Raw genomic sequence first — 273,821 nt, forward strand, 5'->3', positions numbered from 1 at the left:
CTCGGGTTCAGAATAATGACCCCAGAAGAAAGATTTAAAATGATATAAAAATAAATCTTAAACGGTAGCTGTTTTAAGGAAAATAATATATTATTTGTCTCATGCACGTGCAATTCGTGATCAAATTATCAAATTTCTTTCTTGCACGTTTTATAGAGAAAAGTATATTAGTGAAATGTCTGTAACACGTCGTTTGAAAGTGCTTATCAACTCCCTCGTGCTAGATATGTAGAGAACAAAATAAAGATTCACTAAGATCCCCGTGCAAGTCGTTTAAGACAGTAAAATGACATCGACATACGTAGTTCTCTGGTTGGAAGTAAGGAGTCAAATTTTCCGTGCAGTTTATGCTCCAAGAACTCGGTTACTCATACTGTTTTTGTTTATACACATTGCAGAAATAACTCCACATTGCAATCATAGATATATCAAGCGCTTTTATTACCAGTAGCGATGTACACAAGCAAAACAAGAAATAGCAAAACTTTGTTTTTCTGATATGTTTTGCAATATATAATAATAATAATTATTATCTATTATTATAAAAAAGAATAATAATAATAAGTTGAGATGATGTAACAATGATGATAATAATGTTTCTGATAATAAGAATACGTTTGTCAAAAAGAAAATTTGACGATGCCGCCTATATGTATGAGTATAGAACATGATTCTGTCAATACACGTGCAAGCAACCGGCGAGGAAATCTTATCAAAGCAAAACTGACACAAATTGTTATCAGCATCCAAGTAGGGTGCATAATAACGAGACGGGGGTTTAGTTTATTCATAAAAGATACAATTACAAACGTTTAGAAGTAATGATTGGGCCAATTAGGCAGAATTTCGTATCAATTAGGCGGTTACGCGTCTATTTGCATTTCGTCTGGTGTGTCACGGAGACTTAACAAGCTGGCAGATTAATTTACAGTTACTTTTGGTGGTTCTTTAGTGCTTAAAATAGCTGCAAATTAACCTTGTTCCTGTGCTTCGGACCCAGCTTTCATATATTATATTTGTTATCTACTTCTGCTAATTTACTTCAAGCCAGATAGGTCCAATATCTTTGGTACAGCAATGTTTTCTTGGTTGACTCAATAGCTTCTTCTTTACCACTGATGCCTTGTTGTTGTTGTCTGTTGTTTTTTAGAAATACCCTATTTCAATGTTGCTACAAGCAACGGTCTTTCATACATTTGATGAATGTGCTACAATATTTTCAAATTCTAGCCAAACGGGGTTTTTTGGGGGTGTATTTCAAGAAAAAAAATAATGTTGTCCGGTACATGACACTAAACGGTGAAAGCCAAAGGATTCCGATATCGCGCAGAGAAGTGCCAATCGCGAGCGCCACTCATGGGGCCGCTTAAGTTACTGCTAAATAAATATTTATCTAATGAAACCATGGAATTAAGTTCCACCTTTCGCTCCAGATGGCGGTATTGTTTGGTTGAATTGTTTGTACACGCGTGCTAGTTACATTTCTTGTTAATGACAGAAAATGGCAAAGAAAACACGTCTGGTAAACCACAGTGTAATACATTTCGCATGAATTTCTAAAAATAGAAACAGATCCTAGCAAGTCATTTCTGTTCTTTCTTCTTCTTTTTTTTTTGTTATTTATGCAATATATTGTATTTATTACACTTTATTTTTACAATATTGTAGAGTCAGTGTACCCGGTTTCGCACACATTTCCTAAGAATACTTTCCTATTTAGTCAAAAATGATTAAATTTGAATTTACCTCTACATGCTTTAATAAATACACTTATTTTGGTTTAAAACACGCTTACTTTCCTTTCCCACTTCAATGACGTCATACCTCTTGGTGAACTTGATTCGGATAACATACTTTGACCAGTTTTTGCATTTAAGTGTACCCGGTTTCGCACACCATGCTATTTATAGAATTCAGTGATAGTAATGCATTTACCCAAAAGAAAAATTTCAATTAACTTTTTAAGTATTTATTCTATTCAATTTAAACATGTATTTTCCAATAAAGCATCTGAAAGTGAAATTAAAAAGCAGTTATGAAAGTGAAATATAGGGACCAAACCCTGTTTTTACTGCTTAAAGCAGAAAAGGCTAAAACAGCTGAATACATGAAACAAAAATAAACAATAGAAGCTGCTGAATCACAAAAGACCCCAACAAGTCTTGTCATTCGATTAAGTTCTCTGTTTTAATAAAAACGTAAAGCAAACAATCAAGTTGAAGTCATTTTGCAGGTTGGGAGAACTTCAATATCTGTTGAAATATTTTTCATTTCGGTAAAGTAATAGGTAAATACCTACATGTATGAAGGAAAAGTGATTTTTCAATTTATTTTACACCTTGTTGTTGTTTGCTTAGTCATTATTTTCATAAAATTTAATATTTTTCAGCTAACCTACTGGCCTCCATTAGTATTGTTATTGTTTTCGTCTGCACCTACCAGAACGAGGCTCAAGCGGGGATGACCCCTTGTGTCAATTTATGTAGGGAATAACTCAATTTTGTGAAATAATAACAAAGAATTGTTGAATTTTCTGCTTTATTCTCACAAAGCACATGAATTTGCTGGGTGTGCGAAACCGCGTACAGTGCGAAACCGGGTACACTGACTCTAAATTTATAACACTTCATTATTCCAGTTATTAGCGTAACTTACAAATCAGTCATATTTTTGTATTTTGTCAGTTCAAGAAAAAAAGATATTTATTTGAAATGTCTTCCTATGTCGTTGTTTCTTTCCACCACAGCTATTTTTAAAGGTTACATTGTGCGAGATTTAGTTCTAATCAAGAAATAAAAACATTTGTTTTGCTCTGTTAAAATAACTTAATCGTTATAATATTTTAAGTTGTGTATTTTCTAGTGTGTGGTCTCCAAGACACATGCCAACATTCAACCACCGAATTAATGTTTTTTCGTTTGAAATATACTAAAAACAATAGCTTAACCTTTCAACGTTTTGACATATATCTATGTTAATTCCAGGATAAATATTTACAAACATATTTCATGGATATTCTTATCTCGCTTAATCTCGCATAATCTCGACAATCCATGAATGTCAATACGTTACCGTTATGTAGATCATATTACAAAAATAGTAACAGATTGCATTACGCTGATCGTGTAGATAAATTCTGGGAAATAAGTTGACAAGTTCTGTTGTTAACTAGATATCTTTTAAGGGTAATGTGTATGTAATGCGGCTCTGGAAAATACTGACAAATAAGTTTCAAACTACACTCTTACGGATTTGTGTCAGTTTTTCGAAATTTTGGAAAAGTAGTATTTGTAATAGAAGAAAATGTTAAAACAATAACTTGCAATTTTGAAACTTTTTACCTACAATGGCTTTCTTTTTGAAAATGAGATATATAGAAAATTCTCTAAAACGTATAGCGCTATTGAATCTTAAAATATAAGGAACCCTTTAACGGCACTTTATTCCAAGCACATATTATATTATCCCTCAAAATAATACTTGTTTATCATTTTCGATGTGTTATAGTATTTTCTATCCTTTTTTTTGTCAAGAACTTACAGGGAGATGCATAATATCTTAAATGTACAACAAAAATTCTCTCTCTCCCCTACCACCCACCACTCTCACTAACCAAATATGTATTTTGAAATCTTTGTGTGTTTTTCTTCTCTTTTTTTTTCAGGATGTTGAGTCTCGATAAATATTCCCACAATTTTATCCATCCGCCATATCAGCAAAGTCTCAATTAATACTGCATACACAATAAACTTGATGTTCTTAATTTTCATGTAGTTAATTTAGCTACAGATGCATGCATGCGTGGTGTGTGAGCCCGTCATTCCCGGCGAAAAATTAATAATACTTCTCAAGGGCCTCATCATTCCTTGTATGTAGTGTCCCCTGAGTAAACTGGCTTGGATTCGAAACAGAAGCAATTTGTAGAGAAAATGAGATTTACATGTTCATGAAGAAGCACCTGTTTTCGTTCTGTACAAACACGCCAATTTCGCGGGCCTGTTGTAGCTTTGTGCAGTAAAATTGCGCAGTCGGTGATATAATTATTATTTCAGCGATCAAAGAGTGTTGGGGTTTTTTTTCGGTTTTGGTAACAACTGGAAGCATTGTCTGTATTTTTGATTGTCGTCTGCTTCTTAGAAAATATAGACTAAAATAAAATTGGTTTTATAGCTTTTAAGGTGGACGTGTTCAAGCGTTCAGTTTACACGAATGCCAATCAAATAGAATAAATAACAGAAATTAAACTCTTAAATACATACTAAACATAAATTTTCGAGATTTCTACAGGGGAAAAAATGACGTCTGATGTCGGTTTAGCGCGTTTTGCACGAACAGTTAGGCATGCTGCGTTATTGTATCTTAAGCATTTTCGTACTAAAATGTGTATGAAATGATGACCCTTGCGTTGAAACTGACATCAGTATTATTTTGTTCCAAAAAAAGGGGGGAAACAGCCGAAAAGTTTGGCTACACATTAAAAGCACCTTTGTTTAAAAGAAATAAGCTTTGCACGCTATAATTAGAATTACATCTAAATCGTTAAATTGGATTTCTCTTTTAAAATAGGATAAAATCTTCGTAAAAAATCACGAAGTGTAAAAATTTGCGGTCACAGTGTGAAGTCAGATTGATTTTCAGACAAACTTCAAAATAGAAACAAAATATAAACGATCTCAAGTTTTAAGTCATGAAATCTCCGTAATTAAAACTAAACATGCTGTACCCATCGAAATTGTTATAAATTGATGCATGACTAATAGTTGAAAATTTTCCATATTTTCTGAGAGGAAAATGTGTAAAAAAAAATACATTAAACAATCGCCGAACTGTACATAAAAAAGTAGAAAACATTAATATTTTGGACTGTTTTTGTCTCGCAATAAATATTTTCATAAATCATAGCAAACACAAACTAGCCTTCAGTTAGGTACATGTCTTTTTCTTCAATCTGGCTTTGTAAGATCAGGAAGGTCTAATAGCTTTGTAAGATACGGGAAACGAAATATTGTATTTGCTGTAACTGTTCTATCCTGTAAATGTACTTTTCACAATGACCAGTCAAACTTATTGACATTTTCATTTTAAAACACGAAGATCACTGAAAATTTCAGATATGTCGGTATAGTCGTTTGTTTTATGACCTCCTCTTTGGGCAACACGTTTTGCTATAAATGATGCGTACATATTAAAACTGTTATGTGCCATTTGAGAGGCTTAGACAGAACCATGCCAGTGATTTCAATGTGTAATATAACTAAAAAGATAGTAGGCAGACGGTTCTTGAAGTACAAAAATGTACTAAACTGTCATATGAGAGTTTGTTCCAATTCTTTTTCTTCCCTGGAAAAACGGAAGTGATTTTAGTTGAAATACAATTTTGCTTTTTTTCCTGATTGGGTTTTCCATGTATTGGTTTAAAAAATACTTTAAGCAGCATGCCTCCAGATCGTTCGACAACAACAACAAAAATTTGTTTTAAGGGTTTTTTGGATATCTTGAAATAAATACTATATTTCTTTCTTAATTACTGACAAACTTTATGTTACGGAAACACATGAGAATTTGCTGTTTTTACTACTTTTACGATGAAAATCGAAAAGCGTCTGTCACGCTTTTACTCCAGGTAAACTGTCTCGATTATAAATATCTATATTTCGAAGTCATTATACTCTACTTCAGCTATAGCGCATTGGTTACGACGACGGAAAAATGTCTTTATTGCCGCGGCGGTTCGGGATTCGATTCCCAGCGCGGTCATATTTTTTCTTGATTTGGAACTTTTAAAATGTTTTAGAAACAAAAATTCATATTCTAATGTTCATAATATGACCAAACTTCAATTTGAAAGAAAGATTTTTTTAGCCAAATCTGGAGGCATGCTGCTTTAAGATAAACGCCTTTTTAGTGTGTCGGGGTTTTCAGGTCAGACTTACGTTATAAACAGGTGCAATTTGCTACAAAGGCAGTAGATGGGGGGGGGGGGGGGGGGGGGGGGGGGGAGAGGGGCTCAAAAAAAAAAATCACTACTTAAATATAAATCTATGTAAAAAGGTTTAATAAAGTGGCATTTAATGAAAATGACATCCTTGGAACCGTTTCACAAAAGTTCAAAAGTTTCTCTTAAGTATTGACTTTGAAAACACATTTCTTTGCTAGGGTATTACTTGTATCTACGTATAAAGATACCGATAGTTCAATTACTAGACAAAACTATCTTATTTTTGTTAGTCGCATAGAATAGACGAATAGTAAAAATAAAACGGGTTACCATGTGGGCCTAAAAATGAATCTGCTTAAAACACCTTACTCCTAAGTTCTAGCTTCCTTCTAAGTACGCACTACTTTTTGTACACTTCATGATTTAATATGTAAAGAGTGGATAAAAAAAATCAATAATTAAGCCTGTTTGTATCCTTCTTATATTCTAAGAATGTTTTCCATAGATAAGTAAGCATATATCTAATTTCCATTTTGACGTAATTGTTAATAAATGTCATAAAATGGTTATTTACTTCGATCTTATCGCTGCATCACGAAATGTTCAGGTTTCAGAACCCGTCACTACCGCTCTGTGTTGAACGGTACAGATTTTGACGGGTTAATTAAGACACAGTGCTAACAGGTGCTTGTTTTACATCAATCAAGCGTCTGCATGATATCATGTATAAAAATTTCAAAAAAGTTCTGTCATTCGTGTGTAATAAATCTAAATTCAGTTTAGTTTAGTATTAAAACAGCTTGAATCTTATTTGAATCAGTCCGCCTACTGACTAGAAAATCGTATTACTGGGGCTGCGTTGAGTTCATTTCGAACTTGCGACCGCTTGACTGGGCGACTGGCATCTCTACAAGACATACACTTGATAATGGATGCGCGACATTTTGTCGAAAACCATTTCTGCAAATTCAGATTCATTTTTCATTTCAACAAATCGAATATAACAAATCGTCAACGGGGCGTTCAGTTAAATGCGACAGCTTGTCGACAGCATCAGTGCGTCGGAATTTGGTATAATTTCGCCGAAAGTTGGTCTTTCCTAACCGTCCAAAATATGAACATTAGATGTTTTAAATATCTACCCAATAAACTATTGCTTTTTTTAATTATCGCCTTGAAGACGTGATGGTATGTTTTAACTTTTTAAGTCTGGTAGTCCTAATAGTCAAGTTATCGTTCATTCAGTGGGGAGGTCTTTAGTTAGAACCCCGTATAGACTAGCAGTTAGACTGATAATAAAGAATTTATCACAAAATTGCAAGTTTTGTATTTTTTTTATTATTATTTTATGAAATAGTGGCAAATGCCGGTCTATTTTAGGAATTTTCTCACAGATCTGATTGTAATATTGTCATATGACATTGGACATAGGATATAGACTGGCTTTAATCACAATATTAACCAAACATTTAAAAAATATAGATCTATCATAATCTAGGAGCTACTCAACTTCCAAAGAAATGTGTTCTAGAATGGTCAGAGATGAAAAATGTAGAAACACGTAAAATGATAAAGAATGTGACTTTGCTAACACTTAAGTACAGCCTGTAATTTTCGATTATTTTTTTTTTATAATCGAAATATTTAATATTTCGGTAAATTATCATTTAAACCATTTACCATATATTTTGATTAATCAAAACAAAATTTTAACATGAAATATCTATTTTTCCCAGCAAAGTCATATGCTAAAGCTTTGTATGAGCATACAGAAATGGAAATAAGATATTAAACTAGCCGTTAAAAATACTGGTTGTTCAATTCACTAGTTGTTCAAGAACTTTCCGGTGAAATGAATAATTTCAACAGAAAAGTTCGTCAATTCTACAAATGGGGCTTTGCTAGGTTTGTTCTTGTAAACAGTCTTTCATTCATAAGATTTTATCAGTTTCACGTACACAAAGAGAGGAAGATGGAGAGAAAAAATAAAACCTGTAGTTTTGGGTTTTTTGTATATCTTCGGAAATATTTGGAACGAAGCGTCACTATCTACAAGTGTATCTTTCAGGTTACACGCACGATTGATGCGTGCATGTTGCATGCATGCACGTGGGGCGTTGTGTAAAAATGAGAAGCAATTTCTTTCTTTGTTTTGGAGTCAGGTTGAAGGAAATGTCTATAAATTATATAGAAATTTGATACAATGAATTTTTGAGGTGAAAAAGATTGCAACAAAATCCCATTAATCAATTTCTGTGTAGGTGCAGTTTCCAATTCAGATTTTAATCCTGTGTTTATACACCTACAAGAAACTTAAGATTTAGAAAATTAAAAATGTTAAAAATATCATAATTATTTTAGTTTTTTTTTTATTGAAATCTTAATAAAGCAAGAACATGAACAAAAAAATAACAGAACAGGACATGTGTTTATTTTTTGTTAAAACCAACTTTTGTAATCGACTACATGGCCACGAAATTAATATTCATGAGAAAGAAAAGATATTTAATAAATAAATAAATAGTAGTCTTCATTTATGATTTTGTTTACAACATAAGCATTTCCTTTCAAAATCATTTCTATAAATCAATATATTTTTGAACGGTTAGGTTAACATTTTTGCTAAATTGTATTTTACTGAAATAGAAGATGAAATATTTTATTCTACTCAATTAATCCAAATAATCAATGTTTTCACAGCAGTTCGGCAAACAATGTAGGGAATAATAGAAGCCATTGTCTTAAGTCGGCATTTGCTTTCATGTTTGTTCGCGGATATAATCGGATTTCGCACCTTTTCAGAAGAGTAATTCGGATAATACCTTTAGCCGACTATTTTTGTTTACTCTGTACAAGTAGCGGTTAAATTGGAGAAAATCAAAGAAACTGAAAATGAGGGAGAATATTTATTTCTTAAGTTTGCTAATTTGTCATTTTCTTTATTTTAAATTGTAAATTAAAAAGAAAATAAAAAGATACTGTCACTCTTATGGCCGATCAACGCGAGTGTCTTAAAATATCTTGTTCAAAATATTCCTTTCTTGTTGAAAGATAGTCATTCAAAATAAGAAGAACAAATGTGTTTTCTCCGTATCCTGTTTGAAATTGTTGCAATTCTAGATGATCGAAGAACTGGTAAATCATTCTAGTAGTTTTTGCTTAAAGCGAAGAGATATTATTCATATCCGGGTCCACTGGGTTCCCTCGTGTCGTATCGTCCGCATTTTATCGAGCAAAAATACTTTCTCACTGGTTTTATAAGCTATACCAGTTTTCGTACACAATGTTGAAAAAAAAACATCAACTTAAAAAAAAAGCGATAATTTATCATTTCTCATGTCCTTGATCCTTTTTGGAGATATTTGTCTTTTTTCAAGATCTTCAAAGAAAGAGTTTTGCCGCAACCGGTTTTCTGAGGAAGGGGTGGGGGAGAGTATGTTAGTCTGTCGGAATATCATGATTTTATATTTTATTCCAGAATGTTGTTCAATAATTTAAGTGAATGGCATGCATTTAACTTTTTTGAGCGGGGGTGGGGGAGGAGAGAACAATTTAGAAATGTTAACATTTTTCAAAAATGCAGAGTAACGATTTCATAGAGTAAGTTTTGTAACTTTAATCAGCTACAAATAATTCAAAACCGCGGTTTGAAATACGAATTTTGGTTGCAGAATTGAAAAAAAAAAAGATTGAAAGGTTAAAATCAACATTCTCTGGCATTGACGGCATTTTTTCAAATTTATGAATATTCAGCACAATACAAAAATATGACATGAAAATACTTTTTCTAAAATTACGATATATTAGTTTTATTGGTTTTTAAAACATTAAAAATAAAAAGATGAAACCAAAGTAAATGATGATAATTACTTGTTACATAAGAATAATGATGTGTAAATGAAATTGTAACATCACTAATATTAATTATATTTAGGTAATTAGCATTTATATTATTATGTTGAGATTGAATATAACAACAAATGATGCGCTGTTTTCGCACAAAGGACAGAAATTTTACGAGTAACGGTAATATAATCTTTTCTCAATCAAAACAATTAACGGTTAATCGGCTAATACCTTTCGACCCTTTGATGAGACCGCTAATTACCTATGATCGGATACGGTCAGTTTGCTAAAGTGGAAGTCCACGTGACCTAAAGATCAGTGACGCAATGGCTATTATGCAGATTTGGCGCATTTGATTGGATAGTCAATATCACGTGGTTTAATATCAGACTCTGAAGCCATTTTCATGTATGTGATAAAACGTATGAAAATAAAATTTTCTTATCATTTCAGATAAAGTGTTTCAGCGATAACGTCGATAAACAAAGTGTTCTCCAAGAAATAAACTTTGAAAGTATATCAGAATTTTTGTGTTAAATCAGGATTACGGAGAAAAGTGATATTTGAAGTACGGAATATAACATTAGTGCAGAGTGAGTAGTTTTAGTTTTTAAGTGTTAGGAAATTGTGATTATGTTGTATAAAGTACCAGATCAGGACGAGAACCAGTACCTTCAGAAAACGGAAGCAGACGACAACTACGAAAAACTGTATACAAAACCGGAACCCGTCCAGGATTTAAACTCTGGTTCACCTACAATGTTCCAATCTTCTGCACCGGCCATGTCAACTTCTCCAACGTCATCACCCACATATCAGGATCCTCAAACAACGAACAATCTTGGATATTCTAGTTCTATGTACGTGCCAGGATCCAGATCTGTACTTCCGTCCATGCAGTATCTTAGCAACGGTAATCAAGCAACTTCAGCCTCGTTTTGGGGGATGCAGCATTCGGACCTTGGATACAGTCATGCTCATGGTTCCGGTAACGTTTCTCCCTTAGCTAAACCGTTCCCGTTCGATCCGACTCAGAATTCAACATCTCCTACGTCACGTGCAGAGGGTATGACATATCCAACTACAGGAGGTATCGCCCGTCCGAACCCGTACCCTTCCTACATGGGTGCCGACATCTCTCCGTGGAGTATGGCAATACAACAGGGTCTCCATAGAATCGGGGCTGGTAAGTAAAACAAAATTACCATCTATTTCTAGTTTAAGGTTTATTGAAAACTCTGTATTAGCAAGAACTGTCTGTCTGTTCGTTAGCTCGAATAGAATTTTATGTGATTACGATATATCTATAAATAACTGCAAAAAAGAAGCGTCGCAGATTGTTCCAGAATATTACTTTTCATGAAACAAGATGTACGTTAAGTGAGAACTACAACATTTAACGTGCAAAACTTAAAATGAAATTGAAATAAACATAACGGCTACATTTCTCAAGAAGCTATCTTAACATTGTGTGAGTAATTCATGCTAATTTGACAACAAAGATTAGGTGAATATACATACATTTAATCTTACTTAATCGTAATATCTCTGTATAAAATCGAAACATCGATCAATTTACTAGAAATTTAATGTTTACTTATTTTTTTTTATTCATTTTCAGACGGCCAAGAATACTTCGCCGATATAGAAGCGCGTGAATGTGTCAATTGCGGGGCTATATCCACACCTCTTTGGCGCCGTGACGGTACCGGACACTATCTCTGCAATGCCTGTGGATTGTACCATAAAATGAACGGAGGTCTGAACCGCCCGCTGCTTAAACCACAGAAAAGATTGGTAAGTCCATTTTATTTGAATCATTTATATAACAGAACAAACAAAGAAGCTTTAATCATTTGACATGTAAATGGTCCTGGCGATGGTCAGGATTCGAACCCGAATAGACTCGGTTTGCATTGGCTGTCGCATAATATCAGACCTTTGAAATAGGATTTTATTCATAGCCATGCAGTGTAAAAATATGGCATTTATAAATGAATAAATAAATTTGAGAACATTTATAATGTTCCGTTTAAAAAGTTCCGAATTATCTTACGGACAGCTTTTAGACGCATCAACTTGCAGCGTGAAAGCGTTACATGAAAACCAAGTTTATGTACTGAAGAAATATCATGATTTGTTTAAGAAGGAGAAAGAAAACTTGCACATGAAAGCATTGAAACGTTTAAATGTATTTAAGTTCGTCGTAGTTCATCGCGAGGGATTGGGAAATTCTGTGTTGAAATTAATTGATTTAGTCCTAAATTCTGGCTCTGATTCAATATTCAAATTAGTTAAATTATCAGACACTTTATCTAAATCAGATATTTCCCATCGTCTGTGCATTTAGACATACTATTAAAAAGCATCTACCTTATTTTATTTTAAAACCTTCGTATGGGGCTTAGTTTTATTGAGTGTCACTTTTTTATTGGTTAGAAAAAAATGCTATATCATCATATGAAAGATCATAGATAGATAGTTTTTATAAAAGGATGTTTCTTAAGCCAAACTCATAGTAGGATGAAATAATTGATATATAACATAGTTTCTTTCGATTAAAAAAAGGGAACAGCGCTGTTTCTTAAGCCTAACTCATGGAAAGATGAATCAATAAATGTATCAACTAAATATTTTCGTTCGATTAAAAAAAGAAACAATATGCCGAATCAAGCTGATTTTCAGCAAATATTCGAAGGCTATGTCTAAGAATCTTAAGAAAAGCTTTATCTGTATCCTTGATTCATTGTATCAAAATAAGGAAATACAAATATAATTTTCATTTTTAAGACAATTAATTGCATATTTAACTTTTTCCTCACCAACTAACGGTTATACGAATATGTTTATATTTTCATTTAATCTGATATTAAACGTACTATTTAACAGTTTCACTCACTAACTTTCTATTTTCCTCTTTCTCTTGTAGAGTGATGGCGAATACCAATCCTTTTACCCCACCCACCCTTACATGACTGGCATGGGCCCATGGATGAACAACGGCCAGTTCATAAATAGAGGAAAAGTACGTTCACAAACTTCTTACTTTTAATTTAGTCAACTTTTGAATCAGAGCCAGTATAGATGCAAACTAAATTTTCCCAAAAATATTGTTTGTTCTTATAATAAAAACCTGCAATGTATGTTCAATTTTTAACTTTTTTCGCCCATCATAAAACAAAAAAAAACAGGGACATTCATAAATAAGTCATATTAAACATGGCCGCATATAAAAACGCGAGTGGATTCTGATTTTTACAGAAGTAATAGATTGTTGGTAGCAAGCTGATTTTTCTATTCCATTTCTTACAGAGTGCGTCTCGCCGGGTTGGGTTAGCTTGTGCCAACTGCCACACAACGACGACGACGTTATGGCGTCGGAACAGTGAGGGAGAACCCGTATGTAACGCATGTGGACTCTACTACAAACTACATGGGGTATGTATTGCTTTTTTCCCCTATATCACTTAGGATTATACAAAGTCATTTGTTAAGAAGGTATCATCTTGAATGAGATACCATACATCCAGTCTCCTTTAACAAACATCTCTCCAGGAGGTAAACCTGTGGTATTCACCTCAACCCAGACACCCACCCATAAAACATACACACATTACCTCCAGAAATAAAAGCCAAATATGCATCATTTTACCTATATAACGCTGCAGTGCCCTTCTGACAGAAGTCAATACAGAAAGCTTATGAAAGAAAAAAAATAGTGCCGTTGGCTCATGGAGAACCTGCTAATAAATAAATAAAAAAATACGGCAATTTAATCGTAACATTATTCAAATGTTGTTTTTATATTATAAAAATACACATTGCTATCTACAACCTGTCTTGATGTGATGCAGCCATTTTTCATTCTGACACCATGTAGTAAATCATTTTTAACTGCTTATATTTTTTATTCGTCTTTTTAACCTATGACGGCCATCTTGTTGGTGTTCTGTTGTTCACGTTTTCAGAAATAAAGTTTGTTAAAAGTTCTTTAGATAGTACTTTAGAATAATGAAAATTGACGTAACAATGATCGTTGTGAGTTTTCATGCCATCTAAATAATAATAATCCTGAAAAAAACATAGGTTAATTAATCAGTTTACATGTATATTAGTACCGGAAGTCTGTGAAATTTGTGCTGACCAAATTATCCGTGTACAAGCTTAATTTAACCATGCATTTCACACACGACGATTGCCTTAAATGTCAAATTTTCAAAATTTAAAGTAACGGAACAGTTTCTGCTTCATCAACATTTTTTTTCTCTCCAAAGAATAGATAAATTATCAAAAACATCACTGTAATAACTATTTTATTCGTTGATTTAAAGAAATAATGCTCTTTCATGTAAATGTTTTAACGGTTATATAACGACAATCCTATCATTGTACAGGTTAACCGACCACTGGCCATGAAGAAAGATGGAATCCAGACAAGAAAACGTAAACCTAAGAATCTGAAATCTGCTGGCAATAGCAACAGCTCCGACAACAACAGTGGTGTCAAGTCCGAACCTAGTGGTAAGCCAGCTTACATCAAAACCGTTTACATAATTTTTAGATTTAATTATAAGATCTCAGTTTTGATATTAATTTTCTTAATTCTCCGTCTAAAATGGATACACTTAAAAGTCAAAATTGCAGTTTTAGTTTCAAAAGATAGTTAATATCGATGATATAAGGGAAGACAGAACAATTACACAATTTAAAAAAAAATCACACAGAGAGTAGGGGTATAGGATATTTGTAATTGATTCAAGCGTTATTGTTCCCAAAGTGGTTGAAACCCGGTTTTGGGGACTATAGGTTTACGCACTGTTCCGCAGTCTTTTCCGTTTTAGTCTGGTATCTAAAATAGCTGTGTCATATATGGATGGATTTGATTAACTTGGCACAAATATTCATCTTAATAAATAGACCATTTGCCCCATACTTAACCCGACCTTTAAAGTCGTGGCCTCACCTAGCAGTAAAAGAGTTAACAACATTTTCTTTTTTGTCTTTAAAGCATGCAGCGTCTGTTAATACTCACTGATTTATCTTTTTAAGCAGAGAAACGCACGACTGTATCGCCAACTCACGAAAACAGTGGTCCAAGAGAAGGTGTTGTGGATGACTCTGTTTCCGGTTCCGGAAGAATGCATCAAATGACGTCATATCCTGTTTCTATAAAATCTGATCGGGAAAGTCCAAAAGAAGCTCACAATGGATATTCTTCATCTTTTCTTACTCTTACACCACCAAAAGCATTAGGAGACAATATTGACAAAGAAGGACATTATCAGCATTTGAGTGCGCATGCGCAACAACTCTATGCGGCTAGTCAGAACGCCGGACTAAATATGGGCATTGTAGCCACATAAAAAGTGTTAGATTTTAAATTACATGTTTCAGCATTACTGTGTAAAAAGTGCCTAAAAAGTGTTGACAATCCGTGACAATAAGTGCCATAATGTGTATATACATAGAACTATTTTCATAGCCTAGAAAGTAGATTTAGTTGAGAGTGAATGAAATGCATGCGGCATTTTTCAAATGATCTTCTAAGTTGTAGATATTTTTCAACTTTTTAAAATAAAATTTAACACTAATAATTATAGATTTCCGTGTGGACAGAACTTAATTCTGTTTTAATTTGATAAAATATGAACTGACATAATAGCAAATACGCCAAACAGCAGATTGGGAAAATGTAACTAAAGCCAGATCTGCACATGTACAGAAATTGCAAAGAGGCTGTTTTAAGATGTGTGAAAATTGTCATAAATGTCTATATTAACAGTTTCAAGCATACTTGCAGCTCATAATAGAATTAGTTACTATATACTTATTTTCAATCTCTATATTTACAAAAAAAAGATTTTGGCTTTTATATTTCCTATGTACAGAAATTCAAATCGGGATGCGCGACATCATTTGTGACGTCATTGAATGACAGTTGTCGCATATTACAATTTGCGCTTGTCAAAAATTAGGATTTTCTTAAATTTTAAAAATTATAGGGATAGATTCGAATGTAATTAAGTAAATAGTAGCTTTACTGAGAGAAATATGCAGTCGTTCTTTATTGAAGTAAAGTCACGCATTATCTCGTCTGCAGAATTTCGTACATAATATTTCTCAAACCTATAAATATGACAGTTGTTTTATACATTTCTTTATTTGTAACATAAGCTAACATGCATGAGTTGATGTTTAAAATTGGTTTACAAAGTTACATGTTTAAACTGAACGTTCTAAGTTATGTAGATTTCTACAAAATAAAATTTGAAATATGACACTTGTTTTGTTTATAATATTTTGTAGAAGTGACTAGCTCTTGTGATAGCGAATGTTAAGCTAAAAGTCATTGGTACCCAGAGATACTGAGTATATTCTGTTTTATGTCACTTTTAAGGCATTTTTCAGCATTGATATTTTAATGTAATATTATCAAATTGAAGAAAAAAATTTTTGTTCATTAAAGATTTCGATAAAAAAATAATGATAATTTTCGGCTGATTTTATCTATACATAGTATCCTTCCAGAGGAAGTTAAAGCCGAATTTCAGATAATACAGATAGTTTTTTCACTTAAAGCATAGTTCTGAAGAATTGTTGATTGTCTGTCTATTACAATATACCAACCTCTTGAAAAAGCACAGGCTTTCATAATCCCTATATGGTAGAGAGCAGAATATATCTTAATTAGAAAAATGCCATTTTATGTAGAATATAGAAATTGCGTATAAACTCGCCATACACTTCTAACTTCGAATAAATTACAGGTGTAATTGTAAAAGCTAGATCTACCATATTTTCTGAAAAGTTTTCATTTAAAAAGACTTTCTCAGTTTGGAAAGTAGATATATATAGACTGTTGTTGTTGTTGTATAAAAAGATTGTTGAATACAGAATATGACTAATATATGACAAGCAAAAACTTGTCGTCAGCACCATCTTTATACATTTCATAACGCTTACGGAAGTAATTACAACAGAGAAACACCATTCACTCAAGCTTCAACGGCTTGATCACATGACCTTGCTCGAGAAATTCATGGTGTCCTCTCCCGCTTTCCATATCTTTTCTGTGTTAACATTGGATCACTCGAGCATCTCTTTACCCCCTTACGACCTCGAGCGTCTGATGTGTACTTAGTTTTCTAAACATTGTCAAATGAAACTGCAAACAATATGGCACATAAAAATTAAATGTAAAAACTATCCGTATGTTGTAGTGCTAAGAAAGTTTTATGTAGGATTTGTGGTCGTGTCAGTAGAGTAAACAATAAACAGGTTTCAAGGAACACAGCCCACGCCTTGAAGGGCGGTGATCAAGTATAAAGTTACAGGCCTGTCACCTCCAATTAGTGGTTACCATTTGCCTTTTGTATAAAGTTCACCATTTCAATATATCAAAAAATGTTAAAGACGATTCCAGAAGTCACATTAATGTCAGAATTACCATTATGGTTTTAAGTAATTAGGCCAAACGGCACTACTTTTTTCCTGTTTAGTAAATTTGATACGTTAAGAGTTTATTACAACATAACCATACTTTAAGGATATGTTATCTTGATTTGTAAACTTGATTAAATGTATATGATTTATATACATGATATACAGTTAAATACTGTTTAAAGTAACCAGATGGTACCATTTTTGGCAGTCCATTCTATCTATCGTGTATCTCCGAAACCTAGAAGGCTTATCACAACCAAATCATCTGTAAGCCTAGAGGTAGTAAAAATAAAAAAAAAAAAGCCCTTATTGTTCTTTCTTTCTTCGGTAGCATCGTGTTTTCTTCTACTGTTGCGTTTTAGTTTATGCATTTGTCGCATTCTACCGAAATCTTCATGTAAGAATTTTAGGTCTAAAAAGTAACTGAAAGAAGCAGAAATGAGTTAATTGAGGGAGCTGTAGTTAATGAAAACGTAAGTTTTCTTAAATAAACTGTAACACACCTGTTCTTTTTAAATTTTCTATGGAAAAAGATATGATTCTTTGTGGGAATATAAGTCCCTGAAATTCTGATAGTCGAGAAAATGTAAAAAAAATATAATATATATCAAGTAATGAGGGACTTTAGTGAGTTTCAAATTGTCTCCCTTATTGGATTATGTCCAAGATAATAAAATTGTAAGTTGGTCCCATCATTTGGAATCCTCTGACTTTATCGCTGTTTTGTCTATGAGATATCTCAGTTCTAAGTTATGAGATGTCTTGCATATTTGTTAAATTAAATGTCTGGAACGTCAAAATTAGACACTTGAGTGTTTATAGAATATGTAGTTGGAGGCATTACTAAATCAATAGACATGATGATCAATATCTTAGCTTCATTTACATCATATTGTTACAAATACCATAGCGATAACAACAGAGTAATCCAAATGAAAGGACCTACTTACTTTATAGAGTATGAAAGGGAGATAACTGACCAAAGTCTCCCATTGGATTCTTTACGAAATAAGGAATAACTTAATTTATTGGTGTTCAGCCTAGAAAGAGACTGAGACTATTCGTATTACAAGACAGACTCTCTATCTAGCAGAATTATTACCATGTTGCCTCTGCAAGCAAGTTAATATGATTAGTATTAGTTCAGCCCTTCAGCGGCATGGGTACGAAACTTAAGGTGAAGAGTTCTTTCAAGTAAGGACTCAATACGGCTGCTTTGTAGTATATATTTCTGTATAGGTACATTCTCCCGTGCCTGAAATACAGTCTCTAGCGTGACTGAAATTCCGTCGGTTAAACCTAGACACAGCCAAAAAAACAACAACACAAAACAGTTTCGAAAAAATAGTTCATTGAAGATCATAATAAAGAAGTAACAACACAGATCGGACCTTAAACATGTTCACATCTTTGAGGTAACCAAATTGAGCCAGAATGTATAGTCATTATTATTATGTCAACCCAGTCCTTACCGACCAGACGAACACTATAAGCTGATCAATATTGTTGTAATGATGTTATAAGCAAGGTAGAAAAAAATGCCATTGCTAATTTTAAAGATCAGATATTTTTATGAAAGATGCGCAGTATATCTTTAAAAATTCGAGAATACGCTTCTGCTTAAAGTTTCTCTTGTCATTTTCATTCATCGATATTTACAGACTTATCTTCACTGCAAACATCTTGATTAAAACGAAGTTTCTCGCAGCCTAAAATAAGGTACTGAACTCGGACGTTGAAAATAGTTGAAGGATGAAACCGGAAAATTCTCCACACCTTTCCGGAAAAACAAGTGGCACGAAAACCATGTTCATAAACTTCGACTGCCTTTCACGCCGAAGTCTCGAATTTCCTCGCGGTGACACTAATTCCTGAGATTTACGTTTATTAGCATTACATGCGCGCAAGACATGCGCATCGCCCCGCCCTCTTTGCGGGGAGAAGCAATTAACTAATTTCTTCGTAGCGGGAGAAGTAATTATCCAATCAATCTTTAATTAAGTTCAGTTAAGTTAATGTAACCTATAACCTGCGTGTAGTACAGAGTTTTGACATTAAGGTGTTTGATAATTGTACAAATTAATTTAGTAAACAAGGTAATAATTCATGCGGTTCAACATGAAGGCTTATCAGTGACTAATGCGCTAAAAAAAACTGCATATTTTGAGAAACAAGCAGGCAGTCAACGAGCCATGCTTATAAATTCTCTATACTAGACATTAAAGTACATAATATTTAACATGAATCTATTACTACTATAAATTAGGTTTAAGGATATTGTCAATCCACCGGAAAATCATCTTTGTTTAGAATAAAAATACAAGTAGCGAAAACAGAATTGTCCAGCTCCTATGTTGCAATTGCATTCAGTCCACTAACATCAATTTTGTCCACATTTTTTTCAAATAGGTACAAAATGTGGCGAATATTCTCCGTGACATTTTATTTAAGGACACTGTGTCAAATATCATTAGTCCTCCACCTCTGATTCATGTGGGGAAGTTGGATGTTACTTTCGGAGTACAGGTTTATCCAGGAATACTAGTTATAGGTTGACTGCCCACCGTTATATAACTGAAATACTATTGAAAAACGGCGTTTAACTCAAAACTAAGAAAAAAATCAAATGTGTTCTTTTAGTTACTAAGTACATACTTTTAGTTTCATATGTGACCCAGACAAACGACCTATACAGAATTTTTTAAAACGTTCCATATTAAGTGATACTTTCTTAATGAACCTGACTCCAGGGCTTATAAGTAATGACTCTTATTAGAAAGCTCATTTATCTCCCATCTCTTTACGTCATCTTCTAATCGTGCCATGCTTCTTTGCCTCATTGCCAGAGTAGAAGACATTGACGTTTGAACGACATTTTCATGAGCCTGAATCATTCCGTGAATGTGGAATTTACCGAAGCGAGGGCTACTGACTGACCGGAAATGCATAAATTACTAGAGTGAATCTCACGGTTATGTTGATTTAACGGTCGCGTAATAAATCTTTGCTAACTTTTTGTTGCTTTGGAAATGAACCATTGCGCATGGCATTTTGACACGATGTCGTCTAATCATGTTGCATAGTTATTTATAACTTTTTAGTAAATTGAGACTTTTATTTCGGCGGGAAATGTGAAAATGGTATCGCAGCCTCATTTAATGGTGGATGAAGTGTGGTACTTGGTACAAAAGCGGTATATAAAGAGTTGTAGTTCTTTCCGGGTTTATCATCTGCCCTGTAGACTGCTGTTCTTTTTCTAAAAGAGATGAAGATAAATCTAGAGAATTATCTGAATCTGAAAAATTTGGTACAAAAAAAAACACTGCCTACGGCTGTCCTTATAAATATTTTCCAGGTATTTATCGCGTCAGCCTAATTTTGGTTATTGTAAGAAAGAAACAGACCCTTTTGCCTTTTGTAATATAAATAATGATGACGATGATGGTGGTGGTGGTGATGGTGGTGATGATGATGATGATGATAATATCTTTATTCAAAGAAGATAACTTATTAAGAAATATACAAACAATTATAATTATACTTCTGGCCTTCTGTAATAAAAAAGAAAAAAAAACATACATGTACAATCAAAAACGAAATATCTATAGTCACGAAAACAGATAACGCAGCTAACATACCATCACCATTTACACAATATATACATGTAATCAAATGATTGGCTTATTGATACATGTTACAACAGAATAAAAAAAAAACAACATTATATTATGCTACAAATTCATTCTACTAATTCTTTATTTAAAAAGGGAACAATCACTAACTGATTCTGAAAATTACTATTCAGACATGCCTTGTACCTTTCTTTAAAATATTTAAGACTACAAATGTATTTACATTTATTTGTGTGTTGATATATTTTTTTATTTTTTTCTTGGATATTCAATTCATCTAGTAAAAATTTACACAAAACGGACTTGTATAACAATTATAACAATTCAACATAAATCATTCCCACATCACGTGGCATTTAAGATGTATTTCTAACGACATGTCTTACCACCCACGCCACAGACGGGATAAATATAAACTTTCAGAGGCGAAAATAAATGTTAACATCACAAAAATGAATTAATTTCTGTCATCCGAAATTGACGCTTTCCGAAGAAATGTAACCTTGTTATTCAATGCCGATTAATCAAGCCGAAAAAAAAGACAGGAGAAGTTGGCACATACTAAAGCGTGAGTGTGAGCGTAAGAGAATGTTGCCACCGAAGAAATTAATATGAAAAGCAAACATTAAGAACCAAAAACGCATGTACTCAATGCCTATGCAGAAGACAGCGCAAAAAAGGTTAAAAGAATTAATTTTCCGAGCCGTGTTTAAATCTGCTACAATAAAAAGAGTGTTACAATGACAGTATATCATTTTGCTTCACTTCTTTTAATATGAAAGAAGGCACTGCCTATATGACTGAAAACCTCCACTATGTAGGATATCTTGGCGTTCTTCGCGGAAAGTAGAACTTTCCGCCGCGAAAAGGTAGCCCTTATAAGTGTAACGTCAGTTGTTCAGAGACTCGAGGAATAAACAAAGCCGTTTTGGGTTCGGACAGGCCTGGTTCAGCAGCTGTGGACCCTATGGAACATCTTGCACAACTTTTTTTCTTTAAAAAAAAAAGCATTCTATGGGCATAGCTTTCAAAATATATTAAATTTAATCAGTGTAGGACAGTATTTTACTAAGTATTAAGTACTAGAGCTCTAGTATTAGTTACTAGATTAATAGCAATGCATCTGTATGGACTCAAATCATTCTTTTAAGATATTGTTTAATCATATATAATTTAAATTGACTGAAAAGTATATTTACTGTAAGGTATTGTTAAATCATATTTTAATTGATACTTACTTCCGGATTTTGAAACATACACTGACATACAAATGGCGTATTAGAAAAGAAGGGGAGTAACTCTGACTATCATAACCCCAGTCTGTAGGAATAAAAGCAATTTTGATCCATTTTCTTTCAAAAAATGTATTTGTAAAATATTTTATCAATTTACCAACGGTATTTTAGCAGAAAATATTGACAAGTCTGACGATATACAGCCTATACTTTGACATATACACGTATACTGTTGGGTAAATGACCATTTTGTGTCGATTCGCCGTAAAACCCAACTCACACACTCACTCACTGTTTAGCGGTTACGAGGCACTCGTTACCGCAATTTTACAGTTGCCATCAAACCGGATATTCCAATTTGCATCTACAATCAATGACAGAGGAATCTATTTTTTTTTGTGCGCTTGGAATTTATTTTAGCTATTTCCATTGAATGCAGCAAAATAGAACACTGCAAATATATCAATGGGCGGCCATGCCCGAGTTCTTCTTGTTGTTTGTATTAATTATCCATGTTACAAAAAGCTTCTTATTTGTATTTTTGTCTGGGTGGGGCGGATGCGTTGGGTAGGGACAGGACCAATACATTTCAGGTAGCTTGCCTTGAGAAAGAATATGGCATTAAGTCAGGGACCATTGTAGAACGGCCGGCTTTCCACAAGTCAGCTAGACAGCCAAACTTCTTTCTTCTGAACCTAATTGTTTAGACTGACTAACCATCTGTCCTTTGGTATTTAATTCATTTTCAATTTAAATCTTAATACTGTTCAAAGCTTTATTGGTAATTCAACTTGAATGCTGCTTTTCTTTCATCGAAGTACCGTTTTGGAACTCATATACATTTTTGTTTCTAAAAATAAAATCCACAAATATCATAACAGTCTGTCTATTATATTTTATTATTATTTTCAATAAATGATTTAGCGATTAAGCGCACGACCCCTACATAAATAAGAATTTTATACCGCGTTAGGATATTATACCCGCTGAGAGTAAAGTGGCTATTAACTGGGAATGTTGTGATAAGGCGGAGATAAGGATCGGAAGTTATTACGCGAAAGAAAATAAACCTACACACGTGGAGTTATGTTGCCATATTGTTTATCAAAACGCCTGTGATTCCCTTTTTCTCTTGGAGGAAATGAAACAAGTGAAGATTCAAAAACATTTTTAAGTCCCATAACCGTTTTAAACTAACGTAAATGACGTCATTTGATACAATAGCAAACTTTTATTGAGAGTGAACTGTTTAAACAAATGTTTTATGTCTCAACGTAATAAAACTTCATCAAAAATTGAGGAATTTTAATATAAAAGTGAATATTACAATGTTTTTAAGCACTGGTTCATTTTTTTTTATAAATATGTTTAAAAATCATCTTTTAAAAAAGGTAACCGGAAGTAACAAAATTAATAAATTTGTCTCAGCCGCAAAATTTAATGAACCAATTACTTATAAGGTCAAGCTTATTAACATTATACCGACTTTTCAACTCTGAAAATAAAAAAAAAAATAAATGTAAAAAATGTGCATTTTTTAAGTTATTATTGTGAATATATTTCCATCTCCATAATACAATTGAGTCGGAATATTTGCTTTGCGCGAATAGTTCAAATAACTTGTCAACAAAAATGGTGAGTTTTATCACATGCAACGATGCTGAGCTTTACCAAATGCTGAGTCCGCATGTTTTTGTTGTTGTTTGTTTTTCTTTTATTTAAAGCAGACACCATTTATCCTTTCTTGCAACATGATGGAGCAATATCAAATAAACTTACATAAGCTGACATGCTCATAATTCTACACTCATTCTTACGTTACCTTGCTATCTATTTGATGGTTTAAGGTGATGTTCGAGCTCTCATAAAAACTTAGGTAATCATATGTCACAAAAACTCCACAGTAATACATAAGATGGCTGATCTACGATGACAGGGCAGGCTGATGGAATTTCTTTTATTGCCATTATCAGATTTTATTGAAATAATTAGCCTTCTGCTAAATAAATACAGCAAGAATGCTGTGTGTTAAGAATCAGCGACATTTTGTGAAACTAGTCTGTCGCTCAATAAATTAAGTCACGTGACACATAAATCAGTCACGTGAGAACAGCTGAATCCAAAATGGCGGCACGTTTATGCATTTGATTGTAATCAATGTGTCAAATTAGTTATTTATATTTGAATTTGATAGAAACAAACAGGAGCTAGTATTTAACTGCCAGAGAATTGTAGGCGCTCTAAGAATTCTGTAAGAAACAGATACGTATAGTTTTAATTTGAGCTTGCCAAGCTGTCATGAAGAAATATATTTGTTCAGGATTTTCATCTTTAGCAGTGGTTCAAAATACATTTACGTTTACAACGAAATGATTAACCAGACTAACAGTATGAAAAAAAGGCAGATATATTGTGAACAGTCTGTTCAAACTGGATTTGTCCTAAGACGTCTGCTATATTCACTTCCGTTCACAGTGTATATATGTAAAGTGGGTGGTGGGGTTAGGGTTTAGCATGGGTGCCACCATGGTAGTAGTAGTATGTTAGAAGGCGCATTGCAAAAAGAGAGTTAGAAATTAATAAAATTATTTAGTTTTGAAAACTTTTTTATCTTTGTAACATGTGGTATTTGACCGAGGTTGTTGAAAAATAGGTCACATGTTACACATATCTCATCAAAATCTGAAAATGTTTTGCACGAAAAAAACACCGTTTTCATTCCAATACAATTATTATGTCCCCTGAGATAAAGAAATACATTATTGTAGGCTCATTTTATTTCAATCATGTATTTACACTCCAAAGATGGCCTCTAAGGATAAGACATTTTCTGTGAATGTTATCAGAGTTCTGGACCAATGATTTTTCACTTCGCTCGTGCGTTGCACGTGCGTTTAACCGGCGCGCGCAGCATGTGCGAAATCCATTCACAGTTTCGCTCGGCTTGTTCAATGGTTTTATCAAAAATATCTAGGGAGTGCTTATCAGTACCTATTTGCTATGCGATAATATGATATTCTTTCTATTTAGTATAACATTAAAAGACTTGAAAAACATATCTGGTGTAATAGGCCAGAGAATTGTCCCGATAAAGGCAAGCAAGGTCGCCGGGGAGAAGTCGTCAGAATTGTGCCTTGTAATTTACATTCCAAACAGCTTCGTTCTGGTACAAGGCATAGACTGAACAGTAGTAATTCTGGACAATTCATTTAAAGAGTCAAAGAATACGAATTTTTCTTGATATGAAATACACCTAGATTTTCGGGACTCTTGTTGTTTTGATGGAAATCAAGGCACATTTTGACATTAAATCCCGCATGAATCTGTTTAGGGAATCCAGAAATTTTGCTTAGCTTCTGTTTCTCATGGACGCTTTGAAATTCCATCCGGGCGACTAAGGGTCACGTGATTTTAAATCATGCGCGAAAGTAGTCAAGAAAGATGTTGGCAAATTTTCAGAAAAAATGGCGAAGATTCAGGTGAGTTTCTCGCAAGAATGTGCAGAGAACGTTGAAATTTGAATTTTATCCCGAATTTATTTGATGCAACAAATGAGGCGAAACACAGACGGCCGTCTGCAAATGTATACTCAAGTAGCAGAAACGCTTTACAAGTAACACGGTGTCTTAGAAAACAAGGTACCCGTGAAATTCAGTAAAACGCCAGGTGATTGAAATTTTCGAAAATTAATGGCATAATTGCATTACATGAGCAGTGAAATTGTCCTGGATTTGTAGGGTAGAACAAGACAGTCCGGCCTAAACTACCGTTTTCTGACTACTCTTACTGACCATTAAACGACAAAGTACGTGTAGAGTGTCTTTTACCATTAATTATTACTTCTAAAACTTATTTGAATATGAATACACAAGTATATAGGTCCTGTAATATATGATATAATGGCAACGGAACATTTAAGGCTAAATTACCGTTTCAGTTCCGGAATTACAGATATCGGGTTCCGCAGTTCGGCCTGGCCCTATTTCAAATTTTGGCCAGGTGTTTCTGGAAGAAACTAAACACCATTCACCATGAATCCGCCACGGGTGATACGATAACCGTTTTCTAAGATAATCTTCAATCATTTTATCATTTTTAATCAGATAGCAAATCAACATGACTGTTGCATTTCACCATGTTGACTAAAACGCAAGATTATGTAATGAAAATCGTGCGCTCAGGCAGCATGGTTTAAATAGTTGCTGATAAGCCTTGCCGATGGAAAGATACATACAAGTCGATGATCCGTCATTCTGATGAAGCCTGGTGATTTTAATCAATTTAAAACAGTTTTAGGATGATAAAGGATCATCCGTAGATAGGCGGCAGTTATTTTCTTTTAAAGACAGTTTATTTATAAACACAAAGTCAACAAATTATTTAATTTATATTTTATCCCATTAACGTATTTTTATCTTGCATGAAAAACAAACAAAGTTTCTTTTTATTTCCTAGCTTTTTTTTATCAAGTTGTACCCATTTGCCCCGCGAAACCAGTGACAAATATATATTTTATGTATAATAGATCACTGTAAATTTATAAGAAAAATTATCACTAATCAGTTGTTATTTTAGGGGAAACTAAACTCCGTTATTTTGTATATTGTACTTTTACCGTCTGAGTGACGCAGTAAACAGCTCTTTCTGCGACTTTTAAGTGCTGCAAGAATATCTAATGTTTAGCTTCTGGTATCTTTCTTTTGTTATGTTTACTATCCTCCAAAAACTAGCATTCTTCTGGTGACTAGAGAATCAACTTAGATTCAAAGAAACGCTATTCGTCCTCCTCTGTTGCTATCCTGAAGAGAAGTTGTTAGTTTCTTGCAAAGGCATCGTAAGCTTCCTCTGATTGTTAAATCTATCGAGACATTTATTACAAAATGTGTCACGCGTACGAAAATTTCATTCGACGAACTCCTAATTTCTATAACAAGTAACGCCACCTTTATCAAAACGTTTTTGATTGACATTTAATTTTTATTTTCCGGAACGGCTTATCGCGCATGCCTCGTGCTTGGACTGGTTCCTCAATTTAACAAGGGGTAAAATTAATTAGAGAGGTCACTTACCGTCTGGGGACACGTTATAATTGACTTGAAACAATTACCGGGCTTTAAAATTTAACCAAAGAAACGCAAGATCCAAAGGAAAGCATTTTAATGCTTGAAATTTTCATGTTATTGATAACTGATTTGATACATTCTTTATTTTGATTGTGTAAACATTAAAAATGAAATACATGTAGATAAATCTGAGTAGCTTTTCCATCAATTTTAGTATCTTACATTTTTATATTGTACAACATCTTAAATATGTATTCTGGTTACATTTTCTGACGTTGTTTAACCTCTACCCTGCTAAATTTCTATAATGAACTTGTTCATCTTTTAATTTGGACATTACCATTAACTGTTAAAAGGGATGCATACCGAAGAATATTCCTCCGGCCAATAATCGATAGCGGTCAGATTTTCTATATAGAAATAAGAAGGGCATGTACACATTTTACTTAATAACAAAATTACTAAAAATAAGAAACCTTAGGTGCAAACATATTACCAAAGTTCAACATTTGATTCATCACAAGGTTTTTTTAAATTAAATTTTATCTTAATTTTTGATTCGTTCTTCGCATGAAGTTTGATGCCATCATTTCGTCATTTTTTCCCTTCTTTGTTTCCATATAAAATGTGCAAAAATCTCATACATGCGTTTCTTCAAAGCATTTTTTGTATAAAACCATTGATATGAAAGCTTAGGTGCAAGAACTTTCCTACTCTCATTGAATTTATCTTTTGAATGATATCTATTTCATTTTTGTGAAATAAAAATTTGATTCGTTCTCAGACGGTTTATTTCCACTAATTTCGAAGAAAAATTAACTTCAGCGCGAAGTTGTTGTTGTAGCGTCATAAGCAGACGATATTATAGTATGCCGCGTGAACATGCGGTATTGTGATCAAAAGGTTAAAGTAATGATTTAATCATTTAATGTAATTTTACTTCGCGAGTAATTCATTTTGTGTTAATATCACAAAAACAATATAAGATAAATATTGCATTTTAATATTTCGGTTCTAAAAAGAAAGAGATGCGCATTTCTTCTTATGATGTTGTTCTCACCTTATTTCATATACATTTAAATATCAAGTGTCAATTATACCAATTATGTCAATTAAACATTAAAAGAGATAGCTTTCCTATCGACCCTTGGATCACAAATGCAAACTGTCGTAAAAATGTAAAATACAGAATTTTTTGTATATATTTTACTTAATAAATTTGAGTAAATAAATTTCAAGGTCCGCCTTGATCAAATTAAAGCTGGGAAAATGTCCGGAGCATTTTTTTGTGAACAAGAATGTTTTTGCAATGTAAATAATATCTGCATTTAAAACAGAATTGAATTTTACTTCAGTAACTTAATGATATATTTTTGTTTTCGTGAACATTTTACCTGGTTTCATGATCTTTTCAGTTATCATAAATGTCGTGATTAACTTACTTTCATAATTTATTGTACATGTTCAATTCAAGATAATTTTACATGAAACAAATTGCTATATAGAAGTAATAAAATGTTGTATGCATCACGCATAAATCCTTTTTATTGGACCTGTAATAAAGCTTGCCAATTACCTCTAAATAAGGAACGTTAAAACAACACAGACGTTTATAATACTGATAAGGCTATAATTCCGTTTTGAATTTAATACGGGTATTTGTTTTACAAGGTAAAATTATCATGCGATTTTAATCTTTTGCATATTTTTTATTTTGCAAACAGTTTTCATATATTGGTGGAATATGTGTAGTTATATTAAAATGAATAATGTCTGTCTGAATACGGCAAAATACCAGTACCACGCTGATTGCCATTATCTTTTTTTTTTTTTTTTTTAAATTTTACAAACATACCATAATTTTCGATTCATTAAACTTCCTATTTTGTCTATGTGTTAAGAATTACTGAACTGATATACGTGTGATGTTCAACCATTTCATATTAAAATAGTTCAAAACCTACACCTGTGTAATTATAAATTGTAAACAGCTGTTTAAAAAAAAAAACAACAACAAAATAACTTACGTATGTATTTTTGTGACATAAGAATGGACGTGGTAGTGGCAGCAGGTATAATGCATATCAATCAGACAATTTTAAAATATATTCGTCAAGTTTATTAGTATTTTGTGACTTCCCTGTTTGATATTTGTCTTTGTTCTCCTTTTTTTGGACAAGAATGTGTTATGGCCGTAAAAGTTATAAAATCGGATAAAACATGGTTCGATCTTCCTTTTTTTTTGTTGGCGGAGGGGGGGGGGGGGGGGGCGGTGGTACCTAGGTCTTTTACACATATTATACTTAAAGACAGCGTTATTTAAAACAATGTAAAATCAGATCATATTTCTTAAATATATATGTCAGATTTTATTTTTCAACGACAGCATATTTTATAGGTGGGAGACGCCGTAAAAATATCAATGCTAGTGCTATATAAATATAAAAGGATGTGTCTATGGGTACGAACCTCCTTTTTTCTAGAGATTAAGGGTCATTTACATTTCAGATTTGGTTGAAAATGAAAAAAATAAGTAAATAAAAGACTTCATCGATATTTGCCTTTAACTTGAATCTAAATGGTTTACAGGTAGCAATGTTCAGCCGATTTGTTACATTGTTTTTCGAAAACATGTTAAAATATACATTCTTCTTATATAAGAATATGTATGAAAATAATTTTATATGAAAATATGGTTTTTATTGCTGACAGATATGGTCTATTGATATAAAAATTAATTTAATTATTATAAAATAACATATTAAAAATGCTATGGTTTAGAAAATTACATATCAAACATTCATTTGATAAAAATGACTTCTTTTATTTCTAATGAAAAATCCCTTTTCCATAATTTGTAACTCCAGTGATAATTCAAGCTTGTTTAATTATCTTATGAAAAACCTTCTCTTTTATTACACTTGATATTGAAATAAACATCCAGGTGACAATACCCGGAGGCAGTAGATATCGACATCGCAATACCGGTCACCTGTTACCAATATATGTTACCAATACCAAATAGCTGTTGTCTCCCCTGATATCGATTTTCTGCAATATCGGTCATGAGGTCAATTCTTCCTCATGCTCACCAAAAAGGTACTAACTGAATGGCGAACAGTGCAGACCATGATCTATATTTCTACACTGGTCGCAACGTGTCCAGCATGATAAAGGGTTAATTGGGAATCATGGTTTTCCAATGAGTATAGCAAATGGATTATTTATATTTTAATGAAGTCGTAAACCGTTGAATAAAATGATAAAAAGTGAACTTCAACATCTCTTGCTTTTCTCCATAATAGTTATTATCATTCAGATAACAAAAGAACAATATACTTCAGGATATTTTAATAAAAATGTTTAAAAAATACTTTTCAAGAGATAAATGAGATATGAACAACTACTTGGCAATACCAAGGATATCAGTGTAACGAAATTCAGACTTCCCACTTAACGAATCACATTTCCACTTCAGCATTTTTGCACTGCATGCTAATGCATGTCGATAACAAGTTCAAACCTCGGTTGAATATATAAAACAGTAGCACAAAATTAATTTCATATAGGTAAAAAGCTTATCTTGTTGACTTTCAAGCGTTTATCTACAAGAACAAAAAAGCGGCAGCCCCACACAGATTAGCCTGAATTCAAAATAAGAAACGTATTTACTAAAGAAACAAAAACTCGTACCTAGGTTATCGAGTCTACAGACTTAATCTGGCATAATTTTGATATGAAATCGGTAAAACAAACAGATTTAGATATCAAAGTCTGAACACCATTGAACGCTGACTTTCGACGGGTACATACGGGCTTTTCATAATCTCGCGTTATCTCGTGTAATCGTACTTAATCTCGGACGGTCCTAAGTCGCCGATAACTCAGTTGGTACTTTGATAAAATCTGTCACAGTCAATCTACTTATGGAAATTGATGACAAAATAAGCGACTGTGTTCGAAAAAGGAAACAAAATGCTATTTAAGTTTTGAAACAAAACGTCAAATACTTGAAAGTTCCCTGTGACAAAAAATTATCTGGTTTTACCCCCAGTTTCTTAGCTTAGGTTTTTTAAAACATTTTGGCATTGGCTATAAGTGTGAGTTCACGATAAATAAAATCTAAATGAAAAGTATTAAACTGACTTAGTGGTGACGCTTATGAAGTAAAATGAACTATTGGCCATATCAGTGATGGGAGATCAGAACGAAAAGGAAAATCAGAATTTAGAAAAATACAAGTTAATATTTAAATTTAGAAGCATTATAAATTATAGACATTACGATTTTGCTATCTCACTTTTTATTCTTTTATCCTTGTTGTTTCTTTGATCGCATAAATTCTTGCGGTAAGTGATTAAACATGTTGTGCTTTTGGCAACGCCTTGACATCAACATTTATTATTTACAAAAATACAAACCGTTGTTGAAAATGAGAAATAACATACATGAGGACGTGTTTTTTCAACGTGAATGCAATTCCGTCTTATCACGGGGAGAATTTACCACAATAAATGAGCATAAAATGTTGCCTGAATTGATCAAAAATGCCGGGTTTATCATGGTTTTCTGACATGTGAATTATGTACGGAGATTTATGTCCCCCAATTGTTTCTATATATCAGGATATAGCACGCTCCGGTGTAAAACAATATACAGAAAAATCCAGACAAAAATGGCAAAAACCCTTTCGCCATTGTATTCAAGTTCCTGTAAAACCCGCAAAATGAGAAACTTTCATGAAAAATTTGGTAAAAAAGTTTTTTTCTGTAAATTATATAATGTCATTAGCATTATAATTATTGTTATTGATATTATTTTATCATCATCAACATCATCAACATCATCATTATCATCATCGTCATCGTCATCGTCATCGTCATCGTCATCGTCATCATCATCATCATGATCGTTATAATTATAATAACAGTAAAATCAAAATATTTTATATATTTCTTTTAAAACTGAAGCCTGGATAAAAATTCAGACAAAAGTCATCCGAGCAGATATTGCATAATTTGGCAGCTCTCCTTGCAGCTACGGTCCTAATTGTAGATTAAAAGATTTTTTTTTTTTTACTTTTTTTTTCTAATATTTAAATCACAGGGGGAAAAAATACAGACCCAAATTCCCATGATCTTAAACCTGGTAATGCAAATTAATTAATTAACCCGCAAATCTTTTTTGTCTGCCTTTATCGTTTTTGCAACACAATTTTCGATAACGTGCAACAATATTCGATAAAATCGATAACACGGGAGATAACTTTGATAACTTCTTGTACCGGAAGCGAAAATTACACATTGATTGACAGCAGGAACAAATTGTTCTGAAACTATCAGTAGGTTATATTGTCTTGACTTTTTTATGTTCGAGGAAAACTAGCTGTCTCCTGGGTTTACTTTTCTATCATTGCTTTTTGTCATTTAAACTAAAAACAAACGGTATAAACCAATGATATTTTCTAAAGAAAATTACAGGTCAAAACAAGTGTACACTACTTGGACTAGTGACAGAAATACAGTCTGGCCGTCTGTACAGACAGAATGAAGGTACGGTTTTCTGTCATTAATCTCAGCAGTATGTAAGGAATTTTCAGTTATTCATGCACCCTATATTTTACATTTCTCCAGCCGCTCCGTCGATATTTATCTAAAATTAAAGATAAGTATAATGCAAGAATAAAAAAGGGGTATTATCCCACTAAAGTGATAATTTGTTGTTCATCTTAGCCTTCAAATAGTTTGCAATAGTATCCTTTTTTTTTAAAATGAAAACATGTAAATATAAAAAGGCTTCAAGCGACTAAATTTAAGTCGTTTTTGGACAGTATCTTCAAGCGTCTGTGGTTGGACTAGGCTTCAAAGCAAGGAAACAGAAATAAGGCCAATTAATGGAGTAAAAGCAAATTAGTTTTAATCAGTCCACCTGTTTCAGCCGTACATTTTCATTACGGCCGAGGTGAGATAGGACCGTGTATTTAGTACGCGAAAGATATAGACCAGAGGCTGTCTGGAACGGCATTATGGGCAAATAATATCGCGCGTCACTGATGCCTTTTAATTAACTAAATTGAATGTTATCCGGTTAATAGCTATTTTGGATAATCTACTCTCACGAACATGTATCTTTCTAGCTTTAAAACAACAAAATGTGAAAGAATATGATCTATGTATCATGAAACATATCACTTGTGAACAATTATGTAAAAAGGTTAAAAAGAACCTCCGGCGGGACTCGAACCCGCAATCCCCGGCTTAGGAGGCCGATGCCTTATCCATTAGGCCACGGAGGCGATTCGTGTTCAAATGTTTCTTAAATTTAGATTTATTAAGATGTCAAAAGGCTCATTTTTCACTAAAAGGTATTAAGTGTTTTAACTATATTAAATAAAGTTTGCATATAGAACTACATTCATTGTTAAATGTCATGCAGTTACAGTTGATTGTTAAGCAGTCAATTTACATTTAAACTGTACGTGTATACAGTTAATGCACAAAACTGTTAATTTTAAAGCTAGCATAAACTACGTGAAAAAAAAACTGTTCATGGTTTTAGATGTGAAATTTGGATCTAATATACCTATAATTAATTGTTTTAATTGTATTTTCTGAAATTGCTTCCCAAAATTTATATTTTTTAATATATTTTTTGTGCGTTTTCTTGCTTCGAAACCCTTTTTTTTCAGCGTCCAATGTCCTTTCAATAAAAAATTGTCAAGTTTGTCCTCGTAAAATTATTTTTTCAGGCATATTAATCCAGTAAATAACCGCTTATCTGCGCATGTCTATCCCAATCACCCATGATGCTTTGCGCGGCTTTCAAACAACGTCAAGAAATGACTTTCTTTACGCCCTAAGTTTATATTTATGATGGGCACAAGGTGTCTTGAAAATTGGAATGGAATGTATTCATATTTCATGCCATAGTTTTATCAGAACCGTGCACGGCGTAATTAATTGATGATTAATGCTATGTCATTTGCGAGTCTTTTCGACAAAATCAAGAACTCAGCTTGTAACAACGTTTTACTATAATAACTGAAGTCAATAAATATTAAAGAAATGATCAATTGGGTCTGAACTTGAAAACTGAACAAGATTTATTTTTTAAAAAAAAAAACGCACCATGGAAAGGAAGATACTATCAAACTTGTTCATCAAGATTTGTTGCCATACTAAATCTTAAATAAAATTTTCGTATCTGGATCTTTAATGATATTTAAACTGTATATTTATCAAAGAACTATTTAATAGTAAAGAATCTTCTATAGAAAATTTTGTTTATCCTTTTTCACAGGACTGTTCGCTCGCTTTATTCGTTGGATTTTCAGAATACCACATATATTTTAACATCGTCATTTTCCCTTAAACAACAAAATTTCCCACACCGTGGCCGTGTTTTGCTATTCTTTGACAATCGCCATAAATTATTTTCATCCATTAAGAATGTAGAAAGACATAGTCCTGTTCTAGATATTTTGACATAAATGGTTCATTGTTTATAGTTACATCTGAGAACCAGTCCTTGGTTCAACAAAACAACAGCAATGTGGAATATCTCAATTACTTCGTATCAAGAGATGCTGTTTTTAGATAACCTTATTTATTTATTTATTTATTTATTTATTTATTTATTTATTTATTTGTTTGTTTGTTTGTTTGTTTGTTTGTTTGTTTGTTTATTTATTATTTTCATTTCAGTACAGTATATGTTTTTATAACACAGAATACTTCTGTTCAATTTATAACCCGTCATTATATAAAATGCATGTTCTGCTATTTTCTATTTTTAAATGCGTGATAACATTTGATCTAATCATTTCAATTCATGCTGCAAATATTTTGTTGTTGTTGTTGTTTCTCGGGGTTTTTTTTTCGTCTGTTTCGTTATTCTTGCATTAGATTGGTTTAATAATCACCAATTTTAATTCCTTTTTTCATTTCTGCTAAAATATTTATTTATAGTATTTCAAGTTTTACACATATATGTATTTTGTTATTCATGATGATGAATCCCAATGTTCAAGTCAACTTTGTTGAATAAACTTCTATTCATAGAATTATTCCATTTTCAAATTTCTTAAATTAAATGCCGTAATGTCCCGTTCTCATACTGGTGCGGTTTATTCATATGATTTTCATAATTCAGGTAAATAGGGGTGTAAAATCCGTATCGTTTATCACACGATATATGCAGATAACGTGAGAGGAATGTGTTTTATTTTATCATTAATGATACAATTAATATAATGGGTTTTATGCACGGGTTATCGTCAGTGTTATCTCCCATACAGACACAATTGGGAGAATGAGATTACAATTGTTTTACACGCAACATACATACATGTATATGTTAAATGAGCCGCGCCATGAGAAAACCTACATAGTGCGTTTGCGACCAGCAGTCTGGTCAGGATCATGCTGTTCGCTTTCAAAGTCTATTGCAATTAGAGAAACCGTTAGCGAACAGCATGGATCCTGACCAGACTGCACGGATGCACAGGCTGGTCTGGACCCATGCCGGTCGCAAAGCCACTATGTTGGTTTTCTCATGGTGCGGCTCAAATGTAGAAGAGATAAAGTTCCACAAGCCCCCTTTTAGGTTAAAAACAGACAATGCTGCTGTCCAAATAGAGACTACTCATAACTGCGTAGTTTGAAAATTTCTACTTTCAATAATACACATGAAATTATGAAGTCAAGGTCACAAAGGGAGATAATCAAATTAGTGTTTTTTATAGTACTTTCTATTATGTTAATCATATAGTCAAGCCTATGACATACACAAGGGAAAACAATAATCAAACACTGGATTTAACAAGAAAATGATATATGTTATGTTCATAACAAAAAATGTCGCAGCCATATTTTAATCAAAGGCATTATGTCCCTTTTAAGTATATGGATATATTTCAATATGCAGTTGAAACTCGCAATCTCGAACTTGTTTGTCTCGAAATTCCGGCAATTTCGAAGAAATTTTTCTGTCCCATCGAATTGCTTTATCTTCACTTTCGTCATACAGCGACTCCGGTTATTTCAAAGTGACACTCAGTTTGAGACAAATCGGTGAACTGATAGTGCCCGATTAATCAAGATAGACCTTTGGCCTGTCTTGAAATTAAGACATCAAATTCAATGTCAATAAAAGAACAAGGTATATCGGTCCTACAAAGGGCCTGATGTCTGCCCGATATAATATATCGACGGCGCCAATCTTTTGGTGATATTATTTTTGCATTTGCGTTATTAAATGCCCCCTGCCACTATATCATCGTTGTATGTGTTTCAAACCAAACAAAAACAACAATACATGTAGTCTAAAATGTAGTCCAAAACAACATTGATCCGGCTTGTAACCAATTGGCAAAATGATATTTTTTTCGATATATAAGTTACATCAGATGATAGCTAGAAATGGGTTTTCTGGCTGAGTTGTATATAAGTCTTGAACTTTTATTGTAATATACATGTAGTTAAAGTTCTATGTTAAAACTATTTTCAAAATGAGTACAAACGTTAGTATTTCTATTTTCTGTTGCAAACTGAACATGAAAAATTGTAAGCCCTTTATGAAATACTTAAAAAGATTGTTTTAAGCATCTAAGACAAACCCATTTTTGTGTAAGCACCTGATATTTCATGAAAATACAATGGCACTGCACATTTCTGTAAAGATCAAGTATAATCTATCTGTTTAACCAATGAAAAAGTATGCGAAAATCTTTTTTTAACTCGGAACACATTAGTGTTGAACCGGAACATAATGTTAACTACAGCGGAAGCTTACCCGAGAGACCCGTTCATCATAAATTTGTTTATTTGAATGATTCCTGTTTTTTTTCTGGAAAAGCCTAAACTGTTTTTGAATCGTGTAATCGTGCTTTGGAACGAAATCGAATGACTTTTTCTGTTCGCTAAAGATGAAGGCAACAGATGCCGAGAATTGCAGCATGTTCGCAGATAAAATCAGATGTTTCCATGGCCTTTCTCACTACCCCGTATAACTGGCAGGGTCCTACCAGCGTTCCGTATGTGACCCCTAAATCTGGATCCCTGATATCCCACAATACACCTGTCTTCATGGCATTCCAAAGCCCAGGTGTGCAGTGATAAGAATTTTTCGTGTGAGGTAGAACCAAACAAAATTTCCAGGATTCTTTATCCGGATTTTATCAAACCCGATTTTTTAAGAATGACAACAACGCCTCTGATGTTTGGAAATTGTATTTGTTTGTATACTTTCCATCTTTAATATTCGCGGAAGATCCACGTGGTCCTTCCAGACATTTCTGCGAACACGTCGGTCTGCCGCAGGCTGCCAACTGGGTAGTGTCTTTGCTTAATATATTTCGACCACAGGCGAGCCGAAAAAACAACCAAAGGCGAGGTATAAACGACCACAGATGAGGCTAAAATCGGCAACAGGCAAGGTCAAATGTCACAGGCAAGGCCAAAAACGACCGCAGGCGAGGCTATAAACGGTCACAGGTGAGGCTAAAATCGGCAACAAGCAAGGCCAAATGTCACAGGCGAGGCCAAAAGCGACCGCAGGCGATGCTATAAACGACCGCAGGGGAGGCTATTAACAGCAACAGGCAAGGCCAAAGGCCACAGGTGAGGCCAAAAACGACCGCAGGTTTAAAACGGCGACAGGCAAGGCCAAAGGTCACATTTGAGGCTATGAATGACCACAGGCAAGGTTAAAAACGACGACAGGCGAGGCTTAATCGGCCGTAAACGATGTGAGGGTAAAACTGATACAGCAGAGGGTGACCATTTACACTCAATAACCGTAACGTCTTGCCTTGTCCATCCTTGTATCTTTTAATGCAGAAAGGTTATATTGCATTCACATGTCTATAAATATGCAATAAGTTAAATGTAAAACACTATTTCTTAAGAATCTTTGATTAAAATATTTAAGCTGAATGTCGTAGTGTCAGCAGATGGAAACAATTTGTTAGGAAACAATAGCTCTTTCTAAAATGTGGTGATGAGTTCCTCGGCGTAAACTAGTATTTCTTGTGAGTTGAAAGGATGGCCTTTCTCTGGGTTTCAAAATAGATAAAGTGACAGTTATGGGGTAAACTGCACCACGTAGACACTTTGTCAGTATCAACCTAATGGCAATAAAACAGTAGATCCATATCAAACTGCAGCATAGCAATTACACAAAATGACAGAAGACGAACACTAAACTCACATTTACAAAATAATAAATAACCTCCGGCGGGATTCGAACCCGCAATCCACGGCTTAGGAGGCCGATGCCTTATACATTAGGCCACGGGGGCGATAGATTTTATACGCTGCCCGTTTGCTAGATATTGCTTTAAATCCAGGAAAGAAACCCGTGTTACATGATGTAAAATGGCTAGTTGTCTTTGAAACGTCATGAAGTCTTTCCTGTTTACGGACGTTGCTGCTATAAGAAATAGTTCTAAAAAGAAAGCCGTTCGATTGATTTTTTTTATTATCATTTCTTGATATCGGTATGCAAGAAAAAGATTCTGTCACTGGTAATAGGTGCAGATGGGAATATCCGGCTCTCGGGTAACTGTTTAGGTGGTAACTCGGCTGGAGCCTCGTTACCGCCAAAACAGTTACACTCGAGTCCGGAAACTCCCATCTGCACCTACAACCAGTGAAAGAATCTTATAATCTCCATTTCTTCACCGTTGCCCTGGACGGACGGACAGACGGACGGACAAAGTGTGCTCACCAAAAAAAACAGTTGAAATTACTCAAACACTTGCAGCGATTATGATAGCTTCTATATAATTTAAAAGTAATGATTACGATTATGATGAAGATCATAATGATGATGATGATGATGATGTCGACTATAATAACAAAGTCGACGTGATTTATCATTTTGATGATGATTATGGTGATATGAGTGCTCCATTTTTATTGTTTTGATAGATCTTCACAAATTTGGGCAGAAACTTCCTTTCATTGAGTTATCTCAAGTTGTTTTTTTTATTTATCCCTCTTGTCTGCAGTTTAGAGCCGCTGTATTTATTCAAGGTCAAGGTAAGGTGAGCGACTCAATGTCATCATGACTCTCTAGTTTAAGACGATATTGGTTCCTAATATAATTATTCTCATTTGTTTAACTCAGCGCGACAAAAATAACACACAAATCATTTATGAGCCGCGCCATGAGAAAACCAACATAGTGGCTTTGCGACCAGCATGGATCCAGACCAGCCTGCGCTTCCGCGCAGTCTGGTCGGGATCCATGCTGTTCGCTTTTAAAGCCTACTGCATTTAGTGACACCGTTAGCGAACAGCATGGATCCTGACCAGACTGCGCGGATGCGCAGGCTGGTCTGGATCCATGCTGGTCGCAAAGCCACTATGTGGATTTTCTCATGGCGCGGCTCTAATGTCTTTTTATATGCGCTAGATTATAAGTACTACCAGTTAACAATTGGTGTATATACGTATCTAACGCATTGGATCTGACTTCCAAAATACGTTGTGTCTAACGCACTTTGGTGTTGGCCGAGTTTTGATACAACAAATTTCAGTAGGCTCCTGCTGTGAATGGTAAATTATTTTCACGCAGAATGGTTACAGTTTCATAGCTAAATATGGTTTTAAAATATCGTCGTGACTGCAAAAATATTTGTTTTTGTTTGACAAAACAACTGAGGTTATCAGTGGCAAGTTCAAATTATATTTGTCACACTCAGAAAGCAAGATGTTTCCGTGGTGTAGTGGTTATCACATCCGCTTAACACGCGGAAGGTCCTGAGTTCAATCCTCAGCGGAAACAAACTTTTTTTTCTTCCTAAATTCTGAATGAGTTATTTTAAAGTACATAGAGTAATTGTTATATCTTTCCAAAACCAGAGAAACATAACGTCTTCGCTTTCAATCATACAGAAGAAAATTTTAAAACTTTAATAATATTCACTAAAATACCATTTTCCCTTACAGTATGGTGACTAACGGATTATACATGTAAATGATATATGTAAATATTATCTTAAGCATATTGTGGATTATCACAATGTCAGATTAAGACAGTAGGTAAATGTTACTATAATCTCCGGTATTAAGTGTTTCGTAATAGCATTATCACATCAAAGCTATTTGTTTGGTCCGTAACTACACCGAGAGAAAGCTATCCTGCTGGCTTCCGGTTGGAGGTTGTGCCCAAAATAGTTTGCATGTCTCCTATGTTAAAGCTGGCTAGTCGCCATTTATGATCGAATTTGTGCCAGGGTGACTTAAAACCGAGGGACGTTCTCTTGCGCCAAAAGACAAAATGAATTCTTTAACGAAAAAAATTAACTTCGCAGTTTTATCCAAATTAATCAAAATCTGCGAAAATATCCTTTGAAAGCATAAAACGCAACCAAGCAACATTATAGCAGACTTGGTATAATTGAACCTGTTAAAAAGAGGTAATGAAATGTGCAACACACATTTTATGAAAGACATGATTGAGCCGCACCATGAGAAAACCAACATAGTGCGTATGCGATTAGCATGGATCCAGACCAGCCTGCGCATCCGCGGAGTCTGGTCAGGATTCATGGTGTTCGCTTTCAAAGCCTACTGCAATTAGAGAAACTGTCAGCGAACAGCATGGATCCTGACCAGACTGCGCGGATGCGCAGGCTGGTCTGGATCCATGCTGATCGCAAACGCACTATGTTGGTTTTCTCATGGCGCGGCTCATATACTTTCATAAAGCTCATGTAAAGCATAATTTCGCCGTTCTAAGCCATGCACATTCACCTGTAGAGGGGTACTCCGTGTTATTATCAGGCAATGTTAGTAAACGCTGATTATTAAAGATACACTGTGCTTATCTTTTACGAAAATATAATATCATTAGATATTGACAAAAAAATAAAAATACACCTAAAATGAAATCAGCTTCGCTAAAAATGTAAACTATGAGTATGTACAACTGCAAACAAATGTTAATGTCATATCAAGTAATAGCCAATTAATTTTGTTTTGAAAAAACCTTCCAATATTTTAGCGGCATTTCATATTTGTATTGTGTGTAATATTTTAAACCTAACTCCCATACGGTATTACTTATACTCACAAATATGTTTTGTTTTTTGTTTTTTTACATAGATATTGTGTGCTATTCGTTATATTTTCAAACACGAAACATAAGCATGCTATATCTTTAAGTATGAATCTGAGTAGAAGTATCTACATTTTACAGGCAAAGAAAGGACTATTGGGATATAATGATGAACTCGGCCTAAAACTTGAATAAAATTCAAAGGTATAATGTTGAACATGGCCTTAAAAAGAAAAACCAAACACAGATATATAGCAAACATATTTATTTAACTCACCAGTTTGTTTAAGGAACAATTTAAAATATCATTTAAATAATGCTATCAACACATACGATTATACAGCAATATATACTAAACATTGGATTCATTAAATATCAGCATATTTCCAAACCCATCACTTCATTAAAACAATATAAAAATAATCTATGACGTAACTACTTTCATTCACTATTTCATATGTCCCTAGTAGCAACTGACTGTTCTATACATCTGACCAGAGGAAAGGGAGTTAAAAGTATAAGAAAAATATATATTTTCGTAAAAACTGATATGTTCACAGATGTATACAATGTATATCAAAACTTGTACATTGCTAAATTGTTACAGCAAAAGGAAAGCAATGCTTTTGGAAGCAACTCTATTATATTTTTTCAATTTCCTAAATATTAATATATATTTTAAAACGGCTTAATTTTTCATATGTCACAACAAAAGAAATAATATTTCATCTCTTAAAAATCATTGGCATGTTTTTTTTAATCTCTGGTGCAAGTAAAGAGTTACGTTATTAACAATATTTAAAGGTAATTTTTGTCACGTGTTATTAATCGCGAAAATAAGTGATTTTTGTTATATGTACTATATATAATATGTACCTTTTTTTCTTCAATTATCTTTCCGGAAGCTTACATACCTAACACTTGACACTGCAATAAACCTTGAAATAATTATCAATAACAAACATCTTCCTCGTAATCAGTTGACTTTTCTTGGAAAATATTCTTTTTTCCTTGTTTATTATAAATATAAATGTCATAATCTAACCCGCTCTCCCCACGCCATTACCCTCTCGGACAAATGAAAAAATATTATACAAAAATGACTACTTAAACTAAATTATTTACTACATGTACTACTTTTTTGCGAGCATTATCTGTAACCGTTTGAGGTACTTTGGTTGAAAAAATAGTTCGGATGAAAAATGAATGATTATGAGTCAATAATGAATTGAAAACCAAAAAAAAACTTTTGCTGATGGACAAACTACAGTCCCGTTCTTTATTTCAATTTCACCTTTCAGGAGAATATCTACTGTAAAGTGGACATATTTCTTTCTAAGGTAATAGTATACACATATTGAATGGCTTGCCGGTTAACAGTCAAAATTATTTGCCTTGTCACAGTGTATTTAAGCAAATTCGTTGCAAAGTTATTTAGTATAAGATGGTGAAAGTATTCTTCTTTAATAAAATTTGAAAAATGGTAAAGTCATTAAAAATAAGCGCTAGATATTGGTACAAAAAAGCTTAAAGAATGTTGTTTTTCTCCAATGTTGATTTTCTCCATTATTACAAAAGCGTTGAAATAATTTATTCACTTCTGCATGTAATATTTTGGTTACTTGTCTTGCAAAAATCATGTTTCATGTATCAGTAAGTTTGTTCCACTGTTCATTTTCACAGTGCCCAGATTTTATTGATTTTCGACAGGGAAAATATTTTCACCAAAATGTGTGAACGAGACGCTTTAAGTCAAAAGCCACGAGAAATGATGAATAAGAACATCCATAGTTTCTCAGTAACAGAGCAAATGGTATAAGACAAAGGTATAATGCAAAGATTTGGAATTAATTTAAAACACTCATGCATCATTAATCCAAACATTTTACGCTGATTCCTTTAAAAAGAAAAGCACATACTATCTATATAATTAAATCAAATAGGAATGAATTCGCATCACATTTTATGTCGTAATTTATGTCAATTATCAGTGATAAGTACCGGAGAATAGCACCAGTGTTTGACCCACTCTGCGGTCAATAATTTCACTCAAGGCACACATCTGTTCCAAAATCAGTCTTATATTTTTCACTCGTGAAAATCGTGCACTATGATTTTTATCACCACCCGCGTTATTCACATTCAAGCTAACGTTGCAAGCCTTTCTATACATAGTACAGGATATGTTTCACAAATTCAAAGAAGTGTAATTTTTAGCTTGCACCAACGCTGACTGTACCTAAAGCAGCGGTGGTTTCGTTTGAGGTTATTCCCATAGAACTAACGCTATGTGAGTACGGCTGCTCCTGTTCGAGACCTGAGTGATGTTTTCCGGGAGAGGGCGTGTTGTACTGCGCATGCCCACTCAAATTTTCAGGACTTTCAACTTTGATACCGGAGTCCGACCTTTGACCTGTTGAATGATACGATGCGATGGAAGCATGTGGAAGCATCATGTTGGAGATTCCGCCATTATTCATAGGCGGAAGTGACGTCAGGCTATACGGACTTGGGCTCTGCTCAGTATTGTTGTTGTTATTTGATGGTGAGTCGCTGGGTTTTATATCTGAAATATAAAAGTGCTAAGAGATTATAACATCAGCATGCTCTTCATTTCATATACGTCATATTAAGTAAACATTTCACTCGTTTGCAAAGCAACAACCTTCAGTAGATCTACATGTATTAATGTTTTATATTTCTCAAAATGTAAATTTAAAAATTAAAATAAAATTAAAAATACCTTCGGAGTGGTCAGTTTTAATCGAGGAACCGGAACCAGAATTATTTGGTGTACTGGCTCCACTCTTAGATTTGTTGGAAAGACTTTTTGGCTTCCGCTTCCGGGTCTGGATACCGTCCTTCTTCATAGCCAAGGGACGGTTGACCTGCATACAAAAAATCGGATTGTGAACATTATAACTGTACAATACCTAAAATTCTCTAAAATGTTTTCCTCCACACTCACACTCTTTTTAAACACAATCGTTGTAGGCCTACATGTAATCTAAACAATACAAAATACTTAGTGTACGCTGCTTGACCAATAGTTTTCTACGAAAACTTATATATTTACAGCATTTCGACTAATCAAATAATATTTTCATATGTGTTTTCTGTAACCAATTATGCAAGTACTTTATGCCTAAACAGGTTTGAAATTTTCGTAAGATCACTGAGTGAAATCTCGTTAACCTCGTGGTAGCTAACGAGATTTAGTTCATTAAAGAAGATACTTCAAATAAGCTTGGTAAGGGTGATACGTGATTTCATAAGAAAACGGCCAGCTTCGTATTTGTTTATACTAATGACAGAAATATGACATTTATTTTCGGATACCTACCCCGTGTAGTTTATAGTACAGTCCACATGCGTTACATACGGGTTCTCCCTCACTGTTCCGACGCCATAACGTCGTCGTCGTTGTGTGGCAGTTGGCACAAGACAGGCCTACACGACGGCTTGCCGACTGAAAAAAAATTCACAGGTGAACATAGGAACAGAGAAACCAGTAGTTTTAGATGTCAAAGACATATTTTACGTTCTACATGGCTGAATGTAATGATATCAAGAAGCTGTTGTAGTACTGAAATAACTACCGTAAGAAAATAATTGCAGGAGAGCTTCCAATATATTTATATTTGCGATCTAAAAAAGAACAGAAGTTACGGGGTTTTCTTCTGGATTCATTGTTCGAGTACTGAGCATATTCAATATGAATGAACACAAAAATATTCAGGAATTATTTTCGTGGATAAAAGAGTCTCATGTATGAGGAATTTGTAGTCATTGACCTATCGATTATTGGAACTCCTTGTCACTTTCCCTGTGTTTCTTTCACCATTTACGCATGCCAAGATAACATTATCCTAGAAACGGATGTTTCAACACTCAAACTAAAAGCGTTCTCAACAGCGCCGCCTGGCGATGGCTTACCGCGTGTAACAGTGAAAACACGTCACTCATCTTTGATATCTAGGTTTGATACCACTAAATTTGTTGAAAGATGGACAAGAGTAAAAGCAAACTCGTGTTCCGTACAGAAAACAAACAGAAGTGAGATCTCAGACAGTAATCCATGCGTTTTGTTACTAATAGTTTCTAATGCTGCCATCTGGACCTAGCACTTTACAGGAAAATGCAATCAAAACAAAGGGATTTGATTATTAAGCAGGTAACAGGACAATGGGCTATCATTTTAATGCGTCACACATCAAACTACTTGAAAACTTTACGTCACAGATGGCTACGTATGGAGGGTACGGGAGACAAAAATCCATAATTTACAGTTTTCATTCCGCTGATATATACAGAATATCAAACGGTTAACTTCATTGAGATTTATTGGTTTCTCTTTCAATTTAAGATGATGCTCTTATCACTGCCGGCGCCGAGTGACGATTTTCGGCTCCTGTGATCGAAGCGATAATCGCAGCATCTAAACCGGAAGGTTTACTGTAAAGCATTCTGTATGTCGTAACAGATGACAGAATTCTGATATCAATCGGACTCGCCGTAATTTGTGAATGAAACGGTATTTCCAAGGTAGATGATGGAAAATAAAAGTTTGAGAATATGTTCCAATGCTTTTAATGAGTCAGTTTTAAACTGAAATTCACATAACCGCGAAACGTATAAAAATAAAAAGATACTGATTTTTGGATAACACAAGGACCGGACAGAGAAGGTATTTTCCATAGATTTTATTTTCTCCTGAGTGCATTTAAAAAAAAGACTTTAAAACAGCTTATTTCTTTTCATATAAACAAAACAACAGTACCAGTCTACTTCTTACTGCTTAATTAGCAAAAAAAACTGAAGTTGTATTCAAATATAACATGGAAACAAAATGAGGGGATAAACTATTCAGAGATAAAACACAGAAACATATTTATATCAGTCAAATAGTTTGAAATCAAGATTTTTGGATATATAGAATGTAGATAAGCCAACTCCAGACTCTTACAAACCCATAATGTTTCAAGCTGATGGGCTTATCAGTTAGAGATAAGGTCTGCCAGAACCCGCCAAAAATAACTCGGAAATGAAGCTAAATTGGCCTAAACATTAAAACTTGTGAATAAACATTCTATGTACAAGGTAGCTAGAATTTGAGAATTAATTTAAAGGAGTTCTAACGATTGATAAAGAATCAAGGTGTTTGCAGGAAAAGTAGAAAGCTTATGAAGGCGCCATGGGCGGCCATTTTGATTCATTACGGCTTGATAGGATCTCGATTGAACTTTTACGGCTGTTTATAAATTACAACCTATCTGTAATTTAATGGAAGGATAAATAAATTATGTTGAATCATCTAGGTTAAGCAATCTCAAATGTTTGAAACGGACGTCAGACTTCAGCGAAACGTTTTTAACGGTATATTTTATGATAAACCCTTACACAAAATAAAACGTTCTGGATAATTGACTTGGCGGAAGTGACGTCATGTTATATGGAAAATATGCTTACATTTTAAGGGGCGTTGCACTAAGTTCATAAGAGTAAACTATATTCCGAAATGCAATTTAAAAATATGTGTAAAAGCTATCAAAATACAAGATATTTTACCGCTCATTAAACATAAACGTAAATGACATACAGTCTTACGACTTTAATATCTGATGTACGTTACTATTTCTATTAAGAGTCACGTTCTTTGTGGAAAAAAATATCATCATAAAGGTCACTAATTCAAGTCTTTAAAACGACTTTTTTAAGATCTTATTTACGTACCTTTATAGTAAATCAATTTTTCCTACACACACTTATGATGAAAGTTCTGTCATAAGCTGACGAAAAACAAAGAAATTACGGGTCTGAACAATTCCTAATGAAATGCCAGTCAGTGGTGGTCTGCCACCCTAAAAAGACGCATATTTACTGTATTCCGCACATTAAACCCCTTCTTTCAGTTTCGATCACCTCCGGAATATAATCATGAACACCGTCTCATTCCATACAGAATTGAGAGGTAATTAAAGCATCCGCTCTACATAAAATGGGAACATTTTTTTTTAATTTTTTAACTTATTTCTACATCACGGAAGCTCATTTTTTTGGACTGTAAAAGTGACCATATTCCATCAACCATCGTTATTTGCAAATCAAAAGGGTAAGTAACTTTGACAACACAATGACGTATTGTCAAAAAAATATAACCCTACAGAAAAATGTTTCACAAAATATTTCAGGCGTTGAAACTGAAATGTAAATAAAGAACAATTACTCTATCCACATAAGGTACATAAAGTAATTATAAGTTACTAACCAAATTACACTTTGGATCTTGTGACCGAGCCTTGAACTAGACTTTGCGCTTACAGGATCGATAACCGATTAATAATTTCTTCGTCAAAGATTGTACCAAAATTTATATAAAAAGGGCAAAATCATGAGCACTGCCTAACCAAAGTTATCTCCCATATTGTTTTGCAAATGGCGAATATAAAGTTGAGAAAAGTGCTTCTAAATATAGATGACCTACTTTTGATCTTGCGCCTGTAATAAATCCCGTGTTCATGTCACGCCAAGGATTCAGGGACTGCCCGTATGGGTCCGTTTGATAGGGGAGCATCTCACCGAACTCGCCCTAAAATACGAAAAGAAAATCAGTCAGTAAGAGTTGACTAACGTGAATTTTGGAATTTTGTCTTGAAAAAGTCGTGCAATTTTAATACATACATAGTAAATTCTAACAGCAAGCTTAAAAATTAAAATTTTCTTAGAAGGCAAACTAGAATTTATTTTCTAGCAGCGAACTTATTTACAACTACTGTGCATTACATGTGCTATTGTGTATATGTTATTTTTGTGCTGGTGAAATAAATAGTTATAACTCTAGTAAATCCAAATACAATCCAAATACGTGCAGAGAGAGAGTGCGAGCAAATTTTTAAAGTGCTGGTGATGATATGGGTGTGACATGAACACGTGATTTGCTGGAAATGGGCAGCCAGGAAGAACTCCAGGCATTTTCCGTTTTCTTTTTCATCTTGAGATGCGGCATCACAGCCACGGAAAATGCCGAGTATAAGAAAATGTATTTCAGCTTTGTTAATTTAAATTTATACATGCAAAAATAAATTTCTTACCAGTCGTCTCTGTGGTTTGATCAAAGGGCGATTCATTCCGTTCATTTTGTGGTAAAGGCCACATGCGTTACAGAGGTAATGTCCGGTACCGTCACGGCGCCAAAGAGGAGTGGAGATAGCCCCGCAGTTGACACATTCTCTTCCCTCAAGATCGGTAAAATATTCCTGACCATCTATAATAGAAAAATGCTAATACTGAGTTTCGAAGGAATAATTAAACTTACTGGTTTAACTGAACACATTTTCAATATATAACGTAGTCTTGCGACAAGCCGCCATGCTAAAAATTGCCATTTTACAAAACGACATTTTATTTCAAAAATGTCTAAAAAATTCTTTCCATATGTTGTAAAGCTGGTGATACCTTGATGCTGAGGAAATATTTTGACTTTAAATGGATGCTAATACCTCTCATATTCATTTCGCAACAAATAGAAGTAATTTATAAAATCGAGATGTCTTTCTTAACATAATTATCCACAATAAAGTTTGGGGGCATTCTTGGAGCGTATCGTTTTCATCCAACAAAATAGTGACATAGATTTATGCAGATATTTGCATTTCAACAAGTCTCTGCGGGTATTAGAAAGAGCAAAGGAATTTTTTGCACTCTTTCTGTCAAACAAGTCATATCTTTTCTTTGAATATTATCTACATAGTGTTAGTCCTCGTCAAATCAAACGCCTTTGAATGATTGGCTCAGACTTATTGACATCACGCTCCCCGGGACTACTTTTTCAATCGGACATGCGATCTACATGGTATTAACAGCACGTGCTAAAACAGTAGGCAGCCATCTTGAATAAGTGATATACATCGTAAAATTATAGGTTATCGGTATTTTATTCACACCATCAAAATTTGTTTATTTACTTCAATTAATTGATACAATACTGCAATGGAACTTTGTTAGGTACTAAATTCTGCAGTTCTTGCGATACTCACGCCAAACCTATTCTTACGGCAAACCGCACCAGTTGATCCGCAAAATTATGACAATCTTGATCAGTATTTAGATGCAAAAGTGCATAAAATTGATGATAAGATATATTTTAAGTGTTAAACCAGTAGTTATGATAAAATCGACAGAAGATGATTTATTTGAATGCACGTTGTTACCACGCGTAATACTACATTAGCTCCACGCAGAGCCACGCGCGTAATGCCGCCATTTTATACCAATTAAGTGGGACTGCGTTTTAGCTTTAATTTATTTTATTTTACAGAAAACCGTTATTTTATCTATCTTAAAACGTATCGGTATGAGATAAAATATTTTTGCTGATAAAATTTGATAAAGAATTATTAGTAAGATAAGGCAATGTGTAAAATCCTCGAATAACTTGAATTTACCATTACGTTAGATTGTTCTAACGGACTTTTTATGATGTTGGAATATTTAAATTTGATAAGAAAAAAGATTTTTGCGATAAGTAAATCTAATGTGCATTTAATATTATTTTTGTTTCTATAATGGCGACATACAAATTGCAGACGCACGAACGGGGCAGCGTCAGGTTTAAGCACTAAATTCAAAGAAAAAAACAGGAAGTGTATATGGAAAAATCACAATGAACTAGAATACCATTTAAAAGTACTAGTCGAATTTGGGATATTTAAATGATATTAAAATAACAGTTACAAATGTTAGGGTTAAAAAAGCAACTGAAATGAAAACGCTGATTTCAGATGTGTTAATGTGAGTAAATTCAGTTTTCAGTAGTAGTGTTACATATGCACCGCCAGAAATGACCCCTTTCGAAATAAATAATTTTCTTATTATATTAAGTTTTTAGTATATAAAACTTTCAGAGCGAACTTTAAAGGGGGGAAGCCTTTTACATTCGTGTGTTTTTGTCCTCGACATTTTAAACAGCCTTTGTTTATATTCAGTAAATCATTTTGAATTAACCTGTGGGTCTTTTATACGATTTACGGAGCGATTTTCAAGAGTTTTATTTGTTAAATGAACGTGTAAGTGGTTTTGAGAATGGAAGGTCAAAAAGTTTTACAATATATTTGTAAACAAGGCATGATTTTTCCGTTTGAATTGGCAAACACACATTCAAAAGAGATATATTATAATAAATGACTGAAAATTAAAGATGAAATTCCTTTACAGTTCAAAATTCATTTCCGATGAGTAAACTAAAAAGGTGTCAAGACAGAAATAACCCAGGTTTTCGGTTCATAATAAATACTTCCATGAACAGTTGTTTAAAGAGATTCTAAAACGTCAACTTTTACTCTTGTTTTAATTACTGCCGAATACTTTTCAGTGGTATCGTTGTCGTCCTGTTGTTTACAAGTAGCCAACACGTCTAGGGAGTTAGGAGTGATGTGTTTACAGTACGGATTATGACATTTTCTACGTCAAACAAAAAGTCGGCAATGGATTATTGAGCTTTCATGTTATGTCAGTCTATGTCACTTCCATCATTTACTCCAATTTTTTATATTTCAAGAAAATGAGTCATTTCTTTTTAGCACACGCCATTTCTGCTACATGTATTTATATTTTAAATAATTCTTTTAAATTATAATATACTTTCAAAACAAACATATTAAGACAATCAGTGGACAAATGTGTTAGATTTTCTCTAGATTTGTATTCAATTTTTGACAAAAGATTTGCAGAAAAGTACACTTTGCCAACTCAAAAAAAATTAGTCATCAAATTTGGATGATATAAAGTATTACTTCAACAACTCTTCTAGTCTTCTATGGCGTTCTTTACATTGTTTTATAGCTAAGATATTATTAAAGGGTCAAGACCAAATAAATCTTGTAAACCTCTTAAAATTGGATTCTTTATTTGCACTTCTAAATCCATGGCACCCTTGTATCTCATCGATAAATTCCAAACAGCGCCGAAATTCGGTTCTGTTCTCGTGTGGAGACACGAGATTTACAATGCAAAGGAAATGAATCGGGTGGGGTTTATGTGTATTCCGAAATGGTTTTTATAAACGAAAAATAAACGAAATACCTGAATTGCCATCCCGCTACCCTAGTATGCTGATAAGAGCAGGAATTTGGGATTACTTTGGGCAAGGGCCGCATTTAAAGGTGTAAAAATCGATACTAGGCAAAGACATCCCATTTGTGTTTACATTGAGAGAAATATTTAATATGTGGTAATATATTACAAACTGGGATTTTATCAGCTATAAAGATATATTTGTAATAAAGAGGATTTCTTTTATCAGAAAATTACCAGCAGAATGAGCTTAAGATGGGTATTGTAAAAAGCCTATGGTTAATCATTTAGCACAAAAGCACGGGTACATTATAGATTTTAAATTAGGGCTCTTCACTGAAAAAGATTGTTAAAGTATCTAGATTACAAGAGTGCAATTGATAATGCACGTTGATAAAAGAAGATAAAAAAGCAAATTGTAAACAGTGATTTGACAATGAATTGCCATAGAGTAAATACTTATGGAAAACATTATATGATAAGGGTAATTCTATACTGGGGTGATAGTTGATCAATCTAAATATTGCAATTTCAAAACTGACAGAAAGAAAAGTGAAAAAGACAGACTATCAACATTTATCTGCAGCCAATTTGGAACCCGAGGCATGTTTGGCGGCTTCAGTGCTTTTTTTTAGGGTTACTATGTTGTTGTTGTTTTGGGTGTCATTTTTTTTTTTGCTAATTCAAATGACAGTTATTTTTTATCATTTTTTTTAATTTCATTTTTTTTTTAAATTTCAATCTTTGTATAATTGCACATCCGATTTTGTTACTTATTCTTAAAGATTAAACACCACACTTAACATCTAGGACTCATTTTTTAACTAATTTAAACAAGAACGTTTTTCTTCTCGAATCATACATGGCCCATAATGTTTTTTATTTTCATGTACTTTTTGACATTCGCTGCCCTTTGAGTAACAGTATTAAAGTTAAACCATTCTAAGTGATCGAGGTGTGGACCGCAACCTTGTGAAATTTATTCTTTTTTTCTTCTTTTTTTTTTGTAAAATAAAGTTGTCTAACTCCTCATATTTGAATTTTTAACTCAAGTTTGACGAAAGCTATATGATTTCAGCCGACTGATTATATGAAAGCTTTATGATTTCGAGTCAGTTTCCTGGTTAAACCCAAAACTACTATCGTAACAAAATGTTTGATAAACCCAGGACCTCTGGGTTGAGCGACCAACACTTAAACCTCACCACTTTAAGTAAAGATGTCTTACTTCTCATTATTAGTCTACTAACAAATTCAAATTTAGATTTCACATGAAATTTCTTATAGTGCAGTAAAGATGGTTTGTCCTTGTAAATCGTTTGGTGTATTACTTCTTCGTTTAGACAAACACTTATCTGTGGAGTGGTATCGGAAGGGACTAAAGGAAGTTCCGAAACTACACGACAGCAACAGGAACTACCTTCCGCCGTCCAAACTTTTTAGGCTATATCTAATATTAAATTTCGCAATCAAATTTTTCCTCTGTACGCTGTGACGCTATCCCCATCCCACTAAACCCCCGATATGACCTTGCCAAACGGCAGAATACCTACTGAAAAAAAGGAAGCCGAAGAGCGCGTCCATGAAAATAGTGCGAGCTGTAGAAAAGAAGAGTATTTTCTATTATTACATGTAAACGGGCCTCTGTAAGTAATTTATTTCTACATTATAAAAAAAAAAGACAAAGCAATGGAATGAAAACTCGTAGAATAAAAACTAGGGTAACGAATGTACCCTCAAGTCAAAAAGAACATCAGGAGTGTATGATAAGCCAAAACAGGCTTTCATTTGATGAAATACACACTACAGTCCGTGTTTATATGTCGTTATTTTCCTTGTTAATTAACAATTTATTACATTGCATTCGCTCGCTGTCCATTATCGGCAGCCATTTTGATCATTATCTTTTCTCAGACGCTTGATTTATGACGTAAAGGCGCGTGCCATCTAGACAACTAGTGGCACGTGCGATAGAAAATGAAAGAAATCAGAAAGAAGCAAATTCGACTGCATTAATTATTTTTAAAACATAGTACATATTTCTTGTTAGCTGCCAGCTGAAATGCATGATGGCCTTCAATGTTTACATACTCTTTAAAATTCACTGAGAGCTCTAAATATAAAAAATAAAAAGCTTTTAGAATAGATGATTTTATCGTTATTTAATGATACACATTTTTTTCAATTAATATACCCGTGCCACATACAGTTGTTCAATGCTGATATATAAAATATATTTTAAACAGCAATGAAAGTATCAAAAATGCTGCATGTTTTTCATCAAATTTTGATAAGAATCGGCTCGTATAAATTATCAAATACTTCTCCCATAGTGCATCATTATTTTCATGTGAAACTGACAGTGCGGCGATGTGCTATTCTCGGAATTTTATGCCATGCGCCGCAGACCGTCAAGCCGAACATAACTGTCATAGTTAAGATGTAAAACAAAACGTTTGCTGTTCACATATGCAGTTCCATTAATTGCAGGTACATAATATGCATTATTTCAATTTTATTAAAGGGAGGTAAACAGTTTTGGCATGAAATAGATCCCTCTTGAATTTCTACAATTTTATGCAATCAATTAAACGAAAAAGAAAGAAGTAAGTTTACTCAGAAGTGCTATTCTATGAAAGCCGTTATTTTAGAATTCATATGTTTTATCTTACTTAGCTAACGATAGGAAAGACAAAATTAAAAAATTGAAAGTGTCATTTTTTTCTCAATAGCAGTTTAGAAAGTTAATCTGGGATACGTAAGTCAGATTAGCAAAATCATGAAAATGATGACTTAATTAAAATGATGCTGATTTGAGTTTATATTTGTATGAAGCGTGCGTGTAAAACGTTTCTATAAGAATCAGAGGGATTTGAATTATTTGACTTGATGCTCCCCATGAAACTATAAAAGATTTGAAATTATTTCCTTTTGATTATAATTCAATCTATGATTTGTCCTGCACAAGTAACGTTCTATTTTGCAAAAGTCACACGATTTATTTTATTGAAAATTCTTGGTTTATATCAACATCGTTTTACAATTTCTTTAAATTTTATGTTAAAAACAAATGAAACAGCTGTCCAAATATGAGTCGCGCCAAGAGAAAACCAACATAGTGCATTTGCGACCAGCACGGATCCAGACCAGCCTGCGCATCCGCGCAGTCTGGTCAGGATCCGTGCAGTTCGCTTTCAAAGCCTATTGCAATTAGAGAAAACGTTAGCGAACAGCATGGATCCTGACCAGACTGCGCGGATGCGTAGGCTGGTCTGGATCCATGCTGGTCGCAAATGCACTATGTTGGTTTTCTCATGGCGCGGCTCATTTATGTAATGCATAATTACACGGTTAGGAAAGCTTTACTTTTAATACTGTATACGAACTCATAGGAGAAATAAAGGGAGATAATAAAAACTAAATGATTCGGTGAAACTTTCTATGTTACCTTTGACAACATATTTGAGAGAACTATTATTGGAAACAGGATTTAACAAGAAATTACTATATGTTTTGTTCATAACAAAAATGTGGCATCCACATTATAATCAAAGGCATTATGAGCCTTTCAGTTTAAAACGAGGTCCAAACGTAGTTCGCTTGGCCAAACTATTACAGTCACGTTTCAAAAAAAAAACAACTTCCGACCGGTGATAAAGTAGCAAGTAAGAAAGTGCAAACAATTGTTTAAAAAACGGAAAAAATAGAGGTAATGACTTCTAAATATTTTGCTGTAATTTCTAAAGCATGAAAACGAAAGAACGAAAAATCAAAATTTCACTGACCAGGTCCTGTTTGCCGGAGACCCTGCTGTAGCGCCATCTGAAAGTTCCACGATGTAATCTCCGGTGTTCCCATGTAAGTTGGGTAAGGGCTAATACCGCTAGACCGAGCTAACGGAGTTGCAAAGCCACTATCGGCTCGTGCCGTCGGAGTGGAAATAGGTGAACTTGGTGAAGGCGCAAATGCAAATCTCGGACTCACAGAGGAATGTGGGTTAGCGGCACTGTATGTTGTGTCAGTGTTCATTGGCCACATAGCCGGCGAGTTAGAGCTAGGTACCCCCTGTGTAGCGCCATTTGTCATATAATGCATCGGGGGCAACACGGCACGTGTTGTGGGCACATAAACGGGGTTCACTCCCGAGTGCATTGATGATATAGCACCGGCTGCGGCCCCTGTAGTGTCATATGTTGGGGCAGACCCTGCCATTGGCATTGCGTGCATTGAGTTCTGAAACATGTCTTTATTGTCGCTATTAGCCGAAGCACTTGTTATATCCGAATTAATATCAACTTTTACACCTTTTTCAATATCTTGTCCGTCCGAGTCAATATTTTGCTTCTCTAAGCCTAATTCAGGTCCCTCTAAGTTTTTGAAGAAAACTTCAACGTCCTCCCCTTGCAACAGCGATCGGTTATCTTGGAATTTCAAGCCAGGCTGCATCGCCCGACTCGGGCTTTTAGAAAAATCAGTTTTCTTTGTTTCGGATTTTAATGAATGAAATTCTTCATGAGTTTTTAATGGTGATAGTACTGATGTGTTGTTCTGCCAGCTAATATCCGATAAGGCCATTAAGCTCCATTCAGAAGTTTAGCTAACCTTCACAAATGAAGCCGTTAATGTAGAGCCAGTTTAATTCGAATCTAACTTTTGCAGAACTTCCTTTACTTCTTGAATTGCTGTTGAATCTGCAAGAGAAAAAATAAAAAGTTTTATCAACACTATCAAGAAAATACAAGAACCATGCAATAATATTATCATTATGAATTTATTTAATGATAAATTATCCGAATAATTTGAAGTGGAAAAAACCGAAACAGCAATCGCAGTAATCTACACCTAAAATAAAATTATCAGAAATAATCACACTCCAATTACACTTAGAGACTTGTAGCCATCACAATTATCATATGACAAAATGTTTATTATCATTATCCTTTTATTATCGAGTATTGGGTTATTATCTCGGGATATCTCGTGGTATCTCGTGTAATCGAACGTGAACAAGGTTCGTGTCAAATAGGCGGTACTATCCGCGTGATATAATAAGTTCCCGGATATCGTACAAATAAAATGTTGTGAAAAAAATATTATGTGAATAGTCAGCACTTATAAATAACATCCGTAAAACATGTAAAATATGTACGAAATCTTCACAGATGGGGTATTTTGAAATACTTTTCTACAATACTGATACTTGTTTAACATGGAATGAATACTTCCGGTTTGCATACTGACTTTAAATAAAACCTATCCCTAAAAGTCCGATGAAATTATAAACGTATAATACAATTTACACTGAAATCGTAACACATCTATTGCAAAATAACTTCCTTTTCTAAAGTTAAAGAAAACTACATAAACCGACAGGATTAGGATTATTTCTATCTTTTCAACCAATGCAGATCTTGTTCAGCATACACATCCGTGCAGTCTGATCAAGATCTGCTTTGTTCGCTTTTCAGTCAGTATCTTTTAGGTAATCACCCATTTTAACAGTTAATGGTACTGTCCAAATTGAAAGATGGACAAGTTAATTATAGAAATTCAGCTGGGTAAGAGTTAAAATTTCGGTTTAAAGAAGATGGTGCTACATACTCCGTTAAACAAAATAATTATATGAATGTTTAACAATATTTGCTAACATACCCATTTTCAGCCAAATGATTTACCACTTTACAATCACTTACAATTGTATCTTTTTCTAAAAACAAAAACAAAACAATACAATAGTTCAGGGATACTGTGTGAAATTTTGAGGTTTTTTTTTTAAGTTTCCCAAAATATCCGCATGCGTTGACGTTCATATACATACGTGTATAGCTTGTAAAGGAAATCCCAAAAGGAATTTCAGAATTAAAGGGACTGGCCTCCAGATCGTTCGACAACAAAAAAAAATATTTGTTTAGATATCTTGAAATAAATGCTATATTTCTTAACAAGGCTTTATAACAATTACTGACAAACTAAATGTTACAGGAAACACATGAGAATTTACTGTTTTTACTACTTTTTACGACGAAAATCGCTTTTACTCCAGGTAAACTGTCTCAATTATAAACTTTGAAGTCATAATTCGCTACTTCCGCTATAGTGCTATTGGTTACGACGAGGGAAACTGTCTTTCATTGCCGGGGGTCGATTCCCGACGCGGTCATCTTTTCTTCTTTTTTTTCTTCTTGATTTGGAATTTTTGAAATATTTTAAAAACAAAAATTCATATTCTAATGTTCATAATATGCCCAAACTTCAATTTGAAAGAAAAATTATTTTTTAGGCAAATCTGGAGGTCGGTGCCTTTAAGTACAAACGCAAAAGTATGAAATAATTAAATCGTATATGATTTTGTTTCTAAGATTTCTAAAACGTTATTTCAATAACTTTTAATTTTACGAAGAATTTACCGAGGTCTCGCAATTAAACAAGAAACTAGCCTATTATAAATCATTCCACGGGCAATTTTCTTCTATATAAAAAAAGAAGTCACGATATTGTGGAAAATAACAAGATACACAAAAAACAGAAAACCTTTTTGACACATTTTTATTGCCATTTGTCAGCTACATGTTAGATTAAAAGCTTTCTGAAATAATTATGTATCATTTCTCTAAAATACACGTTTTTTACATTTTATTTTAGAAGGAATTTTATCATGCACCAATCATTATTTTTTTATCTCGTGTTTCCCACTTTATTATGATCTATTGCACATGCAACCAACAACTGCAACAGTATCATATAAATGATAAATGAGTTTTAAGAAATGGTTCAACAAAATATCATATTTATTCAAGCTTTATTAGCACGGTGCTCATTTTTTTACGCAGCATCCAAAACGTTTCCAAGAAAACACGCTATTATCAGATTCAAACAGGGCACTATTCGTTTAATAAAAAAATATAAATAAATTATATATTTTCTGTAATTCTAACTTATTCATAACTGTGTGATTTAGATATACATCGCAATAGTTTTCTGATGATAGATTAGGAAATTCCGTCAAAGTATTTCAAAATGATTTCCGAACAGGGAGAAAAAAAAACAACAACAACAATTTACGCGGAGTAAAACAATCCAACTTTTTCTCGGCAAAGTTTTTGGTTGTTCTCATTAAATTAATTTAATTTTTCTTTTATTATTTTATATCTATTCAGATTGATACTGTCAATATCTATTTCAAATTGTTAAGTAGGTATATTCAATGAATGAGTTTCAACAAAGCATTATGTTTAAGAAAATGTCGAAATGCTAAACACTGCTGTTAAGGTGAATTCTGCCCCCTTCTGTAACCTTTTGCAACTGTTACATTATTTGATATGTACAAAACGTATTCATTCTTTCAGCTGCGTTACATTAAAAGGGGGGACAGCGTTTTCGTCGAGACACGATTTTTATTTTAATACATGGTCTATCATTTCACTTCTAGGTCACGTGGACCTAAAAATTATTACCTTTATATTTACATAAAATGAACAATTTCACAGAACTGCTACACATAGCTAGACACATTTCTGAGAACAAAGCCCTAACGCATTTAAAATAATTATCCTTAAACTGACAAAGGATGAAGAGAAAAGAAGGGCTCTTTTATTTTACTAATAAATATTTAAACGGTCCTAAAATTAATATTAGTGCAAGCTGAATACATTTTAGGCGTCTGTTTTGAATGAATATTCGAAAAATATAAATTTATTATATCTTTACAAATGACAAAATCCGTATCTTACAGAGCACATTTAGACATATGCTGATGCTCGTTCTAATTATTTGCGAATATGATTTCTTCGGAATGTTTTGGAACTTGTCTATTAGCTATCATTTGTATGGACTAATTGCAGACGACACTATCGAAAACTTTCACGAAGCGCAGGTGAAATGATCGAGTTATCAATTTTCACAATATCATTTGTATGAATTTTAATCATTATGACATCATCATATCATTCTTGTTGCACGAAAAGTCCGAGAAATTCATTTACACCTGTGATAATTCATTAACAATTATCATGCCGGCAGATGCCGTCTGCTTCTATGCGTGTCTGCGATTAATCGTGAAATATTCCCATGAAGTCCACACTGTCAGAATTTCAGTCGGTCATTTCTTTCCGCACGAGTACACACTTTTTTCCATATCTTTAGATATTTTAAAAAAGTTACAGCGGAATCTTGTTTCAGTTGCCATTTTTTCGCGAAAGAACTGCTTTCTACAATCAAAATATGAATTTGAGAACGTAATTTTACAAGCCGCTTTAATCAAAAGAACCTGGATCAAAATGTTGTGTATTAGTAACAGGCACTGTATACCAATCACCACGTTTTGACAAAAAGACATTTGATTTTGTTTTTTTTTTCATCATCAGTATATTTTTAGATCCTGCGTGAACATTCTAATTTCAGGTACCTATTCTTCTTGTATACAAAAGTTCTTTCATTATCATCATTTATGTACATTCTGCAACTAAGAAGATTTTTGGATTAAATCGCCATCACTCTATCCCCTCAAATCTATGTAATCCCCAATAAGACGTTGAATTAGGGGCCATAAACGAAGCCAATAACCCATATTTTTGATTTAGGAAGGTTTTCGGCTGATAAGGGGTTTAAAGCCGTATTATTAGAAACGGGCACTGTTGAGTAACAGCCTTATTTCGGTTGCTATGCAAACAGTTTAAATAAATTGAGTTAATTACATGTTCTTCGGTTTAATTGTGTAAACAAAAATTTCGTCTGAAAGTCAAAACGCCCCGTGAAGCAGCAAAATGCCGGAAACGCGTCCAAGAAATGTTACAAAAAAGTGTATGCATGCTGAACAATATACATATTTTTTAAAAGTCTGGTGAAAATTCATTCATTCATAAATGAACTTGTATTAACATGAAAATCGTGAAACATATTTATATAAATATTTTTAATGTACTGTTTTATATTCAAAATAAGTGAAAATCGTTGAATTTTATTCTAATTTCAAGTGAAAATTCTTAAATCATTACGTTTTATCATATTTTATTGCTTCAAATTTCGACGCAAATTCACAATTCATACGGTGGAAAGGCAAGCTTGTTTCAACAAATTAGCACGAATGAATAAACTAATATAAAAGCAAAAGGGTCGGGTCACAATTCGTTGTTTTGGTCCCAAACTAATTCTCAACATATTTTCTGAAAACCTGGTCAATATGGCACTACATTTTGAAAAAAAACAACAAATTTTAAAAACATTTTCACGGTGATTAACATTTTTATCAAAACTTGTTTGTGATTAACACGCACATATGAGCTTTGTACAAATGTGATTTTTATAAATCTAAGTATGTGGAAAAAATCCTGATTTTTGGGGTATTAAATATGACGGAAACATTCTTTACGACAGACTTTAATTCAGTTTTCTATTTTGGCCGCTACGTACGATATATACACTGCGGGTCAACATTACAAAATATTTAAATGATAATTAATTACGCATCTGAATCCCTACTTCTATTAGTTACGAAAGTATTTTACAAACATTTATTTAACTTGTTTTTCTAAAATCCAGTTCGTACAATAAACAGGCTGGTTAAAACGCAGACTTTTTCTTCTTTTGATACGATTATATTAACATTTGATGGTTTTAGACCACTTTGCACCCTGGAAATGAATAGTACATCCGACACGAATGGCCTTATAAATATTAATTAGCGTCGTGTGTATTCTATATATTCTTGAGTTTCTATAAGTTTCTACCTTTTGTTTATTAAGCCATTATGCATCGGCCATAAACGCTAGCGCAGATATTACTTTATTCGTTGTCAAGTAAGCGTTTATTAATATTTGAAAATTTAAGTGAGGTCTAAAGTCAACAAACGGGTCGTAAAGTCGGCTGACAGCCGGGAATTATAAATGTCAAGCTGAGGAATTTTCGCCGGACATACTCCGTAAGAAGGGCTTATAAAATTTTAGAGGCGATGGAAAATTATTACAGGTGCTGAAAAACGTATTAATGCGCGTTTTCTTTAAAAGAATGTGCATACACGTTTCTTTTCAAACTAGCCCAGTTAACCGTCTATTTTCTAACAAATAAAACATTACTTTTGGTTGTTTTATTTTTTTTTTTTTCGTTTTTTCCTGTTAATCCCTTTTAAAATCGAGATAAAAACTGCATTTGATCTAACAAATATTTGACGGTCACACTATTGAAGAATTCAAAATATATGCTTAACGGTTTCATCTATAATTAAAGACAGAAACTTCCAAAAAAAACACCAGCCGAATAGCAGTATCACAGTTGTGGTAGGAAGAAATAATAAATAGATATTTTAGCATATGTACCAAAACGTGAAATATTCCTGACTAAATTCCACGCTTTCTAAAAATTTATGACTTAGATAATGAAAAACTTTAAACATATGAAATGTGTTTTTCTCTCGAAAATTCTGTCAAACATGTGATTCTGTGTAAATTTCGGACATTTCCGCTGTTTTTATAGAATTTTTGTTGTACAAAACGATAATACATACAAAGCACCTCCTCCCAAAGGTGTTTTAACAGAAAAATAGTTAGTAACATGGTATGCATATCATACTTGACTTACCGACAAGAAATTACCATCACTAAAATGAAAATCAGCTCCATCAAATTTATTAATTGTAATTGTGCTTTTAACTTTCAAATTCATACTTGAAGTCCATTCTATGGATTAAAAGTAGCTAACAACTTTAATGTACCTATGCACGTGTATGTTACATTTCAAAGTATTGCAATATTATTGATACACATATATTCTTTATATCATTCGTACATTTTGAGGTGCCATATTGCTTGTCATAACTCACGTTTGATTAATGAATTAAATGAAGCAGGAACATTTGACCACTTGACCAGTGGTCGTTAAAGCACAGCACGCGACACGTGCGGCGTCATTTCTTAATGAACTTCATTAAGTTTCAATCAAGCGCGTGGTAATGAACGCTAAACGAGAACTTATCTATTAAACATCATTAAATCCATTTCAACTTCAAGATAATAAAAATCCAGACACCGAATATTATTTCCAATGAGTTCAAATCACAGACTTACATGTTAATGAAATTTTATTTCATGTCACAGGCGTAATCTGCGAGCCGACAGTGCCATTATCACGGGTATCGCGAAATATCATTACATATCAGCCGTAATCGCCGGATTTTCGCCTCCAGTATCATAAAACAGAATTCAGCACGATAAAGACATGATAAAAACAGAACAGTAAAACGATGAAGAAGAATTAAAATACAGATCTTTTAACAATTAGGATGCCTAGATATTAAAGATTGGAATTGATATAAAAAGATTACGTACCTTCTCTTTGGAATTGATTGCCGTTTTCTTGCCTCTTTCGTTGACTAGCAATAACAAACCTTTATCAAACTCTAGCTTTAAGGGTCACTTGAAAACCAAAAACATTGATTTGATATCCCCAATGCGAAACCTTCGTATCAGAGTTTTAACTTGTATCAGTGATAATAAAAACTTATGTTTACCTGTAGCCGCCATTGTATGTGACGTCATTAAATTGGGCGGAGTTTCACTTGCGCAGAAATTATAAATTAGTGTCGCGATAACGGCGTTTTTTTCGAACGTATTGCCAGATTGAAGGTTTCACAATTTAGATTTCACGTCATTTTATACTGAAACATGATGCCGTGGCACTAACGGCTTCATTTTTCGTTCAAAAATACGCGAAAAGATTTACTGTTTTCTCCGTGAACCGCAGTAAAATCACGTGGATATGTCTGTCACCGGTAATCAAACAATTAAAGCACGGCCCATGAAACTGCCCATTTATAGATAAGGGTACCGTGATTTATAATGCTAGTTTTGTATACACTTTTATTGGATTTGAATAATTCCCACATAGTATAGACAAAGATATGTTCTGTTCTATATCATAGAGTTTAATTGCAAAACAAAAGAACTGTATTATCTTAAGGATGTCTACCTCCATTAGTGCGGCTGGACTGACATTAGGCAAAAAAGGAGAGCTATTCTATCAATAATATCCGAGTAATATTAAACAATAATATACTCATAATGTTCCTTTAAGCAGAAAGAAACAAAAGTTGTGTTACAACAAACGTGCCGGGAAGAAATCTACGTATAAATATTAAGTATTAGATCATCACGGAGGCTTTCTTTAACGATTTTTAACAGTTCACTAATTGCACTATGACTAAACCAGGTTTTAACTTATATTTTTTTGTTCTTGTTGTTTTTTTTGGTTTTCTTTTTTTGTCATTTCTCCGAAATTTCAAATTACATCCACTTATAACTGGTCGGTGAATGTCGTGCTGTAGAACCATAATTCAAGAAATACTCCAAGTTTTTTTTAATGTCCCCAGAATATATTCAACTAATGCGTCGCCGGAATAAACAAAGTCATCCCTAAAACACATTATATTCACAAAATACTAAAACATTTATTGTTTTCTATGATAGAATAACGTTATTTTTGTTGTTGCTTTGCATTCAGGACACATTACATAACAGTGATATGACTGATATAGGAATTGTAAAATAAGAATATTTTTTCAAGTTTTCAGGCATCTGAGCCAGAATATGACGTTAGCGTTTGCAAAGCATATTTTTGGGGGGAAAATCAGGTGAAACATCTATTTCACCAATAGTAAGGTTGGCATAAAAATGTCCATTTATACTGTTAGCGTAGAAAAAAAAATGACATTTTGCGAACATTAAAATATGTACATGTATTGCATTTTAATTGTATCGCACCATAACTGTTTTACTGGATTTATGGAGTGCCATAAACTGAAGAAGTGAGTAAAGTCAGACTAAAAGCCGTTACATCTGGTAAGGGGACGCCTCGAAATGTGTATTTTCCTCTACACTCTATTGGTATCGTTTTGAATATATCAATAGAATGGTGATAAATCGAAGTAAACAATGACTTCTGATGTTGGAAATTGAACAGTTCTACAGTTTTACTTGAAATAAGCAAGCAGACGATATAAATTGTTCTGTTTTGTCCAATTTCTTTTTAATATACCACCATTTTGCTAAAATACTAGAAAAACATCGATAACATAATATTATTCAAATCAATGCTGCATAGCCGGGTCGGTCAGCGATATATTTAACTTAAATACGGAAACGAAAAAAATGAAGCGACTTCGAACAGTGGATACTTAATTCGTGCGGATTTACCCAATGAACTCCCATGAACCAAAATGTTTCATTTCGGTACAGATTTGTACTAAAACGAAACAGAACGATTTTTTTTTTGTATTACTCGTGGTATCTCCTGACATTGTTTGTTTTAACTATCTATAGCTATTTCAGTAACGAAACTTTGATCAGCTAGATTAGATAAAAGATAGATAATTCGGGTGGGAAAACAATGGTGATTAGGTTTAATATTTACCTTATTTCGTATGCTGATCCAACAATGTAAATTAAAAAAAAAATCTACTTAACCGTGTTATTAATTGAACTTCCCATATTAGAATTTCACGTGAGTCAAAAAAAAGTGATGAGTTTAGTTTCCACTTATTTATTTGATCCCGAAGCGGCTTTTTTTATTTAAAAAAATCACTATCGAGTCCTCCTCCCGGATAACCAGTACTGATGTCATAATGAAAAGGCATGGTCGTTGTCGTGATAACGTTAACGTTGCCGCCAATTTATGTATACGTCGGACGTCAGATATTGACGTCATGTTGTTGAGTTGTTTATGCAGAATTGAATAAAGGATCGAACTGTTAAGACGCGTAGTACTCTATCTTACAGAAATTCCATTATCGTATGCACATTTTTCTGGTGCCGTGACCAAACAACAAAGATGAATTTACAGAAACATATAGCACAGAGAAATGCTCAGAAGAATGTTATAGACTATTATTTAGCGAGAATAGAAGACGCCAAAAGCGCCGAGAACATTTCACTGATCGATTTCAACGGAATATTTGAAAAACTCGCGTTAAAAGTGAAACAAATGGAAGAAATGAACGAGAAGATTGCAAATCTTACGGACAGCGAAGAAATTAACGAAGAAATTATACAAACCGAAAAGTATATGTTGGACTTAGACCTTAAAATGAGACACCTTAGTGACTTTAGAGATAAACAGATTCGTACAGATGTACAACAACCGCAGTTTTTCCCCACTGATGGTCAGTCAACTCTTCATGTGGAGTCGCAGCAGACATTTTCCTCTGAATTTTCGCAGTCCGCAACTGACAGATCGTCACAGAGCACTTCCGGTTTTCAACAAGCACAGTTGAATGTAAATGCACATCCTTTCGTCAGTCAGAATGTAAGTAACAATTCATTTCAATTTCATAGACTGCCAAAGTTGTCTCTACCAAAATTTAACGGTGATATTCTTAAATGGCAAGGTTTCTGGGATTCCTTTGAATCAACCATTCACCTGAATACCAATCTCACAGACGTACAGAAGTTTACATATTTACAGTCTCAGCTAGAGGGCGTTGCAGCACGTACTATAGACGGTTTTGCCTTAACAAATTCCAATTATTTGAGAGCCATTAGTTTACTTAGAGAGAGGTTCGGACAACAGCATAAGATTGTACATACCACCATGCAGGCCTTGATACAACTACCGGCGCCATTGAACACGCTTAGCAGTTTACAAGCGTTCCATGACAAAATGGAAACGTACATTCGAGGGTTAGAATCAATGGGGCAGAATCAAGAAAGTTACGGAAGCCTGTTAGTGCCAATAATTTTAGACAAAATGCCACAAGAGGTCAGAAAAAATCTTGCACGAGAACACGGCGACAATGACTGGAAGTTAGAAGAACTTAGGAGTGCCCTGAGGAAAGAAGTCCGGATACTTGAAGTCGGAATTCAAAGCTATACACCGGAAATAAACGATTTCATACCGACATCGTCTTTTTACACTGGAGCGTTATCAAAGCAAAGAAGAAAGCAAAATAAAGACAAAACAGAGATAGATTTCAATACAAACAGAAAAAATAAATCAAATGATATCATTTGTGCATTCTGTGAAGAATCACATAAATCTATTGACTGTACAAGGTTTCCTGATACGCTGTTAAGAATGCAGAAAGTGAAAGAAAAACAATTGTGCTTTAATTGTTTAAGAAAACACCGGGTCATAAACTGCACGTCACAAAGAAGATGTCTGGTCTGTAAAAAGAAACATCATACTAGCATATGTAACAACAAGAGTAAAGAACACAACAGTGGCGGGAATGTTCCGGATGTACAGCCATCAAAACCGGAAACGGCAGTTCTACATTCATCTACCCAAGAAACTTCCCATGGTGTTTTACTGAAAACAGCCATTAGCAAGGTGACTTCCGGTAACATAACAAGGGATACTCATATCCTGTTTGACGAAGGAGCACAGAAGTCATTTATCACCGAGACGCTAGCACAAGAATTGCAACTATCCACATCCGGTACAGAAACCTTACACTTAGCAACGTTTGGTAACCAAGAACAACAACTAAAACATGTTGATTCCGCAACGGTGTACCTCATTACAAACCAGAAAAAGAGAATACCGATCAATGTATTAATAGTGCCTACTATATCAGTACCTATTAGTACCAGTCTACACAACACAGCGTCCCATTTACCTTACCTGAGAGGACTGAACCTGGCACATCCGGTTAGCGGCGATGAGGTATTTACAATTTCTCTGCTGATAGGAGCTGACCATTACTGGGACGTCATTGAAGATCATATTATACGCGGATGTGGACCAACTGCAGTGAAGTCCAAGATCGGATATCTTTTGTCGGGACCTGTGAATGCATACTGCAACAATACTACTAGTAAGATGAACCACATATTTAACGTTATGACCACACGTGCACGAGATGAAAACGCTATAGAACGTTTCTGGTCGCTCGAGAGCATAGGTATCACTCCGTGCAAAGACGAGCATGAGAAGACGGATTACTTGGTGCAGTATCAGCAGACGTCAATTGAATTTACAGACGATAAGTACACTGCAGCCCTTCCATGGAAATTAGACCACGACCCACTTCCAACAAATTACAACATCACAAAGAAAAGAACTGAGAGCACGATTCGCAGCCTTAGCCAGGAACCTGATATGCTAAAGAAATATGGTGAAATTATATCAGAGCAAGAGAGACGGGGATTTATAGAAAAGATTAACGATGTTGCACAAACTTCAAATGCAGTCCACTATATTCCCCACCACCCTGTGCGAAAGGAATCATCTACCACTCCTATTCGTATCGTGTATGACTGTAGTTGTAAACAGTCATCTAGTCAACCTAGCCTGAACGACTGCCTGGAGTCTACAGCACCTGTGCTGAATGAATTAACGTCTATATTGATGCGATTTCGATTGAAAAAGTACGCTGTAACCACTGACATAGAAAAAGCTTTCCTACATGTGGGACTACAAGAAAAAGACAGGGATGTTACCCGGTTTTTGTGGCTCACTGATCCTAGTGATCCTAAATCTCAACTTTGCACATACCGATTCAAAGCAGTGTTGTTCGGCGCGACGTGCTCACCGTTCATTCTTAACGCCACTATTCTCAAACACCTGGAATTGAACAAAACAAACAAAGCAGCCGAGATTATAAAGAGAGATTTATATGTTGACAATATACTCTCTAGTTTTGAAGAAAAAAGAGATCTACTCACCTATTTCCGTGATGCACGTGATCTGATGAAATGTGCCAGTATGAACTTAAGATCGTGGTCTTCTAACAACTCCGAACTAAAAGCTATCGCCACACGAGAAGGAGTCATAGATAGAGATGAAGTAACCAAGGTACTAGGTATGTGCTGGAAACCGGAAACAGATTCCATGGCATACAGACATCACAAGATACCAAAGTTAGACTCTGTAACCAAGAGGGACATTCTAAGATATTCATCACGAATTTATGATCCACTAGGTCTGTTAAGCCCGGTAACAGTAAGGGCAAAATTACTTCTTCAGCAATTATGGAAAGATAAGTTTGATTGGGATGTACCGTTACCACTAGAGGTGCAAGATAAATGGAACAAGCTGGCTGAAGATCTGAACACAGTTACAGATACAGAGTTTTCCAGACAGTACATACGGCAGTCAAAGCATAAACAGACCATAAATAATTCAAGAACAAAAAGTACTCTCCATGTATTTGTCGATTCCAGTCTCAAATCATATGGAGCAGCAGTATACATAGTGAACGCAGATGGATCCAGATTGGTGATCGCGAAAAATCGGGTAGCTCCCGTGAAACCCATGACATTACCACAGCTCGAACTTATGGCCGCAGTAGTCGGCGCCAGATTAGTTCAACACGTACAAGAATCCTTGAACATTTCCGACGTCATCTGCTGGTCCGATAGCCAGATTGTGCTTCATTGGTTATCAACATCTAAACCACTGAAACGGTTCGTGCAGAACAGAGTGATAGAAATACAAACACTTACTAAAAATTACCCATGGCACTATTGTCCAACATATGATAATCCTTCAGACCTTCTAACTCGTGGTATTCCTGCTGACCAGCTCTTACAGAACGACCTATGGAACAGTGGGCCGTCATGGATACAAAACCAGTCCAACTGGCCTGTTTGGAAACCAACAGAGAATGAAATGCAGACGACAACAAAAACGCAGACGACAGTTTCGGATATCTCGTTGCCCTCCGATGCCACAAAGATGAGCGTAGTATGCAGTATAAAGTGTAGCACAAATGAAGGCATCCATCAAGTAATCAACATAGAGAAATACAGCAAATACTTCAAACTGTTACGTGTAACTGCCTACTTATTACGATTCATAAGCAATTGCCGAAATACACAGACAAAACTTACCGATGAATTAACGACAGCAGAAATCGAAAGAGCAGAGATAAGGTGGCTAAAATGTTGCCAAGAAAGTACTTACCCAGATGAGATGTCCAGTTTGAAGTCCAATACCACCAAAAGATTACCACTTGTCAAACAATTGCGTTTATTCGTAGATAAAAGCGGTATTATTCGTTGTGAAGGACGTATACATAACGCGCCATTATCCGACGTCACCAAATTCCCCTATTTGTTACCGAAGAGACATCCACTTACACGCCTGATTGTACTAGACACACATGAGAACCAGTTACATGCAGGAACGAACGCTACTGCTACCCAGTTAAGGCAGAAGTACTGGATCCCAGCTACCAGGCAGTGCGTAAAATCTATCCTCAGGAAATGTACAATATGCAGACGAGTACAAGGAAAGCCGTATAGAGCGCCAGATCCACCACCATTACCAAAAGTAAGAGTAGAAGAGTCTCCACCTTTCACTGTGACTGGAGTTGATTACACAGGTGCGTTATACGTAAGAGACCATTCCGGAAGCGTAATAAAAGTATATATATGTTTATTCACATGTGCCAATTCTCGAGCCTTACATTTAGAGGTTGTACCAGACCTGTCCAAAGAGTCATTCCTACTAGCTTTTAGGCGTTTCGTAAGCCGGAGATCAGTTCCGAGGGTCATGATGTCAGACAATGCTACAACGTTTACAAGTGCTTCAGAAAGCTTGAAACATATTTTCCAGTCAACTCAAGTCAGAGAAACATTAAGCAGAAAAGGCACAGAATGGAAATTCATTCCCAAACGAGCACCATGGTATGGAGGATGGTGGGAGCGACTAATAGGTCTCACAAAAATAGCGCTGAAGAAAGTTGTAGGATGCTCCCTTGTTACCATGGAAACACTTCAAACGGTAGTTACGGAGATCGAAGCCATGCTGAACGACAGACCGTTAACTCAGATGTCATCAAGTGTCGATGACATGGACCCACTAACACCGTCACACCTTCTCTACGGCCGGAGACTGACGTCACTTCCGTATAACACAACTACCTTAGACTTTGAAAATTCATCCAAATTTGACGAACATTCTGCGGTTACAAAACAGGCAAAATTACAATCAAAGCTCCTTGACCATTTCTGGAAACGGTGAGAATGGAGTACTTAACAGCATTACGTGAATCTCACCGTAAATCAGGAACGAATGAACAGATGATAGCCGTGGGTGACGTAGTACAAATCCACGATGAATGTCCACGGAACCAATGGAAACTAGGCGTTGTTGAGCAGTTAATTACCGGAAGAGACGATCGTACCCGAGCTGCTACAATTAGAACTGCGAACGGAACTACAACCAGACCAATAGTGAAATTATACCCACTAGAATGTGTGAACTATAGAAACACTTAAACATTACGAGTGTAATGTGAAGAGATGTCAGATTCATTAATCATAGTTAGTTATTATTGCGAAGTGGTTCATTTTCATAAATTCGCGAATATACTGTGACAGTTAAAAAGACACGCTAATTTGAAGTTTATTTTAATTCAAGCATGTTTAGAGTTGTACTATTCCTTAATACGAAACCGTGACTGGTGCATTCTGCAGGATATTAAATGTGACTTTTTTTTGTAAATTTTTAGATATTTCCTTTATCTGAGCATTCATTTTATGAAAAGACACTAGAGATATCATTATGTCATGGTGTTTTGCAAAATATATCATTTAGCGGCCCCCAGGATGTCGTGATAACGTTAACGTTGCCGCCAATTTATGTATACGTCGGACGTCAGATATTGACGTCATGTTGTTGAGTTGTTTATGCAGAATTGAATAAAGGATCGAACTGTTAAGACGCGTAGTACTCTATCTTACAGAAATTCCATTATCGTATGCACAGTCGTGACCTCGGTGGGGCTTGAACCCACGACCTCCGGGGCAGCCGAGTTCTTAACCACTAGACCCGTTATCAGAAACAGAGATGCTGAGTCAAAGGCCACCAATTATAATAACAATATTCATATGTTCTAAAATTTAAAAAAAAAAAACTACAGCAGTAACTATTCAGTCAGTGTATTACTATCAAAATTTGTTTTTCCCATGTAAAGACTCCATATTGTTATATTTTCTGGTTCTTTCAGATCATGGAATCCAATGCATTGTACTTGTAAAACAGAATTCCGCCTGTGGACGTTAGGGATGCTGCACATTCCATTACCTCAGTCAAACCAAGTCTGCTATATTATATTGTTTGGTAGAGTTCTTTGCTTCGATTGATCGAGCGACCGACTGGTCGGTCAGTCAGCCGGTTGGTTGGAAGGTGGCAACCGTAAAGGTCAAATGACTACTAGTTATCTTTTCTTATTGTCACAAAAGACCTAAGCTTTTTTTACCATACCCGAACTCTATTTCTCATACGAGATAGACCTACGGCCCTTCCGCAAGACTGATAGGTGCCTTTCTTACAAGTAAAAAATGAACCATGGGCTCTACAGTAATTCATGGCGATGAGGAGTGAAATGAAAGTAAAAGTAAAGTGTTTGTTTATAGTGTCACCCCTACTGAAAGGGCCAGCCAAGTTGGCTTATGAGACACCTACATACATTGAACAGCATTACTTCCCGATTCCTTTTTTTTTAATGCCAGGCACCCGGCAGGTAGGCAGTCGGTAACCATTATTTAACTAGCTGCTCACCAACCGGTCTCTCTTCAGTAATAAGATTCGTCTCTGACAGGGCTCGAACCGTCGACATCATGATTGCGGCGCAGGTGCCATATTCATTATGTCACCTCAGGAGTAAGTTAATCTAAGTCAGCTGAGGTAATTGACTGACCTAAGTAAATGATCCATTCGTTTAGGTACAATTAGTCCAGACTGTTCAAGTGGTGAAATACATTGTACAGGCACGTACAGGCAAACTCTTTAATGTTATAATTTACAGGTCATTCTGTCGCCAATGGATACATAGTTCAGAGCATCTTGTTTATTAAAAACTGGACATGAACTTCAATTTTGTTGAATCTCTGTAATATAGAATATCAATAAATAATCCGTGGTTGTATTTGTATGTTTACAAAGTTGACATTTTCATGGCTGGCATTAGTTGAGGACAATGTTTCGTGGCCACTTGAGCATTTTATGGTCACTCGATGATTGACCCCATATATAATGGTATATATTGAGATTGAAATGGCCTGATTATGATGGCCTTTCGATATAGAATACGGTTAGATTGTGATAAGATTTTCAACTTATTTCACGTCACTTTGTTTGGAAACAGAACCCAGCTCAAAAAGTTCTTAGGAAACAGTGCACCTGGCTCGATCGCAAGCCATCTGATCCAACACAGTGGGGTGTAGGCATAAATACTATGTCTGCCTCAATACCTTTATTTGAAAATTTGGTTCTGATGATTTTTTTCAAAACTTTTTCTTCATACACGTGAATTTTTTTAATAATTGAAAGACGGGATGCACGTGGAAAGTGCGTTTTCTCACTTTATGATCATATATACCGTATTGTCAGTTTCTGTGTATTTAAACGAACTAAAGAAATAGAAAAAGGCTAAATATTTTTTACTTTTGTACTAATTTAAATTCAAATTTTAAAAAAATGAAATGAACATTCATGTACCCAAAACTTCAGAAGTTATTCTTCATCTGTATGTAGATCCGAGGTACTCAGCGTAAAAGTTTGCCTGTACAGGTTGCTTTAGAGCATTGCCACACGTACTATTACATAGGCCTAATATATTATATTTGCATATACCATAGTCGAGATTCATACATTTTTCAACTTGATGCCAATTCAAATTGCTGAAACTTTTTTTTCATAATTCACCAGTGCTGCTTATATTTAGCTGGCCTTTATGTTATTGTAGGAACTATATTCCAACAAAGTTTCATGAAAAGCTGATGTCTCTTAACATAAAGAATGGTAATTTGAAAATATAGTGTTTTAAAGGCTTAATTTTAGACTTCACGGAACCAGTGCGTTTACAGTCACCGTTATTAAAGACAAGACATTGTTCTTAAATTGTTACTGTTTTTTATTTGTATTTCAAAATGCATTCGTGATTATTAAAGAATTAAAGACTATCGATGCCGCATTGACGGTGAACTTTCCGACGGATTATGATAAACAAATAAAAATAACGAAAAAAACTGAATTTTGTCTGCAAATATTTCAACTGTGGTCAAACTTTTTTTATGAAGGCTATTGTCATATTTGGTGTTTCTACTTGACGACCGTCGCGCGGACTGCACGAGGGGTGCTATTAAGATATAAATCACTCCGAGATATAAAATAGTCCATTTTGCTATTTGGGGGTCAATTCAATTGAAATATTTACAAAGAACTGAAAACAAACTTTGATAACCATGTTGATCATCAGCAAATAGAAGACGTTGTCGGGGTGGAAGAAACGCTAGACTTCGAAAAGAGCGGAGAAAAAGCAAATAAAGTTACATTTATGGATGGGCTCTTAAATTTTCGCAATTTTCTCATACTACAGTTTGACTTCGGTGCGTTCATAGACATTTATCAACCATGGCTTGACACTTCGTAGGTCTTTATAGAAAATGTTCCTGTGAGCGATACACCTATTTGTTGCTAAGATTTTGTCGGTGGAAGAAAGCAATAGAACACGGTATTCAATGTAAAAACGTCATATATTTGCTTAAATTAGTAGTAAATTACCATATAATAGCGCAAGGATATTGTTAATGTAGAATGTAATGAAACAGTATTCTGAAAGCTGAAAAGAAGTTTATTTCACATTAATCTGCTTAAAGCAAGCTTGGTTAACAAAATTCTTTTTTATTTCAATTTTGCACTTCTTATTCATTGTGCATACAGGTTTAAATTTAATTAATTGGCCTATGTTTGAAAACATGTTTGTTTGGAACCTAAAGAGAATGTAATTAAATTAAATTTAAATTTCGTCCATTAAAAAGACTTCCAAATAATATGAGATTCAACATCCTAGAAAAAGACCAAAATTTTGGATGAATGTGAAATAATTGAGTTAGAGTTATCGAAGTTCATTTGGGTTATTTTTGTGGTATTACATATCGTTACCCAACAATTATTTGGTTAGTATTGTGCATGACGGGACCGAAAACCATGACAGAATCATTTTGAAACTTCATAAACTTACTCGCTGCCGCATGTCTATGATACGGCACAAATATTGTATAACCATTCAGGCAATTATTTGTCCAGGTGAGCATGTAAGCAACCTTTGTCGTCCCGTTTCCGCTTTTTAATGGACTCAAAACATGATCCATCCAAAAGTTATGGTGTTTCTCTATTCCGTTGTTTTGTATTCCTACTTCCGTTATGGCTGCCAGCTTGTCATGCGCAGTGGCTACTTCCGTTACAACATGAACAGACGTCAAAAAGTTGTCGGTATTCGGACTAAATGGTCGTGTGTAATAGTAATCCATGCCAACGAGATCAACATAACCATCTCCAGGATAGAAATGATAATAATCTTGGAGACTGCTTGGTTTAGATGGAGAAAATGCGTACAGGAGGTTGTGAATTTGTTTCGAGTCACGTAAATACCGAACTGTATACTGAAAAAGGTGCTTGAAGTCGGCTGCTTTGTTGCTGGTAGCATGGTTTGTCCCCCACCAAAACCAGCCACCATTCATTTCATGATAGGGTCGGAATAGTATTGGAATTTGCCGCCCGTTAGAGTCTGTTACATTTCGGAGCCAGTCTGCGACTGTGTCAAGTTTTTTCCTGAAAAAAAAAAGATATAGTCACGATGCATTTGTAATCATGACCCTGCTGAAAAAATGCATCAAAGCAGGACACAAACTACCATAAAAGAAACCGGAAATGCCATTTTTTCTCCTACAGAAGTTTGTTTTACTGTCAACAACACCTATGAGAAGATACATCCCTTGTGCAGACATTGTTTTATTTCGACTGGACAAACTTCTTAGAAACTTCTGCAAATCAAGTCTATAAACAATCTTTCTGCAGCTATTGCACTTGGCTTTCCACTTACTTGTATACGGCATTAAGGTCGCCATTCTCGAGAATTCTCGCGATGATGTGCTGAATACTCTCCCCTGAGTGATCTCTTATATAAGCGGAAGTACCTGACACCGGATTGTGTTGGTGCCAGCTCAGTGTTATAATCAGTCCTGTAACGATGGCATTTTATTAGAAAACGTGCTTCTGGAAGTCTGCATATGACATACTATGTCTTGTGCTTGACCTTGCTGCTTCACGTTTACGAATTATTAAACAATATCGCATGTAACCTCTAAGCTTCCTTTGTTTCGAAATATTGCACCACGATTTATTATTATTATTATTTATTATTATTATTATATATTATAGTATTTATTAATAATCTTAAAAGTATATAAAAAAATATAACATACTTTAGGCGAATGTACTACTTAAATAAACGGTTGCCATATTCAAAATGAATCTTGCAATACTTCTTCCCTATGCGAAAATTGCATTTTTTCAAACATCTGTATGCATGTGCCTACCTCTCTCATAAGCTTTCCTGATAAGCCATGCTATTGTGAGTAAATATTTATGATTGAGGTCACGAAGGTCAAAGCTGACCACAGCCGGATACTGACCAGTGACTTCTTTGATATCGCACAATTCATCCTCACTTTGGGACAACCGCTGACTGTCCTTTATAAGGTAAAGCAGAGGAAAAAAATATGCATGCACGTCATCAACGCCGACCATAGATACGCATAAGCTTGTTCTAAGTTCTTTTTAACATCTTTTTCGTAAGATGGTATGATTAGATCTTTTAAGTAAAATCGATAAAATCTTGAAAAATTAGGAAGCAAACAAGACTGTTGTAAGCTAAATTCTATTATAACGACAATGTTTTCTTTTGTACCATAAGAGCAAGAGACCATCATTATCTAATATTTTAATATTATAAAATTCAATCCTTCAAAATTTCTGTACCGAGAACTTCCAGCTATGGTGTCCATTGTGTACAGTCCCAAGTGTGTAGGGTGGGTGGCCACCGGAGCACCCCTCCATTGTAGCCAGGTGGTGCCCAAACATGATCTTGTTGGGGTTGTGTGTATACGTCTTCAAGGTTTGGTATAAGTGTTTTGTCTCCGCTGTGGCATGAGGATCAATGGGGTCCGCCCCTGCAATGGGGTTGCTGATCGCAAGCAACACGTAGAGCATAAAAGGCGCACTAAAATAGATGAATTTCAGTATCATTTTCTATTAATTTAAAATATTTAGTTAATCATACTATACAGCTAAAACAAATCGGTGGCAAAGTTGAAAGTATTTGTATTAGTATTAAAAATCATTTTTCAATAAGTCAATACAGCTCCGTTTTTTAATTGTATCCCTTTTAGATTGGAGCATCAAGAGATCTGTGTTAACGTAAGACGTTGCCCAGGGTTTAACCGGTGCTTGTTTCTCGTTAGTAACTTGACAACTTCCCCACGTGACACGAAGCAGAAACAGTGGAAGACAGTGCTTTAGTGAACCTTAAAACCAACTCATAAACTATAGATTAATAGTTGGAAACCCTCTTTTTCCATGTGTGCAAATTTAATAAAAATGCCATTTTATTTGTTCATTTTATTTTCGGCAATAAATATTACTATTACAAGTATTTTACAAAGAACCATATAAACTAGAAAAACATAAGACATCGTTATGAAAAATTATTACTCATGAAATATAACTGAGTTTTCATGCTGTCAAGTACACGTCAGATTTTACACGTATTTCATAAAATGGAAAACCCGATCATAAGTTTAGTAACATTCCGTCAACTCGATTAAAAAGGACTCAATACGGCCATGGTCCAAGTTGTGATCAATGGCACTTCTTCCTTATCAAACACTTGTCAAAATGATCCAGTTTCAAGATGGCAGCAAACATGGCTTTCGGGATGTTCCGGTAATTTCTCGTGACAGGTCCGAGAAACTGCATCCCCGCTTATCGGAACGTGCCAGCGCTTATCGCTGCATATTGAGCTCTTCATTAATGGATATCAAAATTGAAAAATATGGACATTCACTTAATATTTCAGAAAAATAGAAATAAATGGCTTGAATCTGGATTTGAAAAAGGCAGGACTAAAACGTTTATATGGATCTGGAAATCTTGGTCAATAAAATGTCATGTCTCTAGGCTTGGTCTGTCGTATAACTTGAGTACCGAAACAAACAATAATTCTCAGTTCAACAAAGTTATTTTTAATAGACTATTTTGAATACAATATATCAAGAACGCCTTCTTTTGATAAATATTTGGTTATATTCGGTTTCATGAAAAAAAAAACACAGCTTTTTAAAAGGGATACATTTGGAAGTATTTTTTCAACAAATAAATCCATGATTTTTTTTCTATTTGCTTAATGAATTATTTGAGCCACACCATGAGAAAACCAACATAGTGCATTTGCGACCAGCATGGATCCAGACCAGCCTGCGCATCCGCGCAGTCGGGTCAGGATCCATGCTGTTCGCTTTCAAAAGCCAATTGCAGTAAGGAAACCGTTAGCAAACAGCGCGGATGCGCAGACTGGTCTGGATCCATGCTGGTCGCAAATGCACTATGTTAGTTTTCTCATGTTGCGGCTCATTTAAGGAAGCAGAAGGAGGCTGTTGTGTCGAATTTGTTCTTCCTGTGATTATTTCTATATATGTGAAATCGCGAGAATATCCGATAAACTCAATTTATCTTACTTTGTTCGTTGCAAATACGACTATAATCAAAGAAAGGAAGATAGAATGTGATATTTTATAGCAATATTCAGCACGGTGTTGCACGTGTATAGGTCCAGTCCAAAAAGCTTGAAAACTACGCACTTACATCGTCAAAGTGAGAAAAAATCTATCAACCAAACATATCCGTAAAATGTCAGAAATATCATTTCTACAACGATATAAATAGTTTAATAATTTCGTCCGGAATTTTATCTGCACATGTATGCCTTTAAGCTTTAGTTAAAATAAAAGAGTTGAGAAACAATTTAACAGGTTGTTGAATTATGGTGTTTTTATATTCTTTTATCACTTCGGACCAATAATAAAAAAAAACTGAAGAAAGAATAAACACGACACTGCACTTTCATTTATAGCCACGTTACAGCATAAAGTTTGTCGCATAATTATGTTCTCATAATACATTCAGATTTTTTTAAAATTCAGTTTATTCCACGGTTTCCAAAGTTTTCAAAGTGAACCTTAAGATAACTTCCGAGCTGAAAAAAAAATACATATTGGTACTTCAAAAGTTCTTGTCTATTTCAAATTGTATTCATACGTACAAACAAACACATGAGTAATAAATCTCAAAAGATTTTATTTAATATGGTTCTTTTTAATGATTAACAGAGTTACCCAAATCGGGACCTGAAACTGAAAGAAAAAAAATCTTGTCTACCCAATGAAAATTAATTGAGAAGACGAAACTAAAATTCAGTCATAGCCTGAACAGGTGTTTTCATGAAAGATAAATTATATCAATAGAAGAAAAATTAAAACAATAAAAATAGAACTCTAAATCGGTCATAGAACGTGATAAAAATTTTGACATTTATATTCATAGCTAAAGCTTGAGCTAAACTTTCTTTTATTTATTGTTTTATGCTACAGCGATAAAATGATTTAATTCTCAAAAAGTATGAACATTATTCATTCATGCATTAATTAATTCATTCATCTTTGTACCCATTTTTGGAATTATTTTCTCGTTTATGCATTTCAAACGCAAACTATTTATTTATTTATTTATTTATGGAACTATTTATTTATTTAATTATTTTATTTAGTTATTTTATTTAGGTATTTTATTTAGTTAGTTCGTTGGTCAGTCAGTCAGTCAGTCCGTCCGTCCGTCCGTTAGTTCATTAGTAAGTAAGTTACTTAGGTAGTTTAGTTATTTTCACTATATGTGTAACTTCATACAATGACCATTGGTGTTAAATTTGTCCATTTGTCTGTTTGTACTTTTCGCTGATTTCAAATTGCGTTTCGCATTTTGCCTCCACTGTATCAAACACGGAAAGATCAGATAGAATAATTCCGTTTTCTATTGACACGTGTTTCTCGCCCCCAATATTTACTGATATACAAAGAAATAACGAGGGAAAAGTTTGCTTAATAAACAACAAAAATATTCTTAAGTTGTAGCAATGATTTATTAAATTAATTCAATATTAATTTTCTTTCAGTCTATACACGAGTATTCCAGTAACGTATCTGCTTTCACTCATAAAGTTTACTTTCAAATACAACTATGCATAATGTCATTCTGCACATTCCTCACAGATGACTTATAAATATCCAATGCAGTTTTTCAGAATCGTCTTTTTTTTCTCTAATTCTCCTATTTCGTACGATAAATTTAGAAAAGCTATAAGTAGTTGATTCATAAACGTTTTTCGTAAATCTGAAAGTTTCTTCCTCGGTGACTATTTATATACCGAAAATGTGAGATATTTTTGTCGAAATATATCTTCAATTATCAGCATATAATCCTAAGTTATCCGAAATATTGTCGGATTATCATGCTAAAACGAGATACAGGGTGTATTTATTGAGATACAGGGTGTATATTGTCAATTTATATACCCGAACAGTGATAACCTCGACTAATTTGTAAAATTATGCACTCTACGTTCAAGTAGTTTGTCAAAGAAGTCAAAAAGATCGAACACAAAAAAGGTTTTCTCTTTAATATCAGCATATTTGTGGAAAAAGATTCAGTTGAAATGTAGTGCAGGGTAACATCATCATCATCATCATCATCATCATCACCATAATAATAATAATCATCATCATCATCACCACCAGAATAGATACCAACGTAATAGGGGCACAGGATTGTTAAAAGACTTTCAGCTCAGGAAGGATATGAAGAAACAGCTATAAGTGAAAATGATGCAGAAAGGGTGTATTAGTGGCATTGGACAGACTGGGTGTGTAAAGAGGACATCAAGAGACAATATTTGGTAGCATAAAAATTGAAAAAGTATTTTAATAAGACTGTTTAAAATTGAACACCCGTTAATTAGACTGGCGATGCCGTCCGACGTCTAATGGATGGTCGGGTGTCGTCGGACTTATATTCGCTCAATAACGTTGAGATATGAATGTTTCTCATTGCAGAGTTGGTGCAGCCGTTCTGCGCATGCGCGGAATTATTATCAAATGGAACGCACGGCAAAAATACTCATTTTTGTGCATGTCCGCACGCATTTAGTGTATAATGTGCATAATATACTGACTAAAGGTTAGGGTTAGAATCACCATGGTTACAAAATATATATATTTAAGGTGTTTTTGTTCAAATTCAGTTAATCCGGTATATACCGGAGTCTGTAATATATCACGGGCGCACCAACTCTGTATTTAGTCACAGCCTTGAGATATTGAAATGTCACATGAATTATACATATCTAATAGTTAGACCAGTTTTGCGTTTGCATTTGAGACCAGGGAGGGGGTCAAGGTCACTGAACAAAAAATGTTGACACGAAGATGGCTCACAGAAAGAAATATTGATATCTTCCAAGCTTTCACACTCACACTAAACTTTCTTTCCAATGCCAGAATAATTGTTATTAAATATTTAGTGAATTGACATTATAGATAAGTTTATAGGTTAAAAACAAAACTTTACATAATAATTATATTTAGCGTCCCATTTATGCAAAAAGGGTATCATAACCTTCTTTAATTATCAGTACTTGGTAACTTTTTGCATTAATGGGGCGAATTATTATATTTTATTGAACTTTTTTAAAAAAAGAAACTGGAACACACACATAGATGGTATGAAATTTCTGCGTAAATATCTCCTACCTCATTTTTTTTAATTTGTTACTTAATATTATCTTTATGAAATCATCTTAGATGCAAGAACATTTCGTTGAGAAAATTGTTGAGCCCGTAATTCAAAACAAACATGAAGATTTCAGATAAAAAGCCATTATATTCTTGTTAGAGATCCAGGCACATTTTTGTATAATGTCTTGGTCACCAAATTTATTGAAAAGCGAATTAAAAATTATATCATGTTATCATCGTCACGTAATTGAGCTAATTCCCATATAAGGAATATTATATAATAACGCCTTTAATCTTAGTCTTTCCCTAGCAACCGCGGTTCGCCAAGATTCATTTGTCGTTCGAGCCGAGATAGTTTTTCTCTTATCCGTGGTAGGGTTTGACATTTCTAACGCAAGATTATTTACAAATAAATATGCCATACTTCATAGGTAAACAAGCCCCTCAATACTTATGTAACTGTCTGATAATTTTTGATAAAAAAATTGATAATTTTGATCTTGATTTCGAAACTAAGCACGTGTTTCCTTAGAGATCCGTGGAAACCATTTATTGTCACTAATCAGGTAAATATTACCATAAATTCAAAAACAATTATGTCTTGTATGCAAAAGAAAATACAGACATGTAAGCTAACCATATGAAAATATAAAGATGTTGCGCCAGTTTCGTGATTTTTTTTTTTTTCGTTCTTTTTAATCGTTTGTGTAATAACGTATTACAAAAAAATGGAGCAATTTGGTGATAGTTATATCCCTGAATTGTTGTTATAAAAAAAGGAATATTGCTTTGACAAAATGTAGCAGTCCCCTTAATCTGCCGGCAATTTCATTTTAACAAACCAAATCAAACCGTCCATGTTGTTGTTTTTTGTTTTTTTTTTTCATATGAATTATGTATATCGAGCATACCTGTAATATAACAAAAGAATATTTTAAAATAATTCAAACATGAGTAAAGATAAAATTGTCATTTTTTATTATTTACACATCAGAAAATCTCGGCAAGATGCCACTTTGTGGCTTGGATTCTCATATTACAGGCGCCAGCTCGCGAAAAGGGGTGAAAAGGGGACAGCGATTCGTCCCTGGTACAGTTCGCCCTTATCTTTTTAAGAGTCCTCTCCTAATCTGTTTACTGATAAAGACTAAAGTATTTCTCTCGGATTTCGGACCTTTGCTCTTTTCTAGAGTAACTATTATCTTTAATATGAACAAGTGGTTTACATTAAATAATCAAAGCGGCGAGCAGAAGAGGCATCGTAGATAAAATTTGATCGTTTTGTTTGTCTTTAATTGTACTTTATGTCCGTGAAATACGATGCAAAACACGTCATTATCTCGGTAAAGACCCACAAAAAACAATCTCTCCTAATATGCCCTATCAAATAACTTCGAAATATTTAGCTTCTATTGGCAGTAATTATAAATAAAAAGTAAAACAAAAACGCAAGATCACTACCGCGTTAGTCACGCAGTAAAATTTCACACAGAACAGAAGAAATTAAGGTGTGTACTTTTATGTCAACTTCATAAAAAGGCAACTAGGATAATTATCTATTAATTATTTTTGATATTTTACAGGCATTTCTGTCTGTTTTGTGATTTTTTTAAAAATAAATACGTGTGAGCAAACCCCGTAGATATATTTGCCAGTTTGTGTTTCATACGCGTTAATGTGGCCTGCAGTTTGAAGTTCACAATTCAACTCGCAATTTTTAAATTTTGCAATGAAATTTGTGCAGAAAAGGTCTACATATTTATACTATATTGTTTTAAGTATCTCCGTAGTCAATTATGAAAAATGGACATATCTTGAAGGTATACTGGAATCAAAATCTGTCTCTTCTCGTCTATGATTGTGTTTTAAGTTCATGATAAAATACCATAACTATGGCTGTTGTCACCAGGGTAGTCGAACCAATGAAAATAAGGACACACTTTGTGAGGAATTATAATACATGGTGGAAATTCGTTTGTTTCAGTATAAGATTGAAATATATTTTTCACGCCGTGAACACCAGATACAATATTTCCCGAGTGGCATAGCCACAAGTGAAAATGTAAGATATGGTGTTCATGGGTTAAAGATATATTTTGATCTTAAATGTAAAACAAACAAATTTTCTTTTTATTTCATGTTTTGACTTAATTTACCCTTTTTATAGTTTTTTTTTTACCAGTGAAAAATATATTTGATGTTTTTTACTGTGAAAATACTACACATATTTCACCCTAATATTTCTATAATTCACTGAAATTTATTAAAATATCTATGAATGAGAAGTATTTCAACTAAATAATTATAGCGGCTATAAGTAGTTTTGAGGAATACTATTCTTATAAAGGTCTTGCTAACAAACACAAAGATATTAAGATATTCTAAACTGAATTAATGCCCCTTTTTTAAGATTGTATAGCTCCAAAATGGCTGAAAATGAGATTTACTCCATCAAAATCTTTTTTCCACATTAAATTAAAGAAGTAATCGAGATATCTTAAAACATTGAAAAAGTTCCTATTACAACCCTTATAGTCTTTTAAAATGATGTTTGATACTAATGATGCTGTCTTTAACAAATACAAATCAAGGAAAACCCGTGCAACAGAAAATGATTATCAAATTGAAGATGTTTGTAATAAATGGTGCATTGTCTATGAAAGAAAATACATAATTATTGTCTCAAACATATTTCAGAGATGAGGCAGCAATACCCTGTAGGACTCTGAGGTGTATCTATATCATCTTTGATGAAAAAAATAGAACATTTAAAATGTTCTCCGAAAAAATCTCATAAAAAGATCGTACATAAAATGAGCTGAGACTGAAAATTATTTAACGGTACTGCGCCACACCAGGGTAGGTAAAAAAATTGAATGTATTTAATCATTACGGCCCAGCATATTGATGGTTAAAGGAGGGAAAAGTAATGAACTTAATGATCACTTTAGATAAAAGGGAGATCACTGGAGATAAACACAGATATATAGGGAAGATAACTCCATAAAACATGCAATCGAAATCATCTGTAAATTAAATAGAGTGGTTCGCTGCAAATGTCATCGCTGCATGGTTCATCATAAAACGTAACAATGTTCTTGAAATGCATTAATATTTCGAAACTAAATTTTGGAGGAAAATGAGAGTAAATAGGGCACTAAGGGTAAAGTCATTTTGTTGTTGTTGTTTTTGTTTCTTTTTTTTTTCTTTTTCAGAAATTAAATCTGATTCTAATGGTAAGACATTTTTTACTCTTGGATAATACGGTTTGTACCATATGAAGGGACAAACCCCTTTATCGGCACACAGTAGCTGTTTGTTTGGACCGGGTACGTGTTACACGACTTTAGTCTTTAGTCGGATTGAGTACATTCATGCGGAGTTTATACCGAAGCTTAGCCTCCCTTTTTGGAAAAAAAAACAACTGAGATAAAGTCGTTTTCAACTGCAGAGAAGCATTTTTCTATATTTTTTCTTCTTTATGCAAATTTTTGAAGTTTTAAAATTGCATTGCTGTAACTTGCTTTAACTTTAATTATAGAATTAAATGTTATTGGCATGCTTGTTCTATAAAATTCTGTTCAGGTATATGTAATTGGAAACTTCAACATTTCTACGATAGATTTGTAATCAGGGACGTCGTTTTTGAATGATGATCTCGTTAGTTCTCGATTTTACGAAAATTGTTCACGCTTCAAGCGAGATCAGCCAATCAATCAACAGAAGTGCCATAACACAACAGGTGCGCGCAGGTTCCTGTTTCTAACTATGTCATTACAATTTAGACTCTTAGACCCCCTCCACGCCCAGGGGATAGCACGTGTATTTATGACACTGACTTCAAACAAGACCCCATTCCATGAAAATTGTGAAAGGATCGCAAATTAAATATTATATGCCCGACCATTAACTTTATATCTCGGAACTTCAACGGTAAAAATGCCAAGTCACTTTCATTAAAGACCCCCTTGTATTGTTGGCTTAAATATCTTAAATGTACTGAACGCCTTAAAACTACTATTGAAATAATAGATATTATCGCGCAAATTATATAGCATGCAGAGTGAAAATCCAACACTGAAGTGTTGCCTGAACATATATTTTGTAACTGACTTGCATTAAACTCGCAATTAAATGACACAACGATCACTGATTTTTTCCCATTTTCATCATGTTTTCGCTACCTCTTACCCTTTGAAAGATATGGAAGGGGATTTTGTCCGAACCGTAACCAGACTCCACTGAATTATTCCCTTAAAGGCTCATAATGTCTTTGTTTAAAATGTGGCTACCACATTAAAGCCCTGATAATTACTTTCTTTAACATTTTGTCAAAGGTTTGAATATTGCTGAATATATTAGAATGTTTTATTGAATCTATTGTTTTTATTACCTCTCTTTATGGCTCTAACTATAACAATTCATGTGCAATATTAAAAGTAGTGCTTTTCTAACCATGTAATTACGCAAAACATCTATTTGGAAAGCTGTTTCATCTGTTTTTAAGATAAAAATTAAAGCATTATGTACCTTTAAAATATCGGCCACTTTAGGGGAAACCTGCGCCGCTTCGTATTTCTCCTATAATTTCTTATTTTTAAATCTAAGCTGTATTAATTTTAGTCACCAACATATAAATTTATCATCGGTTTCGGCTCATTTACAAACTAGCGCGTGAGGAACTCAAAATGTTTGTGTCTGAGTGATTCGGTCTGCTGCTTGCCAGCATGCGCTAAGTAAAATAATCCCCTCGTAGGAATCCAGGGAACGTACATTGAACATTCATCATTTTTGATACGCAAAATGAAAAACAGTTAACTTTTATATGGGTTATTTGATACAGGTTCAGAGTTCTTAATGTGGAAGTCATGAAAGATTTTATCTTGCAAAAGATTGCTATCAGTTAGGCTATATTTCATGCCATAACACTACAAGAAAGTTTCTTGTTATAAAGTTGATTAAATACTTCATTCCAGCCTGTTTACACCGCCCTACGTCCAGCTGTCAGTCCGTCTAAAACGGCACCCATTTACAGCCATTAGACCGTTTGACCATGTATGGTAAAGCAAATGCTGGCCCGAGTAAAATTCAGCCGATGGCATATTGAACAAACTGTCGAGGCCGAGGGTTCGGATCCAACTTCAGTCAAGACCTCATCTCTACATCAGTTATTTTGAAGGAAGCGTGCCCATGATTGATTCAATTATAAATCAGCTTCCAGCTTTAAATAACAAACGCTGGACTTAGATGAGCACTTGTGACAATTGTGTTAATATCAATTTGCTTCATCCGAAATTTACCCATCCGAAAAAAATGCTTTCATTACAGATGAATTTGTATATATAATAAAATAATGTTTTCATATCTCATACCTTAAATGTAACTAAACAGTTGCTTACCATAAGTACATTGTTAGTACGACCATGCCGTGTCCATATGTTCAACATGACCTATATCTTGTTATCATTACACTACTTTATTTTCGACATTTGCAAAGTGTATTTAAAGAGTCCAGTTATTTATTTTAATATACTTACTTTTTCTCACTAGACCGGTAGAAATCTTAATTTTGATAGCTGATTTCAGTCGGTCACGTTCTTCGTTCAAAACGACTTGTCCACATTTAACTGCTGTTTCTTTATGTCGCCATTGCCAAAACTACATTTTGCTGATGTTTCGTTTTGTCGCTTGCGCCAAAACTAGAGAACGACATTTAACTGCTGTTTCGTTGTGTCGCCTGACATTGAGAGACCCGCGCCTCATACACTAGATAATCGCTCCAAGTTCTTAGATATGTTTAACAGACGACTGTCCCTCTATGTATGTATATAGAGTTTTATTAAATGGTAAAATATTCTTGCCACAAAGGGGTAGCCCCATTCATTTTTTCCGTCCATGATAGAGGTCTGGGAGCATCCGCCTACCAATCTTACTACTGATTGCTAATGAAATAAAAGATTATTATGAAATTAATTCGAATCAAGTTGTTTCTGATTCCAGATTTCATTCTGCTTCTCGAATTTTCTGCAGACTTCATGACGTCAGTAATGAATTCAAAATGGCCGATTTCTATAGTTACATTTTCTTTGACATTCGTTCATGGATTTCCCTGATTTTTTCGTTCATTTCTACTCAACCAACTTATTGAAAATAAAGATATAAGTCATCATGTATGTTTTAAATTTAGTTCATGTTCTGAATTCAAGAGATGCGAAAATGCTAAATTATACAAAAATGTCGTTCTTGTGTTCATAATATCCTCGAAATATTTCAATAAGGTTTTCTATATTATACTTGCTAACTGAATGGTTTTCAGAACTGAAGAAAATTGGTCACAGCTGGTAATAATTTACTGTAAAAAAAGAAGAGATGAAAATTACATTGCCGCATCATTATGGTAAAATGCCCATTTTTGTTCATGTATACATTTGCTTTTTCATTTTGTTGTTGTTTTTAAAAGAAAGAGTATAAATATATATTCAGGATAATTCCATAGGTCCAGTACGTACTATCTTTAGAGACATACAAAAATATTGAGAGGTCGTCAATAGTCTTTTGAAGAATAATTTGACTTTTGAGTAATCTTTATTTATTTTGTTTACAAGATACCAAACAAAATATAGTTACTTCAAGACTTTTTTGACTTCAAGATTTGAAAAAAAAGGTCTTACCTATATTTAACCTTTAGCCTGCTGGCGGCTAGTGATTCTGCCTTTGCGACCAGTGCAGACCAAGATCAGCCTGCACGCCCGTGCAGGCTGATCATGGTCTGCACTGTTCGCTATTCAGTCATAACATTTTCAGTGAACACCCTTTCGAATAATAATATTATAAATGATGTTGTCCAGATTGAATGATAGACCAGTCCATTTTAGAAAAATAGCAGGATAAAGGTTAATAACTTTACAGTATCTTAGATATTATATTTTCAAGTTCTTTTTTCTTCTTTTTTAAGTAACTCTAAAAGTCGTCAGTACGGCTACTTAAAACTACCAAAATGAAGTACATGTATAACAAAACTTTTAGTTGACATAAATTGGGTTGATAGTCATCTTGTACAAACTCAGATTTTATAACAGTTTATATAACTGGTTTTACGTACCGCCCGAAAAATAAAGTACACGTATTTGATAATCTAACATTGTCACATACTGACACAGCATTTCGGACTGGTCCCCAATCACGGCTTTATAACCGTGGAACAAGGAATACTCTAAAACTGAGCCTAGGATTAGCTAATCAGATCCTCTAAACTCAATTTTGAAGCTTTTTTTGTCACACGAGCAAAGTTTCTGGACTACTATTGAAAGATTTCAAGGTTCAACTGAGAAATCAGCCATTCGTTTGCTGCGGTAGTTTTGTGACTGGTCTTCGGCTGCAAGGCTATAAAACTGTGTTTAGCGACAAGTAGATCTTTAAATGAAACTTATAGAAACAAGCATTCAAATGCTGGAGTTGTGTTGCTGGCCTCCGAGCCCCTAATGTCATAACCTGTGACCCAGGAATGCTGCAATATATCAGCATTAAAGGCACACGTCTGTGAACACCGGTATCAACCTATAAATGTCTGATAATCATAAACAAGCGTGACATAGGCTTTTTATCAGGCAGTGTTGTCAAAACGGACAGAAATTACTGATATACTCTTTATACAGGGACTAATATTTATCCATTCTTATGATTATTTTTGATTAATTATCTCTTTTCCCTGAGATATACACTTTAGTAGGGAAATTAAATGTCAGCATAGAAGTATCAATTGATGATATAAACTCACTATTTTAATGCGTGTACAAATATCGCAGAGTGGTTTTATCGCTAAAAACAGATAGGTCTAATATGACACCCCTTTAACTTTGATAATTGGACCGAAAGTGCTTGGTAGTGGGTACGCGCATTGGACTTCCGTCTTGTATCTCGCCATCTGGTAAACGTTCCTGGTACCGATTCACGTGCTAGGCTACACACTTGAATACAGAGCCTGTATCAGACAAGAAGTTTATTCTATTAGTATGAGTTATATAGAGAGCTATCCTACTATAGCCTCCCCGTTGTCGGTGTCCACAGCTTGGTTAAAATTTTGGTGCACTTTTACTTTATCTTTGTCATAACTTATTGGATTTGCTTTAACTTTAAAATCACCATCCATATCACATGACATAATGACCATACATTTGAAGCAGTATTTAATGAATTTTGAACCCTTTATACTTAGAACTTCAAAGTTTACATTTTAATTAAATTTACCTCTATTTTTGTCATTACTAAATTGATTTGGTTAAAACGTAAGAGTTGTTCCAAAACATCATCCGCATTATATGACACTTGGTCTATATCACTGGCATCATTATTTCATATTACCGCCCCCCCCCCCCACCACCCCCCATCCCACACACACCATCCCCACCTTACCTCTTACGTACAATTCAAAGTTTGATGTGCGTTCACTCTATTTTTATATTATTACTGAATGAATTTGCTTCAAATTTAAATTTCTTGTCATATGTCATGACTCACATCATATGACACAAGGTCCATAACTCCGGCTCAGATATGTCATGAATTATATCCTTTTTTTCCCCTTTGTATTTTTGTTAAATATTTCGTTTCTGTTATAACAAAACGGATTTGATTTAAACTTAAAATACTTGTTTAACATCATCACACTTATTAACACAGAAGGTAGAACAGTTTCTTGAAGTATGCTCTTTTTGTACTAATGTTTAGTTACACTTTCACTCTGGCACCGGCTAAGTGGAATTCTGTCACAAAGGTATTGAATGGACTCCATGATTCCAAAGGACCAGAAAATAAAACAATCTGTACATTTTTTTGAATACTAGACCGCAAAGTGACCCAGCTTAATTCTATGCGTGCAAAGGACGGTGCAATGTTTCATTTATTTATTTATTTGGGTTTTACGGCGCACCAACACAGTATAGGTTATATGGCGCCAAACAGGACTACACATTTTGGTTCCACATCTCATTTACATTGAAATAAAACATGAGGTATGGAATCAGAATTTGCATACCTGCTGGAATCACAGAGTTACTGCAAAACCAAGTGTTAACACCCTATTAGTCGCCTCTTACGATCATGCAAGGGTAAGGCAGTGGTTCCAATTCTTTTCATACACAGATCGTCCCAGACCCACATGGGGTGTGCAATGTTTCAACTTCGAGAACAGTTACTTTACTATAAACTAAGGCTGTCACAATGACTTAAGTATTTATAGACGCCATTGGCTTTATTGGCCGGCTTGTTACTGATTACCCCACTGTTGAAGAAACGTTTGGTACGAGAAAGATTTTTTCAGGCGGCTGTGCTTCGTAATGCCAATGCTCTGTGTGACATTATGATATCAACTAAATAATTAATTTTACATATCGGTCATAAAACAATCAGCCATCAATCTGAAGAAAATTCAAACTGTTATCAGATATCTATAATTCAATAGATCACATTCTTTCGCCTTTCTGAAGTCGTGTATCATTGAGTTATAATCGGAAATCAAGAAAAACTTGTTAAGGTCAAGTTTATCAGGGAATGTCATCTTAAAATTTGTCAATTTTCTGATATAAACTATCCTATAAGCTTTAGTAAGCCTGTAATTTAGGAAGGATGATACCCCGGTGACTTACGATAAATTGGAAGTACATCCAGAATAAAAGGAGTGTGGTTTTCCCTTTTTTCTGTAATGAATGTGCTTGCTCGTGAGGTAACAGTGAACGTTAATCGCAGTTTCATTATTAAACAAAGCTGACCAGGCACAAAGTTATAAAAAGGAGTTTGGAGAAAATGTAAAAAATGCTGTTTTTAATCTCTTAAAATTGTATACTCTTTTTTTAACAACACTGTCATCTTTGACCTCCAACACTTCGCGAATACACTAGTATTACTTTTACCCTCCTATACATTTCTTCTTTTAAATTTCGCACACAGACGCGCACCTGCATGTAATACTCAAAAAGAGGGCGTGATAGTATGCATAGATAAAAAAAAGGCTCAGACTTCCAATATCTGATTGGTTAATTTGGAGCATAACATTTGAAATCGACCAATGACAAGACTGAATTCTTGGACTGGTCGCCAAACTCCGTTTTGTAACCTTGGAGACGCATCTTATTACGTATAACGTTCTTACGCCAACTTCACCACTCGAAACAGATGTGTGACCGAATGCTGATTTTCCCGACTGGTCCCCTAACTATGTGATGAGTCTTCGTCTGACCATAACTGATATATTTTCCGTAACGTTATAACATGCATCCGAGCTAAAACTTGCTCAATCTAAATTTGTAGACTAGTCTCACCTGATACACAAGACTGACCAGGAGCATCCAGTCAGATGCTGATATTCGTAATTTAGGTTCTGCAACTAGATTTTAGGCTATTGAAAGATACAAAATTAAACTAAAGTCATGCAAAAACTGTACTAGTTAAGATTATACTAATTTATTTTAGGTCAATAATTTGTGAAGCAAGTTCTACAACTGTCATTATATTAACCATTCGCGACACCTCATTCCTGATGGAATGCATCACCACGAGGATATGAGAGAAGAGAAGCCAGTTCCTCCCTTTTTAATGCTGAACTCCAAGCAGGGAGCTACTAGTACCATTTTTCACGTCTTTGGAATGACGCGTCCTGGGATCGAACCCACGACCTCCCGCACTCGAAGCGGACGCTCAAACACTAGGCTATCAAGACAGTTAGAAGACAACTTAAGTAGACCCATATAAACAAGCTGGTCATTCAAGTGGCAAAACTGAAAGCACTTTTGGCAGTGGTGGTATCGCATATATTATCTATACCAGCTACTTGAATAAAGTTAGGTTCTCGACCCTGTTTGAGTTAAAATTCCTTCGTAACCCCGATTTGTTCGCTCGTGTTTGAAATCTCCAACAATATGTTTATATCAAGATTGGGGATTTGATAAACAATAATTTGATTCAATTTAATATGCCAAGGGTTTTAATATTTTTGCTTAAATTGAAAAGTTATTTTAATACAGGTATTTTATTTATTACTTATTAAGTTTGGCGACGTAAAAAGAGGACCATACACATAAAATGACGTTTTAATGGGTATGGGATGGTGAACTAAGAAAATCATTTTCCTTAAATTAAGTACATGCACCGTGTATTTGGCGCAAAAATAATCAATCATAGTTTGAAGACAATTTCTTTTCCAAACTTTCATTAGGTAGGCTTACTCATTTAACTTCAAAATCAACTGCTTCAGGAAAAAACATCAATGAAAGGATTTTTGTTACATGCTTTTCAGAGATTTCATGAAATTCTAGAGCAAATTATACCTGATAAGTTCACAGAGAAAAGTATCAAGTATACAAAATTTGGTGAAACCCATAAAAACATGAAATAAAAAGGGTCTTTTTTGTTTTGTTTCATTTTGCGAGTAAGATCAAATATCTAGTCCTAACATTTTCAAAAGTTGCATGACGAAAGATGCCCCTGTATATTTAAAGAAACATCAACGTGAAGGAGAATTCAATAATATTAACATAACTATCGTTTGACGATTAGATACTCTTCTTTATTTGAGATTTTTTTTTCAAATCCTACTCTCTGTTCGGCTCTGATTATAAATGAAGGGGCGATAATTTTACAAAAACTGAACAGCTTCAGGAGTTATCTCCCAAGTACAAATTGAAAACATACACAACTATTGTTGTAGGACTTTAAAAGAACTAAATATGGTCGGTTAAAATGAAGATTATTCTAACTGTATCAACATGAAAAATAAACAAATTCTAAAGTATTCGGGAGGGGGGGGGGGTGCATTTTTTTTCATATTTGAGGAACCTTGCTCTCCGACACCTTAAGACATTCAATTCAAAGAACTAGATACATTTTCACGGTACATACAAAATCTTACACTCCGTAAGGTAGAGGTCGTCTCTTTAATGCATGCAATTAATATGGAAATTTTGACCACACTATCGCCCATCCACCCCACACACCGAGAAAAATAAGAACTCGTCTTTTTTTTCAGGTCACTCGGGTTCTTGCGATCAACAGTTAGTTACCGGAAGTGACACATATATTACGGAGTTCCAACATGGCTGACCACAGGAGTTCCCGGATGTTCGACATATAAACCGGCGGCACTCCTAACTGTTGCCGGGTAACCAAATTTAGATACAAGAACTACGCAGAAACCAGCGGAAATCAAGCTTTTATACATTATTTGCTTACAGTTTTCTTCAGAGATTTTACAAATAAAAATTCGGTAACTTGTACTAGTTGATACGAAATAACTAATGCGCTGATTTTATTTTGGGGATCACTGAACTGATCTCCGGTCTATAGAGGTAATACACTTAAGGACTTTAAACCGTATCCATATTTCACTCATGTATTCAAATATTAGTTCCATGAGCGGTATTCATGCTCCATTTTTCGTAGAAAAAAACATACCACGTTACAATTTATGCCTTTATTTAAACTGTATATTCCATAAATATATAAATGCTATGCACTTGACAAGTAATATTTGTGGGGATGTAGAATGTAATTATTTTTTATTTAGATCTGATTTTTTTTTTTTTTGTTTTTTTTTGTTTTTTTTTTTTTTTTTTGTTTTGTTTTTTGTTTAGTCTGGACTTCTCTTTTTTTACAGAAGACATTCTATGCTGTCTATTTATTATATTATAAATAATTATTGTCTATCAGTACCATATTTACTCACACGTTATGTCGAATTATTCATAACTTAAATAAATAACTAGGATATATATCTTTATTTGTTTCTTTCTTTCTTTTTGTTACTTAAAATCAATACACCTCAGTTATATCAAACCATGTTCGATAGTATTAGCATTGTATAGGACAGAGCATTACACAAAACATTATACATAATGTAACATATAAATATATTATTATGACAGTGAGATTGTTGTATAAGAATTAAACAACATTGACATATTTAAAGCCCGAACAGCACTTTTTTTTGCAGTTTCCGAGTAATGGTGACAGGACTCGTTGGGGTGGGGGTGGGGGGGGCGCCGTCACGAAAGTCGCGTGGTTGCACGAGAAAAGTAAATTTCTCAAAAGCACATTGTCATGTGTTTTAAATAGTATGATTTATATAATTATGTAGATTCTGGTTGAAATATTTAATTTTTTGGAGGGGGGGGGGGTCAAATATGGGGGTAAACATATTTTTGTAGAGGGCAATTGGGCCGAATTTCGGCCTAAAACAGCTAAAAACACGGAGCCTTATAGTCATAGAAAGTAATAATTGCAAAAATATATGATGCAGTTTCAAAATATATCTGAAAAAAATAATATCAAATAACATCAAATATCACAAAGCAAGTCATAACCATTCAGAAGCAGATATTAATTCAGAGACTTGATTTGTTTCATTCTCATATGCATAATAATTTTTGTCATATCGTTTTCAAACCAGTGAAATTTTTAGAAATCCGCCAGATAAATGGTCCAAGGTAGACAACTCTAGTTTAAGTTACAATTAGCTATATGACAGTCATTTCCCTTGCCTTTTAAACCAGCATTCAGTTACTTTATTCTGCTGTCGAACGTTGATTCTGTTTATTACACCTTTTCGAAAATTGATTGTGTACCTAGTGTTTACGTCAAAAACACTTGGCAAAAATTCACACCTTAGTAAAATTTTTAAAAAGGCCATACCCCATACAAAATTCAACAATTTATCAAATTTAACAATTTAACAAATTTCCTAGTAAAATCGGTTTATCAGTTTTACAGAACATTGTATTTAGCAACCATGATGATGTATTTACCCAGCGTTCTAAATTGTTTCTTTCATTACACCGAGTAAAGCCTTAATTCCTTTCGTATAAAAAGAAACATTCTGATCTACTAGTATTTCATTTCGAACCACTTCATCTTTCTTCTTCATGTTTCCACTTCTCCGCTACCCTCTTCAGTATCGTCGCCATCTTGAAAAAGATTTTCGCCAGTTCCACTTATTGCTTTTCCGCGAAGAAAATAGTTCCTATATGTGCTGTTGCTATTCTCTGTATCATTAAAAGTGTGTTCGACAGTTTCAACATTTAAGTGTTCCTTTTCCTCGTCTTTTGATTTTGTTGCATTTGCAGTTTTCTCATAATGTCCATCATTTTGTAACATATCAAGATCAAGGCTCGAACAGTCTAGTTCCGGTTTGCAAGTAGGTCCACAAAAGTTTACACCAACGTCGCAACATTTACATAGCGCGTCATGGATGTAGCAGACGAAAGAAGCGTACGTGCAACATCCGGCATAGTTGCCACAACAACCCCATTCGGAACCCTTCAGATTCCATCCTCGAGAATTAGAACAATTTTCTTCAACAGATTTAGTCTCATGGCTCCATGAACTGTAAACGATGTAAATAAATTATTGTAATACACAAGTTTACATCAAATATGATACATGTAGCCTGTAAGTTTTGCCAAGCAATATTCCAAAATTCTAATTAAAGCCACTTCAAAATGGGTCCTCACGCAAAATTATAAGAAATGCCTTTGAAAATGCGGAACATACAGAAAATATAGTTAAAAGATCGCATTACAACAATAAAGTGTCATGGGGTCAATTCACATCATGACAATATATGTCAGTGTGTAGATTTACCATTGCTGATTCCTTCGTCATTAACCACACCATAATAAAAACTACACGAAGACTGGCACACACGGCGCACTGCTCTATAAGCGGTTCGAATCTACAACCTTACAGTGTTAGATGTTCTGTGCTCAAAATCAGAATGGTTCGGAATTCTTTCTCTCGTCTCAAATCGAACCGTCAGTCAAGCGAAATGTGAGGTACATTTTATATATAACGCTACCGTGTGTTGCACACTCTGCAAGTTGAAGAACCAGGTGAAACTTCCGGTACTGGAGCATCTTCTGTATCTTGTAGTATGTATCCTCCAATACCTATTAAAATTGTTTTTATTCGTCTGGAAGAGTCGCACATATAGGCAACCGGTGGTGACTATAAATAAACTTAGATGCAATTTATGACGATATTGGTTAAGCAATCGTAAGTCCAACTCAAAGAAAAACATAACTAACCTACAGTTACTGCACCTTTCTGACACTGTGATGTTGTTTTCTAATATACTGGCTTCAGTGTATGCCTCAGTTACATTTCCGCTCGTTATCTCTGAAAGATAAAATAGGACACCGAAAAAGTACGACCCCATTTAGAAAGACACAATTCTTTTTTTTTTTTTTTTTTTAAAGACGTTTCAAGAAAGTTGCAAACGCCTTCAAATACATTTTGAACCGTCCTCCTGGTCAGTTTATTTTTTGTGCAACTGAAAATTATTGAATTTTGAAGACAACCATAGCCTAGGTGAAGTAGTACTCCCATCGGTACGGTATGGTACGGGTTCTTGCTGTTAATCAGGATGGTATAAACACACTAAATAGATGGTCTTCTTTCTTCTGCATAAAACTGAGAAACTTCCAATGGCTGCTGCGCACACCTGGACCCAATTTAGATATCTTTAACTTACATTTTCTTGAAAAATTTTGTCAGAGCTGAGTAAAAATCAAAAGAAAAGTGGGGTCATGTTTGATTTTAGAACAAACTAACACACTGTAAATCAGTTAAAATGAGACCCAATATTTATAGTGGTGGTGTATGACCTAAGGTTCCAAGACAAATTCTGTAATGCTTCATTTTATTACTACATAGAACTGTCATGTGATTTCAGCACACGAAAATAGCTCTGCATAGCAAAAAAGCTGAGAACTATTTTAATCCGCCATTATGTGCCCAAAATATTTCGCGCCATTTTTTGTACACCAATAGAAGCTTGAAATGGTTAGCACGGCACTCATTGTGGCTGCTAAAGCCGTATCACAGGTTTTTGCTTATTTCTTCAGTAACTATATGCCGTAAACAGAGACTGATAGTGATGTTTTTTAATCGCCAAGGGAAGCATTAATTCTTCATTTTAGATAAATATTTTTTATATCTTTGTAAAGAGAAATGAATGACGAACACTTCAATAGGATAATAAATATTGTGTGTTCATTCTAATTAATACAATATTTGTTCAAACTTTTTTTCCTTCTTTGTTTCTATTAGAAAATATCAACCAGATAAAAATCGATATCGCATAGCCAGGTGATTTCAAGGGGGATAATTGTACCGATAAGACGGCAAATTTTACCTAATTGTTGATCATGGTAACATAAATCCAACATATTAAAATGACACTTGTAACAGTACACATGTGTGCTATCTAAAAGGAGATATTACGAGTGTGCAAATAGATCGACAATTTGCAATTTTTCAGCAAGATCGCAGTTTTCACGAGCACACTGTGCTAAACTCTGACTTACGGAAAAGAAAGAAATACTCACTGCCTGCTATTTCTAGACAAATTTCAAGCACCATTATCATTACTACATGTTGATTTGGAACTTTTGATCTCTGCATTGAAATCTAAAACATACAAAAATGTCTTATTCAAACTACAACCATAAATTATGGAAACATGAACGACAGGGGAAAATCCATCGTGAATTATTTGAACTTTTAATTTGGCACCAACGTAGACTCTACGACCTTCCAAAATACTGGTAATATTTATCCGAAAAGGATTACAACTGTAGAAGTCCGGTCGAAAAATGTCACGTTGGGACACCGCTCAAAGAGAGATCACCATGTATTAATAAAATTAGTTATTGTACATTAACGTTTCCAAATGCCAAAATGGCTTTGTTTACAATGTGGTTATCACGTGCTTTTCATTAATTTCTTGCTATATGCTTGTCATAGATACGAATACTGGATCAACTTAGTAGAAAGAAACGTTGATGAATCAATTGTTGTTATTACCTCCCTTTATGGCTTTAACTTATCTATGTATTTGCACAGTTGCTTCATCTGTTTTCAGCAACACGAAACTTTAAGTTTTAGTGTTAAAATATCAAGGGCCTATCAGTTCCTAGAAGAAAAGGTTCTTAATGCATAAGTACACGTTAAAAGACAAAAGAGCGCCAAAAGAAAGTTAAGAAATTTAAAATTTTAATTGTTTGTGAAAAATGTTAAAAAGTACGCACCTTCAATTTTCCGTATGATATCAAACACAAATATCACCGATATATATTTGCACATATCCGAATCACCCTTGTTTCTTGGCAAAAACATGTCTGTTTACTGCATGCCTTAATATGATAACACTCTTTCAATTTTGTGAGCGAGTGTTTTGAATTAAAACTTTTAAATGCAGAAGTTTTTATCTTATAACATAAATTGTGAGCTACTCAAGTATTGACCAACAAATGTGTGCGTTGATACGTCTGTAGCAAAAACTTTAAATGGGATAAACAACGGATAACGTAATCTAGAGACGTATTTCATACGGGAACAGGTGTTCGAAACCTGACAGTCATAAACTACTGGTAAGTTAAAGCTAGTTCGGGGTACATGTTCGAGCCCTTAAAAGATGCATGGTAAAAATGAAAATACATGTATCTGAGCTGGTTACATAGTGAAACAATGTGAAATAACTTCAAGGCATCATATAATAGGTTCTTTTCTGACGGTGGCACAATATGTCAACGTGGACTTCGAATTAATGGCTCTCATTCGGTTGCCCAGCAAGTCAACAAAGTCAAGTTAACTCTTTCATTCGGTAGAAAAATAAGTTAATGAATTCAAGTCAATTCTCTCACTTGACAGAATAGTCAGTAAATGAAGCCAAGATAATTCTGCCCTAAGATGGGAAAGTAAGCCAACGAGGTCACGTTAAAGCCCTGCTCAGCGGCTATTCAAATTCTATTGTGTGTATGCAACCCATGATTACAATAGGTAACAGTTAACGACCACGCGCCACACTTTAGCACGCAAAACCACAGGTATTTTATATAGAATTTTATATAAAATAGACTCTATTTTGACAGGCGTCACTGTTCATAGTCAGGATTTTCATGCTCTTTCAGTTACAATTTAAGGTTAAAATGTAGGACTGGAGCAGGTCTGTAAGACTCACGTTCGATTCAAAATTAAGTCAACGAACTTCAGATAAGTCTCTCGTTCGATTAAAAAGTCAGTCATTGAAGTCGAGTAAATTATCGTATTCAGTGGAAAAGTATGCCAACGAAGTCAAGTAAAATCTTTAACTCGTCGAAAAAGTAAATCTACGAAATAAAGTTATTCAGGGTAAAAGTAAGTCAAGGAAATAAAGTTGATTTTCTTATTTGACGAATGAGTAAGTCACCGAAGTCAGGTAAATTCTTTATTTCTTTCGGATCTCTTTGTTTAGTTGATTTTTGCTGAATCGAAGGAAGACCGTCTCCGGTCGGCTTGCGAAAGTCCAAAAACTGACATCAGCACTGCTGCCTTAGGGTTAGGTTATCATAGACCTCTAAAATTCAGTTGTGTTATACCTACTCTATGGCCACCTTGACTCGGCATCGACGATTTTGATAAATCCCCTTCTAGTAAAGAAGCAGGGTGAAAGTGCACCAAAATTTTAACCTGAAATTCTAAGTACAAACGGTGATAGTTCATGCCATAGGATTTGGGTGGTGATGTGAAATATTTTTTTCATGTTTGAAGCAAATAAATCAAGTAATGACAGAGATAAAGTGAAAGTGCATCAAAGCTTGGACCAAGCTGTGGACGCGGAACGGACACCGACGCCGGGTCGAGTTGGCTAGCTCTCTATATACTTCGTACAGTCGATAGCTTACTGTTTTATAATGCATTCCTCACGGGACGGAAAACACATTGGTTTTGCCTTACCTGTTGTCTATTGCCATGCTTTACTTATAGTTATTAATCTTCGTATAACATAAAAAACAAAGCAAACTTTAAAAATGTCTTTTATTTCAAATGGACGTAAAATAAACAGTCAATATTTACTCAAAGAGAATAAAAACTATGAATGAACCAAAGCATTTTCCTTATAAAAGCTGTACACAATATTTAACAATTTTACTTATATTCAAATACAGACATTATATGACACAATGTAGAATGATATAATTATATAAAATATACATACAACGCTTACAGCAGTAAACACACTGAGTCGTTAAAAATGTATACATATAAAATTATCTTATATAAAGTGTAACTATGTATTTCATGTGCAGTTTGCAGTATTTATGACCTATGCGAGTGATCACAAGTCTTTATTTGTCATGTCTAAACTTACTTAAAAGTTAAAATGGTTCATCAACAAAAGGCTTTGCTCAGGTACAGTTAAAACATTTCTGTATTTGCAACCAAGGAGAATAGTAGCAGACTCGGTTTGACTGAATCTGTGAATGAGAGGTAATGAAATGAGCAGCGCACCTCACGCCCACTAGCACCGGCTTCTGGTTGTGAACACGTAATGACAATCGGCTCTTTCCGTGTGATTACGTATCCTCCGTTTGCGATTTCGGCATACTTCGGCCATAACAGAAAGTTATTTTTCCGAACAACCGGAGAATGCCGAAATCGCATACAGAGAATTCGTAAATGAACGGAAACTGCCGATTGCCATTACGGGTCCATAACGTTAAGCAGAAATTTATTATACAGAAACACGGAATGGACACCATGATCCGAAAGGATCAGAAATTATAAAAACACCGAGATCAACTTATCTCATTACATATAACATAAATATTAATGTATAACATATGATTTTGGGTTGCACTGATAAAAACAGAAGGTAGAACACTGAAATGAGTTTGGACAATCTTTATGTGGCTTTTAGCCAGAATAATACACTGTGGCTATATAATCTAAAATAGTACCTCATTCAGATTCTACTTAAGGTAGTGGATCCGTATTCGGCAATTTCCGTGTGACTACCTCTTCGTCTGTTATTTCGGCATTCTTCGCGGGTCATTAATGTAGCTCACAGGAGCAATGGCGTCCTTAACAACCGGAAAGTGCCAATGTTTAGAGACCACAAACTGTTTTCCCTTAGTTTTTCATTATAGCATTATGGCGTGTACGGCCCTCCATAAATCGAAACATGTATATATAATCACTTTTTTTTTCAAGAAATGTCTTAGTTACAGCAAAATAATGGATGAGAACCATATAAATAGTGGTATTTCATTTGAGTATTTTTCGTGTGAATGATATGATCCCCTGTTAACATCGTTCGCATGGAGGGACAAAACCCGTTTCATGAAACTTTTTTTGAAATACATCAAATACATTAACTTTTTGTCAAAATGTGTATTAAAATACTCTAAACGCACTGAAAATGCTCAATTTTGAAAAATATGTTACTTCTTGGCTTTTGTTAATATTGCTGACCAATCAAAACGGAATAAACTTTACCTTATTCCCAGATACAATGTATACGATTACCTTATTCCCACTAAATTCCATGTAACTTTTTTTAAATTTGTGGTCTCTGACCGAAATCACATACGGAATAGAAATTTCTGATTACGGGTCCATTACCTTAAGGCAAACTTTAAGGAGAAAGCTTTGAAAAAGGAATCTGAAATATTTTAGTAAATGTAAATGATTAAATTATCTATTCCTTATTACATCTTCACAAATAGAAATTAAATAAAAACAACTAAAATAGTAACCTTAAAATTGTGTTTGCTCTCATATGTTTATGTACATGTATTATGCTTTTTCAGACAAACAAAGATGATAACAAAATAAACAACAAGTTACAAAAAAAAAACCTAATTCAATGAACGCCCTGCACATTTATACACAAATACCTTGCCTGATAAGGTCCAAACATTAAAGAAGATACAAGAGTTATGGTTCTTGGCCTAGTTACCCACATATTGCTGATAAACAAATGAGCCGCGCCATGGGAAAACCAACATAGTGGGTATGCGACCAGCATGGATCCAGACCAGCCTGCGCATCCGCGCAGTCTGGTCAGGATCCATGCTGTTCGCTAACAGTTTCACCAATTCCAATAGGCTTTAAAAGCGAACAGCATGGAGCCTGACCAGACTGCGCGGATGCGCAGGCTGGTCTGGATCCATGCTGGTCGCAAACCCACTATGTTGGTTTTCCCATGGCACGGCTCAAATGTAGATTTTTTTTCAAAGCTATAAAGCTGTTAAAGTATATGAAGTCAATAACAGTGGACATAAACAAAATGTTTAACTAAGAAATACCAATTTTTCTAATAAAAAGGGGTCATAATTCTGATAGAATGGATAGAGTTACTTTTCTTAGCCTATTTATTCGTCTATAACCAATGAACAAGTGTGCAAAGTTTCAAAGCTATAGCTCTTTCAAATTTCAAAAATGTTGATCAATAAAAGATATTTTAAACCAATATTTTTATTATACCAGATTTATATAGCGTTCTTTTCATGAGAAACACATTCAAAGGCGCCTTACAAAGCGCAAAGAAAGCCACTCAGGGCGCCAAATTCATCCTCTACTAGTACAGACACAGAGCGATCTGATCAGAGGGACAGAATGGGACAAACCCCTCAGAAATTGGCCAGAACAGAGAGCGAGAATTTTTTTTATAGATACAGGCCAACTTTATATACCAACTTTTTAAGAACAAAAAAAAGCCACACTTTGATTCTTACAAAATGCTAACGAAAGTAATGGTACTTGGCCTACTTAGGGCTTACTCAATGACGATAGACAAGTATACAAAGTTCCGGATCTACGCCCGATACAGTAAATAAAAATCTTAAGCAACGCCTACACCGACGATCAAGTGATCGTACAAGAACACCAGCACTATGTCGTCGCTCAATATGTCGGCCATAACTATGTCCGACAAGGACTCACCAGACAAATACGGCATCTTCAATGCAGTTACTGGTGATTTAATCATGATGTATATCGAAATATAGCGACGTGTGCAGTTTGAATGGGGAAACAATTAAATATTTTTGCATTAAATGTCGATGGTTCACTGATCGATGCTGTATTTGACTTTTCAGAAAACTGTACTCCCAATAAGAAATGAAAACGAGCAGTCTCTACAGGTGCGTTTGTAAACGCCATTCATATATGCATTCATTCTATAAGCATATCTCTTATACGGTAAGAATTTCTTCTTATAGCAACAAATGTTCTTGCTTTATTTTCCCTGGATTTCTTTTAAATCTCATCTATAGTAACGATCCGTCCTGTATGTCCTGAGCTCGTGTGCTCTATAAGCCGTACTGTGCCGTCCTGCCACCCGCACTTTCATCCAGTACAGAGTATAAGCCAATGCTGACAGTAAAGCCAAAATACCACCAATAGCTGCTAAATAAAAGGACCAGGATAAAGTCCGTAGGTTCGGAAACCTGAGCCACGATCTGTCGGTATCGGCGTGAGTACCGAAATATATCAACCCTACCGCTATAAGAACAACTGCAAAGAGAAGAAATAAAACAAATTTGTTGATGTATCATCACCTCTTTATGGTCGTATACAGTGACACAATTGTATGGTCTTCAGTGTTTAACATATTCAAGACTTTGAACCAGAATAAAAATTTCAAGCTCAGGGCGTTTTTTCTTTGTTTTTGTTTGTTTGTTTTTGTTGTTTTTTTTCTAAATGAAATTATTTCCTTGTTCAATCTGTTTTTGTTGTTGCTGTTGTTTTTTTGTTGTGTTTACAGACACGCCCTCACTATTTAGGACATTATAGCGAGTTTCCCTGCTTCTGCTGATGCAGGAAGACACCAGGTGCCTCTCCGGGCATAGTTTCATCCATGGTCGGATACCTGGGTAGAACCATCGATCTTCCGTAAGCCCTCTCATGAAGACTTTACACCCCAATGGAGGTTTCGAGCCCACCAAGGAAGGGCAAATCACTAGTTTTAAGTCAACAACCAGGAAACCCCGTTCAAATAACATCCTTTTATGGTTCAGTTATATAGATATACCCGGCTATATGCCGTATCCAGCAACAAACAAACCATTACATCTAATGATAGCTTTACTTACATTGAAACGAACGTTAGCATACTTACATATAAGATAATTTGATAGACAGACGAATATAGCAGAGTATTTCTGTGCTATTGAAGGCATACAATTCAACAGCATGAGAAGTCCGAACAGTACACTGCACAATGACAGGATCACGCTGACGGTCATTAAGGCTTGTGTTGTAGCAAACCAACCTGTAAAATAACGAGCGTTGTGTTTATAAGCTTATTCTATAGCCGCCGCCGGTGGTGACTCTTCCAGAAGACTGCTTGTAATATTAGTAGGAGGACAGTGCAAGACACAGAAGAGTATCCAATTCCAGTAGTTTCTCTGGTTCTTTATCGTGCCAGGTGTAAAGCACCTATACAAGGGACATGGAGGAGCGGGGGCTCGAACAAACGACTCCTGGTGCGGTAGTCAGACTGTGAGTGTTACCACCAGACCACTGCATCTGCTCTCGTAATAACATCTATAACTAGCTAAGTTTCCTACTAACGAAATGAGATCTCGATTATCGACGAAGACGCTTTCTTTGCTCCGTTTATTTGATTTATAAGAGTCTGGGCGTTACGTAAAACTTGATTAGTGTGACAGAAAAACTGCCAATGACGATTCTGCTATTTATAATTTCTTTTGCAAAACCCATTGGCACTTCGATAAAAGCTTATAAACTGATTTACAGTAGATTTGTATGTAACAAAATATATGGTCAGTAAGCATTGTTATAAGCTTTTTAATGTTCCGATGAAGTTTCATAAAACTATATCGTTGAGATAAAGTGAAACAACGAAATCAATATAACTGGTTGTTCATTTTGAAAAATCTATTTTATGATAGCAATACAAAATGTGTGTACATAATCTTACCTTTTATCTCGACATAAATTATCAATATGATAAAACAATTACACAGCGAAAAAGTTAACGACTTGTAGAATACATGATTGCATTATATTTATAGTTCCAGAGACATTTTACATTTGAATTACACATTCAATCTGTGTCACAAACTTTCAGAATGGACAGCGCTTAATATTTTGTCACAGGCACGAGACTTGGACAAGCACGAGAATCGGACCTAGGATGAAGAAGATATGATCAGATTAAGTCAAATATATTCGTGCCCGTTCCAGTATATAATTAAAACGATAATCAAACCCCATATTACGTTAAATAAATATGAAAACAGCATAAAAGACATCACAGAAATAGTCCTGTCTCGGACGTTTATTACATATTTCGTAACGAAAGTAGAGACCCTTAATCGAAGTTGTCTCCCTTGTCTATCAATAAAACTGAAAACTCACCTGTGATGAGATATTTTCTAATCGCATCATATTCTCGGGCAAATATCCACCAACAGCCATTATATGTCCGTCCAAAACTGTCCCTATGATCCGAGTATCCGGCGAAACAGATTTCCCACAGTCCTAGCTTTTCTAACTGGGTAGAAACAATTGCCCCATCCTCTGGTACGATCCAATATGGGGTCGCGAATGCGATGATTATCAAAAGACTGGAAAATATACAAATAACAAATCCTACGCCTGCCCACATTAAATTTCCCATATTTTACAGTTTAAATTGTTCATTCAAACGTTATTGAAATTAGAAAATACCTGACAGGTAGGTAGGTCCACTTTTCAAATGACAGGGGTGGTTTACCTGCGTTAATTTACAAGTTTAGAAAGCGACGCATCTGCGGTCCTTATATACACGATTGAATGTCACGAATGAATAGTAAAAACTATTGTCCGATTTCCGAAGGACCGAGGCTAAATAGGTTGGACTACCGACCGGCAAGTAATTCAATAAGTGTTTTATTGCATGAGATTCACTTTTTTTATTATTTTTATTATTATTAGCGCTGTAAACATCAGATTATATCATATAGTGAATATAAACCAGAAATTAAGCACAAACTATGGAGCGGCATATGATAAAAGGTATAATAATAATAATAATAATAATAATCATCCTCATCATCATCATCATCATAACTTACTGTCATTATAACTTGTTGAAAATGCAGAACTAGGTATTTTCATATTATTTTATTATAAATAAATCAAAACTTAGAAAGTTACGTCGTGGTGGTGATATTAATTTGGCATGACTGTTATTAAGCAACCATAATTGGATGGATGGTCTGGCGCATATGACTAGACTCGAAGTAGGTTCAAAATATTTAGATACTTTTCTGTAAACAAATATAATTTTAAGAAATAATTAAACTGCTTTCAAAATTGATGTACGTGTGTTACATAGTATGGTATAGGTTTAAACGTATTTTTAGGAGGTTTCAACTTATTTTTAGGACATACATTATTAAAAAAAAAAACTCATTTACATACACACGGTAAGTTTTTAGAATCGATGATCTGCACACCTTGGCATGGTTGTGCGGAACGACGAAGTTGGCCAGCTACTGGCGTCTATTCGCATCAGCATAGATCTAGAAAAAGCCAAAAATATTATACTAGTGGTCGATCATTTGAAATCATTACTTTAATCATCTCTTGTCGTCTGCTGCTGACAATAGTCGCCTTCTATTTCACATAAGAATCGTCGCCGGTCCGGTGTGTATTAACTTCTGATACATTGGAACTTTTTTTTTATTTACATTTTCTTCGCTTTCACTTATTCCGAAAAACTATTCCATTTGAAATGATTGTGTTCTACGCTAAAAGGAGTACAGTCTTTGAGATTTTTTCACTCTAGGTTTTGTTTCCAACTGCGACCTCTATGGTGATTGTTTTAGGAGAAAGTGAGAGAAAAAGCATGTCCATATCAGTTTGAAATAGAGGCTACGCGGATCGTATAGATCAAATCCCTTACAATGATCTAGCCAAGTGGTGGTGAATTCAGTTTTATAATCAGCAGTTTGCAAATTAAAGACTATAAACAAGAAAGTTTTAAGATAGTCTGGACCGTATTTATAAAAAATTCCGTACAATATATAGTGTGACACGCCACCCCTTCTCATTCAAAATAGATCAGTCCAAATTGTTGACAATTTCGCGCCACTCGGAAGTGTTTGGATTTTTTCATTGCGTTTCATCGTAAAGTCCAAGATATTGCGTATGCATTTACCTATGATGACCTAATTACAGGTGTGACAGACATTTTTCAAAATGGAGAAAGGGACCTATGCTATGTTTTGTTTGTGTTTCGCCATCTTCTGTATGGTGATCGCATTTGCTAGTCCGTACTGGATAGAAAGTTTCGAAAAAGCTGACAACAAATTTGTGAAATTAGGACTGTGGGAGTTTTGCTTCAACGATTACACATTCTACAAGGATTACAACGGAAAACGATATTTGGGTTGCTGGTATATCTTCTCGACTGAAGCCAGACCACTTTGGGAATGGATTTCCCCACGTAAGTTTTATTTCAGTTCACCGTGTTTGTTTGTTATACCTTTACACCTGTGTCCTGCCCAGGTACTATATTTAATATGAAAGCAAGTCAGAAATATCAGTGGGGTCAAATACCGGAAGTTGACTCATATGTTGATGTATTTACAACTTGAATACCAAAAAATTGAACAACATTGTTGGATTTCAGGTCTGGTATGTCATATCAGCTACCGTAGTGTGTTTTATTTATTACAATACTCGCTTAGGTTACTTCATTTAATATGTCATGGATGACTTGCCCATTGACAGGTTTTGTCCATTGTTTTACAATCTGTTAAAAACTACTGCAAGTGTAATCTCAAATAAGTGTTGCAGCAACTGGAGATCCAACGGGGGGTAGGGAAGGGGGCACAGCTGTTTCGTGCCCCCACTCTACAAAAAACGGAATTCTGGATCTGCCCCTGGGTAGACTTTAAACATGTAACATACCAATTTTTTTATAACGAAACTGTTTTTTTCTTATTTCAGCATGGTTTATCTCATGTCAAGTTATGGTCAGTGTAAGCTTACTGTTCCAAGTGGTTACATGTCTTATTGCGACACTGGCGTACTGGAGGTGTTTACCTAGTTACCTAAAAGAAATGATATATATCGGAACTGCGGCAGTATTGGCCTTATGTGGTAAGATAGAAGATTTGCACGAAGGCTAATCACCCATTGGAAGCCATAATATTAAACGGCTAATTTGACAACAAAAGACCTTCTTCCTTTAATTATATATTAATATACTGTAAAATGGTTTTTATTTTTCGTGGATACAAAATTTTGAGGTTTTGGTCAAAAACAGCTACTTTGTGCTGTGTGTAAATTTTAAATGAATTTAGTAATTTATTTGTTCCTTATGAATTAATTTTCGTGGATTGACTCAGCCACAACAAATACTCCACCACGATTTATTAGTATATCTGTTTCTACCTAACAAGATAAGAAAATGTCTTTTGTGAATAATCTGAAATAACTTATAATAATTTCACATCTCTTAACTAGTGGATTGGTAGATTTCATATCTGAAAATAAATAATGGAAAGAAATTTCTTTAAACATACTTAATTTTTGTATTCAATGGCAGTGTTAATCATTTTCTTGTATTTCCATACAAATTTGCTTCATAGCTTGGAAAATTGGTCATAATTTTTTACCTGGGTACCCCTTGAAAATGGAACTAACCTGGGTACCAGCCTGAGCCCTACTGAGATGTTTGCTATTATTTTATTGCATTCTTTCTATTTACAGTACTTTTGATCCTGATCACATTGATAGTGTTTGGTGTAAGGAAAGAAGATCGAGGTTGGATGCCCCGTCCTGATCAGAACTACCTCTCTTGGTCATACGGCATGTGTTGTATATCCGGCTGGTTCTGTATGTTTGGAGCCTGCCTGTTCCTCAAGGCAGCAAAAGATGACATCACCAAAGATTACCGATAACTGATCACAGAACTGAACTCTTGACTTTTCCTCTCATACAGCAAAGTACAGTGTATTATATTGAATGTCCAGGGCACGTATTCATTAAAGTTTAGTCTGAAACTTCGACTTTTGACTTTAAAATGCTACAATTAGTTTTTGCTCATTTTTTTCGGAATTTAATGAAACTTGACTCAAATATAGCATAACCTATAACAAAACTCCCTGCCAAAATTTCAGTAGTTGGCATTTTTAACAGAAGTTAAAAAGGATTTTAATTTTTAGAGATTTAAGTCTGAGTCTAAATTTCATCCACTTTAGACATGGATGAATATGGGACCAGGGGTTAAGGCTATGAAAACTGTGTGGAAAGACCAGTCTCAAAACCCTAGCATTTGATTGGTTGTTCACTGACAAACTGTTGACCAATGGTAAGGATGCATTTTGAGATTGGTCTTAGAACTCATGTTTTATAACCTTTAAACCCTGTTTTCAGATTTAAACATACTGCATCAAAAGTTGACAATATTGTGTTTAAAACATGCATATTTTACAAAGACAGTGAAACTAACAGACATTGTGTAAATATGTCATCTTTACAATCAACTGTCCATAGCACATACCTTGTACATTCCAGAACTTGTGTATATTATTGTACAGTTTTTATATACTCCAATATTAATTACTGGGTTTAAAACTCAATACTTAAATTTAATTACCATATTTATTATATAAACAGAGTACACATCACCAGAGAATTTAAGATTTATAAATTCTTTTTTTTTTCAGAACTAACAACATAAAATTTGTCAGTAACTAAATGGTGTGAAATACCAATATAACAAATTGACAAAAAATATGTTTTAATTTAAAATAATCTGTCAACCAAAAAGTTGCATTTTGAAACCTTATTCTTGATTGTGTGCCTCCACATTTAACTTACATAATAAGGCCCGCCCTGATGCGCTGACTAAAGACCAGTGAGGCAATTAATCTAAGCTTCGGTATTTCTTCATAGTCAAGCTAACCTCTTTCCAGTGACAAGTCTGTTTGAAAATAAAAACAACTGTTGCATATATTTTCTGATTTTCCTGACAAGGAATGTCCTTAAGACTGTATATGTTATTATAATGAATATGGTAATTATCTAAATATCAATTATCATGCATTTGTACATAAATTACAAACATCACTAGGCTTTTATGCATGTATATAGAAACTCTTTTTATTTTGTATATATTCAAAGATTTTACCACAAATCAGAATTCATTTTTAACACCTTTTCCTTACACATCTGGTACCCTATTTTCCCTAAAAAAGAATAGAATAGTATGTAGCAGTGAGTCATTGCAGCAGTGTACCGTAAATAATGGAAAACAGTTCAGTGAAAAATATCTCAAGTTTTGTTGGTTTAGATCTAATGTTATATATGTTTCATTTGGTACTAAGGTTGAATCTCCCTTAGAAGCCACCTGTATTGAGCAGTCACTTGCCTTGAGCAGCCTGTCAGACCAACTTCCCAGGTTGACTTTGTTCGAATTTCAACATATCTCAAGTTGCCACTTTGACTGTTTGCTTAATACAGGTTATACGGCAATACATATTTGTATACGTCAGTTACACAAGCAGTTACATTTTATAGCTAAGTTTTCAAAAGCAGTTCCTGTTTCTGTTGTCATTATATTTTTATATATGTATCATTTGTAATAAAAAGATTAATATTTCATTGTTGTGCATCTACTTCTGTCCAAAGAAAACATCCTCCATATTGATACTGTCCATTCTTCCACTGAATTTGTGGTACATGCTTTATGTGTTCAAAATATATGTTAGAAATATTTGTCTACTTAAATTTGATATCCTAAGTATGTTAAAATGGAAATTCCCTTAACTATATGTTAAACAAGCAAGAAGGCAGAACTTACATTGCATAAAATTAATGTAGAATTTAGTGGGCAATAAATGGCTGTTTGAATTTTAAAAGCAAGTTGTACTTGCCCATAGACGGAGGGAAATTTTTCAACATGTACATGTATGTTTCCCAAAGTTTTTCATAGAATGTATATGTGACACTGAAAAAATGATAAACTGCATGAAAATGAATTTTAGATATTGGTCAAAGAGAATGTGGATTTTCTCAATTACATCAAAAACGTTTCAACGGTTTATTCCTTGCTGCATAATACTTTTGGAAAATTTTAGGATATCTTGCAAAATTCATATTTCAGTAAGTTTGTACCACTCTTTGTATTTATAGCAACCATATTTTAATGATTTTTGTGAGGAACAGATTTTACCTAAAAGGTGTGAGAGTCACCTCTATTTGATTTTGAAAGTAAGTGGAAGCAACAGTAACATTCCAATTTTAAGCTTCCTTCTGCTTTTGCAAATTGACAGATTACTCCAAGGCCCGTATTCATAAAGCTCCTAAGGGAAAATTTCCGAAGCATTTTTGTGGACAGTCGTCGAGATATTTGGAATGTCTAACAATATTGTCTCATAGAGTCTGGTATAGTAATGAAGATTATCAATAAGTCTTATAAAGTTTACACTTTTCTTTTGTGCTATGTTGTTTAGGAAATTTTACAAAGTTGAGGATTTTCCTAAGTTTCTCCTTAGGAGCTTTATGAATATGGGCCCAGGGCTCATTAATATCAGACAGTCAATTCTAATAAACACTAATTAGTGAAATGATAAAATGTTTTGTATGGAGAAAGTAACAGCTATCAGCTACATTCCTGGCTGATCAAAAGTCAAATTGTTGCATAAATCGAACCTCTCAAAAAAAAATTTCGGTGGGGGGGGGGGGGGAGCACAAAAAGACTGATTTTATCTACAGAAACTGTTGATCTTCCTAGAAAAGCATCAAAGCTATCATTGAGCACAGCTATTTGTATACATCAATGGTCCTTTCTGCAACATCTATAGTACCTCGATGGTCCTTATATAAAATGCCAGTCCATTTTTTGTGCTGTTTAAAGGACTACACATATTTGCCAGCCCGGACTATAAAGTTAAAAAAAACTGAAATTCATTTAGAGTATCAGGTCATAAGACACCGACTGATTCAGAATAGCTTGCCTTGGGCCTCTGGCAAATAGTTGTAAATATTGACAGGCAAGCCATTAAATAAGGGTATATCATCACCTTTGATGTATTGGGAGTGAAATAAAGCCATTACATAAATTTGATAATACACTAGTGTAATAAGGCGTTGACATTGACATCATTTTAGGTATAGGAGACATTGATCAAATTTACTGGGTCTATAATAGGTAAAGAAAGACGAAATTCTGATGTTTCAGCAGGAAAAGCTTACATGTAATAAAAAGAATATTACATTTGTGTCTTTCCACATTGAATTTATTGAACTTGTTAAACAAAATTGATAAAATGCTCGGCAGAGTTTATTTAACGAGTTTAATAAATTCAGTATGAAAAGACGCTTGTGTAATATCCTCTATTCATTACAGTACATGAAACCTTATATAAATCCATAGTTTATGCTGCATGACTAGTCAATACTTGCTGCTGGGCTAAGGTCAAATTTAAAACAAAAGCACCGCAATGAGGAGCAATATACATCCAAGGGTATGACCTTTGACCCCCAAGTGTGACCTTGACCTTGAAGCATGCCATCTGAAACGTGCTCTGCACGTCTTGATGTGGTGAACATTTGTGCCAAGTTTCTTTAAAATCCTTCAAGAAGTTAACGAGTTACAGAGCGGACAGATGCAAATTGTCACGAAGTACTGAACATTTGTGTAAAGTTTCATTGAAATCCTTCAAGGGGTTCAGGTATGACCTTTGACTCACAAGTGTGACCTTGACCTTGAAGCGAGCCAACTAAAACATGCGCTCTGCACATCATCTTGATTTGGAGAACATTTGTACAAAGTTTCTTTAAAATCCGTTAAGCAGTTTTAAGAGTTACAGGGTGGATATGAAACAGTCATATGACCTTTAACCCCCAAGTGTGACCTTGACCTTGAAGTGAGCCATTCAGAACATGCACTTTGCATGCCATCTTGATGTGGTGAACATTTGTGTCAAGTTTCCTCGAAATCCTTCAAAGGTTTCAAGGGTTACAGAGCTGACACAAAATTGCTAACCGACGGACAGACAGAAAGACACCGGGGGTATAACATAAAACGTTTGTGGAAAATTGATTTCTGAAGTCATATAATAAAACATTTTATTAAATGGCTTGCCAGTTAGTAAGTGTATGCTTTCTATAAATACTGTGAAATCATTTAATTTCGTGGGCATGAAATTTCGTGGTTTTAGTCAAAACGGCAGATTCGTGGGGATATGAATTCGTGGATTACAACTTTCGAACATAAAGTGAATGGGAATTTTATTTGTTTGTTGGGATTAAATTTCGTGGATTGACTCCACCAAAAAATCCACGAAAATTAGTCCCCCACGAATATTAATGATTTCACAGTAGCTGGCCTACACAAAAAACCTCAGTAAGATAATGCCTGTGCTTAAACCTTCAGAAATTGGCTATTTAAACTTTGTTCAGCTTTTTTGTGACCCTTTCTTAAATAACATACACTTTTGTGCTATGAGGTGTAAGAATGTATCAACAACAAATTATATAAAAACCAATTTAATTGATGTGACATGAGATCATGTACAAACAGTTTAACTTTATGTTTATATCTCTCAAAGAATATGCAAAGCATTTTTATTTTCACACTTAAATCTCTTGGATAAAAAAGAATCTGCATAGAATGGTGCTAAAATAGTAAAATATCACATCAGAACATAGAAATGCCCAGTTAATGTACATGTTCTTAACATCTGTAAAATAGCATCACAAAATTCTGCAAAAAAAAGGTATGTTCCCTAACAAACCCACAGGTACTCGTCCAATCTTAGTGCCCATATTATGGGTCCCTTCATTAAAAAAAGTTAAAAAAAACCCAGTTTTTAATCCTAAAACGAAAAAAAAAACAGAATTCCAGATAAATCATGTTGCATATTTTAATTATTGCTGTCTGTCTACTCCCTTGAATTTCTAAAGTCATAATAGAAGGGTTACTATAAGATGAATAACTCTTCTGTATTAAACGTCTTTGATTATGAATTTTGTCAGTTGTTTAAAAGCCACAATTATGACAATATCCTGATAAAGAGTTTCCATTACAAAATTCATCATTAACCAGAAGATGCTTTTGTAGGAAAGCGCATGTCTCCCCCAATGCATAGTTGAAGGTTCCGGAAATGAAGTGTGACGGATGGACAGACGGACAGACAGGGAAAAAACAATATGTCTCCCCCAGTGGGGGGAAGACATAATTACCTCTCATTCCATCATCAATTGTTACCTCCCTTTCACCATATAAAATATCAAACTGAGATTCTAGAAATCAATTCTATCGACATCAACCTATATTCCAGATTATCTGTGAACACATTTTCCTAGTTTCCTGTAAATTGATTAAATTTCGTTGGGATTTAGTTTTCATGGTTTCTGCCAAAACCACTATTTTGCGGAAGAAATTCGTGGATTTCAATATCAAATAAAAAAAACGAAACAATAAGAATTTTGCTTGTCCATCGGAGACTGACAACACCTCGATTTAGTCCCTCCTGATTATTAATGTCTTCACAGTATCTCTCAACATCCAATCACATTGCTGCATCAGTCAATTTAGCACATCACTTTGTTTCACCTAGTTCTTTGGCTCTTAGCGTCGCCGCTTCAACAGCATCTATAAGGGTAGCCCTAAAGCCTCCTCTTTCAAGTTTATGCATGGCTGCAATAGTGGTCCCACCCGGCGAGCAAACCTCGTCTTTTAATTGTCCTGGATGTTTTCCTGTTTCTAACACCATTTTTGCTGCCCCCTACAATAATTTAATATACTGGTATTGTTTCAAAAACAACTTTAAACTGGAAAAGCCATAAAAAAGTTTGCAACATATTTGCCATTTGGCTCCTATTCTATATGATAATTATACAAGTCTGTCCAAATCTTACTATAAAAATTCACAATATGTATAGTGTACACTCAAGACAACCAAGATATGATTGTACACGTGTCCTAAATCCTTGTCATAAATCCGAAGGGAGCTTTCTGAACAAACATTCTGGAAACTTTTAACTGCTGTTTCAAATATGTATAAAGTAATTATCTCCACAGAAGGCTGTTTTACTACACATTTCAAGCATAATTTTGTGTAAAATATAAAGGACTGGCATCAGTCATTAGAGTCCTTTGAAAGTTTATTTATTTATTTGTTGGGTTTAACATCGCACCGACACAATTATAGGTCATACGGCAACTTTCCAGCTTTGATGGTGGAGGAAGACCCCAGGTGCCCTCTAACATTTCTTGAAAACTAGGAGTTCTTACCAGAGCTGTCACCTTGGCTACTTCTCTTAGCTATCCCTCCATGTACACGAGTTAATACTTTAACAACTTTTAAAGTTGGACATTATCTCATTGATCAAATTACCATGGAATTTATACATCAAGGCTACAAGGCTTAGAGACCTCTGACAAAATACAATTTTGCCATTGGTCTATTTTAAGCTCGTGGAATAGTCTGAGCTATTCTACTCACCTTGGCCTCAGCGTCACACCTTGGTTAAGTTTTGCATGCAAGTATGTATAGCTATTATTTAAAGGCATATAGCTTTAAAACTTATTATTTCATTTTCGAGGTCAATTACCAACCTCACTGGGTCAAGTCCCATAACTCTGACATGATTTTGGCCAAATTATGCCCCCTTTTGGACTAAGAAAATCCTGGTTAAAGTTTTGCATGCAAGTTATTTTCTCCAAACCTAAAGCAGATACTGAATTGAAACTTCACATGTCTTCAGGGTTATAGAACTAGGCGATAGCATCAAGTCACATAACTCTTGACATGCATTTTTGCCAAATAATACCCCCTTTTGGACTAAAAAAAATCCTGGTTAAAGTCTTGCATGCAAGTTACTATCTCAAAAACTAATGCAGATACTGATTTGAAACTTCATAATGTGTCTTTGGGGTTATAAAACTAGGTGATAGCAACCAGTCCCATAACTCTGTCAAGTATTTTGGCTAAAATATGCCCCCTTTTGGACTTAGAAATCCTGGTTAAAGTTTTGCATGCAAGTAACAATCTCAAAAACTATTGCAAATATTAAATTGAAACTTCACACGTTTCTTTTCGTTTATAAAATTAAGTCATAGCTTCAAGCCCCATACCTCTGACATGTATTTTGCAAAATTATGTCCCCTTTTGAACTAAAAAACTTCTGGTTAAAGTTTTGCATGCGAGTTACAATCTTCAAAACTGATGCAGATACTGGATTTAAACTCTGTAGATATTTTAACATTCAGGGTAACATTCCTATTTCTGGGAAAAAAAAATCAAACTGTCTTGTTAGTACTGTACTGGAAAACATCCAATATCAGACAGGTCTTCAAAAGTCAGCTCTTCCCTATGTAATCCTAGATCAGTACTTTGTATCCCTCCATTTTCCGCTTACAAGATGGAATACATGAGCCGCACCATGAGAAAACCAACATTGTGCATTTGCGACCAGCATGGATCCAGACCAGCCTGCGCATCCGCGCAGTCTGGTCAGGATCCATGCTGTTTGCCAACAGTTTCTCTAATTGCAATAGGCTTTGAAAGCGAACAGCATGGATCCTGACCAGACTGCACGGATGCACTATAAAGGTTTTCTCATGGTGCAGCTCACATAATTTTACGCATTCACCTTGACATAAACATCTAATTCTCTTACCAATAATGTCTGTGCTGCCAATTTTATTGCAAGATCTCTGGGTAGACCCATTTTTACACCTCCATCAGAGAGAGCTTCTATAGCAGTAAATGCCTGAAAATATACAAGCATAGTCAAAGAATTAAATAAATAACTTTTTTAAATATTTGCACTTCATCACATGTCACAAAAACATCTCCATTTTATATTACAACTGTTCATATATAAAGCTGTTCTTATTCAGTCTGGGGTTTCAAAATGACAAACATATAATCATCCTTTAAGTAAATGCTTTCAATCTTTGTTACATTATTATTGTAACAAAAATGCTATTAAAAAGTCAAAACTTGATGACTTTAACTTTCTTCTGTATTGTTGGGTGTTATTTGTTTGTTTTTAATTTAGCGCTATTTTTCACAGTATTTCAGTCAAGTAATTGCGGGCAGTTAACCTAACAAGAGTTCCTGGATTCTGTACTATTCCTGAACTGTCCTCCACAAGTAACAATCAACTTCTCCACATGATTTAGTGGTAGAGGACGAAAATGACCGCTGACAGAAGGTCTATTATCAAATTGTTGGGTCTTAAGGGTACGCTGACAATTTAGATTGTATGGGGATTTTCCAGCTTCTGGTGTTGGAAAAAGACCCTGAGTAACCTTCCTACATTATTTCAGACCCAGACAGGTTTAGACTTGGTAGAACCACACACTTTCCATAAGCCATATGCAGGGCTCCAGATAATCTTTTTGGCCTATGAGTATTTACTTATCACACTTTTTGCGAATAAGTGAAATGGTAAAGTCCGAAATTGACTAGCCTGTTGGAGTAATTTTAAAATACACTACCGTACCATCAATATTAATTCCCAACTATTTGATTTACACACGCATTGAATGTATAATATAGTTTAACCTAGGTTTGCAGAGTACCATTCAATGCGTGTGTACGTTCAATGTGGGAGAATTAATGCCGACCATGCATTGTTACATAAAATGATAAAGCATCCAGATGATTCAGATTTTGCTTACGCTAGTAAACAGTGATTATATGCGTTTCTGTAATTTCATATACGTTTTTATACGCTTAAAAATTATCAGACATGCGTATATGCATTATTTCAAAGCGTAATTTACGCTAATACGCATCTTATCTGGAGCCCTGTACAAGGATGGCTCCCTTATGTGATGACCAGAAAAGGGGTCAAATCCACAGAGGAGAGGGACAAGTGTATCGAAGTAAATGGCCTTGACCTCTTGGCCACTGGTGACTTAATTATGTTTTCACTAGCATTGATCGCCTTCTCTCAGTGAGACCACTACAAGACAAGTATATCAAAAGGATAGAAACATGATCAACTTCTCTATCAAGTTTCATGATCCTAGGCCCAAGTATTCTTGAGTTCAACTGTTCCGGGTCACCGTGACCTTGACCTCTGACTTACTGACCTCAAAATCTATAGGGGTCATCTGCTGGTTATGACCAACCTCCATATCAATTTTCATGACCCTAGGCCCAAGCGTTCTCGAGTTATTATCCGGAAACGGATTGGTTTACATAGCGACCGACCAACATCAGATCTGCAAACAATATACCCTTCCTTCTTCGAAAGGGGGGCATAATTATAATTAATTAATACAAAATTTAGTATGAAAGAAACATATAAGAATGTATGAATTACATAAGCTGGTCCACTTCCACTGAGGCCAGTTACAGCATCTAGCAACTTCTCTGAGCCTGGTTCCACAATACCAAAACATTGCAACAGTTCAATGACAAGCTCTGTATCATTTGAATCAACCTCCTTTCCTGGAGCAAGTACAGACGCTGCAGCCAGCACGAGGGCCGGCGTGTTTGGCATCACACGTATAACCTTTGAACCTTCTGGGAGGTTCTGAAAACAAAAATAAGTGGATAAGTTAACAAGAGCTGTCCGTAAGACAACGCGCTCCACTATTCGGCGATTTGACAGTAAAATGAATATATGTCTCAGTAAGAATCCTCTACTTCACAAGAAAGACATACAAAGGAGCATAATTCTGTCAAGAATACAAATTAGAGTTACTGGGATTGTTACCATACACGTATTTTGAGTTTCAAGTCATTATCTTATATAGTACCAAAGTTATGTCCAGAAAACAAAGTTTGTAAAAAAAAAATTAGGTATGAAAGGGGCATTATTTGGTCAAAAATACAAATCAGAGTTATGGGGATTGTTGATGATGATAAAGATACATTTTAAGTTTCAAGTCTTTATCTTATATTGTACTAAAGTTACTGTTATAATATATCCAGAAAGCGAATATTGCTAAAAAACTTTAAGTATGAAAAGAGCATAATTCTGTCAAAAATACAATTTGAGTTATGGGGACTGTAACCACACAAGCATATGATGATTATAAAGAAATATTTTTAATTTCAAGTCATTATCTTTTAAAGTACCAAAGATATGTCTATAAACGAAGCTTTCGAAAAAAAAATTTACATGAAAATAACTCTAAGTATAACAACTTTGTGACCTTGACCTTGGAAATAACGGGCTCAACCCTTGCACATACTTTGTTTGTATGCCAGACAATGTTTATGTGAAGTTACATTGAGATAATAAGCAATTGTAACAAAGATATGACAGAAAATCAAAGGTTGCTGAAAAACTTTAACCTTAAAAATAACTTAAGTATAACACCTTGGTTACCTTGACCTTGAGTATAATGGGCCCAGCCCCTGCACATGCTTTGTTTGTATGCTGGACAATGTTTATGTGAAGTTACAGTAAGATATAAGCAATAGCAACAAAGAAATGACAGAAAAACAAAGGCTGCCTTAAAAATAACCTAAGTATAACACCTTGGTGACCTTGACCTTGGGTATAATAGGCCCAGACCCTGCACATACTTTGTTTGTATGCTGGACAATGTTCATATGAAGTTACAGTAAGATATATTATTATTAAGTAATAGTAACAAAGAAATGACAGAAAAACAAAGGTTGCCTTAAAAATAACCCATGTATAACACCTTGGTGACCTTGACCTTGGGTATAATGGGCCCAGACCCTGCACATACTTTGTTTGTAAGCTGGACAATGTTTATGTGAAGTTACACTAAGAGATAAGCATTAGTAACAAAGATATGACAGAAAAACAAAGGTTGCAGAAAAACTTTTAACCAAGAAAGCTCACACCATTGCCAACACCGGGGCAAATAGAATAGCCCCCCCCCCTATTCTCCCAATAATGAAGCTAAAAAGGTCCATCATTGTTGCTTTATGGAACATTTTTTCAACCTTCTCCTATTGTCTTTCAACCAATGGTAGGTCGCTATCTTACACTGTACAAGAAGTGCTAATACAATATGTACTTAAAAGATTTTGGTGGAATGCAAGCTTTTCAGCTGTTTGTATTGTTTTTCTTAAACCTGATCTATATGCTACACTTCCATTCTCAAGCTTTGCACAATTACACACAACAAAACTGTATCAAAATTTTGGCTTATATTTTTAAAGCACTAACAAATTGGGAAACTCTGATGTTGTTTACTGTATGTTCGAAACGGCGATAAACGGTTGTACCTTTTCAATAAATGAAATGGGGATTCCCCCTGCTATGGAGACGACCAGTTTTTCCTTGGATACGGTGGGTGATACTTCCTGTAATACCAGACTGACAACATTTGGCTTCACTGCTAGCACGATCATTTGACTCTTCTGTACCACTTCTTTGTTGGAATCTGTTATATTTATACCTAAATTCTGTACAATGACAAGAAAAAAATTACATTTATTGCACAGTTCTCTTTCAACACTTGCTTTCAAGTTACATGTTTATATCAAGAATTAAGCAAAGAATTATTGGGTGACAGAGAACACTATGAACAAAATGAACTTTGACAGAATCAAAATTTCAACCATTCTCTAAAAGTTAACTGTTAAAGGAAATGTTCGAAGATTTGTCAGGATGGCTGAGATTTCATAGCCAGAATTCTTTTCCCAAAAGATGCTATGATGGTCCAAAACCAAATCACTAAAGACCTTGCAAATACTGGCATTGATATGACAATCTTAAATAACAAACAGTTTTCTATAATAGACCAGTATTTCATTAGACTCAAAGGTGTCCAAATTCAGATCACAGGGACTTACAAAGGCAAGACATGCACAATGATAAAACATTTGATAAATCATTTATTGAGGTCAAAGGTATGTGTATTTATGCCTTACAAAATGCTCTTTTCATAATTTTAGACAATCCTTCACAGATGATTATAAACCTATGAAAATTTCCTTAAGGTATGCATACGTTGTTACGTGTAAAGGAGTCCAGTGGCAAGACTGTCTTAGTAAAAAAAAACATTTTTTTGAAGGTCATGAGTTGAATTCAAGCTCCCGCTCAACATTCGGATAAGAGTCCATATGGCACACTGAGGCTTCTTGAACTACACCATCTTCTGTTTCTTGCACTATCCTAGCTCCAACTAAAAATCATACTCCTGCCATATAGGCAAGCACATATGCACACACTTGCTCTCTGAAGGTGTCACATGCTAACAAAAGGTTACACTACATGTTTATATTAATTTCTAAAATGTATCTATTTATATTAAATTATTACCTTTTTGATATAATTAAGCATTCGTGGGTCTGGATCACTTGCTGTTATATTGCCTGCCTTTATAATACCTGTAAAAAACATAGTCAAAAGTTATAACTACAGTAAAACCTGTATTAAGCAACTGTTGGCCTAGGCAGTGACACAATCTGACTGCTTAAACCTTGCTAAATTTCTATAATGAACTTGTCCATCATTCAATTTGGGCAATACCATTTATTATTCAAAGAGGTGTTTACTGAAAATTTACTGACTGAATAGCGAACAGTGCAGACCATGATCAGAATGCATAGATGTGCAGGCTGATCTTGGTCTGCACTGGTCGCAAAGGCAGAATAACTTGCCGCCAGCAGGCTAAAGGTTAAGGCAATTGACTGCTTAAGACAAGTTGAAAACAGTCTAGAACAAAAAGCCATGTTAGAAAGGTAGATGTTAGGCTGCTTAAAGCAAGAGGCTGTTTGATACAGGTGGCCGCTAAAGAAGGTTTAGCTGTAGTATTAGAAGAACTAATCAAGCACCCAGAGAAATCTTCATCTGGAACAGCTCTGTTACGTTAACCCTTAGCCTGCTAATTTAGTGCTAAATTTCTAAAATGGACTGGTCCATCATTCAATTTGGGCAATACCATTTGTTATTTGAAGGGGTGTTCACTAAAACTTTACTGACTGAACAGCGACCAGTGCAGACCAAGATCAGACTGCACGGATGTTCAGGCTGATCTTGGTCTGCACTGGTTGCAAAGGCAGATACAATTGCCGCCAGCAAGCTAAAGGTTAAAGAAATGTATGACAATGACTTTCTACTATCTTGAAACCATTTACTACACATGGTTCATTTGATCAGCATCTTTCAAACAGTTACTGCGAATAATACTGATGTCCTTACTGAACCAACATCTTACCAAATGCAACTTTTTCATCGATAAATTTTTTTTTCTATGTTTCCAATCTAAGTTGATTGCACATACTGCAAATTTCCCAGTTTAGGAGGGAGAAGAACTATACAGAATCAAGAAATGATATTTTCCAGCAGGCAAATTATTTTGTACTTGAATTTGTTCCCTGTAAAATCTAGCATAATTTAATATCTTGAAAGAACAGCTGTTTGTGAATCACAATTTCCCTGTGAAAACAAACTTTTAAAAGCATGTTAATACCACATAAACAGCAATTAATTATGCAAATGTGGTTTGTATCTATGGTTTCAGAATATCCGATGTGATGCAATCTTACATCACCAGGCATTTTTGATGAGTCAGTATTTCATTGATTTCCTGGAGAAATTACAGGCTGGCATTTAAATTTCCTTTAGGAAAGTTTTGGAAGTGCATAAAGCCTAAGTTAAGATGTATTGACGAATAATGACCATCTGATTACATTTATTGACGAATAATGACCATCTGATTACAATTATTTAACACAAACTGACAATTCTTTTCTTTAAAGCTGCATGCCTCTCGATAAATATCACGTTTTTGGAAATGTAGAAAATGCTTTTAGTAGAAAAAGCTTTTATCAGTAAGTATTTACATCAGAAATAAATCCAACAAAGAATCAGTAAAACCAAATGATGCTACCGGATGCATGTGCTTGTCCCAATATAGGAAATAATGTATTAGAAACCAAAAACAAAATGGAGACAATAAATAGAAGAAAATTGAATAAAGGGAGATATTTAAAGCAAGGGAAATATCATCAAGTGTAATTTTTGCCTCTATCATTTTGTGAAGTTTCAATGAAAATGCCATTAATACTTTGCAAGTAATGCTACAGACAATCCTTATTTTGTATAATAAAGGGAGATAATTCAAAAACTGGGGGGAATTATGGTTCTTTGACACTGCACTTTCCATCAATGGCCTCTATCATTTGGTGAAGTTTCAATGAAATGACAGTTATGGTCCGGAAAAGCCTTATTTTGTATAATAAAGGGAGATAATTCAAAAACTAGGTAAGGTAGAGTTATGGTTCTTTAACAATGCACTTCCCGTCAATGGCCTCTATCCTTTGGTGAAGTTTCAATGAAATACCATTAAACAGGTTATTATTTCATTATGTAATTATTTTATAACATGTAATTTTTCTTTTTTTTTCTTACCTGGAAAGTCAGCAATGTTCACATATTCCTACCTGTATTCTACTAGTATGCCAAGGTTGTGTGGTTCATATGTATGCTACCAAGCTTGTAGCTGAGGAGTTTATGTATGGTGTTCAGGAATTGAATTTCAGATGGTCATCACATGTAGAAAGTATGTAACTCACTTTTTGTGCCTGGCACAAAATTATTGCAATACATATAGTACACAACTCACTTTGTGCCTGACACAAAACAAGTGGACTGTGCACAAAGCATATAACTCACTTTGTGCCTGGCACAAGGTTATTGCAATACATGTATAGTATGCAACTCACTAAAAAAAAATGTGCCTGGCACAAAGCATGTAACTCACTTTGTGCCTGGCACAAAGTTAGTGGACCAGGCAAAAAGTATGTAACACACTTTGTGCCTGGCACGAAGTCAGTGGACTGTGTACAAAGTATGTAACTCACGTTATGCCTGGCACAAAGTAAGTTGCATACTATATGTATTATCCACTAACTTTGTGCACAGTCAAATCACTTAGTGAGTTGCATACTATATGTACTGCAATAATTTTGTGCCAGGCACAAAATGAGTTACATACTTTGTGCTCAGTCCACTACCTTTGTGCCAGGCACAAAGTGTGATGCAGATTCCCTATACTATTCAACATGTGATGCCGATCTGAAATTCAGTTCCTACACACCAAGCATAAACTTTTTAACGACAATACTGCCATCTTTTACATTTGTGCACACAACCTTTGCATACTAGTAGAATACAGGTAGGAATATGTGAACATTGCTGGCTTTCCAGGTAAGAAAAAAAAATGCAAAAATTACATGTTATAAAATAATTACATAATTAAATAATAACCCGTTATTAATACTTTTCAAGTAATGGTCAGAAAAAGCCTTATTTTGTATATATTTTGTTATGATTCTTTGACAATGCATCTTGTCTCAATGACCTCTATGATAATGTGAAGTTTCAATCAAATGCCATTAATACTGTTCAAGTAATACTCCAGATAAAAGTGGGACGGACGGACAAAGCGACAACTATATCGCCCTTCGGGAAGCATAAAAATGATTCTGTAACTTTTTTAAACTTTTTTATCCATTATTCTGTATAAACTGTCTTTTAATCAATAAAATATGTAGAAAGTTAGTCACACTACTGAAGTTTGATCTATATAAAACAGACGGAATTTAGCATAATTTTCATGATCTTAGTATAATAATCCATATGCTTGTGTTTTTATTTGTTGTTTTTCTTTCAACAAAGTGTTTAATTGTTTTTCTATTCTCAGAGTGCTAATTTGGATGTGACTGTAAGTGGCCAGCAATTCTTGTTGTTGACATAATGCATGAATAAAATCTTATCTATTTATTATCTAATCTTACAAATACATAAGTGTAGGATTGAAGCCATGAAATGAAGGAAACCATAAGATCATAACAGAACAGATCTTTTACTGTTATACACAGATTACAAAACATTACATTTTGCAATATTAACATGCAAACAAATAATTTTGCTCCGAGGGTATGCTAATCACCCATTTTAGTTCAGTAGTAGAAAAGAATATCAATGTTTAGTCATGTTTCCAATGAGTAATTTAGAAAGTTTCTAAATGCTATTTATACACTTCTCTACATGAAAAATTTCTGAAAATGTCTGGAATCTGATTGGTTGAAAATCAATCTGACTTAAGTACTTGATCTTCTAAACGAAGATCTGAGAACGACTCATTCACATACGTCTTCTGTATATTTTGGATTTCCAGTATTGCTATTTTTATTTTAACCAATAAGACGACTTGTTCGAATGTCAAAGAGTAAGAAAAATGTGCGGTCATTCCAGGGCTCGAACCCGGGACCCCTCGCATACAAAGCAAGTGGCCTACCGAGTGAGCTAACCGGCTATCTGAAACACACTGTCTTGTAAGCTGTACGGTCGTAAATGTTTAGACACTTCCAAGATGGCGGACGCTGAAAGTCAACACAGGTAGGTGTTCCAGTTTTTCATTAATAACATGTTTTCTTCAACACTTTTACCAGCCACACTTACAGCAAATGATAGCGGAATAACATGTTCCTCCTCGGCATTATCTAAGAGTTTGTTGATTTCATTGTTTCTCGAATTATATTGACGCAAAATGTGCCAATCTGATGAAATTAAAATCGAATCGAGGAACGCACATTATTTTCGGTCGTATCTTATTCAATATTTATATCTGTTTGAATATTTCTGTGGTATTTTGAAGCGTTTTACTGGTTCTTTACGATGGTAATGCTTGATCTTACGAAACAGATCTGGAAATATAAACTTTTTTACGATTTTTAAATTGTCAATACAGCGGCGTAGACTATACCAACATATTCACGCTGAGCGGTGTAGACACGTTTTTTGTGAACGGTTTATACATAAAATTAAGCGAAAAAACTGAACGGTGTAGATACAAGTTTTGAATGGTGTATACATTGTTTTCCATTACGGGTTTATGCCATTCACGTGTTATTACTGTTGACACTCAGAAAGAAGTTAACGTATCTGACCATTTGTTAACGTATCTGACAGCAGTAATTTTCGTTTTTAGAATAAACATACATTGATTTTTAATATGTTTGGTGTATATTCCCATGTACATGTGGTGTGGTTTTAGTGTATACACTGATGTATACAACTGATGCTAACGGTTGGCTATAAAATGGGTTAACGTATCTGATGATTTTGTTAACGTATCTGATGATTTTTTTCTGTGTACAATCAAATGCATATCTATGTCCAGATTATTCACCCAATGTGAAAAGGTGCTTTGCACAGGTAATTGTTACATACTTTCATTAAGAACGTATGCTAAAATCTGTACTTTTTCATTTTTCAGGTCTATAATGGCGAAAAGTCGAGCTTAATATAAAAAAGAATATATATAGAGAAAAAAGAAGAATGATTAATCATACCTTGAAAAGGAACATTTACGAGCTAAAGGAAACCGAGAGTCCATTCACAAGCACAAATTCGTTTGAGAATGATACAACAAGAATGCAAATGATGCCTAGATCACAACATGATCTGAATCTTCTTGGAGTAAAAAATCATTCTAGAAAAGTAATAAAAAAAACTGGAGATGTCAAATGCAATTATTGCTGAAGGGAGAGAGGCAGCACAAAAAAGCAACATCTCAGTCAATGAAAAGAGTATGATGAGAGTAGTCAGTGGAAGAATAGTAAAAAAGTGTAAGTGTTAGACACAATCAGAAAGCAAACAGGTCTTGAAGGGAGAGAGGCAGCACAAAAAAGCAACATCTCAGTCAATGAAAAGAGTATGATGAGAGTAGTCAGTGGAAGAATAGTAAAAAAGTGTAAGTGTTAGACACAATCAGAAAGCAAACAGGTCTTGGTAGAAAAGGGCTGAAAAGTTCCAACACGAAAATAGTGAGACCTATTTGTCGAAAACGACTCGACGAAGAGAGAACATGATGAAAACAGAAATCATTTAGTTCCTTGAAAGGGAACATCATGTCAGTATTCAGATGCCTGGGAAAAAGATACCAAAGACCATGAACCAAGGTGATAAGAGACAAGTGCATATCCTCAATCATTATCTAGAGAATATATATCAAAAGTATAAAGCAGAAAACCTAAACATAAAGATTTCTAAATAAAGTCCAAGACAGTAAAGCCGACAATGAAAACGTAAAGTGACAGATGAAAGTTCCTGTTGTTGGATCATTTGTTTTGGCTAAATATGAGGGCAAACAGTATGTGGGTAAAGTCCTATAGGTCGACTCCAATAAAAAGGATGCGCATGTTTCGTTCATGGAAAAGACCCGTGTCAAATGGTCGATACCACTGTTCAGATGGCCTTCAAGAGCTGATGAATTGTGGGTAGACTTTGAAAACATCATATCTTTAATCTAGAAACCTTCCCCCTATGGCAAGACCAAAAGGCAGTACAGATTGAACAATAATGACTCTGCTTTCTTTGCTAACTGATGTTCAGACTGATGTTCAGTTTACGACAATTTAACTTTAGAGTTTTTGTGTTAACGTATATGATGACACTTTTTCTTTGACTCCACTAGCAATAGCAGAAGTACTAGTATAAGTTATATTCACATAATTATGTAAATTTACATTGAATGTGTTTGAGAAAATGCAGTATTCTTTATAAACCACTTTTCCTACTGAATTTGCATTTAAACTTTAACCGTAATAAATGATTAATTTTTAACTGTTTTTTTTAATTTATTTTACTGATGTATGGACATTATACAGAAACGATGCAGTAGAAAAAATTGTGAGGCATAAAAATCGGTCAAACAATATGCATATGTTATGATAATGTTTGTTGTAATAGTTCTTTTTCACATTTCCATTCATTAGATGTGTTCATTCATTCATTGTTGCCTTTCATCAGATATACCTCTGGTTTACGCATAAAATTATTATCATATATATATAAACATAAAATAATTAGTATTAATCAAGTAAGGTAGTAAGCAAAAGATTTTTTTAATATAGTTACCTTTGTAATATGATAGTTATTGTAAGATTTGTGTTAAACAATAGCGGTGTAATTTTGAAAGAGATATGAAAGTGGTCAGTTAACAAGAAATGTTTCATTTGATTACACTATGCAAAACGTAGAACAAAAACGAAACATTGTTAATTTTGATTTACATACATAAATGTTTCTAAATTTCCATAACAAAGTTTTACATGATACAAAAGTGTAATTTTGTCAAACTTAATTTCACTGATTAACGTATCTGATGAGGAAAGTCAACACTTTTAAAAAATATGATTTTTTTGGTGTATTTAGTTGGTTGGGAATCACCCATTATCAGTATTATGAAACTTGTATGTTGTAATTTCAATGAACATTGAGATAGGTTTGATCAGATTTACTTTCATTTTTCCCATTTTCAAAAATGAAGTTGGAACTTTAAGTGAATTTGAACGCGTAGTTAATTTACATATATTTTTAAATGGAATTTTTAGCATAGCCGAAATTAACTTGTATCTACACCGTTCAGTTTTTTCGCTTAATTCTATGTATAAACCGTTCACAAAAAAACGTGTCTACACCGCTCAGCGTGAATATGTTGGTATAGTCTACGCCGCTGTATTGGCAATTTAAAAATCATAAAAATTTTGAAATTTCCAGTTATGTTTCGTAAAATCAAGCATTACCATCGTAAAGAACCGGCAAAAAGCTTCAAAATACCAGAGAAATATTCAAACAGTTATGATTACTGAATAAGATACGACCGAAAATAATGTGCGTTCCTCGATTCGATTTTAATTTCATCAAATTGGCACATTTTGCGTCAATATAATTCGAGAAACAATGAAATCAACAAACTTTTAGATAATGCATCGGAGGAACATGTTATTCCGCTATCATTTGCTATAAGTATGGCCGTTAAAAGTGTTGGAGAAAACATGTTATCAATGAAAAACTGGAGCACCTACCTGTGTTGACTTTCAGCGTCCGCCATCTTGGAAGTGTCTAAACATTTACGGCCGTACAGCTTACAAGACAGTGAAACAGTACGATATAAGAATTGTAAATATCAAAAGTCAAGGCTACAGGTAGATTTGCAAAATGTTGTAAGTTAAGCTCTGATTGGCTAGCGAAAGGGTCGTCAGAACGAGGCTATGAATAGGTCGTTCTCAGATCCTATGCGTAGCGTAATAGGAGATGTACTTTAGTCAGATTGGTTGAAAATTAGAATAAAACCTAAAATCAACTGCTATATCTGTTTTAAAGCAAGAGCTGTAAGAGGACAGCAATGCTTGGCCTATCAAACAGCCTTGTTACCAAAGAAAGTTCAATGACTGAATAAAAAAGTCAAAAGGAGGCACAATCTTACAGAGTTATGGAACCTGTGTACTGCATTTCAGGTAATCTGACAGTGAAAAAAGCGTGTGAAGTTTCAATCCATTTCAGTTAGTGTTAATGAGATACCAGCTTACATACAAAACTTAACTCAATTTGGATACTGACGCCACGGATGAGTGCAACTGCTCTACTTATTCTTTAAACAGTAATGTTTATCTGGAGGCATGTACCTTTAAGGATTTTGAACATATAAAAAAACACTTATAAGATAAACAAAGCTTAACATATCGCTGCCAGAAAGTCTTGTAAATTAAGGTCAATGCCCCAAACCTGAAATTAAATAGGAACAAAGTACATGTACTGATAAACTACATGTCAACTTGTCAAGGTGATAACTGAAGGGCATTGACCTAAAATAAAATAAAAGTTTGTTGAAAATAAAAACACTAATCTGCTGTCCAATCATGGTGAGAATTCCAAAATGTTTCATATATATCCTGTGGGAATCCAACAGTGTATGTTAATCAGTAATTAGATAAAAATATTGTAAGTTTAACACTGAATACATAACAGGTGCCACTACTGTAGGGTAAATCTTAATTTAGTTACTAGGTAATTGATTATTAGAAAGAATCAACATTTATTATTTATCTAAGACTCCTTATTGGCAGTTCTAGACTATAAGAATGAATTGTGAAATTTAAAGCAAGTATATAATGGAAATGCATTATAGTTTGTTACTATTGACAGAAAGGTAAAACTATAACAGGCCACTCTGAAATTTCTTATCTAGTTAAATCACTTTTATCTAAAGAATCTTAATAATTAATTATACAATAATACAGACTGATTTTTTTTTTTAATTATTTTATAGAATGTCTGTAAGTGTATATTTAAGGTAGTTCTGCACGTTTGATAAACCGGAAGTGATGGCGTAACGTCATTTATCCGGAAAACGTGGAATAAAGTTTGGATTTGGCGTACGGAAATGAAAATCATTTTATGAATTAATAGCAACCTGTGAGTAAATTTATTACAATGGCACTGTTACTGTCTTTCTAAAGTTAAAATATGATATTAAAACATCTGACGCGTTAAAAATTCAAAATAATGTCTTAAAAGTAGCGTGAAAAGTGCGGTTCACTTTAATCAAGGTCAAATATCTCAAAATTAAGCACATGGACCTATACATTTTATTTCACCACATTATAGGCCGTATGTTTATTTAATAGTGTGGGAAGTTTCATTAAATTCTACATTGTAGAAAAATTTCTATTCGCGAAAATGTTATGAAAGTTATGATTTTCCCATAGACTTCCATTATGAAAAATTGCGTGAGGTCTATTTTTTTTCAAATCAGTCTAGCAAAAAATCAAGCACACGACCCTATCTTTTTTATTTGCCGCATTTTCTTTGTATATTCTGAAGATTTGAAAAATCAGAGTTTAATCAAATTCTACATTGTAGAAAAAATTTCGATTCAAATGTGCACAACTACCTTAAGGTGAAAACCAAGCTAAGAGCAGAAAATAAATAATACACAGGCATTTTATTGGCTTATTATTTTGTCATAAATTTTATACTAATTAATGTTGTATTTGATTTAAAAGAAAAAACTAACTTATTAATAATATTATTATTACCATACTGGTACTGATGATAAACCCGGACAGATGATAAAGTGACCACCTTGGAAATATTCGATTGGAATCGGTTATTTATAAAACTGAACACACCGTCTAATAGTTTCCACTTACAACACCAACTGGTGTAAACAAAAACAATATTGGTAAATATTCTGTATAAATAAATGACTTATATTTATTTTTATAAAAAATATTTATCCAAAATTACTGGGGAAGAGGGTGTTTTTTTGCGCATGCTCTCTGCTGAAACATGAAGGTCTGACATTTGGTGACTTTTCATTAATTGATCAGGAATGACTGTTGCAGCTTTTTGGGGAAAGTTTCAATATAATAATACTGAAAAAAAATGTAAATGACAAAGTGTTCGAATTTATCATCAGTCAACGTTCATACAGTCCACATTTTACATACCCCATTCAGGGCCTCACTTCGTGTGAGTTTGATTACTTAATATAAATTTGAATTATGTAAAGTTTTCAGCAAAGGTTAAGGTACTTCCGCCATCTTGAATTTAGAGTGACCTTCATTTGAGGTGTGAAAATATAGTGAACAAAAGCTTTCAAATGCAGCTGTTCCAGAGTACAAAAACAGCTCAGTTCGCAAGACTTGAACTAAAAGAAGGTGTATAAAAAGTAAAACTAAAATTTGGAAATAAACAAAGAAGATATTTTACCTGTATTTTTCCAAATTTTTGGTTAGATTTATAAATCCTTTCAAAATACTTTTTTAAAAATTCATGAATGGCAAAAGTTAGTTCAAAGTTTCAATTAGTGCATAGGAGAATTGTCTTATTGAATAGAACTAAACTTAGTACAAAATCTGTTTTCAAATCTGACCACCTCATGTATTAAAACGAAAATAAATCTGTACATATTGCTATTTTCAGCATACATAAAAGTAGTGCAATGTGCGGGCAATGATTTTTTTACGTATGGTGTACCAGACTGCCTAAAATTGTAAGACAAGTCTCAGACTTAATGTTAACAAGATTTAGCGACGATCCAAAATTCTTTTCAAGGATTGTGCAAGTATCATAAAGGTTTAATTTATTATAGCGGAATTTATGTACTTACGCGCTGCTTATCTCACGGAAAATGTGGTGGAAATAGAATTTTCGGCACCCCCTCTGTAACTACCGAAATTACTTAACGTAACTTTCTCACACATACGTGTTTGTGTATATATAAATTATAAAAAAACAATAAAAATATTTGCTTTATCATGATATATGCAAATATTTTAGACACTCTTGAAACATTTGGCCACAGTATTTCCGCATACTGGTCCGGGACAAGTTCGATGTGTATAGTGATTCCTTATTAGATGTTTCATGCGTCGTAAACTAACCAATTTTGATCTATCGACTTTTTATACAATATGAGAATTTATGCAGCATGTTTTTAAAAACACAGTGAGAATAAATCGCAGAAAAAAATGTACAGCCAAATATGTTAGGAGGTAATACAATTTGTATACAATTGTAGATAACTACGAAACATTTTACAAAATGCAATCAGTTGAACTTCTCACGCAAAAACCTGATGATTAAAATCAGCAGTATCTCTAAAGTAACCTTTCTGTTTCTTGGTTCTTCGTTAAACAACGATATTTTTTCACACTTTCATAGATTTAAACTGATAATAAATGTGTATTGAAATTCAGGCATAGAAATGGACACTGACTTTACATTAGTGATTACTGCGGTGTTGACAGCAGAAGCAGCGGTCCAGTACTAAGACTGTCTACGAAACCAAGGATAACGAGCTCTTTATCATTCTGAAAATTACGAACATTGGGATCAGTTTCTGTATACTAGTATTATACTTGCTATTTGCCGAGTGCACACTTGTTTTCTATCGTCGTTAATATAAAGCAGACTAGTAAATATTTGTACAAATGCATAATCTCATAAACACTTCTTTAATGTATCTTCTCTGAAATTAACAGATAACTGGCTCAAATGAGACACCATACTTTAAAGTAAATTCAGTTTATTCACCACGAGGTTCAAAATGCACGGGAGTCTCGTGATAGTACATGCCTTTAATTTCACATGGTTAAAGTGTAAACAAATAGTTAAATTTGCTTCGTTTTATTTATCACAGAGATCGGACGGTTTTTGATATTGGAATAATTTTAGAACATCTATGCATTTAAAGCTGAAAGTTGATCGTTTTCTACAGGATGTAAAACTGAAACAAGTAAGCACTTTTACTTTTTCAGCAATGTTCCTCAGGTGAACTTTGACACTGTTTACAAACTTTAAAAAGAGAAACCAGTTTTGTGTCATCCTGAAATGCGTTGTTCGGCTGAAACTTATAGTTCCCGGAAAAGTTATAAAATGGTTTATTTTGGGGATTTTTGTTTTATTTATGTATTCAACACAATGTGCAATATTTCCAGTTTTTGAAAATGATTGAAATTGAACTTTATTTTAGAAAAAGTTCCGATCTTTCAATAATACTTTGCCAGCGGATGCTTACACATTTTAAGTGAAACGCCTTTCTTGTCCAAAGGTGGTGTGTAAAGCGAAAAACTATCATTACACATTGCGTTTATTCTTTAAATGTAAAGGATCGGTAACAGATCAAGGAGATCGGGCAGTGCTAAACTATAATAAATGGATATCTCTAACAATGAATAAGGGGGCATATATATTTCAGTAAGGAAATCTGAGGTAAAAGAACAATCATATATTTAATTCCTTGAAATAAACATGGCGGCGAAATATTTTAGAAAAACTGTGCACGTGTTTTGCGCATTAGAATGTTTAACGACATTTTCTTGAAAAAGTAACGCTCGTGTGCACTATTTTGGCATTTCTTTGATTTGAAAGTAAATATTTTATAGCAATTTAGGTTGCATACGATACCGAAATTTTGCACCAAAAATGTTCACTCATTTTCTTCCAAAGCACTGTGGAGACAGGGTTCAACGTAGCTTTCATGCTCGCAAGTTTACGTACAGATATGTCTTTTCAACTTTTATCATATATTTTTTGTGTCATTGCATTTCGAAAGCTGTTTCGAGGATTCTGATTTTTCACATGAATTTCTAATTTCAATTTGCGGAAGAACCTTAAGCTTTATTTTGATACCGGCCATTTATTACAATTTGCAGAAATAAAAAAGTTACAGGTAAAAAACCTCATTTTCTGTTCGGGTTTATCATCAGTATCATGATTATATAAAGGATTTGAATATATCCATTAAATATCAATTTTAGGTAGAGTCTACTTTCTACAATTTAAAAAAAATAGAAAAAAAATACGAAGAAAAAACGTCAAATCATTTTTCAATTAATTTATGTGATTATGACATCCACGTGCAAAATATATAAACAAAAATATACCAGTTACCTCCCTTTTATCACTTTTTTCCACTCACCTGAAGTTATAAATCCTCGGGCCATAGCCTGTGCCATGCGACCAGCGCCAATAAATCCAACGGCCATATCTGGTGGCACTCGCGATCTCTGTGCTGAAGCCATGGATGTTGTTATTTTGTTTATATACCCTAAAGTGTGTCAAGCTATCGAATTTAATTTTCGTAGGTCGAGTTTCCGTTTTAAACCGATTCCCGGTCTGCGTTGAAATCAACGCGACTTACTTACTGACTTCGGGTACCAGACAATAGTGGGCTGCAACCTATGCACTTGTTACCGCCCCACTATCATGCTAAAAGATCGTGAACTGGTGATGCAACCTGACATCAGGAGATTATGCATTCGAAAAAAATCCATTGCGTTCAATCGAAATATCTAATTGCTGCTTAATAAACCCGGCCATAAATGCAAGAAAATACCATAACCTTCTTTATTATCAGCACTAGGTACATTTAACAGTAATCATGGGGCGAAAATATCTTATCAATACTGTACACAAGTTAAAGCATCACAAAAGTTCCTTCTAGGGCACATGATCATCTTGTAAAATTTTGGTTGCAATGTAATACTATGTTTTAATTAAATATTGGTCATCAGTGTGTGGAACCCCAGGATCAGACGCAAGGACAAGACCATTCTGCCTTATTGACATTCCGTATCTCCACGTTAAAAGCGCCCCCGGGGACGTACGTTACATTTTGCACACAGGGTACGATTATTTCTCACGGTAGCAAAATACGAAAAATAATAGAATTTTGATTTTTTTTTTTTAGTACAAAGCTGCAAGTAACTGCCAACTTCTCCACATGAATCGGCGGAGAAGAACGAATGATTTGAGACACAATGTCTTTTATTAAATCGTCACGGAGAACATACACGTCGCCCGGGCTCGAACTCGCGACCCCGCGATCCGTTGATGCACTCTCCCTATTGAGCTAAGCAGGCGGGATTTTTGGTAAAGAACCATGTTGTTTTCTACTACCTAAAAATATCAAGTCCGCTATTTCCTAGGTATTTACGCTAACATACATGTAAGTTGTTAAATTCTACAACAAAGTAAATCCGTTATCACTTTCAGTTGAGTAAATACGGCAGTAAAGAGTAAATGCGGCAATCAAGAAATTCTGGCTATACTGTATATGACTCGGTCTGTCAATGTCCACGGGCGTCTTCGGGCGGGATGTTCTTGACACGAGAACATGTTCGTGGCGTTTTGGCGCCTGTTCCGGTAGTAAAGAATCACGCTCGAACACCAAGAACATGATCCGAGAACACTGTTCGCGGGTCAAAATTTTACACCACCTTTTACGGGGAGCACCGGGAACACCGTCCGAGAACACTCAACAAAATGGCGGCGAAAAAAAGTTCTGCACTTTTGTCCTTCCTTCTTTGTTTACAGAAGTCAAAATAAAAGTTAGCAACAATGAATCAACGGGGCAGTCCGCAGTTTCAGTGTCACAGATATCCTGTAGAATTTGATGTATTGTTATTGTTTCTTGTGGCAAAATGATGGGCGCAACCATCTTGAATGTTCTTGATTGAACGTTCTTGGCGTTTGTGCGGCTCAAATTAAGGACACGGTTCTCCAATATCTCGCACCGACACTCGAGTTATCAAGAACTTCCGCCCGAAGACGCCCCACGTGTAGTATACCATTCGATGCGTAAGAACGTCGCAATGGGGTTTGTTTTCATATATTCACCATGCGTTCGAAGGTAACGACGTATGTTAACCTTTGTGACAAATAAGATGTTTGGCATGTTTCAAAAAAGCCCTTTTCCATGCTTGGGTTTAGTAATATGCGTTCAGTCAGAGAGTCGCCTCAATTAGGAAAGAATAATTTTAACGTCAGAGGTTATTTGTAAGGTCACGGAGTTTGATTGACCAGCTTGTAATTACAACAGCTTTCTATGCCAGTTGCTCAGTCAAGTGTGACTTACCAGTTCAAAGTGTTCCTTCTACTAGAAGGAACAAAAATAACGGAAAATTCTTATGGTTTGTTACTGTATTGGCTAATCACTCTTAATCTACATTCTAGGTTCTGAATTAAAGTCGAGATTCAGTGTTATATTAAGTTTATAATGCCAGTGTAAACCTGATAGACAGTGTGGAATGAAACTAGATGCCCGCCAGCTGACCTTGACCTTTAAGCTACCAATCTGGTTGTTGCACGTGATGCATTATCTTATCGAGGCAAACATTTGCACCAAAGTATTTACACGGGTGGTAAACGCGCAATCCAATTCCCGCCGGGAATACGCTTACTGGTGTTGCGCGTAAAAAAGACGAAATTGAGGTATGTGAAATTATAATTTTGCTTAGTATGAGACAAGAATAAATTTTCTAGAAAAAAGCAAAATGCTATTCGACACAGATATGATAATACATCATATGTGTAAAATATCTGGTTTGTAATTTATGATTCGGCTCTATTATCACAAAAACTCTGGCGACACGAAACGTGAAAAAAGTATGAAATCAACAAAAATGGCAGTTTCTGACCTCATATGCCTAATCTGAGGACATCTGATGCTTTTTATGATAACTCAACTGTTATAAAGAAACGAATATCAAAATTATTTGTTTCAAATCCTGCTTACGAGGACATAATTGACAAATTAATCATCGGGAATGGGGTTGCGCACCGGGAATGGAGTTGCTCATATACATCATAATGTGTATAATGTATACGCGCAACTCTATTCCCGGGGAGCAACCCCATTCCCGATTATTTTTTTGCCAATCTTTCCCCCAAAAGCAACATTTCATTCAAGTGTATGTAATATTCATGACTGTTTTACATGTGTTTGATCATTCGAAGCGTCACATTTCCAGAAAGAAGGCACAAGAGTTAGAAAATTTGCATTTTTCATGATTCCATGCTTTTTTGACAGCTCGAGCCATCAGAGTTTTCGTGATAACAGAGCCGATTCTTAAATTAATAAGTTGGTATTTCATACATATGATCCTTATTCATTTTTGTGTCGAATAGCATTTTGCTTTTTTTCGAAAGCACTCGTAAATATGTAATTGTTTACAAAAACAAAAACCCACCTACCTCGATTTTGTATATATTGATGCGCAACACCAGCACCGGAAGTCGCGCAACCCATATTTAGCGTATTCCCAGTGGGAATTGGATTGCGCGTTTACCATCCGTGATTTAAGAATCTCTCAATGCATGGCTGAGTCACAGCCCGGAAAAGCAAAACAGCACCGAGTTTTGACCTTTGACCTCAAAGTATGACCTTGATCTTTAAGCTACCAATCTGGTTCTTGCACACAACACACCGTGTCATTGAGGCTAACTTATGTGCCAAGTTATTTAAGAATCCCTTCGGATAAGTTACAGCCCTGACAATCTCGGACGTACGCACGCACGCACATACACCGAACCGCCATTGTGACAACTATGTCGAGCTCACCGCCAGCGGGCTCGACAAAAAAACGCGCGTTATAGCGAGTTTTTTTATCCAAGCTGTCCCGAGGGTTGGAGAAATACCTATCACGTCCAAAATAGAAGAAATATCAGGATCGACTCATAGCCTTGAATTTACAAACTAATTACAGACGTCATCGTTATGGTTTGATCTTGTAAAATTTATGGTCAGTGGAAAAGTTTGTTGAATTCAATGATAACATCTTCAAAAGTTGAAAACCCCGATTGTAGGACATCATTGAGATTAAATGCGTCCTCATACCGTTGCATAAATGAGTCGAAAGGTCTGAAAGAAGGGACAGTTTGTAGTAACAGTATCATGATTAGACAGAGAATGGCGGTCAGCTTGTAAACCTTTCCCTTACCTTTTGCCTAGACCACAAGCATATCCGAAACAACTTTTTATGATGGTTATCGGACAAGTCGTTTTTAATTTTCAACATTATTTATATGGAAAAGTTGGAAGAACATTTGCAAATGCTCTGCCACAACAATATTGGTGAGAATAATACACCGACATGCATGACCAGTTCTACTACATTTGAGGCTCTATATTTGGTTTGGTATGTGAAAAATCATCAGATGTTGATACCGACAAATCTGCTTATTAGAAAGGTCTAACATACAAATGACTAAATTGAAATTGGACTTCAGGGAACAGGATTTTATCTAATGCATCAATCATTTACCGGTTTGTGTCCGATATTACTCCGACGTATGTTACGTGCGTTTTATGTTCATGTGCTATTAAGATCTCCATTTTTCTTTCTTGTCTGTAAACCGCGGACCACAGGCAACCATCTTAGTATGACTCGAGCGTTCTCCAGTTATCGAATTGCCTCTGTGACCTTGACCTTTTACACCCACTCGAAGTATCCAATAGTTTGCAGGTCGTTGGCCCTAGCGTTCTCCTCTTAATGATCCGATTTTGCCCGATTAAGTTTGACAGCCTCTCCCAATTATTGAACAGAAACTGTTGTAAGCACCAAAGTCAATGCGACCTTGACCCCTTAACAATAGAGGCCAATTAATAGACAATTTATGTATACAGAGCCTTTTTCCAAGAGCTGATCATAAATGGTCTTAGGACCTGCCCCTTAACTGCTACACAGTGGGTCTACTATTAGTACACGCCAGAAAGAAGGTTATCTTAAGACCACATTATCTTTACCTTTGACATACTGACCCCAAGAACAACATAGGTCCATCTGTAGGCCTATGGCACTTTTACGGGATTTATTGACTCTGGCCAAGAATTGTCCAGTTGCTGAGGAAACACTTCACCGTATCCGGGTACTCTTGGTGTACTGAGCCCAAAAATAATGACACCTTTAGAACGAGTCTGACCACAGGCAACCATCCTAAAACGTTTGCAACAATTTATTTTCCAACTTTCAGTCTCGTTACCGAGATATTGCCGTTGATGCACTGACTGTCCCACCCCGTACAGGGAACATCAACTGACCAAAGGTCATCATCTTGTCACGTTTTCTTTTACTCAATGTCAAAGCAGCCTCAATCTTTCGAGTGATAATCAAATGGTCTGCAGTTGGACGGGCCTTTCAAGTAACTGACTACATTGTGGGACATTCAAGCTGTGGGAAACATACTGGCGGGCAGAACCATGGAACTATTATTGATCAAACAGATAAGCGACATCACACAGAGTTCCATGCCCGGGGCAACTTCATTCACCAGGTGCAAGGCAGAAGTGGTTCCAATCCACAAATAATGCATCTACCATTATAAATAGAAGTAAGACAAGTTTTATGGTGCATATGCACCATAAGTTTCAATCGTCTATTCAGAGACCACTTTTTAGTTCCCATTTGTAGAAAAAAGAACAAACAAGAGCTCGTAAAACACGAACTGCCCCCTTGATGCATTCAGTAACTGCACAAGCATGAAAGCGTTCTCATCCAGTAACCGTTTAACTGTTCCGGTTCACTGTAACCTTGACCTACTGACATCAAAATCAATCTCAAATTATCGTCCAGAAACGGTTTAACTGTTCCGAGTCACTGTGACTCTGACCTCAAAATCAATAGGGGTCATGATCAATTTCCCTATAAAGTTTCGTGATCCTATGCCCAAGAATTCTCAAGTTATTGTTTGGAAACCGTTTAACTATTCTGGGTCACTATGACCTTGACCTACTGAACTCAAAATCAATAAGGGTCATCTGCTGGTCATAATCAACCTCCCTATTAACTTACATGATCCTAGGCCCAAGGGGCCTTGACTTATCGTCCGGAAACGAGTTAACTGTTCCAGGTCACTGTGACCTTGACCTTTGACATACTCATACTGATATTAAAATCTGGACATGATCTACCTTCTTATCAAATTTCATGATCTTAGGCCCAAACGTTCAAAAGTTATTGTCTGGAAACCGTTTAATTATTCCGGGTCACTATGACCTTGACCTTTGACCTCAAAAAGAATAAGGGTCATCTGCTGGTCATGATCAACCTCCCTATCAAATGCATCTACCATTATAAATAGAAGTAAGACAAGTTTTATGGTGCATATGCACCATAAGTTTCAACCGTCTATTCAGAGACCACTTTTTAGTTCCCATTTGTAGAAAAAAGAACAAACAAGAGCTCGTAAAACACGAAATGCCCCCCTTGGTACATTCAGTAACTGCACAAGCATGAAAGCATTCTCATCCAGTAACCGTTTAACTGTTCGGGTCACTGTTACCTTGACCTACTGACATCAAAATCCATCTCAAGTTATCGTCCAGAAACGGTTTAACTGTTCCGGGTCACTGTGACCTCGACCTCAAAATCAATAGGGGTCATCTGCTGGTCATGATCAATCTCCCTATAAAGTTTCGTGATCCTATGCCCAAGCATTCTCAAGTTATTGTTTGGAAACCGTTTAACTATTTTGGGTCACTATGACCTTTATCTACTGAACTCAAAATCAATAAGGGTCATCTGCTGGTCATAATCAACCTCCCTATTAACTTACATGATCTTAGGCCCAAGGGTCCTTGACTTATCGTTCGGAAACGAGTTAACTGTTCCAGGTCACTGTGACCTTGACCTTTGACATACTCTACTGATCTTAAAATCAGGACATGATCTACCTTCTTATCGAATTTCATGATCCTATGCCCAAACGTTTTCAAGTTATTTTCTGAAAACCGATTAACTATTCCTGGTCACTATGACCTTGACCTTTGACCTACTGAACTCAAAAACAAAAAGGGTCATCTGCTGGTCATGATCAACCTCCCTATCAACTTATATGATCCTAGGCCCAAGGGTTCTCTTGAGTTATCCCTCCTCGAAGGGATGTGGGTGCATAAAAAAGAGTTTGTCACTATCATTTTGTTGGTTGATAAATTCTCATATCAGCCTCACTAAAATGCAATACTTGTATAGTATAAACAACAAGATCTAAGTGACAAAATTACATAACTTTATTTATTTATAAAGGAAATGATTTTCATAGAATAATGATAAATGTTCTATATTACACATGATACACAAGAGATGAAATTTGAACACAGAGGTTTGATATCCCTGTATCGGGAAGTATCCGATTATAAAAGAGGCAATCATTTCAGTTTAAGGAATACTCATATTTGTATGGATAGACATCAAGATAATTACATATATGACGATGCACAATTAAATTTCTATGGCACAAAACACTTTCACGCCATGAGCACACATAGGTAATCATTACCATTAATATTATACCTATCAAACTTTTAACCATTACCCTGCAAAATTTCTTTAATGAACTTGTCCATATTTCAATTTGAACAGTACCATTTACTGTTAAACAGGGGGTTTCCCAAAAAGATACTGACTGAATGGCGAACAGTGCAGATCATGATCAGACTGCATGGATTGTGATCATGGTCTGCACTGGTCGCAAAGGCAGAAACACTTGCCGCCAGCAGGCTAAGGGTTAATGAATGAATTTTATGACTTGTGCCAACAAAGGTGACAGCGTTTATACAGAAGAGTAAGGTACAGGTGTCAAAAAATGTATACAAAACACTTTCAAGGATAATTTGGTGTACAAAAACAGGAACAAGATGTATACTTCAGAGGAGTAAAGTACTGTAGATTAGGCGGGTTTAGCAAGACTTTAAAAAGCAACTTCAAGATTGGTAGCCACATTTGCATGTTAAGAACTTGCGGAAGTTAAGCGATTGTATTTTAGGACAATATACGCGAGTCACATTATTTGCAAATGTTAGCAAAAATAAAATCCACTGTGAATATCACCAAAACTGAAGTAGTAAAGAACACATGGGGGCCAACCTTGTAAAAGCACTTATATACTAGTGATTAAATAATTTAAGACAAAGATCTTCCCAGTCTGGAAGTAACATGCCAGAAACAAAAATCTTTCTATGACTACAAAACACTGAAAATATATAGCAGAATTTTCCTTGACTCTGAAGAACATAAATTAAAAACTTACAACAAAAAGGCTGTTACATTTACTACTTGGCAATATCTTTGGTTTAATGAAATAATTCACACAAGACAGCCAATCAGCTTTTAGTGACCTCTCCTGTTCTTATAGGTCAAAACATAATTTCCACCTCAAGGGAACTAGATGGCTATCACCACATTTTAGAATCAAATACTTTCCAAAACAAGACCAGTAAACAGAAAAAGACACAAACAAACACACTTGGATATTTCTATGGTTATTAGTCTATACTGTAAATGTAACCTAGAACCATCAAAATGAGAAATTTTAGATTTCTAATTTAAACAGTTTACTAAATATTTTCCAGTTTTTTAACTTTTATTTCTATTTGAATTCACAATTCAACAGTAATTTCTAAGAAATGAGCCAACATTTCAGTTCAAACTCCTGATAATGTGCGAAATACAGTATACAGAAAATGCCTTCTATACTTTAAACAAAGGTGATGTACATAAGTATTAAGTCAAGTAACATTTCTTTTTAATCATACTCACACCTGTAAAAAAATCATATACACGTTCATTTATTAATTAACAGAACATTTCCAACAATTCATCCATTGCTTGAGGTCACAAGATGAGTAGAATGCCCCTGTTAACCATGGTTTCAAGCCATCAAATTACAGAAAATATTAGAGAAACAGGTAAGGACCTCACAAATTGCTGGAATTAGTCTGGACTCTCGAGCTGGCCTTGCTTCAATGCATGTATAAAATATATCTCAAGAATTCAAGATGCATATTTCAAACCAGAGTGCTAAGTGATTACTGCTATTACTATGCATGCCCTTCACATATTAAGAATCATGGGCAAAAAGAACTATCTCAAAATCAAAGGGACATCACTGGCATCAATAAAGTTTAAGTTTGGTCAAGATCAAACCAGTCATCCTAATTATCCAGCAGACATGGTCATTTTGACCAATTCAAGGGTCATAACTCTTGAGACACTGGTTAAAATGGCTGATCGTCTGACATTAACTAGATGTAATCCAGATACACACTGCAGTTCAGATGAATTCAGAAAAATGTGTCCTCATTATTAGAGCACCACCAATAACTTTCTCAATTTTTTAACTAAGTTAAGGCTTATACTTTGGTTGAAAAAAAAGGATAAATACTCAAGTTATTATGATAGTCAACACGACCTGGATTTTATAGAAATACTCAAATATTACCCGATTTAGTTCAAAGAGCAAAATACTTAAGGAATAGTTTTAAAATAGTTATTTAATGAACACATTACATCAGGCAGGAATTTCTAAATTAAGCAGAAGCTGGTATGGATCTGCCAGCTCATTAGTGTTTTTCTTAGAAAACCATGAAAAATAAATTGAGGTGGTTTTAAAATCAAGTGGCTGTACATGTCCCCCATTTATTTCCACACAAATACAAACCTAGTATTGGTAATAAATTAGAGGTGGAAACAAACGGCTCCTTTCTTTCTTACCAAAACAGTCAACATTCAGAAGTATGCATGTCAAACACTTCAGGGGAAGATCATACTTTATGATTTTTTTTTTCTTACTGGAAGACCATTAAAATGGCAGGAATGTATGGTATTTAACTGATCAGCTCTAACTTAACAAAGCTTGTTCTATCAACCTACTGGTTATCAGATGTTCCTAGCCATTGAGCAGTTACATTTAATGCACCATTCATGTATACATGTACATTTATATGCCAAAGTCAAATGTTCACAAAACAGTCTTCCCCCAACAAACTTAAATGAATTTCTAATTTTTTATTAGATGTGCATGAATTGCGATATCTTTTTCTGGAAAATAAATAATGTACCTATTAAAGGCATATACAAATTGACAAGATACTTGAAATCTATGCACCTTTTGGCATTAAAGTGTTATAGGCTTATAAACTAAATTTTTTTTTTTCCGGCTTATAAACTAAATTTTCCCCCCCCAAATTTTCCTTCTATTTACCACTGGCATCAGTGAGATGTTGCAAATACCAAAATTTGTGTCTTCTCTAAAGGCTTACAAGTAGGTACCGGTATTTTGTCAATGAAATAAAGAACAAACTGCTATTGTTTTACAAAAATATTAGAAATACATCAAGTCCTTGGGATAAAATCATTTTGCAAACTTTAATTTGGTACATAAACTGTAACTTCTATATTGTATAAAGAACAACTAACTTAGTCCAACTCAGTGACATGGCAGCATAAAAAAATAGATCTCATAATTTCTATTTACGCCTTTCACATGTCTTGAAACCTATTTAACAATCATTTGAAGTAACTGTGTGAGGTACAATTTTAAAATCAAATCAAATCTACATTTAAAAACATTTCCCAGTTTTTCATACAAAAAGATCACAGTCATTTTAAGTCCTTGTCTAAAAATTTAATTTGTATAATTAAAATGACGGTATAAAATGCAAAAGTATGATATAAAACAGTGTTACATAATCTAAATTTAGGATAGTTTATCAAGACACCTGTGTCAAAAGGCTACATAAAATTGTTTCAAGCCACCTGTTCTTGGTCAAATGTATTCAGGAAGCTTTTTTAATTTTTTTTTTTTTCAAAAACGATCATCAAGTAATTTTACAATATGAAAGCAGCAAAAACTATCAACTGGCTTCTTGCTCCCAATTTCAAAGTTGAATAAATGAATTTTACAGAAATTGATAGAATTCACTGAACCTGAATTAAAAGCTGCTTTCAGTTCATAGTAAATCAATTTTCAACATTTGATTGTAGACAGAAATATGATATTAACAATACTATAAATTCAATGTTATTGGGCCTTGAGACATTTCATTATGCATTAACAATTCAATATAAAGCCCCTTTTCAACATTTAATGATAGATGAAACATTCAATGTAAAGCAATTTTCTGTTTAATGTTCAATCATGGATAGAATTATGTCATAAACAATTTGTTCATTCGCTTCAATTACTGAACATAGTTCAGAAAGTAGATCACTGAATAGCCAGACTGAATTCACAAAGCCTTCCACAAAGTACCATATGAATTGTATTTATCTGATTCACAAGGCCATTTGAGCTGTGCCATGAGAAAATTAAGTGGGTTTGCGACCAGCATGGATCCAGACCAGCCTGCGCATCCGCGCAGTCTGGTCAGGATCCATGCTGTTCGCTTTCAAATCCTATTATAATTAGAGAAACCGCTAGTGAACAGCATGGATCCTGACCAGACTACGCGGATGCGCATGCTGGTCTGGATCCATGCTGGTCACAAAGCCACTATGTTGGTTTTCTCATGGCGCTGCTCACTTTATCAATTCTTAGATACAGCATTAATAACTGACAACAATCATACTTTAAAAACAACACAATAAATGGTTTTGTTTATACACATACACATAACTGCTGCCTTTTCGAATCATAACAGAGATCTGATAGATGCAAAAACTCCCATTTAAGCTACAATCTGTATTAACTAACACCTTCCACTCCAAACTGCTTTTTGTAATAATACCTTTAAGGAAGTATTTCTGAAATTTAGAAGTTCCTTTACAGTGCTTTTCTTTAACAAACTCATTAGAAGTGCCAGAAGATGGTCCTATAATCAACAATTACATTTCAAAATGGGTAAAATTTCATTTTGTTAGTCCAATATTTTGAATTTTGCAACTTATTAAGAGTATTTCATTTTTGCATCCACTGATTATCGACATATATATTGCACATTGCAATATAATGTATTGAAGACACCTCTGTAAGCTTTGCACCGTCTACATATCCCTTCCATAGTAGCAGAAACATCATTTCTGGGAAGAGCTGCTATCATAAGATTTTCTTTAAAAACACACTCTTTTTGACTATCTAAAATGCCCTGTTCTTAGCACGCCATTCCAAACTTTGGTCCTTTACCGATTAGAATATCCCCGAAGGGTTCAGTCTGATTCACTTCTACCACTTTATGCTTTTTCAAAACTAACAATGTATAGAACTTTGATGTGACTTGTTTGCGATTCAATTTTCTTGCCATGTCCTTAAAACTGAGTTCATCGGTATATCTGAATCCCTGATCTAGAGTATGCTGCATTTGTTCTGTACGTTTTGTCCATCTTTGTTCCTCTTGCTCCTCGTCCTCTGGCATCTGGTCTCCGCCCTCAACATCAGCGCCAAATGACTGAAAATAATATACGAATGACTAACTAGAAGTTTGTCTTTAAAGTAGTGAGACATTAGGATTATCTTTGTAGGCTATTTAGGTGACGATACATAGCATCTGGATACCTTCCTTTAATATTCTTCCATTAAAATAATCTAAAATTAAGTCAACCTTCCATCATGCTACTGCATATTGAAGTGCAAGCACAAAGCACAATCTTTAAAACCAAGAACAATGAAAAATAGAATTATGGGGATGGAAGTTCTTACATTCTTTTATGATTAAATTTTAAATTAATACTTGCCATAGTTCAATATAATTTCATTTAACATTTTATAAGCCAGCAGAAATTAGTTTTAAGGATGGTGATATATATGGATCATTTATCGCAGCTTTGTTTTTAAGAACTTTTTGTTTTGGGCTTAACGCCATTTTTCAACAGTATTTCAGTTATATCATGGCCGGCAGTTAACCTTACAAGTGTTCCTGGATTCTGTACCAGTACAAGCCTGCTATCTGTAACTGCCAACTTCCCACTTTGAATCAGAGGTGGAGGACGAACGATATGTCAGACATAATGTCTTTTATCAAATTCTGAAGGAGAACGTACACCCCATGACGATTTGATAAAAGACATTGTATCTGACATCAAGAACTGTCTACAGTCCTATTATTGGTAACAATTTCACTTATACTACTAATCAACCAAAAAAAAGCCTGCATCAACGTGATAACACTTACTATTGGTCCGACAGAAGGTGGTCCAACTGATGCCGGCCCTACAGAGAATGGTGCTATAGATGGGGGACCCTCATCCTCATAGTGAGGCTGTATCAAACTCGGTACCTCTGGTAAATCTATTTGTGGTTCGATTACAGACTGGCCGAAAATATCAGAAACATTTGGTTGTTGTTCATGAGCAGATGAACTATGACGGGGTGTCTTTGGTGCTGGTGGTTCTGGGATAGATTCATCACTTCTGCGAGATCGTTTTGAGGTTTCAAGTATTGAAGATTCTTCCATTATGGTGCTAATTTCTGGCCGTATAGTTGACATGCCAACCTTCGATTTTTCTGAAAACACCATTAAATGAAATACAGTATTCATCAAGCACAGCATACACAGGTAACATTCATTTAATCTTATATTGACATAAATACTACAAACAACTACCTGTTGAGCCATTTGAAAGCATTCCAATTTATATGCAATCCAACAGTAAACTATAATCTGACTGAATTCCAACTCGTGTGATCCAACAGTAAATTCAAAGAAAGACCTTTTGGAAATGCATTTTCAAACAAATTATTCAGTAGCAATCAATGGGTCTTTTTTTCGCCTTTGAAGGCAGAAAGCGGTGGAAATGCAAACACATTCATAATTTCTGAGCAATCCATCTAGACTGCTTCCTTTATATCTATAGCAGTGAAGTGCTGATAAAACAACATTTAGTCTGCTTGGACACTGACATACGAGACTCCAAACCAGATTCTTGTCAAAATGTTATTTCAAAGTACTATGAATAACTAAATTAATACATTATTTTATATTTTCTTTAAGATGCACAATACAATTATTCCTCTACATATAGCAAGTATTTATTGCACAAATTTAAGTTTTTCAGAGCTTTTTATATATTTGATCTAGTTCAACTACCTGATTTCCCATAAAGTGATAATGTCCAAAACTGGCTGCACCATTTCGTTTATAAATTTTAATATTCCTACATAAAAACTCTATGAAAGTATCTAAATTTTTGAAGGCTCATAATGCCTTTGTTTATAACACTGCTGTAACATTTTTTTTGTTCTATACATAAAATATATAAATGTCTTATTAAATTTCTTAATTGTTTTCTCCGGTTTGATACTGATTAATATACATAAATGTATTATTACAATACATCCATTAGTTTTGATTACCTTACTTTATGGCTGTCATATAACTTCATGTGCAGAATTGGAATTTGTGCTTTCTAACAATGTAATTATGTACAAGACATTGGACTTCTGTTTCAGCTGTTTTTAATACAAAAGCCTAACGGAACTTTTACATCAATCTGTGAGACAGCACTCTCCAAATGTTGAATTTTCCCAAGCAGAGGCTCGTAACCTTGTTTGTTACCTGTTATAGATCTGTCTTCTTCTCGTGATATTTCTGGCGCTTCCAGTTCCAATCTCTCTTCATTCTCATCAAAGTCCTCGCTCGGCCGCGTCTTCATGTTACGTTTAAACATCTGTGGAAAAAAGTTACAATAAAACATCTTACTTTAATCAATTATGTTAAAAAGAAACTCAAAAACATGAAAATATGTGCCCCCTTCTGTGTCCATATAATTACAGGGTTAAAAGAAAAACTTACAAAACAACCCGTAACTTTGCGAACCATTGCAATCGTTCAAAAGTATCTTCTGTACTTAAATACACATCACGGATAAACAGTTAGAAATTTTTTTTACCACTTTTGTGTACTAATGAATAATAATCTGAAAAACAGTTTTTGGTTCCGATGGCAGTATATTGTCAATTTTTATCAAGTTATGTATTTCAATATTTCAAGGGGGCACAAAAACAGGGCAATATTTCAAATTCCGTTTCTTTTTAACTGAAAACATGACTTCAATAAAACGTGCATGGCAAACAGTAACTTGTAACAGCCACTAAAGCCTGTAACTTAATTTATAAAAGCAAAAATACAATCACAATATTTGCTCATGCATGAAGCAAAAACAGAACAGAAACTTGGCTATGTGCAATTCTTTTTTTTTATATATATAAACATGATTACAGGGGTTCAGACTCTACATAAGGTTAGTCGTTTAATACCTTAGATATTGATAAAGAGATCTCAGTTTGTATCCTGTATATCACCGATTCAAAGTCTCAAAGATGTACAAGTAAAATAGTATTGTCTTGAATAAACAGCTGTTGTTCACCTAACAGGCTTCTGTGACTTATTTCTAACATAACCAGGGTTGTTAATAATTACTTGCGAAAGTAATGCATCATGATCAAATTAGCTTTACATAGTAAAAATCGGCATTAAATTAGCATTAGCATTACTCATTAAATTAGCTTTACATAGGGTGCATTAGCATTAACTAGCATTAGCATTACTTTTTGTTAATCATTGCATGTTATAATCACGTACACTATTTGTTTGTTTTTCCTTTAATCATTTTCGTTGTTTATTTCATAAAAGCAACACATGACTTTATTACATTTATCATTTGTAATGAATCAAATCTACCAACTAGGGATTATATATAATTTGTATGAAATACTTGGAATGATCCAACAGCACCATAAGAAACACGGCATTTAAACTCTACAGTATTTTGTATCTGTCTATGTCTCCAGTGCTTGATGTATTATAGTTTATCACTGTTGTAATTTATGAACATGAGCTGCTCAAAGATTTGAGCGTTTAGTCTGCTTTACAGTATTTACCTAGGTAATCTATAGTTAAATACATGTATGACTTTCTTGGGACTCGACTTTCTTGTATTATATCTGATTTTTCTTTTACCATTTATAAAAAAACACTTATGTTGAAAGTCAAGTACCTGTTTAATGACTCCCTAACACCCTATATGACATGGCATGTAAAAGCAAGCTCGCCATGTCAAAGCTAGCTGCCTTAAGGTCTTTAACATCACTATCAGTCAGGGATTTTTTAAGGCCGATTTTTAATCGAATGTCCGCTCAGGTACCGATTCGATTAAATCTTGCGAACTGTTCTATGTTCCATATACATGACTGCGACCACATTTAATCAAGCTCGCCAATTTTTACCAGAAGTGAAAATATGTCGAGTAATTAATAGTAAATATTATACGAATAGTCATAAAAAGTATGCTGCTGACATGAAACAGCTGTCAAGTTTTAGCTTTGTCAATCAAAAAGTACTGAGAAACAGACCACAGCAATAAAGTCCCAGGATTCGGTAAGATAAGCGAACGCCGATGACGAATTAAACACATCCTCGAATCAAGACTGTTCTAAAACAATGTTTTACATTGGATAAAACACTGAACACAAGTCAAGCTGGTACTGACCCACCCTTCTTTGTCTTAAGAATTTTTCTGTGACTTTCTTTGTGCAATTTAGCATACACTTTCAAGAGACAAAAAACAACAGAAAAGTGACTTGTATTTGTAATGTGACATACAATGCTGAAATAAATTTCATATAATGGTAAAACTTATTTTTGAAATTTCCCAATTTTCAGGTTTTACGTGCCATTTTCCCCAATTGAATGGGCCCTGGGCCCCGGGTTTGAAATGGTAAAAAAATCCCTGTCAGTGGCATACTGTTAATTGATAACAAGAGGGCCATCAAGGCCCTGTATCGCTCACCTGACCTATTGACCTAAAGATCATCAAGATTAACATTCTGACCAAGTTTCATGAAGATACAGTCATAAATGTGGCCTCTAAGAGAGTTAACAAGCTTTTCCTTTGATTTGACCTAGTGTCCTAGTTTTTTATCCCACCTGATCTAGATTTGAACATGAGCTATAGATCATCAAGATTAACATTCTGACTTAGTTTCATTAAGATAAGGTCATACATGTGGTCTCTACAGTGTTAACTAGCTTTTCCTTTGATTTGCCCTGGTGACCTAGTTTTTGATCCTACATGACCCAGATTCAAACTGGATCTTGAGATCATCAAGATTAACATTCTGACCAGGTTTCATGAAGATACAGTCATAAATGTGGCCTCTACAGCGTTAACAAGCTTTTCCTATGATTTGACCTGGTGACCTAGTTTTTGACCCCAGATGACACAATATCAAACTCATCCAAGATTTTATTGAGGGTAACATTCTGACCAAGTTTCATTAAAATTGGGCCAAAATTGTGACATCTAGAGTGTTAACAAGGTTTTCCTTTGATTTGACCCGGTGACCTAGTTTTTTTGACTCAGATGACCCAATATCGAACTCATCCAAGATTTTATTGAGGGTAACATTCTGACAAAGTTTCATTAAAATTGGGCCAAAATTGTGACCTCTAGAGTGTTAACAGTCAAATTGTTGACGATGACGGACGGACACAGGGCGATCACAAAAGCTCACCTTTGAGCACTTCCTGCTCAGGTGAGCTAAAAAGGTGTCAAAAGGTAACAATGATTCTGTTATTTATTTTGGTTGACAAAACTAATTATGACACACTTTAATGGTTTTTATAAATTTGCACTATGGAGCTGTCCGAGGTTTTAAATATTTAGTTCAATGCATTAATTTGCATTAGATACACTGTGAATGTTATTAAATATTTAATTGGTTGCAGATAAATAGTGCTAGTGTTTTAAGTAAAATTGTATGTTCAAAAATGTTTCATAACTAGGTGGCCTATATAATTTTATCAATATTTAGGGAGAATATTGTGCATACATGAACATTTGGACTGTGTTTTATGTCCTTCTGTTATTAAAGTTTTGTGGTATATATCTGGATATGATCTGGTTCATACCAAGTTAACTTGAACCTGGGATTTCCAGTGATACAGAAAATAATGCCTACGTAATGCTAAGCATTAACATTAGCATTACTAACTTTGGCATTAAATTGGCATTACTTTTAATATTAAAATTGTGGCATTAATCATTACTTGGCATTATTTGAAAAAAAAAACAAGAGCTGTCAGAGGACAGCAACGCTCGACTATTCAACAGCCTTGTCAATTGAATGAATACAAAAGTTGAAAAAGGGGCATAATTTTGTAAAATGCAAAGTAGAGGTATTGAACCTCTGTACTGCATGTCATATCATGACAGTGAACAAGTGTGTGAAGTTTCAATCCTTTCCAATTTGTGGATACTGAGATACCAGCTTACCGTAGATACCCATGTATAATGCGCAGTTTTTTGACTCCCGGGACCACCCCCGAATCGTGGGTGCGCATAATACACAGGTATAGACAATTTTCCAACTTCAAAACAAGTTTGTTACCGATGTTCGCCATTTTGGTAAAGGGAAACTACTCCCCGCGCTTACTGTCTCCGCTAAAATCTAAGATTGCCGTTACGTTCCGTAAAAGATCGAATTGTTTATTTTTCTTTCAAAAAAATTAATTTCATATAAATTTAAAAGTATTTTGACGAAAGAAATGTTTATAAATCACAAAAATTATGTTACTTATTAAAGATCGAGAATTATCTTTAACCGAGATCAAACTGTGAACAACATAATTGACACGAGGTGACACGTTAATTGCCGGTAATTACTGGCTTTATGATCGTGACAAAAAGACTATCACACCTTTTGTTATCAGTTTAAATTGAGAAGCTCATGTCATTTTGAAAGATACCATTCCGAAATATTGAATCAGCTGCTATTTATTTATTCAAAATAGTGAATTAAAAAAGGTAAAACAACAAATATAACAATAATTTACTGGTTTTATTTTCGAGAAAACAAAAATCGATAGTACCGTGAGACCGATGCTGCTCTCCGCCGCGGAGATAAAATTTATTACCGGTGTCGATGTAAACTCTACTTTCGTTTTCCATCCACCTCAAAATTGACCAAATTTTTTTTTTTTTTTTTTTTTTTTTTTTTTTTTTTTTTTTTTTTTGTCCCCAGGATTTTGGACTAAGATCGGGGGTGCGCATTATACACGGGTGCGCATTATACATGGGTATCTACGGTACATACAAAAACTTAACAAAAAAGTGCTAAGTCAAAGGGGCATAATTTTGTAAAAATGCCAAGTAGAGTTATGGGACCTTCACAGTGCATGTTAGATCATGACAGTGAACAAGAGTGTGAAGTTTCAATCCATTCCAATTAGTGGATACTGAGATATCAGATTACATACAAAAATTTAACCAAAAACTGCTAAGTCGAAAAAGGGGCATAATTTTGAAAAAAAAGAGAGTAGAGTTATGGGACTTGCTTAGTGCATGTCAGATCATGATAGTGAACAAGTATGTGAAGTTTCAATCCATTCCCATTAGTAAGTACTGAGATACCAGCTTACATACAAAACCTTCACCAAAAATTTCTAAGTCGAAAAAGAGGCATAATTTTGTAAAAAAGCAAAATAGAGTTACGGAACCTGTGCAATGTAGATCAGTTCATCACAGTGAATAAGTGTGTGAAGTTTCAATCCATTCCCACAAGTGGTTACTGAGTTACCAGCTTACATACAAAACCTTAACCAAAAATTTCTAAGTCGAAAAAGGGGCATAATTTTGTAAAAAAGCAAAATAGAGTTATGGAACCTGTGCAATGTAAGTCAGTTTGTCACAGTGAATAAGTGTGTGAAGTTTCAATCCATTCCCACAAGTGGTTACTGAGATACCAGCTTACATACAAAACCTTAACCAAAATCGGGACGCGGACACGGACGCCGACGCATGGGCGAGTGCAATAGCTCACTATTCTATGAATAGTCGAGCTAAAAATGCATAAAAATAGCATTAGAATTAGTACAACCCTGAACATAACTCTACCTTAAGACAGTGCAGCCTTTACCAGATCCCTTTCTATTTTCTATAGATTTTCTCATTTCTTTACCAGACCACATGAAATATTGTATGTCAGGCAGTATTTTGTCGACTCAGTTCTCAATTCTTATCAAATAAACTACTCAAGTTTAGCCATTCAAACTTGCATTATTTTTCATAATAAAAGATCATTCAAAAATCACAACAACAACATCGACAGCTATATTTACCGCCACCTTATCCTGACATATAATGCTCTGAAAACATATAAATAACCCTACTTTACCTGCATGATGGCCATGCAGGCAAAAATGATAAAAAACTGATATTTTTTGTCCCTTGTAAGATCCCACTTTGGTATCTTACCTTTCTTTTTCCCTTTTGTTTACCTTTCCTCTGAAATTAATCTTACATATCACCTAATGCCATTGATAACAGACTTACAATGTCTTTTCCCAACACCATAACTTGACATCATGCTTGACTTATTTTAATAAAAAACATTTCATTCTTTCACAACTCATATGCCCAAATAAGTATTCACCAATGAAAGCCAGTCTTTCACAGGACACAATCTTAAAAGTTCATTCCTTCTTTACTGTAAGCTCTTCCCACAGCCAGACCTTTTTTTTACAAGACTGACTGGAATTTTTACTTAAGCATGTCAGGTTCCAACACATTTTGTGAACTTAAGCCCAGTCAAAGACCATTTGTATACAGCAAGTCTGCTTCCCACTTGATCTTTTTCTGTAACTCTGCCAACTTCTACACTTCTTAACAATTCAAGGAGTAGAATCTTAATACTTATACAGATATTACATGTTACAGTACATTAACTTTCTATTTTTGTGACAGCAGTTCTCTCACCAATAACTGTTAAGTCAGCATCCTATATGCACGAAATTACAGAGGATGACAAGTATTAAAAGGTTTGTGTCCCCAGGCACATATGGTCTTTAACAGCCAAAATTTTTTTTTTAAAAATTACAAAATTTTAAGTATTACCCTCACTGGTCATGGCAATACTACAAGGGGCTTGATACATTAAAATAAATATCTTATACTGATATCTGCTGTAATTTTGGTCTGATTTCTGTATTATTCAGTTCTCTGAATATTGCATTTTGTTTTGCCGACAATGTCACCAAAGAAAAGTCAACAAAATACAATGACTGTAAACAATGAAAGTTTGCAAAGACCATGTCTAAAGTTTTTCACAGAGATGGAACTCGTATCTTTCTTTGGGACTAATGGATTTTAAAGCTTTGAGTCCTTACAAACTAATAAATCTAGATTTCTGAAATTATCACTGCCTTATCACCTAGTTCGAAAACTGACTCCAAGACGGAGCCACATTTTCTACTGTATCTCTGAAACAGAAATTTATTTTATTAATTTCTTTTTTTTTTTTGTTAGAGCACAACATTTTGCTTCACACAAGTGCACAGCTGTTAAAAACTGCATTTTTATTCACAACATAGTATGAAGAGCGAGTCAAACCCACCTTTAGGATATTTCTTGATCTTATTGCACATCCTGGAAGAGCAAATAACTTCTCAAAGCCACCAGTCTCTTTCCATTGCATCAGTTTTTTAGTGGGTGGAGCAAGATCGAGTGTGGTTACAATATCAGATGTATCAGACAACTGCATCTTCATGGTCTCACTAGGGATACCCTGCTGCTCATCAACAATCAACTTTCGCTTTCTCTTTTTTCTTTCAACACCTTAAATACATGTTATGTAACATATTAAAGTCTTGCAAATTTGCGCTCTTTACGAAGAGAAGGACATGGAAATACATTTTGTTGTATACTAAGTATTATACCAAAACAAAACTTAAATTTTACATGAAAAAAAAATTAATTTCATGGATCTCATTAAATATTAAGTAAAAAAATAAAGTTCTCGTTAATAATTTTCAATAATGTTTTCAGACAGTTGTTACAATTTTATACATCAAAGCCTTCTAGAAACCAACTTTTCATACACTCAAATGTTTTTTTCCTCGAGGTTAAAAGAAGCGTTTAATATACATAGCCATTTAATGACCTAAAAGGAATACAACTAATACAAGAGTTTTTCATTTAAATCTAGCCAGTTTTTTCATTTAAATCTAGCCAACAGTTCACTGTCTTGAATTATTAAACATATTTACGTAACATATTTGTTCAGTAAATTGTAAATTTCTAAGAAAATGATGGTCACATGTACAAAGTATTACATTTATTCACTTACCTGGCATATGTGTAGTATCTAATGGTTCTAGAGCAAAGGCTTCATTCTCATTGGTAATAAGAGTTGTCTGCTCTCCTGATGTGCCAGGAACCGGCGTTGCAGTCATCATGGAATCTAATGGTGCTGCTAATTGCTGTTGCTCTATAAATATAAAAATAATTATATCATGGTGTGCTGACAGAATTCAAATACTTTTCAATTACTTCTTTGTTACTTTTTTTAAAGACTTTTTTCTTGAAACCATGTAAGGAAATCCAACAACTTTTTTAGAGCAAGTAAATCCAAAACAAGTGTTATAGCTGACACATTATCCTCTGTATAACTTGTGATAAAATCCTGTTTATGACCAATTATCCTTTTTAAAAAAAAATCATTTTCATATTTCTGCAGGTTTTTTTTTTATTATTATTATTCATTCCACAAAACAAGTTGCAGCAATTTCAATTTTATTCTGTAATTGAGTGGAATTCAAGCATTTTTAACCAAAAATTAAGGTACAGTTTAATCTTCTTTTTTTTATTGGTGGGGGAGGGGGTCATAAATTTTTAATTTCCATCAAAGTCACAACTTTTCGAGGTCTTTGTGAAACCTGAATAAATCCATGAAAATTGTAAGACCTTAAACATTTCTTCAACCTGCTTACTGTTATATTAAAGAACAAATTGGAAAGTTGGGAACTGCGTTACATACTGTAACAGGTTACTTTTGAAGACTGATCATCAACATAAAAGGTCATAATGTGACTGTCAAATTGTTTGTTATGAACATAAAGATACTTGTTTCTTTAATTTCATACATTAGGTAATCGCTCTTTCATAAATTTGTCAATAGGTTACACAATAGAAATTACTGCCTCCATTCCTTTTTTATTTACCTCTCTTTATGTCTCCAAACTGTATTAATTTCATTTGCAACATTGAAAAAAGTGCCTTTCTGACCCCATCATACTGCCTATTATCTACCTTAGCTGTTTTTAACATGAAACAATGTGCTATGGAACTTTTAACTCTATTTTAAGTGGCTCAATGTGTCTACTGGTAGCACCTCCGATTGCAAAACAATTTCAAGTAGGCATTTTTACATCTTATACAAGAACACACTGACTAGTCACATGCCAACTTATATACAAAGTTTTGCCAAAGATTTTTATGTGAACTTCTTTGTTCCAACTTTTGCACAAAAATATCATTAAAGTATACCTGGAACATCTTTCTGTTGTGGTAATGGAGTGGTCACTGGTATTTCAGGTGGTACTGCTGGGGTGTCTTCAAAAAGGTTACCTCCTGTGATTAAATCTTCTCCTGTATAATGAAATTCAGCAAACATTAATCCATCCATGTCTTATCATGTTCTTGTCAAGGTCATTCACTATAAGCTACAATACACTGTATTTTCAGCCAAAAACAAATACTATTTTAGTATCTGACAAGAATTTTTGAAATAGTAATTCATTACCTAAGGAAAAAAAAAAAAAATTAATCCCTATAAGAAACAGTTTATGTAAATCTTGAAACTCCAATATAAAATGTTGCAGTAAGCAATATGTGATCAGAATATCTAATGTTGAAAATTTAATGTAATGGCCAGAAACTGTAAAAGTTATTGCATTAACCTTTAGCCTGCTATATTTCTCATCATTCAATTTGGGCAATACCATTTATTACTTGAAGGGGTGTTCACTGAAAATTTACTGACTGAAGAGTGAACAGTGCAGACCAAGATCAGCCTTGGTCTGCACTGGTCGCAAAGGCAGAATAATTGCCGCCAGCAGGCTAAAGGTTGAACAGTGAAGGACAACCGTTATCTACCCTGAGAGGTACATTTAACAATTTTGTAAACAAGAGGGGCATGAAGTCCCTGTACAGCTCATCTGACCTAATTCTTACCCTAGTATCCAGGAGATAAATCTATAGTTTGATAGAATGACCTAGTTTTTTACCCAATATAACAGTTTCTAACTTGACCATGATTTTACAAAGACAAACATTCTGACCAGATTTCATATAGACCAAGCAGAAAACACAGCCTCTTGTGTGTTAATGATATTTTCTATGAATTGATCCAGTGACCTAGTTTTATTTTCACCCAATATGACCTAGTTTCAAACCCAGTTTTTCAAAAGAACAAACACTCTGACCAGGTCTTATTTTAATCTTTATCATGCTGGACACGATTCTGTCTTTGCGGCCAGTGTAGATCTTGATCAGCCTGCACACCCATGCAGTCTGATCAAGATCTGCACTCTTCGCCATTCAATCAGTACCTTTTTGGTAAACACCCATTTTAACAATTAATGGTTGTCCACATTGAAAGATGGACAAAGTTCATTATAGAAATTTAGCATGGTAAGGCTTAAACCATTACCTGTAGTGTGACATGGTTTTTCTTTTGACATGTCCTTGTGACCTCAATTTTGATCCCAGACGACCCAGTTTCAAACAAGATTTAATGGAAAATAATTCAGACTAGGTTTCATACACAACCAGTTTTCATAAAGAAGAAGAAGAATATATGGTGGTCCCAAGATTTTTATATTCACTGACCCAGTAACTTAGCTTATGACCCCAGACAACCAGTTTTGTAACTGTATTTCTGTGAGATTTTTTTCAAGACAAACATTCTGACATGGTTTTATGAAGACCTGGACACCAGGTGTTAACAGACAAATTTCGGGTGACTAACTACGGACACAATGGTGTCATAAATAGCTCACCTTGAGCACTTTATACTGTAGGTGAGCTATTCACTAACTCCACATTGGCAGCTCTTCAAAACTTATGCATGAATTAGCCTGTGTGAAAACATTTTTTTGAACTTTGGATATGAAATCTTTTACAAATGTACATAATATTAACAAATAAAAATTTTAATTTGTAAGTTGTCCTGAATACCTAAGAATTCCTGATCGACTCCACCTCCGAAACTGTCAGCATCATTATCATCATCGTCATCATCATTCCCTATATCTTAACAAAAGTAACAAACAACAATCAACAGTCAAGTAATTATAACTCCAGAAACTTCAAACAACAAGAGGACCATGATGGTCCTGAATCGCTCACCTCTTCCCACATGACCCAGTTTTGAGTATGACATCGTTTTTTCTGTTATTTGACATAGTGACCTAGTTTTTGAGCTCATGTGACCCAGTTTTAAACTTGACCTAGATATTATCAAGATAAAAATTCTGACCAATTTTCATGAAGATCCATTAAAAAATATGGTCTCTAGAGAGGTCACAAGGTTTTTCTATTATTTGACCTATTGACCTAGTTTTCGAAGGTATGTGACCCTGTTTTGAACTTTACCTAGATATCATCAAGGTGAACATTTTCACTAATTTTCATGAAGATCACATGAAAAATATGGCCTCTAGAGAGGTCACAAGGTTTTTCTATTTTTATACCTACTGGCCTAGTTTTTGATCGCACGTGACCCAGTTTCGAAACTGACCTAGATATCATCAAGGTGAACATTCTGACCAATTTTCATGAAGATCCATTGAAAAATATGGCCTCTAGAGAGGTCAAAAGATTTTAATAATTTTAGACCTACTGACCTAGTTTTTGATCGCAGTTGACCCAGTTTCAAACTTGACCTAGATATCATCAAGCCGAACACTCAGACCAACTTTCATACAGATCCCATGAAAAGTATGGCCTCTACAGAGGTCACAAGGTTTTTTTATTATTTGACCTACTGACCTAGTTTTTTAAGGCATGTGACCCAGTTTCAAACTTGACCTAGCTGTCATCAAGGTGTACATTCTGACCAATTTTTATGGAAATCCATTCACAAGTATGGCCTCTAGAGAGGTCACAAGGTTTTTCTATTTTTAGACCTACTGACCTAGTTTTTGACCGCACATGACCCTGTTTCGAATCTGCCCTAGATATCATCAAGATGAACATTCAGACCAATTTTCATACAGATCCCATGAAAAATATGGCCTTTAGAGAGGTCACAAGATTTTTCTACTATTTGACCTACTGACCTAGTTTTTGATGGCATGTGACCCACTTTCGAACTTGACCTAGATATCATCAAGATGAACATTCAGACCAACTTTCATACAGATCCCATGAAAAATATGGCCTCTAGAGAGGTCACAAGGTTTTTCTATTATTTGACCTACTGACCTAGTTTTTGAAGGCACATGACCCACTTTCGAACTTGACCTAGATATCATCAAGGTGAACATTCTGACCAATTTTCATGAAGATCTCATGAAATATATGGCCTCTAGAGAGGTCACAAGGTTTTTCTATTTTTAGACCTACTGACCTAGTTTTTGACCGCACGTGACCCAGTTTCGAACTTGACCTAGATATCATCAAGATGAACATTCAGACCAACTTTCATACAGATCCCATGAAAAATATGGCTTCTAGAGAGGTCACAAGGTTTTTCTATTATTTGACCTACTGACCTAGTTTTTGAAGGCATGTGACCCAGTTTCGAACTTGACCTAGATATCATCAAGGTGAACGTTCTGACCAATTTTCATGAAGATCTTGTGAAATATATGGCCTCTAGAGAGGTCACAAGGTTTTTCTATTTTTAGACCTACTGACCTAGTTTTTGATGGCACGTGACCCAGTTTCAAACTTGACCTAGATATCATCAAGGTGAACATTCTGACCAATTTTTATGAAGATCTTGTGAAATATATGGCCTCTAGAGAGGTCACAAGGTTTTTCTATTTTTAGACCTACTGACCTAGTTTTTGATGGCAAGTGACCCAGTTTTGAACTTGACCTAGATATCTTTAAGATAAACATTCTGACCAACTTTCATAAAGATCCCATGAAAAATGTGACCTCTAGAGTGGTCACAAGCAAAAGTTTACGGACGCACAGACAGACGACGGACACCGCGCGATCACAAAAGCTCACCTTGTCACTTTGTGACAGGTGAGATAATAAAACAAGAGGACCATGATGGTCCTGAATCGCTCACCTATCCCCACATGACCCAGTGTTGAACTGAGTATGACGTCATTATTTCTATTATTTGACAAAGTGACCTAGTTTTTGAGCACATGTGACCTAGATATCATCAAGATAAAAAATTCTGACCAATTTTCATGAAGATCCATTGAAAAATATGGCCTCTAGAGAGGTCACAAGGTTTTTCTATTATTTGACCTATGGACCTAGTTTTTGAAGGCACATGACCCACTTTTGAATTTGACCTAGATATCATCAAGGTGAACATTCTCACCAATTTTCATGAAGATCTCGTGAAAAATATGGCCTCTAGAGAGGTCACAAGGTTTTTCGATTTTTCGACCTACTGACCTAGTTTTTGACCGCACATGACCCAGTTACGAACCTGACCTAGATATCATCAAGCTGAACATTCTCACCAATTTTCATGAAGATCCATTGAGAAATATGGCCTCTAGAGAGGTCACAAGGTTTTTCTATTTTTAGACCTACTGACCTAGTTTTTGACCCGTGACCCAGTTTCGAACCTGACCTAGATATCATCAAGGTGAACATTCTGACCAATATTCATGAAGATCTCATGAAAAATATGGCCTCTAGAGAGGTCACAAGGTTTTTCTATTTTTAGATCTACTGACCTAGTTTTTAACCCCACGCGACCCAGTTTTGAATTTGATCTAGATATCATCAAGGTAAACATTCTGACCAATTTTCATGAAGATCCATTGAAAAATATGGCCTCTAGAGAGGTCACAAGGTTTTTCTATTTTTAGACCTACTGACCTAGTTTTTGACCGCACGTGACCCAGTTTCAAACTTGACCTAGATATCATCAAGGTGAACATTCTGACAAATTTTCATGAAGATCCATTGAGAAATATGGCCTCTAGAGAGGTCACAAGGTTTTTCTATTTTTAGACCTACTGACCTAGTTTTTGATCCCACATGACCCAGTATCTAATTTGACCTAGATATCATCAAGGTGAACATTCTGACCAACATTCATGAAGATCTCATGAAAAATATGGCCTCTAGAGAGGTCACAAGGTTTTTCTATTTTTAGACCTACTGACCTAGTTTTTACCCCCACGTGACCCAGTTTCGAACTTGACCTAGATATCATCAAGCTGAACATTCTGACCAATTTTCATGAAGATCCATTGAGAAATATGGCCTCTAGAGAGGTCACAAGGTTTTTCTGTTTTAAGATCTAATGACCTAGTTTTTGACCCCACGTGACCCAGTTTCGAACTTCACCTAGATATCATCAAGGTGAACATTCTGACCAATATTCATGAAGATCTCATGAAAAATATGGCCTCTAGAGAGGTCACAAGGTTTTTCTATTTTTAGACCTACTGACCTAGTTTTTGACCCACGTGACCCAGTTTCGAACTTGACCTAGATATCATCAAGGTGAACATTCTGACCAATTTTCATGAAGATCTTGTGAAATATATGGCCTCTAGAGAGGTCACAAGGTTTTTCTATTTTTAGACCTACTGACCTAGTTTTTGATGGCACGTGACCCAGTTTCGAACTTGACCTAGATATCATCAAGGTGAACATTCTGACCAACTTTCATAAAGATCCCATGAAAAATGTGACCTCTAGAGTGGTCACAAGCAAAAGTTTACGGACGCACGCACGCACGGACGGACGGACGACGGACGCCGCGCGATCACAAAAGCTCACCTTGTCACTTTGTGACAGATGAGCTAACAAGAGCTGTCCATAAGACAGCCAAGCTCGACTATTCGAAATATTGTCACAGAAGCTGGAAATTATTACCCAAAATGTTAAATATCAAAAGAGTTTTAAGTTCAAAAGGGGACATATCAGAGTTATGGGACTTGATGCTATCAACTAGTTTTATAACCCCGAAGAAACATGTTAAGTTTCAATTCAATATCTGCATTAGTTTTGGGGATAGTAACTTGCATGTAAAACTTTAACCAGAATTTTCTAAGTCCAAAAGGGGGCATAATTTGCTCAAAATACATGTTAAGAGTTATGGAACTTGACCCAGTGAGGTTGGTAATTGATCTAGAAAAAGAATAAATAAGTTCCAAATCTATATGCCTTTTAGTAATAGCTGTATGTACTTGCACGCAAAAACTTTAACCAGAATTTTCTAAGTCCAAAAGGGGGCATAATTTGGCCAAAATGAAGGTCAGAGTTATGGGACTTGGTGCTATCAACTAGTTTTATAACCCGAAGACACATGTGAAGTTTCAATTCAATATCTGCATTAGTTTTGGAGATAGTAACTTGCATGTAAAACTTTAACCAGAATTTTCTAAGTCCAAAAGGGGGCATAATTTGCTCAAAATACATGTTAGAGTTATGGAACTTGACCCAGTGAGGTTGGTAATTGACCTAGAAAAAGAATAAATAAGTTTCAAAGCTATATGCCTTTAAATGATAGCTGTATGTACTTGCATGCAAAAACTTAACCAAGGTGTGACGCCGACGCCGACGCCAGGGTGAGTAGAATAGCTAGACTATTCTTCGAATAGTCGAGCTAAAAATGTGAAACAATCAATAATCAGTTTGTATCCCCTTTTCCTTAAGATTTCGAGATTTTTAACCATTGTAAATCTGCATTACATTATTTTCGATAAGAAAACATTTCATACGAGCCTACAAAGATAAAGTTACTATTAAAAATTTTCAAGGAAAAACTAAATTTACTACTAGATCAAGAATTTTAAAGCAGAAATAAAATCTTGTAAATCTTTTAACATTTACATTTTTTTACAACTGTGTGAGCACAGAACATTTTTCTTGTTTTAATAATGAATTATTAATTTATTTATACTTTGTGACAAAAGATATGAAAAATTTTAAAAAGCAGAGTTTCAGATATCTGCAAATCCCCATGTAGCTCATTGGGCTATTCCTCACTACAGTTTGTTTGGTAATATCTACTTAGTGCATGAATATTACATTTTATCAACTGGATGTCAATAGAGAAAACTGTGTACCTATTGAAAATCTAATAATTTCACAGTAACGAAAAATAACAGTAAACTCCATATAACTGTGTTGCGCTTTCAAATTTACTGCGTTTCACAACTTACCCATAAAACCTCCTCCCCCAAACCCATCATCCAATGGTGGCAGGTCTACATCCATTGTTGGTGCGGAAGATGTTTCAGCGATCATCGAGTGTGATTTTTCTATGTGTTGCATGCTGATGTCTTGTCTGGGGCTCTTCAGGTATGTATCATCGAAGTGAGCATCTCGTAACAGTTCTCGCTCGTCAAAGCCAACATCGCCTATCAAAATCAAAAGTTTCAATTAAGATTCTTATACTTGTAGAATTTACCTTTATATACCTGTTCAAATTATCTACAACATCAAATGAGTCGCACCATGAGAAAACCAACATGGTGCATTTGCGACCAGCATGGATCAGACCAGCCTGTACATCCGCGCAGTCTGGTCCAGATCCATACTGTTTGCTTTCAAACCAAACCCTATTGCAATTAGAGAAACCATTAGCGAACAGCATGGAATTATGTCATGGTTGAAACTGTTCATACAGAACACCTGAGAAAAAAATTAAGTTAAGTATTTTTAAGTACTTTTCTTCAAAATTTTGAAGGATTATAGTCAAAACAATACCTATTGACTATTTCAAATATGTTTCATTCATCACTCGTTGCAAAATGTATATATTACTTACCATGCCCGGGTACAAAGAACTTTATTATCAACTTTCAAAGTTGTGTGTAATAACAATTAACTAAGCCATTATGAAAAATAAACAAAACATGCAGCTAACAACGTAACAGAAACTTAACAGAACAGAACTTGGCATGACGGGAAATAGCATATTGGGGCGGCATAAAGTTAAAAGATGCATTTCTCACCTCCTGTTAAATCTATAGTAAGCATGCATACTTCATTAGGGGAATCAAAGTCCACGAAAGGTCCACCTATATAGATAATATCTACATAGCATGGGCTTCAAGCGTCATAACACATCCAAACACAACAGGCATCTCATATTGTACCATGTTGGTTTATGCATGGTTATATACAACTTGATTCAAGAGAACCTATTTCTACATCTTTGTCTTATAGACTTTGATCTTTCCCAGCTTCTTCCATTGGATGGTTTGACCTGGGGTTATAACGACTCCTGGCTGGACACTAGCCTGGGTTGTTAATAAAATTCTTACAAGCTTGTCAAATTGACCATTTCATTCACATTTTATTTCTCAACAACAGCAGGGGTTCCATTTGACCCGGGACCCCGGGTCCGGACCCGGGAGATTTTCAAAAGACGCTCAAAGGACCCGGCATGATACTTGCCTGTGCGTCCTTCGGGACCCGGAGGCATTTTCCTTTGATAATCCTTTCTCTTATCATTCATTTCCTTCAGTAAAACTATTTCCACGATAGACACGTGTATTCCAAAATAAACACTGACGCGGTCATGCCCTCCTGCCTTTGATCTTCTGCTAAATCCCGCCCTTTCTCCTGTAGACTTGCCTCGCTGATTTTTTTTATCAGCAAGTTACGTCACGGCGAGTGCACATACCGGTAGGTAACAAGAATCAATGAAGTGTTGAAGATAATTGATAAAGCGTATTGATCCCGTGTACTGTCAAACAAGAGGACCATGATGGTCCTGAATCGCTCACCTCTTCCCATATGACCCAGTTTTGAGTATGACGTTATTTTTTCTATTATCTGACATAGTGACCTAGTTTTTGAGCTCATGTGACCCAGTTTTGAACTTGACCTAGATATTATCAAGATAAAAATTCTGACCAATTTTCATGAAGATCCATTGAAAAATATGGTCTCTAGAGAGGTCAAAAGATTTTAATAATTTTAGACCTACTGACCTAGTTTTTGACCGCAGTTGACCCAGTTTCAAATTTGACTTAGATATCATCAAGATGAACATTCAGACCAACTTTCATACAGATCCCATGAAAAGTATGGCCTCTAGAGAGGTCACAAGGTTTTTTTTATTATTTGACCTACTGACCTAGTTTTTTATGGCATGTGACCCAGTTTCAAACTTGACCTAGATATCATCAAGGTGAACATTCTGACCAATTTTTATGGAGATCCATTCACAAGTATGGTCTCTAGAGAGGTCACAAGGTTTTTCTATTTTTAGACCTAATGACCTAGTTTTTGACCGCACATGACCCTGTTTCGAACTTGACCTAGATATCATCAAGATGAACATTCAGACCAATTTTCATACAGATCCCATGAAAAATATGGCCTTTAGAGAGGTCACAAGGTTTTTCTATTATTTGACCTACTGACCTAGTTTTTGATGGCACATGACCCACTTTCAAACTTGACCTAGATATCATCAAGATGAACATTCAGACCAATTTTCATACAGATCCCATGAAAAATATGGCCTCTAGAGAGGTCACAAGGTTTTTCTATTATTTGACCTACTGACCTAGTTTTTGACCGCACATGACCCACTTTCGAACTTGGCCTAGATATCATCAAGGTGAACATTCTGAACAATTTTCATGAAGATCTTATGAAATATATGGCCTCTAGAGAGGTCACAAGGTTTTTCTATTTTTAGACCTACTGACCTAGTTTTTGTCCGCACATGACCCAGTTTCGAACTTGACCTAGATATCATCAAGATGAACATTCAGACCAACTTTCATACATATCCCATGAAAAATATGGCCTATAGAGAGGTCACAAGGTTTTTCTATTATTTGGCCTACTGACCTAGTTTTTGATGGCACGTGACCCAGTTTCGAACTTGACCTAGATATTATCAAGGTGAACGTTCTCACTAATTTTCATGAAGATCTTGTGAAATATATGGCCTCTAGAGAGGTCACAAGGTTTTTCTATTTTTAGACCTACTGACCTAGTTTTTGATGGCACGTGACCCAGTTTCGAACTTGACCTAGATATCATCAAGGTGAACATTCTGACCATGTTTCATGAAGATCTTGTGAAATATATGGCCTCTAGAGAGGTCACAAGGTTTTTCTATTTTTAGACCTACTGACCTAGTTTTTGAAGGCACGTGACCCAGTTTCGAACTTGACCTAGATATCATCAAGATGAACATTCTGACCAACTTTCATAAAGATCCCATGAAAAATGTTACCTCTAGAGTGGTCACAAGCAAAAGTTTACGGACGGACGCACGCACGCACGGACGCACGCACGGACGGACGACGGACGACGGACACCGCGCGATCACAAAAGCTCACCTTGTCACTTTGTGACAGGTGAGCTAAAAAGGCGCCAATTATTAAATTATCGTAAGCAGCTGATTACCGAGCATGTGAAAAGTGCCCTGCAAGATTTTTTCATGCAAACTTTAAATTAGACCATTGCTTAGTGATCATACCGTAATTTCAACAAGAAGCTTCACAAATTTAGATGAATTTTGAAAGTAAAAATAAGTTCAGAATGTCCGTTCACGAGTCTAATTACACCCGATGTCATAATGCATATTTCCAAAATTCCTTAAAAAAAAACCTGACTTTCAGTGCAGTTTTTAATGATAAGTAGCATCATTATTTGAGAAACTATCTCTGATTTAGCTTAGTTTGCCAAGTAAAACTGAGCAAAAACTACTTTCCGATGACATTCCGAAAGTGTACCAGTATCCGGACAGTACATTTTGGATACACTTTTATATAGAGTGTTAAAGCACTGTTCTGTTATTAAAAATTAAATGAAACTTAGAAGAAAAATCTAATAAAAATAACATGAATTTTGATAAATATTAGTTTACAATATATGACCTGAAACTGACATTTTTATTTAATATGCTGTAACATGATCTTGGGTTTATTGTTTTCTTATAATATAGGTAAAGATCTACGAATTACTAAATAAAAAAATATAATCAATTATATGGACGTGTTGGGACAGGACTCCTGTATTTTGGAAAAGGACCCTTTAAAATTTGGGCCCAAGGGTCCTGGGACTCTTGGGTTTTCAGGTCTAGTGGAACCCCTGCAACAGTGAAATATATATATTTTTGCAGACTTTTTTTTCAAAAGATTTTCTGTAGACATTTTTTTTTAAAATTTGTAACGCAAGACTGCCACCACAGCCTAGACATTTATGAAACTGGCATGCTGTCTCCTGTTCCAGCCAACAGAGATGTAATGGAAACTACAGGGTAAACTACATAATAAAACAAACAATCTTGTGTCATGGAAGATCCTTTCCTACCCTGAATTACCTTGGAAAGTACAAACAGATTACATACCAAAACTGTCATCCCCAACGAAAGATATAGTTGTTAAATCTTCTTTCATCGTAATTTCTTCTGGGCGACTCTGGTTGACGGTTGAAAACTGTGCACTCATATCAATGTCGCTGTAAGTAAAGCAGTCATTTGTTTCATGAAAAGCCACATGTAGCTTTTTTGCAGGAAAAAATTGTTGAAGAACATTTCTCCTTCCATACTGAATCTAAACCTAGCATTCAGTATATGAGAGGCTATTAAGTAAAATCTTCAGTATTAAGAGCGCAGCTACACACTGCCATTTCTTAAAGCTGAAAACTTCACTTTAAATAAACGCTATCTGACTTTATTATATACCTAAATAAATTCTGTAAAAAATCAGCTTCTATTTTACAATTAAATATGAATACACAGACAAAAATTCTGTATTGTACCTTTTGAATTCCGTATTGTACCTTCCGTATTGTATGCTGCCGGACTATTTTCATTAATATGCATGACACGACACATTTCTATAAATAGCGCACATAAAAACTTCACTAAGTTCCAATTAATATCGATAAACATTGAAGATTTCGTTCAAGAACAAAACAAGAATCAAAATGGTAAAGGTATGTAATAAAATGGTCATTATAACAGTAGCTGGATCTGGGACTTTGTATTCGGCTCTCGTGGATTTTGCAAGGTCGGATCACACTCGGCGCTTGCACGCCTCGTGAGATCCAATCTAGCAAAATCCACTCGAGCCGAATACTGCATCCCAGATCCAGCTACTGTTATAATAACCCTATTGTATTTTCCCTACTCTTTAGCTGCTCTAATGTCAGCCTCTTAATTACACTCTGAGGTGATAAGCTGATACATACACGTGTTACATTCTACAGGAATAAACACTGGAAAATTTTGAAAATGCCTTGCATGTACTTTATGCAGATGGAACATACTCTCATGGCGAAAACCTTTGTTGACAAAAGATCAAACTTGCAGGCACTAATGGTACTGAGAAACTTTGCATATCGTTCCACCTCAAGCTTCCTATTACAAGTCTACAGTGTAGATATGGCAACCACTATCATTATAGGCAAGAATTTATTTCTCAACAGCTTTTGAGTAACTATATATTTGCTATCTATCAAAGCAAGCAAAGAAGGGAAACCTACTGCAAATCTTCAAGAGCATCAAAATCATGGAAGTTTTCTTGCAGTGTAATGGCAGCTACATTAGCTTCTCTGTTTTCCTCTGGCAGATCCACAACACCCGGCCTAAAAGCCATCTTGATCTTGACAAATGCTTCATTACAATCTGCCAGTAGGTATTTGGCTTTACGAGAGTAGATCCTTACCACACCAAGCAGAAGATGACCAGATGTTCTTAAGGCTAGCTTCACCTATACATATAGTTATAAATATTGTAATGTTTCCATGGCTTAAAGTAAAAAGTGGGGAAAACAACTTAACATTGTTACAAGGGGACGAGACAAAGAATGAAAGATAATCGCTGATTACCTAAAAGAAATAAAAAATATATAAATGTAACTGACTTGAATTTCTTGTCAAAATAAAGTATCTGGTTTATCAAAACTAGAAAATATATTTCAAACAAACCAGTTTATACTTGTAGAATCTAAATTCAATATTGACACTAACAATAAAAGACCTGCGTCTCTCACCTTTGGCTTCATAATGGCTTCCACACTGCTGTCAATGTTTGTTTCAAACACATGCGCCTTGGTCAACTTCTTGTCCCAGTGGGCTGCTAGCCAGATCCTGGCAAGAGGGCCCTTCTTTGTCAGCACAAAATGTGCGTAAAACATGGTGACTGCTCTTAATTATCAACTGTACTGGAAACTTGCTTTCTGCCTGAAATTATGACCAATCTAACCCTAAATATGCAAAGACTCATTAAACAATATCATTACAATTTATCCAGTGGGCCTAAAATAAAATAATGCCAACAAATTGGCCATGTTTGTTTGAAATACTTTTTGATCACGGGTTGGTTTACATTGTTTTAAACCAATTATTAAACAAGAGGACCATGATGGTCCTGAATCGCTCACCTCTTCCCACATGACCCAGTTTTGAGTATGACGTCGTTTTTTCTATTATTTGACATTGTGACCTACTTTTTGAGCTCATGTGACTCAGTTTTGAACTTGACCTAGATATTATCAAGATAAAAATTCTGACCAATTTTCATGAAGATCCATTGAAAAATATGGTCTCTAGAGAGGTCACAAGGTTTTTCTATTATTTGACCTACTGACCTAGTTTTCAAAGGTACGTGACCCTGTTTTGAACTTTACCTAGATATCATCAAGGTGAACATTCTCACTAATTTTCATGAAGATCTCATGAAAAATATGGCCTCTAGAGAGGTCACAAGGTTTTTCTATTTTTATACCTACTGGCCTAGTTTTTGACCGCACGTGACCCAGTTTCGAAACTGACCTAGATATCATCAAGGTGAACATTCAGATCAATTTTCATGAAGATCCATTGAAAAATATGGTCTCTAGAGAAGTCAAAAGATTTAAATAATTTTAGACCTACTGACCTAGTTTTTGACCGCAGTTGACCCAGTTTCGAACTTGACCTAGATATCATCAAGATGAACATTCAGACCAACTTTCATACAGATCCCATAAAAAGTATGGCCTCTAGAGAGGTCACAAGGTTTTTTTATTATTTGACCTACTGACCTAGTTTTTTAAGGCAAGTGATTTTTTTTGGAAAAAATAAAGGTGCCTGTGCCCGCTGAATTGGGAAAATAAGCGCGATAATTCCCCAAATTGGGAAAAATAGAAATATGTTTAATTTCCATACTAAGTGATATAAATCTGTACATTTCCTTACTGAATGTTGTTTGAAGAGTTTATATTTTTTCAAAACCACTTTTGGATTTAAAATCGTGAAATTTTTGGGTGATAAAATAAATTAAGACACCAATACAACTTGTAATAATTGTATTTATCAATTTTCACTTCATGCCCTTGAAATTTGATAACGTCCGAAATTTTGACTATCCGAAAATCGGTACAATCGCGGCGATTTTGATCTCCAATTTTTCAAAAACTAGGAGAGATATTGTCATTTTTCATTACCATAAATGATTAAATGACATAATGGAACATATTTAAACCGACTAAAGTGCATATTTCTCTTGAAAATCGGCAATATTTTGTTTGTCACGTGTTTTCGCGACGGTAACCTTGATGCGATTTTGATCTTAAAAAGGACGTTTTTGATGCCATTTCTGCCAATTTCATGTTAGATATCGCTGATCTCACGCCCGAATATAAACTGTTACATTTTGGAAATAAAATCTTATAGTTTGAGGGGGGAAAACATCTCTTTTATAGGGGAAAAATTGACGATTTTTTGGGGAAAAATGGCCTATTTTGGCGAGGGGAAAGTGCCGATATTCGGCAGTAAAAATACGCAAAAAAAATCACTGAAGGCACGTGACCCAGTTTCAAATTTGACCTAGATATCATCAAGGTGAACATTCTGACCAATATTAATGGAGATCCATTCACAAGTATGGCCTCTAGAGAGGTCACAAGGTTTTTCTATTTTTAGACCTACTGACCTAGTTTTTGACCGCACATGACCCTGTTTCGAACTTGACCTAGATATCATCAAGATGAACATTCAGACCAATTTTCATACAGATCCCATGAAAAATATGGCCTTTAGAGAGGTCACAAGGTTTTTCTATTATTTGACCTACTGACCTAGTTTTTGAAGGCACGTGACCCACTTTCGAACTTGACCTAGATATCATCAAGATGAACACTCAGACCAACTTTCATACAGATCCCGTAAAAAATATGGCCTCTAGAGAGGTCACAAGGTTTTTCTATTATTTGACCTACTGACCTAGTTTTTGAAGGCACGTGACCCAGTTTCGAACTTGACCTAGATATCATCAAGGTGAACATTCTGACCAATTTTCATGAAGATCTCATGAAATATATGGCCTCTAGAGTGGTCACAAGGTTTTTCTATTTTTAGACCTACTGACCTAGTTATTGATGGCACATGACCCAGTTTCGAACTTGACCTAGATATCATCAAGGTGAACATTCTGACCAACTTTCATACAGTTCCCATGAAAAATATGGCCTTTAGAGAGGTCACAAGGTTTTTCTATTATTTGACCTACTGACCTAGTTTTTGAGGGCACGTGACCCAGTTTCGAACTTGACCTAGATATCATCAAGGTGAACGTTCTGACCAATTTTCATGAAGATCTTGTGAAATATATGGCCTCTAGAGAGGTCACAAGGTTTTTCTATTTTTAGACCTACTGACCTAGTTTTTGAAGGCATGTGACCCAGTTTCGAACTTGACCTAGATATCATCAAGGTGAACATTCTGACCAATTTTCATGAAGATCTTGTGAAATATATGGCCTCTAGAGAGGTCACAAGGTTTTTCTATTTTTAGACCTACTGACCTAGTTTTTGAAGGCACGTGACCCGGTTTCGAACTTGACCTAGATATCATCAAGATGAACATTCTGACCAACTTTCATAAAGATCCCATGAAAAATGTGACCTCTAGAGTGGTCACAAGCAAAAGTTTACGGACGGACGGACGCACGGACGGACGACGGACACCGCGCAATCACAAAAGCTCACCTTGTCACTTTGTGACAGGTGAGCTAAAAAGGTGGAGAAAAAATCAATATACAGTCTGCCTGCCAGTGCCTGGAGAACCTAAAAGCAACATCCGGTGTCAGCTTCTGTCAAAACTGATATACGATACTTCCCCAAAATAACTGAGAGTTGATAGTAATGACTTAACAACCTATCGGAATATTTTTTGTAACATTAAAAAAAGATATAAGTAATGCAGCAGAAAAGTAGTCTGCTGTTTGAAAAATGGTTTTGCTTTTTAATTGCGGCTTTATTTTTCGATAGAAGTTGCACACTCTTCTTAAGGTCTTCAGCGCTGGTACCACTACCAGAGGAATCTTGTTTTCTTTTATCATTTACCTTTAAATAAACTATTACAAAGATTGTTTTCAGATCCTTTACATTAGTTTGATTGTAAACTTAATTGTATGTATGTTATGGTGAGATAATGTCACTGCATAGATAACCTTGCCGTTTCCTAATAAAATTGATTTAGTTCTTCATCCCTTAAAATCACGTTCACCATCGATCAGAAACATTCAAAATCTAAAAGTACTGAACATCTTATCAAAATCGACAAGTATTTACTCATTTCCGGAAAGTCAGGTGTAATTGTTGTTACTGTGGTGACGTCAGCGAATGGCTTAGGCGACTGCTGAAAATCTCAGAAAACCTCAGAAAATGTCTGATTAATCTTAAATGTATCAGATTTGAACACTGTCGAGTGTGGTAGGTGTATTTTAGTGTTATTTCTTCACCACACCCGCTAAATTCCAGTCACCTAGTCCAAATAATTGTACTCGAGAGTTGAATATCGTTATATTTTTTTTAATTGTCGATATCCGCCTCCGAGAACAAACCAGAAAAGGTAAAGAATGTGATAGCACTGTCCTCTTCTTTGCGTAAGTAACACCCAATGGAATCCGTTGGGCGGGAATTATGTTATAATAATGCAACGGATAAAAAAAAGAAATACATATATAGAAAGCCTGTAATTTTTCCTTTTCAATGATGTATATATTACCGAGATTTCTTAAGAAAAATTCAAACTATGGCAGTTAAAAAAATGCCATGGTTTAACACGAGTGTACTACAGATTGGAAAATGGCCGATCACCGGTAAACACATTACTACACGAAGCGTTTTTGGTCACGCCTCCGACCGCCATTACATGAAGACGATTGAAACGTTAGAGGTTTAAATTTTTTACAACAGAAATTCTTGATAAATATGTCCTGTTCTTATGTTTTTATTTACTTTTTATGATTTAAAACAACAGGTAAGCAGTTAGGGCTAAAGAAAAATCGTGACTACTGATAAATCGTAATTTCAATCGACCACAGTTTCCACCACAGTTTTGATTGTTTCTGGTTGAGACCTCTAGGTAGACAACGTAAAATATCAAAATGTAAAATCGGTCTACCCGAGGTCTCATTATTTAGACTACCAGTCACCCCGTGTTCCTTTCGTATTTTCAGGAGACCATGGGTTTTTGACGTTTCATTCCTGGTGTTTATTTTATATATGCCTTCCAGTCAAAATCGTTAAGATTGTTGGAAGTATCATGCAGATGTATATAGGGGGTATTTTTTGTAAAGATAGACTTCTATGGTCTTACTGATAGAATTTCAGACTCCTGTCCTGTGAGAGGAGTAGCCTGTTTGCACCTATTTTCGCGGTACTAAGGGAATAAATGAATAACGGAAAGAAAAAGCAATATTATGTTGCTATTATTTCCTATTAACTTCGTAAACCTTTTCTTTTCCACTATTATTTCATGCAGAAAATCATTTTTCTAACTAGTCCTTGTTTACTTTTAAACCAATCATGTTTCCAGTGCATGTGACCTTCACTTTTGCCAAGGGAGTTAATTCTAATTTCGCGGTATGGCATCCAACTTGATACAGCGCTTCCTGCGAAAGTGTAAAATGTATAGGAACCCTAAATTTTTAAAATAAATTTCGTGAGTAAGACATTAACAATTATTGCAATGTAAAATTAACACATTGGAAGGCTAATTCCGTCAAATAGTTGGACAACACACACTTCATTACCAACTCAACTGAGTCAAATGATCGACCAGGGCATTTAAAAATAATTGACCTACGTTTACAAAAATAGGGTGTGAAACGTAATCAGTTTCCAAAGTAGGTCAGATTTGTTTACTGTAGAGAGTGCTGCACATTGTTGTTCTCGCAAAAATCAAATACCGCGAGACCAGATGTAATGCGAAAATAGCAGCAAATGGTATAAAAAATTATCTCACCAAAAATTGAAATTTAGTGTCGAGGGCGAGGTTATCTCACCAAACAAAGTAACTTCAGCTTCAAAAGTATTAATTTCCTAATCTTACAGGCCAAGGCCTCTCCCCAAATTCCCGATGAAAAGCACTGCTGTCCTTCGCCCTCACGAGTACGACACGACTTAGGATGAAATGACAGACAAAAATCACAAGATGTGCCTTAATCTGAATGTTTAGTTTCGACTTTAGCTTTTCCCTTATAAATATATCTACTTTGTCTTGTTACAGTATATCAAGCACCATAATACAACTATTCATACAAAGAGTGGAGACAGACAGAACACAGAGCCGTGCCGACAAGGCAGACGGCGGCGTCCCAAGATTTTTTCTCTAGCTTTATAGGTTTCAAAATGTTGTTCATTTAAACCTATTTAGCATATTTGCACGGCTGCAAAATTTTAGTCTGCGCAGTATCAATGTATGAAATTACCACGATCTATGTAAATATTCGCTTCGAAATTTCCTCTGTTTACATTCCTCTTTTCAAAATGGCGTCTCAGCGCTTTCCCGCTCAAACAATTTGCATAATGAACATGCGAAAGGAAAAATAGCTCCGATATTAACTAAGTTCATAAAAGTCTTTCGAAATTCTTCAATTCTTATTATTTGTAACTAAGTCATAATTTCTTGAGTACTCATTGCATGTACCTTAATTCTTAAAATAGTGACAAAGAATGAATGAATATGAAATAAGTTCCTAGGTCCGCAGTTTTTGACAGCGGAGGGATATCCAAACAAATGGGTCATATTTGTGACAAAATTCAGTGGCGCGTGAACATCTAATTAACAGGTGCAAAACAGGCTCAATTATGAAAAGGTGTCAAAAGTGATAGCCTTCATAAAAACAGCCATGAGCCGGCACGTGCCGCTGACCTGGTTATGGCTGTTGCATCATTTTTTCTGACCGCTCAAAGGGTATGCCCCGAGATAGCTATGACGCATCACTTAATTGTCACGTGACGGTAAAAATGGCGATGTCAGAGTAACATGAATTCCATTGCTCAACATGTGATGTGAAAATATTTGCGGAATTCAAGAAGATCGATGTTTTTTTCCTGACAGAACATTGCATCTAGCATTATCCTAGCTTGTGACAAATATGGATAATGGTGAAGATACGGAGGAAACAGCTTGTGAGGACGAAAAGGACCAAAACCTTGGTAAGCATGAGACTGATATTCACGTCATTGTACAATCTCACATGACTCATTTTGTTTGCAAACTTTTGAACAGTCATTTATTTCAAGGATACTGACAGACTTATGTTTTTCTTGTACATCGATACATCATTAATTGCTCTCTTATATCAAGATGAACTTTGCAGTGCTCTGGTTTCCTATGACATAACGAGTCTGGTCCAGAATAAATTGGAATGTCATGAATTTGCAGACTTTATCCTTACTACTTCTTAGACATTTTAAGATGTGAATATCTAAGATGTAATATAAATTCTTATACTTAAAGATAGAGTTCAGAGACTTATTTATTTGTTGAAAAAATAGCAACACTCGGTATTAGATATGTGAAGTTGGGTGTGGTTAGCTAAACATTTTAATACTAGGTTTAATGTCACATTTAGATCAAGAATTTTTTTTATTTAGCAAAAAACTGTTTAATTAACTTAAATTTCAACATTTTATTGATGGTCCTTTTAGTGTTATACTCCAGAAGAGAGACATAACATAATTTTTGAAGCCAGATTGGTGAAGAAAATTTACCTCTGTGCAATTCCCATAGAGTATTAGCCAAAACTCTAAATAATTTTGATGCCAAAAGTGGATCTCTGTCAAGGCCAATGAGACCATGAACGACAGAGACCCGAGACATGGTTGCAAGACAATACTGGAGGTATCGCAAGTCGCCCTAACAAGGGGGGTTGGAGCCGCAAGTCACTGGCTAGTGGTGCTGTCACTGGTCCCTCATTTTGGAGATGATGTGCCCCTCCTACACCTCACGTTGAGTGTACAGATTGGGAAGCTCAGGGCTTCTCTGCATGTCATCTATCTGCAGGCCATCACCAAGAAGGTAGCTCCTTTCACACAAAACAGTTCCTTTAAGGGCCACTCCCGCCAGCTACAGTCAGGACAGTTGACAGAAAAAGGCTAATATAATTATGACCTAGTTCCATCAATGCCCTGTGCCTTCAAGAGACGTGCACTCACCAGCGGGTCAGAGAAGTTGTATCTTGTTGTTATTGTGAATTGTTGCCTTTATAGACTGAGAGCCATTTTATGATGGAGAAGGTCTTTGTACAGGGCTCAGCAAATTACTTGAAAGCAAGTCGTCCTGATGTTATAGCTTTCTCAGTTTTCATTTTATTTATTATATTTTTGGTCAAAATTGCACCTGCAGGAATGAGTGTTGCAGCAAGTTTTGTTGCAACAAGTGGCTGTGTTGAGTACTGTTGGACAATGTACACCCACTTGCCAATAAGGCAATATCATGTCTGTTGTAAACCCACTTGCCAGTAAACATTATCATGTCTGTTACAATTATAACTGTAACATGAGCAATAATCAAACCTTTAAAGGGGGCTTCAGATGTATACGTAGGATGAAATCCTTAGTAGTAATATATAACTATCATGGATAACTATTTTTCAAGTTAGTTTGCTGTGACCATTCTGTCCATGGGAAACACCATAGCTTTTTCTCATGTACAGTGTCAGAGTTACATGAATAAAGTGTTCTTTAATCCTTAGCCTGCTGGTGAGAAGAGATTCTGGCTTTGCCACCAGTGCAGACCAAGATCAGCCTGCACAGCCATGCAGGCTGATCATGGTCTGCACTGTTTGCCATTCAGTCCGTATCTCTTTGGTAAGCACCCCCTTTAACAGTTAATGATACTGTCCGAATTGAAACATGGACTAGTTCATTATAGAAATTTAGCAGGGTAAAGGGTTAAATGACACTCATATATTTTTTACTCTTGAAGTTTTGAATAAACATGTCCTGTTATGTAAAGTAAGTGTATTCCATAACTTTCAAATAAGAGGACATTGTCCATTTAGAAATATATATTCAGTCAAGGTTATGCTTCAGTTTGTGTTGGTAACAAGGTGGTACGATAGGAATGTTTGTGGTTAAAGAAACTGATAAGATTTTGTTCTTAGTTCCTTGTACCAATTCACCTTTTCTACAATACAAAAGGGGGTCATGTTGTAGTACATATCATATGAGTGTTGTTGAAGCAAAATAAAAGGTTAAAATATAACTACATATGCTAAATTTCCTAAATGAACTGGTCCATTATTCAATTTGGGCATTACCATTTATTATTTGAAGGGGTGTTCACTGAAAATTTACTGACTGAATAGCGAACAGTGCAGACCATGATCAGACTGCACGGATGTGCAGGCTGATCTTGGTCTGCACTGGTCGCAAAGGCAGAAGCATTCGCCGTCAGCAGGCTAAAGGTTAAATGGTTTATTTTTTTCTTATAATTTTGATGTGAGGTTTAAATTAAAGATTAATGTGCGATATCTGGTTTTTCCCTTAGTTTTCTCATTTAAAACTTCCTTTATAATTAATTGTTTTCGCATTACCCGGTTATGCAATATATAGATATTATACATATTAGTTTAATATGGGATGGTTATCAAGATGATATATATATGAGATACATGTAAACAGACAGTTGTTTGTTTATTTTTTCTGTACTTTTATCTAGTACTAGGATTCATTCTGTCAGCATGCCAAAACTACTGTGACAAAATTGAAGATTAAGGACAAAACTAATTTGATGACTTGTGTTTTGTTTTCAGTTGATTTTGTGACACTAACAATGTTCTAAAGTTGCCCACTACCCACCATTCAGAATTCAGAATATTAAGCTGACAAAAAATATATAATCTTAGATGGTAAAAATACTATAGAAAATTAATCAGGTTTAAAGGACCATGCTAAATAGATATTTGAACAACAATTAATTAAGTAGGTCATGTAAAAAGATAGACGTGGCCCTATCTATTTATAAACATGATGATAGGAGGGAGTAAACATTTGTTGTAAAAACTGGTAATTCATGCAAATTTTTGCTGAATCGGCTGTCGTAATTTTACATCACAGTTAACCACATGTTACGCGGTCAATAATTGGTTTGATAAAATGAAAAAACTTTGTGCATTGATTTGTGCAATAAAATATGCTTGTAAACACAATGAATGGCTCTGAAAATATGAATGAATAATGCGGATTTCACATGGAAATTTAGTATGAAGTAATTACTTAGTTTTAATTGTATCTGTCTAGTAGTTTAGTGACTTAATTTACGGTACAAAGAATTGGAGATCTATATATTTGATTCTCAGTTAAAGGTAATTTGTTAATGAAGGCTGGCTGGTAATCTCTTCAGATATTTCTCGGTCAGCAGTGATATCCTTGCTCATTTCTTTTTATAAGATATTTATATTTTTTGTATTTTTTTTTTTTAATAATTTTGTCACACCTACTTAAAGTGGTAAAGAGTGGGGCACTTTTGACTACTTGATATTATAACATTATACTTTATGTACAGTAGCATTTATGTTACACTGTGTCTGAGAGGGATGATGGACTCTAATTAAATTGAACTTACTCCTGATGAAGGTGTGTGAACACCGAACACTGGTAGATTATTATTAAATTTAGACTATCATAATCACATTGTTGTACGTGTTGTTCTCATTCTCTCAGACACAGTTGTTCTCATTCTCCAACCTATATTGTATTAAATTATACTTAGATTACCAGTGGTGGCTACAAATTACAAATAAAGTTAAAAACAAACAAAAAATATTTAGATTTTATTTATAGGTGCTAGAAGTATTTTAATCCTCGTAAACTTTTTGAAACCTCCATTACTGTAATTAATTAAGAGTGTTGACTTGGATGAATTTCATCAGAACCTTTAAACCCACCTGTCCAGGAAAAGACAGAAGAAAGATTGGCAGAATTGAACTCTTCCTACATAGAATTTTACCTTTAACCCTTACCCTGCTAAATTTCTACAATGAATTTGTCTATCTTTCACTTTGGACAGTACCATTAACCGTTAAAAGGGGTGTATACCATACAAATACTGACTGAATGGCGAACAGTGCAGATCTTGATCAGACTGCACAGATGATCTACACTGGTCGCAAAGGCAGAATCAGTTGTGTCTGCCCTGAGCATAATAGGGGTTAAGAGTGAAATTTGAAAGGTTCTTTGTCTTATAATTATGTGCTGTATTGTATTATGAATTTTTGTCAGAATGTTATGCCCATTCTTTAAGGTTTTTTTTTCATGAAACGAAAATGTTTGATCTGGTACATTGTGTTTTCAATAAATAGGATATTGGTCCATTATATTCCCCACAAAAGAAGAGAGTTGGGGACCATAGTTTTTGTTTAATATGTAGGAAGTATCTCATTGAATGTCACACTGTTTGTGTAAATTTTATTATAAATGAGGTAGAAAAATGCTTTCTTTGTAGATAAGTTAGATTAGTATCTCAATATCAGGAAATAAATTTTCACCATTCATAATCTGTTGGCTTAATTGAGAAATAATGTTATCTGTATAAACGCAAAAATAAAATTTATGAGGGAAATTCAATGTTCTTTAGGACTGAAACTTTTGGAATAGTTTTGAGTTGTTGCTACTGCAGTATATTTCCGGTATCCGTATATATTTGTTTTGTAAACAGTGTATCTACTTTAGTGTACTTAAACAAATCAATAATAATGACCTGTTTGAATAGGCTGGCAAATTTTCAAGGTATCTTTTTACAAAAAATGAAACTTTAGCCAATGGCATATTATTATTATCATATTATGCACTTTATACAAGGAAGTGCACCAGTTTGAAGATAGGCTTTTGTTTTTAGCTCGACTATTCGAAGAATAGTCTAGCTATTCTACTCACCCTGGCGTCGGCGTCGGCGTCACACCTTGGTTAAGTTTTTGCATGCAAGTACATACAGCTATCATTTAAAGGCATATAGCTTTGAAACTTATTTATTCTTTTTCTAGGTCAATTACCAACCTCACTGGGTCAAGCACCATAACTCTAACATGTATTTTGAGCAAATTATGCCCCCTTTTGGACTTAGAAAATTCTGGTTAAAGTTTTACATGCAAGTTACTATCTCCAAAACTAATGCAGATATGGAATTGAAACTTCACATGTGTCTTCGGGGTTATAAAACTATTTGATAGCACCAAGTCCCATAACTCTGACCTTCATTTTGGCCAAATTATGCCCCCTTTTGTACTTAGAAAATTTTGGTTAAAGTTTTGCGTGCAAGTACATACAGCTATTACTAAAAGGCATATAGATTTGAAACTTATTTTTTCTTTTTCTAGATCAATTACCTACCTCACTGGGTCAAGTCCCATAGCTCTGACATGTATTTTGGCCAAATTATGCCCCCTTTTGGACTTAGAAAAATTCTGGTTAAAGTTTTGCCTGCAAGTACATACAGCTATTACTAAAAGGCATATTGATTTGAAACTTATTTTTTCTTTTTCTAGATCAATTACCTACCTCACTGGGCCAAGTCCCATAACTCTGACATGTATTTTGAGCAAATTATGCCCCCTTTTGGACTTAGAAAATCCTGGTTAAAGTTTTACATGCAAGTTACTATCTCCAAAACTAATGCAGATATTAAATTGAAACTTCACATGTGTCTTCGGGGTTATAAAACTAGTTGATAGAATCAAGTCCCATAACTCTGACATGTATTTTGGGCAAATTATGCCCCCTTTTGGACTTAGAAAATCCTGGTTAAAGTTTTGCGTGCAAGTACATACAGCTATTACTAAAAGGCAAATTGATTTGAAACTTATTTTTTCTTTTTCTAGATCAATTACCTACCTCACTGGGCCAAGTCCCATAACTCTGACATGTATTTTGAGCAAATTATGCCCCCTTTTGGACTTAGAAAATCCTGGTTAAAGTTTTACATGCAAGTTACTATCTCCAAAACTAATGCAGATATTAAATTGAAACTTCACATGTGTCTTCGGGGTTATAAAACTAGTTGATAGAATCAAGTCCCATAACTCTGACATGTATTTTGGGCAAATTATGCCCCCTTTTGGACTTAGAAAATCCTGGTTAAAGTTTTGCGTGCAAGTACATACAGCTATTACCAAGTACATACAGCTATTACCAAAAGGCATATAGCTTTGAAACTTATTTATTCTTTTTCTAGGTCAGTTACCAACCTCACTGGGTCAAGTTCCATAACTCTTAACATGTATTTTGAGCAAATTATGCCCCCTTTTGGACTTAGAAAATTCTGGTTAAAGTTTTACATGCAAGTTACTATCTCCAAAACTAATGCAGATATGGAATTGAAACATGTTTCTTCGGGGTTATTAAACTAGTTGATAGCATCAAGTCCCATAACTCTGATATGCATTTTGGTCAAATTATGTCCCGTTTCGAACTTAAAACTCTTTTGATATTTAACATTTTGGGTAATAATTCCCTGCTTCTGTGACAATATTTTGAATAGTCGAGCTTGGCTGTCTTACGGACAGCTCTTGTTAATCATTTCAGTATTTTCGTGTCTGACTTCATCTGTTTTTTCATCTGTTTCTTACCCAGGATCTCAGGTCGCAGGGTTTTTTTATCAAGAGGGGAAGGGGCCCAGGCCTTTGGGGGTTGGGTGGGGGGATAGCTCAGAATTTAGGCAAAGTGGAATAAAAACAGCCCTATTATAGAAGGAAAAAAAAACCTGCAAGGACAGTTTTCAACTTCCTTTCTGGGAGAGCCCGTCTGCTTAGCTCTATAGGGAGAGCCCAGATTTATGGATCATGGGTTCATGAGTTTGATTCCTGGCTGAGACATATGTACAACTTGGAGATTTGTGCCTGAATTTACTAGTCCTCCACCTCATATTTTTGTGGACAAGTTGACATTTACTTGTGGAGAACAGGTCAGAACTTGCCTGGAATCAGGAACACTGGTCAGGGTTAACTGCCCACCAAGACATAAACTCAAATACTGTAAAAACTGGTGTTAAACCTTTGGAAACTTTTGGAGGGAAGAGAGAGTGTGAAAGGCTGTAATTATTAATTTTGTTTGTTTGTTTGTTTTGGGTTTAATGCCGTTTTTCAACAGTATTCCAGTCAAATTAACAGCAGGCAGTAAGATTAACCAGTGTTCCTGGATTCTGTACCAGTACAAACCTGTTCTCTGCAAGTAACTGCCAACTTCCCCAGATGAATTATCAGAGGTAGAGGACGAATGATTTCAGACACAATGTCTTTTATCAAAAAACGTCACGGAAAACATACGTCCCGTCCGGGGATCGAATGCGCGACCCCAAGATCCTTAGACCAATGCTGTCTCTACTGAGCTAAGCGGGTGGGCTTGAATTATTAATTGTATATAGGCCCCTTAGATACAAATTATTAGAGTACCAGTTGAGCTATTTCTGGATATTTTCTACTCATCTCCCCAGACTAAAAAAAAGCGTAGTTCTAAACCTTCTTATTGAAACCAGTCAACTCTGAGGCCCATTTGGAGCATATGCTGCAGTCTTACTAACTGTCCTCAAGTAAGAGAGTAACTTCTCCACATGCTTATATGTAAAACTTACAAACCTTCTCAGGGGCGTCACTTAAACTTGAACTTGTTAAATAATGAGGACACCATGAGCCAGACAGGTCTTTGCTCAAGCAACCTTGCATGCTTGCAAAAGAAAAAAATGACTAAAATATTTATGACTGACCATAAAAATGTTTTAGTTAACCATCCTACCGCTCTGATTATTTCTAACTTTGACACTGCTTATCTAATGATATCCCTACTGCAATGTTTATTTAGCCAATACAGTATACTTGGTTAAAAGTTCAGGCTTTTTTTTTCCCTTTAAAAGTTCTATACTATTATTAAAATGGTATTTAAAAGAAACTGCAAAGAATTCAGTCATATGTATACTACTACATCATGTTGGTGTATTGATCTTAAATCAAAATGGTTACAATCTTATGATAAAGGTGGATCCATTTCGTATTTATGTCTTTTTTTTTTTTTACAGTCTGCTGGTTATTTTGATATACTTAATTTCTTAGTTAACACCTTACAGACACACCTTTTTTTCACATGACTAATTCAAGCCCTTTTCCTGCACAATAAAGGGGTCACGAAAGCATGCTGAAACTTGTTTAGATAACAGGGGACAAGTAATAACAAGTAGATAGAAGGGTCTTTAAACTTGATTGCTGAGTCAGATCTATATTTAGTAACACATACCTAAGGTGCAAGCATTTTAGCTTCTGTTTACTACAAGTTTATCATATATTCCAAAGGGGAAAGAGGGGTTAGGCACACAACAGGTTTGCTAAATTTTGTAAATTTGATGTATGAATTTTTAATTACAAAATGTTTCCTATAGGAGTCAGTCTGAAAAAAGTATACTATAAAATTAATATATCTTGCCTTATTCTACCTATTTGAAGTATTGCCAGTTTTATTTTGGGCGTGAAACTGCACTGTTGAAATTGTCACGATTTTTGCTTAAAATGGGTATAAACTGATAAATGCTTGAGCGATCCTTAAAGATTGACCTCGATCACTGTCACATGTTTGTTTATAGCTTTCTTTGTAATGTTGATACTAAGTGCATTGAAATGTCATAAACAGGAAAATATTTTTTTGTTTTTTACAAAAAAGAAATACTGTGAAATCATTAATATTGGTGGGGGACTCATTTTTGTGGATTTCATGGTTTAGTCAATCCTCGAAATTTAATCCCAACAAGTAAAATTCCTATTCAATTTATGTTCAAAAGTTGGAATCCACAAATTCATATCCCCAGGAAATTGCCGTTTTGACCAAAACCACGAAATTTCTTGCCCACAAAATTAAATGATTTTACAGTACGACTTTGAAATATTTATATCGGTGATTTTTGATATGCACAAATATGCTGTTTTAATTATATGTAGCTCTAAATTCTTTTCAAATACAGGTTTTATTTTCCTTTGGACTTTGGTTGAAAAAATTAAAAGTTCTTATAAGGACATAATATTATGATTTAATGTGCAATGATTTTTGCATTGTTGATTATTAACTCACATAACTTGGTGTTTTGAATTTTTATTCCCTAGTTTTGGTGCCCCCATTAATAGTGATAAATGAATTTAAAATGTTTTTGTGAACATTATAACCCTAATTATGCTGGATACGATTGATTCTGCCTTTGCAACCAGTGAAGATCATGATCAGCCTGCACTGTTCACCATTCAGTCAGTATCTTTTTGGTAAGCACCCCTTTTACAGTTAATGGTACTGTCCAGATTGAAAGATGAACAAGTTCATTATAGAAATTTTGCAGGGTAAGGGATAACCTACTGTTTAATGCTCCTTTTCTGCAACAAGGTTTTCTTTATGTTTGTCTTTAGATATAAGACAGTACCATTGATATTATACACGTGGAATTCTCGTTAAAGTTATAGAAACCTTTTAAGTTTTCAAAATAGCATGATTACTTCTGAATTTATTGTCCGAAAAAAATGATGTTAATGAGGATTATTTAACTTTTCATAATACATTGTACACTTTTCTGACACCAGAATGTTAAGATTATTGCTGGCGGCAAGTGACTTGCTGATCATGGCCTGCACTGTTCGCTATTCAGTCAGTAAATAATAAGTAAACCCCTCTTCAAATAATAAATGGTATTGCCCAAATTGAATGATGGATCAGTCCGTTTTAGAAATTTAGCAGGGTGAAAGTTAATTTTGAATTTATTTGTGAATGGATTGTTACAAACCTTTGTAGATAGTTAGCATAACAGCAACATTTCCATGTAAAAAATGTGTAAAATTTAGTAAAAAAAAAATCGAAGACAGTTTCGTTTTTGCCTTATTTTTTACCATGGGTTTTCAGCCATAAAATTAACTTTATCAAGGATATTTTTAAGAACTAAAATATATCTTACAACCAACCTTAGAGACCTTTAGAATTTTGTATAGATAATATTTTTATCTTTCAGAATACATCTGCAGTCAGGATTAAAGTTTAGTGTAGTTATATGAAGTTGTAAACTATCAATTTTTTGGCAATTTTCCTGTCATGATATTGATCCCTTATCACTGGTATGACATGTTTCTAGCTATACATGAAAAAAAGGAATTTTTGTGAATTTGAATGAAAGTCACTCCACCCCCACCCAAAGCCCTGTAAAATGAAAAAAAAATAATGGTGTTAAATTTTTGCAGAGATTTTGTCGCAAGCATCTTCACCGGGATCATCACTGACATCCTCTCAAGATTCCCGCCGCCAGATGAACCGACCGAACAAGAAGAAATATGAGGAAGAAATGGACGAACTTCAGAAACACATTCGTTCCAAGGAAGCTGAAAGTGTGAGTATTTGTTTCTTAATTTCTGTGAATACTTTTAGTGCATAAATAGCTATTTCCAAGTTTGTGGTACTGGTATATAGAGATATGAAAGTGTTGATATGTGAATGTTTGCAGTACCAAGGGGCCTCCATGGCCAAATGGTTAAGCTTGTTGTCCTATAAATCACTTGCCACTCACCGATGTAGGTTCGAGTCTCACTCGGGACGCTGAATTCTTCATTTGAGGAAGCCATCCAGCTGGCTTACGGAAGGTTGGTGGGTTTACCTAGGTGCCCGCTTGTAATCAAATAATGCATGAATCAACCCTGGAAAGTCGCCAATAATGACCAGTAATTGGATTGGTGTGACGTTAAACCAAACAAAAAACAATGCGCATGTAGAACAGTCACGTTCTATTAGTTGTTGATAGATTGATTTTGAAATTTTAAATGTGAAAGCTTTTTGTTTTCAGAAAGCTCTTGGTAACTTGAGTCCCGAGGCCTCGTCCGGTCAGCTTCGTGAGCTCCGATCTGAAAAAGAGGCGTCCATTAACAAGCGCAAGAAAATAGACAACGATTTACGTCTGCTCAATGAAGAAATCAAAAAGAAGGTATGTTTTGTTTATTGTTCAGTATATTTCATGATGGGCTTGTTTCAGAATAGGTTCTCAGTTTTAACTGGCAAGTCATTCTGCCTTCGCAAGCAGCGCAGACCAAGATCAGCCTGCACATCCATGCAGGCTGATCATGGTCTGCACTGCTCGCTATTCAGTCAGTAAATTTTCAGAGAACACCCCTTCGAATAATTAATGGTATCGCCCAGAATGATCGAAGGACGGGTACATTTTAGATATTTATCAGGCTAAATGTTAAAAAAACTTTTTTCATTGTTTTTTTAATGCTTTGTAAAGGAATAATAGCCATATGGCCTCAGTTCAGTTCATGGAGACTTTTCGTCTATAAATTGCGGAGAAAGACCCCTGGTTCTCCTCCATGCTTTATTTTTAGCACAGGAAAGCACAGGGTAGTACCACCAACCTTCCCAATGCTAGCAGAAAGCTTTTATCGAGCTGGAATAGAAAGATTGGACCAAGAATATGTTTCAAGTTACGAGTTTCATTTGTGTTATCCTATGGTGCTTTTACTGTTGGTAAAATGAAGAAAATGTTTCTGAAACTTGCAGTTCTTTTCCTGAAGTAACATCAAGTATCAAATTTAGGCACATATTTATCTACACGTATTTTATACACTGTAAGTTGTTTTTTCTTTTTCTGAAATACTAAATGTAGGCACATATTTATCTGTTTTATACACTTAAAGTACATCCACATATTTTTCAGATGGGTCAGCTGTCGAAGACGGAGTCCAACCTCCATTACAAGAATGAGGCAAAGATTGACGATGCTATAAGGTATATACATTAATTTAAGTGTAAAATTCAATAAAAAAAATATTTAATTAAGTTTAGTTTATACTAATTTATTATAGCTTGATTTTGATGAAAGCTCAAAGCTTATTTGAACCACTCTCTAGTCTGCTTCCTGGAATAACCAGGACTGGTATCATAATGCGAGGTTACCTTGGAAATCAGTGAATATCGTAGGCCGAAAATTTATGGGTTTTGGCTAAAATGGCGATTTCATGGTGATATGAATTTGAAGAATGAATTAGAATATTATATGAGCCGTGCCATGGGAAAACCAACATAGTGGGTGTGCGACCAGCATGGATCCAGACCAGCCTGCGCATCCGCGCAGTCTGGTCAGGATCCATGCTGTTCGCTAACAGTTTCTCCAACTCCAATAGGCTTTAAAAGCGAACAGCATGGAGCCTGACCAGACTGCGCGGATGCGCAGGCTGGTCTGGATCCATGCTGGTCGCACACCCACTATGTTGGTTTTCCCATGGCACGGCTCATATGTTCACAGGGCAGGGTTTTTTCTAGCTAATTTGGGAACATAGCCTATACCCCCAAAATCGGGAATTTTGACGCGTAAATGTTTCGAATTGGGAAATATTTAGTCCCATAGGATATAGTAAAGATGTGTTTAAGCACTTTCTATTACACCGGTTTCACATTGTACAACCTCTTTTAACATACTTCCATTACAAAATTGGCCATAATTTGGTCAATGTTTGTGCAATTTTGATGAAATTTTTTTCAGAACGTAGATTGGGAATTTTTGCACTCATTTTGGGAAAAATACATACTTTTTGACATTGGGAATATAGCCGAATAAAGGCTATAAAAATAGCTGAAAAGAAACCCTGCAGGGAATTAATTTTGTTGGCTGATGCAACTGTGAAATCCATGAAAACTAACTGCCCCACAAATATTAATAATTTCAGTGTAAACCATACGAATTTTATAACAAATTAAGCTCATAGATAACTAATCTGACCCTTGAACTGAAGTGCGAATTATTTTGATATCAAGTGTAATACCGTTCTGCATAGGGTTAAAAGGAGATGACTTTATTATAATAATCAGATTGAGTGTAATACCTGATTAACAGTGTATTAGGAAGTAAACCATTGGTTACCATTGGAAACTAATAATATCCTAGCCCAATTGACGATTGAATGATGTTAATTATTAAGACGCATCCTTATAAACTGTCAATCTGCTGAACACTGTAAAATTGTTAAATTCTGTTGGTTTAAAATTTCTTGGTTTTGCCAAAAAATGCTATTTTTGTGGGAAATGAATTTCTGGATTTCCACTTACCTGGCATGAACCCTTATCATGCTGGACACGATTGATTCTGCCTTTGTGACCGGTTGCCTTTTGTCAAGGTTAGGTAAAATGGAAGATGAACTGCAAATATTTCATGTTTGATGGTCTTGGTAATACAAATGTATTTAGTTCAGTAGTTTTTGCAGTTTACACAGAGTGCAATTTCTACTATAACACCATTTTTAGAAATAGCTGATAAAAGTTGTTAGGACTAGGATTTCATGAAGTGGTTTTAAAAAAAATAGTCCCTTGGAAAAAGTCTTTGAAAAGTTCTTGAATATTGTTTCAAGATGTCATGAACCATGGTATAAATTTAATAAAGTTCTGCATATAATTACACTCATACCGTACCCAAAACATGTATAAAGTCTTACCCTCTTTAATATACTGTAAAAGCTTATATTTTTGCTGGGTCAAAATTTCGCGAATTTGAAATTTTGAGTATGTTCGCACTGTTTAATATTCGCGAAATTGTAAAAATGGAAACATATTTGAATTATACCAATGGTGAATATTTAAGTGAGGATTAATTTTCGCGAGATGTAGGGCCTTGCGAATAGAGCAAAAATAAAACCCTCGCGAAAACTTTTGCATTTACAGTACCAAAGGTCCATGGGGTAGAGGGATGGGAGAGAATTGTAAGTAAAATGAAATGCCAGTGATGTTTTTCTATGTATTTGCAGAAAGATGGAATGGCAGTTGAAGACACAGAACTTCCGGCTGCCGGAGGAACGGAAAATTGTTGCTGAAGTTGACAAGCTAAAACGTTCAAAGAAAGTCCTTGTGTAAGTTTGATCGGCCTACATTTATTTATGTTCTTTCATCACATCGGATGAGATAATAAATTACTTGAAAACAAAAGAACACTTTAAAGATATTCAGAAAGATAAGCTTTTATATAAATCGATAAATTCTTACAATTCTAAAAATATTGGGCTTCTGTAGCTGATTGGTTAAGGTTGCTGACCTCGAATCTCTTGTCCCTCTTTATTATGGGTTATAAACCTTGCTTGAGGTGTGAAATTCTTCCAGGTGAGGAAGGCATCCAGCTGGCTAAAGGAAATTTGGTGGTTCTACCCATATGTACGCCAGATGCCTGAAATAATGAGCGGAGGGGCATCTTGGATCTTCTCCACCATGAAAAGCTGGAAAGTTGCCATATGATTTTTAATTGTGTCAGTGTGGTGTTAAACCCAGCAAAAAATATTTTAAAAATAAATATGATGTGATCTTGTTGGTTTTGCTACATTATACATGTAAATGCATTGTACAGGTTTGAAGCAAGAATTAAGTGAGATGTTATCAACCTGCAATGTGTTACCGGTAACTGAATGATTTCAAACCTGATTATGAACTTTCTACTAGTCAAAGTGCTTATTACTTATCCTGTTACTTTTGTCATACTTTGAGATTGCGTTTAAGTTAGTGGACCTGCAGTGACAGTCGGAAATTCCTGTTAAAGCGCGGACTGCGCTGGCTGGTCTGGATCCATGCTGGTCGCAAATGCACTATGTTGGTTTTCTCATGGTGCGGTTCATATTCTCTGTATGCAGTCCAATTTCGGCATTCTCTGATATGAACAAAAAGTCGGGTGCTCTTCTTAGTTACCTTATCATCCAAAGAAGGCTGAAACTCCATATAAGAATACGTAATGGCATTGAAATAACTTTTTTTCATTGTGAGTCCACTACCTTATTTCAAAAGTCTTGTTTTGCTGCAGTCATTATGGCACATGTGAAATAGATAGTTTTTGTTTTACAGAGAGTACTTTGCGCAGAAAAAAGAGGTTGATAAGATGAGAGAAAGTCAGCGACGTATGAGAGGAGAAAGGGAGGTAAGTACTACTGCACAGGGATGAGAATTTTCCCTGAATATGCAGGTTTTTTGGTGTATTTTTGTTTCCAGGTACCTCTTATTACATGTACGTGATTGTTAACAAAAGTGGAAGATTTTGCTTGACGTAATGAGATGCAGACTTCTTGCATGTAGAGAAGCTATCAAGCTGGCTGTAGAAGGTTGGTGGTTCTACCCAGGTGCCCGGCCATGCCTGAAATAAGGCCTCTATGGTCTTCCTACACCCTTAAACAGGGAAGTTGACCTGTGTTCAAAATTGTGTGGGTTTGACTTAAAACAAAGAAACTAGATCATTCAGATATTCGCTGTCATAGAATTAAGTAGGTGTCTCAAAGATTTCGCTGAAGCACATTTGAGAAAAGGTACATAGTTAACCCTTAGCCTGCTGCAGGCGAATTTAACAGCCTTTGCAAACAGCTTGGAACCAGATCAGATGCCGATTAAATCGGCGTCTGATCAGGTTCCAAGCTGTTTGCTACTCTGACAATATTTCTTCCAATTTTGGAGCAAATTGAATGAACTTTACAATTTTAGCAGACGACATTTCCAGCAGACGACAATTTATCTAGCATGCTAAAGGTTAATGACTGATACATACAACTGCAAACCAAAGCATTTCTCTTAAATTGCAGTGTAAAGCTTATGCATTTTCTGCATACTTCTGGTATTTATATTTGTCTAGATTGTAAGAATTTTCATTGGTTGAATTCGTGAATTCGCAAATTGCAATATCTGGCTTGAGAGTAACTGTTCTAGGCCTCGTTACTGCATAAACAGTTACCCTAGAGCCAGATATTTCCATCCTTCAACCAGTGATAGATTCTTTTTCTTGCATAGCCTATTCTTCAAATAATTTATAAAAAAAAAGACATAAGAAAAATTGAATGTGTTTCTTTTAAGCACTATTATATTTTAGTAGCATATAGATTTATGCATTCATTGATAAATTACAACATGAGAGTCATCTTACACATCGGGGTGTAATCGAGTTTTTACAGCACCAGCAAAATCATTGGAAAGTTCTGTCTGGCATGCAATTCTTTATTTATTTTGTTTCAGTACTATTACAAGGCTGTTAACAACATTAGTAAGCGGGAGGAAGAACTGAAGAGGGCAAATCATGATAAAAAAGTGAAAAATGAAGAAATTAAAAAAGGTAATACTAAATTAAAGCACTTCTTCCATAGACTGTCAGAGTAAAAACACATTAAATTACCATAGGTTGAGTAATATGCAACAGGGTTGTATTTATAGAGTAGATAGATCTAATAAACAAACAAACCAGCAAATAATATTTCCCTCTTTGATGATAAAATGACTTTCTTGCAGAGAGCTGAATTCTCAGCAGCAGTTATCTACCCTAGTGCTATATGATCACTGTTTTTAGCTCGACTAGAGCGTAGGGGTCACACCTTGGTTAAGTTTTTGCATGCAAGTACATACAGCTATTATTTAAAGGCATGTAGCTTTGAAACTTATTTTTTCTTTTTATAGGTCAATTACCAACCTCACTGGGTCAAGTTCCGTAACTCTGATATGTATTTTGAGCAAATTATGCCCCCTTTTGGACTTAAAAAATTCTGGTTAAAATTTTACATGCAAGTTACTATCTCCAAAACTAATGCAGATATTGAATTGAAACTTCACATGTATCTTCGGGGTTATAAAACTAGTTGATAGCACCAAGTCCCATTACTCTGGCCTTCATTTTGGCCAAATTATGCCCCCTTTTGGACTTAGAAAATCCTGGTTAAAGTTTTGTGTGCAAGTACATACAGCTATTACTAAAAGGCATATAGATTTGAAACTTATTTTTTCTTTTTCTAGATCAATTACCAACCTCATTGGGTCAAGTCCCATAACTCTGACATGTATTTTTGGCAAATTATGCCCCCATTTTGGACTTAGAAAATACTGGTTAAAGTTTTACATGCAAGTTACTATCTCCAAAACTAATGCAGATATTGAATTGAAACTTCACATGTGCCTTCAGGGTTATAAAATTAGTTGATAGCAGCAAGTCCCATAACTCTGATATGCATTTTGGTCAAATTATGTCCCCTGTTAAACTTAAAACTCTTTTGATATTTAACCTTTTTGGGTAATATTTTCCTGCTTCTGGGACAGTATTTCGAATAGTCGAGATTGGCTGTCTTATGGACAGCTCTTGTTTCAAATTCAGTTCGACCATGAAAACTGCACATGTCATAATCCTTAAATCTCTGAAAACTGCTAGTAACGATTCCAGTAACCAAATCTAATATCAAATGATGAAAAAAAAAGCGGTATTTGTGGTGGTAGAGGTCTCTTTACTGTATTGAAGACCACTAAATAGGAGATTGACAGAGAGCAAGGTAATATGGTTAGATACATTGATAGTAGCATAATTTCTGTTATGCAACTGACATGCTGTTGCAAACCAGTGTAAGATGAATTCTAATAAATGTGTACACACAGTCAAAAAAAATCTTCTGAGCCGTCTAATACTACCCTGCGTTGTTTGTGTAAACATTCTTTTCTGTGCACTTTCCCTTTTATTCTTACAGAATTAGATCAGCTGTATGCCAGGAAGAGAGAATTGTTTATGGATTTCAAGCAGTGTGAATCCGATTACCAGCACCAGTTGAAAGAGCGTCGCCATCGGTTACGGAAGGAGAGTTTCAAGAAGAAGGAGGAGGAGAGAAAAGCAAAGGAGGAAATCTGGCAGAAAGAAATGTAAGAAAATGGCAATTTTAGCTTGTCTAATTCTTTTCTTAAAAAAATCAAGAAGATGACATTGGCAGTTGGTTCATGGCAATGGTTAAGATATTTGTTTAGGTCCATTTATCTTAAAAACTATATGAGCTATAGCTTTATAACTGTATACAATTGTTCTTAATAATTTGGTGAGTTACTGTGCTAAGTGCCTTTTCTCTCTTGCATTTTGTCAGAATTATTGCCATTTTTATAGTCAGAATTTTTTTTCTTTGTCCACTTCTGTTGACTGTCTGAACCTGAAACAAACTTGTGTATAGACAGTTGTTGAGAAGGTTGACCAAGAACCATAACTCAGACTTGCTTATTGCCTAATGCCTGGCTTATATCAGTTGAGTATTGGGGCAACCAGGGGAAAAGTCGGAGTAGACAAGTCTCAATAGATTGAGGTACCTCCGAAAAAGGCTTGTTTAATTCCAGTATTAACACAAGACAGAGGATATATTAAAGTAGATTTATTATGGCCCCCTTGCATTTATAGGATACCTTTAATCTGTGGAAAACAAAAACTTTACCATTATGAGTCATTGATAAAATTTCTGGGTATTTTCGTTTGAAATTACACTTGAATTTGTACTTTTTGAGTAAATTATATAAAATTTCTGAAAAAAGATGAAATAGAAAACTTCAAGGAAAAACCTCTAGCTGGGCTCCATTAGTGATCAAGGAACCACATACTATTTCAGGATGGAATATGAAGCGCAAAGGGAACCATTTGAAGATGAGAAGAATTTGTGTAACACGCTTATAAGTTACTTACAGAAGAGGAATAACTCGGAAAGAGAAGACAGTATTTTATCAAGCCCACGAGAAGAGAAGCCTGAGCAACCCATAGGAGTTGGTATGTTTTATCCTAACACTCTTCATATATTTCCTGTTGTAACATTGGATTGGTTAAATAATCATTGGAAACAGTTATACTTTATTTTAGGAATGGAAATCTATTTTCACATTTGTGTAGAGTAATGGACTTGCTTACTTAAGAATGTTCTTTACTGTCATATGAAAAATAAATTGAAATCAGACAGGTGTTTTGAATTAAAGAAGTTAATTATTGAATTGCAAAAATTGCTGACATACTTGAAAATCAAAAAATAGTGAGTTGGGTTTTATAGCGAATCGACACAAAATGGTCATATATCGCCGAGGAAATAAGTAAATGTAAAATGAAATGATTTCAGGTTTGGCAGATAGTCTTGATGGTGGGAAATACGTTCTACTTAAAAAGTCAGAAGAGGCTGAAGTTGATTACTCTGTGGCAAACAAACCACGTCGTCGGAGTAAGAAGGGGAGGAAACTCTCTGTGGTAATTTTTTAAAATTTTGTTTATTTATTAGAAACATTACTGAACAGAGCTGTTTTTCAAGATTAGTTGCAGATTATGAATTTTGAAATTGCTGTAAAATAATTAATCTTCGTAGTCATGAAATTTTGTGGTTTCGGGGCATATATGGCTCATTTTCCAATGTGGATTTAAAATTTTGAAGATAAAATTAATAGGGATTTTATTTATTCATAAGAATTTAATCAACCATGAAATTCATGAAAATTAGTGCCTCACAAGTCCAAATGATTTCACAGTTTGAGTGTTAATGATGAATTTCACAATATAGAAATATTAAACCTGGAATCAGTGTAATAAAATGTAAAAAAGTTTTAAATCATTATTATTTATATTGATAATATATGAAAAAAATACAATGTATAAATAGGTTGTAACATTAATGAATGTCTGACCCAAAAACTTCGTATGTCTTCCTGAATCGCAGGTTTTACTAATTACTAACAAGTGACAGTGAGATTTTATTTCTCACTATCAAATAAAAAATTGTAAATATTAAGGCTTGCTAATGTAAGATATAAAATGATGTTTCTCCTGGTAATGACAAGGTTGATGTCTTTGTTTGATTACTCACCTTTACTTTTGTATCACTAAGGACTAAGTTTCATGGAGGGTTAATTTTCAGCTTGACTATTCAAAGAATAGTAGAGCTATTGGACTCGCCCATGCGTCGGCATCTCGATTTGGTTAAGGTTTTGTATGTAAGCTGGTATCTCAGTAACCACTTGTGGGAATGGATTGAAACTTCACACACTTATTCACTGTGATAAACTGAACTACATCGCACAGGTTCCATAAATCAATTTTGCCATTTTACAAAATTATGCCCCTTTTTTGACTTAGAAATTCTTGGTTAAGGTTTTGTATGTAAGCTGGTATCTCAGTACCCACTAATGGGAATGGATTGAAACTTCACACACTTGTTCACTGTCATGATCTGACATGCACTGTGCAGGTCCCATAACTCTACTTTGCATTTTTTTCAAAATTAAGCCCCTTTTTCTGACTTAGCAGTTTTTATACGCCCGTTTGAAAAACGGGACGTATTATGGGAACGCCCCTGGCGGGCGGATGGGCGGTTGGGCGGGCGGCGTCCAGAGACCTTGTCCGGAGCATATCTTCTACATGCATGGAGGGATTTTGATGAAACTTGGCACAGTTGTTCACCATCATGAGACGGAGTGTCATGCGCAAGAACCAGGTCCCTAGGTCTAAGGTCAAGGTCACACTTAGAGGTCAAAGGTCAAATTCAAGAATGACTTTGTCCGGAGCATATCTTCTTCATGTATGGAGGGATTTTGATGAAAGTTGGCACAATTGTTCATCATCATGAGACGGAGTGTCATGCGCAAAAACCAGGTCCCTAGGTCTAAGGTCAAGGTCACACTTAGAGGTCAAAGGATACAAGAATGAAAAATTCAAGAATGACTTTGTCCGGAGCATATCTTCTTCATGCATGGAATGATTTTGATGTAGCTTGGCACAGTTGTTCACCATAATGAGAGGGAGTGTCATGCGCAAGAACCAGGTTCCTAGGTCTAAGGTCAAGGTCACACTTAGAGGTCAAAGGATACAAGAATGAAAACTTTGTCCGGAGCATTTCTTCTTCATGCATTGAGGGATTTTGATACAACTTGGCACAAATGTTCACAAGCATGAGACGGAGTGTCATGCGCAAGAACCAGGTCCCTCGGTCTAAGGTCAAGGTCACACTTAAAGGTCAAAGGTCAGATACAAGAATGACTTTGTCCGGAGCATTTCTTCTTCATGCATGGAGGGATTTTGATGTAACTTGGCACAATTGTACACCATCATGAGACGGAGTGTCATGCACTGGTCCCTTCTTTTGAATTACTTCCCTTTGCTTTATGTTATATAAATGCTATTGTAACTTTTTCATTACAAGTCGTAGGGAAAAATCGAGACCACTTTTCTGTAGTACAACATGCATGTTACATCCAATTCTGAGGTGTATTTTGAGCTATCTCTACCTGGTAAGGATTTTTGTGTGGACTTGTAATTTTTTTTTTTTCGATTTTTTTTTTTTTTTTTTTTTTTTTTTCTCTTTAAAGATTAACTTCCCTTAGTTGTTACTATAAATAACTTACATTGTAACTTTTTTATAATTGACCGTAGGGAAAAACCAAGACCACTTTTCTGTGGTACAACATTGATGTTACTTTCAAATTTTGGGTGTATTTTAAGGTATCTCTACCTGGTAAGGATTTTTTTTGTGGACTTAGAAAAATAAAAGAATTACAATAATTTCTAAAAAAAAAACAACATTGTAAACAACTAGAAAATTAAAATTCCATTTGCAAATACAGGTGCTAGTGTAAACAAATTTGCTGTGACGGGCGTATATTGTGACATTCTGCACCCTTGTTGGTTAAGTTTTTGTATGTACGCTGGTATCTCAGTATCCACTAATGGGAAAGGATTGAAACTTCACACTCTTATTCACTGTCATGATATGACATGCAGTGCAAAGGTTCAATAACTCTACTGTGCATTTTACAATATTATGCCCCTTTTTCAACTTAGCAGTTTTTGGTTAAATTCTTATATGTAAGCTGGTATTTCAGTATCCACTAATAGGAAAGGATTGAAACTTCACACACTTGTTTACTGTCATGAGCTGATATTAAGCACTGTGAATGTTCCATAACCCTTTTTCCTTTTTTTACAAAATTATGCCCCTTTTTCGACTTTTGTATTCATTCAATTGACAAGGCTGTTGAATAGTCGAGCATTGCTGTCCTCCGACAGCTCTTGTCATGAATTTTATAGTTTAGTAAATCTATGAAATTGAATCCCATTGAAAAAATACAAAAATAAAATTCATTTTATATTCAAAACTTTAAATCCCTAAATTTTTATTGCCATGAAATAGCCATTTTGATCCAAACCACAAAATTTTCATGCTCAGGAGATGAAATGATTTTACAGTATCTTTCTTTAAATCAGCAAACCGATATAAAAAGAATAAGGGACGTGCAACACACAGACAAGACAGGTCAGGTTTTAATACTTTCAATATAATACCGACGTTTCAACTATTCAGTAGTCTTCATCAGGGTACAGATTTATAAAAATAGTTGACTGAATCAGCAATTACGAAAATATCTTGTGAAAAAACATGTATAAAAGGGGAGCGGTGGTCTAGTGGTTCAGGTGTCGGCCGCTCAACCCGGGGGTCGTGGGTTCAAGCCCCACTGGGGTCATGACCATGACTTCTCATATGATACCAGTACCTGTTTTTCCAGGAAGCGGACTCGAGATTGGTTCAAATAAGCTTAAAGCTTTCATCACAATCGAGCTAAAATAGATTAGTATAGACTAAACATGTATAAATAGTTCAATAGAAGGATTTCTGTTGCTTTACAGACCAAGCCTCTGGCTCATACACCACAGATCATTGCTCAATTTTCATCCCTCAATCTGAATGCACCATCAAACATGTCTGAACTGGCAGCATCTATAGAACAGCTTCAAGCTAGAAAGGTATGTATTGAATTTAATTAACCTAAAGTTCTAAAATGGACTGGTCTTTCATTCAGTTTGGGCAGTACCATTTATTATTGGAAGGAGTGTTCACTGAAAATTTACTGACTGAATAGGGAACAGTGTAGATGCTGATCTTGGTCTGCACTGTTTGCAAAGGCAGAATCACTTGACGCCAGCAGGCTAAAGGTTAATACTTATCAAGTTCATTTTATGAAGGTAGGCTAGACTGACATACTTGCTGCAAAAGCATGTGAAACGAGCTCTTTATTGTCCAAACAGTTTATTGAAAGATTATATTCATATATTTCTTTGAAGGTGTAAAGGTACTTGCTAATTGACATTTTTCATAGTATAACTTGATAACAGTTGTTAATTTAAAGAAAGTTTGGAAAAATACAAATACATGTACTTGCTACCATTGTAAAAGTTTTCAGATTTGTCCATGTTGAACATTCTAACATATTTTTGATATTTCTGACAGAGATTTTACGAGGAACAGGCAGGTCATGTAGCTAGGCCTTTGCTAGGCAGCCTCAGTGGATCCTTCAGTTCCTCGGGGTCGCTGTCTGGAAGTCTAGATTCTCCTCTCAGGGAACGCTCCAGTACTTGGGGCTTTGTTGAGGTCCCGCCAGCAATAGCAGAAAACCAGACGCCAAGTGACGCAGGGAATTCTGCCGAGAGCGGTTTCCATGACATGTCCCGACAGGCGAGTAAGACAGAAAGTTCTGAGAGTGCTGCAGAATGTGCACAAAATGACCAGGCTCTGGAGGAGCTGATTAAGCAGTCCGCTGAGTATGGGGAGAGTGAAACCTCAAGGTCCTCGAGTGATACAATAACACCTGAGGAACATATAGGTGAAGAGGGGGACCAGTCTAAAGGAAATGGGTCACCGAAAACCAGTCAGGGTAACACAGACAGTACATCTGATAATCAGTCCTCTCACTCCCATGACAATGACTCGGCAGAATCTTCAGTATTTGAAGAAAATAGTGCAAAGTCAAACCTCCAAAGTGAAGAGTATCTCAGGGGTATTAATGCAGATAATAGCATTAGTGCTAGAAACTATGATATGGATTTCCCACCAGCTTTAAAAGCAGACATTGTTGGGAGAAGTGATCTATCTAGTGATAAACTAGACTGTGATGTAGGTGATAAAAACTTAACCCAGGAAAGTGTCAGTGAATGGAAATTAGAAATGACTCATTCAGAAATGCAGTCGCCTGATGTTGAAATAAATCAGTGTGACAAGACATTGTCCGAAGATGTAGATGTTATAATTGACAAAACTGATGGTATTCATGTAGATGCTGGCAAAAACGAAACACAGACTAAAGTGCAAAGTGTTGAAACTATAGGTGGAGCTGTTGTTAAAGATATATCGGAAGTACATGTCACAGAGAGTGATAAAGACGAAGTTACCCATTTGTGATACTGGTTGAAATTTTAGAAAAAAAAAGTATTTTTAGATAACTATTTAACAATAGTCATATTTTATTGTATGGATGTTGCTTTAGTTGAAGAATTATTTGTGCCGTGCCATGAGAAAACCAACGTAGTGGCTTTGCGACCAGCATGGATCCAGGCCAGCCTGCGCATCCGCGCAGTCTGGTCAGGGTCCATGCTGTTCGCTTTTAAAGCCTATTGGAATTTGAGAAACTATTAGCGGACAGCATGGATCCTGACCTGACTGCGCAGATGCGCAGGCTGGTCTGGATCCATGCTGGTCGCAAAGCCACTACGTTGGTTTTCTCATGGCGCGGCTCATTTTAAGTTTATTAAGTTTTCTCGGGAATTGTAATATGAGGTACAGGTGATGTTTATGTCGCTGTGCAGTTCTGTCTATTAGCTGTTCAATATTGTGAAAATAGGTTGTTCTGTATTATACTTACAACATATAAGACTGTTTCCAAATGCATTTTTTTTTTTTTTTTTTGAGTAATGTATTTCAGAGTTTTGTTGCAAATAATCAGATCAGGTTTAAATAAATGATGTGTGTACATGTTGATTTTGTCAGCATTTAGTTAAGTCTGTTTCTGTGTCTGGTGGATATTTATGATTGTTGGTTTGGAAAAAATATTTTTGTGATAACTTCATTTGTTAAACCATCTTTTAACCAGCCGTTTAAAATTCATGAAAGATTTTATTATTATTTTTGTGGCACTACCTATACTTTCAAGTCATCATTGAATAGAACTATATTTTGACCTTATTCAAAATCTGTATAGAGTACGTACATATGCGCATAAGATGTTTTTGCGCGAACCTTATTACATAAATATTACAAAACTTACTGAATAAATTCTGTATGAAATTGCTTTTACATAAATGAAAGAGGAAATTAAATGCCCCTCTGTCATTTCATTTTAATTTGATAATTCCAACATTTATTTTTGACGGAAAATACCTGAAGTTTATTTTTAGTAAGGTTTGATTTATCTTATGATGTTTCGTATGAAACTTTACAGATATTTCTGATTTGAATACTGACCTTTTCCAGTTACATTTAAAGACAGAAATGGATTATTTATTTATTACCTTAGTTTTATACATACAACTTAAGCCAGTCTATTGATCATGTATGGTTAATTTAACACAGTTATAATATTTGACTGAATAAATGGCTCATTGGAAATAATAATGGCATTGTGGGAAAACGCCCCATTACTGTAAAATTGTCACTATTCCTGGGGGAACTAATTTTCATGGATTGCAAACAAACTAATGTCCTTTTCATTTTGTCGTCAGAATTTTAAATGCACGATTTTTTCTTCAGAATTTTTAAATCCGCAAACTCCAATCCCCATGAGCTCAGGATTCCGTGCCCATGATTTAAATAATTTCACGTTTAGTGCACCTTCGAGAGGCAGATAATATTTGTGATAGTCTTATCTTTTGCAAATACTTGTTCGAAAATTGCATCTTCTAAATTAAAAATGGGCATTTTGTCTGTAACTATCTTTAGTTGGTATTTGTTATGGATAAAGAATAATGACTTAATTGTGAAATAAAGCTGATGTACTCTCAGTATCTACTGTGGTGCTCAGACGACGGTACACTGAAATGACCTCAAGCACCCTCCCTTTCGTGCAATTTACCTTTTCCCAGGTACTTTTTCGTGTATTTTCTTCACTTAATTCGCTTGAAACCCTTGAAAACTCGAGCATTTTAGACATCCCCTTGTGACTACCAGCAATCCGTTTTCTACTGTCTTTCTCCTTGTAGTATCTAATCAAAAAGTCACTTCAGTGATTGGTTTTGATGGCAAAATTTTTATGGCGCTTTTATCAACTTAATAGCATTTTTAGCATTACGGCACCATTTATCTTGATGTAGTTCATGTTTTTTTGTTATCACTGTGTTTGTGATGTTTGGTACGAATGTTAATGTTTTCTGTTAAGTTTTTTTGTTGTTTTTTTTGGTAAATATGCAAGAAAAAACTCATGCATTTGTATATATTGTTTTATTTTGTCTTTTATTTCCGAAATGAAATTTTATGTTTTAGTCAGTCATGTTAGTTAGGGAAATCAATTCACTGAAAATTTAATTCCTATTTAAACAGTCTGCTTTCTTTGTAATTAACAGTTTCGCTTGTTAATGTAGATTACTCAGTCTAAAATATATTGTGGCAGGATTTTAATGCCACTGTTTAATATTCAAAGGTTTGTCCACAGTGATTGTAGGTTAGCCAGTAAAATATATTTATTTACTACGTATTTAATGGATTATTTATTTTCAAGGATCGGTACATGCTTGGGATTGACTTAAATTTGTTTGAATTCAAGTTGCCTCGAGTGCACCAGTACCTTGTTTTGTTTTAAGTTATACAATTGAGCCGTGCCATGGGAAAACCAACATAGTGGCTTTGTGACCAGCATTGATCCAGACCAGCCTGCGCATCCGCGCAGTCTGGTCAGGATCCATGCTGTTTGCTAACAGTTTCTCTAATAGCAGTTGGTTATGAAAGCAAACAGCATGGATCCTGACCAGACTGCGCGAATGCGCAGGCCGGTCTGGATCCATGCTGGTCGCAAAGCCACTATGTTGGTTTTCTCATGGCGCAGCTCATATATCCTAAGTGCTTCATGATAGAATACGTTATTTTTTATGTTTGCTAGTTTAGATAAAGATTGTTTGCCACAGACTCTCAGAAAATAAATTTGATCATTTCTCACGATTTTTTTCTCACTTCATGATCTCTTATTTATTTCACTGTATTTCAGTTGCAGAATTTTTTTACGGTCCTATAGAATATTGTATTTCTATTTTTAAGTACAATGCCACTGTCATGAAGTGAACGCTAACTTGAATATAAAAATACGTTTGTTTTAAAGAGATTGTTGCTTTGATGCAGTTTATTTTCTAACAATGACACCTTATTTGAAAGAAAATATAAGTCGTTTTTAAAGAGGTGTTGTTTTAGGGAGCAGATGCTGTAATGCAATGCGAATAAACCAGCAAATTAACACAAAAAAAAACTTGTAGCACTATAGTTTTGTGTCAGCATTTTAATTTAAAGTCTACTGTTCAGCCACAGGACCTCCGATTGCATTTTGATTTTCAAACCATTCCATTCACATAATGGGTGAATTTATTAATGGGTTAATTGTATTACTAAAGATACAATACATGTTTGGTTTTGTTTATTGATATCTGTAGAAGCAAGAGGGATTGTTGGTGACCAAGACAAAATGTTAAGGGATACCAACATGTCCCAAGAGCTTCTACAGATGTTAATATAGAAAACACTTTGTATTGTCGCTATTCTTGCTTAAAAACATCACAAGAAGACTTTAAAGTTGATAACTTTAATTCAGGTAAAAATTTTATTTACCATTCTGTTGTTTTTGGGAATTGTTAACGTCTTAAATATCCATAACTTGGGTGCACAAATAAGCAATACGCAAGAATTGATTGGGTTGCGACTTTTATGTTACTAAAAAGGAAACTTTTATGGAAAAAAAGAAGACGTAGATACCCATTGTTCATTTGCACAAGAATGATTTATGACATTTCTCCATTTAACTCGTGAAATGTAGGTTAATGTGAATAGAAGATGTACCCGTCACTTTCAAATGCAAGATCTAGGTCACCTGTCCTTAGTAACTCGACATTTAGAGCGACCAGAGCTTTGATTTTCAGCAAAAAAAATGTATATTTATTAATTTTTATATATATATAAAAAAAAAATTCTCATTTTAGTCTCTCATTTATATTTTTGCCAAAAACAGTACAACTGTAACGAATTTCATGTTTAATTTGTCACATGACCAATTTTGACCAATCATAGACAACCGCTTTTAACTTGATTGTAAAATAGTCCCAGTGTTGGCAGATTTCCAATATTCAGATCATGTTTTAGTTTGTAGATTCTTTTGTGTTCATATACAATTGCTCATTATTGCTTATATTGAGAGAAAAAAATATATAAAAAATGAATTCATATTCTCACATCAATAATCATTGTGGCATTATACAAAACTCATATTATTTACATATTGTTATATATTTTTTGAAGAAAAACAAATACTGCGAAATCATGAATATTCATGGACAGATTTTCATGGTTGAGTTAACTAACAGATAAAATACCCGTTCATTTTTATGTTCAAAAGTTGAAATCCATGATTCATATCCCATCGGAACGGCCTGTTTTTAGCAAAACCATGAAATTTCGAGCTCATGAATTGAAATGGTTTTGCAGTATTGCCTTAATTTGAATAAGTTCACACATGTATTTAGATGTAAAGAAATAGTAAAAAAAAAATGAAAAATTGTGATAATTATGAAATAATTGTTAAATTTTTGTTGTAGAAATATTCTGACTGTAAATGCTTCTAAAGATGTACTGCCATAGACAGTTTGTATGCTTTGCATTTCAATGACAAATGTCACATAGATTCGTATGAAGTAAAATGTGTTTAAATAGAATAACGTGTAGCTGAGTCTGTACTTGATGATTTAATAATAATATGATAAGTGTAAAACATAAAAAAAAGTAGGAAGCAAATTGATTGAAACTGTTGTTTGAACCATGTGGTATTTCTACATTCTGTTACTTTTTTATAAGCTCAACAGTAGTTCTGCAGGTATTTGAGGTAGCGTACTGTTATGACAGCCACTAATTTATCATATGATTACATATTCTTTTATGGTATTTCAGTATTCTCAGGTTGATAATGTAGCTCTTATGAGCACCTTGCTTTCCATGCGTACCAGAGAATGCCGAAATTACAAACAAACAAAAGGTATGTAATCAAAGGGAAAGTTTTGATTGTCGTTATGGACCCGCTACTCAAGAAAAAAAAATGAGTGTGGAGAAAAAAAACTATTTTTGATAACATTTAGATGGAAATGAACTTTTTTTCAAATGCAAAATATTTTTACAAAATTAGTTTGTTTATTTGCAGTAAAGAAAAACAAACAAGGAAGTAAAAGAGTGTACCGGTATACACTATACTATAGAGCTAGTTTGCATATCCTTAAAAACAGCTTATCATCCTATTTTGGTCGTGTAAAGAAAAAAGTTTTGAGTTGTAATAAGTGACATAAAATATGCTTGATCCTTCATCACACTTAAAGATGTACTATGCTTCTCTTTCAGTGACATATTTTGACATAAAATATGCAATCTTAAAGATGTACTATGCACATCTTTAACTGACATATTTTGGCATAAAATATGCTTGGTCCTTCATTACACTGAAAGATGTATTATGCTTCTCTTTCAGTGACATATTTTGACATTAAATATGCAATCTTAAAGATGTACTATGCACATCTTTAACTGACATATTTTGGCATAAAATATGCTTGGTCCTTCATTACAGTTAAAGATGTATTATGCTCATTTTTCAGTGACGTATTTTATCATAAGTTATTGATTTAAAACTATTAAATCCATGTCAGGTTTAAATAATCTGGCTATATAAATATGTATAAATATATATAAATGTTTATTCATGTATGTAATCCAACTTTGTCAGTAGAGCTGTAATCGCAATTAAATGTCATTTTTAGTAAAAGTCATTTATAAAAGACTTCCGGCTTTTTTAGTGGCATTACATGTTCATACAGTTTTTACTTGAATAATAACTAGTGTGAAGGTAGTATTTTAAAGCTGACAAAAATACAGTACTTTTTATACACACAGATTTGTTTATTTTAAGTTTATGTGGATTCTCTATAATAACTATTCATCTTTTCAAATATGAAATTTGGGCATAGTATATCTTTAAAGGTAACAGAATATATATTTTACAATCCACCCTTATTTTGTTTCATTTGCAATCATGATAAGGATTTTGTTTTATTGACATGGTTTATTTGTTTGTGACATTTACCATTTCAGTGGCTTGTATTTAGAATGAAATGATTTTTAAAAAAGCATATGATTAAATGAAATATATATTTGAAATCATGATTATTATTATGCATATATGTTTTTCATATGTACAATTTTTCTTGTGCTAAATTTTGTAAATTTGTGTCATTTGTATTCATAAAATAAAGTTACCATGTTTACTAATGTAAAAAAAAATACATATGAAAATTGACTGCTTGGCATGGCTGAATGTGTATTAAAGAGTAAAATATTGAATGTGCTAATTCTTGTGACTGTGAAAAAAATAATATGTTGAACATAAAAGATGGGTACTTAAATTATTGATTTATGTAGCATCAAATTACAAAATGCTGGGCATCCACAGATAAACAGATTAAAACAGTTATTTATCATAAAATTGAGCTTTGCTTTTGCTTTATACATGTACATTTTCCCATCATTTTGCTGTCTCGGTCTGTAAATTGTTCAATGGACCAAAAGTTTCGTCCTTTTGGTCCCATATAGCTAACACTGTGTTGGGCGCAGGATAAAACCTAATAAGAAATAGAGCCACAACTTTGATTAGGTTGATATTCAGTGCGTCATTTTTACGCTCGCCCCTTTTTCATGTATTTAGGATAACCTGTGAGTGAAGAAAATGAATGAACCTTTGACAACTAATATAAAGGTTACTATTTTCACATTGTTATATGCCCCAAATATATTAGATTAATAACCTTAAAGTTGTCAAAATGGTCGATGGGTTAACTAACTTAACTTGGAGCCCTGTCTCAACACTCCAGTATCTGATTGGCTGTTTTTGATCACGTGCTTAAAATCCGAAACTTGCCTCTGAACATAACCTTTTGACCCTGAAGTTTACTGTAAGACAAATCATGAGTTACCTATTCGCTAGTAATATTTATTGTCCGTGCATCTGCGTTCAAATCTTTTTTCAGTGACGTAGTTAAACCTGGACCTGCCACAGAAGTGTCCTCAAAACGTGTTATTAAACGAGTATTTCTGGCTCATCAAAAATGCATTGTATTACCGGGTCGGGGTTCAACACTGCAGATATTGCTCAAATTCCGCACAATAACGTTACACGGTTTTGGTCAGAACCAAAGGTTATAAAACTGAGTTTAGTCTCAAATCTGCATGATCTAACTGGCTGATCCGGAGCTCAAACTGATGGTTCTATGGTTCGACCTTGAAATCATTCAATTGAAAATTACATTTAAATAATGTCTGTCTGTCGGTATTTTAGCACTGGCTGCTTTAAGACATCTCGCGTATTAAACTGAACTGCATATAACTCACCATTTCCAGTTTGGTTATTGGAACATGATTAAATACATGCACGCCTTGTTATCATTTTGATTTTATTCCATGAAAACGTAACAACAGTGAATTCATAAAGATTTAAAATTATATTTCAACACACAACAAAAACTTAACAAATGAAAATATCACAACACCATTAGCATGTGTCCATCAATGTGGAGTCCATAGAGTAAATCCAACATGGCTGACAATACAGCATCTCTTTAACAGAAACAAATCCTTAGGTACAGTCGTATGTCTTTCGCTTTACTACAAAAATCTTTAGAAAAGACAATGGTCAACATTGTTGGCCCTCACTGCTATTGCTACGAACCATTACCTAATAGCCTGATTAAGGTCTGTGCATCTGACGTCACTCCGATTGTTGTGCAGCATGCAAGTCTGTACGTTGTGGATTTCGAATCTGTCGTTAAAGATGGTCAAATAAGTGTCACGTAAGTGTTCAATGAGATTCAAACCTGCCGCCAATTCAGAAGCTGAGTTACATTTTGATACAGGAAGTTGACTGACACGTATAGTCTCGCGTTATCCTGCATGAAAATCGTCTGCGGACGTTGCTGAACAAAATGACAACACGACTGCCTCCAACACGCTATTGAACCTGAACATTAAGCCCAATCCGAGCTCGCTCTTTCTTTTTGTCATTCACGGAAAAGTCGTTGCTGGTGATTTCTGTCCATACCATCGTCGATGCTCGCTCGAATCGCTCCTCCTCCACCACACAGTTGCCGTTGAACCTTTCCATGTGGATTCGATACACATGTTGAGGGAAGATCACTCGAGCCAGTCAAAGCTGATTTTAACGGAAAACATTACATTGCTACAATGTTGTGAAAGAATTTGTAAGACATAACTCTGTATGGCTGTAAGAGGGGAAGTCTTATTACACTTCATGCAATGTTTTGTACGTCTGTGGATCATTTCTACCTTATAAGTATTTGTCTTGGTGTAAGGGCTCAAGATGGTTGAAGCATATATTCCAGTTGGTGCCGGACCAAGGCATTGTATTGAAGTTATTTTACTTTTCATTGGGTGGTGGTTTCTCCTCATGAATCCAAGAGTTCTATTAACATTTGTTGTTATTCTTTAGATGTGAGTATTATAGTTTAGATCAGAGGAGATATCTACTCCAAGCCACTGACATTATAAGACCGTCTTGAAGATGGTATTTACTTTAATGACATTTTGATCTTTGTGATGTGTAAGACTTGGCATTTTGAAGGGTTGATTTTCGTGTCACATTGCTTCTTTCAGATCTGCATCCGGCCGAGATCTTGCTACAAGGACTGGGAATCTAAGAGTGATTTCGACTGCAGTAGTATCAACAATGAGTCGAATTTGGAATTAAGAGCCAATGGCTCATTAATGTAAACGCAAATTTTGAGGGGTACAAGAATAGTTGGATATACAACAACGCGTTCAATAAGTTGTGCCTTTCGTATTATTCAGTAATTATCCGATATAAAATATTTTTGTACGAACATTACGGCATTGAGTTAACCTATAAAACGTTTTCTGACAATACAAGTAATGTGTTTGCTTTCCTGGTAAAAAAAGTTACAAAAGTGTTGCGTTTTCAACGCCTGTACTTAGAGAAATCCGGGGTTCAGATTCCAGTCAGGAATCGGAAATAAGTAGCTTCTCGTGTTTCAGTGCTTTAAGCATGGCATTGAGCTCACTGAAGAACCAACAGGTCTCATTGCAAAGAGCCAGTAAGGGTATCGCACCTGTATCCCTTTTATCTGAATTTGCCTCTCAAACTTCCTTAAATTGCATTTATATCCAACAGTTGCTAGTAAGACCCCCATTAATTCATAATGATTTACGATAGTTCGTAAGTCAAAAGTGGAAATAAACATACATTTTGCAAAGAAGAGCAATATTACATCCAGTCTGAAGCAGCTGACTTCTCATTCGTGTAAGATTTTTATGAATTGGTGAAAAAGCAGGCCTACAGTAAATTCAGCACTATTTTTTTTCTTCTAGAGCAAACGATTGAAAAAGGAATAAACTGAGTGTCCATACCTAATCTGATAAATTTGTTGTTTAAAATTGCATATGTAATTTTGTATTGTACTATTCTGATACATTTTGTTAAAAAAAAAAAGTGATTCTCCTTTGTGTTCATTTTTTAACTTGTTGGAGAAAATATGCACTTTGGGTTCTAATCGTCGCTGCTGAATACTCTTCGCCATTTGCATAGCGGAGGTTATCGCACAACAAAATCGTAACAAACATTTTATTTACATAAAAATCAGTACATTATACAGTCCTTAGCAAGTAATTACCATGGTAAGTTTGTTAAATGGTATCTAGACCTTCCGTATTTAATAAAATATTTGTGGAAATTGAAAGAATTTTGCAGAATTTCAGGCTTTCATCTTGACCTACTTTTGCGTTTTTGCCAAAATTCCTGGGAGACGCTACCATACCAACAAATAGGGAAATCCCGACTCTGTCGGGCTATTTAAGGGTGGCTCATTAATGGTTTAACGTTCTCACGAAGTGTTGAAATGCTTACTTGTTTTCAGATGTACAGAAAGAGCCAAGTGATTTGATTGGGTCTTTGTCATGTTTAGGCTTGTTGCATATTTGGGCATAATTCCTCTCTGCAGTGGCTGCACCATTTTGGGTCATATAATTTTCAAAAAAATAATGAAAAAAAGATAATTCTGTTTATTATTGTATCGGCCATTGTATCACAAGCATGTACTTTTTACTAATACTTGTGTGGTTAAAGTGCGTTTCTCTTAGAAAGGTACTATATTAAAGTTAAAATTCAGAGATGTTAGCCCATAGAATTGTCAAGTTTTGTATCTCTACCTGTTGAATTGATTATTCCTGATACCCGTACAGGCTGGGAACCAGTAGCCAGACAGATTTTCGTATTTCAGCTCGATTATTTTGTAAAAAAAATTAGTTGACATGAATTATTGAAGCCCACACTGCACAAACTTCAGCTCCTGCATCCGATACTGTAATCAGCATCAGGTTGTGATGTAAATTATGGGTTTCATTAGGCCTCGGATAGGGTCACAAAAAGAAGTTATTTTTCCTGTGTGATAACCAGTGGTTGGACAAATATTTCCACAATGCTTTGCTGTTATTTTTATATTGAAATAAGTAACTAAACAATTTTTACATGTTTCCTCATCATTAATCTCTCCAAAAGTGCACATGAAAGATAACATGACTTTCAATAGCAGCTGCGTAAGCGAGAGAGGCTAACTCTCAGAGACTCAAATTTTGTCAATTCAAATACATATATTATATATATAATAAAATTAGTGCAAAAATCGACAGCCCTGCATTTTATATAACTATTTCCGAGAAATTAAAAGTTACACATGTAATATCAGCATAAAATCAATATGCAGTTTAATTATTTCTTCCCCACTTGATACCTTGTCATGTTAAAAATTACTGTGCATGCGCAGTACTATCTTCATGCCCCGTTAAGACCAGAAGTTGTTTTGTAAACACAGGTGAGGTATCATCATAAAACCTAACATTATACAGACTTTGAAAGTCCAAGCGGTGGATTGTTGTAGACATGAAGAACAAACATCCAAATGAAACAGTTGCGTGAATAATGCCCAAATAAAGCGGTTATTATATGTGTCCGGAAACTGGTCCTGTTCCCAACCAGTACTGTACATTCACATTCAGGAACTATTGGTTCTCATGGAGAGAGTGGTAGAGAAGTATGAAGGTCACAATTTTATATATACATTTTCTTTCTATGATGAGATTGATCGGCCTTTTGATTTCCTTATTATTGTAGTGTATAATATGAATATTTTCTTATGCAATTTATTAAAAGTAATTTGAATCCTTGGTTAATAGAAGTTAATAGTTCTGTTTTCATCCATGTTCATGTACGACATGGGCCAAGAATCTTGGTAAGGAGAAAGATGGGATTTAACAAAAGGGATGCCATGAAAAATTCTGTTCTGATTCGTAACATTCAGCTCTTGAAAGTGTTGTGAAAGTTTATATTTGAGTAATTCAGATGAGATATACTTTCGTGATTTTCATGTAGATCTTTGTATATGTATGTTTCTTATTTGTCAAACATATTTCTGCTGTGCTAATGAAAGTAGATTAAATAAAGTCTACGGATGATAAATACACAAATAAACAGATAAATAAATAAGTGATCGACCATACACTTTTAGAGAAATAGTAATGAATTGCATTATAGGTCTGGAGGTGTCACAAATTTCTATAAAATGTTTCTTGCCCATAATACGTCGGCTAACAAGAAAGATCCATTTTAATACATGTATGATATATTCAGCACCTGGTATGATCTCTTTGTTCAAAGCATGCTAGTGTAGCTTGTCCATTGACTGACAGACACACACTACAAAAAATATGTTGCGAAATCATTTTACGGCTGACAAATCTCAGTACTTACTGTATAGAACAATGGAGGTAGTTCTTGTACTATTAAGGTACCTCCTTGACTGTACAAGACAAGAGGTGTTATATATTGCATGAAGAATTTAGGTTCCATGGGGAAATGTTTAGGGCATACACATAAACATATTTTCTCACCAAAGAATAAAAACATATCTAAAAATAGACTGCAGTTTCCATATTTTCCCGTCATTTTCTGTACACAACCGATTGTTCCCTAATAAGAATGTACAGCACAGGGATTACAGGTATACCTTCTTCCGCAGTATAGAGTTTCGGAAAAGCCTTGAATTAGAAGTGCCTAACATGGAGTCAGAGTGCCAAGTGGGAACATATAAATAAAGCACAAGGTTTTCAGTTACTAATTCAAATTAATAATGCATGTCCTTTGTATATTTTCAGGAGAATGGCTGATATAGAAGTAGATGTATGCTTTGTTTGTTTTGATTCCTGTTTTGTTTTTTGAGGTAATGATTATCTACATGATTTTTAGCGTGGCAGAAATTTTGTCGAGACTAGGTCACTTTTCAACTTAAAAAATTTGGTGAAAAGTTTTGTATATAAGCATGTATCTCAAGATCTACAGGGCTAGATGCTTTTTATCGCTACACAGTCTTTTGTGTCTTGAGAAGGTAAGTAGGAGCATGTTGAAGTTCTGCTGGTTACATTTTGTCAAAATAATGCCTTGTCAAGTTTTTTTGTTTATGAAAGTTTTGCATGCAAGACTGTTTGTCAGAAACTGCTCGACCAGATGCTTTTTAGCTCTACACAGGTCTTTAAACAGCATGGTGAGATGACAGGACAAAGCAGTTTCAGTATGACTGGCTAACATTTTGTAAAATGTTTGCTCCTTTTTAGCTCGACTATTCATAGAATAGTAGAGCTATTGGACTCGCCCATGTGGACGCATTGGCGTCCGCGTCCCGATTTGGTTAAGTTTTTGTATGTAAGCTGGTATCTCAGTAACCACTTGTGGGAATGGATTGAAACTTCACACTTATTCACTGTGATAAAATGACTTACATTGCACAGGTTCCATAACTCTATTTTGCTTTTTTACAGTATTATGCCCCTTTTTTGACTTAAAAATTTTTGGTTGAGGTTTTGTATGTAAGCTGGTATCTCAGTAACCACTTTTGGGAATGGATTGAAACTTCACACACTTATTTACTGTGATAAACTGACTTACATTGCACAGGTTCCATAACTCTATTTTGCTTTTTTACAAAATTATGCCCCTTTCTCGACTTATAAATTTTTGGTTAAGGTTTTGTATGTAAGCTGGTATCTCAGTACTCACTAATGGGAATGGATTGAAACTTCACACACTTGTTCACTGTCATGATCTGACATGCACAAAGCAGGTCCCATAACTCTATTTTGCTTTTTTACAAAATTATGCCCCTTTCTCGACTTATATATTTTTGGTTAAGGTTTTGTATGTAAGCTGGTATCTCAGTACTCACTAATGGGAATGGATTGAAACTTCACACACTTGTTCACTGTCATGATCTGACATGCACAAAGCAGGTCCCATAACTCTATTTTGCTTTTTCACAAAATTATGCCCCTTTTTCAATATAGAAAGTTTTGGTTAAGTTTTTGTATGTAAGCTGGTATCTCAGTATCCACTAATGGGAAAGGATTGAAACTTCACACACGTGTTCACTGTCATGATATGACATGCAGTGCAAAGGGTCAATAACTCAAGTTTGCATTTTACAAAATTATGCCCCTTTTTCGGCTTAGGAGTTTTTGGTTAAATTCTTGTATGTAAGCTGGTGTCTCAGTACCAACTAATGGGAATGGATTGAAACTTCACACACTTGTCCACTGTCATGAGCTGATAAGCACTATGCAGGTTCCATAACCCTATTTTGCTATTTTACTAAATTATGCCCCTTTTTCGACTTTCGTATTCATTCAATCGACAAGGCTGTTGAATAGTTGAGCGTTGCTGTCCTCTGACAGCTCTTGTTTATTTGAAAATTCTGCATGTGAGCAGGCTTCCCAGAATCTGCTGCACAGAATGCTTTTTAACTCTATGCATGTCTGCAGCATCGTTTGTGGGATATATGTTCTAAGCCAGATACTCACTTATGTCCCAGTCTAAACTTTGGTGAATAGTGTTTTGTTTAAAGGGGTGATAATATTTACTTACTTTAATATGCCCCTGTCTGAACTTCGGTGTTTTGTTAAAAGGGGTGATAATATTTACTATTAAACTTAGCCCCTCAGACGTGGCTAAACTTTGGTGAATAGTGTTAAGTTTAAAATGATGATAATATTTACTAACTTATGCCCCTGTCTGAACTCTAGTGAATAGTGCTATGTTTAAAAGGGTGATAATATTCACTAACTTATGCCGCTGTCTGAACTCTGGTGAATAGTGCTATGTTTAAAATGGGGGTGATAAAATTTGCTAACTTATGCCCCTGTCCGAACTTTGGTGAAGTGTTATATTGAAAAGGGTGATAATATTTTATACTAACTTACGCCCCTTCTGAATTTTGGTGAATAGTGTTATGTTTTAACTTTAAAAGGATGATAATATTTTATACTAACTTATTAACTAACTTGCATGTCTAACTAAACTTCGGTGAATAGTGTGTGATAATATAGACATACTTACATATGCCTCTGTCTGAACTTGTTGCGTAGTATTATGTTCAAATTGGTAATAATATTTACTAACTTGTGCCCCCCACCTTGTGCCCTGTCCGTCCATACGTCCATCACACTTCCTTTCTGATCAATAACCGAAGAACCAATCGACCTAGAGCCTTGAAACCTCATTGGGTGGCAGGGCTTATGGAGTAGCGACCCCTATTGTTTTTGGGTCTATCCATCAAAGGTCGTCACAGGGACCCGAAAATGGAAAACCATTTCCGATCAATAGCTTGAGAACCACTTGACCCAGAATGTTGAAACTTCATAGAATGATTGGTTAGCAGAATAGATGACGCCTGTTGATTTTGGGGTCACTCTGTTAAAGGTCAGAGTCACATGGGCCTGAACATGGAAAACCATTTCTGATAAATATCTTGAGAACCACTTAACCCAGAATTTTCAAACTTCATAACCTCATAGGATGATTGGTCAATTTTAGGGTCACTTCACTCTGTTAAATGTCAAGGTCACAGGGGCCTGAACATGGATAACCATTTCCGATCAATAGCTTGAGAACCACTTGACCTAGAATGTTGAAACTTCATAGGATGATTGTATATGCAGAATAGATGACCCCTATTGATTTTGGAGTCACTGTTAAAGGTCAGGGTCACAGGGGCCTGAACATGGAAGACCATTTCCAGTCAGTTACTTGAGAACCGCTTGACCCAGAATGTTGGAACTTCATAGGATGATGGGACATGCAGAGTAGATGACCCCTATTGATTTTGTGGGGTCACTCTGTTAAAGGTCAAGGTCACAGCAGACAGAAAATGGAAATCCATTTCTGGTCAATAACTTGAGAACCATTTGACCTACAACCTTCAAACTTCTTAGGGTGATAGACTTATTAAAAGAGTAGATGACTCCTATTGATTTTGGGGTCACTCCATCACATAGAAAACTCGTTCTGGTCAATAACTTGAGAACCACTAGGCCCAGAATGTTGAAACTTAGTAGGATGATTGGACATGCCAAGTAGATGAGCCCTGTTGCAGCCAACCATCAGTGTCTCTTTTGACTTTCGCTTCTGTCTCCATTGTTTGCCTATACGACTATGCATTGGGGGAGACATGCGCTTTTCTACAAAAGCATCTTCTAGTTTTATACTTGTATTAAATTGGGTATATGATAATAATGATAAATGATACATGTAACTTGAATTGCTAAGGTTCATGAATGGTCTGCAGTCTACCATAGACTAGCATGAGATGTACAGATTTGAGTGTAAGAGTTTCCGTTCTGCTTTTAAATCAAATTCTTGTATATTATTTTTAGTAAAAAGTTGAAAAAAAAATATTCTCCATGGCCATTAAAACATTTAGTGTCAGGCCAAAAATTAGGGTAGGTCGGGATACCGGAAACAAACAATTTTTTTTTACGCCTTATTGTAAAGACTATTTATATGCAAAAAAGCACATGTATAATTTATACATAATATACGAGATGTGTTAACCAGTGCTGGACTCACAAGGGATGAGCAGAAATTTGCTACATTTTGTTCTGTCAGAAAACATTGAGAGGGTCCATATGGATGAGAAATAGGCATAATTCAATGTTTCCATATATATCATTATGTAAGATGTAAAAGGAATTAGCAAGTTTATAAAAATTGATAGACATTACTTATATGATATTCTCATGTTTCATTAATTAACAGAAGAATTCCCAGTGTAAATACATGTAGTTTTATATTTTAAAAGGAAAAATATGTATCTAAATCTTTATTTATCTTAACAGTGCATTTCCTAAATTGTGTTCATTAATACTGTTTACTTTTTTTCTTCAGATTCCTTTATAGTGTTTAGTGTGTGCGATCCCGATGCTTCATTTGTCCCCGTATAGAACTGTTGTCACCATCATTGTGCCATGGTCGAGTCGATTTCACCCTCATGCCCTCCGATCCACAGATGGAACAGAGGCCACGCAAAAAGCGCGAATACCAATGCCCCGACTGTGATAAAATCTTGACTACGTCTGAAGGTTTAAACATACACAGGAGACTGCATACAGGTAAATATACTGTATAGCCTTTTACAAGCCATAGCATCATTAAACAAAAATTGACACCATATGACACCAGTATTGAGTTTTCCAGGAAGCAGACGGGAGAGTTACTGAGTAGCTCAAATAAGTTTTAAAGCTTTCATCACATTCAGGCTAAAGTAGTTTAGAATAAACTAAATTAAACATACAAAATATATAAAAAAAACAATTTCTCAAAATCCTTGACTGTAGTCGTAGGTTGGTCACGGTGTGCTTAGTGAATAATCAATCTAAAAAAATTTTAGCTATCTGAAAGCCTATGTCTCTAACCTTACAAAAATGTTTTTATCATAGTCACCAATTTTATTAGCTCGACTATTCAACTCAACCTGGCGTCGGCGTCACACCTTGGTTAAGTTTTTGCATGCAAGTGCATACAGCTATCATAGAAAGGCATATAGCTTTGAAACTTATTTTTTCTTTTTCTAGGTCAATTACCAACCTCACTGGGTCAAGTTCCATAACTCTGACATGTATTTTGAGCAAATTATGCCCCCCTTTGGACTTAGAAAATTCTGGTTAAAGTTTTGCGTGCAAGTACATACAGCTATTACTAAAAGGCATATAGATTTGAAACTTACTTTTTCTTTTTCTAGATCAATGACCAACCTCACTATGTCAAGTCCCATAACTCTGACATGTATTTTGGGCAAATTATGCCCCCTTTTGGACTTAGAAAATCCTGGTTAAAGTTTTACATGCAAGTTACTATCTCCAAAACTAATGCAGATATTAAATTGAAACTTAATACGTGTCTTCGGGATTATAAACCTAGTTGATAGCATCAAGTCCCATAACTCTGACCTTCATTGTAGCCAAATTATGCCCCCTTTGGACATAGAAAATCCTGGTTAAAGTTTTGCATGCAAGAACATACAGCTTTTACTGTAAGGCATATACATTTGAAACTTATTTTTTCTTTTTCTAGGTCAATAACCAACCTCACTGGGTCAAGTCCCATAACTCTGACATGTATTTTGGGCAAATTAAAGTTTTACATGCAAGTTACTATCTCCAAAGCTAATGCAGATATTGAATTGAAACTTCACATGTGCCTTCAGGATTATAAAACTAGTTGATAGCATCAAGTCCCATAATTCTGATATGTATTTTGGTCAGATTATGTCCCCTTTTGAACTTAAAACTCTTTTGATATTTAATACATTTTGGGTAATATTTTCCTGCCTCTGGGACAATATTTCGAATAGTCGAGCTTGGCATTCTTACGGACAGCTCTTGTTCTAGGAACTTTAAATCTGAATTATTCCCCTTAGATTTTGAGTAATTGCCAAGATAAAGGTATCTTAGTTGTTTTCCAGTTGGGGCAGAACCAAGGCTTTGTATGGTGGGTCTTTTACGTTTTCATGGTTTTTCGTTATGTTTCGCTTTATAATTCCAAGAGTTTTATAAGCATTTGTTGTTATTTTTGCTGTAGCTGTTTACTTCATGTTATTCAATTTAACTTGCAAATTAATATTTTACTTTTAAAATTTTGATTAAATCAGTTTTCATTTTCAGTTTGGATAAATATCTTACTAAAAAAGGCTTACTTTCTATCTTTTTATGAAGCTATATTACTTTTGAACTGAAACACATTTTGAATTTCACAGCAGTTATTATTGCAGATAAAATCAATCTACTTTGATAATACTGTGAAGTCACAAATTTTCAGGAGGGACTAGTTTTAGTTTATTTTGTGCGTGCATTGATCTATGAAATTAAACCCCTTACAAATAGCAAATTAGTAAAATGGCAGATCATTTTATCTTACATCCTCAAAGTTGTATTCATGTACTGTGAAATCAGTAATATTCGTGGGGGACTTCTTTTCGTGGTTGAGTCAATCCACAAAATTTAATCCCAAAGAACAAGTAAAATTCCCATTCATTCTGTGTTCAAAAGTTGACATCCACAAATTCATATCCCCACGAAATTGCCGTCTTGACCAAAACCACGAAATTTCACGCCCACGAAATTAAATGATTTTACAGTACTGGGTCCAAACCACAAAATTTTATGCCTATTCAATTAAATCATTTCTCAGCTTATATATTTCAAAGCATGGATTTCTTGCTGATGATTTATGTTATATGATAAAGTACACTGATAATAAATGAATTTTCATAAAGGAGGAAAACGTTTACAATGTACAAAAATACCAAAAAAAAATAAATAAAGGCAGCAGTTATTATGGTCTTCGAAGAAGGTTACAGGGACCTGAATATTGATGGTTTCTTGAGAATCACAGGGACCTGAACATTGATGGTTTCTTGAGAATCACAGGGACCTGAATATTGATGGTTTCTTGAGAATCACAGGGACCTGAACATTGATGGTTTCTTGAGAATCACAGGGCCCTGAACATCGGAAACTATTTCTGCATGGTTTCTTGAGAATCACTTGACCCTGTTCCTTCAAACTTGATAGCATGATTGGCTTAATGAAGACAATCCCTATTGTTTATGGGGTCAGTAAATCAAAGGTTAAGGTCACAGGGGCCTGAACCTTGAAAACTGTAACAAAAAAACTGTAGAGGGCATGGTCACTTTCCCTAATACATGTACCGATATGTATAAAGTGGGAACATCAAAAAAATATTCTTGTTTTACTGTTAGTTTTTGTCAAGCCCACTTGCAGATGCAAAGACATAGTCGTCCAAATGGCTGTTTGGTGTATGTGTGATAGTGCATGCATCCATTCTGATTTGTTTGTCCGTACCATAACTTTGACATGTATGGAGCAATCTTGTATATATTTGGCATAATTTTTCACCTCCATGAGACTGTCATGTGCAAATCAAGGTCTCTATCTCAAAGGTAGGGTCAAAGGTCATTTTAGAGCTTGGCTGTGCCATAACTTTGATATGCATTGAACAATCTTATTTTAATTGGCATGTTTGCCTCAGTGAGATGAAGTGTCATACGTAAACCCCAGGCGCCTGCCTTAAAGGTCAAGGTCACACTTAGGGGTCAAATGTCATACAAGGTCTGAGGCCATAACTTTAACATGCATTAATCAATTTTTTTTCATTTGGCAGATCCTGTTTTTGTGGACATACAACAATTTTTATATTGAATTACTTCCCTTTGTTGTTACTATAAATAGCTCATTTTTATTTTCGTTGAAAACCTGAGTTATTAGATTGGGGTATGTCGTTGGTCGGGCGGGTGGCGTCAAACTGGTGTTTCCGGTCAATAACTTTTGTTTCGGTAAAGATATTTGAATAAAACTTGGTATGTATGTAGCTTATATCAAGACAAAGGCTAGGATTGATTTTGGGGTTTCTGGGGTCAAGGTCAAGGTCACTGTTACTTAAAATAGAAAAAGGGTTTCCGGTCAATAACTTAACTTAGGAATGAGCTATCATGATGAAACTTGGTGTATAGAAAACTTATATAAAGTTGTAGCTTGGGATTGATTTTGGGGTTTCTGGGATCAAGGTCAAGGTCATTGTTACTAAAGTTAGGGTTAGGGGTTAGGGTTAGGGTTGTGCTTCAAAGTGGTGCACTGTGATTCAGTATACTTTTTTATTCTTATGAAAAGTGTTGAAAACCTGGTTTCGTGGCATTGCCGCGTTTCTTGTGTAACTGTTTTATTATTGGCAGTAGGGAAAAACTGAGACCACTTTTCTGTGGTACACCATGGATGGTACCTCAAATTTTAGTTGTATTTTGACATATCTGCACCTGGTAAAGACCTTTTTTGTGGACTTAGAATTATTTGTGTGTGTGTGTGTGTGTGTGTGGATGATAGTTTCTGTTAAATAACTTTTTAGTTTGGGTTTAGATATTGAAATGAAACTTGTTTTAAGTGGCTGAAATGTTTGAGTCATTCAGGCTGTGTATTAACAAATAATGGGCTCGACATTGTTGCCCTTTGGGCTGCAACATTCTAGTTTATTGTCTCTTGGTTTCACATCATACCCCTAGCCCGGTCTTCTGCAGGAATGGATGTTCAGATAACTCGGCTTTTTACATAACAAGAAAAAATGCCATGTGCAAGATTTAGACCCCTAGCTTGAGGCTGAAGATGCACAGATTTCTATATATATCTTTCGATGTAAATGAGTTGTGAAACCAAAATTTGTAGTCCTGTTTTGCGCCATATAACCTATACTGTGTTGGTTCGCTGTAAAACCCAAATATAAATATAAAAGATTTCTATATCAGCTTTTTTGCAGTAAAGATGCCATAATAAATGAAAGTGTAGTTTTAACACTGTCATTTCTATTAAAAAGATCGAAGATTTTTTTTTACGCATATTTATGCTTTGGCTTTTCAGGTTGCATGTTTAAAAATGAAGATCAAATTTCCTAGCTGTTTCTGAAATTTTACCTTACAAAAAGTATCTTAGGGCTCACTATAATGAAGAAATTTTACATTTAAGTTTCTGTTCATTCTAAATATGATGTCTGCTTCAGGTGAGAAGCCATATGTTTGTGAGATCTGTAAGCACGCATTCAGCAGGAAGTGGAACTATACATGCCATTTGAAAGGCTGCCAGAAGAGACACCTCTCACCAAATGCTAACTTTCCAGAGCTCAAAAATCAAGCAATAAAAGCACGATTCAGTAAGCCTAAAGAAGGGGAGACTGAAGATTTGGAAGATATTGATTTGGGCAGTGTGTTTGGACAAGGGGACAGTGACAATATTGATACTTTAAAGAACCAGGTTGAACCTGCTATTGAGTTTTGTAACAGAAACACTGCAGAAACCTATGGCAGAAAACATTTAGTGCAGAAAGATTCTGTCAATTTACTTGAAGAAAAGACTGAATGCCCAGTGAACAATGTGACACAAACTGAGACACCAGTGACCAGTGACTTTGAATGGTCCACTTGTGAACAAAAAACAGTTAGTACGGATAGTTCTGAAATTTCGTCTCCTGTTGTCAAAACGTCTACAGCTCTGACTAGTGAATCTCAGGGATTATCATTCACTGCATCTCAGAGTTTGGATGTACATAGTTTACTTGCACAGGGAACAAATGCTATACCTCGCATTAAAGAACCATTGCACGAGAACACTGTTAAACATTCATCTATTCTCAGTGAGGCTTTAAACAGAACGCCGATTTCAAGAAATTGCATCACATCCAGTGCTCAATTAAATCAAACTTACAAACATTTTCCCAATTCCAAGGTTTGCGCTTTGTCTCAGTTAATTCCAAACAGTGCAGGAAATGTCCTAGATTTTGCAAAACATTTAAAAATATTCAATAAAGATCCACCACCATATCCTGGCTTGCCAAACAGGAAAGTTACAACAACAACAACAACAACAACAAAATCAGCAATTCCTGGTCCAATTTCACATATTATAGTTGTTAATGGTGGAAAGACATTGTATTCATATCAGCTGCAGGTGAAGCAGGAAGCCACAGTGACTGTACAAGGTGACACCGTTAGTGACACAATAAATAAAGATAAGATAGTTGACGAAACAACTCCTTGCCTTACACCAGTAGTAGATAGTGGCAGTTATGATGAAATAGATGGTGATATTCCAACTGTTAAAGCTGAACCAGATGACAACCCAAATGACCATATCAGTGATTCTAGTGATTCCAATGTTGTTAAAATAGAAAATGTATTAGTTAATGAGAAAAGAAGGCAGATTGTTAAAGAAAAAGATACTGCTTTTCAATTAGGGTTTGGAACCGATAAATCCGAAACAAGTGTTGCAAGAAGTGCAAAAGAGGTAGCTCAAGATTTTTTCAACTTCAAAACTGACTTTAACAGAAATGTTTCCAGTTTAAATCCTCAGATTTATAGCAGTCATTTCTTAATTGGAAGAGACAAAATAGAAGCAGATTGCAAAGTTGAATCTGATGACACTGGTTTATTTGGATATAATACTGCTGATGACTTTGAAAGTGACAGAGGAGCAAAAAATAGTGTTGATGGTGTAGCATATCAGACTGTTGGTACACAGTCATGTATGACATTAAGGAACCGAGAGAATAAATCATTCAAAAGATTGCATGAACTGAGAAAGGAGATTTTAAATGGTGCATATGTAAAGGATGTTTATGATGCTGAAGAAATAGTTGACCCAGAACCAGTTTGTAAACTTCGTAAATCAGAAAACAAGGATGTGATTCATATAAAGGAGCTAGTTGAAGAAAGGAGAAGGAAAAAAGAAGGGAAAAAAATAGAAAGTTGTGATTCCCAAGTTTCTGAATATCATAAAAGAAGAAGGCCAGATAAAGAAAAAACTGCAGTCTATAGGCAGAGAAAAATTGTTCAGAAATCATATACTAATTCAGGATTTGAGTGTAAAGTATGCGGAAAGTTACTAACAACTCCATATGGATTACAGAACCATTTGATGGTACATGAGGGGCAAAAGCCTTTTGTATGTAAAGTTTGTAATCACGCATTTACAAAACAGTGGAATTTAAAAACTCATTTACAAAATAGGCATAAAATCGATCCTACAAAAAAGGATCTAGAGCCTAAGGGTCCAGTTAACTTGTCAACAAAAGGTGCTGGTATAAGACGTGTTTGCAGAGAAGATATTTCTGTCAGTTCAAAAAGTGAAATTGGTGATAAAAACACTGCAAAGGCTTATAAGACATCAATTGATTTAAAAGTTGAAAGTAGTGAAAGTGATTTTGGTGGTTCAAAGACTTCAGTGAAATCTGATTTTAGTGAAGAAAATTTACCTAGAAATGTAAAGGAATTTGAAAAGAATGACAGAGAGGAAACAGAGAGTATAAGTACATTTGATAATGCTGACTTAATTGATGAATATTTGAATGTGAATGACATTGAAAATAGTTCCTTTGAAGGGTCTGAGGGAAACATATTTGACTTGGATGAAGCAGATTTCTTAGAAATCAAACAATTAGAAACAGATGTAGATTTAGAGACTATGGTAAATAAAGAAACCGTGATAGGACCTAATGACACTTGTGAAAATGTTAATGATAATTTAATTGGCATTGAAAAAAACATGGCAAACGAAAATGTGATAACAATGGAAAAAAGTGATCTCAAGAGAGAAAATGTTCCTAATGGGGCATTAGAGGAGTCCAAAGTAAAAAACTTGGATTCAAAATGTGAGAATGGTGAATTAGGAGCTAATCAGGGTACAGAGCTAGGTAATGTCTCTAATATGACACTTGAAAGTGGGAAGAAACCTGAACAGGGTTTTGGTGACATAAGTGAAAGAACTAGTCAGGGAATGGAACAAGATCTGAAAACAGACCTGAATATAAATAAACCTGCTGAAAGTATGGAGTTGAATTCAGGGACAAATGAAAATACGAATGAAAACACAAATTTACCTAGATCTGTATTATCAAATGCAGGTGTTGAAGGAACAAATGAAAGTAGTGTGATCTCTCAGAAAGAGAATAATGAATGTACAACTAGTGTTTTGCCAAATAAGTGTGCAGAAACTGAAACAACAAATGTATCTCTGGAAGAGAGACAAGACAATAGAGAAGTTTTGGTAAAAATGGACACTTACACTGATTCTGCTTCATTAAATACAGGGCCTTTGTCTTCCACAGAAAGAAACTCTGATCTCAACTCTTCTAATTCCAGTCAGGTAGAGCATGGGGAACAGAATAATGGAACTGTTCCTTTAAACAAAAGTCTTCCTCCTCCATATTCGGAACAAGTTCACCCTGCAGTACAGCCTCCTGGAGATCCTTACAGTCTTCCAGTTAATCCGCAGTATCCAGGACAGCTTGAACATTACGCTCCATCTCACTACCCAGGGCAGCCAGGTGTTCCGTTTGATCCAACTATGTACAGTGCGCATTTAGCAAATTTAGCCCACTATCAGAATAGGACTAGGGAAGAGATGGAAGGCCAGTATCTGCAAACTGCAGAGAGTGGTCAAGAGCCTGCCAAGGACAAACAGATGTTTGAATGTCAAACTTGTGGGAAGAAGTTAACTTCTACTGGTGCATTACAGACTCATATGCGTGTTCATACTGGAGAGAAGCCTTACCGGTGTGAAATCTGTAATCGGGCTTTCTCGTTCAAAAGTAACTGCACAAGGCATATGTTGACCCATTCTCAAGGGAGACAAAAGAAAAGCCCACCAAAAAATGGCACCAAACTCACAGAAGGTCAACCTAATGAAAATGAACCAATGGTAGCACTGCCGGGTTTTGGAGAGATTAGAAACACAGTGGAGGAATATCCAGAGCCTGATAATCAGACAAGTGCTATGTCTCAGTCACAAGCTGTGCTACCATCTATGCAGACATTGGTATCAAACCAAGCATCGCACTTTCCAGGTATGCAGGCTAGCCCACTTCCAAACTACAGTCATACCTCCACACCAGACTCTGCTCATGAGAGACCAAGTGAGATGACATCACAACCCGAAGATCTGTCATTAAAGGGTTATGGAATTCCGAGTGGGGAATACACGCAGCATCGTCAGCACCCATTTTATCAGAACCACCCTGGCTTCTATGATCAGTATGGACATGGTATGAATCCCTATCCGCCTGGAGCCTACCCACCTCCAATGAGTCCTATGCAACAGTCACAGTACGGAAGTGAGTATCCTCAGCATATGAGTGCACACCCAGGCTATAGGCCTGAGCATCAGCCTTCGATGCATCCAGACACTGGATCTACTGAGACCAGTCCGCAGCAGGTACTCCAAGCCCCAAAAATGCCTACAATGGAAGTGACTTCGGATACTCCATTAAAACAAAAAAATAGGTCAAAGGAGTACCAAGGCGAGCGGAAACATCCTTCTAAATATTGCGACATATGCAAGAAATCATTCTCAGCAAGTTACTACACAAATCATATGAAAATGCACTCTGGAACAAGTCCACACATCTGCACTTTATGTAATCAAGTTTTCTCGCAAAAGTTCAGTCTGACAAGACACATAGAAAATATCCATCACAAAACCAAACAAGATGTTGTTCCATCAAAAGCGACATCAGGGACGGAAGTTAACCAGCAGACGGATATGACATATTTCAATCAGTCTGGAAGTTCTGAGCTCAGAGTGGATCCAAACCCAGAAAAAAATACAAGTGGAGACAGGCAGATGTATATGCATCAGCCAGAAACTTCTACGCCAGAAAATACAGAGGATAGTGCTGGTAATTTAGGCAAAGAGAATGTACCATCAATTGAATTATCATCGAGTCAAGTACCAGGTCACAGCGCGAACTCTCGGCAGGCTGATAGCAACCTCTCGCAACAAGGGCAGTATAACTTGTCCGCACCAGGTCTGCAGAATCCTCCAGAAGCAAGACATCCTGAAATGAATCAGCTTACAATGTCACAGTTTCCTCATAATGGTGCTGCCAACAGAGAGGGATTTGCTGAATCTCCGTATCAGCATGGGCCCCCGCAATACCCGAACCAGATACCGCAATCTTCTCAGGCAGAGCCACATCAGTGGCCTTCACCTTTACCATCCATACACCATCTTCAGCAACCAGGTCATGGTCAACATTTACTTCCACCTGTAAACCAGCATCAGCAATTGCAGCAGCAGCAGCAGCAATCTATGTCTCTTCCAGTCTCAACACCAGTTTCTATATCAACCCAGTCATCTGTGGATGAAGGCGAAATAGATGAAATAAACAATAAACAGCAGTCTGGAGAAAAGGTGAAAGGCTCACATGTTTGTACGGTTTGTAACAAGACGTACTCATCCTCAGCGACCTTGAAAGCTCATCATCGTATTCATACGGGCGAGAAACCATATACCTGTGATTTCTGTGATAAGTCGTTCACATTTAAAGGCAATATGAAACAACATATGCAGAAACATCATAAAGATGCCATACCAGCCTTGCCAGGAGTTCCAAGATCTGAGGGTCAGCTTGATTCTCCCTCTGTTGAGAATAATTTGATTGGTATAAAAACACCAACAAAAAAGTCCAGAAAGTCTCCAGCTCCCATGACAGCCAGTCCTGGATATGGTTTTCGTATTTCGGATGCAGCTCCACAGTTTGATATTCCTTCTCAAGAATACAAGGGTTACAGTAACTCGCCCTTGTATAAACACCAGGTAAAAGTAGAGCCAGAAGCTTATGCAAGTATGCAACCAGCCATGTACAATTACCAGAGCCGGTCACCAATGAATAATTTGGGAACCAAAACCCCGCCCCAGCTGTATCCAACTCCGCCTCCACAAACATACAGTGGAAGTCCGGTGAAATCACTACCATCTATACAAAACTTCAACAGTTTCCATCCTAGTCAAGCAGGGATGTATCCAAATTACGGAGATAAGCAACAAGGGTATCCACATGGCCTTGGTCCTAACCTAATCCCAGGGCAGGCAAATGAAATAAAGCCAGAAGTTCCGGCAAGTTCAGGTTCGCAACCAGAACCAGATGGGTTACCAGTGCAGATTGCTAATGCTGTACTAGGTATGCAACAGGAAGGTTTAGGAGGTGCAGGGCTCAACCCTCCGGAATATTCTGCAGTAGCTCATTCAGATCTGAAGAGTTGGCCAGACCATAACTTCCCAGCTGTACCTGCTATTAAGACTGAAGAATCTGATAATGCGGATATTGCACCATCTATAGGGGACCTTGAAAAAACGGTAATGCCTTTGGTTGCAGATGACTCGCATCAAGAAAATCAGACAAGAACAGTACGTCAAGAAGAGGGGCCAGGAAATACACAGGCTGCTGCAAATGAGGTGGCAATTTCCCTACCAACTTCTTTAGAACATGATCAGCTGTATAGCCAGTCGGAGACAAGCATACATCAAAAAGGTTCTGAAACTGGAATGAGCCAATCAAATCCCATAATGCATTTAGGTAACCAGTCAGATTCTATGTCTCACAGCTTTCAACCAGGTGTACCAATGGAGTCGCCCGTTATGCAATCTCCAAGTTCAACAGGTACCCCATTACAGTCACCACATCCGAGTACACCAGGTACTCCTATTATCTCGCCGCAGAATAATCCATTCGGAAACAACTTGATTTCACCAAAGTCAAACGCACCAGGAAATCCACTTTCCTCCCCTAAACCAAAAAGCATCATATGTCCCGTGTGTAACAAGGAGTTAGCATATTCCAGCAGTCTGTCTACACATATGCGAGTTCACACTGGAGAAAAGCCGTTCTCTTGTCTACTCTGCAATAAAACGTTCGCTCAGAGAAGTAATTTAAACACGCACCTGAAGTCATGCAGGAAGAAAAACGAGAGCAAGGAAGGCACACCGGAATTAATGGGGCCTGAAGGACAGTCATCCATGTCAGGAAATATAGGAGACGTACCTGATACGTCAGGAAGTGAGAGTTTATCAGCACCGATGTCTAGAAAGCTAAGCACCAGTAGTGATGTCAGTTCAACCAATTATGACATGGCAGTGGATTTGTCTCAGCATCATAGCACTCAACATTACCATGTCCCACCGCCCCCTCAATCTATGCAAGCTCTCAGAGAATATAATGCTCACATGAATTACGAAAGTCAACAGGCTGGGTTGAATATGGGGTACGGTCAATACTCGAATGAAATGTATGCTCATCAGCAAGGTATGCTTCATTCCCAGCATAGTTATCCAGGACAAATGGAGCAGAACCAGTTCGGTGCAAACTCTTCGTTACCTTCAGTGTCTAGTTCCGGCCTGACTCAACCGTCCAGCAGCTCTGGAAACATGTTACCGAATTTTTCCAGTGTGTTTTCAAACCTGAACGAAACCAGCAGCCATCAGAGTTTCCAGTATCCGCAGCATCAGCAACAGTTGCCTGGCTTTGATTCATTCAAATCTTCATACAAAGGCGATGCTCTACCTCTGTCACAAGACTTTCCTACAGATCTGACGGAAAAACCGGTCAATATGTCACTCCATCAAGATCTGACCCCTTCACCAAGTAAGGAAACAAAACCTGTAGCACCTCTACCGGATTGGGGCATCCATTTAAAACAAGAACAATGGATGTCTGATTCAAAACAAAAGCAAATCAAAGTAGAGGGTAAAAGAAGGAGTTCATCAAGGGCTATGTCTGAAGAAGAAAAAACAGCAGCTCGCACATGCAAAGAGTGTAAAAAAGTTTTATCATGCATGGCTGGATTACGACATCATATGCGTATTCACACTGGGGAGAAACCATTCAGATGTGGTTTATGCAATAAAAAATTCTCCCAAAAATGCAACACTCACACGCACATTAAATCCTGCATCAAAACACAGATGACAAAGGGAAATCTTCCTGATGAGCACATAAACAAAAGTGAACAAGAACTTTGTGTTTTGTTTACTATACGTGACCCAGACATGAAAGTAGGGACAAGTTTTGAAGATGGTGGTGATTCGGAACTCGGCATGGATCAACTGGAAGAAGATAGCAATTCTAGATTTGGGAACGAATTGGGAGAAGGTAGTACGACAGTTGATATTATAAGCAAAGGAAATCATGAAGATGGTAAGAGTAACACAGAACTTGTTAAACAAGCACTGATGGATATAATTGACAAAGTCAAATCGAATGAAACTTTAAGTCCTCAAGAAAATAGGTTGGATAATCGGTCACCTTATCGCTCTGGTTTTCCTGAAAATGATGACTTTTACAATGAGCATAGTGAAATAGATGAAAGAGATAGGTTAACACCAAATTTTCTTGATAAAGACAAAATAAGGGGAGTAGAAAGTGGGTATAAGAAAAGAAAATGCTGTGAATGCGGAGTTGAGATTACAGGGTCTCCAAGCTCCCTTAAGCATCATATGAGGACCCATACAAAAGAAAAGCCTTTTGTTTGTGACTACTGTTGTAGACCTTTTTCTATGAAGTTTAGTTTAAACCGGCATATAAACACTCAGCATGGTGAAAATAGACATGAAAGAAAGAAAGTGGAAAAGCGGAAGTTAAGTACAGATGATCAGTTAAATGAAAATTCAGCATCAAATGATGCTAAACAGTTTAAGGCAGACAGTTTTGCAGAAAACGTCAGTGAAATTAGTGCTATAAATGAAACAAAAGACGCTGTAAAGGCAGAAACATGTGTTGGATCTTCGTACACTGAGCTTAAGGCAGAGAATATAGTTGAACCTCAAAATTGCCCTGAAAGCTATATGGTAGAGAGTGATCAAAAGGTAAACGACTTTGTTAAAATGAACGAAGTGAAACAAGAATTGACTGAAGTTGAAAGTGAAAATGACATTAAACCAGAAGCAGTGTTTGAAAATGTGAGAGGTGAAAGGAGTGAAATGATAACTGAAGTGAAACAAGAGAACAAAAAAGTGAAAAAATCAAAATATCCGATAATAGACGAAGCTGCAATAGCAGCTATGGAAATAACAAAACGTGGTTTAAAGGTCTGTGAAATATGCAATAAGGAATTCGCCCGTCCAATTCTGCTGTTAAAACATATGAGGACACACACAAATGCAGAAAAACCTTTCAAATGTGTCATGTGTAACAAAACATTCGGCTACAAGAGCAGCTTGAAAACACACTTCGAGAAACACAAAGCAGAAATGTATAAGTGTAATATTTGTGAAGAATTGTACACAACAGAAACAGAACTTGCCGAGCACTCTGTCAGCCATTCATGGGATGATTGTCCGGATTTAGATGCAGTATAACATTTAGCTTTCTCTTTTTTTTTTTACTTGCTTAGGCCATTATTGATTAATTGTTAGATTTTTTTTCCTTCCGTATTTTTGAAGGGTTACATTTTGTCTACTTTTGACTATGCTCTGTTTAATTTGAGATGCTGTTCAAATGTTATTTTCTCCAAGGTTGAAATTTTTGTTGTGTTAACTCCAAGGGTGATATTTTGTCAGGTAGAACTAGAAGAAACAAGTTTCAGTACTAAACGCTTTTTTTTTCAAATGAGTATTCCAAATATTTTAAAGACTTCTCTTGCAGGATAAGCTTTTTAAAAAAATAGAGGAAAAGGGTCTTTTAAAAAACAATTTTATGATATTTTTTTTGAAGATATTATGTATTGTAATTGATGAAAAAAGAAAAGCAATAAATAGAGCAGAATTTAAGAATTAATTTTTTCAAAAATATCCTTATTATTTTGAACAATAGAGAGCATTACAGTATAAGGTAATAGGTTACTTTTAAACAACAGACTATTTTTCCACTGTTTCTTTATAGATGTTGATTTTGCAGAACCCAGGATGTACTATTTTCAATGTTAGTTTATTTTTGCTTGTCTGGAAAGTCAATTTTTTTATCAGCTTTTGTAGGAAATTAGTTTCAAGTTATATTTTAATATTATACAGGTTTTAAATCATATTTATAACTAAAATATAAAAAAAAATGTCAAAATTTCAAAGTCTGACAAACCAAGCCCTTATTATTAAAATATGTGTTTAGCTGATTTCACTTTGGGTAAAGCAGTTCTATTCTCAGACCTAAGTCGTATATAAAATTTTTAATTTCAAATAGAGATTCTTTACTATTTCTTTTGTGCCATTTACAAAATTATGCAATTTTCGCATTCATTTATTTTATTTAAAATGCTTGCAGAATATCTCCTGGGAATCAAATTATTACCATAAATGGGTAAACACTGTCTTGATCACATTAGTTTAAGATAAAACTAAAGGGAATGCCCCTAGAATGACATTTTTTTAAAACATGAGCAATTCTTAATGTTTCAGTAATTAAAAATAAATAAGGTAGTTCTACATGTTTGATTAAATGGACGTGACAGCTTAATGTAGTTTATCAGGAAAACCTAGAATAATGCCTGGTAGCCATCATATGGGTATCATAAATTTTGCTGGGAATCTGTTTTATTTCGAGTATTTAGTGGGAAACAGTTTCATAAAATTCTACATTGTATACCAAAATAAATGTTCCAAACTTGCAGAACTACCTTCATGTTAACCACACAGCGAAAATTGATATGAAATATAAGAAATTTTAAAATGAAATGAGCTTAAAAAAAACTGATTTATGGCCAAATGTTTAAATGGGTTTTCCAGTTTTGTAACCTGTTTAACAAACTTATTTTGATAGAAAGTTCCATAATGTTACTAAATTATGTTCATGTATACAAGATCTGATTTAAAAACCACGTTTTTATTCTTTTTTCCTGTTTTTTTTTAATGGTTGAGTATTGTTTTTCTGTGTATAAAATGAGAACAAAATTATTGTTCATACTGGAATTATTTTCAAATATCTCGTCTATTTTCTTTTCGTTTCTAGTAGATTTCGTTTATATTTTGTTTTTATACTTGGTACAAGACCACACAAGTGAAATTATGTTTAGTTTTTATTTTATGTTGAAAATGGAGAAGATACTCCATTTTAAACCTTATTTTGCAAGACTGTTCAGTATCATTTAAAATGCATTTAGTTACAAGTTAGAGGGGATTTTCTACATAACAATGTATACACATAATAGAAATCTTCACCATTTTAGCAAAAGGACATTTTTCATCACGACCTGAGTTCAATTTTTTGCTGCTCTGAAACTTTGTTAGTTCTTAGAAGGAGAAAAAACTGCTGATTTAATCAACATATCATGTTTCCATGGCAACTAGAAAAATTAAAAATTTTGTGTATGGATGCAAGACAGTTTTTATGCATGTTTGAAAACCTTATTCTTGCATAATAGTTACATATGTTTCATACTGTTTTTGTACCATTTCAGAGTAAAAATAACTTTACTGCAGTATGGTGCAGTTTCTATTTAACCATATAAGATTAAGTTTTTGTTCGTAAATTATACAAAGAGAAGTTTTTTTTTTGTTTCTTGTAGTATTAAGTAGTTCCTTCATTCCACTCGTAGCATTTTTATCGCATGTTGATAGAGACACCATTTTTTAAAATTTCATGATAATTGTTTTATTCATGTGATAAACTGATGAATAATTTTTAGTCATATTGTATCAAATCTTAGTCATAATATATCTCTTAAAGCCATGAAATGGCCCTCATTTTTGATACTAACATTAGCATTTAGATTTTATGGCTTAAGGTATATAGTTATCCAATTACGACAGTTGTAAGTTTTCATGCAGTTAGTGATATATACCGTATATACTCGCATATAAGGCGGATCGCTTATAAGATGGGGGTTCCAGTACTATTTCATCATTCTTTGATGCTCAAAAAAGTTTGTACAAGGGCATAAAGCTTTCTAAACGTGTAGATAATACCGAAACAGGAAATGGAGAACACATAATAAAACAGCATTTCTGATTGTCATTATGCCTTAAAACTAATATGAATGTGGATTTAATTGTCTGTACTTTTTTTTCTCTTTCATCAGTTCCACCTCTTGACATATTTTGCTGTAAAAAATTGCAGCAGTTAAAAATAATTGTGTTTCAGCATATATTGTTGTGATTTTTTTTAATAGCAAAATAAATTTGTTCGAATTTTTTTTTTATTTATTTATTTTAAAGGAAAGACATTTGATAGACTTCAGTTATTTTAAACCAGAAATGCATTTAATGTTTTGTTAAATTTCATTGCTATGAAATGCAGTGTTTCTAAAGTAAGCTGTGCTTGATTACATATATAAGTATGTCATAATAACTTTTCTATCGATACACATTCTGCCTCATATTTAATATATTCTACACACTTTACACAGTTTTTACATATGCCATACTTTACACATATTCAACATTTGAAATTTTGATAAGAATTTTAAAATAGAATGCATTGAAAATGAAATACAATGTACATGGACTTTATGTTAATTTTTACTGCAAATATGTTGCTGGCGATAAAAAATGTTCTCTTAAATTGTTAAATCTTTGATACGGAATACATCAATATAATTACGTCAGTATAATAAAGGGTTGAATGCAATACCGTTGTAACTGATGACAGTTTTGCGCTCAACCTGGAAATTACATCTTTTTTACGTCACACAAAGTTTTTTTTTTCTTTCAAAAAAGAATAGCTCATAATGCAGACAAGAACATTTTGAAGGAGAAAATTTTGAAAACCTAATGGTTTTTGACAGAGCATTGGCTTGGTAAAAATATGTTTCATTTCGTAGAAATTAAAGCCAACTCATCTCATTTTGCCTTTTTTTTAACATTAGCCAGTCTACAAAATGTCTTTATATGCAATTTCGAGGGAAGACACAAAACATGCAAGCCTTGTTGTAAGTGCGTATTTTAAATAGGGCCGGTACAATACATGTGTTGTTAGATAGATATTTATTCGTTTATATTGTTATAGATCCTCATAGCTTTTAGCGTTGCTCAAATATTCCCCCAACTATTCCTGCATGTTTTTTGTATACATGTAACCACTACTGTTTGTTCTTATATATAACCAGGTTTGTCTAAAGGAAGTATACATGTACTTACAGATCCTTTTTTTTTTTTTTTTTTTTTAATGAATGTGGTATGGAGTATTTTAAAGAAAACCTGTGAAAGTTTATTGGACTTTTTGTAATATTTGATTCATGATACTTGATTATGGTGATGAAATTTTCAAAACATATAAAGAATAAAGTAATGCAATTAAGTGCACAAAAATTTGCAGATTTAACAGTGAACCAGCCAATTAAAAAAAAAATGCCAAAAAAAAAAGAACCAGCAATTTCAAAGTCTTATAAAATAAGTTAGTGATATTTAAGCATGACTGCATTTCTATTTACACAGTAAATTTATATATATATATAGCCAAGTTAAATCACATTTTATGAGGATTTTCAGCAGTTAAAGTTACTATGTGATGATGAAATATCTGGGTGAAAGGTCGGCATAGTATATGTTTAAATATTATTTACACAATGGTAAATGTACTCTTTTTGGAGAATAGTAAGAAATAGAATCAAATTGAGAAGCTGTGGTGAAAATACTTACTTTGTATTGTTACAGTGTGCAAATGATACAAGAAGTTACAATATACATGTTTTCCATTATAAATGGACAGTGTGTGTGAAGTCATTCCTATGGGGAAGGTTTCAGTTCTTTGCAATGAAGAAGTCAGTACTGTACTTGTGATGAACAAGTTAGTACTGGTGCAGATCCCAGGAACATGTTAGATTAACTGACTGCCATTACACAAGGCCTTAAAAAAAATATTGTTTCCGGTAACATGCCCCAAAAAATAGGGTATGTAAGTAGGAAAAAGAGCAACACGAATCAAAAAGTATAAGAAAAAATAGCGAAAATATCAAAAAAGGAATTTCCAACGCCATAAAAACATTAGGGTCGCGGCAAATTCTTAGGGTAGTTCAGGATACCAGAAACAATTTTTTTAGGCCTAACAAAAATACTACAGAAAATGGCATTTAACCGATAAAAACCAAAGAATGAATTTGTGTGATTCTAATTCAAAATATTTATAAAATACACCATTAAACAGACAGTTTGAGGTATCGTCTTCACTTAGCTTCGCTGTCGTCTTTACTTAACTTCGCTATCATCTCAGTGAAAGTAAGAAAGGTTTTTTTACATCTTTAAATTTGTTTGAAGGCTGGATTTTGCAGGTTTTCAGATGTAGACATGTTACATCTCTAGTTGAGAATGTTTTATCACAGCCTGTATGCTAAAATCAAGATTTAAGATTTTTTTTATTATTCACAACTGCCTTAGGCTGTATAAATGTGTTGTTGAATCATAATTTTTATGATTTTATGTTTGGGCTTGCTGTGACATATGTGTTAATCGGAATGTGTCTTCTTGTATGTAACATACATTCAATTCTAGAGATTTGTACAAAGTTATGTAGCAGTTTGCAATAATTTATTTTTCTACCATTTTCAAGTATTTTCTGTTGTCATATTTTCATATTTAGTCATCTGGGTATGTTTTTGTATTGTCTATTATAGAATAATGTATATCTTCAGACATAGGTCGGAGCCAGAGGTTTTTTTTTTCTTCGTTTTTTTTTTTTCTGCCCAAGACATTTTTTGTTGCTGCCAGTGTATAATAATACTGTAACTCTCTGACAGCCTTATGATAAACATATAGATAGTAATCAGTTTTTGCAATGTTTATCTCCCTTGAAAAAAACTGATCACCATTTTGGGGATCAAAATTTTAAATACCTGATAAAAGACAGTTAACAAAATCAGTGACAAAAAAATGGAAAAGGTACAAGGACATCACACATGTAAAGATTTCATATGTAGCAAAAATAGAAGAAAAGATTTTTAACACTAAACAGAATTTCACAGCTTTTTGAGAAATTCTTGTCTAATCTGTGTCAGATTTTATGTTAGGAATGACCCTTAAAATGGTGGCCTGGGGAGGTTATTTGTACTATGTACAACCCTCCTACAAGTGTTTTCCTGAATTTAGGGGGTTTGTTTATAATACTCCCCTGACTTATAAGTAGTACAAGTCTTATGTCTGAATATATACATTAAAATTAGATTTTTTTTTGCAATATATATTTTATCTGAGTACTTGTTTAAGATCAGTTTTATAATGTTAGTATATAGCTGTCTAGAGAGTCATTCTTCGCCATTTAGTATACATTATAATTTTTTATAGCTTATTAATTGTTAAAGGGGATTTTTCTCCTATAGACAAAGTGTACTTCTATATTAAATACAAATTAGACGAAATGATTTATTTGTATTGCCATTTTTTTCATACATCAAATAAATTAGAAACTTACATACTACATAGCTTTCTTATTTCATAGATTCTATAAATGTCTCAAGACTTTGAACAAATTTTGTAAAGTCAGCATAAAAGTCATTGTAAATAGGCAAAGTCCATTATTTTATATAGTATAAACTATTGTACAAAAGACGTTTTTTTTCCAGTGGCTTTTTTTACACGGGAAAATTTTATCCAGTATACAAAAGCATTTTATTACTAATGAATGAAATTGCAGATCTGAGTACTAATAAACATGTACAACACAACTATTGTTTGTTTGCTATTGATTATCCCTTATCGTTTCGTCTTTGGAGAGTGTGTGTGTGGTTGCGTGCGTGCGTGCATGCATGAGCTTATTTATAGGCAGAAACAAGTAAATGAAATTAAAGATGATAATAATAATCATAATCACTGGCTTCTTTGAAGTAATACATGGATCAGAATGGCTTCAAAATACCCTTTTCATGTAAAAAGTTCCAAGTGGGCGTATGCAGCCATGTTTGAAATGGACTCAATATGGCATTCACCAGAAGTCACGGAATGACAAGAGTCTAAGGAGTGTGTTGGAGGGTGTACCATGTGCCCTCAGGCAAGTCGCCTCTGAAAAATTTAAAATGAAGAATGAAGTAATATATGGATCAGAATGGCTTCAAAATACCCTTTTCATGTAAAAAGTTCCAAGTGGGCGTATGCAGCCATGTTTGAAATGGACTCAATATGGCATTCACCAGAAGTCACGGAATGACAAGAGTCTAAGGAGTGTGTTGGAGGGTGTACCATATGCCCTCGTGACAAGTCGCCCCTGCAAAAATTTAAAATGAATGAATTTGTATGTGGTTTGAAGTAGCTGCTATACCTGGGAGCGGAATCATATTCATCAGTCCTCTTTGTTATATGGCTTCTTAGACGGCCCATTCAGTCTTCATAGCAGACAGCCATAACAACGCAGATACGACACCAAACTAAGTCGTGTTTTTAATATATAATTGAATGGTCGAAACTACTGTCCAAAGTCAGAAGGATGGCGGGATCAGTTGTTTTGATTATTGACTGGCAAGCCATTCTATTATATTGAAGATCGTCGGAAACTGAAAATAAATTTCTGCCACCTCCACAAGCAGTATTGAGCCAACCATACCATAACTTAATTCGTACAAAGAAATAGGTTCACTTTCCCCAAAAATGGCATACAGTAGATCTTCTAGTCCAACTAATTTGACGCGATCTTAGGAAATATTGAGATAATCTTTTCATATGGGCAATATCCCCACTCGTTTAGATTGCCCGTCTCAAATATAGAACAATCTGAACGTCGAATTATTTTGACTAGAATCTAGCTAGTAGATCTTCTAACAACTGAAACTGGCCTAAATGGAGCAGAGATCAAAATTTCAGGTTTCCATTCACCAAGAACTAGATTCTAAAATATATTTCTTTTTTGTCAAACTGCAGTTATCGCATAGTGCGGCAGTTTTCCTTTGATCTTTGCAGTATGTTAAACATGGTAACTCACATTAATACTACAAATTCTGTGCTGATATTTTACAAAACTTACGATATATATCAACACAGAAATCTCTGTAGAGTTTCATTAGAAAAAAACTGTTGCGATATATATATATCAGCACAGTAAAACTGTTCCGATATATATCGCAACACTTTTTCTCTATTGAGGTCCTATCAAGGGAGTATAATTTTTTCCTTTCAAAGAAAAGATGATTTTAGCTCCAATTTACAGTTCACAGAGAAAGAATTATCACAAACACCTACATTTATAAAGTAAAAGAATAAATAAACTAGAATATTTCAAAAACTCGATAGTTATCGCCAAATTCAGAAATACATGAAATATATGAAATTCTGAGATTTCTCAATTTGATTTTTTTTTTACAAACAAAACAACAAGTTTTACAATATGTTTGGCAAATGAAATGCAAAGATTTAAAACCAATGCAGAAATCTGTTGGATACTTTTATCTGGGGAACACATTTTCTAAAACAGAAGTTTTAGTGTTTCAGTCAGCGAGGCGCAGAAAGGGAATCATAAGAGTAAAAATAATAATAAACAAATTTAAATGAAAATGATATATAAATTTTGATGATAAAACTATGCGATAAAACAGTTATAATATGTAATGCTCGTGTGTTAGAGAAATATACCCTCGATGTACCCCTAGCTCTGATATATCCTCGTGACACACTCTCACACATACTATTAACTATTACATAATAGCTAGCGAACAGCGTAGATCTGTAAGTTAACACACTCGATTTGGTTGGACTTGCGTAGATCCTCCAAAGCTACGCGCCTGATAAGATATATAGGATGGTTATATTATAGAATCTAGTATACAAGTACACATATATATATATGATATTGTATACACATCAATACAAAAATGTAAATTATAAGTTGTTAAAAGACGTATCATTTTATAATTGATTTATGACTAGTCTCGGTGTTTTACCCATAATAACTGTGTTTTCACCTTGCTGATTCAACCGCCTCCGTGGCCCAATGGATACGGCATCGGCCTCCTAAGCCGGGGATTGCGGGTTCGAGTCCCGCCGGAGGTTAACATTTTTCTTTTTTTTTCTTGAAATTTTTGTTCAATCAGAATACATATTGAAAAATATCAAAAAAAAAAAAAAAATAAAATAAAATAAATAAATAAATAAAAAAAATACAGAGACTTAGGATTTGGACCAGTTACGACTCTGTCCTTGTCCACAATTTACTCCAAATGCAGCGACCATTGAACAACATCATAACAGCTTCTAAATGGACATCTGATTAAAAAATCAGTCCGCTTTTTAAAAATCATAGGCCACTGATCTCTTGGTATTTCTATGATTTAAAAAAAAAGTGGTGTAGATGTACCCAAATTGATTAACCTTTACTCTGCTGTCTTTCTAAGATGGACTGGTAGTATCACTTATTATTCAAAGGGATGTTCACTGAAAATTTACTGACTGAATAGCGTGCTCAGCCTTCTGATCTTGGCCTGCTCTGGTCGCAAAGTCAAAATCACATGCCGCCACCATTGCTAATTTGGAAGCTGTATTTGTCTTATTGGCACCAAATTTCTGGTTTTTGACATACTGGAACTCTTCAAACGCGCCAAAAAAACGCTGCTGGTATAAATAAGCCACTATAATAAATAGGCTATTTTTAAACAAACACTGGATCGGTCCTTAAATGTTATGACAGGAAGTGATGAAATGGGAGAAAATAAGCCTAGAGTAACAAGTGGTATGTATTTTTTCTTAAATGTGTGACAGTAAAAGTAACTGTACACACTTCATCATCATCAGCATCATCATCATCATCATCATCATCATCACCTCCTCCTTTCGCTTCTTCATCGTCTTCTTCATTTTCTCCTCCTAGTAAGTGCAGAGATCAAAAGACTGTAGTCATACCGTAGTGAACTATTTACATGGGTGAAGGAAGGTCCAACAAATTTTCAGTTAAAAACAGCGCGTCTGTGGTTACTGGCGGGTGATAAACGCGCCGACGAAAGCATAAAAGGCGTCAATGGATGGTGCTAGGAGGGCACTATGTGGAAGAGAGTTCCGGATGTGTATGGTAGAGACGTTGGCAGCAGTACGGGGACAAGGAAGTGATTGCCATGTCCTCTGGTAATTTCTCCGACTGGGATAAGCATTGTAGTGGGCATATCAACCAGTTAATAGAATAATACAATTTAATGATCCAGTGTTACATGATGACTAAATACTCTGTTGTCTCCATGCATAGAGGTCCTCCCAGCCTAAGTCTTGGTGCATAGTAGTGACACTGCTAGAGTAGTAGTCATTGTGGCAGAATCTAGCTAGCAGCACGGCGCGTCTTTGCACAGCTCTTATTTTGTTTGTATTCTGTTCTATTCTGCTCTGACCAGTGTCTTTGATAGGTCAGTTAATGTTTTATGATATTGTATTTTTGTTTCATGTTTTGATCTGCCTACCTTCCAATTTAAAATGCTTGGTATCTTATTACCGTAATGTAATTTTAATTTCTTCTATAATAGTTCAATTCCCATTTTTTATTGAACATTATATAAATGTTTTTATGTAAAGCACTTTTGAACGTATTTTTATATGAAAAGAGTGCTATATAAATGTGGTATATAATAATAATAATAATAATAATAATAATAATAATAATATTGGTCTTAATGATTGTGTCCCAGACGGTCACTGCGTACTCCAGTAAGGAGTGAACCAGTGAGTGATAGGACGTTTACTTGATGTTCCTTGGACCAACCTTCGCGCAGGAATATTGTCAAACTACTGTAGTAACACTGCTTGGGCAAAAAAGGCACGTTTCTTTGTAAAAATGTTGTTGTTATTTGCCTTCCTGGTCAGACTATTGATGTGCCTGTTAAAGGTCAGGTTGGAGTACACGGTTACACTAAGATATCTAGCAATTTGTTTCTGTCAGGACATTGCTGTGAATGTTGTTGGTAATGGTGATTGGGCGCTTCTTGTTGGTTACACTTATCTGGGTTGAACGTCATCTGCTAGTCCTTGTCCCATTCTTAGAGGCTGTCTAGTTCCTTCTGTAGGAGTTCTACATCCTGCTTGTTTTTGATCTCTTTATATAGCAACCAATCGCCAGCAAACAAGCAAGCTGTAGAGACAGGTCTTTGGTGTAGACCAGGAATAAAAGATGACACAAAACTGTACCCCGGGAACTCCTGAAGTGACTTGGGATGCTGGGGTTCCGTCAAGAACAGCTTGCGGGTTTCGGTTAGCGAGGAAGCTCTGGATCCCTTGGATGCCATAATGGTACAGTTTCATGGCAAAAAAAACAACTGTCGTCTGTTATTCAAGCCTGATGCAAGATCATAATATTATGGACTGTATTTATGAGTTGTGTCTCAAAGAATCTCTTCCTCTGAAATCACGCTGCTGGTCGCTCATCTTCTCGTTCCTGTCTAGATAGCGCATGGTATCACTGTTCCATGACCTTGCAATAGATGAAACTAAGTGAGACTGGACGGTACTTTACACATCCCTTCTCTTATTACAATTCTTGTAGAGTGGATGATGTACGCCTCTTTGCAGTCTTTATGATTCAACAGATGGAAGTAAGTGAGATATTCATACAGCCATTCTCTTATCTCCCTTTTAGAGTGGATGATGTGCGCCTCTTTCTAGTCGCCCGGGCCTTGTCCCCGGCCAAGTGAGACTTGGAAGATGAGAGTCAAGACTTGAGACAGCGGGAATGCCATTTTCCCCAGAGAGCGGGAAGATTCTTGGCCGGCCAAATGGGTTTATGTGGGTTGAATTCCTCTGGTTCCTTTTTACACTGTTCGCTTGAATATTCAGGAGCTAAAGAATGCAAATTTATCCCATGGACGGCAAGTTTGTGCTGTGCTTTTGAGTGAACAACGGCTGACGGTTGAAAATCTAAGTCTTGCCTTTTGTGTCTGCCATGTGTTAGTGGTGCTACGCCGAAGCTGTCAGACTTCATTCTTAGAACTTCTTGTTCTTGAACGCTTGCTCACTGACCATGTTCCGGATGTACTCTTGGAACCGTATATTGTGGCATGCGGTCTGGGTATACTGCTGGAAGTTTATGTAACGTTTCCAGTCAGCAACAGTCGTGGTATAGGTCCGCCCGCTTAGCTCAGTAGGGAGAGCGTTGGTCTACGGATTGCGGGATCGTGAGTTCGATCCTCGGGCGGAGTGTATGTTTTCCGTGACGATTTGATAAAAGACATTGTGTCTGAAATCATTCGTCCTCCACCTCTGATAATTCATGTGAGGAAGTTGGCAGTTACTTGCGGAGAACAGGTTTGTACTGGTGCAGAATCCAGGAACACTAGTTAGGTTAACTGCCCGCCGTTACATGACTGAAATACTGTTGAAAAACGGCGTTAAACCCAAAACAAACAAACAAACAAAACAGTCGTGGTAGAGCAGGTCTTTTCATATACTATCTTCATCCTCCTGGACAGAAGTTGAATCTCACGGTTGCACCATGGCTGGCTAAAGCTTGTTGATGTAGTATTGGAAGGAACATGTATGTTGATGGAGTGCTTGAAAGTGGAGCACATATCAGAGATTAGCGTGGAAGGTTAAATCTGTGAAAAACTGAGTTATGTCTTCTGCCATTTCCTGGATTTTGGTTCTTTTCCACGCCGCTTCACAAGATTCCCGGTATGACTTGTAAAATGCGAGAGCCAATGCATACACTATGTCCTTGTATCGGAACACATTGGTCTGTTAGTGCAGAATATGCAGACTGTATTCCCCAATCTAGTAGGAAAGCTTACATACCACAACATAGAGAAAAAATAAACAAAGTAATGCATATATTGCCCATTTTCTGTAAAAAATATCACAGAATCCAATGGATTATATGTGTGCCATGTAAATCACAATTGATGTTCGAAATTGTAAAATTGCACATTGGCCTGGGATTAACTGACTCATCTTCTAAAATGTTCATTAATCCAGAAAAAAGGGACTGTTTTACACCAGTATGGCTTCAAGCTAGGGTATAAGATCTTTAGACCCAGCATATGTTCTAGAAAATATTTTTCGGCGAACGCCGTCTAAGAGCGAATTCGTTACCTATGCCACGTGACTTCAGTTTGCAAATCAAACTACTTGATAACGCATTATAGATAATTTATCAAAATGGAAGATTTATGCAACATTCTGCCTGATTGGACGAGAGTGTCAATTTCTTTCACTCTGCTGATTGTGCTACGCTGAGTGAAATGTAGACAAAGCGTTTATCCTAAACGACGCTGTTCACAGTTTTAAAGCTAACTTTGGCTCAGTATATTTAGCAAGAATATTGATATATCTCAAAATGATAAGTAAGTTTAATAAATATGATAAAAACCTGTTCAAATACCAACATATATCAAATTAAAGAAAGAGCTGAATACGGTCTGCGTATCACATGAATAATGGTGTGATAAGAGTCTTTTATGTAGAGAAGTGCTTTTTAAAAGATTTTCCTTGTTACAATTGTCGTCTGTATATGAAAAGGTTTCTTGCTTTTGTGACTTATTCAGATTGCATATTAAAATGAGTACTTGTTTGCTTTGATATATTTGTTATAAATTATTTAACTGATTTATTATATATGAATATTTTTCTTTAGCATGGTATGTAAATATTGAACTCAGTTGAAATCTGTTTTATTATGTATATGCTATATAATGACTGAATCTCATTACACAGAAATGAAGATACGCTGCATACAGTTTATCTAATATGTGATATGACTACGGTCAAATTTTGCTTATGAAACAGAAATATTGAAATAATTACAATTGTATGTTTTGCTTGACCTTCACTTTTTTATAGGTGTGACGTCATTGTCCAAAGATTCATGAATAGCGAATATGCATTTGTTAAAGCGGGATCAGTTGGCCTATTTTAGAAATAAATGAAAATAATAAATAAAAAAATCCTTTAATTGATTTTTTCTCATGTATTCTAATCAAACTTGATTTGTAGCATCTTTATTAGGCCCGCAGCCAACTTTGTTCAGCTGGGACATTTGACCCCTTTTAGGGGCTGCTAGAGCTAAAACTAGAAATGCCTTTATACAGCGTCTCATGAACAGCTTGGTGGATCTTTGTCATACTTGGTCTGGAGCATCATTATAAGATCCTCTTCCAAATTTATTTATATAGGAACTTGGGCCCTATTAGGGACCACTATAACTAAAAGTAGATATGCCTTTCTTCGCATTAACCACTAAAATGAAATGGATTTTTATCAAACTCGATGTGTAACAATATCGTAAGGTCTCCTGCTATTTTGTTACAAATGGGGATAGGGACCAATTTAGCTAAAAATATAAACACGTTTAATGACCTCTTCTCGTGAACCGCTTTGTGAATCTTCATCAAACTACTGCTGTAATTATTCGTCTGAGGATAAACGAAACAAAATTGCAACCCTACGAAACCTTTGCGAAAAATTAAAAGAGAACCATTTAAATTGTTAAATTGCGGTGTTTAGTTTTGCAATTTGAAAAATGTTAGATGAAAGATGAATGTTAGATGAAAAATTCATAAACCTCTTTCCTTATTACAATTCGCCGACCATCATTTTTAAAGATATTTCTTGTTACATGTATTTTTGGTTTCACCTGCTCGAGATGACATAGATTTTGCTAAAAGTCATTCGTACTTATAAAATCCAAATGACGTCATTTCCTGTTTATATTGGTGACAACTTCAATGGTAATTAATTGAATTAATTCGCTAAAAATATAGATAATTCTGCACTGACAGTTGTCAGTTCCACATCTTGTTTTGCAGATAAGATGTCGAAGAATAAAGGCACTGATAACATGACAATTTTGCATGTTTTATTTACTAATTTTTCAATACCCAAGTGACTAAATTTAGGAATTTATTATTTAGTCACAGATTTTTGAATAAAAATTGATAGCTCCTGCCAAGGAAAAGGGATGTGTGGTAATAAGACATCATAATATGGTATAAAAAGCTACCAAACTTCATCATTTAAGGTTCATTTGTAGTCAAAATGATGTTCAATTTAACACAAGATCACAGGTGCTACCCAGTAGACATTTGACGTTGGTTAGATGTCGTAGAGACGTTGGACCCCGAAGTCAGATTAATGTTGGATTTTGGTTCGATTTGCAAACCGTTTAGACGTCTGGCAAGACGTCGCAATCCGACCATTATCCAACCTAAATCTAACCACTTTTTGACCAAATTTTCAACGTAATTTGCAATCAAACAAGTAATCAACACTTGTGTTTTACCATCTGTATTTCATATTATGGCGACGTAAGTCTAATATAATAAGTCCAAAAAGTAGTCCAGTAATTGAAACTTTCAACTTTCGTCATTTTTGCATGATTCTTCAACTCCGCTGAAATTTCCACCTGACATATAATGATGATATATAAAATTTGACAGTTTCATCATTTCATAAAAATCGAAAACTGCTAGTGTTATTACTAAAGAACATAATTGCTACGAACAAAACAAGCATGTTATATTTTACATTCTATAACAAATCTTCTATAACTTCAAAAATGTAACGAAGTTTAGTGTTAAGCACAATTGCATTTTAAAGTAACAAACAAAAATGCATCAGTCTTTTAAAAAATAAGGAACATTTATGAGTATAACTATTAAAATAAGTATAATTTTTAAAAATCTGTTACTCACGTTGCGGATCCCTCCCTTTGTGTAAAGTATTTATAAACTTGCTCTATCTTATTCCAACAAATATCAAATTACAGGAAGACTGTGTAAACCGATGCAGGCTTATCTCGCGAATGTATGACTAATAGACAACATGTGTAGAAGAGAAATCCTTGTGTGGATTTAGAATAATTTATACATGTGTATAGAATGCATTTTTTCTGGGTAGACACAGTATAATAACATTTTTAACCCTGTACTAAAAAAAATTACACATAATAAAATTTTTACTTAATAACCCTGTAGAATCTATTGAAAGGAATTTTAAGCCCAAAATATAGCCATAAATGAAGTGAATATCCTTACTTCATTCCAGTATACACTTAAATAGCCGAAATGAAGGATAAATTTACTAAGTGCACATAGTTATATGTAGATCTATATATATAGCTCTGAATTCAGCCACCCCTGTTAGGCCTCATTCAAATGGGAGCATGTCAGTGCCTGCAATCAGCTGTTGAGATGGAATAGAAGCAATGACTATAAATAGTCATTATATAAATGCAACATATTATTTGGAATGTAAACTATTATCATGGAAGTAGTATATTGTAACGTTGTTACACATATTTTTAGCTGAATAGCAATCTATTCTACTCACAGGATGTCGAAGTCACAACTTGGTTAAAGTTATTGCATGCAAGTTTATATCTCAGTAACCATTGCATGTATTGGATTACACAAGGCTTCCTAGTCATCAGAACTACTGAAATAACCAAGTTAGATAACTCTGCATTTTTATTCAAGTGATGGCCCATTTTTTAACTTAAAAATTTGGTTTAAGTTTTGAAATGCAACTAACTATCAAACTGTATCTCAGCAACAATTGTATGTATTGGATTGAAACTTCGCACACAAGGCTTTCCAGTCATCAGACATACTGAAATAACAAAGTAAGATAACTCTTGCTGATTTTTAGCTCACCTGAGCACAAAGTGCTCAAGGTGAGCTTTTGTGATCGCCCTGTGTCCATCGTCGTCCGTCCATCGTCAACTGTTAACACTCTAGAGGTCACAATTTTGGCCTAATCTTTATGAAACTTGGTCAGAATGTTACCCTCAATAAAATCTTGGGCGAGTTCAATATTGGGTCATCTGGGATCAAAAACTAGGTCACTAGGTCAAATCAAAGGAAAAGCTTGTTTACATTCTAGAGGTCATAATTTTGGCCCAATCTCATTGAAACTTGGTCAGAATGTTACCCTCAATAAAATCTTGGACAATTTCGCTATTAATTCATCATGGGTCAAAAACTAGGTCACCAGGTCAAATCAAAGGAAAAGCTTGTTAACACTTTAGAGGTCACAATTTTGCCCCAATCTTAATGAAACTTGGTCAGAATGTTACTCTCAATAAAATCTTGGACAAGTTTGATATTGGGTCATCTGGGGTCAAGAGTAGGTCACAAGGTCAGATCAAAGGAAAAGCTTGTTAACACTGTAGAGGCCACATTTATGACTATATCTTCATGAATCTTGGTCAGAATGTTAATCTTTATCGTCTCAAGCTTCAGGTTGAATCTGGGTCATGTAGGATCAAAAACTAGGTCACCAGTTCAAATCAAAGGAAAAGCTAGTTAACACTGTAGAGGCCACATTTATGACCATATCTTAATGCAACTTGGTCAGAACGTTAATCTTGATGATCTATAGGTCGAGTTTAAATCTTGGTCAGGTGGGGTCAAAAACTAGGTCACTAGGTCAAATCAAAGGAAAAGCTAGTTAACACTCTGGAGGCCAAATTTATGACTGTATCTTCATGAAACTTAGTCAGAATATTAATCTTGAGGATCTTTAGGTCAAGTTAGAATCTGGGTCATGTGGGTAAAAAACTAGGTCACGGGGTCAAATCAAAGGAAAAGCTAGTTAACACTGTAAGGACCACATTTATGGCCATATCTTAATGAAACTTGGTAAGAATGTTAATCTTGATGATCTTTAGGTCAATAGGTCAGGTGTGTGATACCTCTTGTTTTTTTCAACTTATGGCCCTTTATCAATTTTGTTGAAGTTTTCGTATGCAAGTTGTTATTATTACCTTTATAAATTTCAAATTTGTTCTAAATTGTAATACATTAACCCAGTTACATAAGTTTAGCCAAGTTATGGCCCTTAGCTCAGACGCTGTTAAGTAGTGGAACCGGCTCTCTTATGGACAGCTCTTGTTACATGTAAATTTCAACACGTATTTCCCAGACCACGCAATGCTTGTACTGTTACTGTAAATAAGATCTAGACTAAGTTTACTTAGATAAATAAAAGAATACCCAACACAGGCTTCTATATCTCACATTGAGGATTAAATTCAAGTTCCCTACCTCCCAAATTTTGCTTGTAAATCCTAACACAGGATTAATGCTTTGGAAGGGGGCTATGAACGATGATACGTACATAATTTTCTGACTTTTTAAATAACCATTTTAGAATTAAAGTGGTTACTTTTTTTAGCTCACCTGAGCAGTGCTCAGGTGAGTTTTTCTGATTGCTCGATGTCCGTCGTCTGTCGTCTGTCTGTCTGTCAACATTTAGCTTGTGTATGCGATAGAGGCTGTATTTTTCAATTAATCTTCATGAATATTAGTCAGAATGATAACCTTGATGAAATCTAGGCCGAGTTCGAAAATGGGTCATCTCGGATCAAAAACTAGGTCACTAGGTCAAATCAAAGAAAAAACTTGTGTATGCGATAGAGGCTGTATTTTTCAATTAATCTTCATGAATATTGGTCAGAATGATAATCTTGATGAAATCTAGGCCGAGTTTGAAAATGGGTCATCTTGGGTCAAAAACTAGGTCACTAGGTCAAATCAAAGAAAAACCTTGTGTATGCGATAGAGGCTGTATTTTTCAATTGATCTTTATGAATATTGGTCAGAATGATTGCCTTGATGAAATCTAGGCTGAGTTCGAAAATGGGTCATCTAGGGTCAAAAACTAGGTCACTAGGTCGAATCAAAGAAAAACCTTGTGTATGCGATAGAGGCACTATTTTTCAATTAATCTTCATGAATATTGGCCAGAATGATAACCTTGATGAAATCTAAGCCAAGTTCGAAAATGGGTCATCTCGGGTCAAAAACTAGGTCACTAGGTCAAATCAAAGAAAAACCTTGTGTATGCGATAGAGGCTGTATTTTTCAATTGATCTTCATGAATATTGGTCAGAATGATTGCCTTGATGATATCTAGGCCCAATTTGAAAATGGGTCATCTCGGGTCAAAAACTAGGTCACTAGGTCAAATCAAAGAAAAACCTTGTGTATGCGATAGAGGCGGTATTTTTCAATTGATCTTCATGAATTTTGGTCGGAATGATTACCTTGATGAAATCTAGGCTGAGTTTGAAAATGGGTCATCTCGGGTCAAAAACTAGGTCACTAGATCAAATCAAGGAAAAACCTTGTGTATGCGATAGAGAATGTATTTTTCAATTGATCTTCATGAATTTTGGTCAGAATGATTGCCTTGATAAAATCTAGGTCGAGTTTAAACATGGGTCATCTAGGATCAAAAACTAGGTCATATCTAAGAAAATGCTTGTTTTATCGCAAGAGACCAATTTTTTGGTCCAATCTTAATGAAAATTGGTCAGAATATTTGTTTCCATGAAATCACTAGGTCAAACATTTTTTACACTGTTATGGAGTGCTTCTTAGGTGAGCGACCTAGGGCCATCTTGGCCCTCTTGTTTATCTTTTTGACATTGTTTGCTCAACACCATTTATTTTTTTGAAAAGAAAAAAGGTAAAAACTACTGCATAGGGGCTAATAACCCATTAAAGTTTAAAACACGGGTGTGTTTGTAAGAAAATTTGGATTTCTTTTGTAGTTTTTCAGTTGTGTGGAATGTGGTAAAGATGGACTATTTATAGCGGAATATCGCCAAGATGGACCGTTTGGATAGAGAGACAATATCAAGTGCCATCACAATAAAGACAGACACTGGTAGTAAGGTACTTCCTGGTGACAAACGAGGCCTGCCATATGAAATATGGGCCATCATTCTGTCATACCTCTCGGCCGAAGATTTATGCAGGTAAGATATTATCTTTTTAGCCTGCAAAATTTCTAAAATAGACTGGTCCATCATTCATTTTTGGCAGTACCATTTATTATTCAAAAGGGATGTTCACTGAAAATTTACTGACTGAATAGTGAACAGTGCAGACCATGACAAGCCTGCACGAGCGTGCAATCTGAACTTGGTCTGCAGTGGTCGCAAAGGCAGAATCACTTGCCACCAGCAGGCTAAAGCTGCTTAATGGCAATTAAACTTTTTCAGGAGGTTTGCTTTAACTTTTTTCAAAAGTATTGCAGTTATTGATCAGTAGTTTAGGTAATCAGTATTCCTTGGTTTCTTACCACTACTGGGCCAGTATATATCAACGTCTTAAATTTAGACCTAGATTTCAAACCTTTTAATTTTCTAAGGGAGTTCCAAGGACAAGGGGTTGAGGTCACTGACTTCAAATCACTTGCCTCTCAACAATATGGGTTCAACGCTTTGCTTCAATGGGTGTAGAATTCTGCATGTGTGGAAGCCATCAAGCAAGCTTATGGAAGGTTGCTGGTTTTACACAGGCGCCTATCCATAAGGAGCGGGCATCTGGGGTCTTCTTCCATGGTCAAAAGCAGGAAAGTCGCTTATGACCTATATTTCTTTTGATGTGATGTTAAACCCAACAAAACATTTTAATTTTCTTTTTCTTCAAGAATCTAAGAATGACTGAAAAAAAATGGTTTTGATTTATTTACCTGTAAGAAAAAATAGTCTCCTTTGTCAGCATAAGTTTTTGTTATAGCAGACTGCAGGTAGTTTAGTAATAATGTGAGAATATGTGTATCAGAGATATACGAAAGTACCGGTAAGGGTCTGGTGTGCGTTGTTAGTAATGTTGAAATGGACTCTTGCATGACGGTCAGGATTTTCCTGTGTTCACGAATGCTAGAAAATTTTGTCTTGCACTGAAGAATGACAATTGACTCTCGTAAATAATTAATCAAAGCATAAATTCATACTCTGCTGTAATAAAAAGGTGCTTAAAAGAAAAGTATTTCTTTTATTTCATTTAGCCTGTTATTTGAAGAATACCATATGCAAGAAAAATAATTTTATCGTTGGTTATACATGTAGGTGTAGATAGAAATATATCTGGCTCAACTGTTTAGTGGTAACAAGGCCCTGATGAGTTATCACAAAAACAGTTACCCGAAAGATGGATATTCAAACAGTGAAATATTCTTATACTGTTTTGAGCAGAAAGCTAAATTTAATAAATGCATATTTTTCAAATTTATGCCTGTTTTGTTGTCTTCAGTTTTTTTTTTTTTAATTTACAAGAGATAGAACCTTTTTGTTTTCAGAAGTGCAATGGTGTGCAAAACCTGGCATGAAGTTGTGTTGAGTTTGGACAGCACCAAATGGCGGGACTTGTACCTGCTGAGCACAAGTTGGCGGCACCCGTACTGGCCTCTCAACCTCAGCTCGCATCCTCACTCATGGCGACAAGCTTATAAAGAACAGTATATATCTTCCATTTTCTGGACGCAAATAGACAAAAGTCCTGCTTCGGTGACATGCATGTCGGTTTTCAAACGTACAAAACTTCGTAAAACTATCACTGTTGGTGTTGGAAAAGAATACGAAACACTGAAAGGTGCTCTTGCTGTCGCTAATGACTTTGATAGAATTGAAGTGTATCCTGGCATTTATGACGAACAGTTTGAAATGTCATCAAAAATTCCGTTCGAGTTGGTAGGTTGCGGTGAACTTGGAAGCGTAATACTAGTGGTGTGTATAGAGCAGACAGCTGTTACTGGAAGAATTAGTAACCTTGTGTTTAGAGCACCATGGTTTACAAACTTTATTTTGAAGGTAAGTTATTAATGAGCTGTTGAATGATTATCTCCCTTGATAATACATTTCCACCTGCACATCTGGGTCCATGTATCATACATTTCAACTGTGTTTCATACTTCCAATATAACACCAATTTATATTGGTATCTTTTGAATATGTCAAAATAAATTTTGACTTCATAATTAATATTATGACATAGAAAACTAGGCTAATGAAGTACATTCAGACTGAACAAATGCACACAGTGTCATAAGATGAGCTTAATTGATACAACACCTGGCTTTCCAAAAAGACATGATTGGTACACCAAAATGCAGTGTTTCAGTCGAGCTATTCGGCATGTCCCGCAGGTGTACGAAACTGATGAGCACATCTAAAATGAGTGCAAATCGGGCAAAATAAATATACCCTTGATACGAATGACTTGACCTAAAACAGGAGTTAGCAAGCAACTATAAGATTCCATGCTATGTCAAGATACTTATGAATTTGTTTAAAATTTATTAAAATTGTACAGCTTTGTGCTTATCATTGATTCCTTCAGATTTGGCTGTGTTAAAGGCCTTTAAAGTAATTACCAGTAATCTTGATTTCTTTTATATTGCTGGTTAGATTTCAGTTGAATATCTAGAGAAGTTGTAAAATTTCACGTATATGATAACATCAGATTCCTGTTTTCGTATTCTTAGGTGAGATCAGGGTATCTGCAGGTGGACAACTGTATCATGGAGGACGGAATGGTTTATGTTCAAAACCCAGGATCCGTGGCCATGTCCTTCTGTACATTTCGACATGCAACAGTCATACTACAGCATGTTAACGCAAGTATAATACAAAACTGTGAATTCTCTCAGACAGATTCGGCCGCTATTACTGTGGAGGGATATCCGAAGGATGATAAAAACTGGACGTTTTGGGCATTAAATAACAAGATAATGTCAACGTGTACATTACAGAAGAAACCAGATCGAAGAAAAAGTGCCGATTTATTGATTCCGAAGTCAGCTTACTCTCTTTCTACTGCAACAATCCATAAAAAACCGGGGCAGAAATTTAGTGGCATTCACAGACAAATGTCTAGTGATACTGACGCTATTCGGCGCAGACTGTCACAGGATATCGGTTCCCATGACATCGAAGGTCATTATTGTAACATGTCTCTGCAGTCGCATGGAACAGCTCTTGAAGGAGCAGTAGGTGGAGCAGATATTCAACTGTTACCAAGGCAACATGCTTCCCAGAGTGCATCTGGATCTCATAAGTCCAATATTACCCATAATTCAAGAGATATCCGTAGCATTTCTGACAATGAAGGAGATGCAAATGATATTATTCAGTCAGGTACCATAGCACATGCACAAAACAGCACTGTGAGCACAAAAAACATGCTTTCACCTCCAAAGGGTAGCTTAAATGATGATAAAAGTACAAATTTCCTAGAGCATCATAGGGAAAAATTCAAAAGAATTGAAAATTTTGTGTCAGACTGTGCTAAATATAGTAACCCTGGTACATCAGGGGAGAGCACTATTGGTGATGATGAAGAACATGACCTTGCAAGGTCACAAGTAGGTGAAAGGTCAAACTTTGCAGAAGATGATATTATTTTTAAGCAGTTTTTAGGCACTAATCAACAAAAAGAGAAAGAGAAAGAAAATTCTGATTCTGAATCTGACAGTGATCCAGATGACGAAAATAACAGGGTTAAAGTCCCAGCACTTGATCTGCACTCATTGACCTCTAAGAATACCGTAGATCCAGATCGTCATGGTGATGGAGCACAGGGTGTGGGTGCACACAGGGAGCGTAGTTTATCAAGTTCAGAAGTTTCTTTGCATACAGCAAGCAGTAATGATGTGTCAGAGGAGGAGGATGGTGGAAGCTACAACTCTTCTGGTCAGTTACAAATAGTTAAGAAATAAATAATTGTGGTTTAGTAGTTTACATTGGGGTATGAAATATATGGGAAAGTTAAAGTTTCCAGCCTCCCCACATTCTTGAAACTTAACCACGTATTTCTGATGTAAATGGAAATAATTATGCCCCAATTTATATCTTATATATAATATACTCTGATCTTTTATTTTTGTTTCAATTGATCCAATGTAGCATGTACTTCCGAAATTACAGAAATGGCAAAATTTTACACATACGGCAGTTGTTTGAATAGTAAACTTTTCTGATGTTATGTTACAATGCACACTTTTCATTGGTAACATCCCATTAAATGTGTACACATAACTCATATGAAAACTTGATGTTCAGAAACAAGCGACTAGCTGATCAAAAGTTGGTAGATCTGCCTTTGGAATGCTAAGAAAATTCACCCTCAAATACTGTATAGGTCTCCAGAAATGGCAATGCCGTTACTTGACTGATGCTGATTCTGTAACTGGCAATTATAGGTATGAATCTTATTAAATGAGGTTTGTAAATCAACTCCTGTAACCAGGAGAGTGGAGAAGGTCATGGGTTTGCTCCCTTGCCATGTCGTACCAAAGACGTAAAAACTGGTGCTAGTAGATTCCTTGCTTGGCAGTCAACGTTAAGAGCATAGTTCTTTGATTGGTCAGCCTGGTGTCAGTATAATGTGTCTGGGTGGTGTATCATGTCACCTGTCTATGGGGTGATATTTCAGTGAAGCAGCACTATAAACATTGGCATTGTACTCAGTGCTACAAGTAGACACGGTCATTTTTATGACAGAGAAATTGTTGGAAAAAGAAGCTCTTAACCTGAAAGCTTACACACATATGCAGGCTGTCTTCAGATTCAGTTACTTATGCACTTTTACTGGTCAGAAGTCTAGGAAGCAATCTTTATGCATATCAGTAAAAAGAAATTTCTCTATTATGATTGATCTGTGTAAAATAAACTCCTCCAATCTACCTGTATAATTAGTTTGATAAATTCACATGTTTCAGATGGAGCCAGCACCACATCTTCCTCTGAGGATGAGAGTTTACCATTAAGTGATAATGACAGCGAGTTTTCATCTAGCGAGGAATCTGTGATCATGTTGACATACCCAGAGAGACACCAGCCGAGGTCACTCTCAGCACAAAAGGAATGTGCTGATGTTGCCTCCATAAACAGCCAGAACCAGTCTGAACATATTGATATTATACAGGTATGTAGAACCAGTCTGGAAATATTGATATTAATATAATTATACAGGTACATGGAACCAGTTTGAACATGATACTGTACAGATGTGTAGAACCATACAGGTACATAGAACCAATCTAAACATATTTATTTGATACTGGTCCTTAGAACCAGTCTGAATATATTGATATTATACAGGTATGCAGACCCAGTCTAAACATATTATACAGGTATGTAGAACCAGTCTGGACATACTTATGCAGGTATGTAGAACCAGTCTGAACATAACGATATTATACTGGTATGTAGAACCAGTCTGAACATATTGATATTGTATGGTTATGTAGAACTTTCATATCAATGTTACACAGGGATGTAGAACCAGTCTGAACATAAGTGATATAAGTTTTTTTCTCTTGAACACTACAAGAGTTATAGCTTTGTAACTTCAGATCATCTGTATATAGTTAGAGGGCCAAAACCCATAATTTTTTCCGCATATTGTCTAATGTCAAGCACTTAAGCAAAGCATTTGGACTTGCAGGTAGGTCATTTGGCAATGATAGGACTGGGTTAGTAGATCCCTGATGCCCCTCTTGTACAAATTCCAGCCTTTCTGTATCAGACTGGATGGCTTCCTCACATGGTTCAAAGTTCAAACCATTATGGACGAGGAACAAGTGATTTGAAGTCATCGACCACCACATGACCACTTTTAACCATAGACTTGTCATGGTGTGTTTAACTTTTTTGACATCAGACTTTGTTTTCTAGGACAGTGATATGAAACAAGTACTAAGTGAGGTTAGAGGCTGCTTTATTCATAAGTGTCGTATCACTCAGAGTAAAGGTGCTGTCATGGTCAGTCTGCAGGCTCATGCGATTGTCATGGAAAGTGAAATAAACAGTGTCGGATATGGAATACGTTGTATTCAGAATTCAAGGGTAAGTTATTTTGTTGGGTCTGTTTTTCAAATACTGCAAAATCATTGATATTTATAGGAGAAACATTTTGCCCATAAAAATAAATGATCCCACAATTTCGGTAAGTGTGATGAAAGATAGAGCATTGCAGCTGTTGTATTCAGTCTGTCAGCATAAGCTTGTAAACATTTTGACAAATTTTGATGGCAGCTTTTAAGGAGATTTTGATGGAATGCAATTCATAAGTGTTAAAAGTCATGCAAATGTTTTAATTGTTTTGGAGTCTCTAAGTCCAAGGCTCAGGCTTGAAATGTTTATGACGGTTGGTCCTGAGCAGATGATTTCAAGAAGTGAATGAATGCTGTACTTAATTCCCGGGAATTTTGACTGTCATACTTGAATTAGAAAATTTAATTTTGAATGTGTCTTCAAATATTAGAATTAATATTAGTAAACTCAGGGGTAAGTGATTGGCCTGAACTTTAAAGTTATTTTTCATATAAATTTGTTTAGTTCATTGGGTAAATTGAGTATGCAGATGAATGCAGACCAGGTTTCTTCATGTTTTATTACAGACTGTAGTACTGAAGAATGAGATACACCACTGCAGAACCTCTGGCGTGTTTATGAGACTGGCTGCATCCGGTCTGGTTACAGGTTTGTTTTGTGATCATTTCCTACAAGTTTTCTCAGTTTGATAGGAAGATATAGGTGTAGTGACAGAAAAAAAACAAACCCGCCCTCTTAGCTCAATAGGGAGAGTGCAGATCTACTGATTGGTCATGAATTCTATCCCCGGGCAAGACATTTGTTCTCTGTGATGAATTCATAAAAAACATTGTGTCTGAAATCATTCATCCCCACCTAGGTAGGTTGTTGAAAGTTTATGTACAGTCTATGACTTAGTACATCGACTCAGTCTGTGATTGAGTACATATACCTAGTCTATGATTGAGTACATTAATTCAGTCTATGATTGAGTACATTTTCTCAGTTTGTGATTTAATAGATTTACCCAGTCTGTGATGGAGTACATTTATCCAGTCTGTGATTGAGTACATTTATCCAGTCTGTGATTGAGTACCTTTACCCAGTCTGTGATTCGGCCTGCCCGCTTAGCTCAGTAGGTAAGAGCGTTGGTCTACGGATCTCGGGGTCGCGAGTTCGATCCTCGGGCGGGGCGTATGTTCTCCGTGACTATTTGATGAACGACATTGTGTCTGATATCATTAGTCCTCCACCTCTGATTCATGTGGGGAAGTTGGCAGTTACTTGCGGAGAACAGGTTTGTACTGGTACAGAATCCAGGAACACTGGTTAGGTTAACTGCCCGCCGTTACATGACTGAAATACTGTTGAAAAACGGCGTTAAACCCAAAACAAACAAACAAACCAGTCTGTGACTGAGTACATTTACCCAGTCTGTGATTGAGTACAGTTATTAAGTCTTTGATTGAGTACAGTTTCTCATTTTGTGGATTAATAGGTTTACCCAGTCTGTGATTGAGTACATTTACCCAGTCTGTGATTGAGTACGTTTTCTCAGTTTGTGATTTAATAGATTTACCCAGTCTGTGATAGAGATAATAAACCAAGTCTGTTGTTGAGTACATTTAGAATAACTTGTATAGTCTTTCAGAATGTGTTTGCTATGTTTTCCAGGAAATGATATCCACTCAAACTGTGAGGCTGGCATTGACATCAGGAAAAATGCTGATCCTATTGTACAGGTTAGTATACTGTAAAATCATTTAATTTCGTGGGCATGAAATTTCGTGGTTTTGGTCAAAACGGCAATTTCGTGGGGATACGAATTCGTGGACTTCAACTTTTGAACATAAAATGAATGGGAATTTTACTTGTTCGTTGGGATTAAATTTCGTGGATTGACGCAACATTGAAATCCACGAAAATTAGTCCCCCACGAATATTACTGATTTCACAGTATCAGATGTTGGTTTTCCAATCTTTGTAGCTAGACTTTAAGAAGTTTAAATGCATTTCTTAGCTATATGTTTATTAGATCTTGACCTGTTAAATGACAAAAGATGTGTTCTCCTTAGGCATTTTAGTGTTAATGATCTTGGGAGGGCTGACTGCTAATATTGGAAGAACTTTTGCTCCAACCAAATAGCTTTTGTTGTTTCAGTACTTTTTTCGATATATACTTCTGTATATTCATTAGCATTGAAATATCTTTAGCTAAGGTACTGTTGAATCAGTTAATTCTGTGGGCACGAAATAAAATGGGTTTTACATTTTTCAGTAGCGAGCCATTTGTTTAATTTTTTCTGACAATTTTTATATTTATTAGATGTCTAGGGATTTATATATAGGGATTTAATACATGTTTGAAGGGTATTGATACATATTATGTACAGGTACACATATGGAAATTCCCATTTCTTGAACAAATTTTTTTTGCAGTGTAATCGAATACATCATGGTAAGAGATCCGGAGTTGTGGTTCTTGGAAGTGGGCGTGGCCAGATCAAACATAATGATATATATCAGAATAAAGAAGCTGGTGTCTACATCTTGTATAGGGGAAATCCTACTGTCAGGTAACTTCTTTTAAATTCATTGCTAATAGTATGTTAATTGGGTAGGTTCTGCACAGATTAGAATTGCTAATGAGTCTATAGCTTTAAGGGGATGCTTCTGTGGCTTAGGTGGCTAAAGGTAAAGGTAAATTTTATTTACTGTTGCTTTATGAAACAATGAAAATAAACTCTGTAGAGCTTTTGAGTGCCCCAGGACCTTCATACATGTATCTGTAGGAAAGCACCATAGCTCTCTTGACCAATGTGTCTACTAAGGCTAATTGAGTCGATACCTTTTAGGGGGTGTCTCTGTGATTTAGCGGTTAAGGCTTTTGGCTTCAAATTATTTGCTCCTTGGGTACCTCTTTTGTTTTGGGCTCTGCTTGTGTAGATATGTGCCTCGAAATAATATCCAGAAGGACACCTTCGGTCCTCCATGATTAAAGCTAGAAAGTAGCCATATGACTTTGACTGCAAAAAAAAAAAAAAAAAAAGATACAGCTTTAAGTTGTACCTCCTTTACTTGTTTTTTGAGTCTTTTAAAATTTTCTATCAGAGATGAAATTATAATTTACTCCTGTTTTTTGTCAATATTCAGCAATAACCAGATATACAGTGGTAGGGCTGCAGGTATTGCTGTGAACGAGTCTGGAAGAGGATATATTCACAGTAAGTGCTTGTTGCATTTATTCACATGGGACATGTTTTCATACATGGTGGCAGAAATACCTAGATTTACCACAAAATGGCTTTTGCTTTCTCTTTCCTTTGATTATTCCCAGAGTTCTACTTTTAAATGTTCTGCAATTGTTGTATTAGAATTGATTATTGTATAGAGTTATTTAGCTTTTTAAAGAATTTCACATAAGCTTTGAAGGTATACTTATTTTAAACAAAAGTTTTTAAATCTGAGAATCTTATTTTGCCTAAATTATATAAAAACCATTTAATGGCTTTATCTTGAATTTTGTTTAGAAAATTAGGAGTTTGAATTCTTTTGCAATATACTTTACATGAAAAATCTTGTAATAAAAATGTTAGATATAAAGTATTTGATAGCTGAGTCATTGTGTTGCAGAAAAATTGTGAGCTGTTAAGAAAATTTTTAATTGAACAATATTTTTGTTACAGGCAATGTGATTACGGGGAACCAGTGGGGAGGTATTGATATTCGCCATGGAGGGGAACCAATAATTCATCAAAACACTGTTTGCAATGGTATATCGGATGGTATAGTGATTGGAGAAGGCGGGAGGGGAACCATAGAACACAACATTATTACTGGTATTGACCTACTTATGTATGAAAATGCTAGGAACCAGATATACAGTGGTATATTGAATCATTATAGTGTTTGTAGAAAGTGAAAGTGGAACCATAAATGAACTATAAAGTACAATATTACAATCAAAGAACACAACGGCTGAGGAGGTACAATAGTAACTGTAGTTCTACTATTATGGTATCAGACTTCCTCTAGTAAACAGATATGACATAAATTAAGTAGCTGATGAGTTTGGTCCCTGTTTCAAAAAAGCAGAGAAAGGTTAGAAAACGTTGACACCTGGGTTTGGGAATTACAGTTTCCTTGTAGTATTTGAATTGCTACTAGGGATGGGAACGAATGTTCGAATATTCGAATATTCGAAAATCGGTCGAATATTCGAATATGAAAATCAAATTCGAATATTCGTAAATTATTGTATTTTTTTTTCAACATAAGTTTCTTTGATTTTGGGCAATATGAACCAGACATACAGAATAAAACCATGTCATGTTAGTTTATCACGTATCAAAAGAATTCCAATTAACAAGAAAATAGCAATGCATAATTGGCAGGGGCCATCGTTACTTATTAACAGTTTGCCACAGGCGTCAGTATGTCAGATGCATGTCAAAAGATGTCCAATTAACAAGAAAATTGCAATGCATAATTACCTGGGATCATCGCTACGGATTAACAGTTTGTATTAGGCGTAAATGTGATATCTTTTTATCTTTTGTTCATTTTTATTTACGCCTGTTTTATGTAACAAGTTGTAGATTTTTTTTTTCGAAAACACTACCAAACTTGTAGATATTGTCGATCTTTTCATAATATTTTCTACGACGTTTCAGACCATCCGCAGAATCGGTTTTCATCCACAATCGGCCGTATTCGAATTAAATTTTGAAGTAGTTAATAATAAAATCAAGAAAAACGTATGATTGATGCACAAGTTCATGTTGATAAAGGTTTAAGTCTGCCTTACTTGCATTTTACACGACGATTTTTACACGCCGATTGAAATTTTTCAAAATGGCGGCGGTGATACAACAGCGCGTCACGTGTTTAAATGGGACGACCTGCTATTTTTAGATAAAATTGCGACGGTCTAAATTATAATCGTTTTGATTTTTTGTATCATTTTGAAGCTAAAACACTGAATTAGTTAAACATGTTCATGATTATACTGACAGAATCGTGACATAAAACGCTAGGATCGGCGGGTTTCGCTATGTAGGATCGGGTTACCCGAAACTTTAACGTGCCAGGTGTATAGCACCGGTACACACGAAGCCGTCTTTCCTGGGAAGAACCAGTACAGGCCTCTAGTTAGGTGGGAGACACTCAAGAGCATCTCAGAAATTTCCAGTGCCTGGACCGGGATCATCATCCATTGATTTTTTAAAATATTTAAATATCGAATCTACCTTGAATTTAGGGAATACAGGATGTGGTGTATAGGTAATGGCTGCCCATCAGCCATTGATTTATTTGAATATTTAAATATTGAATCTACTGTGATTTTAGGAAATGCAGGATGTGGTGTTTGGGTAATGGCCACCCATCAACCATTGATTTATTTGAATATTTAAATATTGAATCTACTGTGATTTTAGGGAATGCAGGATGTGGTGTTTGGGTAATGGCCGCCCATTACCTATTGATTTATTTGAATGTTTAAATATTGAATCTACCTTGATTTTAGGGAATGCAGGATGTGGTGTATGGGTAATGGCCGCCCATCAACCATTGATACATGGCAACGAGATTCACAGCAACAGAGATACGGGCATTTGTTTAGTCAATAGAATGGTATGTGAAAAATATCTTTGAAAAGTGTAATAAATAAAATATGTGCAAGTTATGAGTACATTTTGAGATGTAAAAAGTAAAAAAAAAGTTATTTTCACAATAGAGTCACTATTGACATTCCCTAGCAGATGGTAACAAAATAAAAGTTCAGCAATTTGACAGACTATGATAATATAAAGTGGCAGATGTTCTTTTTTGTCATTTGACTGTTATCCTAAATCACTCATTCTCAGCAGCTTGTTTTAGAAGTTATAAGCCGAGTTGAAGCTATTGATTTTTATCAGTAATAAATGGCTTTTGTTAAATTAATACAAGGGCTGATCCCAAAGCATTGTCACTGGATAATGGAAAGAAGACAACAAAACTTTTTATCTAAGTACAGTGGAACCTCCCTAATCCGAACTCCTTGTACCTTTATCTTCTCATAATTGTTTGTTTGTTTGTTTTGGGTTTAACGCCGTTTTTCAACAGTATTTCAGTCATGTAACGGCGGGCAGTTAACCTAACCAGTGTTCCTGGATTCTGTACCAGTACAAACCTGTTCTCTGCAAGTAACTGCCAACTTCCCCACATGAATCAGAGGTGGAGGACTAATGATTTCAGACACAATGTTGTTTATCAAATAGTCACGGAGAACATGCGCCCCGCCCGAGGATCGAACTCGCGACCCCGCGATCCGTAGACCGACGCTCTTACCTACTGAGCTAAGCGGGCGGGTACATTGATTAGTGTACATCTTGATGTAATTTCTGTTATAATATGAGGATGAAAGATCATAATGGACACATTGACATAACATCTTGATCAACCCTTGCATGATTTTAGGATTCTAGTCATAAGAATGAGGCAATGATGGTTGAGTCGAAAGACACCCCCAGTCAGCGGAGCCTGGAATTCCTAGGTGTGGTTACAGATGATCAGACTTCCCAACAGCAGAGAACTGTTACCATGGCAACCATAGAATATAACAAAGTCTTCCATAATGAAGGTATCTACAGATCTCTCACCTTGCCTTTTAAAGTAAGACAATATGAATGTTGGTCAAATAAAAAACAAACTTGTGCCAGTTTTTAGCTCACATGTCACAAAGTGACAGTGTGAGCTTTTGTGATCGCGCAGCGTCCGTCGTCCGTCGTCCGTGCGTCCGTCCGTGCGTGCGTCCGTGCGTCCGTGCGTAAACTTTTGCTTGTGACCTCTCTAGAGGTCACATTTTTCATGGGATCTTTATGAAAATTGGTCAGAATGTTCATCTTGATGATATCTAGGTCAAGTTCGAAACTGGGTCACGTGCGGTCAAAAACTAGGTCAGTAGGTCTAAAAATAGAAAAACCTTGTGACCTCTCTAGAGGCCATATTTTTCACAAGATCTTCATGAAAATTAGTCAGAATGTTCACCTTCATGATATCTAGGTCAAGTTCGAAACTGGGTCACGTGCCTTCAAAAACTAGGTCAGTAGGTCAAATAATAGAAAAACCTTGTGACCTCTCTAGAGGCCGTATTTTTCATAAGATCTTCATGAAAATTGGTCAGAATGTTCACCTTGATAATATCTAGGTCAAGTTCGAAACTGGGTCACGTGCCTTCAAAAACTAGGTCAGTAGGTCAAATAAAAGAAAAACCTTGTGTCCTCTCCAGAGGCCATATTTTTCATGGGATCTGTATGAAAGTTGGTCTGAATGTTCATCTTGATGATATCTAGATAAAGTTCGAAACTGGGTCAGCTGCGGTCAAAAACTAGGTCATTAGGTCTAAAAATAGAAAAACCTTGTGACCTCTCTAGAGGTCATACTTTTGAATGGATGTTCATGAAAATTGGTCAGAATGTTCACCTTGATGATATCTAGGTCAAGTTCGAAACTGGTTCACGTGCCATCAATAACTAGGTCAGTAGGTCAAATAATGAAAAAACCTTGTGACCTCTCTAGAGGCCATATTTTTCATGGGATCTGTATGAAGGTTGGTCTGAATGTTCATCTTGATGATATCTGGGCCCAAGTTCGAAACTGGGTCAACTGTGATTTAAAAACTAGGTCAGTAGGTTAAAAATAGAAAAGCCTTGTGACCTCTCTAGAAGCCTATTTTTCATAAGATCTTCATGAAAATTGGTCAGAATGTTCACCTTGATGATATCTAGGTCAAGTTCAAAAACTGGGTCACGTGCCTTCAAAAACTAGGTCAGTAGGTCAAATAATAGAAAAACCTTGTGACCTCTCTAGAGGCCATATTTTTCATGGGATCTGCATGAAAGTTGGTCTGAATGTTCATCTTGATGATATCTAGATCATTTTCGAAACTGGGTCAGCTGTGGTCAAAAAACTAGGTCTTAGGTCTAAAATAGAAAAAACCTTGTGACCTCTCTAGAGGCCATACTTTTGAATGGATCTTCATGAAAGTTGGTCAGAATGTTCACCTTGATGATATCTAGGTCAGGTTTGAAACTGGGTCACATGCCATCAATAATTTAGGTCAGCAGGTCAAATAATGAAAAAAACGTTGTGACCTCTCTAGAGGCCATATTTTTCATGGGATCTTTTATGAAAGTTGGTCTGAATGTTCATCTTGATGATATCTAGGTCAGATTCAAAACTGGGTCACATGAGCTCAAAAACTAGGTCACTATGTCAAATAATAGAAAAAAAACGACGTCATACTCAGTTCAAAACTGGGTCATGTTGGGACAGGTGAGCGATTCAGGACCATCATGGTCCTCTTGTTTATTAGCTCACCTGTCACAAAGTGACAAGGTGAGCTTTTGTGATCGCGCGGTGTCCCGTCGTCCGTCCGTGCGTCCGTCCGTAAACTTTTGCTTGTGACCACTCTAGAGGTCACATTTTTCATGGGATCTTTATGAAAGTTGGTCAGAATGTTCATCTTGATGATATCTAGGTCAAGTTCGAAACTGGGTCACGTGCCATCAAAAACTAGGTCAGTAGGTCTAAAAATAGAAAAACCTTGTGACCTCTCTAGAGGCCATAATTTTCAATGGATCTTCATGAAAATTGGTCAGAATGTTCACCTTGATGATATCTAGGTCAAGTTCGAAACTGGGTCACGTGCCTTCAAAAACTAGGTCAGTAGGTCTAAAAATAGAAAAACCTTGTGACCTCTCTAGAGGCCAAATATTTCACAAGATCTTCATGAAAATTGGTCAGAACGTTCACCTTGATGATATCTAGGTCAAGTTCGAAACTGGGTCACGTGCCATCAAAAACTAGGTCAGTAGGTCAAATAATAGAAAAACCTTGTGACCTCTCTAAAGGCCATATTTTTCATGGGATCTGTATTAAAGTTTGCCTGAGTATTTATCTTGATGATATCTAGGTCAGGTTCGAAACTGGGTCACGTGCGGTCAAAAACTAGGTCAGTAGGTCTAAAAATAGAAAAACCTTGTGACCTTTTTAGAGGCCATATATTTCACAAGATCTTCATAAAGGTTGGTCAGAACGTTGACCTTGATGATATCTAGGTCAAGTTCGAAACTGGGTCACGTGCCATCAAAAACTAGGTCAGTAGGTCAAATAATAGAAAAACCTTGTGACCTCTCTAAAGGCCATATTTTTCATGGGATCTGTATAAAAGTTGGTCTGAATGTTCATCTTGATGATATCTAGGTCAAGTTCGAAACTGGGTCACGTGCGGTCAAAAACTAGGTCAGTAGGTCTAAAAATAGAAAAACCTTGTGACCTCTCTAGAGGCCATATATTTCATGAAATCTTCATGAAAATTGGTCAGAATGTTCACCTTGATGATATCTAAGTCAAGTTCGAAAGTGGGTCACGTGCCTTCAAAAACTAGGTCAGTAGGTCAAATAATAGAAAAACCTTGTGACCTCTCTAGAGACCATATTTTCCATGGGATCTGTATGAAAGTTGGTCTGAATGTTCATCTTGATGATATCTAGGTCAAGTTCGAAAGTGGGTCACGTGCCGTCAAAAACTAGGTCAGTAGGTCAAATAATAGAAAAACCTTGTGACCTCTCTAAAGGCCATATTTTTCAATGGATCTTCATGAAAATTGGTCTGAATGTTCATCTTGATGATATCTAGGTCAAGTTCGAAACAGGGTCATGTGCGGTCAAAAACTAGGTCAGTAGGTCTAAAAATAGAAAAACCTTGTGACCTCTCTAGAGGCCATACTTATGAATGGATCTCCATAAAAATTGGTCAGAATATTCATCTTGATGATATCTAGGTCAAGTTCGAAAGTGGGTCACGTGCTATCAAAAAGTAGGTCAGTAGGTCAAATAATGAAAAAACGTTGTGACCTCTCTAGAGGCCATATTTTTCATGGGATCTGTATGAAAGTTGGTCTGAATGTTTATCTTGATGATATCTAGGTCAAGTTCGAAACTGGGTCAACTGCAATCAAAAACTAGGTCAGTAGGTCTTGAAATAGAAAAACCTTGTGACCTCTCTAGAGGCCATACCCTTGAATGGATCTTCATGAAAATTGGTCAGAATGTTCACCTTGATGATATCTAGGTCAAGTTTGAAACTGGGTCTCGTGCCTTAAAAAACTAGGTCAATAGGTCAAATAATAGAAAAACCTTGTGACCTCTCTAGAGACCATATTTTTCAATGGATCTTCATGAAAATTGGTCAGAATTTTTATCTTGATAATATCTAGGTCAAGTTCAAAACTGGGTCACATGTGCTCAAAAACTAGGTCACTATGTCAAATAATAGAAAAAACGACGTCATACTCAAAACTGGATCATGTGGGAAGAGGTGAGCGATTCAGGACCATCATGGTCCTCTTGTTATCACATACTGGACCAGGTAATTGAGATACTGTTTAAGCACTATTATATGAATGTAAATATTTTGTAGAAGTGTCACATAGGTGATAGAAATTCTGTGGAAATAGCACATAATGAAAATAGATTCTGAAGAAATACCAAATAATGAACATAATTGTGTAGAAATGCCACAAAAAGACCGTATTTTCTGTAGAAATACCATATAAAAGGTAAAGTGTGCAGATATACCTCATAATGGATATAAGTACTATACAAATACTACATATTGAATATAATTTCTGTAGAAATACCACATAATGAATGTAACATCAGTTGAAATACCACATATTCTAACACGATCCAATTCATTTTCCTATTAAACAAAGAAGGCTGGAAACAGTGAATTATTAAACAACAATTCACTGTTCTGACATCACAATTATTACCTCATAGCGTGAAACGGCGTAGCGGCACGCTGGAAAAGAAACCGATTGAAAATGGGCAAGTATTTAATGAATGCCAACAAGGATGTACTTTAAAGTCCTTGGTAACGTGTTAGAATTGAAATAATATATCTCATTTAGTGATTTGCTCTTGAATAAATCATTGTTTGTCGTTCAGATGCATAGTATTGTATCACTCGGGCTGCGCCCTCGTGATATAATTCCTTCGCATCTGAACTCCAAACAGTGATTTATTCAGCGACAAATCGCCGATGAGATATATTATTTCTTAAATAAACATGATTTCTGTTGAAATACCACATAATGAACATGATTTCTGTTGAAATACCACATAATAAACATGATTTCTGTTGAAATACCACATAATGAACATGTCACTTGGATGGGGATATATTTCAGGTTAACACAATAGTTTTGATTCTCATGTTCTTTCCTTGTATATCTAGGTAAGGGTATATCAGTGCAATTTGGAGATTCTGTGATGATAGAGAACAATCTGATACAAGATAACAAATCGGACGGTCTCTCAGTCGACCAACCATTTCCCTCTACAGTGAGGAACAACAGTTTGACATGTAATTCTGGTTCAGGAATCATTGTGTCTGGTCAGGGAAAGGTATGCATGCATTTCTGAAACATTATTTTGTAAGTAATGTTTATTTCTTGCACGCCTGACTGGCATTTCCTGTGATTTTACCCATGCCTGCAAAATCCATCTGGCATCCCCCCGCCCGATTCCTCCAGATTACTCTGGTTTTGTTAATGACAACTAACGTTTCTTGCATTGATTATATATTCTTAAGTAAAATGTGATAAAAATCAAATATCTTGATATGGTTGCTGTCCATCCCTTATAGCATATCTCTTGGTTCAAAATGAATAATTTTACGGAAAAAAACATAACTACAAATGATTAAATTAAACTGGAACTTTTTTGTTGTGTGTCACTGAAACGTCATGACATCATTTCTGTTTAGGCACGTTAATATCCTTCTCTTTATTTAATACGCTTGTATAAAGAAAGAGTACTGCAAAGACAGTATTTTCTTCTGCATTATTTACTCTATTTCTAAAATACTGTATGCTCATCTGCATCTACAACTAAAAAAATATAACAAGTTATAGCAGATATGTGTCTTTTTAGCTCTCCTGAGCAAGAAGTGCTCATGGTGAGCTTCTAGGAACATTGAATGTCCGTTTGTCTGCCATCCACTGTTTCTTTAAAGAACATCTCCTAAACCACCAAACCAATTTGAACCAAACTTCACAGGAATGTTCCTTGGGTGGTCCTCTTTCAGATTCCTTCAAATCTAGGTTATGGTTCCCAAAAGGATAAACTTTAAATAATCTTCTGATAAACTCCAGACTGGATTTTGAAGTAGGCTCACGGAAATGTTCCTTAGGTGTTCCTTTACTAAATTCTTCAAATCATTCTGTTTCATTAATAACATGGCCATTAGGGGGGCAGGGCTAGTTTCCCAATATGGCTATATGAAAAACCTTAAAACTCTTCTTCTCTGAAACTGCTTACCCGATTTCAAAATATTTTATCAGCAATGATCCTTATTGTGATTTTATGGAAAATCTCTCTCTAATAGATGGCCAGATTGTAAAATAATTTCTAAGCAATGTCCAGTAAGTGACCGTATGCCAAAGTCCTTCAGGTCATTCTGTTTCGTTAAAAAATGTGGTGCTAAGGGTGGGGGATGGCGGGCTTTTATTCTCAGTAGTGATATACATGTATGGAAACCTTTTTAAAATCTTCTCCTGAGTTTGTTAGTCTGATTTCAAAATAATTTGAGAGCAATGTTTCTTTGGTGACTCATAACCAGATTCTGTCAAATGATTCTCTTTAATTAAAAAACAACAAAATGACTTCCTGGTTTTTTATCTGTGTGGATATATGGAAAACTTTGAATTCTTCTTGTCTAAAACTGATGACAGAGTCTAAAATGGTCTTTACTTGCAAGTGACTGTTAATGTGCATGTTTTATTACACCTCAGATATATTGGAAAGAAAAGTTTTTACATTCGGAGTCAGGTAGTCTAAATGTTTCACTGTCTATTACAGGTTGATATCCATGGCAATGGTGTCTTTGACAACAAGGATCATGGGATATGGTGTCAGAGTGAGGTTGATATTATAGAGAATGATATCTTAGGAAATAATCGTAGTGCTATACACTTATTAAAGTCCAGTAAAGTGAGAGTAAGTACATGTACGTTGTGTTTTTAGTGGAATTTTAAATTATTTGCTATGATAAACTGATATGACTCGCGTGTTTGCAGTTTCTAATGAACTCACATTGCTATGACGTCTCATAAAGGCGGAACATTCCAAATATCACAACTCCCGATTGTTTTACATCATAGTGCATTACACAGATCTATAAAATGGAACTTTAACCCTTACCCTGCTAAATTTCTATAATGGACTGGTCCATCTTTCAATTTGGACAGTAACATTTATCATTTGAAGGGGTGTTTACTGAAAATTTACAGACTGAATAGCGAACAGTGCAGACCATGATCAGACTGCACGGATGTGCAGGCTGATCTTGGTCTGCACTGGTCGCAAAGGCAGAATCATCTGCCACCAGCAGGCTAAGGGTTAAAAAAAAAACTGCATTGAATTAGTTAAAACAATGGGAAAAGAAAAATTAAGCTAAACTGTAAATATAAGACATAACTTCAGATTATCTTCTGGAGATATGGTGCTACTATTACTTATGAAACATCTAGAAAGCAGTCTTAAGCTGCTAAAACCAGTGCTGGGGGCGTGAGAGGTGTTGCACATTTCATTACCTTTCACGCACAGTTTCAAATTTAGTCTGTTGTAATGTTGCTTGGTTACTGTGAAGTCATTAATATTCGTGGGGGACTAATTTTCGTGGATTTCGTGGTTGAGTTAATCCACGAAATTTAATCCCAACAAACAAGTAAAATTCCCATTCATTTAATGTTCAAAAGTTGATATCCACGAATTCATATCCCCACGAAATTGCCGTTTTGACCAAAACCACGAAATTTTATGCCCATGAAATTTATTGATTTTACAGTATGTTCTATGCTTCCAAAGGATCTTTTCACAAACTTCGTTGGAGTACATTACACTTACATTAATAACCAAAGTTTTACAATATGCCATGTGAAAAAGAAAAAGAAATGCTTTCATAACACTGAAACTAATCTGTCAGTTAATTTTGTTACAGATCAGACAGAATCGTATATACTCCAGCAAAGACTTTTCTATATGTCTGGTAGATATAAAGAATTGTGAAGTAGAGGACAATATTTTCTATGGACAGGGAGATAAAATTATCAGTGTGGATGATAAATCACAATGCAGCAAAATTAGTAACCAAATCCTGCCCACACCAGACTGCCAGTCTACACAGTAGGTTTCTTTAGTTGAGAATTTTATTTAAAGGCATACGCTAGAATTCGGAATGAAAATTTTCCCAATGATAGAAGTTTTTCATACTTTTGATATTGAAGGACAATCATCTAAGAAACAAAAATATCCAATAAAAATCATAGGTCACCACCGGTATTGAAAAAGAGTTACCTGCCCTTGAAAAAGACATTTTTTTCCCCCAAAATGCCTTTTTCAAGGGCAGTTACTCTTTTTCAATACTGGTGACCTATGATTTTTATTGCACATTTTTGTTTCTTAGATGATTGTCAGTCAGTATCCAAAGTTTAAAAAATTCTATTACTGGAAAAAATTTCGCCCATCTCATGTACAGAGAATTCTAGCGTATGCCTTTAATTAAAAAGGTTTGCAGAGTATTTTCTTTTAAGAAATTGGGACCTGCTACAGAGTAAGTTCCCCTTCTTAAGAATGTCTCAGGAGTTAGTTTTTAGCTCACCTGAGCACGAAGTGCTCAAAGATGAGCTTTAGTGATCGCCCTGTGTCCGTCGTCGTCCGTCGTCAACAATTTGACTGTTAACACTCTAGAGGTCACATTTTTGGCCCAAACTTAATGAAACTTGGTCAGAATGTTACCCTCAATAAATTCTTGGACGAATTCGATATTGGGTCATCTGGGGTCAAAAGCTAGGTCACCAGGTCAAATCAAAGGAAAAGCTTGTTAACACTCTAGAGGTCACAATTTTGGCCCAATCTTAATGAAACTTGGTCAGAATGTTACCCTCAATAAAATCTTCGATGAGTTTGATATTGGGTCATCTGGGGTCAAAAAGTAGGTCACCAGGTCAAATCAAAAGAAAAGCTTGTTAACGCTATAGAGGTCACATTTTTGGCCCAATCTTAATGAAACTTGGTCAGAATGTTACCCTAAATAAAATCTTGGACGAGTTCAGTATTGGGTCATCTAGGGTAAAAAACTAGGTCACCAGGTCAAATCAAAGGAAAAGCTTGTTAACACTCTAGAGGTCACAATTTTGGCCCAATCTTAATGAAACTTGGTCAGAATGTTACCCTTAATAAAATCTTGGACTAGTTCGATATCGGGTCATGTGGGATCAAAAACTAGGTCACCAGGTCAAATCAAAGGAAAAGCTTGTTAACACTGTAGAGGCCACATTTATGACTGTATCTTCATGAAACTTAGTCAGAATGTTAATCATGTTGACCTCAAAGTCCAGGTTGAATCTGGGTCATGTAGGGTCAAAAACTAGGTCACCAGGTCACAATTTTGGCCCAATCTTAATGAAACTTGGTCAGAATGTTACCCTCAATAAAAGCTTGGACGAGTTCGATATTGGGTCATCTGGGGTCAAAAGCTAGGTCACCAGGTCAAATCAAAGGAAAAGCTAGTTGACACTCTAGAGGCCACATTTATGACCATATCTTAATGAAACTTGGTCAGAATGTTAATCTTGATGATCTATAGGTCAAGTTCAAATCTGGGTCAGGTGGGGTAAAAAACTAGGTCACCGGGTCAAATCGAAGGAAAAGCTTGTTAACACGCTAGAGGCCACATTTATGACTATATCTTCTTGAAACTTAGTCAGAATGTTAATCTTGATGATCTTTAGGCCAAGTTCGAACCTGGATCATGTGGGGTCAAAAACTAGGTCACTGGGTCAAATCAAACGAAAAGTTAGTTAACACTTTAGAGGCCTATTATATGACCATATCTTAATGAAACTATCTTGATGATCTTTAAGTCAGTAGGTCAGGTGAGCTATACAGGGCCCTCATGGCCCTCTTGTTTTTTTTAAGGCAAAGAATGTTTTTCAGAGTAATTTCCCTTTATAAATTGAGACTTTCTACAGAGTAAGTTTCCCTTCTTTAGAATGTCCCAGGAGTAATTTCTCTATTTTAAGGCAAAGAATGGCACAAAAATGGTATTTTTAATCCCCCGCCGTGGCGGAGGGATTATAGGAATGGTCTGCGTCTGTCCTTCCATCCGTAACACTTTCGTGTCCGCTCCATATCTCCTAAACCCCTTGAAGGATTTTCATGAAACTTGGGTCAAATGATCACCTCATCAAGACGATGTGCAGAACCCATGAGTCAGCCTTGTCGGTTCAAGGTCAATGTCACAACTCAAGGTCAAAGGTTAGAGCCTGCCATTTTGTGTCCGCTCTATATCTCCTAAACCCCTTGAAGGAATTTTATAAAACTTGGGTCAAATGATCACCTCATCAAGACGATGTGCAGAACCCATGAATCAGCCATGCCAGCTCAAGGTCAAGGTCACAACTCAAGGTCAAAGGTTTGAGCCTTCCATTTTGTGTCCGCTCTATATCTCTTAAACCCCTTGAAGGAATTTTATAAAACTTGGGTCAAATGATCACCTCATCAAGACGATGTGCAGAACCCATGAGTCAGTCATGCTGGTGCAAGGTCAAGGTCACAACTTAGGGTCAAAGGTTTGAGCCTTCCATTTTGTGTCCGCTCTATATCTCCTAAACCCCTTGAAGGATTTTCATCAAACTTGGGTCAAATGATCACCTCATCAAGGCGATGTGCAGAACTTGTGAGTCAGCCATGTCGGCTCAAGGTCAAGGTCACAACTGAAGGTCAAAGGTTTGAGCCTTCCATTTCATGTCCGCTCTATATCTCCTTAACCCCTTGAAGGAATTTTATAAAACTTGGGTCAAATGATTACCTCATCAGAACGATGTGCAGAGGTTATGAGTCAACCATGCCAGCTCAAGGTCAAGGTCACAACTAAGGGTCGAAAGTTTGAGCCTTCCATTTGGTGTCCACTCTGTAGATCTCCTAAACCCCTTGAAGGATTTTCATCAAACTTGGATCAACTGATTACCTCATCAAGAACTCATGAGTCAGCCATGTCAGCTCAAGGTCAAGGTCACAACTGAAAGTCAAAGGTTTCAGCTCTGTATCTCCTAAACCCCTTGAAGGATTTTCATGAAACCTGGGTCAAATGATCACCTCATCAAGACGTTGTGCAGAATTCATGAGTCAGCCATGTCAGTGCAAGGTCAAGGTCACAGCTAAAATCAAAGGTTTACCCTTTCACTATCCATAGCAGTGGCGGGGGATTTAGCTGTCTTTCAGACTGCCTTGTTCTGTTAGCAATAAAATGGCAGTTACTTGAACATAACTAAATCTCTTTCAAAGAAGGATTATGTAACAACATGTCTTTAATTTTTTTTGTGTTTATTTCAGACCAGTAAGAAAAGACCAGGAGGATATGTCTCCCCTAGGGACCACCAGATGGCAGCTTGTAGACCCCGCCCCTCGACCTCATATGACCACACCCCCTCAGGTATCATACACGCCCAGTCAGCATGTCACAAGAATTACAAGAGTCAGTGTACCAGCTGACAACTGTGAAAGGGGCTCTAGATTTTGTATAATTATATGACGAGTACACATGTACTCTACATTTATTTGTCACACACATTCTATAAAGGGATACATTGTTTTGTTGACAACAAAGCCACATATCTTTTTCTTTTGGGGAGTAATGGGACATAACATTCCATGAGGAGTGGTATATAATACAAAATGTGATATTCTGTATGGGAAAGAAGTACTAAAAGTTTATACATTTTGACAGTCACATACAATACATGCTACAGTCGAATGGCCAAGGTGACAGGCTTCATGGCGCTTGCACCTCATTGCTATTAGGCAAAGTCATATGAGCCGCGCCATGAGGAAACAAACATAGTGGCTTTGTGACCAGCATGGATCCAGACCAGCCTGCGCATCCGCGCAGACTGATCAGGATCCATGCTGTTCGCTAATGGTTTCTAATTCAATAGGCTTTGAAAGCGAACAGCATGGATCAAGACCAGACTGCGTGGATGCGCAGGCTGGTCTGGATCCATGCTGGTCACAAAGCCACTATGTTGGTTTACTCATGGCGCGGCGCACATCTTTTCATGTGAAGAAGCAGTATTAAGCTTGTTTGTGAAAGGTCAGTGGTTCTAGACTCGACTTTATAAATGTATGGAAAAAAGGCGGCTACAGACGTGTGAATGTCCCCTACTTGTAAAGCTGACTTTTGCTCAAGGTGTGACTTAAGTATGTGAACAAAAATATAAATGTCATTTAATACAACTCTTGTAATTAACTGATTACTTAAAGATCTAGTCTGTAGACCATACCAGTTTGATATTCATTGAAGTTGTATACTTTAATTTAAAGAGGATGAGAAACCAGTATGTATGCAGATAATTGTAGTAACTGCATACCCATAATTCAATAGTTCAAAAGTTTTTTGCATAAAGCACTTAAAATAGAATGCCTGTAATAAAAATAGTAAGCTCAATATTTTCTGATAAACCAACTAATAGATTTGAACACGTAAATATAACAAGGTTTTGAATGGTAAAATAAGATTTTACAAGCGATTTATGTATGTGTATATCTAAATTTAGTAAAATTTGCCATGTTCAAAATTTTGACACCACAGGCACCTACATATATTTAAAAAAAAAACCCTGCATTTACACATACGTATGCCTACAGATATTAAATCTCAACTCCCTGTTGTCATTTGTCACCTGTAAAATACTGAATCAGAGATGTACATATAGCTGGGTAAAGGTACTAGGCCATGTATTCTCCTACGCAAATATCCATGTACATATTTTGTACAATATGGCTCTGTATTATTATATCTGCATTTATTAGGCCAGTACTATTTTTAGCTCACCTGTCGCGAAGTGACAAGGTGAGCTTTTGTGACCGCTTGATGTCCGTCGTGCGTAGTGCGTCGTCCGTCGTCCGTCAACAGTTTCTAAAAAAATCTTCTTCTTGAAAACCACTGGGCAGAATTACACCAATCTTCACAGGAATGATCCTTGGGTGGCCCCCTTTCAAAATTGTTCAAAGAATTGAATTCCATGCAGAACTCTGGTTGCCATGGCAACCAAAAG

At 35.2% G+C, this 273,821-nt stretch overlaps 12 protein-coding genes, 1 long non-coding RNA gene and 3 other non-coding genes across 26 annotated transcripts in view; 9 read left to right on the forward strand and 7 right to left on the reverse strand.

Moving 5' to 3' along the window:
• The window catches only part of LOC123540602 (transcription factor GATA-4-like), a 17,734-nt gene extending 1,672 nt beyond the window's left edge, over positions 1-16,062 (forward strand). Inside the window, exons 2-7 of one of the 3 annotated variants that reach the window (XM_045325782.2) lie at positions 10,238-10,970; positions 11,406-11,581; positions 12,714-12,809; positions 13,097-13,222; positions 14,179-14,305; positions 14,834-16,062. In XM_045325782.2, the coding sequence (XP_045181717.2) occupies positions 10,418-10,970; positions 11,406-11,581; positions 12,714-12,809; positions 13,097-13,222; positions 14,179-14,305; positions 14,834-15,147 (1,392 nt within the window). In that variant the 5' untranslated portion in view covers positions 10,238-10,417 and the 3' untranslated portion in view covers positions 15,148-16,062. The remainder of the gene's footprint in view (positions 1-10,237; positions 10,971-11,405; positions 11,582-12,713; positions 12,810-13,096; positions 13,223-14,178; positions 14,306-14,833) is intronic. The other 2 variants (XM_045325783.2, XM_045325784.2) reach the window with 2 other exon arrangements.
• A 17,317-nt stretch (positions 16,063-33,379) lies between these two features.
• Positions 33,380-33,452, reverse strand: Trnar-ccu (transfer RNA arginine (anticodon CCU)). Its single transcript has one exon. It is a non-coding gene; the product is annotated as a tRNA-Arg (tRNA).
• Positions 33,453-39,873: 6,421 nt separating this feature from the next.
• Positions 39,874-39,946, forward strand: Trnav-aac (transfer RNA valine (anticodon AAC)). The gene has a single exon. It is a non-coding gene; the product is annotated as a tRNA-Val (tRNA).
• A 1,525-nt stretch (positions 39,947-41,471) lies between these two features.
• Positions 41,472-62,773, reverse strand: LOC123540322 (transcription factor GATA-4-like). Of its 5 annotated transcripts, none has more exons than XM_045325242.2 (7): positions 62,611-62,769; positions 55,078-55,983; positions 48,313-48,485; positions 47,706-47,810; positions 44,565-44,690; positions 43,965-44,109; positions 41,472-43,787 (listed from the first exon to the last, which is right to left on the reverse strand). In XM_045325242.2, exons 2-7 carry the CDS (start codon positions 55,865-55,867, stop codon positions 43,435-43,437), a joined length of 1,692 nt encoding a protein of 563 aa, XP_045181177.2. In that variant the 5' UTR covers positions 55,868-55,983; positions 62,611-62,769; the 3' UTR covers positions 41,472-43,434. The 5 variants fall into 5 exon arrangements, with proteins under 5 accessions (XP_045181177.2, XP_045181180.2, XP_045181178.2 ...); XM_045325245.2 differs by lacking the exon at positions 62,611-62,769 and adding an exon at positions 62,350-62,493; XM_045325243.2 differs by lacking the exon at positions 62,611-62,769 and adding an exon at positions 61,865-62,337.
• Positions 62,774-65,107: 2,334 nt separating this feature from the next.
• On the forward strand, positions 65,108-70,243 carry LOC123552776 (uncharacterized). Its single transcript, XM_045342517.2, has one exon. The coding sequence runs from the start codon at positions 65,108-65,110 to the stop codon at positions 70,241-70,243; it is 5,136 nt and encodes a 1,711-aa protein (XP_045198452.2).
• Positions 70,244-73,553: 3,310 nt separating this feature from the next.
• LOC123541218 (mannan endo-1,4-beta-mannosidase-like) lies at positions 73,554-75,817 on the reverse strand. Its single transcript, XM_053525856.1, has 3 exons — positions 75,607-75,817; positions 75,111-75,249; positions 73,554-74,839 (listed from the first exon to the last, which is right to left on the reverse strand). Exons 1-3 carry the CDS (start codon positions 75,815-75,817, stop codon positions 74,167-74,169), a joined length of 1,023 nt encoding a protein of 340 aa, XP_053381831.1. The 3' UTR covers positions 73,554-74,166.
• A 17,845-nt stretch (positions 75,818-93,662) lies between these two features.
• Positions 93,663-98,137, reverse strand: LOC123540502 (uncharacterized). Its single transcript, XM_045325584.2, has 4 exons — positions 97,986-98,137; positions 97,284-97,365; positions 95,982-96,072; positions 93,663-95,281 (listed from the first exon to the last, which is right to left on the reverse strand). Exons 2-4 carry the CDS (start codon positions 97,357-97,359, stop codon positions 94,819-94,821), a joined length of 630 nt encoding a protein of 209 aa, XP_045181519.2. The 5' UTR covers positions 97,360-97,365; positions 97,986-98,137; the 3' UTR covers positions 93,663-94,818.
• A 1,599-nt stretch (positions 98,138-99,736) lies between these two features.
• Positions 99,737-105,454, reverse strand: LOC123540175 (uncharacterized). The gene is made up of 3 exons (XM_045324981.2): positions 105,106-105,454; positions 103,841-103,993; positions 99,737-103,236 (listed from the first exon to the last, which is right to left on the reverse strand). The coding sequence occupies exons 1-3, from the start codon at positions 105,365-105,367 to the stop codon at positions 102,986-102,988; spliced, it is 666 nt and encodes a 221-aa protein (XP_045180916.1). The 5' UTR covers positions 105,368-105,454; the 3' UTR covers positions 99,737-102,985.
• A 1,435-nt stretch (positions 105,455-106,889) lies between these two features.
• Positions 106,890-110,346, forward strand: LOC123540259 (uncharacterized). Its single transcript, XM_045325123.2, has 3 exons — positions 106,890-107,179; positions 107,686-107,838; positions 108,451-110,346. The coding sequence occupies exons 1-3, from the start codon at positions 106,933-106,935 to the stop codon at positions 108,639-108,641; spliced, it is 591 nt and encodes a 196-aa protein (XP_045181058.1). The 5' UTR covers positions 106,890-106,932; the 3' UTR covers positions 108,642-110,346.
• On the reverse strand, positions 109,394-134,118 carry LOC123540473 (pyrroline-5-carboxylate reductase 1, mitochondrial-like). The gene is made up of 6 exons (XM_045325552.2): positions 133,922-134,118; positions 120,961-121,028; positions 119,922-120,101; positions 118,033-118,245; positions 116,374-116,466; positions 109,394-114,476 (listed from the first exon to the last, which is right to left on the reverse strand). The coding sequence occupies exons 1-6, from the start codon at positions 134,022-134,024 to the stop codon at positions 114,291-114,293; spliced, it is 843 nt and encodes a 280-aa protein (XP_045181487.2). The 5' UTR covers positions 134,025-134,118; the 3' UTR covers positions 109,394-114,290.
• LOC123561830 (uncharacterized) lies at positions 125,006-127,275 on the forward strand. Its single transcript, XR_008367807.1, has 2 exons — positions 125,006-125,046; positions 125,927-127,275. It is a non-coding gene; the product is annotated as an uncharacterized LOC123561830 (long non-coding RNA).
• A 6,655-nt stretch (positions 134,119-140,773) lies between the features above and the next one.
• LOC123540197 (double-strand-break repair protein rad21 homolog) lies at positions 140,774-175,304 on the reverse strand. Of its 3 annotated transcripts, XM_045325014.2 has the most exons (13): positions 175,165-175,304; positions 169,460-169,649; positions 168,951-169,177; positions 167,812-167,921; positions 163,652-163,849; positions 158,511-158,585; positions 156,819-156,920; positions 155,620-155,760; positions 154,888-155,108; positions 153,614-153,640; positions 148,052-148,163; positions 146,669-147,000; positions 140,774-145,945 (listed from the first exon to the last, which is right to left on the reverse strand). In XM_045325014.2, exons 2-13 carry the CDS (start codon positions 169,601-169,603, stop codon positions 145,652-145,654), a joined length of 1,983 nt encoding a protein of 660 aa, XP_045180949.1. In that variant the 5' UTR covers positions 169,604-169,649; positions 175,165-175,304; the 3' UTR covers positions 140,774-145,651. The 3 variants fall into 3 exon arrangements, with proteins under 3 accessions (XP_045180949.1, XP_045180951.1, XP_045180950.1); XM_045325016.2 differs by lacking the exon at positions 158,511-158,585; XM_045325015.2 differs by lacking the exon at positions 153,614-153,640.
• A 226-nt stretch (positions 175,305-175,530) lies between these two features.
• Positions 175,531-205,990, forward strand: LOC123540195 (uncharacterized). Of its 2 annotated transcripts, none has more exons than XM_045325011.2 (12): positions 175,531-175,894; positions 185,935-186,080; positions 186,531-186,668; positions 187,398-187,468; positions 189,478-189,579; positions 190,556-190,628; positions 191,708-191,804; positions 193,195-193,363; positions 194,089-194,243; positions 194,584-194,708; positions 198,132-198,248; positions 198,733-205,990. In XM_045325011.2, the coding sequence occupies exons 1-12, from the start codon at positions 175,834-175,836 to the stop codon at positions 199,678-199,680; spliced, it is 2,202 nt and encodes a 733-aa protein (XP_045180946.2). In that variant the 5' UTR covers positions 175,531-175,833; the 3' UTR covers positions 199,681-205,990. The 2 variants fall into 2 exon arrangements, with proteins under 2 accessions (XP_045180946.2, XP_045180948.2); XM_045325013.2 differs by lacking the exon at positions 175,531-175,894 and adding an exon at positions 178,832-178,952.
• A 3,096-nt stretch (positions 205,991-209,086) lies between these two features.
• Positions 209,087-230,885, forward strand: LOC123541564 (uncharacterized). Of its 2 annotated transcripts, XM_045327124.2 has the most exons (4): positions 209,087-209,208; positions 211,741-211,805; positions 215,798-216,021; positions 220,475-230,885. In XM_045327124.2, exons 3-4 carry the CDS (start codon positions 215,901-215,903, stop codon positions 229,597-229,599), a joined length of 9,246 nt encoding a protein of 3,081 aa, XP_045183059.2. In that variant the 5' UTR covers positions 209,087-209,208; positions 211,741-211,805; positions 215,798-215,900; the 3' UTR covers positions 229,600-230,885. The 2 variants fall into 2 exon arrangements, with proteins under 2 accessions (XP_045183059.2, XP_045183061.2); XM_045327126.2 differs by lacking the exon at positions 211,741-211,805 and having other exon boundaries at positions 209,107-209,208.
• Positions 230,886-238,064: 7,179 nt separating this feature from the next.
• Trnar-ccu (transfer RNA arginine (anticodon CCU)) lies at positions 238,065-238,137 on the forward strand. The gene has a single exon. It is a non-coding gene; the product is annotated as a tRNA-Arg (tRNA).
• Positions 238,138-248,579: 10,442 nt separating this feature from the next.
• LOC123541565 (F-box only protein 10-like) lies at positions 248,580-272,574 on the forward strand. The gene is made up of 16 exons (XM_053525857.1): positions 248,580-248,812; positions 250,141-250,651; positions 251,326-252,532; positions 253,561-253,766; positions 254,519-254,689; positions 255,244-255,325; positions 256,331-256,398; positions 257,096-257,232; positions 257,810-257,880; positions 258,343-258,495; positions 260,184-260,290; positions 261,116-261,278; positions 265,940-266,109; positions 267,565-267,702; positions 268,706-268,890; positions 272,101-272,574. The coding sequence occupies exons 1-16, from the start codon at positions 248,664-248,666 to the stop codon at positions 272,297-272,299; spliced, it is 3,717 nt and encodes a 1,238-aa protein (XP_053381832.1). The 5' UTR covers positions 248,580-248,663; the 3' UTR covers positions 272,300-272,574.
• Positions 272,575-273,821: the final 1,247 nt, after the last annotated feature.

Source organism: Mercenaria mercenaria, chromosome 16 (assembly GCF_021730395.1).
Source record: "Mercenaria mercenaria strain notata chromosome 16, MADL_Memer_1, whole genome shotgun sequence".
Taxonomy (NCBI): domain Eukaryota; kingdom Metazoa; phylum Mollusca; class Bivalvia; order Venerida; family Veneridae; genus Mercenaria; species Mercenaria mercenaria.

Bases quoted from the DNA above. Each gene is read 5' to 3' on its own strand.
- LOC123541564 (XM_045327124.2), top strand. From the start codon at position 215,901: ATGCCCTCCGATCCACAGATGGAACAGAGGCCACGCAAAAAGCGCGAA. The intron at 216,022-220,474 runs GTAAATATACTG...TGTCTGCTTCAG, and splicing joins ACACAGGAGACTGCATACAG to GTGAGAAGCCATATGTTTGT.
- LOC123541565 (XM_053525857.1), top strand. From the start codon at position 248,664: ATGGACCGTTTGGATAGAGAGACAATATCAAGTGCCATCACAATAAAG. The intron at 250,652-251,325 runs GTAAGTTATTAA...TCGTATTCTTAG, and splicing joins TTACAAACTTTATTTTGAAG to GTGAGATCAGGGTATCTGCA. The intron at 256,399-257,095 runs GTTAGTATACTG...TTTTTTTTGCAG, and splicing joins ATGCTGATCCTATTGTACAG to TGTAATCGAATACATCATGG.
- LOC123540473 (XM_045325552.2), bottom strand. From the start codon at position 134,024: ATGGCTTCAGCACAGAGATCGCGAGTGCCACCAGATATGGCCGTTGGA. The intron at 121,029-133,921 runs GTGAGTGGAAAA...TGTTTTTTACAG, and splicing joins CCGAGGATTTATAACTTCAG to GTATTATAAAGGCAGGCAAT. The intron at 120,102-120,960 runs GTAATAATTTAA...GTCATTGTACAG, and splicing joins TGCTTAATTATATCAAAAAG to AATTTAGGTATAAATATAAC.
- LOC123540197 (XM_045325014.2), bottom strand. From the start codon at position 169,603: ATGTTTTACGCACATTTTGTGCTGACAAAGAAGGGCCCTCTTGCCAGG. The intron at 163,850-167,811 runs GTATGTAATCTG...TGATTTTGATAG, and splicing joins CGTTGGGGATGACAGTTTTG to GCGATGTTGGCTTTGACGAG. The intron at 155,109-155,619 runs GTAAGTGAATAA...CATGTATTTAAG, and splicing joins AGATACTACACATATGCCAG to GTGTTGAAAGAAAAAAGAGA.
- LOC123540175 (XM_045324981.2), bottom strand. From the start codon at position 105,367: ATGGGAAATTTAATGTGGGCAGGCGTAGGATTTGTTATTTGTATATTT. The intron at 103,994-105,105 runs GTGAGTTTTCAG...GTTATTTTACAG, and splicing joins TAGAAAATATCTCATCACAG to GTTGGTTTGCTACAACACAA. The intron at 103,237-103,840 runs GTAAGTATGCTA...TTCTCTTTGCAG, and splicing joins TCTATCAAATTATCTTATAT to TTGTTCTTATAGCGGTAGGG.
- LOC123552776 (XM_045342517.2), top strand. From the start codon at position 65,108: ATGAATTTACAGAAACATATAGCACAGAGAAATGCTCAGAAGAATGTT.
- LOC123541218 (XM_053525856.1), bottom strand. From the start codon at position 75,817: ATGGTCGGCGTTGATGACGTGCATGCATATTTTTTTCCTCTGCTTTAC. The intron at 75,250-75,606 runs GTAGGCACATGC...CCATCGTTACAG, and splicing joins CAGGAAAGCTTATGAGAGAG to GACTGATTATAACACTGAGC. The intron at 74,840-75,110 runs GTAAGTGGAAAG...TTTTTTTTTCAG, and splicing joins GACCTTAATGCCGTATACAA to GAAAAAACTTGACACAGTCG.
- LOC123540259 (XM_045325123.2), top strand. From the start codon at position 106,933: ATGGAGAAAGGGACCTATGCTATGTTTTGTTTGTGTTTCGCCATCTTC. The intron at 107,180-107,685 runs GTAAGTTTTATT...TTCTTATTTCAG, and splicing joins TTGGGAATGGATTTCCCCAC to CATGGTTTATCTCATGTCAA. The intron at 107,839-108,450 runs GTAAGATAGAAG...TTCTATTTACAG, and splicing joins GGCAGTATTGGCCTTATGTG to TACTTTTGATCCTGATCACA.
- LOC123540502 (XM_045325584.2), bottom strand. From the start codon at position 97,359: ATGCAGAGATCAAAAGTTCCAAATCAACATGTAGTAATGATAATGGTG. The intron at 96,073-97,283 runs GTGAGTATTTCT...TTTATCTTTCAG, and splicing joins TTGTCTAGAAATAGCAGGCA to AGATAACGAGCGGAAATGTA. The intron at 95,282-95,981 runs GTTAGTTATGTT...CATCGTTTACAG, and splicing joins GAAAGGTGCAGTAACTGTAG to TTCATGGAGCCATGAGACTA.
- LOC123540322 (XM_045325242.2), bottom strand. From the start codon at position 55,867: ATGGCCTTATCGGATATTAGCTGGCAGAACAACACATCAGTACTATCA. The intron at 48,486-55,077 runs GTCAGTGAAATT...TTTCTATTATAG, and splicing joins TCTCCGGCAAACAGGACCTG to ATGGTCAGGAATATTTTACC. The intron at 44,110-44,564 runs GTAGGTATCCGA...TTTTGTATGCAG, and splicing joins TGTACTATAAACTACACGGG to GTCAACCGTCCCTTGGCTAT.
- LOC123540195 (XM_045325011.2), top strand. From the start codon at position 175,834: ATGGATAATGGTGAAGATACGGAGGAAACAGCTTGTGAGGACGAAAAG. The intron at 187,469-189,477 runs GTATATACATTA...ATGTATTTGCAG, and splicing joins AAGATTGACGATGCTATAAG to AAAGATGGAATGGCAGTTGA. The intron at 194,244-194,583 runs GTATGTTTTATC...AAATGATTTCAG, and splicing joins TGAGCAACCCATAGGAGTTG to GTTTGGCAGATAGTCTTGAT.